The sequence below is a fragment of the Echinococcus granulosus genome (assembly GCF_000524195.1).
Source record: "Echinococcus granulosus chromosome Unknown EG_S00005, whole genome shotgun sequence".
In the NCBI taxonomy this organism is placed as follows: Eukaryota; Metazoa; Platyhelminthes; class Cestoda; order Cyclophyllidea; family Taeniidae; genus Echinococcus; species Echinococcus granulosus.
Window position 1 is genome coordinate 769,856 of NW_020170385.1, and position 252,056 is coordinate 1,021,911.

Here is a 252,056-nt window from a genome sequence, read left to right on the forward strand (position 1 = left end):
TGTACTTTGTTAAAGCCTTTTTACAGTAATGTCTTTTATTATCTTATAGCTCCAAAGTTGGTTTATAGGAAGCAACATGACACTTTTGCTTATTTGCCCAACTGACCTTAATTAATGTTTCAGTTGGGCACTACTTCGTCACAAATCGGAGTGACATAAATGGATTCGCGTAAAATATTTTCCAAACATTTAGTATAGGCCGCTCCAATGCCACCATTTTATAGTGATGGAACAATTGCTCTGTATCCGCAAACCTTATCGTAGTTACTTTTACGTATAAGGTGAGGACACCTCATTGTGATTTAAGCTGGAATGAAGTCAGAGAGTAATATTAATAGGACATTTTATTAGTCTGTAAGAGATTAACGTTTCAATTACATACATATGATTATTGCTTTAAATTACTCCGTGCACTGACTGGGTTTTTTGTTTTTACTTGATCGTATTTTGTTGAGCATATTTTTGGGTTTTATTGAATGGGCATTACAAAGCATTTGCGGTGGATAGCAAATAAGGGTTGCTTAATAAGATGCAAATGAAAATTCATTTATTGTGTACGCTAACGAAGACTTCATACTCTTATTCATACGTGGATCCAACTTCTAGAAAACTACCGTTCCCATAGTGCTTCATCTCAAAATGTTTTATTGAAAATTAATGTTAAGATGTAACCAGCCAAAAAATGTCACGTGTGTTGCAGCCCACCGATATCCCATTATTGCACATTCCTGATCCATAGCCATAAAGTACAACGCAAAATCGAAATATTTTAATTTATAGAACTTGTAAGCTTTATATTGATTAAGACCTTTAAAATGGTTCTTTCTTAACTTCAGCCCAAGTAAACATTTGAACAACTGTTAAGCTAGTAGTGAAGACAGTGTATTAATCGGCATTGTTTAACATACTTCATCATGATAAAACTACCCATTGATTCCAACTTTTAATGCTGGTAGGATCAGTTAGGTTGAAAAAAAAGAGAAATAATCATGAATTGTGTTTCCACTAACAGATGATGTGAGCTTACAAACCTGTTGTGCAACCTGTCAGAGATGACTTGTGGATTGCGCAGCATTAAAATACTTTTTAGGGAAAGGTTCTGTTTTTTGTAAAACATTACTTCTCCTTTCGATAAATTCGAAGTGTTACTTAGCGCAACTTTTATAGTCAAGCCTACTTCCCACCTCAATTTATTTAAGTACTGTGAGTGAAAATAAGACTAAGACATGAGCATGAACTGATGTATTTGGTTAATAACATTGGTGCTTTAGTGATCTGACAGTTGGTACGCTTTATACCAAAAAACTCTTGCTCTTTACATTTGGAACTGTGCCTTGTATTCAACGCACATTCCTAGTTGTTTTCGTAACTTAACTGTTGTATTGGATGGTTGTTTTTATACATCCTCGCAATTAAGTGATTTTTGCATTCTCAGCATTAGCTTAGTTAAAAGACCACCTAGCTTTGCACTGTAAACACACCGCATCTTTCAAATTATGCCCACTCCATTTCGACAGCTAAGGTGTTTTGACAAAATCAGTATTTTAAAGTGGAATTTTTTAAGTTGTTTGTGCTGTTCGACAAAGCACGGATTTAAGCGCGCCTACTGATTAGTTCATTCTGTGTCAGCGAATGGTGATTTTTTGATTTCATGTTGGGCAACATTAATTCGGGCATTCTTTGCGCAAAATAAAATCAGAAAAGCATTTCGACCTTCATACAATAAAGGCGAGTCGAATTTTTCCCATATTCCGCACCGATTAGTAAGTGGCAATACACAGGCGTCTAGTTTTGAAGTACGACGATTTAACTCGGGAAAATTGCATTCCCAGCAGCCCCTTTGGAGTTGTTGATGCATTACTCATCGTGAGTAATGAACATCTTGGCTAGGAATTTAAACGATGACACTTCAGGTGAAAGTAGACACACAAAATATCAAACGACAAAAGAGCGCTTTGTGGACGCCAGGTATGTTCTAACATATAAGACAGATGTCACAGATAATCTCGGTGATTATCGTTACAGTAGGAATATTGGAGCTTTAACCAGTGGCTCAAACTATTTACTATCCAATTAAAGTCGTTTGTTCTCGTTCCTTCAATATTTATCGGGATAGACTTTAAAAGAATTCCCACTACGAATCAGTCGGTTAAGTAATAACTATGCTTTTTGGAAGGAAGACTCAGAAATGGTAAGGCAAACGTCCAGGATTTATGAGTACATTGATGTCACCGTCCCAGTTTTCGTGTGACAATTCCATACGCTTCTACTACTAATAATGCGATCAAACTCAATGACAATGATTCTAACCATTAGATCAAAAGAAACCTCAATACATTTTTGCGTATCAAGGCATTTCAGAAAATTAACCAATTTTAGAACAATTACAAGTTTAATGAACTGACATGGGTCAAAATAACAGTGTGCTTGTTTTAGCCCGTGTATTTTTTGAAAAAACGGATTGCAGCAATTAAAGAAAAAAGTTAAGAATTATGAGAGATTTCATTGTAGTCCTTCGGATTGACTCCAAAGACATCATCATTTTTAAAACGCCTGGGTAATAGTTATGAAGAAGTCGCGAAGAGAATGTAACCTTTGTGACAGTGATCAGGCTCACTTTATTTTAAGCACTAGCTATTAGTTTAAATTAACACTACTAGTAGCCTAACCTATTATAAAAGCTTTCACCGTAAAGTGTGTTATGATAAACAGCAACTAGTAGGGTTATTGAAATGCAACTCCTGCTTAGGACTAGCAGATCATTATTTGGGAATTCCACTGATCAACGAGAGCGGTGATGTGGATTCAGGATTCGACAGGTTACATTACTACGTTCCCACCTTTGGTGCGGTAACCGCAATTCATTCGAATGAGGCATCACGCAGAATGCACACTTTCTGTATTGATAGGCGAAGTCGTGTTTTTTTAATTTCATATAAATTACGCAATTTGCGATTTTGCACAATAGACAGTTTTGGTAAACTACAGGAAAAATCCACCCACATAGGCTTTGGTGACGACAGCTGCACTTATTGGTTCATTCATTTCCTTAATTGGAATATAACTCCACAAATTTGCGTCATGAATATCGATAACTACCAATCTTTTGACACGGAGCCAGCTTTTCACAGCGTATATATTTAGAAGTTATTGAAAAAGATACCATGGCAAAGTAATGATTCTAATAAACCTAGAAATCAGCAAATCAAAGAGCTAGCGCAGTACTGATCTTCCGGCTACATGGAAATGTAAGAGTACTTCTTAATCATCGTCAAGAGGCAGTGGTGATAGAATTGAGCACCAACATTGCATATTTGCCGGCAAAAAAATTAAAGTTATTAACTAGTGGAGCACTAAAGCATGAACTCAATAAATAAATACAATAATATAGGTCTGGAGATTACGAGATAAAGTGGAATTATTTAGAGTTAATGACCACAAGTTATGACTGTTGGGTCGAGCAGTGTAGACATGTTCCAGCTTGAGCATAAGTCCTTTTGCAACCCATTATTCATATACATTAAAGTATGACTAATTACTGCGTAACGATGGCTGTATTGATCAACAATTCGTTGCAAAAATGGCAACAAGATGGACCAAATCACATTAAGCTTTACCGAGCGTAACCAGTTTAAAAATATGCGCCATACAGCTGCAGTTGTGAAATCTGTTGCATAATATGACCCACGTTGTGTACAATTTGATGCTTTAAAAGTGCAATGGAAAATAAATGTCTATATTATAGCCATACTTGGCAAAATCCAATTCAAAACCTATCGCAAATGGTCCTCTATACATATTTCGTAACTTTTACCATCTTATTTCCCTTCCTATATATCTCGACTACTGCTTCACAGTCCACTGGTTCCAAAGAAATTTTTTACCCCATTTTCAATTTTCATTAGGATTTCACCGCGAAGACCAAATGTGGGCATAGCGTAGATTAATGGCATCAGTTAGTCAAAATTCGGTTTACAAGTTCAGTTATTACGTTTGCATTAAATGCTGTTGGCAGAATAAAGCTGGAAATTAGTTCTGTCAAAGCAAAAGCCAAACCGTGGGGACTAAGGCCACGTAATTGGAATTAAAGTCGTACAAACGTGATCAATCACGCATCAATGCCATCTAATTTAGTTATGTGATATTTGACGGTGTTAATGCTAGTTTCGCAGCTATAATCTTTTTTCATGCAAGGTTAATGCTCCATCGCATGGTAAATGCTTTAATGGTGACCAAGTATGATTGTAATCGTAGATTCTGGTCTCTCATCATTCAAGCCTTTAGAATTTTTAGGTATAATTTTAGAAAAAAGAGGGGTTTTAAAGACTAGTTATACTGCTAGTCTATCATTAAGAAGAATAAAAGTGGTTTCCAAAGTCTACAGTCGTTACTTGAGCTATAACAATATTCTTTTGCAGTTAACATACCTTGGATCCTATGGCAGTTCTATACAGAATAAGCGCATTTAGCTCTGTACTGCGGTGCAAGGGAATTGATATGATGGGTAAACTATGCTGGTGGTATAACTACTGCAAAAGAGATTAGGCAGCATAATTGGAGTAACGTATGCATCTTGAGAAAAGATCCTACGTAATTCATATTCGAGTTACCAATCAAAGAGCCATCAATAATATCTTTATTAATTATCAATCAACTTCCTAGAGAGTGTCCAAACCGTATGTAGTAATTTGATACTTTGTTCCACTGTGTGCTTGACTGTGTGCGCAATGCAGTTCTCGTGGAGTGTACTTCCATCGAATGGTCTAACCTTATTTCCCTGCTAATAGCCTGCCAGCTTTTTGTATACTAGAGATATAAGTTTATTTTGACTCCGAGGAAGGCTGGGGTACCTACAAAAAAGTGTTAGTATTCAAATTAATTAGTATTTAATCATTGTGATTTATGTTGCGTGCGGTGCAGCCTTGCCTAACATATCCGTTTTATCTAACACTGCATCGCTTTTACCGCCTCATGGTCTTTATATTCTGTCAATAAACTCAATAAGAAGTCAAATTATCCTTCATTATCTCTTAATGCATAGGAATTGTACAATAGCTAAGCTCAATCTCATTTTTCTCATAAATTGTGCAACATTTTCTAAGCACTTTTTTCATCTTAAAGCATAGTATGTCCTAACTTATTAACACGATGCATTTTATCCAGAATTAGTCGGTTTTTGTTAGACAGTATATAACTACGGGTTTTTGAAATCCACCGTTATCATTCAATTACGTAGACTCCTGAAAGACCTTGAATAAATTCAGTTGTTGTTATAAGCTTTCAACTTAAATCTGATTGGTTTAGTCAGAAACGTCCCGCCATTCGAACATAGCCTGCTCATTTCTGCCGTTGCTGGCGTTGCTTTCCATCTGTTTAGGTAGTGTCTGAGGTGAGAAATTGCTTATTTTTGGAATTTGTCTTTAAACAATACCCAAGGTTAATCTCTCCAACCCTACCTTTTGGGCTCTGTTTCATCATGCTAAAGTGCGTCAAAATTAGGGCTTCACTGATCGTTCTCACGATAATTTCCGTTGTTGTCTCCTCGGAAAATCCTACTGTAACTGGTGTTATTCCCAGTGAATTTATTAGTCTTAGTGCTGGTGTCATCGAAGTTCCACCTAACAAAAATATCACTTTGTATATTTACGGGGAGAGTTTTGAAAATGTGACCTACTTGGCCTTCGCAACATCTAGGAGTGAAGATTCATTTTCTTGTGAAAATCATCGTGCAACAATTGCCTTTATTGTGCAGAAGCCCACAGTCTACTCACTAGAAACTTCTGTTTTGCTACGCCAACTGACGCCATTTGAAAGTGCCTTCTACATTTGCTTTAAATTGGCTCATCCGTTTTCTCACAATAATCAAACAGTAAGCTGGATTCACGCCACGCCGACGTACCCCGCAGCAATCGTCACCCTTCGAACAGCCTCTACCATTATGCCCTTATGGGTTCAGATTATTCTTATTATTATCCTTTTCTCCTTATCCGGTCTCTTTTCCGGACTGAACCTTGGATTGATGGCGCTAGATAAAACAGAACTTAAAATTATTGAAACGGCTGGAGATCCTGACGAAAAGCGTTATGCAAAAGCCATTCGTCCTGTAAGGGAGAAGGGGAATCTGTTGCTCTGCACTATTTTGCTCGGAAACGTGACGGTCAACACATCCCTCACCATACTCATGGATAATCTAACCGGTAGTGGTTTGTTTGCTGTCATTGCTTCGACACTGGGTATTACTATGTTCGGTGAAATTCTCCCACAAGCAATATGTTCCCGCCACGGCCTCGCCATCGGGGCGAAAACAATCTGGCTCACACGATTTTTCATGGTGGTCACATTCCCGCTCGCCTTTCCGATCAGTTATGTTCTCGACAAAATGCTCGGAGAAGACCTTGGCCAGGTTTACAGCAAGGAAAAACTTGGCGTGCTGTTAAAGGAACAGGTAAGTGCCATGGACTGCTTGCTTTTAACTGTTGGATTTTTTTAAAAATGTCACAGAATCTTAGGTTCCCTCAATTTTCGACCATTTCTGTGTCTAGCACACTTTGTGTATTGAAAGGGCTAAATTTTTAATCTTTTTTCATTTAAGACAGTCGTATTTCGTTCCCAATTGTTAGGTACACTTGATTTTACTTAATCTATCTGTCGGGTATGGTTTTATTTTTTATGGTGCTTGAAGTCCTCATTTTCTAGTAATTGACCCAAATAATAAAAAAACCTTTGAACTCATAAGTGCCTGAACAAATTCAAGTGGTCTAAGGACCATGGATAAGAATTGTTTGTTCTACACTTTGCCCTACTCTTATGCCCATTCGACAAGTATCTTAAATCCTTACAATTGTCCATTCCGATCTTTAAAATCTTTTTTTTCATAAAACTAGCCCTAAGATTTGTTCTAGAGTTACTGCGCTTGGCTGTTTAGTTGAATGAAAAGGAGATACCGTGCTTTTATTAATTAAATCAAATGCTATTGGCCTTGGGACATTAAATTATTCTGGTTTGTGCCACGGATTTTTAAAGTTCTACTTTTATAAAGATCGGTTCTTAAACCGGTTAAAAATCTCAGAAATGCCCACACTGGACTGGCACAGCATTAAATGATTCCACTGCCTTCCCGTCCAAGGTATCACAGCTAATCGTTGCAATTAACGAAAACAGTTGCTGTTTTTAAAATCTGCACTCAGTTAACGTGATGTATTATATAACAAAATTATTTTAATGCATTCGATTTTACTGTAGGCCACCGGACCTGGTGATGCACTTTGTTACACCATTCAGTAAATACTCTCAAAAATGTTGGGAGTGAGGAGACGGGGTGCCTTTGTTGAGACTATCATGCGCATTTTTTGTAAAGTAAGGATTAGCGCCTCAAAGACACGCAATTTCTTTGCCGTTGTCGTTTCTATGTACACATAGGGAATTTCGTTCTACTTTTATTGGGGATACGTTGTGGTTTAGTTTCTTTTTGGAAATGTGTAATTGTCGATATCACTCTTTTCCATCCTGCCACCAATTTTTGTAGCTGCTTAGTTTTAAAGTAAGGGCATATCTTATGTTCTCGTTTCACCTGTCAGTCAGGCCTTTGATCTGTCCTAAAATTGTGGATATTGCTCACTTGCCCGTGGCACTCTCTTCTTTATTTAGGAATTTAATTTTCTTGATGCATGTTCTAATTAAGTTATTATTATTATCTGGTAGCAAGATGCCGGTCTTGTCGCGCCAGATGAAATGAACATAATTGCCGGTGTCTTGAACATGTCTACGAAGACTGTGAAGGACATCATGACACAGCTTAGTGATGCTTTTATGCTGCCCAGTACAGCTCTCTTGGACTTCGACACAATGAACGAAATATTTTCCCATGGCTTCACTCGAATTCCTATGTATGAGGGAGATCGGAGGAACATCAAAGCTATCCTCAATGTCAAAGACCTTGGCTTTATTAATGCCGATGACAAAGTGCCTGTGGCAACTGTCTGCAACTTCTACAATAGGTCTATTCTCGTAGTGCCAGAAACCACCAGTCTTGAGGCTATGCTCAAGGAATTCCGACAAGGTATTTAAAATGATTTCCCCTTCAAACTTGTTTAATATATTTTAGATCTTATGAGGTTGAGTGTAGTCAGTAGTATCTTGTATGGTGGAACTAATGCGAGCATGATCTCGCCCATTAAAGTACACTTTAAAATCACTGGTTGTGGGCAATGCATTTGTGCAACCCGTGTCGACTATGCTTAGATAGGTTTTTTATGACGGATTCAAAGCAGATACGTCTATGAATTGCACTGTGACCGTAGTTGAAAGTAAGAGCTTAATAGTGGTCGAGGTAATACTTAAAGTAATGATTCAGCCCTTGCTATTCACTGATTGCCTATTAATTTGTCAAATGCCATAGCTACTATTTTTGGCAGACCTTTGTCTTTCCCTAGTGAGAAATTCAATCCGTTTTTCTTAAGACTATCAGAACAGCTGCCTTTCTAAGGCTTTTCTCGGTGTGTCAAGGTGTATTACTGGCTTCCTTCAATATCCTATTGTTTAACTCAGTGAGGCATTTCCGCATAGTTTCCTTCTCTTAGTTCTGTTTTCCGTGCTCTTGTTTTAGATTGTCCCACGGGATTAGTTGCAGACAGTTAAGAATTTATTTGTCTTGCTAGTACTCTAGTACTTGGCAATATTTAGGAGGATGAAAGGTGTCTAAATGAATCTCCATGAGCTCGAGAGTAGAAAGACTCTATTATTATTTCAATTTGATTCCAATTGAATGTGTGTATTTATGATTTACGAGCTTTTATTTCACTTAATGGGTTATTTGTTTGTTTGCAGTGCCTCCTTATTTACGAACCTGTGATTTCACTCGTTTTAAATGTTTGGACTTTTACAAAAAGTACATTTCTCATTTCCTCCGCATTTTCCAACTGCTTCAGTGAATTGCTTTGTGTACGTTACTGGAGATTTTCTACACATAACTCAATCGAAGATGTCTTATTTCAGGTGTTGTATTTTATTTGATATATGTGCAATTTTTCACAAAATCTCGCCCCATACACGAGCATTTTGCTTGTCTTTCAAAGTTTGTACTCTATTTTGGTCTATTTGCGCCAAGTCTCGATATACCAGCACCGAGTTTCAAGTTTGCAAAATGATCACTTTATACGATGTTATCGTCTTCGTTAATTGGTCCATTTGTTCGTGGTGCCATCGCTTTCGATTGTTTGGTGGCCCAATCGCGTTTTGTCTTTCCAAAGTATAATGTCTTTTCAGTAATACTTAGCATTACTACAAAAGAGTTGGCACAGATAATAGCGTTTAAACTAATTTCGGTTGACATCATTTCTACCGGCATTTTCGTGAGTCCGCTGGATCCTATGTTGCTTACCCCTTCAGCGTCGGTGATTTTTCGGTCTGTGTTCTGTTTATGTTTACTTAAATCGTCCGCACATTTCATTTGCTAGTTTTATTGTTGCTCTATTTTACATGGCGCTCAGGTGCGGTGCCCTAGTAAGGTCCTATTTCATCAATGCTCGTGCCACACGCCTTGGCATCTTGGTTTAGTATTATGCCAAATTCCTGCCTTTGTTCATGCATGTAACTGCGGTAGTTATATCCGTGAGCGTTTACAGCAACAATCAAGGCATAGTTGTGCCTATGACCACTTCTGACTTCCACAAGAATTTTTGTCTTATTCAGCATTCGCCTAGCAGTTAATGCCAAGCAATTGTGCTGCGCACACCATATTGTCAATTTACCTATATTCTCAAGCCAATATAATTATTTGCGCTTTTTACTGTTTTCAGGTAAAACTCACATGGCGTTTGTAGAACGCATCACACCCAATGGTGTTGGTGATCCTTTCCAAGAATTGGTCGGTCTTGTAACACTGGAGGATGTCATTGAGGAAATAATTCAGGCTGAGATTGTGGATGAAACAGATATTTTCAGTAAGAATAATAAATTCTTCACCTAATGTGTTCCTTTGTTTAACGTTTGCTGTCAATCGGTTCTTAGAATAAACTTCCTCGTTTTAGTGTATCTAGTATACGGTTTTTCATGATAAATGAATATAGCACCACCAAAAATCTCTTCTTAATACTGGTTTTCTCAAGACTGGCATAACAGTTGAACAATTACGATCACAATTATCACAAAGGTGTAGAGTTCTTGATGCAAGATGTGTTAATGGTTAGCATACATGCTAGTTAGTTTTACTGCATTCGATGGTGTAATTTCAATCTAATGTCTCTAACGCTGTTACCAGAACCCGAAAAGCATCATCAAACTCAAAAGCTCAATGATTCATAGTCTTTCTACATTAAGAAACGCTTTCTGATTTGAAGACTCTTCAAATCCAACATTTGGATATGAAACTGATATAAGGTTCTCTTGACGTCCCAGTACTATGGGGTTGCTAAGCGCTCTGCAACTTCTTTTAGCCTTTTCCCAAATGTTAAGCGAATTAATCTCAAATAGCACCATACATGCCAAATGGCCCTATTATTTTGAGATTACTAATCATTCGGGTTTATATCTCAGCCGATAACACGAGGAAGCAGCCACGCCTCGTTAGAAAAACAGATTTCCGTGTTTTCAACACCTCCAACTCCAACAAACCACGCCACCATCTATCACCGCAGCTTAAAATTGCTGCTTTGCGTCACCTCGCTTCAAGTGAGTTGTTTAACTTTTCTCTCCTACAACTTTTCTGTACATTCTCCACTTGGGATTTTGCATCCATTTGTATGCACTTTATAAGTCATTGCTTCATGTACAACAGGTATAAATGTGTGCTAACTAAAGCCAGATCTCTGCTAAATGTTTCTTTCCTAGGCGCATCGGTTTCAACTTATCAGCCAATCTGTTTTTCATCCTTAGGTTGGTCTTCAGATTACCTTCAGTGTCTTTATTGGTAGCATTTACCATCCACAATAGGAAGATTTTAGTTTGTTAACTCTCGGGTCGAATGATTGTTTTGCATAATCCCCTCAATAACGGGTCCGCCGCCTCATGTCCATTCTCTTTCCGATTTTTAACGACTGATTTTAATTCTTATATTTACTTGAAACTCGAGATTCTCCTATTTTAATATGTTTTAATCTAAAGCTCGGCACTTTTCAGTAATCATTCACCTCAGGTCTTTTTGTCTGAGCCTCAGAAATGGTGCGTAAAGACGACTACTAGCTAAAACTAGCCATTCTGGTCCTAGATTTTGTCCATTTTCAATGCTATAACATCGGGGCATATAACCCACCGTCTAGAGTCGATTTAAAAGTCAATCTGTGTTGGGACTTGTATGCTATCTTATTACTCGCTTCATCCTGTTTTTTTGCGCCGTATTGATGTTTTTTTCCTATGGGAATTGGTGGGGTATCGTGCGAAGTCATTTGGCAATTTGGATATTTTGTTTCCGCGTTTTAGGTAATTTATTGGCCTTTTTTGGCATGCAGGGTATTCTGCGTTCTCCACCGGGATATTTGGCGTGATTTGCATCACAGCATGTTTTCTAATGCGCGCGATATGCGATATTAAAGCCTTGTCATTTTTCTGGCTTTTCTCAAAAAGTATCGTTCGTTCTACTTTCGATCTCATAGAACACGTTTTTTGGACTGTTTCTTATTTTGATAAACAATCACTACAAGCCCTGATAATGCGTCGATCAAAGTTACACCTATATATATGGTTAATTCGGCGCCGTTTTACCAGGTCATCAGGTATTTTGCGCTTGGATTTAATATGACCTTTTCACTGAAGTCAGCTATTTTTTCGTTTTGCCATGGACGAGGCAGCGATAGTATGATTTTTTACAAGTGCACCTAGATGAAAGTGTCAAAAATATTACTCGACGAGTTCGCTAAGGGGAATATTTTGGCTTCTTGTTTTTACCGTGTGTTAATTATCGCCAATTCTTATGTATGATTTTATTTTAACAATTGTGCTGGTCGTTCAGTTGAAAACAGTGCATAATCCGATCTCATGAGAGCTCTCGTCTCGGTCGTTAAGAGGTCGATCACCAAGCACTTTTACACTTATTGCTACCTTTAAAATATGGTTAACCTTCTCTGTCGTGCGGTTTAACCTCCGTGTTCCAAGGAGATTAAACCTTTAAAAATGCCACACTGCTCAAACATTGTAAGTACAATGATTCAAGGTGTCGTGCTTTCGCTTCTTCAGATGTGGATGCTTTCAAGGATGAATACGTCGCCTTGTCTGTGCTCCAAAGTATGCTCAATTCTAATGTCGTCATCAACCAGGTCTTCAAGTAAGTGATTTTGTAAAGTGGAGGGCACCTTTTAATCTGTCGTTTGATGAAGGTACAACTCACGATATTAATTTACTCAACAAACATTTGTGGTATGCATTGTCCATTGCAGTTTTTTGCCATGAGCGACAGACCATTTCAATGCCTTTAGCTTGGAACTTTGCAGACTGACTTTAACTGCATTAAGGACTAGAAATTGTCAACCAAATTCTTTTACTTAAAACAGCTGTGCGGTGTTGTTCGTTTACCACCCCTTACGCATCTCATGTATCTTTGTGTCTTCTGCGGAGCTTTTGAGTCAAATATGGGTTAGCTAGAACCATCACTAGGATGGAATTCCAAAGGAGTTTACTTTTTGGTTTACATGAATTGTTGTCCCTAGAGGTTTTCTAGTGAAGGTTTTCACGAGCACCAAACAGATAATTTAATTTTGTTTTTTCTTCTACTAAAAATCCTTTTTAAGGTTACTTCTTTTTTTAAACCGTGTACTGATTAGTATTTCTAAAAAATTGACTTAGTAGGCAAATTTATTTTAACTGCTACCTTGTACTTATGGCTATGATTTCGCTTTTTTATTCTGCCCAAAATTGAACAGCTTTAGAGGACTTTCAAGCGTTTGCAAATACTCCTGATTAAATGCTCAGTGCTCATCCGGGCTCTCAGACCCTAAGTACTGGCAATTCATAGATCAAGGTCCATTTCATGGCTGCGGTCGCCACTGGAGCATTGAAGATGGAATTTCCCTAAAAGTTCGCTTTATGCATTACCATTCATACAAACTTTTGGCGATTAGTTTTTACATTAATTGCTCGGGCTCTTAAAATACCTTCTCCGCAAGTAAAGTTTTTAATAAAAGTGAGTAGATACTTGGCCTATATTATCTGACGGGCAAGTTTATCAAGTGCATTCTTAATGGGGCGGTTTTGCCACCTTGAGTTTCTTTTTGTAAGTGTCTACTGGATCATACAAGTATATACAAAAGGTTTTTTTGGAATATCTTTATCAATATAGTACTTTTGGCCTGCACTTTCAATTGTTTTCCCATAATTACGGTACAAAGCTGGATGGTTTTCTTTCGTCTCGTAGTTCTCACGATGAAAATGAAAATATAATTTACAAAGCGAATCAATGGGCAAACTACGCTGTGCTCATTCTGCAGGGCAGAGCCCTAGTGGAGACCAGCAACGAAAAACTTCTCTTCGAAGCTGGGCCATTCATGCTTTTTGGTGAAACTGTATTCAAATGTGAGTCATTTTTTTACTCTTGTATGCTATTTTTTCGACTGACGAGTTCAGTAACATAGGATTTCAAAATTGAACTTCCACTTTTAGCACGGGTTGTGGTCTGGAAATTTTCGCACTCCAATCGCAGCCTTAGTACCTGCCTTTTCCATTGTTTGACTTGTGGGTTCGGATCCACTATTTTGCGAAAACCCCAGCCTTTCCCTTATTTTTGCCAGTGTACTTGAACCTCTATCCTGCTTTGTTTACCAGCATTATGCCAATAGTGTAGAATTCCTTTTTAATCGTGTGTGCGATCTAGCCCCACCAAAACATAGTCTTTGCTCCTCATAACGCTGATGTGAAGAAGAGATGTCAATTTCGTCCGAATGGGTCGGATGTGTCCATGTTTATTAAGAACATCGTAGGCTCCGATGTAGCCTTGATTACTGCTTGTAGCTGGAAGAATCAGTGATTGTTTTACCGTTTTCTGGGACCTCTCTAATCCTTATGCTTCTGTTTTTGCAAACCCACACTAATACGGTAAAAGTTGAGAGACGTCAAAACCAAAATTGCACAAGATTTAATGTACCCATGGTATTTTAGCCCTCATTGAGCTAAAAACCATCTGCCTACGTAAGGAGTCGAAGGGCTTGTTTTTGTCTCCTTGAAGGGCTATTAAATCATCTACTCTGTCACTTCTTAGGAACGCGCAGCCTTCGAGGTTGAGGACCGTAATACAAGGGCTAGTAATGTGTGCTATTTGGTGGGGACAGTTTTTGGAGTCTGCGGCTGGAGGTGTCTTCATTAGTCAAAATTGAATTCAATTTAAGCATGAATATTGTGCGTTGGGTCAAAATTCATCGATTCTTTATTCAAAAAGCTTTGTGAAATAAAACTATTTTGGGCTTTTGACTTTGATGAAGGTAATTGGCTTAAAGAAATTTTTTTAAGGGAACTACCAAGGCTTTGATATGGGCCTTTGCCATGGAAAGGGATTTGGCGAAAGTCCGGGCTTTTTCCTATTCCACTAATGTGAACTGGTTTATTCACTATATGCAGTCGAAGAATGCCGTACTAGGTTTCGTTAATGCAGCTTATTCAACACCTATTTTGGTGGAGTAGCCACTTTCACTGTTTTTGGACACGCTTAAGGTGACGCTTGGGTTGTGCTTTGCTTACTTTTCCTAGAATTTTTTTTGCTGTTTAATGGTAATTTGATTCTTTTTAAAGTATTTCCTGCTTTCACTTGAATAAATGCACCCATTGCCTATGTGAAGTGAGATCGGTAGCGGTTCCTTACTTGAATTTACTCATATTGACTATCCAGAGGTATGGTGCCATGCGCAGCGATCGCTATAAGAACCCAAATACCCTTCACAAGGCGGGTGTAGCTTGCATGCATAATCCGCTTGATGGCGTCTTACTTAATTGAATCAAGAACCGTAGACAGATGGAGGTTGTTAATAATGCCGTTTTTGGTGTTGGTGTAGATGTAAATGACATCTATCCAGAGGTATCAACCCTCAAGGATCCTGAGCTACAGTCGGCCCAGCTGGCGGCGCGAGCTCGCTTCCTGCCCGACTACACAGTGCGTGCAGCAACCAACATCGAGTACCTCCGCATCACTGCTGAGCACTATCTCCTTGCGCGCCGCCTCACTGTCTGGATCACTAAACTCCACCCTCAAGGTGAGCTCTCTATCGACACACGGCGCTCCTATGTCGCTTTAGGCTCCTTAATCCACTTCATAGTCTTTAGTTTACCTTATTAGTGGAGCAAATCAGGCTTCTTCGTGTACTTGGAGAATTTCTTATTTGCTTTGGAATACTTGCATTTGGGTTATCTTTTATTTCCATGTTTTATGCTTCACTTGAATAACTGGAGTCCTTTATCTGAATGACCGATCATTTATTCCTATTTAGGGACTTATTCGGTTTGGATCACGGGGTTGAAACAGGTTAATATGCGTTTAATGTCTTTATTTTAAGTGGATTTAATCGCGGGTGTATGCAAACTGTCTTTTGCGAGCCTTAAGAATACCGTTGCCTGCTGTTTACTATCAGGCGCAAATTCGCAAGAGTAGCTGAGAGAAGTGATGAAATGAATGTTCATGATGCACACGAGTTATTATGCAATTCCGTATTCGTGGACGGTTGTCTGTCTTTGCACACGGAGGTATCAACCGCAGCCAGCAAGCTAACCGGACAGCTCCTTTTGGATCGAATGCACTTTAACAGGCTGCCTCACTGATTAAAATTTTTTCAATGTTTTCAAAAGTCCCCGTTTCAAGTTCGTTGAATCTTCAAATTGAAATTCAATTTGGAGTCTAGAGTGAAAACTAAAAATGATGAAACGTGTTTCTGTTTGTTTTAACAGACCCGGAAGCGGTTTCACCGTCTCAGCAGAACATAATCGATGATGTGTTCGGCTCTGAGCCGACCAATGAAGGTGTGGTCTTGCCATCAGCAACGCCCGAATAGTTGCTGGTGGGTGCTGAAACCGGTGACAGTGTTGTTATTCGCTTACATTATGCGCCACCATGGCATGCAGATGGCCTCTACTCTATCCTTATTTCACTTTGTTCCAGGCTAAATTGCGCTGGGCATTACTTGTCATTGCTTGTGAATGTGCTTACATCTCTTACCACTTGTCATCTTGCCCATAACCTTACACTACTTTCAACACCATCCACTTTCCGTCGTGCGACTCATTACAAACCCGAGTATGGGAATCCTGATTCAGGCTCTTCACAAAAGGAGGAGTAGCTTACCGTAATGTGCGATGGTAATTGAAAGACGAATTCATTTGGGGTCTGACTGTTTAGAGCTTCTCTCGTATATCTCCTTTTCCCGTCCACATACGCCCAAGTTTAATCACTCTTTGCCATTTGAGTTTCAGGAACTTTCAGTAATACTTTTATGGATTAAGTAGTTGCCATTCGTCCATGTCCTCCATTTTGTTAGTTGTTCCATGTGTCCCTGAAGTGTGTTTGAGCTTTGCTGGAGGGCGCATTCTTTTTGTATTCATTCAGCTCAAAATTTTAGTACAACGAAAATTGGGTACTCGCTTCTGCTTCATGCCACGCGCTTACCTTCTCGTCATCCGACATTTTTATTTTTATCGCTCTGTAGTTTGGATGTTGTGGGGTGTTCGTCGCTTTTTGCGCACGCTTTGCCCATCATATTTGAATACATTTATCCGCAAGAAATTTACCATTCACCACCACAGCAAAGCTAACGCTGAGACAGGAGATTGCAGTGGAATTGCAAAACTACTAACAAGCAAATTAATGGTAATATTTAACAAATTAATTTATACATGCCCAGATATTTCATGACCCCTGACATAGTACATTCAACTTTTCCATATTTTACGTTTTATTGCGCTAACATTCATCTACCCTTATTTAGGCCTTTAAACTAAGATAAATGGTTGCATTTATTTAACAAATAATCAGGCCATCTTAACCTTTTACTAAATTCCATCATTTACTGGTGAGTAGTATAAGTAGGGTTTGTCAAGCCTCATTATTGCCCCATCCTTGTCCTGTGAATGATTTGGAGGCAGATGGCCAGGGCAGTGGAAAATTTCCAGTGCCGCCCTTGTCTGAAGGCGTCAACTTTTCCGTGAACGGAAGCACAGAAGTATAACCTTAGCTTGATTAAGATTCTTCCATTTTTAGAAAATAATAATAAGCGTTGAATTTTTTAACGGCTTACGGAATGCGTCCAGTAATGAGGCCTTCCAGCTGCTTTAAAGGGTGTTATGCTTCAATAATGGCTCAACTCTTGCGAAAGTCGTCTTCTTGTATTCGGATTCTTATGCTCTGATTATGAGAAGTACGTATATATAAGTTTTTTGAGGCGAGCTGATGTATTATTCCGTAAAATGCCCGTGTTTGATGAAGAGACAATCCTAGGTTTTAATATGAAACCTTTTTGAAATGGGTCGCTTCCTTTTGTCTTGGTGCTGCCAGTGCGCATAAGGAAGCGTTTAATAATAAACCTCTCCTTACAAAGGCCAACGCAGGAGTTGCCATGCGTAATTAACAAAGCACAGGATTTCTCCATTAGGAAATGTTATATCACAAATTAGTTAGTACTGAAAGACCCTTCGTGCATAATCTTCATCATGACTCAGGAACAGAATTCGACTTGTGAGTGCTGCATCATTCAAACATCTTTCTCCGACTTGGTGATCACAATCCAAGACCATAATCAGCAGTACTTCATATGTTTTTGTTTCACCCAATTTGTTTGTAGGTCAGCTTCTGTCTCATTCCATGTGACCTTCTTCTAATAATAGAAATGACTGATGCTTTATAAGCTGCTATCATTGGATCTTGAAGTAGCTAATCGGGTTTACGCATGGTCACTTCACTTGCAGTCGTCCGGGCTGTTTGATACCTCTCTTTTTACTAGGTCACTTGCACCACTGGCAGTTAGGGGTAAATTTACTGGCATCAGTTTCAATTTTCTGTCATTTCATTCATGCGAATGTATAGATATCGGTAGATTAGCCTATTTAAGACTTTGAAATAGGACATTTAGAAGTTCCTGCTTATCTGTCGCTGTGTTTGACATGAGGAATCTTTCTTGCTTTGGCGGCTTCGCGCTAACGCTGCACTTTGTATGGCCTGAGTCATCGATAGTCGGGTGCACTTTTAACACCACTGCTTTCCTCCTCCGTCCCACCCCACATACAGGCCTAGCTGCGTTGGAGCCTCGTGACGAGTCGAGCACGGATGCTGACACGACTAGCCTCAAACGGTCCGCTCTGTTGGCCTTCCGTGGACGCAAAGACTCCTGTTGTGTGTCCGCCTTGCAAGGGGAGAGTCAGGACTTTTTCCAAACTGCCTGGGATCGCCACATCTCGCACCTACGCGAGGCCACCAGAGCCTCCGTTCTCGCCTCAATTGTCGACATCGGGGGCAGCGGTAACTCCTCTGCCGCACGGCCCAACTCGCGCTCCACCACGTCTCCTGCCGTGGTGGTGCCCCACTCCGTGATAGACGGAACTGCCTTTAATGATTCCTCTTGCGACTCCTACCCTGCCTCCCCCCATGCAAATTCACCCAGGCAGAAGAACGAAGGCCTGATGAGGGTCGAAGTGACCTCTCCCCGACGTCCTCTTCGCTTCTCTATGCCAACCAAATACAGCCAGACGCCAGCAGTTCTGCAAGTAGACTCGACGACTGAAAGAAAGACTGAAGAAGCATCAGACCACGGCAGGTTAAGTAAGCCTCACGATCACGAATGAATGACATCGTTCAGGAGACGCCAATGCAGCGGCTGGAAGATTGATTTTATGATTCATAAGACTGGGAGCACATTTATGCTTCAAAAGTACCTCTTCACATATATGGGTTTGACATTTTCATTCCCACTCGATTTCTACTTCATTGTTGGTTTCGATTTTACAACGATGATCGTAAAATAATCACTCTTCGGCTTTTGTAAGGTACAATCAAGGTGAAAATATCTGGTACCACTTGAAAACTACTGGGTTTTTAGTAATTGGTAAATTACCGGATGACCATTTACAAAAATCTAGCAAACTTCATTGCATTTTATAATTGGGTCTAGGGCAATATGCAGGTTCACAATTATGGATCGTTCAGAGCTAAAATTGTTGAATAGGCTAACCGGGAGTCCCGTCTATGGTGTAAACGATTAGTTTTGAGATCTGTTTGCATCATTGCAGAAGCGTTAATTAAGGAAAACTCCGAGGTTCGTGGGTTCGCCCGCAAATCTGTGAAGTGGTAGTCGTTTGTGGCCCGCGTTGTTATTTTGGGTAACAACAAAATGCACAGTGCGAAGTGTGCACGCTAGGGCCGGTGACAGGGTTAAGTAATTTTAATAACCATTACCATTTGTAGGGATGTTTTCGAATTTTAGGAGAGACCGGGTTAATCCCGGTATGAATTGTTGAATACCTTGATGGTATAGCAGCTTTACCACCATTGTATGTACTAGCAATATGAATTGCTTTTGCCTTATAAAGGAATCGGCAAAAGTGTTTCGTATTTTAATTCCGCTGAAAGTAAAAACAGAAAGCGTTTAATGATGGTAACAAAGCTGTTATACGTTCATTTACGTTTCATATAACTTCTTTCAATTCGGCAGATACATAAGCCCGATTAGCAATAATTTATTCATTGATTTAAGCCTATCTTTGGTTAAGGCTGTTAACAGACAAATTAACTTTTCATTGGTTTGGTAAACTTATTATTTAGCATCATTTATGCATGAGGCTTCTATTCTACTGCTCATTAAAGCAGAAAATTTATTCAAAAAGTTTTGTGTGTACAGCGAATTACCAAAATGGATGCATTTTTGTTGAAGTCGTGGCTTTAAGCTTTTTGTAGCCGGTTTACCTTCCCACTTCCATCGACCTCAACGCAGCGTGTACAGCCCCAATTTGTGTCTTAATCCAGCTTCAAAATAAGCTTATCTCTAAAAGTTTTATATTTAGGGCTTGTAGGCGGCGCCCTGTACGACTATTCCTGCTTTACAAAAGTCCAAACTATTTGACTATGAGGGTTTGGCACGTACTCAGCAACAGCTCACTTCCGATAACGGTTCCTCTCACACCTTACAATTGGCAAACAAAGAGTTGTGATACCCTTTCCCATGGAGCCAGGCAATCTTACGTATAGTGCTCTCAGGTGGTAACTGTTAGCCGCTGAATATCGAATCTATGACTTCAGCGGGGGCTTGGACCTAGTAAAAGAGTGCTATGCTCTAATACTCTGTAATTCCTCCCTTTTTAGGATACTACTTAGTAGCCTTTGCTTTTGCTGAGGGCTTTTTTACGAAAGCAGAAATTAGTGTGCAATTTTTTTTCGAAATAGAAACTCGCAATGATATCCTTAGCCAATGCCATAGAGCTGTAATGCTTTGATGGTTCATCAAACGCCGCCTTTGATTACGTGGGCGCTTAATTCCCCGTTGATTGCATTTCTGCTGGGCAGCCCGGCTACCAGGTCATGTTAGTAGCCACTCAGCCCTTTAGTACATCGGTACTAATTTTTATGCCATACTACTGTGACTTCTTACAACTTGAGGGAAGACTCAGGACATTGCATGTCAACATAACCTCCAGCAATAAACCTGTTTAATTAATAGTTCAGGAGACTTCTTGTGATATATTCATCTTACAAACTCACCACAACGAAAAATAAATAAGCACATGTGTTTCTAATATCGAAAAGCCTCAAAGCCAAAGCAGATATATTTTAGGGTAAAATGGTACCGATAGACATAGTCTGGTGAGTTTATCTATGCCGCCTATTCTCTGAAATAGGAATGGGAGTTGAATGTTCGTCGTTCAGTGAAGTCAATGAAAACTGACAACATTTATATTACTTCGACCAACAAAATTTGTGCAACGAGGTTGAATAAATCTACAGCCATATGACTTGTATACTATATTTGAAGCTTGGCAAATAAATTTTGAGGCTCACTGAACCGTTTATTCAACTTACTTAGGCGAAAAATTTCACCTAGATGCTCAGCTGTTTTGGGGATAGACAAACCAATGGGTCGAATGCACCGCAATTTTTAAATAGGGGACCGATTTGATGCACCAAGCAGGTTCCTGAGTAACCCCTGTACCCTTCTCCTGTTCTACGTGCTTTTCGAGTCCTTATGGTGCGCATATCTAACAGACATTGGACATAATTGTAATGCATATTTATTCAAATTTACCTTTTGGGTGAAAAATGGTCAGCCTATACCAACCTCGTGACTGAGCGGATAGCATTGACACCCGAATGGTATTTTGAGATCTGTTGGAACTTACCAAATGGGGATCTTTGCAGGTGTTCTGAATGTAAGCATTAATTGTGAAATCCTCACTTAAAACCCCTCAAGGATGAGTCAATGTCAATTAAAGATCACGTCTACGAAAACGTAAACATTGGCTGACACTACTCTACGAATGACCAGCCTAGTGTTTTTTTATTTTACAAAACGATGTAACGGGTGGGCACAAAGTGTGCGATGGCGTCAGCACCCAAACCGCCCACCACGGCCGCCCGCTTGAAGATTGCACGCTCTCAACTCGTTTTTAAATAAGATTTCACTTCACCACCGGTGATCCTACACCATTGCATTTTAAGTCCATGAGAGTCACTCCCCTATGTTGTGAAGTTATTCGTATTTGATAATTTTAACAGCCCAGATTTACATATTGCACTCGTGTCACTTTACCAAGACTGTGGAATGACCTTCCGGATGGTCATACAAACATATCCACGAGGAGACCCGATAATAGCCAGATCTACAGTAACACCCCAAGTCAACCCACTAGATTAACGGCATGCCGTTTCGTGCTAGGACGACACCGCCTCCAAATACAAGCTCCCTATGCTGAGACCCAGAACTACCCCACATTCTTCCTCAACGGCATCGAATAAATATAAACTAGAGTACCAAAGCCAAAAAACACGACGATCGTGCATTCATGCACTTATCAGGACTGCGCACTACAAACTACTGAAAAAAGCATTGAGACCGGAAGTACTACCGCAGTGTGTTTAATAGAAGGCGCTCCTATGGGAATCTTGGGGAAGGCTGTAGAGGAACAGGACACCGTGGGACATCCTAAGAACACCACTGCATGTTGCCTCCACGAGATAATGCTCTCCCTGAAATCCTAATTTATCAGTTACAAACCAAAATGACTCTTCCATTCAATCTTCTGGCCCATTATTTTCACGGAGCCAATAAAATTTCACGCTGATTTTGCATAACCGACTTGAGTTCAAAACTGCTCTGTTCAAAACCTGATCATAGGAGCATATTGAACAAAAAATCCGGATCCAACGCGCAAATGCAGAGCCAAAACCGCAAAATACAAACGAAAGACTAGGCAATCAAAGTAACTGTACCCGCACGTAACTGCCTTAAAAGCTTGTTTCAAATCAGAAACAAACCCCGTCCAAGACGTAAAATCACGAAATAAGCTGCCCACAAATAATACTACTTTTACAAATAGAGACAAAGGGCCTCAAAGCTACATTAGAACATAGAGACAAAGTATGTGATTAGGAGAGATTGTGAGCCCACTCTTCAAGTTTTTGGAAAAATAAAGTACTTGCAACGGCAACAGATGGATCATACCCAGGAGACTTTACAACATATTCAACATACATCCTGTAAACATTCTCCAGGTCTTGCAAAACAGGAGAAGATGCAGCATCAGAAGTAAGAACGATCTTTAATCCAGTGGGACCTTCAAAGTAATGAAGGCGATACTTATTCGTCTTGTAGGACAACGAATGTATGCCATTTTCCAACGGTGATAGTTTCGAACAGACAGCTTTGAGACCAATAAGCATTCCTTGAATCAACTTTGCTTCATTTTCCTTTGTGTTTGTCATTTTTAATTGCGCCCATTCCTTGTAGAGCACTTTATTCCCATATACGTCGAAAATGTACATATTAAGAAGCTTCATAATCGAGTTCGGTGTATAACAGCGAAACCACTAGTTATTTCTGAATAAGGATTTTCCTATCCAACTCAAGGTGTAGAACATAAGAAAAGCAATTACAGTAGTCGGAACGAGGAGTATGTAATAAACGTCCATTCACCGAATGACTACGAACGCCCCGTTCGCTTAGTCGCGTATAAAGTATATGGCCTAAAACAAAGCTGTTTGAGGTAAAAATTAAAGATTAACCTGCGGAATCTGCAAGCTTTTATTATCTCCCACAAAATTACTAACAAAATAAGCAATAAATAAAACTGAAACTAACTAGTAGATTACTGTTCCCTATAAGGTAGGCCTGCATGACTTTTGTAAGGCAGATTAATAATGACTATGAATAGGTATCTAAAATTGTAAATATTATGGTTATTATTGATTTTGAGCAAATAATCTATTGTTTGTTGTAATGCGCTGGAGGGATTACGGCTGGCTTCAGCTAAATTCCCCTATTCTCCCTAGTGCTCACAAAACAAACTTTCAAAAATCTTAAAGCAGACGGCTACCTATAAGTTGTTTTCAGGAAAATTTATACCACCCTCTGTTCTGTCTGATTTTTTGAAATAAATAAACTTGCAACAACGCGCAAACATTTGCTTGCTAATGCCAGTCGTTGTTACGACAACTCGTTTCCCCAAAAAGCACTTGGAATTTAGCAAGTGGCCAACAAATAGTCGTTAGGGCAGAGAACATATTGTTATTAATTCGGTAACGATTTGTCCCTGTGTTTGCTACACCATCATATTCCTCAGTTATTAATTTACCCCCTTATTAACGGGTTATTATTATTGCTTAAAAACTTCAAAATTAAAGTCCGAAGCTCATCATCCGTTGCAGTTCGTTTGTTTATACCATCTAGTAGCGTGTTATAGTGGAGGGTCAGGTCCAGAATTTCTTTTAGGGTTCTCTTTTTCGTTGCGTTCTTTTGTGTAGGTAATGTTGAGTAGGAAGCTTTCTCTGGAAGAATTTTGCGGTGATCTCTCGGTTACTTTTTGGGAGGGTCAAAGTGTAGGCCTTTGCCTGAGCGAACTAGCTTTACATATACCAATCTCATTTGTTCTTTCGATTGCCTCCTTAGTATACGTTATGAAAATATTCCCGAATCTTGCATTTGGATGGCCTTTTACGAGATGGATTGTGTTTCGCATCATTTTGGACTTGTTTGTGTTGATTAAGTCGGCTGCCTTTCTCGTAATATCTGTTTTGTCCCTTTACACGCCTGCTTCCTACTTCTCATATGTTTGTGTGGCCAATAATGCCACAACCCTTCTTTGCATGTTTTGTGTGACTATGCTTGATATGGTCCATAGCAAAGGCAATTACATACATTCACGCGGGCCTATATGCATCTTACTTGTTGAGGTGCTTTATTTTTATGTGGCATCTTTACAAATGTGGTCCGTTTTGAGTCATGGAACTTTTGGTGAAGATAGGAATTTCATGGTAAGTCTTGTTCTTGATTGTTTTTTTCTTGGCATTCGTCTTCTTACCAAGACCCCCATAATACATCCCATTGAAAATGAACGAATGAGAAGAGCTCGTTCTATCCGTCAATTGGGTTTTGGTACAATTGGCCAAGCACCAGACCGGCCAAACCTTACAGAATTTACTTTGACTCGGACAGAAACATCTGCCAGTTTTGTGGGTAAACTGCTTTTTACTTGGATTAATGAGACCATTGTCCGAGGTTACTATGGGGAACTTTTTTCCCTCAGATTTCTTCCACTTCTCCCCAAATCTTTAAGTGCCAAAACTTTGGAGGAAGTTTCCAATGTTGAACTAACAGTCTGTAAAATTAAAACGAAATTCGATGCAGCGATTCCTCTTATCAGTCGGCTTTTTGTTCATTTCGGCACGGAGTTTTTGATGCTTGGATTGATCAAATTTGCATTTAGTATGACTAGTTTATTAAGTCCAGTTTTTCTTAATAAATTCATTGGCGAGCTCGTACATGTTTCCACTGACTGGAAACCGGCATTGCTTTGGGGAGTCGCACTGATTCTTTCCCATCTGATGAATGTCTTTCTCGGAACTGCATATACGTATTGGACTCCACGTTTTGGGTTGAAAATAAAAGTGTATGTTACAACCCTTGTCTATCGGCAATTGATGAGACGTAGGTCGTCTACTTTGTCCAAATTCAGTACTGGCAACCTAGTTAATCTTCTCACATCTGATACTGAAAGAGTTGTAAACTTAACACCAAGTTTCAATGAGCTATGGGCTATGCCAGTTCAAGTAATTGTGGCAGTTTGGTTGCTCTATTGTCAAGTCGGTGTCTCCTGCTTTGTTGGTGTTGCTATCTTCATCCTCCTTCTTCCATTAAATCGAGTAATTACTAGTCTAATTGGGAGATTTTCCTCTGATTTTATGCATCACAAGGACTTACGAGTTAAGGTATGTGTAATTATGGCCCCTGTTTTATTTATTTTTGCCGATGATCTTCGTCAAGTCTTTCCGTTAGTTGGTGTCGGAGATGCTTCACGCCATGACTACCGTCAAGTTGGCTTGCTGGGAACATCTAATGCGCCGAAAAATTCTCAATGTTCGGCATTGTGAATTGAATGCGTTGAGGGGACAGAAATTGCTGGATGCGGTTTGTGTCTTCCTTTGGGCAGCTTGCCCGGCTTTGCTAGCTGGATCAACCTTTGCAACTTTTGTCGCACTAGGCAACGCTCTCTCAGCAGCAAAGGTTGGACTTCTTTGATTACGTTAAAGTATTAGATTTTCACGAGTCTTGCGCTTTTCAATATCTTCATAGTTCCAATGAATGCTTTTCCATGGGTCCTCAATGGTGTTGTCGAAGCCTGGATATCTGCCGGTAGAATATGTCGGCTTTTTGAGACTGACGATTTGACTGTGTGTTCGATTAATCCGGCATTTAACGCCGACGATAATCCAAGAGAACAATCTCAGATACAGGGAAATTCTGAACTCGTACTAAAATCTCCTCTATTTTATTGGGAATCTGTTGATAACCCGGCGCTTACTGACTTAAATGTAACAATATCGATGGTAAGTTGAGCCAATATCTTTCTACCTAAAATAAACACTTTTAGGGTCAACTTATTGGTGTCATCGGACCCATAGCGTCAGGAAAGTCGTCTTTCCTCCTTGCTCTCATGGGTGAACTGCAAACACCTGTACCTCAGTTCATGTCGGCCCAACTTCGTTTTGCCTATGTCGGATTCACCCCTTGGCTTCAAAAGGGTAGTATTCTGGCGAATATATTATTCGGGGAACCGCTTGAGTCCAAGTGGTTAGCTGCTGTTGTTGATGCTTGTGGATTGTCGGAGGATCTGGCTGAAATGCCCGAAGGTATGGACACCGAGGTTGGCGAGGCTGGCAGTCGGCTCTCTGGAGGTCAGAAGGCTCGAGTGGCTCTAGCCAGGGCTGTCTACCAGCGCGCCGACGTTTACCTCTTTGATGATCCTTTGGCTTCCCTGGACACTCACGTGGCTCACAGCATCATACAGAAATGCATCGGTCAACGCGGAATTCTAGCAGGCAAGACGCGAATCTTTGCAACGCATAGATCTGAGTGGCTATTCAACGAGGTGGTTTTGTTTAAAATTTTCTAAACACTAGTTTTTTAGGAGGATATGAGTCTTGGTGGCCCTGCTGACCGAGTCATTACATTGTCCGAAGGTCGAATTGTGCAGCAATGGACTTCACAAAATCGAGCTGTTCAATCAATTAGCAATGAACCGGCTTATTTTATTTCAAATGGGGAAGTCAGTTCTACTCCCGACTCCAGTTTTGAGGGCATACTTGAAGATAGAAACGAGCAGACACCTTTATTGCCTTTCTCACCTGAAGAAGATAACGACCGAGCATTTGATTCAGCTGAAGACGAGGTATCAACAGATTGGGAAAAGTTCGCTTTCGGCTCAATTGCGTCTCGAGTCTATCGATCATATGTCCGTGCATTGGGTTTCTGTCTTGCCTCATGGGTGCTGATTTCTCTCACTTTGATGCAAGGTACGAAGCTTTGCTCAATGAGCTTTCACTGTTTTTGTCCCTCTAATAAGAATGAAAACTTGATGGATTGGGTGTCGTTTTCTTTTTTACAGCCAGTCGAAATGGTCAGGACTATTGGTTGTCTTACTGGATGCAGGAAGGCGAGATGAATATCACCTCTCCATCAGTGTACTACATTGGCACTCACTCTTTTCTTTTCGATCAGTCTTATGATCACCCGTTTGCAAATGTACCAGCTGCGAACTCAAATAAGTTCTACTTCTCTGTTTACGGCGGCATAATTGGAGCCAACCTTATCTTTACAATGCTTCGAGCAGTTCTCTTCGCCCTTGCTGGTCTTCAAGCTGCAGCCACTATCCATCAACATATGCTGGATGCTGTTCTTCAGGTTTGCACAGGCACTCTTTAAATAGTTTTCTACCGATCGAAGCTTTTTCAGACTACCTCAAGAACTTACGTATTCGAGCCCACTATTACAGGGAATGAAATAATATTGGCGCATTTAAATAAATGGGTATAATATTAGTGATGCTAGTTGTAGACACGCAAACACTTGGGAAAGTGAAGCGAATTTAGCCACATTTAAGACAAAACTTTGTCCTAAACCATTTCGGCAAATATAACGAGTTGTGATTTTGATAAACGCAAACATTAACGATACTTGAATCAGCTTTGCCCAGTGCATTTTGCAGTGGCATTAAATGTGTCCTCACTCTTAATTCGTGTTGGGTTTTGCATCAGCACATTGAACAGACTGTAATGCATGTCATTGTTAGGTCACATTACCGTGTCAACATTTCTTGTTTGAAGCCTCCTCAAATAAATGATTGCCTTGTTTAAACGGCAGCAGCATGCTGGCTTATAAATTCCGGCGTAAATTTGGCCTAAATGCGCCGATTATACAATAAGTCATGCCAAGAAGATTATCAACATACAGTTTTGTGATCCGATTATTTGTGCGCTTTGCACAAATATCTTCGCGAATAAGATTCAAGTTTGATTATCGTGGTATAGTAAAGTTTCCTTCAACAAATAACAATCTTCTTCAATGATAAATTACAACACTTGCCCATAGTTCCTATAGCCTTTACACAAATATTGTCATTTTAGGGCGAAATGCATTTCTTCGAAGTCACTCCGCTGGGCCGTATTCTCAACAGATTCTCCTCAGATGTGGGCACTATTGATGACAGTTTACCCTTCCTTCTAAATATCTTTTTGGCCATATTGTTTTCCCTCCTGGGTTCTCTTGTCGTCACCTGCTTTGCTATGCCGGGCATTCTCGTCATTTGTTTGCCTCTTCTCTTTGTCTACTGGTCTGTGCAACGTGTCTACAGGACCGCTGCACGGGATCTCAAACGACTCTCCAGGTTATTCACTTTCTTCATTTGGGGCCTTCTTGCACAACTAGTAGGATAAGTTTCGGTTTACCCCTTTCATGTATGATGTAATAAGCTTTCCACTTTCTGGTAGATTTGAAAGTATTTGTTTCCCAGGAATTCTTAGTCTTTAATCCACATAACCTTTCGCAGTTGGCAATATTGATGAATGTTTGATGCGTATGTCAAAAACAAATTATAAAGTAGGGATTAACCTATCTATAATTTGGCTCTTTTACGATTGATGAAACGTAATGCCGCATTTGGGAAATTGTAACGTTCAAGTACTGAGAAGCAAAATTAAAGACTTGATACACTGCACACGGCAGCACAGCCAGATCGCCGGTGTACGCACACTTCTCAGAAACGATTGGAGGTCTGGTCGTAATCCGGGGTCTGCGCAAGGAGGTTGCATTCCAGGCAGCCGCGGGTGCGCGGCTTAACGCACAGACGCGCTGTGAATTGACCACTCTCGCAGCCGCTGCGTGGCTCAACCTCCGCCTCCAGCTGATCGCTCTTCTCGTCGTCGTCTGTGTCGTCCTCATCTCTCTCTTTGGCCGAGCTGTCGGACTCCTGGATGTGCGTCCCGCTCCCACCACCTTTCCTTTTTTTCCATTGGCCACAAATCTAGCACGTACTTTACTTCATTTGCGGCAGTGATAACGTTGGATTTAGTCTTCATAATTTCGCAGACTCGTGTACATTCCACGTGTCTGATTCACTCTTCGTTTATTATGTAGTCGACTGAAATATTCAATGTAAATATCAAAAATAGCGTAATAGCCCACCTCTTATTGACAGTTTGTCTGAGATTCTTGAAGTGATAGTTTGGAGGCGTCGTTAATAATTATCTTCCTATTAGCCACCAAATACTAAACTGACTAGAAATTCATAATGTATCGTTTTCACTCAAATAAATACTCATATTTTCATTGACCTGCATCAAAGTATGTCAGTACGGATGTACATTAATGTTTCAGGTGAGTCTAGCCGGATTGGCAGTGATTTACGCCCTGATGCTCGCTAGCTCGATGACCGCGTTGGTGACTATGATGAGCGATACAGAGAAGGACTTTGTCGCAGTCGAACGGTGTCGAGAGTTGACGGAAGAGACGCCTTTTGAAGCTGATATTGTCGCCTGCTCTGCTGTGGTGAGCAAGGCGACGTTCTTCGTAGCTCCCTCTCACTATCATGCACTAAATTCTGCCATTTTCTCATTCTGTTAGCCCTAAGCATGCGTAGGTCCCACTTTAAGTGCACCCTCAATAATCGTCTTTTGTATGAATCCCCTTGTGTGCTTCTATAGGTTTAATTGAGTTCCTTTTTGCAGTGTTTTTTTCATTTGGAAAGACAGACCTTTTGAAACCTATTTAACTTCAAGTTGGATTTCTCTAGGCGTTGTTGACATCTACGTTATTTCTAATGAATGCCTGCTTTTCGGTAGCTTTGATAGCAAAGATTCAAGCATTTAAACAGCATGAATGCTTACCATAAATCACGTAACCATTTGGACGGTCTGAACCTGTGCATACTTTTTCGCCCTCCTATGACTGCCTCACATACCGTAAACAACTGATTCCACTGTCATCTAACGTAGTTAATTCACACGTGAAATTAACCTCTACTTAGCAGTCGTTCCCAGTTCCCAGATTTTGCAACAATAAACCAAATCCATTCTAATTTGGGGTGACTTTTGGTTGCTATTACTGGATCAGCTCACATGAGTAGTAGAATAGCTGTAGATATTTTTACATTTTCAGCAAAAAGATATTCACTTGTAATTTTTTACTCTTGAATCGATATTACTTGTATTGATCAAATGTCTTATTTGATTTACACTAAAACTGTGGTTAATCCATGCACGTTATACATTGGACTTGATTAGTACCAATGTTTTGCGTGAACACACCACTTAAACATTTTCATTTAATTGCCCGTGATGTGGTACCATCTACAAAACATCCTCATCTCTCCTATGTTCCCATGATTTGAAATGAGAATACTTTATTCAACTGCTACGTTTTCCACCTGTTAAGCCTTTCTGCATCATTAAGGCCCCAAGACGCCGTCAGTCGCTAAGTCAAACGCGCTTTGTACAAACCGAGTTGCCCACCTGTTCCCAAGTTGATGTTGCGTGGCCAAAAGCGGGTCGCATTTCATTCGAAGATGTCTATCTCTTGTATCCCTCTGCGACCACATCGACCGAGCAAGCTGCAGCAGTTGTGGAGGAGAATGCAAAGGAGAACTTTGCGCTGAGTGGCGTTTCCCTTAAAGTAGAGACGGGCGAGCATATCGGTGTGGTTGGTCGGACGGGTTCGGGTAAGTCCTCTCTCCTGCGCGTCCTCTTTCGTCTCGTGCCCCACCTCGAGGGACCTGTTACGAACCCACAGATTGCCCGCCTCAAAAACTTCCGTGGCGCTACTGGCACGGTCAGTATCCTCATTATCTCCTCATTCATCCCTTTCTCGCTTTTACTTTTACCTCAACCCACTCACTAATAGGTCAACGAGCTCAAAATGTAGCATAAAACGGCGCCTGAAATTTTGTTTAGTTAAAACGCGTGATTTGGGTCAGTGACCATATTAAAAATGAGGATTGGAGACAAAAATCTGGATTTTAAACTTAAGAATTGCCAAGTAATGCAGCTTGAAGATAAGGTGATTCAAAAGACGGCGGCTTGCATCTCTTTCAAGGAAAGGAAGGATATTGAAGAGAAAATTTGTTCCTCAAATACTTTTTTTGGAGTACGAATTATACATCAACATCTTTCGTCACTGAGATTATGAATGTCTCGTATGACTTATCGGTTTTATGGAGAATGGCCAGGTTGCACTCAATCTAAGTTTTAGAATTTAACTACAAAACCTAAACAAGTTAGCAAAAAACTCACTTTCGAACAGAATTAGCATCTACTCGAAACCCTAAATCATTGGCCATGTTTATGTAAACTAAACTGCATTTTAAAACATCAGGTGAAAGTTGATGATGTAGATGTGCGCCAAGTGCCACTGAACATTCTGCGCTCAAGAATGCTGTGTGTTTCGCAGGATCCTTTCTTGTTTTCCGGCACTGTTCGCGAAAATCTTGATCCTGATGGGTGAGCGTTTTTTGGATTTGTAATTCATTGTGATTTTCACTCATTATGCCCAGCATTAGCACAAAAGTAGTAGAAGACACTGATACGAGTTCCATTTTGAAAGGTTCGGCAGGTGTTGTTCAACTAGTGCTTGGTCAAGCATTTCAACTTTATCATCAACTTTATCCCTGTAAATCGCATACAACGTTTTGCTGGTTGTAAGGTTGGCTGTGTACTAACAATATGTGAGTAGGCACTTTTCAAAATTCTAGTTCCTACTCAGATGGCCAGTTGACGGACATACTGATCAGATGTGGTTTGGTGAACGAAGAGAGCGGAGCCTTAGCATTTCTATCTAGTGAAGTAGGTGAGGCGGGTCGGAGCCTATCAGCAGGACAGCGGCAACTGCTTTGCCTTGCTCGAGCCCTCTTCCGTCTTAGTCCTGCTCGGCACAGTGTCATCTGCCTTGATGAGGCCACTTCATCTCTCGATGACGCTTGCGAGAGGAAGATTCAGGTAACCTTGTGCTTTGCAGTCCCTTTTGAAATCAAAGCATATCTCTCGTCCTACTTATACGACGTAGGACATTCCTTGCACGAGTCAATTGCAGGTAAAAAGATAAGGCTTGTCACTGCCTTGTCACACCTCAACCGGTATTCATAGTTTTAATTTCAACATGATGTACTGCTTTTGGCTAAAAATAGAGAAAAGTAGGAATTTTTTAGTGAACCTTTACTTTTTGTAAACTTTAGGATATGTTGGTCAATGAGTTTGCAAATTCGACCGTCTTACTAGTAGCACATCGCCTCTCCACGGTGCTGAGCTGTTGCTCCCGCGTGGTGGTGATGAACTTTGGCCGCATCGTTGAGGAGGGCTCACCGCAGCACTTGGCCCAGATTCCCACCTCGTACTTTTACAAAATGCTCCACAACTATGACTCCCCTTCCTAATCCGCCTTTGCTTGCCTTACCCTGCTAGGCCCCCATCCAACTTGTCGTTTCATTTGACGTGATTTTTGAATGCCTCTGGTGTTGTTGCCACCACTTTGTCCCATTTTAGCACTTTAAGGCTTCTATTAATTGTGATCTGGCAAAAATAATGAATTGCTGGTGATTCTGATTTAAGGCCATTTGAAGTGTGTTCCACCATCGTGTCAGCAGATGGCGGGTAAAAACTATCATCTGCGTCAATGTATGGAAAACGGAAAGACTGCAAAACGACTTTATGATCCTAACCGCTTTTACCAGAACTGGAGCTCCATCTCCTCGCTTTGCATTAACATATGGATGACACGTACTTTCTAAAAATCTAGGTGGCAAAACATTCTCTGATGATTCCGCATGCCATTTTGTTTAGATTTTAGAAATGGTATTTATTAATGAGCATTTCAAAAATGGGCGTAATCTGTGATGCTGTAATCCCCACTTATTCCCCGTTTTTTGGCTAATTGGCGGGAATATCTTCGTTAATTTTCAAAATTGACTTTTTTGTAACTTAGGTTAAGGCAGCCTGCAATTCTGTCTTGACATCGTTTAATCGCTTGTCATCTGCATTACACTAGATTTGGGATGAACGCCGGTAGAATTTTCACTGTAGATGTTGTGCTTTGTGGTGTAAGTGTTAGCAAAACTCCCCTTAGGTACAAACTCGTACACTGCAATCCTCACAGTAACTACAAAAATGTCCTAGAAATCAAGTTAAGTCAAGATAAATAAGCAAAAAGTAGGAAGAGACGGGTGCTTTTCTCCAGACACCATTTAAAATAGTCTTTGGAACGCAAAGCTTAATAATTTATTGTAAATAAAAACCAAAGTTGTTCTACTCAGTTTTCGGTAGAATAACTGCTTGAGGTGTGGTTGGAATCACATCAAGCTGGTGCCCCTATGGGGATTCGAATGCTTGGATGTCAGCTTTTTATCCAAGGCATTTGCAAACTGTCTTCTCGAGAGGTATGCATGGCTCGGTTGCCATGACAGCCGTCTGTCGCCAAGATACTTATCTCCTCCATGTAAGCGTAATGTTGAGTTTAGTATCAGTGCTTTCGATTCTGTCTGGCATTGGTGATAGGACGGCGATTCCCTTCAATCAGTGTTATATTCAGCTGCCTACCCTTGGCTTTTTGTGTACAAGGCAATGGGGATTCCGCTTTAAATGTGCAAGTTTAAATTCAAATACCAAAATGCCAACGAAATGTCATTCTATTCCACAGTGGACAGCGTCAGAGATGCCTGGTAATTAGGGAAATTTTATTTTATGCCAGGTGGTGTTTAATATCACCAGTAAATGGTACGATTAATCTACTTGAGGCAAGCTTACCAAGTGTAGTTATTTTTGAGCACTCAAGTAGTTGCGATGGTGTCTAAACAAGCGCGATAAAGGTAATCATCATTTAGTATTTTGGTGGAGGACCATTGTTTGCTTCACTGTAAATTAAGTGATAAAATTTTAAATTTGGATGGAGTGGCCTCGGACAAAGAAGCTAAATTAAGCCAGATACTACGACTTTAAGCAAGGGAACTCGGCGTGTAGTTGTCAACGTGCGATCGTGTTTCAATGGGTTTTGTCATTAATTTTGAGCATGCATACAATAATGCTATTTCACTACGCTGAGGAAGTAATTTTATTGAGTATCTAGAAGAGAGCAAGGTTTTAAGAATTCATGGCAAATAGGCGCATCAGCCCAGAAAGGAAAGATATCTTCTAGTAAAATCCGATGAACTTTTAAGCAGCTAATATCTATTTGGGTTTAGTAACTCATAACAAAGTAAAAGAACGTACGCGTTCATTAGAGCACTGACGACTGTCAATAAAACCTATTCTCAAAAGTTGTGAGCTAGCTTGGAATTAAAAAGTGTTGCGTCAGATGCATGCGAAAATTGCCTAATAGTTGTAATATTTTTGTTGGAATTTTCAGCACTTTATCGCGATGTATTATATGTACTAGGCTATAGGGCTACTTGACGGACTTAACAAAGGACTGCATTAGTCTTTGCATAACAAAAGAGAGTTGTGTCTTTGCATAAGTGATGGCCGCTGTGCATCACGAAGGGTCAGCGCTGAGACTACTGCATTTCAGAGGCAACTATTTGGTCTGCTATACACCTGCAAGAAGTTGCTTACGCGTGCGGCAGATGGATGAGCATAAATAATGCGAGAGTGTGATTCGCCTCAACTCTGGTTGGAGGGCCTGGGACAGCTCCACGAGGGTAGAGCACGGGGCAGGTTTTATTCATCGACCCGTGCTTTACTAGTCTGCGCACGTTGCCGCTTCAGCTGCTGCTGCTGCTGGAGTACTGCGTCAGGCATGAAAGTGGCAACATGAGAGGGCAGGACGTGCGTAGTCTCGGGAAGAGCAGTAACACAGCATAGAGGGCACCATTTCGAATGGTATTATAACCACAACATTTCATGCATTTAGAAAAAATTTTAACATGATTTAAAATAGTGTAAAGAGAAGTTTAGTCCAGGGAACGTGTCCACTGGATGCTGAAGTATACCATTTCGTTGCTCTACTGAACGATTTTAGTTTAGTTATCAAATCAGGCATTGGTAACATGATTGAGGCACCCAAAGTGGTTCTAATTTCCATTACCTGGAACCACATGTAATAATGCCTGTACCGACCGATGCTAATTGTATTTGAGCAACTTTACATCGCGCTTTTCATCTGTCTCTTGAATATGCAGGGAGCAAAAATAGTACGAAGGACACACCTAGTTAACGAAGCTCGTTTCGATGTTGGGGAGCCAAAAAAAACTCCTAATGATATATTACTGAGTAAAAAAACAAAAACATCGAAATCGTGCCATCAGCTAATACATATATCAGCTAAGTAAATAACTTTAATGAATTTACACAAGCTAATGATTATGAAAGCAAGTGGTTCGCAATCATTGACAATAATAGCCAAATCAGGAAATTAAGGCGATATGGCACTTTACCAATATGAATGCCTTCTGATGATAGCAGATAATAATTGTGAATGGATGATAGTTTGTGAATTTTAATTCCTGCATTTTGAAATAGCCTTTAAAAAAATCTTGAATTTAAAGTCAGTGGTGTCGTTGCATTAGCATATGACAGAAAAAGTAGGCAACTTACTTTCTTTGCTAGAATTCAAGTAGATTGCTTGTTTTTAGTAAACTAAGCTTTATCAAGTGCCTATATATTGCATAATTTGGAATTTAAAACCGAAAATTGACTGCATTCGCTTTTGGTAAATGTAACTAACTAATTCAAGAATCGTGTTAATGGACGCTTATGGTGACGTTGAAACCTTACAAAACAAACCACAGTAACGTGACACATATAATGACATCAAAATTTCAAAGCAGGGCGATCAAATTGCAGGTACTCATGAGAATGAAATTGGCATTCTTAGTCGCTTCACTTCTCTCGACTACATCCTCCGAGTAATGATCAATTACTATCAATTACCAACTTATTGTAGAAGGAACTAATTCTAAGGGCATTTAGTGAAATACTGTACCAAATTCGTTGGCACATTTCCTTTGCTGTGATCGCGTTACTAAAGGTCTTACTAATTTAGTAAACATCACAAATTAAAGATTAAAAATTTTGTTAGGTAAGACCCGATTTGGTTTTAAAGGGTAATCTTTCCCAGTGTATGAAACGTGTGTAAAGTTATAAAAATTGCCCATTTTCTTCGATGACTGCTATAGCCCCAAGAACAAAACCCCAATGTCTTTAGTGAAATTTCCGCTTTAATTTATTAAATTGGCGACGCAAAACTTATTATTAAATAATTTATTATTTTCTTTAAGTGCATAGTATGTTATTACGAGTAATTCATGAAACGTGAAGTGGTTATTTTGAATCTGACTTGCCATAAAATGCAAGACTTGATTTGGCTCGCATTAAAATCACAATTGCATGGAAGAGTACTGCGACATAAACTACTGACCATTCTCATTAATATGCACCGGAATTTGCAGTCGAAGGAAGTAAAATTCGGGGAATAGGCGAAGTTAAAATTGTTTAGAAATAATGTAACTCACTTCACCTAACTGCATTAGGAGTAAATGTTTTCCTCAAGATACACTTTGGCCTTCAAATCAGGAAGACGAAGGCAACAGCAGAATCTAGTGCTGGCGTGTAAAGGTGGTATTTTGATGGAAAAGGGTTTAAGTTTAATTCATTATGTCTTTGTTATGATGCACTGATTCTGCCGAACGCTTTGTTTGGGAGATTTAAACTGCAAATGTATCACATTACGAAAGTTCTTCATTAAAACGCATTGAATAAAAAAATTTCAATGCGATTTGAAGACTTGCACAAACATGCCCGTGAATGCGGTAAGTTATTCTGTGTGAGGTTTTTGGCCTCACACTTACCTGTCTCATGAAAAAACGTCGAAGTGAGAGCTCCCATTGTTATAATATTAAAATACACCAAAAAATATAAAGATCCTTTCAGAATTCATGTAAATGTATCAGAATACAGAAGTATCTTCAAAAAATAGCCCAAATCACATTCAGGAGATTGACGATTGCAATATCAAAAGTTTCGTTGCCGTGGCAAGGGCGATCCTCAAGTGGCAGTATGCACTTCGAACGCATGCATATTTGTTGACTATTTCAATTAAAATGCGTTCTTGAATAAAGTCGCTCCTTTTCTTATCAGAAAAATTGGGATCATATACAGGTGCACATTTGAAGTAGAATGCGTGATAGTTACATGTTCATTCAAAAATATTCAACAAGTTATTATGTTATGATGTTTTGACAGCATGCAGCATGGTTTGTTTAATGATCTGGTTAAATCAAAAATTCAAAACTAAATTAATTTGCGTAATTAGACATTTGTGCATTGTCTCATTCATCTAAGTGATACCATTTACTCAATTGCATCAGTTTCTTACTGTCTAGACGGCAAAATCACCGATACAAATATTGGGTCGAATTACAAGTGTAGGTATAGCAGTATCGCAGAAATTGCCGTTGCTTTTAGACTCATTCAGATGAGTTTTAATTATTACGCACCTGTAGCGTCCCGAGACTCCCTTAAGACGAAAGAAGACACAATACTTGGGCAGAATATATATATTCAGCACGGAGAAGGTGTCTGGGCTATTGGCATAGCCCAAAAGGCCAGCCCACCCAGCGAGGCACAAGGGGGCTAATTCGAAGTACAAAAGTGGCGCCCCACCAGAACCGAGGGATAAACCACTATCGTATTACATAGCCTCCCTCCTCTTTTGAGCGTCGTCCCCGGCGCTCCCTCAGGTCAACCTCCCGCGTCAGCCATTACAACGTAGTCGGTGCAGTAAAGAAACACCCACGAGCCAATCGTGCCAGTCACCAAATTAGCGCGCAACTGAGGGGATACTTGACCTCAACGTCACTGATACCTCTTGGCAGCTTGACTGGATCTGGGGTTTCGTCCGGTTTAGGGATTTCATTCAGGACGGGGGAACTGCGTCGGCCATCATGCGTGTCCATAGATAGATGCAGGAACACTGGTCTAAAAGCAGATCTGAGTAAGGAAGTACAAGATTTAAAACAGGTCCATGAGGGACGGTAGGGGAAATCCGTAACGAAACTTCCAGATGGTTCACGGCTAGTGTCGCTTCAGTTGTTAATAGCTTTTCTGCAGAACACGGGACTGGGAGAGATGCCGAAGGTAGACGTCAACATCAACCCTTCTATTAGGGGTCATCACCATTCTCCCATCCGTAGCATATGTACTTCTTCCGTCCCACTAAGGCTTATCACGCAGAAGTGGAAAATCAGGATACATGTCCTTTAAGATCGGGTTCGCTTTCCGCTGCCACCAATGTAGCGTCCCGAGACTCCCTGAAGACGAAAGAAGACACAATACTTGGGCAGAATATATATATTCAGCACGGAGAAGGTGTCTGGGCTATTGGCATAGCCCAAAAGGCCAGCCCACCCAGCGAGGCACCAGGGGGCTAATTCAAAGTACAAAAGTGGCGCCTCACCAGAACCGAGGGATAAACCACTATCGTATTACACACCAGATACTGGAATCATGAATGGGGATACAATAATAGCATTCTCATGCAGTATAAGAAAATTTTCTACAAGCCGGAAATCGAATTATTCTGCCTTGAACTTAGTTTGCATCCTTTAAAAGCAATCAAGAACAAACCAGTTGATTGTGAAAAGCTGTTGGGATTGCATATTGTAGCACTTTTATTTAACCAAGCAATTTGATTGCCTCAGCATCCAACAAATTTTTAGAGAACTATTTGGCAACTTTTATTTAACCATCCACCAATTAGAACTTATCAAGAGCCATGAAACGAGTATTCTTTTTTGTGGATTAATAAAATTATTGGAGGTTTTTTGTTACAGCGCTTTGACTTGGGTTACAGTTTTATCTATGTTCAGTTCACACCTGTGACCTCGATAATGCTGGGATGACTTTCATTAAGATACGCGACAGTTCTCCTTTTAGACCTTGAAGAGCACCCTTCAAGCCGAAATTAAAGGTTTTAAATTTCAAATTCCGCGGCAGTTTTACGTTCATGCTCAAGTTTAAATACAGCTGATTATTTAGCTGGAGTAGGAGGGAACCTGGAATGCGTAATCCCAAGAGGGAAATGGGACCTTTGCTGACGTTCCAGAGAATTCATCAAAAGTTCCGACGGTGTCCTTAAACTGGTCAAGAAAAACCCAGATTTTCTATTTTTAAAATATGTGATTTTTCAGCTAGCCAGGCTTGCAAACTCACTCAAAACTTTACTCTTCTGTTTGGAAAATTTTGAATGGACTCATTATTTCTGTGTGAGAGTTCACATCACGAGGTGTAAAATAAAATAACTGGGTTAGGTCTATGTGGCTGTGGTATTAAAAGTTTTAAACTAAAAATATATACACCAAACTACTATATGCACCAACTACAGCTGGAAACAGACATTACCAATCAGTGCGGAGTTGGGACACAAAACCACCAGTGTGTCAAGGCACACTTTTCTGATGTCGATGAGTCAAACTGCCCACGTGGCAAATTATGACTAATTTGCGCTTTTGCCATTGAGGTAGAGGATGGGGGGGAGGGGCACCCTGCCTTGGAGTCTGGGTAAGAGGGCGAAACTGAAGTTGGTTAAGCCCTCTTGCATGCAGAGCAGCCCTTCTCTCCCTCCAGGCAAACCTTTTTTATGTTGCAGTTCCGCACTACCTTGATAGGGCTCAAATCAACATGATATTCCTGAGGTGTTTTGTTAGTATATATGATTTGTAAAAGTGAGGAATAAACATGGCAATCCAGTTCTATTTCCAAGCACCCTTGAATGGTTTTACGCCGCTAAAATTATTTAAAACTATCCATGAAAACGTAAACTGACGTTCATCTTCTCTTTCTTTGAATTTGCCTTAATTTTTATGCGGTGACTCAGTGGCATGTATTTGGTGTCTACACTGCGCTAAGAGCATAGTATCCCCATGATGGTGTGTGCTTAAATTGCCTCACATGGGTAGTAAGTACCATCCATAATGGCCCTTGCGCGGATTCAGTCAAAGTACATTCTAAGGTTGTTTTCATGGATCAGGAATGCATGAAAGGTACAATCCGTCTCACAAAGCTTAGCGCAAATGTAAACAGCGTATGATGGTACCCTGCTCACGTTTAACTAGGTTTCGCACTAATTCACAGTTAACCTTAATGCTATAAAGGGAGACGTTTATTGCCAGTTTCTATATTCATATGCCATAGTCACAACTGCGTACAGTAGATGTTGCTCGTGAGGTTATCGCTACACATTTAAAAATATTTCTTCTTCAGCCCCTTTATTCGGCATTTTAAATATTTCATATGGACAAAGCTTAGACTAATTTAGATGAGCTTTACATTACTGTATTCAGCTTCAGGTAGTTAGCTCCTGAAAATAGAAAAGCAAAATGGGTAGGTAGATACCATCTTTCATAAGAAATTCTAGCATTTTTGCCATCATCTTAATTTTTCAGTCTATGATAATATGTAGTCAAAAATATAAAAATATACAGTAGAACTCAATCGAAACCTTACTAGGTATTTCAGTTGTGCCGATATGTTACAAAGTCACACAATCCTATATTTTAGTGAAATGAGCAAACTGTCATGCTCTCAGAATGTACGCAATATTTTGGCTACGCAAAATGTTACCAAAGGAATCCGCATACGTATTTAGAATAAGGTTGAAGAGAACTAAGAAATGTTAGCCAAAATTATTAACATCACATCAACAATACATCCCAAAGCTAAAAATAGGTTAATAAAAGGTAATATCCCTATATTTTATTTCCATTGGATATTCACGTCATTTATAAATGTTCTTAAATAAAACCAAACCAGAAATTTTGCGATTGAACCAATTAATTCTTGCAAAGTTGGCTAAAACACTAATAATTGCCTCCATTTGGTGTAGAAATAGGTCTAGGTTACTATGTAACCCTGGCGCTTGGTTTACACAAAGTTGTGAACATTAGTTGTAGACACCAATGCAGGCAATAATTGAAATAACTACTTAGAGATCTCCATCACTTTGAAATTAAACTACATGATTTTTGGTCAAGGTAAGTTTAGCACGAAGCCTGTGCATGATGCTCATAAGTAATTTTTAGTTTGTAATTATTTTTAGAGAGGTTGAACGCTTACTGATATCACTACATACACAATCGACTATTATTTACCTTTTACAGCAGCACAAGCAGGCGAATGAATGGCGCATCAATTCACCTTCTACGCACGTTCTAACAAAATCCTGAAGCCAACCACAAATGCGAGCAGTTAATCATAGAATTTCTGAATTCTGCGAAAGGTTGGGGTTTCTGCAGTGCGACTCAGTATAAGGTTTGGGATTTGGAAAATAATCTACCAAACTGTATGCATTTTAGCAAATATTTGACCTCTAATGAAAGTAAAATTATGGCAAGGTATTTCTCAAAAACTATGGCCATTCGTTGTAGTGGGAGGTTTGAGGTATCATGAATATTCAGCTAGCTGGCTTTTAGCGCATCTTATCCCGTTTTGCCCCAAATTTCGATCGGTGCTTCGATTGTGCCTTGAATTTTTTCCAGGGTGAATAATGTCTGCCATTCAGTATGAGCATGCTTGATAACGCGTAAACGAGCAAGCCCGCAAGAAGGCGATGTACTTATAACGTGAGCGTATTTGGCTGCATATTTAATTAGTCTAGATGATATCAGCAAGCGTAGTTACATGCAATCAACATTTCATTAACGACCTTCTCTTTTATGCAAGTTAACTAATCTACATTTGATACAAATGGAGCATTTGCAATATTTTCAAGGGCAAATATGATAAAATTTGCGCCTTTCGCCCAGAAACCATTACAGCAGATCTAGCAACACACCTCAAAGCACTTAAAATTGAGTTTTATTCTGCCTTACAGGGATTTAGTTTTATCTTGATTATGCACTCAAGAATTCATTTACTACTTGCTGAGACCTAAAGGCGGCAACTTCAGTAAACTGACCAATTAAATTTAGTTAAACAAACTCTAATAAACTACTACTGAATAAGTACTTGTTTTATGTAATCAAGATATTTGTAGATGTCCCTTAAAAGTGGTGTTTTACTCAACTCAAGAAGGCCATAGCTGATGTACACGAGAGGACGCTTCTAAGCCCTTAATCAGTTTAACACTGCGATTGTTTTTAATATAGTTTAACTTTTCGATGAAAAAGATTGGCATTAAGAACAAACTCCTCCATTTAGAGCATGAGATTCTTTAAGCTATTATTACTTTAGCGTTCATAGTGGTCTGCCGTACGCGTATAAATTTTACACCCCAAAAATGATCGACCACTCCTCCCCATTCAGCCTACCAACATTTCTGTTGCCGCAACAAATTACTTTCGCAATTTTTTTTGTCTCTTAATCTGGCGATAATTCGGGCTCACAAAGATCACATTTTACTCCACTATGTCTTTTGCACTTTGCACATTAGATTTGCTGAAATACACAAAATAACCTTGCATTTGGAATCGTGCATCCCTCAATGGTTTGAGAAAATAGGTTTTAAATGAAACCTTTAGATGGTCTTCAAAGTAAAGTGAATATTTGCTTATCTGTATTTTATGGGAGGGCTTCATTGTGGGAGAACTAATGGGGCACCTACTTGAGCACGAGTCAAAATAACGAAATCTGCCTCCAATAAATTCCATATTTAACAGACTGGTAACTACGATCTAGGCTTGACAGATCAGAAGAAATATGGCAGACACTTCATCGCTTATTTTAGTGTGATAGAAAGCTACCGGCCTCATTATTCATGCCTAAATTGAAATAAAGTTGCACCCTATGCACTATACCATTTCTTTAATGGAAAGTATCTAAAATTTATACAAGCGCCTTATTGAAGTTGCTTTGTGCCTTAAATATCAGTCACAACGTACAGCTTATCGCATAATGAGGGGCCTTCGAGCCTGTCTCTCGCTTATCTCATTCAACACGTTTCCCTGAACAGGCATGACACTTGCCTTGCATAAATATAATGGACTTAATTAGTTTGATGCCTTAAAAGATTGTACTACAGCATATTTTGCCATTTTGCATGAAATCCAAGGAAAGAAAACTGTGAAAAGTTTAGTATGATAAAGAGGCAAACAATTTTGCCTTTCCTACATAGATACAATCACAATATCTACAACCTCGTGCATACATATTGGGGTATGTTTGCATAAAGAGTGGTTGTTAAAGCGAAACCCTACAAAAACGGCAGACATGCGCATGCGTTCCGCCAGTATTTGCATAAAGTGTACAGAAGCGAAATACGTGTGTCGCTTCAATTCACACATTTACACTCACATGCAAGGGGAGAGAAAAGACAAAAACACTAAATCATGTTGTCAAAGAGGAGGTGGTCGATCTCCTGGCATAGTCTGTTGGCGCTCTCGTCAGCAGTATGATCATCGAGAAGGCTTTTTGTCATACAGAGACCCTCTCTCGGCAAACTGAATGTCTTGCTGATGTTTCCGACCAAGGTAAGAGGTACCTCGCTACATGGTAAACTCCCATTCTCCTTCTCTTCTGAAGTAACGAAAGTTGACACGGATCTCTGAGGCCTCTCTTCAGCTGCGGAAGTGGTGGAAACGGTTCCTGTTTGACCTGCTAGGGAGCTAGCACACAAATATATACCACTCGTGGTGGTGATAGGGGTCACGGGTGTCTCGCTAGTCTCGAGGCGTGGGAGAGTGCCAACGAAACCTAAAGAAGAAAAAGAATAGATGAATCTTTAAAGCCAAAACAACGTCATATCGAAAATTAAAATGAAGTTTGTGGCAGGAAAAACAAATAGTCTAATTCTCATCTAAGTGTCACTTTATTTTCGTCATCAAAATGTGCCGAATTATGGAATGTTAATTTTTCCCAGATGACTATTACAGTCCATCTGAAATTGTCTTCATCTAGTGGCATTTTTCACTCAATTTTAAAAATATTGTAACTTTTAACTTAAGTAAAAGAGCTCCATGTCCATTATGCATCTGTTATTTGAAATAATTAGAAGCAAATCATTTAGTAGTGATCGGAGTATCTACGGTCTACTTTATTGTGCCAAGGTGATTTTGCCTTAGCGTGTATCGCCACCTTCCCTCAATGGAAATGGACCTGGGTGGTCTGCAGCCAGCGTAACCGAGCCAGAGACTTTTCCTGTGGAGGCGACGGGACATCCACAGAGGATGGATTGGAATGGCCCCTGGAACATGGCTTCCTCGTCGCTGGCCCCGCGTCCGCTATCGGAGCGCTGCTCGTCCTGGCCACAAGATACCGCGACCATCTCAACGGTAGGACCACGGGACAAGGGGCAGCCGAGGGCAGGTGATTGGTGTAGTAGAAAGTGTTGTCCCCTTTGCAAAGTACTACCAGAGGAGATTGGATTCCCTGCGATTTCAGATGGTAAGCCTATGGGAATTAGGCTCTCGGTCTCAAAAGTGCAATCGCTTGATGCCATATGCATCGGACTCCAAATCGGCGCCTAGAAGTCCCATAGTGCAACTTATCAAATATCGGAAGGTAACGTACTTCGGAGGAAGTAAGGAAGCATGACTAACATTTAAACAATTACAGAATATACTGCTTAAATCAAAGATGTCGGGATTGGAACATTCACATAACAAGTTCATCACCAAAACATAGCATAAATGTGCAGTCTGGATTGCAGACACAAACAGTCCAATCCGGTACTCTGTGGAATTTTGGAGCACTTGCATGATGCTTCTATGTCAACTTCAGAATGGTAAATGGACAGGGTGCCCCATGATTAAGAGCTCGAAGAATGCTCGGAGGCTTTCCCTAACATGCTTGTATGAATGTTTGACGGCATTTTCCGACCCAAAAGGCTGTTGGGACTATTTTGTAAGTTGCATTTTGGTAAGAAAAAAAGGCAAACACACAAAAAATTAAAGGATATGTATGAAACTAGAGAACTGAAAATTCCGCAGTTGCTTTAAGATTCCTTTGCTGATGAATACGGTAACTTGAGTTTTTATTCGTCACGTCTGTTTATTACTGATATTTACCTGACAGATATAATTCAAGGACTGTTAGACCCTCTTAGTTAGTTATGTAAAATGCCTTATTTAAACATGCTCTTAATCCCAATTGGCATGCGAATCAAACATCATTACCTCGATATCATCAAAATTATGAACGGTTTCCTTGTCTTATGATTCAGGACACCTACAGACCGTTAAATTGGAGGTCTGTTTCATTTTGGGCGAGAGTTCTAAAATTCCCAAAAATAGGAGTAAATGTTTATTCCTGATTTTGAATAAGTAATTAGGACCGAAGACAAGATTTGTCAAAAACTGCAAACCTATCGGCGTCACTTGTTAATTAATTTTTTTTGCCACACAAAGCCTCTGTTTTATTAATAAGACAGGACTTTAGTTTGCGTTTTTTTCTGATTTTTGACTTTGAATATAGAAGCCGACCCATACACTGATTATTATGACCAAATCTGTGACAATTATCAATGTAAAAACCTTTCGTCCCATTCATAAATCCGGCTTTTTTCACAACATTGCAAAAATTAGCGACCTGTGACTATGTAGCTAGCTAAAGTATTAAAGTTTTGGTTTGCAGCACCTTTGTGGTTGGTCCGACAAAAATGTAAGCCCTGTTCCATGGCGCTGGGTCCATACTTATTGGCTCAAATCATTGTAAAAATTAACCATTTTATCACCTTTTTAGCAATAAATGATACGCTCTGCCCGATTGCCTGCATGATCCAGGGTGTTTCTTTTTTTGCAAATTAGGGAAGATATCAAACCGACCACTTGTTACAACCACCTGTTTACTAAGCGCCATCGCTTAAAAGTCCTGTTTGCCTGACATTTGCATGAGAAAAGTAGTTCTGCACCAAAATAGGCTTTACCAGGTTATGCAAGAAATGCTTTTTGGCAGACAAGATTGGAAGAATGGAGGAGTTCTCTTTTCATATTGGGTAAACTACTCACGCAGTTTGGCAGTTTAAGGACTTTAAAGCGTTCTGTTCTAATTTGCAGTTCGCATTCCCGACCTGGATGTTGTAAAATAGGTTTTCAAAAATTTATTCATGCGACATTGGTATTTCTACTTCCTCTTGTAGACTAAGACTTAAATCTATCTGCATTAAACGAAAAAGGATACTTTTTTAAAAATAGGATTCCATGAGCAATAATATGGCATGTCTGGATGCACGTACAAATCCGTGGTACCCTGAGCACTCTATTGTCGGTAAGTCTCGGGCAGGACCATTATGATCATCAGGCTTCAACTTTCCGGTAGTTCTTTCGATGAAAAATTGTTTTTTTTAGTAAAAACGAAAGGAACAGCTAAAAGCACGGTGAAATGACAAGAGTCCTTATTTCAAATTACAGAGCATAACTAGAGATAACATTTGCAATGTTTACGATCAGAACTTGAATGTATGAGGAGAACACTCTTGAATCTAGCGTCTTGATATTTTAAAAATAGACCCATGAAAGCAAATATTTCACAGCAATTTATTTTTTCGGCTAAAATGCATACTTGATCAAGAAAGATCAAATTAAGAGGCACAAGACATTTTAACGTCCTGCTTGATAAACCAAGTTGTTTTACTTATAACGAAAATGCAACTAGCTCTTCCTTACAGATAACTGTTCTGGTGAGGAAATATCAACATATCTATTGTCTTCTTGCTCGTCAAGGATATTATTTATACTCCATTCTAATCTCTTAGCAAATATGAATATGAAATGACATTGACCTTTTGATAAAAGATGAACGCCCCTAGCAGCTTCATGCAGATCTGCAAGGGTTTATTTGAATTTAACAATGGCTTGTTTATATTAATGAAAAAGTTGTTCCAATACGGCTTTTAATTTTACCAAGCTTTGCTGAACGATACAAGATTGGCAACAATCGAGCCAAGCGCAGACACTATTTATGACATTTTCAAGTTGTTAACTATGGTATAGCTGTTTGCGCAAACTCAGTTAACTGATGAACCCCTGATCAGGTTATTCAAATACCATCGAAATAATCATTTTAGACCCAGCGTAGCGTATCAAAGCAAATGTAGGCTGGTCTGAGGCGACACGTGGGGAATGGAATCGCGATCAAGGCAGTATACGGGCGTGCCGAGAATAGTGGGAGGCTATTCAGCCGTTCACAGTCAAAGAAAGATTCCACCGCAACACCCAATTTAGTCCGCTGGGTGGACTAGACTATAGCATGTGCATTGACATTGCGAAATGCTTTGAAATCACAAGTAAAACAGGAACATAGAGCATTCATACATTTAATAAGCTAAGATACGTTGAAGAGCCAGTTGATGCAAGACAAGTCGACTACCGCGAATAAATCTTTACGTCTAACTGATGCGTATTTGGTCACAACAAGCCATTATCAGCAGAAGTTACCAGGATCAAACTAATCAGGCTGCACGCATGCGGCTTGAGACTGTTGCTATCATGCTAATTTAGTGCCAGCTTATTGGTCCGTAAGTAACTTGGGTTGATGTCCCAATTTTGAGTCTAAATAGCGATTTTTGGCGATCATCCAAACGTCGATTGAAATAAATTCGAGAACACACATTACATCCTGTGAGTGAAGAGGTACCTCTGCTCGTTGATCTTGGGCTAGTAACCAGAGTAAAGGATTGTGTTTTTTAGAGAATATTGTGAAAAGTATGGAGGCACGTGGAATATTAACAAGATTATGCAAAGTCATTCAGCAATACGTTAACCACGAGTTTTGATAATTGAAGGCGTCAGCAATCAACCTTAAACATAATCTTTTTCTAACTAATCGAAGTCACTTTGATTCCTATTGTTCCTTGAGTATTTTTAAAGACAAAGAAGGGTACTTAAAAGGGCCATTAGCTTCCAAATGCTGGAAAGAGATATCCCAAGAGCAGATGATGTTATGATGAGCATCACTGTCATTGAAGGTAGTATGAGTTGATGTTGAGAAATCACATTAATCGGATATTTGTTTGTGTTAAGCTTAAGGAGTGACTCTAAGTGGGAAATTTTACATCAAGTTTGATTCATTTTATCAATTTGGATGTTCCATAGTGGATTTCGTTGTACTAACGAAACCCTGAGCAAAACTTGCTGTTTGAGCAGCCCAAACAATGTGTATAAAAAAATATTTAGTGAGCCATAAAACTCTTTCATCTTTAACACAATAATCCATCTCAAAAAGTAATTTCTCGTCATTTCTTTAAGTCCTCAATAAACCTAATTTTGAGGGATTTAGCCAAGCGCAACCCTTGTACTACCACATGCTATTTCAAACTGAACGCACCATGCCGTCAGCCTGTAAACGAAAAGCCCCACTTTTCATTTCGTTGCCGTCGTAGGCGCTGATGAGAGTCCCCGTGGTGCCAACAATCCACGTGCCTTCGCCGACAGCAGAGCAGCCATCTAGCGTGGCCGAGTCTGAGCAGGAGAGGGCTCCGCTGCGCGGGTTCATGAGGAGAGTGGGGCTTGTGTGTGGCTCCATTCCAAAGGGTGACAGCTTCATCGTGCCACCGCAACCGACGCCATCGTTCAAGACCGCGTCTCCACTACGTCGTCTACGAGACTTGTGGAAGGGGCGTACCATACAGAGGATGGCGCTGATCAGAACGGCGGCGAGAAAAGCTGACACTGTAGAGAGGACGATGACGATGAGTATGTTTTTTGCTTCTATCCGATAGGAGGTGGCAAAGGATCCGTGGTTCAAACTGTTCTTCCCGTCGCCTCCTGCACCGAGCCAATTTCCTCGGCTGGGAACATCTTCTATGACCAGCTCAATTAGCTGATGAACATGTAAAAGGAATTTCAAACAGTCGGAACCTGGGGATGGGAAATTTCAATTTTTTACAATAATTTTACTAACACTGCACCAATTTACCGATCAGGTTCGCAACGTGAAGGAAATAAAGGTAGCAAAAGTATTTTCTTGTTTTTCTTCGTTGCATTAGCAAAGGTAACAAGTCAGTCAGCTTATCATTCTAGTAACGGCGCAATCTTGAAAATTCGAAAAGTTTGATAAAAGGCTATGTATATAATTTACAGAGTGTATAAGACCTGAACTATTGCATACCAATTCTGCCTATCAATGTTTAATCACATAAATAGTAAACGAAGAACGGGTAATCCTCAATAAAATGGCGAATTATCGGCATTTAATAATTTTTTAAACTTGTCTTAAAATCACATATTCCGTATAACATTTCTTTAACTGTCTTAAAGTGTTTTGAAACGCACCTAAAATCGTTCAGATGACTTCAGCCTGGCGAAGAGGCTAAACTAGTTTTCGCTAATTACCTTTAATGGTACTCGATATAAGACTTGTTAGAACTAGTATCATAAATACCAATGAACACAGAAAGACGAAAAGATGAAGTTGGTTATGCAAATGTGGTAGTTAATAGGAAAAGTTCAAAAGGTGAAAGGCTTTACTGTGACACGACTTTACACTCCATAAAATAGATTGAGTTCTCTCCCACGAATGCGTGCAAGATAAGTGCTTTAGTCTGCCTGCAGCTTTAAACTTGCTGGGGTCTAATTACGCCTACGTCTCCGTTTTGGAATCTCTTAATTGCATCAAATAAATTTGCGAATAATGCAAATACGACATCACATAGTCGCTTGATAGCCATAATTTTGCATATAAAATTCGCGTTTTTTACCAAATGTTGACCCCCATCCGCCGCAGAAGCTGAGGGTACGTGAGACGAACGTCGCATAAAAACAATTGCAAGAGTTTAGCAGTGAGGATTCCACTCTCTTTTAATAACAAAATTCCATGCATATCTATTGATATTACTATTTCGTTTAAAAAGCAATATCAATGAATAATGCAGCTATGCTTTTGTTCAAATACGCCAGCGTTAATTCCTCAAGAATCACCTTAGTTCACCTCCAAGCCGTGTTTATTTAGGAGTCAGGAACATTGAATTAAAACAATATGCAAATGTGAAATAATACTAAAGGGGCCCTTAGGCACGTACCCTATTCTTCCCAGTACTACTTTGGAAATATTATGATTTGCTAAATTTTACAAGCAAGTGACTGAAAGAAACCTCATTAATTTATCTTTAAGTTCACAAGAATGATATTGGCTATGACGTTTATTGGGTGGTCACTAGCTTGCTAGTTAATTTTTACAAAGCATATTCACAAAAGCGCAAATTTATTTGATGGATCAAAGTAGTCTGTGTTGAACTTCAATGTGATGCTCGGGTAATAACTAGTTGCGAATTTATTAATGCTCGGAATATTCCAGAGAAACACGTGTATGGTGGATTCTGTTTATTAACACGTGTACTCCTTATTGTAAGATCGCAACACCTTAATGCTAGGAAGATCACTGATTACATGAAATCATATAAACAAACAATTATTTGAATATCCGTTAGCAAGACTTGGCGGTAAACAGTCACAAAACTCCTGATCCAGAATGTGTGTAGACTTGAAACCAAGCAAGTCTTGCTGCCTTCAGGTTTGGTTAAGCACTTTCCTCTTTTATCGCGGATTAATTTGTTACGTTTGGCCTGTTGCTATTTAAAGGTTCACTTACATGTGCGCGTGACCATTAACCAATCTAAAATTCCTTCCTCGAGTCAGCTAAGGTAATGGATGAAGTAATTTCACTTTTTAACAAATTCCTTCCATCTGACTCTAAAACTGACTAAGTTAATGCGACTCTATCCGCTTATCTCTACCCATTTATCTCAAATCCAATGCGTTAAAAATATTTATGCGCACTACTGTTACATTCGCATATTTTGAGGTTGAGAAACAGAGTGAAATTTTCCAAATCTCTTCCGCTTCGCTTTGCACAGAGAAAAACATCGCACGGCATTAAAATCCTCCAAAATTGATCAGCCCATTGGAGCAGGTTTAGGAAAGGCCCCATTCATGAAGTTAATTTGACAGAAAAAATGTGTTCACGATAAAGATCGATTTAAGGACCAAGAAACGAAAGTCCAGTATTAGGTGAAATTCACAATCGTTTTAATGTTTCATCTAACTGCACTCCTTACCCGTTGTAAAATATGAGATTTAGTTGAATACATAAAGTGTACCCCTACCATTTGGGAGTCAAGGTCTTAGGATTTGCTTACGACTTGGAAATGATAAATAGAAGAGGAAAAAGTAAGCTAACCAAAGTCGGTTAGTTATAAGCAAACCACAGATTCACACCCTTCACATTTGGGTTATTTGTTATTATCAGTGTTAGATCTCAAGCAAAATCAACTTAGCAATAATTCTAGTTCATTTGTCAATTATTCCCTGGTATATGCCATGAAGGGCAAATCTGTTTCCCTTTAAAAAGGTAAGAAAAATACAATTCGATTACCAATGAAGTTGCGCATATTTCTAAGTTCCCCGGTTGCCAACTCGGTAGCAAATATTATGGTCGCCTGATATATCAGTAGTTAAGACCATATCTGAATTAGTAAGGACTCAAGCCTTAAATAATAAGCTGTGATATGTAAACAGTCCTACTTTGCTCTCGTTCTTTACTAGGATATAGGTCACTGATAAAGTTACTCGGTTTTGTTATAAGCAAAACAAATATTGTGAACTTAACTTTCCCGGTATAAAAGTGCATAAGTCGTACATTGATTCAGCATAGGAACTGTAGCACCTCCGTAGTTTACGCGCCTGGGACAACAAGTACCCAAGTTGTTATAAGTACAATACTGCATTTGCATTTGCTGCACTTTGGATTAATTTTGCGCTAAACAAAATGAGATGTACATTTTTACAATGCCACATGCAATCTAGCACTATCCGCATTTTCTACATTTTGAAAGTTTTGCAAGATTGACAAAGCTGGCTACGCAGCTTAAACTGTCCAAATATTTTATCACGTGTTAACGTTGAGGAAAACTATTTTTGTGCCTGTTGCAAATGAAGATAATGGCGGATCCGACAGAACGCCGTCTCTAAGTAAAAGAGAAAATAATGGTTTCAAAAATAAACCACCCGAAAAGCATCGTTTGTCATCCAAAAGGTAGGACACACGTGTTTCGAACGAGTGTCTAAGGCACGTGTCGATGCTTCATTTTGGTTAGCAGGTTCTCCTAATCATATAATTGATTCAAGATGCATTTGTGAGGCAAAGGTTTTAATAATCCTATTTATACGACCTTTTGCGTTTCAATTTTAAACTATTTTCGCGGGCTGACACCAGATTTGGGGCAATCTTTTGGGCCATTGGCGTTTCCCGCCATTATTCAGTTAAAGTGGTAGAGTTCCTAAACTTGCCTACTTGCGACATTTCTTGATTTTACTTTTAAAACGATTTAATTAATAAATTTGGAGTGACTTTGTTTTGCTTTGTATGAATACTAGAATGTTAGGGTTCATCAACGGACAATACTGGTAAAGCATATCGCAACCGCTCCTACAGGGTGGTAAAGGGACAATGTCGAATAAATGGTGCAAATGGGAGTTGGAAACAACCATTGCATTTACATGAAAAGAGTGGGCTAAAGTAAGACATTGGCCAGATAAATTTGCTTCATAGTCGTTGAAATTCTATTGACGAATGAGCTGACAGGCAAAGTGTTTAAAGTAATCAAACACCAACGACTGCACAGTGCAGGATTTGAAATGTGCGCTGATTTGCAGTTTAGATTTTAAGACGTCTAAGTTTTATATAACCTTTATGTATGTATGCCCTTCTTCGTGCTTGGAAAGAATGATCAAAAGGATCCTCGAGTTGCCATCTTCCCACGAATTGCAAAAATATTCGATACATATTAAGGTTAGTTAATTTTCTTATTCCAAAACGTAAATTAGTCCAAAATTCGGTACAATTGTTAATTCCATACTCGAATAGTCCCTTTTCTCCAAATCATATCAGGTGTACTGATTCGTGACGTTAGATCTTTAAAAAATTGAACTTATTTTTAACTTCTAATATCATTCTAGAGTGCGATCAGTTTTGCATACTTATAAGCCACACCACACGAATACGACGTTTGTGCGCCGAAAGAGCTAATGAGCTTTAGTCAAATTTGTTTAATTTGCTGGTTTGATAAAGTTTTATAGGGTATCTGAAAGATTTTTTTGCATTTACTTAACTTCTGACCACCATGACTGCTTTCCATGCTTAACTTTCCTCCATCTTCTGAGCGTAATGAGCTAGGAGTAGTTTATCTATCTAATATATGCGTAAGGAATGTAGTCCTACTTCATCAGACTGTTTCTGAAGGCAACAATAAATAAGTGAGGTAATGGCAAGCTTAAAAAAACCAACGTTTTCCGCCTGTAAAATTTAAAGCAAGCCAACTTATATAAAAGTGGAAGACAAGCTCCCTAGGTCATTGTAAGTTTCTGGCAAAATAAAGTCGTTAGTTCTAGTTTTCCTATAATCACACGAAATGCAGATTATATACTCTTTTCCCATTGCAAGCACTTTCATTTTTTTTACATCTGAGGTCTTTATACACTTATCATGATAACAACTATTTGACTATACAGCAACCCCAGGGAAAGTTCAGTTATTATCCACACTTTATAATGCAAGATTCACATATTTTTCAGGCAGCAAATTATAAAATATCATTTTTTTTTGTTAATTCCCGCCCTTGCGCCTTATAGCGGCAAAAATTAAACACGGTGACAGAGGATTCACCACCTGTGAGCTGCAAATGGGACCCGATAGCATACAAGTAGTCGTTGAGTCCAGAGTAAAAGGTTATTTAGTTGTGAATGGTTAATGGTAATATTTGTTGGACTTCAAAAACACATTTTAATTGGTTTCCAAATGCAAAAAAAGTTAATTTCGTTGAGCAAAACTCTCTTTTTTGGCGAAATATGCAAAGTTGTCAAAGTTGAAGCGGTTGCTAACATACTTCGGAGATGATATACGCTCTTTAATGAACCCATTTGAGTCTAGTGTGTAATTTGAAGAATAACGGGTAAGTAATTTTATAGCCCATACCGTTAAGTGCAAAAATAAAATCTAAATTAAAAGTAGAAAGTAAAGCTTAGGTTGGAATTATGTTACTACTAAGAAAGTGAATCCAAAAATCTTCATCTATAGCAAAACCTACTGTAGTGGTAGAGTTGGGGGCAGTTAGATTTTTATGTGCACATCTATATCTTCTCATACTTATAACCGCAGGGGCCATTCCGATATTTGCTAAAAAAACTAAGAATTTTATTCTATAACTAAAATCCTGCATGAATTAACAATTTTCCACTCGAAAAAGAAGCGTATTTACCTGAATGGATTTGAGCGGTGGATGACCCTGATCTTCCACAACGAGTCCCAAACAGTAAGAACCTAGTTCCTTGTCCGACAGCCTACGTACCAAAAGAAGTTTCCCGGTTCGCTCATCTATTCTGAATGTGTGAGGGGAAAATTGCCGAAACTCTCTTTCTGCATTTTCCTTCCTTTCCTTTTCGAGATTGTGTCCAAATCTCGATGTCGGCATACTTGGGGGTGTACAATTAGCTGCAAGCTTCAAAGAATAACGTAATTCCGCATTTTCACCCTCATCCAAATCCACGGCCTGAATTAAGAGTGCACAGTAGCCGGGGGCTTCATTCATTGATATTCGAAGACTAGGTAGTTCATGGGAGGCTAGGGAGTATTGAGTTTCAATGGTTTCCATTCCGACAAGTGGTGGTGTCTGCACTAGCGAATCCCTCTCGTAACCTTGAAGGAGATCATACAGCGGTAGTTTGTATCGAAGTATAGTTCCAAAAAAAAACCTTTTAGATAAAATATGGTGAAATAGAAAATAGAATGACTTCCAACTTGGTTTCTTAATTCGGGTCACATTTTATATTCCTGTTACATAAGTTATCTCATTCAATTCGAACATTTTTATTTAACCCCTCCAACACTTTCTGTCAAATTAAAGCTTAATAAGGGTCCGTCATAGCTATTTAAAGAAGAGGTCAGGCTGATATTTAAGATTATAAAAAATGAATGTCAACCACATATTACTTGTCTTTATTTTGTGGACTGAATTGCGTAGAACTAGATAATCTTGTTATTTGTTGAATAAATTATGTACCCTAAAAGCAGTTTATAATCAAATCCTCATTCCACTGATTTCCTCATTATCAAACTGAAAACATCTACACAGGATTGGTTAATATACGAGCAAACCATGTGGTGTCAGCCTACCAAATGTGGATGATGGTAGACTCACACCCTACCAGCGGCTACAGTGACTAAATCATGTTTGGTGGTAATGCATAAGCAGATGGACTACGCTGCAGCCATTAAATCTTTAAAAGTAATTCCTTTATTATAATAAAAGTGCCACCTTTTGACAGCTGTCTGACTTCCCCTTGGTAGGATGAGACAGGCAATGGGCAAGGGATGTGACGGCATGAGCATTGTATGAGGCAGCGAGCCAAACAAATTATACTAGATATCTTGGTAACTCAGACCTCACCCTTCACTTGTATGATGGCTAACGCTCATTTTATGAAGTGTAAGCATTTGTATCAGAGCAACAACTGACAAACACAAAAAAGTATTTTAAGTACATGATGAGAACTGGTTAAGTGTTGCATTTTGGTTTTTGAATAGTTATCAGTAGTAACATCTCCTATGCTCACATACGAGTCATTCAATCACAAAGTAACATAACAATTTAGAAAAGTGGTAATAACACCCACGTGCATCAGGGCCCTCGATGGAATGTATGATTGGAGAGTTGTCGTTAACATCGAGAATATTAACACATACTCGCGCTGTTGAAGATAGCGAGGCTTCCGACGATTTGTCTTTCGCCTGGACTTGAAAACAATATCGCGACTGTAATAAAAAATTTTTTAAAACTGAAGCCCTTTCGAGGAATGTTTAAATATCTAAATTTTTAAAGTAGTAACATATTTTATGTGGTTATTGCTGTATTGAGAGTTTTGGTACAATTCTAGATTGGCGTAAGTTTTATCTTAGTATTAAACAATTAGACCATAGAATCTGTCTTTAATGCGCAACTTGAAAGGAACTCCTGTCTAAATAGTCATTTTCTGCGTTGGTCAATTAGTAGTGAACAATGACTGCGAATACATTTGACGATGGCACCCTTTGTGGGAGGGGAGTTTTATCCGGCAACGTTATCTACTCACTCAATTTAGGCAAATTTTCCAAGAAGTCACGAATGAAAGCACTTAAGTATAACATTATCTCAAGGAATCTACTTTTGGCAAAGTTGATCTATTGCATACTTGCAGTAAAAAATACTTTTTAAGTGTTGTTATTTTTAAGCGTTAGGGAAATTTTGACTCAAATGTTCTGAGAATCAAGTCAACAGGAATCACCGCAGCAATGCTGCGTTGAATTCACTAAAAGCTTTCGCTAAAATGCATGCAGAATGTTTGCAAGGTTGACTGCCAGGATGCGTTGAAAAGAAACAATTAAAAAACTTGCAAACCAGAGAAATGAGCATAGCCTAGTAAATCCTAGCATCTGTATAAGATGCCAAATTCTGCATTAATCTCGCAGAAGAAGTAAGATTCTCCAACACTGTAAGAATTGGTAATTTCTTTTTGACAGATGGAATCCATGTGAGTTCCTCTATATTAAAATGCAAATCGCTGAGATGCATCCTATCGAAGCTAACCCCATAATAACTTGACAATGATGTGCTATCTTATCTATGTGGTACATTGTTCACTTGCGTTCCGCTATGCGGTGCCACCTCTCAAAAAAATAGTTGAGTACTGAGTCGTTCAGAACCGTATTCTCACACATATTCACAGTTATTCGATTTGTAAAATTGGTTAATATAGTCTTTTGCAACAATAATGGCCCAAAATTGCTTATACATATTAATTTACGGCGTTTTTGAAAGCCGAACTATTATTTGATTCAAGCAAATCAACCTAGCTATGAAATAAGAAGTTTGCTAATGTTTGACACCTCCTGCCCTGGAAACAATTTCCTGAGTTTTGTACTTAGTCGAAAAAATTATTATGCTTTTTATTTATAATTATTATGCTAAAGCACAAATACATATTCTAGCATAAAAGACTGGTTGATTAAGTACAGTAAAATGACTGGCCTGTGTTTCACGATCAAATTGTCTTGTGGAAAAGATGCTCCCATTTGGAGTCATACGAAAGCCAATGACTTGCGTATGCTGCGGGCCATTGAACACAGCACGCGGATCAGTGGGCACAATGTCGAAGGTGACCTCACCGTTGACACCAGTGTCGAGGTCCGTCGCCACCACCTGTCCAACGAGAAAATCGGGTTCCTTGTTCTCGGGGAGAATGAGCTCCCCAGTCTCTTGAATCAGTGGTGCGTGGTCATTAACGTCGGTTATGCGCACTATAACCATCGCCGTGGAGATGGACTGGTGATCTGTTCCGGGGATCTCAAGGGGATTTTGACTGGCGTCATAAGCCACAACTTGCAACTGAAATAAGAAATTAACTATGTTTCACTTCATTATCGTTTAAAATATTCCTCATTAAATCATGAATAATGATTCTACATCTTTAGTAGTTCTTCTGAAGACGTATCCACAATGATTAGAATCACACACCTTGGTCCTATATGAACAGTATGGGGGACTTAGCCATTTTACTGATGGTTAGGCGCGTCAGAAATAAAGCTATGCTAAAAGTGCGTTTTAATATAATGTTACTTAGTAATAATTTTGGCCATAGGGCACTGCAAAACGCTTAATATACCCAAAACCCATGCCTTTTTCGTATAATAACAGCCTGCATGCTCATTTACTGAATGTTTGAAGATTGTGTGATCGGAAAATTTTAGAGCGGTTTTTTTCAAGGGGTCGTCATTGCATGCTGAGCAGATTTTTTTTCTTAATTATATTTAGTTCAATTTAATTATTAACATTACAAAATGTTTTTAACATCTGGGGCAAAAGTGAAAAAAACTACATAAAACAAACTAATATTTTGTATTTTTTTTTTGATATGGGAAGGGGACATTAATCATGCGAACATGAAAATTCCCGGGGCATCAGCATAACCTTTCGATATGCTAAAGGTGACAGCACCGGCGATCTTGAGAAAATCATGAAAAATAAGGTTAAGAGATTGGATGAAAATAAACCACAGTGTGTGAATTGTGATCTGCTTGTGCTTTTTATAAGGTACAATGAAATAGACTTGTATACCCAATAATGTAGTGGTTTCATGCAATAAATGTGCGGTAATTAAACGGGTTTTTTGGGCCGAAATTTGCTGTCTTAGGTTTAGTCCCAAACTATTTGCTTAATTATTGTGCTTTCATGAGTGGTTCAATGGAATTTTGGAGTATTTCATGCAAGAACGTGTTCGTTGTAATATGACAAGTTTTGGCCATTAAAGTTACTGCACATGTTAGCAATTTAATGCACAGAGAAGAGTACATACTAAATGTAGTAGTTGAAAATAGTTGAAAAATCTTTCTGCCTCAAAAACGTTAATCTGTAATTTGCTGAATTCTTCTTGAATCAAGCATAATTATATTTTGGACAATTCATGATACTCAAGTGCCGATTGTGTGAAAACTTAACTGAGTAGTGAGTACAAATTCAAACTCACAATAAAACTCTTACACCAAGGTCGAATTCGCAAGAAAACCCTATTCTTATTCCATCACGTTTTTAAGAAATTGCAAAGACAGACGCTTCTCCTATCTTAGTTATGAAATACCTTCAACTATGCTAAAATCTTTTTGACTTGCGTTTACATGAACGCTTTCAAAGGCCCTTAAACCCCAAAAATTTCTTTATAATTACGAGTTGCTTGTGAGAATGAGTTCAAAAATTGACGTTACACTAGAGGCATTAGTAAATTTGAGTTGGATATATTAAATAGGATTAAGTATGTCGCCAATTTAACCGACTTGTTTTTGCACTGCTCAACCAAAGTGCAGGATGCGGTTCTACTGAAATCTGTAAAATTTATTAACTTCCAGCTAACCGACCCATTAAATACAATCTCAGTTGCAAATAGTTGCATAAATCGCTTCTAAATACTTTTACAGTGGCTTGATACACTGTTGTTTGTATCATTAAGCTAAATTGATGGACTTGGTGATAACACCCAGAATAAATGCTGAAAGTGAATAATTTATGGTATTTCAGCATTTTACATTTTATGTAACATTGCTCTAGTTCTTGTACCGGGTCGTCCATGTCGTATTCGAGTCGTGCAGCCAATCACCTCACAAACTCGTTTGAGTTGCCGAAGGTCGCCTGTTTTGAGTAACTATATCCTGCACCGCATGTGGAATGGCTTCTGCACATGTCCACCGAACACTTAAAGTAGCTCCGCTCCTGCAACAAATTCTTTGCTTCATCAACTTTAGTCTTTGATCGCTGTTTCGAAACTTCCGCCGCCCCAGTAATTCTTTTTTCAATTGTGATGCAGAATCTTGCTGCTGACCGTTGGTCGAATTGAAACCAAAACTAATAAAAGGCATCACAACTGCTCACTCACTGTTAAGAGTTAATGTTACTGATTGTGCCCTTAAGCAATGCACTACGCCCAATGTTAAATGTTTTGATGAAGAAATCCACCAACGAATAGCTATGTTATTACACTTTTTAAAACGCTTCCTCTCGGACTGAAGAATGTCTGATGCACCTCATCGGTACACTTTCCAGCATGACATTCAAGAGAGTGAAATCCAATTGCGTGACTACCTCGTGCTTTTGCTTAACTTTTTTGCATTTTACGAATTGGCGAGACACAAATCCGCTACCAAAACTCCCAAAAGGGATCGTCGATTCCAAAATAACCGATGATTGTACATTCTTATCAGGTGAACTATATTTGGTTTGCTAAAAATGTAACCTGCATTTTGATCCGTGTATTCTGTCGCGTTATTATGAAATAATATTTTCAAACACATGCTTCGGTGGTGGATATAACATCGAGCGAGCGTCCTTAACTTTTCTTTCACCAATTTTGTAAATCGGCATTTAAAGTATCCTGAGTTACCTTGTGACACACTACACTTAGCCATACTTTGAATTTTGTAATGAGATGTAAATGAAATCTTCCAGGTTTGAATAACTTCTGATGTTTAAATTACTGGAATTTCGCTTTGACTATGTTTAAATGTTGGACACCAGTCTTCTCACTTGACTATGGGCTTCTTTTAAATGTACAAACTAATGGAGTCGGTAAGTTACTACTTCATAAATTACCAAAATTCTTGCGTCTAACTAATTTAGATATAACGTGATGTACACACCACTGATGTGGATCACATGGGTTAAAGCATTGTATTTCCGGGATACAATGATTGTTTTAAAGATGAAGTTGTTGATCTTGGTTTCTAAAGTTGCTAGTTACACTGTCATGGACCTGGTCTACTCATCCGTTTCTTAGTGTAAAACGCATGATATGCACGCTTAAATGATAAATATGGGTCACTTTACACTCCGGAAAACCATTTATGGGTTGTCAATGATCTGCAACATATAGTAGTGTCATGGCGTTGCTTTTAAACTGTCAGATTCTAATAAGATATTTAGAATAGGCGTCACCTTCGTCACGATAGGTGTCGAAAAAAATCCCATAGTGCTTATGCCCATCTCTCAATTGTTTAGGCTATCACCCGAAAGGTAGTTAAGACCGCCATGAATGAGTGCATAGACAGCTCCAGGAATCACTTCCAGCTCTATCGCACCTATTTAGCTGTATTTCGCTTATCTTATCATTACCAGTGATATTTTTCCATAACATGGAGATGGCCTTAAAGATAGCTTCGTAACCTTCGAGCCAGTATGATTTATTTTTGGCTTTTCAAGTCAATCATTAAAGATTCTATGCAAAAAGGCCCTACTTTCTTGTAGAGCATGTTTGCAGCAGTAAAACTGTGCTCCTGGGACATTTTCACGCGTAAAAAGCGTTTTACACAATGTTGTCTGTCCACTTTATCAAATTACTTAGCAAGCGTTAAGAATAGACAGAAAGACTTACTTGACATGCTTTGATACAATCAATTACCTCGGCTTTCAGTAAAACAACTCTTGTTGTTCTTCCATAGTTCAAATCTGATAATTTGATTTAATTTGGCTTGTAACGTAAGTAAAACTTGGTTTTGCTTTAACTTAAATGTTGACGTGCATCAACCAAATAAGTGAATTTACCATGACAAGCTATATTTTTTAGGCATTTTAAGGAGCTCTATACGATTAACACCCTAAAAATGCAAACTCTGTAGGTAATTTATTAAAGTCCTCCACCATCGTTAGACGTAGACTGATACTAACTCTATAAAATATGTATTAAAAAACGGTTCTCACGTGGTAGGTGTCCCTGGTTTCCCTGTCAAAGTGGGCCATTGCGTAAAGGTGACCTGTATCCTCGTTTAGATAAAACAGAGAGGCATCTGCATTCTCGTCTGTCAAACGGTACCGCGTGATGGCATTTTCCTCGGTGTCGTAGTCCTTCGAAGTCAGCTGAAGCAAAAGTAAAATGTACCTAATAATAAGTTATAATGACTAATAAGTTTTTAAGAGAATCGTTCATTGTGTGACATGTGGAAATAATTAAGCTTCATAAAAGGAAAATGATTTGTGCTGACTAAAATTTAAAGTACTTCAAAAGAACCATTTATTGCCGTTCTTTGCTACAGTTGGCAATTCTAATTACCCAACTAAAACTCAGAATAAATGATAAGGGAACACCCACTTTTTGCTGAGAACACCTATTCTTGATATTGATATACATTTAGAGTCTAGTGTGATGTATTTTAAGTTTGTTTCGTGGTTTTATCTTGGAGATGTAAAATAAAGTAAGATTAGCCAAATTTTTTTTGATACGAAATAGACAGTGGTAATTGGAAATAGCCCATTGTTTGGATTAGCGAGTTATCCGCGTTACACCCATTTCCGTTTTTCTATGTAAGCCAGTGCTGAAGTGTTCCTCAGATCTCTGAGCTTCTCATCCTAACTACAATACTTCCTTAGGAATTGTTGTTTAAATATCGAAGATTTAAGATGGAGTTTTATATGAATTAAAATGTAGTACTGCTCATTGGAACTTCCTGTAATCCTGGGACTTGCAGTTACTAAGTAATGCTCTACATTAACGGAATTTCTTGGTTTTAATTCAAATAGGGAAATTTGCCTACGCATTCCTAACGAACTTTGACAAGTGGACTACTGATTTCTCAATTAGCAAAATAGTTCAGAATCTTTAAGGCTCAATTTGCCGTACAAATTATTTATAACTACCTGATTTTATTGTTTTGCAAATATGCCATTTTATTTTAACGCATGTTTGATATCACAAGTCCTCTTTATTTCGAGTACCATTCTTGTAAAATCGTATAACTAGTAAGCACTTGATGTTTGATTCAAATATTAGGGTGATTAGTACTAAATTCCAGTAATTTTAAAGGCATGGTTCCCCTAATTTTTAAAAAACCATGCATAAACGATTGCTCTGGCATAGTTTATTTCAACTTTTTTACTTTCTTTCCTTTCATACATTGCCTGGGAATGTTATGCTTCACAAGCCATATTTTACAGAAAAGTTTACTTAAAACTCAAGGCTTTTAAAAACGAACAGGAAAATTTTTAAATCGTGCAGAAATTGTGTCTGTGACAGAGAAAATCCATACTTGCAATATCTCCTTCCTTATGCCATTGTTCTCCTCCAAGTCAGCAGCGAATGTGGATTGAGTGAAGATAGGGGCGTTGTCATTTTTATCCTGCACGTGAATAGATATGGTGAGGGTTGAGGTGAGACTGACCGATCGGCCTGCAGTCGCAGTGGATCTATCGCCGTAGAGCACCTCGTCCGCCTCTGCGCCACTGTCACCACCTCCACCATCCCAGCAGACCAAACGAGCAAGTCGCACAGCCGCACCCTCCTCGCGGTCAAGGCTGTGGCGCGTGTAAAGGTCGAAGTGCAGCTCCGGCACGGCAGTTGACTCGAGTGTTGACTGTACCGATTCCACTCGTCGTTCAAAGCGCAGTGGCTGTCGCTCTGCATCCTCCGGTGGCTCTGCGCACTCCAGATAGCCATTCACTGCGAATGTGTCTGCATCACGGACGACCACCTAACACCGTAATCACGATTAGATACCTTTTTTAGTAGCAACCTAATAATTAACGAATTCCCTCGTCATTCATTATTCACTTTGGTTGTCGTAACGAAAAGCTCCAAAATGCCCACAAATGATTATTGTAAGAGCCTTTAAAAATACTTTACACAACTTAACTATGCATAGCGCACTTTCTCAAACTAAGAACCAACGTATTCAACATCTACGGTAATTTTTCCCTTCTATCAAAATTGCTTGAAATAATGACCAAGGCACTAAGTTTGCATATGAATTTAAAACTTTTAAATTTCCTTGTCTCTGGCTACGTGCATTGTAAAAGTCTCGTTTTACGTCTTTCTGCGTTGTTAAGTTGCATATATCACTAACACATAAGCCATGCTTAAGGTGAATTCCATATTTCAATTATTGCCGCAATCACATTAATTTCGCGGTTATCAAGTCATTAAAATAAATTTATGGGAGAAAGGAAAAACCTTCAACCACACGACTTCATGTACGTGCAAAATGACTTTATAGTGTAAGGGCGAAGTATTGCTTATTAATACACCGATGCATATGCATTTTAAATATGACCGAATGCATATTTTCAGATATAACAACCAATTTCCTTCTTGTCTGTTTTGGATTATTTGAGAATTTAAGTGAATTTTAAATCATATTTCTGTTCAAATCTTAATGTCCAGAAGCACTTTCTAGAAAATAGATATCCTGGTGCATTTAAAAAAATATAGACAAACAAAAGTTATGACCGCCCTATCTGCCTGGGTGGCTATGTTGGACTGGCCGGTAATTTTAATACCCACAATCGTAATGGACCCATTTTCTGGTAGGTGTTTTTGCAGAACCGCCAATGCCGATCTCATTTGTTTCTGAATGTTTCAAGCACGCAAACTAACCTTTTCTGCAAATTTGAAGGAAAATAAAAAAATTCACTGAGTAATTCTAACAGCAGTTCTGCCTATAGGTAGAGGTAATTCATACCTGGAATCTCTTGCCTTGGACTTACCACGACTTTATTTTGCATACACCATTGAATCAAAACTATTTTCTTTATGACATTGCATCATATTCATCGCACGTATAGTTAGAATACTCTAGACGCTGAAAGTTAGAAGTGGAACGACTTTTTCTTAAACGGTATGCTGTTCTCTATTAGGCTTTGCATATCCACCTAAATATGACGGTAAAAGTAAAGATTGGCTTCTTCCCACAACTAGTGAGTTTATTTAAAATAAGAACACTTTTTACAATAGCCTAGAGTCTGATAACCTCCCCAAAGATAGCCCTTCATCGATATGGGCGTATCGACCAAGTTATTGAACTCCTAAAAATGTCGAAGAAAATACCTGTTGTGCCGAGATAAAGTAGGTGAGCACTTTGCTATTCTGCTATGTCAACAAGCATTAAATTAACTCCTCAAGTGTAAATTTATGTACAGTCTAATTCTCTTTGCATCTATAATCTGATCGAAATAATAAAACAGAACCGATTTAATTATAACAATTCAGTCAATCTCTAATCAGGTGATGTATTTATTGTAGTGGTTCCACTAGAGTCAACACATTGCACATGTAAACTAGTATATGCACTACATAAAATCACGCAATTGGTACAAAAGGAATCAAACCTGGCCAATTATGATATTAGGTGGCTGATTTTCCTCAACCGTTAGATGCGTGGGATTGACAATGAAAGTGGGCGCTTCATCATTGATATCAAGGAGATGAATGTGAAGGCGAGTCGAAGCAGTGAAGTCCCCATCGCTTGCTCTAATTGGCAGATTGTAGTCGGTGCATTGTTCAAAGTCGAAGCGCTCGCGCAGACGCACTTTTCCATCAGGTTCTACCTCGAAAGGTGTCGACAAATTCATCCCTGGTGCGGAGTTTATGGAGTACGTGAGAACCGCATCGGCGTCACGATCGATTGCTTTCAACTAAGCAGGAGAGTTATTTCGTGTTCAAATTACGCGACTCATGCAATAAGTTCTAAACATTATTTTTATCGTAGTTGATGAATCGAAGGTAGCTAATCATCATTTAACCACTTCTGGTAAGAGTAAACATAAGTGCTGAAAGAAACTTGCGCATGTGTTGGTTAAATAATTGCAGTATAAAGTTACGCTTGGATCCGTGGACTGGAGTTTGCGATTTGATGATACCGTGGCCTTTATATTAATTTGAAGCTAATATTTATTGATTCATTACCATAAAGAGGATCAAATTTCTCTTATTTTTTTTTCTGCAGACATCAATAAATGTTACCTTGTTTAAATGGATAGGAAACTGACATGTGGAAGCATATATTGTTGCTAACACCAACTTTTCAGTAAAAAATTACGGAATGGTAGATTTGTTATTATATCCAGCCTTCTCATTTTCACATTTCACATTCTTTTTACTTTAAAAACCATCTGCTGCATTTGGAGTTTACTTTTTCGACAATAATAACCCGATCTACCTACAATAGCGATGTTTAAGATGATACCAGTCTAAAAACCTACCCATTTTAATAGTTTTATTGGTCTGAACTACTTTCTCCGTCTGCATAATAATGTCACTAATAAATAAATCAGTCTTGGAAAAATATACTGGAGTGAGTGTTAACTTACCTCAATAATAACCATTCCTGGTTGAATATCTTCTGGCACTTCAACCGTGTAAACAGATTGAGGAAACACTGGCTCCATATCATTGATATTCAGTACCTGAATAACAACTGAAAGCTGTGCTTCCTGGACCACTGTTTTTGGACTATCTGCCTGTAGGCTCGGATTGCACGCCACCAGCGAGAAGCCATACTCTTTTACGTCCTCATAATCTAAGTCTTCTTTCAGTACTAAAAGAGGCCGCGAATCATTCGTCACACTCAACTCCACCATCTTCATAGATGCCCATTGACTGGTGGCAAATTCCAGCCGATATGTGATGGAGGAAAACTTTGGGGTCACGTCCCTATCCACAGCTCGAGGCAACTCAATTGTTTTGCCCTTTCGATAGATCACTTCCTTTAAGCATAGGATAAAGGGTCTGGGAATGTCTTCAGGAAACTCCACGCTATTGTCATCCACATCAATCACTTGAATTCTTACGTGAATGAATGCAGTCAGTTTCCTTTCCTGCCACACGTTGACCGTCACACTCAAGTAGGCATCAAGAGTGGAACGACATTGCCCGATGCACAGCTGTTCAAAGTCGATGATCGACTTTGTTGTGAGCAAGGCAGTGGTCTCATCCAGTTCCAAATGGAAGGATGGTTCACGAAGTCGGAAGCGCAAGTCTTTACATCCACCACCTCCGCCACAGAGTTGAGAAAAATTTAATGACTGCTGGCGTCTGAGATCTTCATCGAGGTAGCCAACACGATGGCCACTCGGCTCGTTCTCGCGAACAGCATAGTGAAGTTGGAATTGAAGCTGCTCACCTTTGCTCAAAGAAAGTAGGAAGATAGACGAGAAGAGGAGGAATAATCCTTGCATAGTCAGAATTCGCTTTGCAGTTCTTTCCTAAAGTAAAACATAAGTGAATTTATTTAGATTCTAAAATAAATGGTATGCTTGTTTTATGCTTTGCTACTCCTCATCAGAAACAGATATTGATATTTTTGCCGATATTTATTATCTAAACATTATTTTAATTTCATCCATAAGGACCTAGATAAATGAATAAAGTTTGGCTCTAGTTGGGCTCATGGCATTGTATTTCTTTATTTTCCCCATCATTTTGGGTGAGTAACATTAAAAAATCCGGATTGACATAAAGGAAATAAAGTTGTGATCTAAATTACTCATTGGAAAATTCATCCCTGCAAGAAAGTATCCGGTTTCGCTGTTCACCTAAATTACCTAAGTGTAGTCGTCTCATTCGGAAATAGTTTAGATTGGCCTGCAAATTATTTGATGAAATCAACGTTTCTAATTTTCACTAATTGTTTTACTCTCTCAGTTAACTCTCCAATCTCTTTTGCCATTTGATTATTGTCAAAAAAGCAGCAGCTCATTGAAATTGTCGTTAGGATAATTTATCACCGACCAAAAAGTGACTTTGGTTCTAAAGCTGCAAAAAAATTGTGTTTATGCCGAGTTATTTGAAGTAAATTCGACAGAAATCTTTGATTTCATGGTTTATTCTTTAATTTGTGCAAATCCCCTACTAAATCAAACGTGTATTTTTTATTGTTTGAGACCAATTTTTCGAAGATGTTGCTTTATGCGTTACAAAATCACTTTGGCTCAGTGCTTAGTCGTTGATTGGGAAGTAGTAGGATGATAAATTTAGGGGGTCAGATTGTGAGTTCAGGTTGATGGAAAATGTTGCGTGACTCTGTAGTACGGTTATTTTTAAGTGAGTATAGATTTATACTCACCTCAAAGCAAACAATGGTGGGAGCACTTGTCCCGGAGAAATTGGTGCCGGTGGTGTGTGCGTGTGCTTAGACCAGGGCGAGTGGCTGTGGATGGCCAGGCCTAAAAGTGGCAGCAGTGGAGATGGTAGCTGACTTGTGGATTCTGGCAAAGAACTCAACTGCCCGTGTTTGGAGAAATAGTCATTCTCCTCCTCATGCCAGCTTGTATCATTGGTCCGATTCTCTGCAGGGGTAGCCAATCAGGGGGTGGGGAGCATCAATGCATCCCAGGAGTATCTGCATTACTCCTGCGTGTCTGTGTGCAGAATGCATTTCCTGTCCATATGTAGCACGTAGAAATGCGTGACGACTTGCTAGTAAAAATAGCACAAAATAGCTGATACATTAGTGTTGGTAAAATACTGCTTTAAAATACCTCTTAAAATGTTCCATGGTGAAATTGAGTAACCGAGATTTTGTATAACGATAGAAGAATGGAAGAGTTAAATTAATGGGTCACGTTTTCAGGTACTGAACATGATATTTGGATTTTAAAGCAAAAGTTAAATCGAATCATGGCTCTCGCTCAGTGTTCCAAATAATGCCTGAAGAAATTTGGGTATAATTCTTTTTCAGCTTTCCGAAGTCAGCCGCGACAGTGTTAAATGTTACAAGTAAACGATTTTACTATCCGAACATGCTATTCGACAATCATTAAGTTCTAGTTAGTAGTTATTGTTTTTATTTCTAGAATAATTTCTATTTTTTTTAATTAAAAAGAAGCTTAGAATTTTTTCTGAATGTCTGCATACAAGTGTCAAAACGGAGCAACTATTTAGCTTTGGAATGAAAATGTCAGACAAATAGCAATGTTATGTGATTTGAAAAATTATATTCATACCTATCGAGTTTTCTTGTCAACATTAGAAAAATGGAGAGCTACAGGTTGACCTATACGATGCCTTTATTAGCATGCTTTGACGGGATATGGCTGGGTGACTTGAGCCACGTTGTGCTATACCGCGTTAAGGGCAAAATAGTAAAAGTAGGTCCTCTACCATTAGTTCTCACTTCACTAATCTTTAGCTGAAATCTCTTAAAATGTGGTTGTATACTCCGTTTAATTATTACCTGGACATAATTCAACTGGATATGACCAATACTTGTGAGCAATGTGATTGCCAACCAAGGTTAACCACATTTCTTAATATATATTGTTTGTTTTGTTCAAGCATAAGGATTGTTAATTTAGATTTCACAATGTATAACCCATTCTCTTGACGTTAAAAAGTATGCATATCCATCATTATAGTAGTCCTAAATCAGGGCTGAGAAATCAAAACTGGGTTTTGTTAAATCCTTTAGCTTACACGTTTTGAAATATACTTAGGAGTTAAGGAATGGCAAAATTCCTTTCAATCCACTTTTTTGTCACAATGTCATTCTAAAGAGCTACTTTCTGTCCATCTTTGGGAGTTCCAGCCAACACAGCTATGAAATGAATGCATCCACGAAAGGTTACTTATCGCCTCCGCATTTGCATTTTCAGAGATTAGTTCTTTCGTTTATCTGTGGTCAGCCCTTCATTGTCTTTTAACTAATAATAAAAAATTATTTGTTTTGCATTTGATTTTAATTCACTTTCATTTTGTACATTATAGACTTAAACCACTGTACTACAAATATACTTAATGACCAGAGGAGATGGGCATTTTGCCCAAACTTCTCCATGCTCAAAGAGTTTGTTCAGTTCGGTTCGACCTTTTACCCGGACGGTGCCAATATGTGCTTGGCCCAAGGTCTACGCACTGGAGTATTTGAAGTCCCACTTCAATTTTTTTCATCTAAGAAAAAGTTACTACCACGGCGTTCAATCAAGCAAGACGATTGTCGCAGATTGTCAAATTTACCTAACTTAAAGTACTATTTGAATAAAATAAATTTGTAGTCAATTACATGCACTCATAGACTAAATTATGCCTTCGAAATTCGCGTTCATTTATCAAAAGTCTTGCTTGAATATATCAGCTTTGGGTAAACTTATAATTCGACTGGTTTAGAAGTTGGTCCTGAATGAGCATAACTTCATTTTAATACATAGTTTGTTCTCCAAGCGCCTTTAAATGGCACGTATTTAACTCTCGATATTTTTCCAGAATTTCGTAGATGCATGTAGCGTCTTTGCAAATGGGGATCTGAACTTGTTGATGCATAGCTCCTTGCTTAAATAAGGTGTTGTTAAATTTTTAATTTCCCAGAACGAAATCAGAAAGTCTATAAATGCTAAAGAAGGCTATTCGAAATCCATCTATCTGGCCACGTGCTTGACCGCGAATCTTCTAAAAGTATCACTTTCTCGCTCCGGCGTTTGCTTTAAAACTTACCATTATTTTTTTTGTACTCTCTTACTGTTTGAAAACCCACTATTACTTTATTTCCTTAAAATCGTGATAAAAAGATTACGGTCCACTATACACAGGAGAAGGTTAACGATTTCTTAATTTGAATACTAATGGTTTGGATTATTTGCCCGTAGATGTCAAAAAGGTTATCTGGACCCAGAAATGGCCTGATTGAGGCGCCAGTCAATTCCAACCGAATTAAGCAGACGGACGGGTATCTTTGCACGCACATCGTCTTTTTCCAGATTCTCAATCATACATTAGTCCCACCAACGCATTGGAGACAGCTAATCTCGATAGTTAATCCAAGGATTTAAGCGCTTTCAGCTAATCTACTTATGCCAGTGACTCACGAGTCTAATTTGACCACCACAACCGTGGTAAGTAGATTGGGAAAGATTGCCATCATTTCCCTTTACTTAAATCATTTGTTTTTTTCGAAAGAAATCTACATTGCTTTGCAGCATTACGCGGAAATTCAAAGCTAAACGGAGCTGACAAATGTTTTCTTTTAATTTGGGTGACAAATAATTTCATGGGTATTTCTATCGCAACATTTTATTCGTAGGTCTGAGATAAATCTTTATTTATCCCGATATTATTGATTAAACAGTTCTTTTAATTAACAGCTGCGGTCGATTTAAAACATATTATTAAACTTGCTTAATTTTAACATTATTCCAACACAACGGCCATGTTACCTTTGGAACGATTTTTTAATTTCCATATTAAATTCATACCTTTAACGCGCATTTAAAGCGGGATCAGGACGATTTTTTGTGGCAGTGACTGCCTACCTTATGAAACAAAATTCCAGAAAATTCAAGCCACGATATACTTTTGAAGTCGATTTGTCCTAGTACCATCCACCTGCTGCATTTTTAAAAAGTATTTTAAAACAAGCTTATTTTGAGGTGGTGCACACCAAGTAATTACTCTTTAAGTTAGTTGTCTTTTCGTCAGTATTAATTATCTTTTAAACTGTTATCCTGGGGTATTGGTAGTAGCGCCGCCTGTTCAAACATACCAAACCTTTAACGATGATAAATGAACACGATTCGTTCGTGGGATGCTTAGGACGGTTCTTGTAATCCTCAATCTCCAACGCGCAAGAAGTGAAAATCGTAGGATTTTCATTAATTAGCAAGATTCACAAGCAGGCTTTTAAGAATCGAGATTGAATACTCATTATTCTAAATATGATATGATTAAAATAACACTGAGTAATGTTTTTGGTTGATTACCCCTTTTACGTGAGAAGCAGTCAGCTTACGCCTACCACGTGACGGAGCGGACACCTTTGAGCCTTGAAGAGGAAGCGAACGATGATTGCACCTAAACCTCGATCATCTGTGAACGCTCTACATCATCGCTTAAATAATAAACGTCATCCACTACGCACTCTTCTCGTTCTAAGGGTCGGAGACCAGAAGGGGAAGGGAGAACCGTCGAATCCGATGCAACTGAATCAAGACTTGACGCTGCGTAACTTTTCCAGACGTAAAACGGTTATTTTGTTCTAAGGTTGATAGCCAAATGACAAATCTCCAATTTATTACATAGTTATGCAGATGTATTTTAAGAAATGCATATATACTGAATAATGTGGAAACCGCTTTATCGTCAAATGATATTACCATTGTTAATTGTATGATTTTTCCTTGACTTATCCAATTAAATCTCCATGATTTCTCTCTCATATTCTGCACGCCACCTTTTCGAAGGTTACGGTCTACAGGACAGCACTTTGATCATCGCGTTATTAAGTGGAATATATTTTAAGCTGGTGGAGTCCCCTTCCTCCATGTGTCTCAATTGTGGGCGGCTACACGCCAAACTGATCGCTAACAGACAGTCCAACCGAACCATGCTTTGCCAGATGTGGGCACCACTACAAAGTTAGTTTATTTACTTGTACTTACTTCTCACCGTTTGCGTGCCAGAGATATCACAAGAACAGTTTTGCCTATTCAGTTCAGCCGCTTTAATGACGAATTCACAGATCTGCGCTTCCCGTAGAAGGAGTTAATTTTTTTCCAAATTTGTATCTTGCTCGCTTTGGTCCCATTTATGTTTCCATGTTATTCTCCAGACCGTATGAACCAGAAGTTTCGCTGCTTTGTTATCCCTTCATTATCATAAGACCCTTTCGTAAACAAACTGAATGCTGCTGCCGTCTCCAATCTCTATCATCTAGTGGGTGGTAAACTGGCTGTGATGATTAGGCTACTACGAGCATATTTACATCGTTAGATGGCTTAACACATTTGACTTTTAGCAGGATTATATGAGTGAAATGTTGGACTGCCTGTACAAACCAGTTCCACCCGGATCACCTTTTAATGATGGCCATTATTCCAATGGGAAAAGTTACAATATACTCATATGTTACGAATGCTTAATAATTTACAATTATGATGTCAAGGTTCGTAGATTATTAATCCGAAGAATGTAAACGATATAGCTGGCATCTTCAAACGTCACAGGCATGTTCGCCTTTAAATGAACCATTAACGCATCAAGCTACAGTCCCTAAGAAAATAAAAAAAGTTTTAATATTTCTAAATGTTAGTGAGATTGTTTGTTATTAGCAGGGGCACTTTAATTACGGTATTCTATAACAAAACACGTCGTGTTTTCAATTTGTTTACATGACTGAGAGTTTAGGTCCATAAATGAAGCTGTGTTTTATTTTGGTATAATTTAACACGACGTGCTAACCAACACCGATCAAACATGCTTAATCGGAACGTTTAGCTAGTGGCTTGTACTTTTAGATAAGTTCGAGTGTAGTATAATTTACCATCGCATTTTCGGTTTTTTTAGGAATAAAGTTGTGATGAGCTCTAATTATTACTGAGTAGATTCACAAGGCATTTTGGTCGTGATCTGAACCTGAATTACCGTCCTACAGCATTTTATTCAAAAAAGAAAATTGGCTTGTTGAGATGGATAATTACATTCAAATGAAGATATTTGACTTTCTATAAAAGGCAGAGGGTTTTCGGGAGGACATTTTAACGCAATTATCTTGCATTCTTAGTGGTGCTTTGCCGTTGACTACTTGTTCTAAGTCATTGGGAAGTTATTTAGTGGCATACTATGTAACTTCCTCTTCAGTTATACAGTGAGTTCACGATTTAATGCATTGAAAGATATTTTTTGACTAAAAGCAAATCCACTAATAAATGAAAGAAACAGACTTTTTGCTGTGCCGGAGGTAAAAACGCTTACAGCTAATGATACGTCACCTTATACTATCTCGAATGTTCATGAACTATTTCGATCTGACGATTGATCGCAAGCTGATCCTGTGAGCCCTCTGTATTAGGTGCTTTAAAGCATGAGCGGGAAGGCACAAATAAGTAGTTTAAGTAGTTTACCTATTAAGTGCGAATATTATGAACGCCATTAGTGTTGCTTGTTCAATTAATGTGTTGCTGAGTTTTCAGTGTCCCTAAATATGTAGTTCACGAAATGGTGAAACAATCATGTGCGTATTTAAGCGTACAAAGCGTTGTTTATTATAAGCCTAGTAGCTGCGTTACCTTATAATGTACGTAAAAGTTTCAAAATTTTTGTGCCTTTGGTTATATTTAATAAGTAAGCTTAATGGTTGGGTCAGTTTTTAAGTAAGTGCGTCCATAACCAGTTATGTACATTAAACTGTAATATTCTATCATCACTTTGTAGCCTCATCGGAGAGAGATGGCACCCAACTCTAGTGAGATAGGTCGTCTACCAACAAGGACGCCTTTCTGAGTGCCCTGCCAACTAGCTGTACTCTCGCATCTATCGCAGTAGCGGCTGCGGGCACGTAACTTGTGGTGCTGAAGCTAGTGTCGAGAAATTTGCATTAATTAGGCCCACACATCAGTCAATATTGAGGGAGGCATCAAAAACATCATCGAAAGACAAGCTTATACAAATTGAAATCTCTTGAATGAATAGATATCTACAACAAACTTGCCGCTCACGGAGAAATCGCCGAACAGATGCAATTTTTTGAAAGCCTCGTAAACCGTTTTGTCTCGATCGGCTCATTTTTTGGATTGGTCTGAATTTTATGCTTACAGAAATTTGCATGCTTTTGGTACTAAGAGCAAATAAGTAGGCCAGCTTAATGATCTTGCTTTACCTCTTGATGATTACCCAATATATGATGTAAAGAGAGTAATATATCCTTTAAGATACCCACTTTTGACATCAAAAGCGATTTCTAGACGTTCTGCATAAAACATTTCAGGAAAACCCTGAAGGTTAGTTTCATTAATCCCCAGTCATGAGTAATCCAGGAGTATTTGAGTGAGTTTTATCAGCCAAATCCATGGACTTTATTTGTTTAAAAGTGCTCCTTTTAGGAGTCATTTCTTTTAAATGGAAGTACTTCTTATAGTTACTCATCATTATGACGCTGCAAAGTCTTTTTTTCCATTTATTTGAAGCTTTATTACTTACCTGATATGCGCATTTCGCGTTTCTACTCCAATTAATTTGAGATTATCTGCTCTGTACCTTACTACCATTGTTTTCAAGTCAAAGGCAAAGGAGTTGACTTTGCCCTGGTTGACTGTACCCTTTGTTTTTTTCGCTAGAGGCCAGGTAAGTGTGATTGAAAGCTGCTGTTTCGTGTGTGTGTTCAAGTGAATGGGGCGGGGAGTGCTGCTTTTGTCCCGTAAATCATCCAACCCAGGGGGACGTAACTGCAATGGGGTGTGGGTGGCGGCACGCCTCGCCCCTGCAAGCTCGCCTAAGAGGAGTTAACGGTTTGCATCTAGGTCTGGTAGATGGGATAAACATGCGTAAATTTGACGACCTGATAAGCGCGGCAATGTGAGAGAACGTTATCTCCGACCCTGTTTTAGTATATAATCGCACCACAGATTGAGCCACTATTAACAGCTCAAGCACAATTCCATTGCAGTGACGATAATATGTTACTGCCTTAGAGTTAGCAGGTCGCTTGATCTGCCTTTGTAACAGCCATACATCTATCACACTAAGTTAATGTTAATGGATTCCTCAGATTATTCACTTGCACTTATTTATTGTAACACAACTGAGGTTTGCATGATGACAGGCGTATTTTTAAAGAGGTATCTTCCCAATGTTTCAGACTACTATAGATTTGTATTCATTTGAAGACAAAAATTTAGACCTATATAGTGATAGACACTATTGAATAACAATGTACGTATTAATAAAATTTAAATAATAAAATACGGGGAATACGCGATTGGTTCTCAGGCCCTTAACAGACCCTAAACAGTTTATCTCAAAACTTTTATCAACTTACTTTAATCTACTTCATTTGTGAATCCTCAAAATGTGATTGTGTCAATCATCCTCCAAGTTTTCTTTGCACGCCGATACTTTGAGGAGTTTTCCCACTTAACTGCCAATTCACTCTTCTGGTCACCGCAAATGGAGAGCCCTCAAATTTCATGAATGCGGTGGTTTCCAGTTCTCGAAAGCCTTTAGGGGTGTACACAACTCAGGCAAAGCTGCCACTGAGGTGACAAAAAGGAGCAACATTTCGTGATTTGGAAAAATTCCACCACCCGTTTAATCCACTCTTAACCGAAATTAGCTGCTTTCGCTTTGTGGACCATCTACAAATCTACTTGAAAGCTACTTTTACGTGCAAGACTCAAAAACTTAGTATGTTTCAGCGCTATCATATCCATCAGCCAGCATAAAGTGACATGACTAAAAACCCTAACACCTAGTCATCCTTGGACAAAAGTAATTTCAAAATTTGGAATTTTAGTCCCAACAACGCCTGCGGTTGTTTATTAAAGTCTTGCGCAGAAGCCAAAAAAAATCCTGAATGTGAATCGGGCATACATATTTCGCGCTTGTATAAAATGATAATATACTGGACAAGTATTTCAAATGCAGGACTTACACCTTTAGACTAACCTTAACGTGTTTTGCTCTCACTAAGCAAAATTATCGATAAGGAAGTCATCTGCACCGTTTGAGCAGACCTAGCATGACTGCCTACAGTGGCGACTTTACCTGAAGCAAACGAAACTTTGGCAGCTAATTCAGTCAGCACTTTTAAGAAACAATCGGATGGTGAAAAGCAAATCTCGGGGTTTGTAATGATCAGGTTGTTAAGAAAACCCCAAACTAAAACTAAATCCGTATTTTCAAGAGGGACGTGCAACTCATTATCGGGCGAGATTGCTCAGACCAAAGTGGAGACTAAATTTTCCAATGTCGACATCACTTTTAGCTCTACATCAACTACTATGTTCTTGTGCTGCCAGACTCATTACTACATTTCACCTTTACGGTCAGGGGATCCATCAATTTGCCGAAAGTAGGAAGCATTTTTAAGCTATCTCTGAACAAGAAAACTGATTCTTTTAAAGCTGTTCGTCTACCAGGCCGAAAGAATCTACAAATGCCACAAATTTGCAGTCTAATGTATAGTAACATGGTAGCCATACTAACATTCAGTCATATGGTGTCTTACACCCCATCAATAGCAATCTATGGTAAGCTGAAAAACCTCAATATTGATATAACTTTCTGTAATACTTATGTTGTTTTAATGTACCTTTTAGGGAGGAGGCAATCAGGAAATTCGAATCTCGTTACCGGATCGTCCTCTCCCTTACCTAGTGACTGCAGCTCCCCTGCTTCTTGAACATTGTATTTTCCCTATCCATCTTTTCACCTTTAATAAAAGTGTCCAAAGCGATGCAACCGGGCTTGTCTAGGAACGCTATGAATAGGGAATCGGAGGCCGATGAGTCTCGCTTCACATTTCAAAGAGAACGATATTCAATAGATTGGTCTAAAATAAAATAAAGAAGGTCAATTATCAAGGCACTTCCCATTCTACTTCGTTACTTAAGTAATATCAAACAAATGATCTTTGTAAAAGCACTACATTAATCACGTTGGTTGTTCAACTCAGTTTTCATAAAAGGTCACCTTGTGTCTTGGTCATTGTTAGGTCGCCGGGTGGATGGCCCCTAAGCCGTGCAGTAGCTCCAAGCCCTACTGTGTTGAATATGTATTCATCTATATTCTGCCCGAGTATTATGCCCTCATTTATCTTAAGGAAAGTTTTGGGGCGCTAAAAGTACCGTCCTAAAGTTAAGCAAACGCCTGTGTGTGTATGGACAAAAGTCTATTCGAGATTCGCTCAATTTTTAGCACTAAAGCTGTAAAGTTTGAAATATTCTATCGTTTCATTTGTAAGGTATTGGTTTCAAGTTATAAACGCTGCACGAAATGCCAATACAAATAAGAGCTGTTAGCGTAATTGTTGCGACTGCATTTGAGTTCCAAACCATATTTCTCGCTGCTCTTTCAGTTAGAAAAACTACAAGTTTTTAGGAATGCTTTTAATAGTTGTCCAAGAATTTTGCGAAAATTGCAGCCCATACAAAGTACCTATGTTTTTCCGACGTTATTTCAGTTACTTCTATCTATTTTTATCTTCGTTTCTTATTTTTTTACACATTAATATCGTCTTAAGATCATAACTCATTAATTTCTAGCACAAATTTAAAATTTTTAGGTTACTTTTAAGTTGCAGTTTATGTTTGGTGTTAACATATTATGTTGATGCATGGTATACCCCGTTGAACACCTAAAAGGCGTCATGGTGTCCTTATGGAAAACGTTAACCAATCAGGATACCATGAGACGTACAAGCAGGCCGTTTTGCTCACAAGTCAGAAATAATGACCTCTATCGATGCTGATCAAAAACATACCCATCAAATAGGTGACGCTTTCCGCAAGGTTCATGATTTAGTCAATATACCGTTGTCTGAGGATGTCCCTATCATTCAAGCTGCAAATTTTTCGGTTCTTTATCAGGTTTGTGTCATTAAAGATTACAATAATTCTATAAATCAGGCCAATACTGACACTAATTTCGGTGATATTTTTGCGTTTAAGTCTGCATTTGCTGGTTCTTATGAAGATGCTATGGTTTATGCTGAGCTTCAAGATCTGTATAACCAGGGTCAAGAGTATGCAATAATGCTTTATACTTGGCGATCTATTTCACGCGCGCTACCGCACGTAAGTTTGTACATTCCTTTCTTCCAAGTGTCTACAGATTCGGTCGAATGAACAACCGCACCGCTTGGAAATTTACCAGAAAACACTGGAAATCTTAGAGCCACATGCTAGGAAGTTGCGATCTTTCATGCTATTTCAGGTTGTCGTTTTATTCGTCTCATCTGTTAGGAAGGCGCAATAGATTGCTTTGTAGGAAAATTAAAAGGACTTTCTCGGAAAGAATCCCACCACAAGTCAGGCTTCATGAACCAAATGTACATGTTTATGCTTGGAAAAATGATGAAAATGTTTGCGCTACTTGATGAAATGAAAAACATGAAAGCTAGTATGAAGAATGACTTTTCTCACTACAAACGGTTTGTATCACTAATCAACATTGATTTCTGTTAGAGCTTCACAATTTATGCAAAGTGGAGGAAGTGATAATTCCACTGATGTCCGAATGACAGTCAATGAAATGCAAAAAGTCAGCATGTTCCTTGCTACTCAAAAAATAATCCGTGATAAACTAAAAGATAGCCTCTCCCAAATTGACGGTTTCGAAGATATTCTTGCTGAAATTATCAATAGTAGTGTTAGTATGTATGAAAGTCGTGTTTATGTTTTGCCGGAGGAAAAGCATACTCTTGTCATGGTAATTTCTGTTTAGATTTTCTATTTCCTTGCCATTTAGGTTATAGCGTTTTCTCTTTATTTGCTTGATTCATCAAAAGTTGTTGAGGGAAAGCAAATTGGTGTGACTATCCCCAAAATGTCCAAAAAAATCAACATCAGTAAAATTGACCGAATTTTTAAGGAATGTGAAGTTGTCAATCTCTTCGGTGATATGAGTGTGGAACCTTTCAATTACGTGAAACAAACTTTATCATATGATCCTTCCAAGTGGCCAGAATGCACTGGTATTCGTGTCTCTAGCCAAGGTGTTTTGCTGACCCATATGACTCGCTTCGTGTGCGTCTCAATTTCTTCCAATCATTGCTTCTAAGTGATAGTGTTCTTGAATGCCCTTATCACACTTTTTAAGTTTTTCTTCGCTCTATCAGTTGCGTTCTGTGAATCGTAGGATCACGCACTGTTGGTTAGTAGTTTTACAAAAGTGTAATTGGAAGCACCATTCGTTATTAACGCTAGTCGAGCAATCAGTTTTGTCACTCACCGAATGGGTTGAATTTATCAACTAGCAATGAATATACCTCTCTGACTGCTGATCTCGCTTGGCACACTAACATCGCAGTCACGAGAACAAGTGAGCGCTCTGTCGCCGAGAACCGTGAGCTTTATGATCTGGCGCTTCGTGGGCTGCAGTGTCTCTCCTCCTGGTCTGTGCAAGTTCTGGACACTTTCACATGGAAGCTCGCCCATTGTGCAGACGAGCACACAAACCGCGAGTGTCCCAAAGATGCTGAAAACTACGAACGCGGTACTCGATACAACTATACCTCAGAGGAGCGTTGTGCTCTTATCCGACTTATCACAATGATAAAGTCAGTTCAGACGCAGTTGCTGCGCCTCGAAACCAATTACTCAGAGGCAATTCGTCGATCTGTCTATCTCGACTTGCATGGCCTTCTCAACCACTTCCGCAATCTTCTCATCAAAGCTAGCAGCAAGAAGAAGGAAAAATTAAACTGAATCGTTTAGTTCACGCGCTCCAAGCCACCTGTGCTGATCAGGCGGTTGTTGACGCGGTGGAGGCGGATCTTCTGATGACTGGTTCCAGCAACAGCGTTGGTAAGTCTGGCTGGGGAGGGCGATCAGTGTCGGCAAAGGCCTCGGCACAAAACAGCCTCACCTCGGGTTCAAATTCGACGTTGGCTAAGGCGGCTGAGTCGATGGTCGGAACCCCCATTCGTCGTGTGGGTCCCTCTTCCACGCAACTCTACTTGGTTCGCACCATGCTTGAGCTGATGATTGACCAAGCCTCGCCAGCTGCAAAGTACCACTCACTGAGGAAGGAACTTGATAGCAATACAATGGCCGCAATTGAAACCTTCCTAAAAAACAGCTTCTACTGGCCCTATCTTCTCAACTTTAGCGGTGAGATGGGTTTGTTCACTCTGAAGTTAGCCTGCTTATTTACTTTTGCTTCTGCTTTGCAAAAGTTGACTACTCTATTACTTTGGTCAAGTTCAATTGTGCCATTTTGATTGCTACCTCTGTCGCTTTGATACTTCTAATGGGGGCAAATGTTTCGGCTATCAATAGTCTGAACTGGTATTGTGTTTCTCCAGTGTATAGATTAGGGGATCGTTCTTTGGGTTTATTTTTCCACGTGAACTTGGCTGCCTGTATTTTTTTATTTGTATTAGCACACCATATCACTGCTTGTAATCAGCCGGCATTTTCCAACTTATAAGCTATTTGTTTAAAGTGCAACACTAGTCCGTTGACCTTTATTATATTTATGTGGAGTTGTATTGCATTTTATCTACTCCCCATCCATCCATTTAGTTTCGTTAGTAATGACTGCATATCTTCTAATGTAGCTCCTGTTGAATAATTGGCCAAATGATGAAACTGCTCCCTTTTGAGCATTTCCTAGTGTTGTTGGCAGAATGTGCGTTTGAAATTTATTCGCCTTTTAATTACAAGTATTTCAACATTCCGTTCCCAATCTGTTAATCGAACATTTTGCCAACCACTACCTACTTGCATTTATACCTTAATAGTTGCATGCTGTTTTCGTTCGTACTTTGCACTTGTATTATTATGCTAAGTCACTGAATGTGTTTTGACTTGATTAAATAGTCAATTGCATTTGGCCATATCAAACATCCAAATTAGTTGCACACTGGAGTATCTAATGTTTCTACTCTCTTAACTCGCACGACTGTGGAAGAGTGCTTCTGCAATTTGCGTGCATCGTTTGGCACATATTGTCCCGATTTTTTTGCCTTTAAACACGAAATTGGATGGATTTATGACACTGATAATTTCCTATTTGTTGTGTGTTATTCTCTTAGGCCTTCGTGAATCTTTCGTCATACGTTATAATTTAGCTCGCTTCGGAACCTGCTAAGAATGTGTTTTATGCTCAGTTTACCATCAGTGCTCTCTGTATTTGCTTTAATTTTTATTTCCTAATCCTTTAGAAACGCTCGTTAAGTGCTGCGACCTCTCTCAGCTTTGGTATCGTGAATTTTTCCTGGAGATCGCCAACGGGAAGCGCATCCAGTTTCCCATCGAGATGAGCCTTCCCTGGATCCTAACCGACCACATTTTAGAGACACGCGATCCTGCATTGATGGAGTCTCTGCTCTATCCTCTGGATCTCTACAATGACGCCGCTGATTGTGCATTGAACCGCTTCCACAGACGCTTCTTCTTCGATGAAATTGAGGCCGAAGCAAATCTTGTGTTTGATCAGCTTGTCTACAAGTTGTCCGACCAGCTGTTCAGATATTACAAGCAATATGCTGCCTCTATCTTGCTTGATAAGAAGTTCCGGCTGGAAGCTCAAAGGGCTGGCTGGCGAGAGCCCTATCCTCAACCAAATAGATACGCTGCTGCCCTGATTCGCCAACGCAGTGTTCAGTTACTGGGGCGTTCTATTGATCTGTCCTACCTTTTGTCGCAGAGAATAAATAGGGCTATTGCGAAATCACTGGAAGAGGCCATCCAACGCTTCCTATGCTCTGATATAACTGCGGTTGTAGTAAGTTGTTCTGACTACCCTATATTTGAACAGAAAGGCGTTGTCAATAGTACCTTGTTTTATGTGGCTAACTGGAAATTGGAATAAGAGTTGACTTCGGAGTTATACTCTTCGGTTCTATGGGCCGTTCGGTTGGCAGTGGAAGATGAGGCATGTGTTTTAAGCAGCGATTCATGTTTATTTGGTAATGTCTTGATGTTAATGAATGTTCAGGATGACTCATTTCTGGTCCTCCCATTTATTTTGTGAAACAGGTTTTACTAAAATGACTAAAGTAGGCTTTTTTATTAAATCGAACACTGACGCGTGTCTAGAATCGGTTGTCAAATCGGATATTGGTTTCTGTGTAAAATTAGCGGCACCAAATCCTGTGTTTCTGTTTAGTCTTCGGATGTTTTTGGACCCTGTGATTTTAATCCGATATCATACAGGAGCTTGTTACTTTCATAAAGTAAATGTTGCGGTACCTTGAATTAACTCGAAATCTTGGTCGATCACTCCGTTTCAAGCCTCATGTCAGTGTTTCTTTTGTATGTTTGATAATATTACTGAAGTCGTGTCGCTATGTTGTTAAGAATGCTACCATTTTAGAGAAACTCATCCGCTCTACTTCAGAAAACGATGAATTTGTCGTTTAAGGAGCGGTGTTTACAGCGTTTTCAATATTTATGCCGATAATGTGTATCAATGAACGCTTCAAATTAGTTTCTTTTGTGCCATTAACTGCGTATTTTATGCGAACTTACTACTTAATCGTGCTTTATTGGTTTTTATGTCATTGGTAACTTAGCTGAATTGAGAGGTTCGTCTGGTCTACCAATTATTCTCTTCGTTCAATTTAATTAGTATTGATTTTGGGAAATCAATCAAGTGTATGAATATGCCTTCTCACTTCTGTACTTTTTTCCTGTAGGAACTGGAAGCCTTAATAGAGTGCAATCGCTTGTGTCATCGAATGCTCGCCGAACATCTGGAGCTGGATGACTTTGATGGCATGTTGCAGGAGGCGAACAATCTCGTCACATCACCACTCAGCAAGATCGCCTTCCATGTATTTTGGGAGGTTACGTGGGATTTGGTTAAGAACTACTGTTACAACGGCTCCACCAACAGGTAAGATAGAAGCATGCTTCTTTCTCAGTCTATACGATGTGTGCTTTGCTGTGCGACAATCTCACAATTCCAGTAAATGTTGAGTTTGACATTGTGTGTGCTCCTTTCGTTAAAGGTTTGTCCAGACAAAGTTTGCTCTAGCCGAGACACTCGAGCGTGAGAAACCCTCGCTCTGTGCGCCCGAGTACTTGTGGGGCAGCAAGAGTCTCAACTCCTGCTATGAAGCTATTTTTCAGCTCTCTCGGGGTTTCATCGGTGCCCCACACTTCTCGGCCATCTGCAGGCTCCTCGGCTACCAGGGCATCTTTATCATCTTTACCGAAATCATGAAGTTCTGCAAATCTCTTGTAGGCTTTTTTCGTGTAGTCATGTTTGAGGCGCCTTTTTTGAACTTCTTTGACTTTTCTACGTGGATTTTAACTCTCTGAAATCCACTGGGTGTTGTCTCACGTGTTTATGCCACTTCTGATTATGTATTTTGCTCTAGGATACTAAGAGTGGATCTGGCAGACAGTGGTTTTAATCATGCATCAACAATCAATATAATTAATCCAATCCGCTAATGTGTTGCTACACTGATATCGTTGCTCCCACAAGCTTGATTTTACGCTCCTATCATTGAATACTTCATTTGATAGCCACGCTTGATTGATTACAGTACAACCACTACCTACCTTGCTTTATAAAACATTCATTTGGAGTTACCCTAATCATTTAAGCATAGTTTCTGGATTTTCATATCTATTTATTGTTATATGATGAGTACGCAATTTCGCCAGTGGTCCTGAGTTACACTTTTTGATTAACCCATTGTGCCTTTTATTTCCCCCATTTCTCTGACTGAATTGCATGCATTTGGCTTTACATATGATCTGTCTCACAATCCTTTGGCAAATTAACAATACCCTTCCCGTAGTGTAGTTGTTCCACCTTTCAGGTTGTTTTATGACCTGATTCTGTTTTTGCAGTTTATTCGGTTAAATCTGTAAAATTATGACCGAGGTTCTCTTACTCTGCATAAATCAAATTTCATTCTGCAAAATTTCGTTACATCATTTTTTTCGTTGCTACATTGCTAGTCAATTCAGCTGAGAGGGGAGATGGCATATTTGTTCAAAGTCAGGCTAGCTTCTTGTCTCTACTGCTAGAATTATTTCGGGTTATCTCCCAACCTTTGGTGACTTCTTACCATTGTTGCACATCGTCGTAATGAGGGCATATGATGGTAGCATAATCTTCATTATTATGGCTTTTTGCGATTAATAATAAAACCTACGACTACCGCTTACTGATTGCTGCATTGCCACATTAAAACCTGATCTTTGGCAAATTTCCTTAAAGTCTTTACAAAGTTTTGGAATCTTGATACGCGATATCTCTTATTCACATTCACGCTTATGCACTTCTTTGTTCTCCAATAAGTACGGGTTCCTTGTCGACGCTGAATTGGCTCTTAAATGAATAGCCGCCTCATTACCTCTTCCTTTTGCAGGTAAACCAGACGATAAAGGAGTACGTTCGCCGCATCGCGAGTATGATGCCCAAGTCGGTGTCTTTGCCCAGTCCCACGGCCAACTCAGACAGCCAGTATGGGCTCTATGCCAACGCTCTGCAACGCGTCTATCAATACTCCGATCTACGGACCAACGTGTGCCAAAACTTCCGCGAGTTCGGCAATATCATCATTTTCTGTCTACAAATGGAGAAGCGCCTTGTACGTTCCAGTTAGTGTCAAATCGTGGTTGCGGATTTCATTTACCTGATACTGATTGGCTACGGAAAGTAAACTGTCTATTCCGTCTACTTTTGACGGTGTTTTGTGTCTATCGATAACAAACCTCACTCGTAAAGTCCTTTGGTCAGCAGGATCGCTACTGATTAGTGCTCGTGGGTCTTTTTGCTAATCGTAGTATACAATCTAGTGTTAGTAAACAATTAACCTTTTTGTATGCGATTTGGGTCAATGGGCTTGTTTTATATGGACCATATTTCTGTCCGCACTGTGTATTTCGAAACATTGGAGCCTCATTTCCTTACTGCAGAAAGAAGTAACTAATGTTACTTATGCCTTTAGTTAAGCCGATGGATATGTGGGGAAATATTTAACTCATCACTTTTTTAACGGATAGCGGCCTTCAAAACTAATCATCTAAAGTTTTAATCTTGAAATTTGTTGTGCTGTGGGTGCATCCCTAAACTCTGTGGTGATTTGTTTGCTTCATAAATAAAATCCAAAGTAAGTGACACTGCTATTAAAAAAGACTATAAATGAGGCATTTGTAAATAATCCTTATTATTCTATTCCATGTCTTCGAATTAACATTCGTTCATATGGCTCATGTCAGTAAACTATTCCGCTGCTGTATAGACCACTGAGGATCTTGGTGATCTCAAGCATGCTGATGCTTTCATCAGAAAACCAGCCAGTAGTACAGGTGTGTTCCCTCTTTCGGTTAATTATGCTTTATTTCCTCGAGTTTTCCATTTTTTCATTCAGTTTCGCTCACACAAGTTGTTATATTTCTTCATTCCGTGTAATTATCATAACTCATACAGTTGTCCCCATTCGGTTACTATTGATATTTTAAATAGCATTGTTGTGATAGTGAGTTAGTATTTTTTGACAACTGGCAGGCGAAAGACCCATTTCGGATCCGAAAATGCGGGATTCGTCAAATCAAATTGACGGCCTGAATATTTACAAAGTCGCCTCGGCTGTGGGTTCATCTGAGGTGAATTCTAAACTGAACATTTTTGGTCTCTGTCTAACAAGATCTTGAGTTTCGTACTTTACTAATCTTTGATAAAAATGCGTCACTTATATGTACTTTTGTCGCACTTCTATTATCATGACTACCTGCAATTATTGATTACAATGTTGTACCAATATTGTCTGCTCAAACTGGTCATTTTTAATTTTAATACCGTTTCTGCGAAGCAATTCATTGTTAGTTAACATGAATAGCTCTGTGCGTTAGAACTAGCAGGCTTATAACCTTTCAATTTTTTTCAAAAATCTTGTTTCATTGAGCCTTTTTTCGTTCATTTTTTGGCCCCAAACCCAAGGATTTAGTAGCTTTGGTTTGATACCTTGTTTGCAGCTTGCCGAGCTGGCTGATGGGAACGAAGTTCTTACCCGGGAACGTTTATGCTGTGGACTGGTGCTCTTTGAACAGGTAATTAAACCATTTCAGCTCAATTCGGTGGAAAGTCAGTAATTAGGGATTTCTATTACGTGAACGTTGGACTACTAACAGAGCGCTACCTCATGTTTGTGAGGCATCTCTCAGTGCAGGAAGTAGGAGTTCTTCTATCTCATGTATTAGCTTCTCAACCGTATTCGGGAATTTCTAAACGAGGAGGAACCGCAGACAGGTGCAGCGAACGGGACGGCACGTCAGATGCCGCGCAATGTGTGGTATGGCAGTGAGGCCTCTGGCACCACGGCGGACACAGACGAGCTCATCGAGATTGAGGGCTGTACCCAATTCCACCGTGTCTGGTCTGCCATCCAGTTTGTTTTCAGTACGCCCTTTGGGGAGAACGAGTACACCGTGGAGGAGATGTTCGGAGAGGGACTTAACTGGGCTGGGTGCACTCTTATCACTCTGCTGGGCCAGCAGAGACGCTTCGAGATGCTCGACTTCGGAGCTCATTTCGTCAAACTCCAGAGGAGTGACAAGTTGGACACCTGCAAAGATGGCGTGGTGCGTCATTCTTTTGCCGAATTGCGGTCACTTCCCACTCAACAGTCCTGGTTCCTCTACTACCTCACCATCACTATTTCTATCTAATTGCGATTACTTTCCACATTGTTTTTGTTGTTGCTCATATAGTTCTGGTGAACACGTCATATTTTCCTAATGTTTCCTATTTCACGGTTACAAAATTGGTCCATTTGGCTATTGGCGCAGAGGTAGAATCTGAGGGCGTCGATGTGCCTCAATGTATTGCTTTCATGATTTGTGACTAACCGTACTCCGCTTCTTTGATTTCATTACGTTAGTTTTATCCATTTTCTAAGTCAACGGCCGTTTTGACTTTGCGACTCGTTTTGACCACAACTTTCCATTTGAATGATACGAGTTAAATTCTTGCACTCCCCATCCTTCCGTTTTAATGCAGTTTTTGGGTCGTCTTTTTTTTCTGATGTAATTTGCTGCGTAAAAATGCTAATAGTTTGCTCCTTGTTCACATTCGGCAGGTATTTAAGGGTGATTTTGTACGAGTTTTTGGGAGCTTCAAAATTGTCCATTTCCTTAGCTCTGACGTGCTGTGTAGATGAGTTTTCAGTGGAAAACCAGGAGTAGAAATTTTTCATAACTGTGTTTGGATTTGTGCAGTGAGTCGAGCATAAAACCGTTATGCTTATATGTACTTGCGTTCTGGCTAATTTTTTCTTCAAATATCGGGTGGTTGTTGCTTTTGTGTTTACTTGTGTCTTGAAATTAGTTTATTTATGGAGACTCCCTCATCAATTGATGTTATTTCTTGATTGGTTAACTGTTTGAGTTCCCCATTTGTCCTCAACAGATTGATGATTCGTTAAAGTGTAGCTTTTAACATTGCCCTTCTGCCTTACGCTTTATGGCTACTGAGTTTTAGCCATCGTAAAAACCACACTTTCAGTAAGGCGAAGTGTTTAAAAATCGCCTAATAGCAAATCTCACAACAAATTTAGTTGTTGTCAATCTATCGTCTTAGTGTCTTGCGCGTTTGGCAACTCGTCTGAGCCGTTTCAATGTTCTGAACCGGCAGATATTTGCCACTCTCAACAACCACCTACATCCCATCGACAGAGCGGAAGATCGAGCGAACGTGCGCCACTTTCCGCCGCCACAGTGGCCACGTACCTTTTGAGAGAATGGGTGGATGTGCGAGTGCGCCTGCATGGCAAAACCGCCGCCTTTTCACCTTTCCCCTCCTCTACACTTGTTCTCCTCATCCCCCCTCCTATCCCAATGTGCACACGAATGCTCCGTGTCATTGCCGTCGTTCCCTCCTTGGTCTTACCGAAGAATCATGGTACCTTTGCCTTCCTCCCGAAATTCTTTTGTATGATTTTTACCACCTACTCAATGACAATCGTGTCGCAACTTAACACTGACTTTCTTGCCTTTGATTTGTACACACAATTATGCGCTTAACTTTCTCAACATTAAATGCCAGTTCTGAGAGGCACTCAGTTTGAAGGGCTCAAATGTCATTTTAACTAGTATGGATAGTAGACTCATCTACTTGTGTTTCCGTAAAGGAGTGTATGTTATCTCTTAACAATTTGACTCGAAGCATGGCAAGTCAATGGTGAATGTAAATCAGTGAGACTAAATTCCGCTGGTGTCATGTTGTTGTGTTCTGTTCGGTTTGTCCATAATTCATCTTCGCACTGAGCCTTAGCATAGGTGTCGATTACCATATTACTTGCCTCAACCAATAATAATAATAAAGTGCTTCACTGCCATTTATATTTAGTCGCTTAAAATGCACTCGAATGCTAGCTGTATTTTGCGATCTCGACAGCCGTGTTGGGTGATCCCAAGCATGGCATTGAACAGCCCACCAGAGGAGAAATTTGAAGAACATGCAACTTTCAGGCCTTGGTTGGGACGCCTACTCGATAAGCCCTCCTCACGAACACGATTGGTGTATCAGCGTTGATTGTTGGATTAAGGACTCCTTAGCCTTGCCCTTCTCCAAACACTCATGAATTTCTGGGACAATTCAAACTTTTGTAATGGGGAACGTTTATATTTTTGTTGGGGATGAGTGCAAACGCAGGAAAGCCTTCCTATTAGACGACCCAGCAGCTCCTGTTTCTGTGGCCAAAGGCCAAGATAAAAATCGGCTACTACAAGCGCGCCCGGCTGGGCGGACGGCTGGGTGACTCATGTTCAGGCAGTGTGCGTCAACATGGTGGCATCCACATGCGCACTCATCGTACGTCATTGGTTACTCATGTACGTCGGTCACTAAGGCCACTCGCTGTTTTGACGCCTTTGTTGATTATCCGCTTGGAAGCTTGATGGGATCAAGGCCGCTTCAAAGTGACCCTCAGTTCCAAACGAGTTCATTTTAAGCCGGTGAAGTCGGAGTAATCAATGAAATGGAACTACTCCAGAGTTGTTTTCACGGTTAATCAAGTAATGCACCAATCAAACGATTTTATGCAGGAGCCATTTGAACAAAGGTGATAGTTTTAGCTAAGTTTGCAAAATTATTCCCATTAACGACATTAGAAGTTCATGTCCCTGAGGCCATTTTTGCATGCAGGTCGGAAAATGCATGAGAGGACGTGGTTAAGCCAACGGGCTCATACTTAGCTATCCCAAAGTACTTTCCATTAAATGTATTGTTATTGAGTGAGCTCGTGATTTCTTTCGTATTGCTCGCATTGTGAATCAAATGTGCCTTTTAATTTAGCTTCAAGATGGTTAAATTCCTCTCCCGATGGGATGTATCCGATAATTTTAACGGATACAGAAGATTGCTTGAACAGTTCCCGAATCCCTATAGGTTGTGTAGTTCATGTTACACAAATTCGTATACCTACTTTCTATTAAGTTTGTCATATGTCTAGGTGTTTTTATAATTTCCCTTCGCAGGCTGTGTATCGCTGTCGAGACCGTGTTGAAAAGGTGGTGGGTTGGGGCCTCATCTAGTGCTGCAGATATGTTAGCCGCCTTTGAGAACACCAGGCCTTTCCCACTGCGTTGGCTAGCATCTCTCCTCGCTGTTGGGACACGTTTACCCCAATGCATTATGCACTCGCCGGTTGGTGGATTTAAGCTACCTTCGCTCGGGCATTGATGCTCTGTCTATGGTTAGGAGGAGTTTACTTCAAGAGCAGCTGATGCCTTAAAACTATTAAGCTAATTAAATTTGGACACAGACCTCGACCCAAAAATACATATTGTTGTGAAGCCAGGGCATTGAGCCTCTTCACTTTTGCCAATTGTGAGAAACAATTTTTGCGTTCACTTTCCAGGAACACAGGCATATACCGGGTGCTATAATTACACCTCCAGCGACCACATGCTTCACGGTGAGGCCTTAGGTGCCAATCGATAAAATCAGTTCAAAATACGCGCATGGCATGGAATGCATATTTCAGAAATCTTCATGTTCATGCCGCAGGGGGAAGAATGTCTAATGGAAATTTGAAGCCGGGACCAGCTGCAGGTGATTCGGACATTAGGAACAACCCCATAATCGAAGCATTTGTAAATCGGGAGAGTGAACTGGGTACCTTGTCTGAGCCACGACCGACAGCACTTCAAGTGAGCACTCTCATCACTCCCGTTCAGCACCGTCAGTCAATGCCGTACGAGGGAGTGAGTGCGAGGTTGGCTGATTATCCACAGTCAGCTCGGATCTTTAGCGGTGTGCACGTGACACCAGTCCATTTAATGGGTCACACCTCCGTAAATATCCGCGACAATCCGTCAATCCAATCAAGTCAGAGTCAACAAAACAATAACATGCTCTTTCAGAAATCATCACTAGACGTAGAATTGTCTGAGAAACAAAACCGAAGGGGAGGCCCTAAAACCAACATTGTGCAACATTCCTGTGTTGATGATGATGAAACAAGTGATTGTTTAAGGGATCAAGTTTCATCGCTGTACAAATCTTCAAATTCGGCACGGAATTACGAGGGCATGCTATGTAAAACGATAACCTATGGCAAGGCGCATATTTTCTGTTTGTCAGCATCGATTGTGACCTTTGTTCTTATCCTTTTCGAATCCCGTTTCCTGCTTGCATGTTTATACACAGAAAATGACTGCGCTACCGTCGCATCCTTTGTATTTCGTGCAGCTCTGCTGTCTATCATTATAATTCTACTTGAATTAATAAAACTGCTTCTTCAGAGAGTGAAGTCGACTAAGTTGACAAGCCCGTACCCTGCAAATACCGCCAGCGCTGACCTTTCCGTGCCAGGCGATGGTTTGGAGGTGCGCTTTGGGAAAAGCACTGCTCAGCCTGTTATAAGTGTATTCTCTTCAGTGGACCGCGTTGTAGGTTGGCGACGTTGTTTCGATGGAAAAAAGGCATTAATAACCGCAATTATGAGCTCGTTTTATTTAGTTCTTCTTGCCATTCTTTCGGATGCAGCTATTTGGCTTCCAACGAAGCATTTGAATTTCCTAAAGCATGAGACTTTGAGGAAAGTATCCAATGCAAGTTCATTCGTCATCAGGCCGACAGAGGAGTGTCCCATATTAGTCATTCATGTTGGTCTGGTCTGCCTCGTTTTTCATGCACTAGCGGTGACGCCGCGACTTGCCATATGTTGCATCAGGAGTTGCGGTGATGGCATTCGCCTCCGCATTGTACATCGCAGATCCACGGTCGTGCATGCACCTGTTTCCCCTAATGGGAACGCTGTTAACTTCCACAGACCAAATGGCCATGTCCCGTCAACGTGCCAAAAATCGCCCACTTAATATATCCAGTGAGGCAGCTAAATCATAAACCTTTCGCCTTAAAGCTATTGCTTACATGAGCACTTGTTCCACTTGAAATAAATACACTTTGATTAAATGAAGATTTTGAAGTTTGAAAACTTTATTATTGAAACCAATGAATCTGCAACCGTGTCCTAAAAGCCTGATTTTTTGTTACAAAACAAGCTGTGTTTGATCATTCCAGCGCATTAACATCAAGAAAATGTTAAGGTAGTACATCCGCCTAAATAAATTGCAATAGCATTGCCCGGAGACTAATATTTCCTTTGCATATGAATTGGTTTAATAACGCGTTCCCATTCATTAGTAAATTACATGGACACATCTGTCACCGTGTGTTCCATCAATTTGATCATCTCAACTAGGTCGAGCTCTCAATTGCAGTCATTTCAATGGAGGGTTCACTTCGTTAAAAGGGAGCATTATTTTGTGGCATTAAACAAATTTGCAAATATGCATTTCGTCACAGTGACCTTAGACTCTAGGAAATTTCTACAGAATCGCTGTACTTTGCTGACTCAGCTGTGTAAAGTGATTGGCTCTTTCCTCGTTTGTATTCTACCAAGAGCAGCTCAAAAGGGAAATAGCTCTTGAATTTCTTTCAAATTCACCAAAATGTTGGTATCAGCTTTGGAATTAGCAGTTTTCGGTAAGATTGTGGTCCCACATCTTCCATAATTTATAAACGAATGTTTGGATCTAATTACTAAAATAAGGAATTGAACAATATTAAAATAGTACACAATGTATTCATTTAGGGTCTTAAAACTGCTAGTGACTTTCAGTGAAAAGTCGCTTGCTGTACAGCAGATAATATGAATAGAAAAGTTCCTTCGGGTAGGCTTAGGGTTTTGCTTGGGCAGCGATAGAGAGTTGGTTGACAATGCATTATCTATACCTGTAATTTCATCTTGGATTATTTCCAAAGGTCCTTTGCGTCCACGAGTAGGTGTACGAGATCTAAGTCTATAGTCTAGGGTACCATAGCATTTATCAATCAATCTTCATGAAGTTGAACACCCCATTATATTGCCTCACCATCCGACTATTGTTGCCCAACAAAAGTTATCATGACTTCAGTCGAAGCTTTCATATGGGTCCCCCGAAATTTTCTTCCAAAGTACAAAGGCACAATTCGCGCACACGCTATGCTAAATGATTCCTTATTATTTGCATCGCATCACCAGCTGCGTGACAACGGTACTGGTGTCGATCCTTTCATATTTGGAATCGACCGTTACTAGCGTTTTCGCTGTGCAAAATGTAACCTGCCTTTGTTTGTTCAACTGATAAGCACGTGACACAGAAATACGACTGTTAAGGTAAGGGGCGACTAGTGGTGGGCTGGGCTGCGCCGAAATTCCTTTTTGTGTCAAACGCCTATTTTGCGTCCTTGTGTCTACGGCCACCTCTATTATCCCAAAGAGCAATCTTCCCCATTACAAGTACTTAGGTGGCATCTCGGGAGCTAGTAATTAATGCGTTCTACGAATAGTAAATCAGTCTGATTAATTTTTGACACCCCATAACTGTGAATTGAACCGCATGCTTTCAGTGACACTTTCCTCATTCAATGCTCACTACGTAACACACCGGAGGTACTTAGTTGGCATATATCGGTCAAATCATTTCCGGCGGATTAAGGAACTCAAGACCAGTAAACCAACAAAAAGCGCAATTAGCTTTCGAAAATTAAGTTACGTAGGCTATTCATTTCCATTGGAAGCGAAGTCTAAAAGTGACTATCACGCCTTAAAACGGTGTTCGCAAAATGTTGCATGAAATTTCTCAAACGACAAATCACCATGCTCGCCAGTTGCAATGGTGGGCTTGAAGGAGTAGAGCAGCTACAGCAACCAAAACTAAAGGCTGTGCAACTTGTCACTGCGGTGGCGGTGTAATGTGAGCCGAGGGGAGATGAGTCGTTGCTTTGAGTGAAAACGGAAATCGATTTACACGATTTGAAAAAGTGACGCCTCTCAAGGTCAGGCAAATGACCATAAAATAAGCGAGAGCAGGGCGATCTTATTATGTTAGGTGACGAAGGCGCCAATGTTCCTAGCTTTCACAACCAGCTTAGGCTAGATCGCATAGAAATCAGTAATGGAAGAGAGGGCGGCGGTTTGGACGAAACGTATTATGGGGCTTTCCATGAGGCGAAAACAAGAACTATTACTGGGCCTAACCATTCATTACCAAAGAACACACAATCATACCCTTTATCATCTAGTCATAACGGTGCACCTTGAAATAGAACACCTAACTCTAACATTCCAAGACTGATTTCTAGTGACTCTGTATCAGCGTTCGGAACTGACAGCGCTCTTGCTCGTCTTGTCAATACACCCGTCAAAAAGAGTGAGGAATCTCTTTTGTCAACAATTGAATGATGTCCACCCAAAAAAGTGGAGCATCAATCGCAAGGGAGCCTTCTGTTTTCTTTCCATGGGATTTCTTCTAACATTGTTCATTAAAGAAACAGCATTCCTTACGTTAAGTGTACTTCAAAATATTTGCCGGGCTGTAGCTGCACTTGTTACTATTGGTGCGGTGTTGGCCTGTTTCATGGCCCTAATGGATTGGATCGCCTGTTGGGTATCCTATAATTCAAGTGTCGCGAGAAAGGACTATACCGACCTCCAAAATCTAACGGCGAAGAACGAGCCTATCCATACGGACGCTAAAGCTTTGAGCCTGCTTCGACTTGAAAGTGGAAATAGCACCACAGATGAAGTAGGCACATGTACTGCCTATGAAGTACTGAAAGGATGCAGACCGAAATACGTGAAGGGTCATCGTGCACCGGCATGCGGCTGTATTCTATTTGTTTTCTGTAATGTATTTTTACTAAGCCTTTTCTACATAATAGCGTTTTTTGGCTATGGTCATCAGCTTTGGCTGGTCTGCATTCTCAGCAGTGCTGCACCAAAAGTATTTCTAGTGTAAATATGTAATTAACGCAGGAGAATCCCTTAAACTCCAATAGTAGTTTGTAATATTCTGAGTGTGTTGAATCAACCTTGTGTGAATTAGCAACACAAAACAACACAAAAAAGTTTTTGCAGCAGTTATAACTTGATGTTTGAGTTATTCGTACAGATTTAACGTACTCATAGCACTTAAGAAAAAACACTCCCTACTATCCAAATTTTCGTTTTAGCGGCTACCAAGTAGGGCTAACTCTTCGGCAGTAAAATGTTCCTACACTAATCCCTTCGTACATTCAAAAGGGTGGGCAGAAGAACGTTTTAGTGGTCCTAATGCATTATGTGCAATATCCAAGTTCCAACCACGCCTGTAACGACATTAGAGCAGCAGACCTGATGTAATCAACTGCCTACGGCATTGAAACAGGACAATTGCACCACATTACCTGTTTGTGCAAAAGTGGCACATTCTGGGAAGGAAGCAACCTAATATGAATAGATCACTTTTTCCTGTGAATCATGGCATCTAAACCGAGACAGGGGAAGCCGCATCAGGTGCCATTCAGACATGGAGCACTTTGGGTCGTTCACTTTGACCTGTTTGTAAAGCAAAGAAGAGAAACCCTTCTCAGAACCAGTCGTTCATGACGCTCTACAAACGCCTACGTAGCCGGTTTAATTTCTTCGGTTTTCTTGTACAAAGCAAAGCGGCCAAACCTCACGACGTCAACGCTCAGATGTCAGGGCTATTCACGATCTTAATAATGCGGATAACTTAGCCAGCCTCATACGCGTAAACCCCGGAGGGCGGTCACCTTTGGACTGTGCACCCAATGCCGTTGAAAAGTACCCGCGGATCCACACAATGCGCCAATTCCACGCGTGCCAACAAGCTTGATTACAAGGGGTGACTGCCCCTTGACTCCATTTCCGCCAGGTCTCCAGATGACGCTGCAGATACACGCGTCCCCGAAAACGTCCCTGTTTCGATTCGCTAGAAGCTTCCAATCTAGCGGCTGATTCCCAAACTCTCAAGATAGTCTCTCTCTCGTTCTACCCATCCCGTTTGGCTGATATCACACACGCACATTCATTGTGTGCAAATAATCACCACTAGGCAGGAACCCATCAAGAGGCATGAATGGGTGAGAGTGAAACGACCCCGCCAGCTAGCTGGTCATTAGGTGCCCGTATGCTGTGCCACCTTGCCTACCCATACAGGCTGGCAAATAAAGACGCCTTCTCAGTACTCTGATTGAGAACTCGATAGGGCCGGAGTTCACACAAATAAGCATCAAATAGGAAGAGGTTATTACCAGTCCAATCAAGCAAATCCCGGAATTACACCTCAGTAGTTATTAGTACGCTTTGCTCCAGAGGAAACCAATTAATTATCGGATTATTGCCAACATGGTCGAAAGTTGGGGCATGGGTTCACAGTCCACCAAATGTCGTGCTAATCCATTTCGATAATGCCGAGTACCAGTAACTGTACACCTAGGTTGAGTAGAATCTTTTCAAGAGGAGGCCACCAACTTAACCAACAAAAAAATACAATCTGAGTCCTGCAGCTAATTGCCTGCTGTCTATGACAGAACTTCCAAAAGCAGCAGCTTTGAAGACATGACATAAGCCACCACGACCCCTGTTAGCATTGTTCTGGTGAAACGGCCCCCAACATAAACCGAACGTTTGAAACGTACGTGTACCTTCACCTGATGTGCTGATGACAAACCGTACAAATCCGATTGTCAATGAATTCCTGCACACATTCTACGAAATTTAGGGATGATCGTGAACCCCTAAAAACCCGATGCCCGTAAATTGTGTGCACGTGGATAGGAATTAACGAGGAAAGAGGGGACATGCAGGGTGGCTATTAAATCGGATAGACAGTCAAACGTCTATTAGCTGCACAATCAGGTGCACGTACGAATGCTAATATTCTACGGGGTAGAGAGGGCGAAGGGGAGAGGAAACGCAAACGACGGAATGGAATTTCACTGTCATCGAAGATTCAGCAACATTGACTTAATTCTGAGGCGCCAGTTGGAGGACTTTCTGAGCGCTAATGGTGACGGCATCTGAAGGCGAACAGGATAAATTGGAGTTTGCAAGAAGCGAAAAGCGAATCATCGTTGATAGCGGAGGAAGGCGTAAACTTACCAACTTTCCTTTGTAAGCATGCAGGCTTCGGCGACCAGGTTATACCCAAAAGGTAGATAGGAATGCCCGTAGCAATAATTGCACACCCGTACACTGCGGTGGAAAAAACTTGTGCACTTAGTGAGCATACTTATTTTTTGCCTAAATTCAGTGTTCATTGGCATTAAATTAAATCATTGAGCGACCGCTGAGGTAAATAGGGGAAAGCAAACATTAAATGCTTGCTGTAATGAAAATGCTACAGTGCTACTTTGATTATATTTGCATTAGCCGTGTTCCAATGGTACACGTTAAAGCCTCAAAATATGCAGCAAATAAGTCATCCATTGGATGAAAGCAAAGAGGTAGCATTTACAACTGCTCCCAATAAACTCAAAAAAATCACACAGGTATCAATCAAGCGATATTAATATTGAGGCTCTAATATCGGTAATTTTCCTCTCTCAACCAAAATAACTAGAAAAATTCTTTCCAGGTTCTCCCCGTAATTAGATGATAAACTAACTCAATCGAGCAAAAACCTGAGTTTATGCACTCCATCAACTACCCTCAACCGCGAAGTTCACTAGAGCTTTTTTGGGGACTAGCAACATACAGTTGCCGAACAACACGGAAATCAAAAGAAATTTGAGATATTGGATGCTGATAACTTACAGGACTCCATGGGGGCACCAATAAATGAGAAAATGATGAGGAAAGCGCTCATTCCAACGTAGATTATGGGGAACAATATTGGCACCTGTGGAGAACGAAACCCGTCAACTACTTGCGAGCAAATGAAATGCATGCTCCAGATTCATTGGTCCAATCAAGATCCGCCGACATTCGCCACAGCGATCAGGCGAGACAATGCCCCTAGAATCCTATTGAAGCTAACTTATTCGATTTCTAACCTGGCTATAGTTTATCGACGTGGGTCTAGCTACAGAGCTACCGATTTAATTGAAATGTGGATCATACTTGAACCGCCACAGGTGAGTAAGTGCAAGACAGTAACAATTTTGCATGTTTACTAGTACGCGCCACAGTATTTAAATGAAGCAGTTACGATATAAGTAATTCAGGCAATGATAGTGCGAATAAGATGAAACCCATCATAATTACGTCGGTCCTTCACTCAACCACGACTAAACGAAGGGGAGGATGCTTACCCGAACAGGACGGATGGCCTCCTTACGAGTTATCCGGAAGATGATGACGATGAGAACAGAGAGAGAAATCGCCAGCCATTGCACGAAACCGAGATAGTTCATCAGGGCGTACAAATCAGTGACCGAGAGGTATAGCAACGAGAAGAATGCCTAAAATGTGCAACAGTATACTATTAGTACAAAGCGGCAACAGAGACTCAGACATCAGGTGAATATCCGAATATGCTTCTCAGGGATGTGAGTGGAACCATTTAAAGTAGAGCGGCGTTGATAGGTTACAGGACTGATACAATTAAGCCATTCAGCACCCAGACTCAAACTATTTAACCGGCTTTGTGAAATATTGAGTAGAGATGCATTCGGGTAAAAGCAATACTGTGGAGATTACCGTAAAAACGACAGCGGGAAGTGGCGTCAGCTTGTGGATGTGGAGGAAAGCCATAACACGTGGCATTTGGCTCTCCTCGCCAGCCACAAAGAATATGCGCGAGGTAGTGAGCATAGCACCATTGACACCACCGAAAGTCGACAGTGCTACAAAGATCGACATGATCCACCATCCATGACTGTACAAACGCTGAGCAAACGTCTAAAACGGAAGAGGATTAGTGTCACCTATCGCCAACCTCTGCGTTCCCAGGTTACTCGGAGGAGTAGTGAGCAGGTCAACCGACTAGCTTGGCATTAAGGTGCATGTAAATGCACTGATAAAGTGCAAATAGGCCTTGCTTAAATAGGCGAACTAGCTGTAGAACGAGTAAAGAGGCCGCCTAGCGCTTCAAAGAGAACGAGTCAGCGATTGGTTTGGCACGTGCACCCCACCGGCACTGCAGAACAACTTGCCAACACGGCAGCAACAACATGCGCGTGCGCACGCAGATTATGAAGATGCACGTGACTATGGCCCACCTCCGAGCATGCCCGATTCCATTTTCCCCAACATCGCCGTGATGTGAAAAAAGTACTTAACTAACGATTTATGGACAGCATTTGGCGTTGGTACTAATTACGTCAGGAGCACATAGATGGAAAGTGACAGTGGATACTCCAAAATACTAAGTCCAATCACTTGTCCAGATTATGCTTTCTGATTGTTGAGAGCGATATGAATTAGGTCCGGAAAATTAGATAACACTAAAACTTGTTAATAGCTTCGCAAGAAAACGCACCACGGCAACGGCAGGTGTTATAAGAATTTCATGAACGTCAACGGTCGTAAAGTAGGCGACGTTGCAGAGAGTGTAGGCAGCCGTCACAACTAGGCAGGAGAAAACTATAGCGATTGGCAAATCGCGCTTTGGGTTCTTCATCTCCTCAATCATGCAGTTCAGGTAGTTCCAGCCAGCATAAGCAAAGAGACCTGAGTAGAAGCCAGTTGCTATACCACCCAAACTCCAGTCCGACCCCTCAAAGGCACTATCGAATGCCTCCACACGACCTTAAGATGAAAATCACGATTTCATTAAAGGCTACTTAGCAAAGGGAACACCGAATGAGAAAAAGTTATCACAAATTGCATACCAAATCCCATTTGAACAAAACCAGTGATGATTATCATGATAATAGCCGCGAGTTTTCCATAGGTAAAGACATCCTGAACTCGCGTCGAAAGTCGAGTGGAATAACAATTTATGTATGTAATTAAAACTAAAATAGGAAATAATTTTAGGACAAAAAACTGGCAAAGGCAGAAAAACTAGGACCATAAAAAACATACGGATGCACGCAGCACCAAGAAGTCTGACAGCCATATCTGGTTGCTGACAATCGGGGAAGATTGGCTGTAGAGTGTACTTGGCAAAGGTCATAGCAATGACAGCGATGGTTGCCGGCCTAACAACAATGACTTCAACCCACATTCGCAAGAAACCGAAGAAGGGACCAAAAGCTTCCAAAATGTAGGCGTAGTCAGCACCCGAACGGTGGATTAACGTGCCCAATTCTGCGTAGCAATATGCACCAAGAAGCGAGAAGAGACCGCAGGCAACCCACAGAATCAGGCTGGCACCTACACTTTTCACACTTGCGAGAATACCGGTTGGACTAACAAAGATTCCGGAGCCGATCATCGAGCCAATGATGACGTTGATGCCCTGCACTAACCCAATCGTCTTCTCCATCTGAACACGGCCATTTGGTTCTCCTCCCATCTTCACTGCTCGCAGCTTAACCAAATGATGCTTCTATAACAAGATGAAAATTCACAACAAAGACAGCAAGTAGCAGTCTCAAAACAAAACCAAAAAATTTTACTAAAAAGGACTAAATACATAGATGCGTCATGTATATGCTCCGAAGCCTCATCTGAAAGGTGCCATTCACAATCTTTGCCTTAGAAAAGGACTTAATCCAATCATGGAAACAACCCTCATCGTGAAGGAAAACATAAGAAGGGACAAAAGATACGTCATTTAACAAGAAGACTAAGCGCTTAGATATAAACGCGTTCACAGAACCCATACCCCAAACCTGAACCGGCAATGCGCAAAAGAGCTCAGAACGTCCGCCGACAAACACAGCGGAAACCCTAGGTTCTTGTTAATGCTGTGAAGCGAACAATTCAAACAAATGAAGACAAAAGCAAAAATCATCAGCTCAAATTTGATTCCTTTAAAACCTTTGTTAAATACAACACAAAAGCTAGAACTCTATTTAGTCAAGGCATTAAAGTTGAATACATGACAACCATATTATGAACTTGTTCAATCGATGCATCTGTTGTGATTTCATGCAAGCCGTTTCATTAACTACTATCAAAAATAAGAGTCATCATACAAAATCAGTGCAAGCATTTGACAAACCAGCTGTTTTTTGAGTGATGATGTAATACGTCAATTGTTTAACTGCCGGTTTTGGCAAGGGGCCACTTTGTGCCATGACCATTGTACCTCGACAGGTGGGCTGGCCTCCAGGCCATGCCAGTAGCCTTCAACACACTTGTACGCTAAGTATATATGTAAATTGAATGTGCATGAACATATATATGTATATAAACATATGTGCACTCTTGCGTCTTCAGGAAAGTCTGGAGGCACTACCTGGGTGGCAGCGTGTGGTAATGCGAAAGTAGTCAGTTCGCTGCAACTCATTAAAATATTGTTGAAAAAAATAACATCTCCTCTTCTAAAAGTGCTTCGCTGCACGTGAAATCAAATCCTCTTAAGGAAAATAACCGGTAAAATGATACCTACCCTTACTTGCAGTATCATGCACGTGAATGCTAATTTCAGATTCTGGATTGCTTTTAACAGCCAAAGCCTGTCCTGCCAACATATAGTGTGGCATAGCTAAGAGACCATATATCATAATTTATCGGAAGCAAACGACCCTACATAAACATTAAGAACAGCCGAGTTGGAAAAATTACACACAAGGGTAATATCTAATTTGAATAGAAGCAACTCTTTTTACAAAGCACCACAATAAATTGGTCATGCACACTAAAAGGCCCCCGTAAATCTTTCAAACTAGGATTAAATAATGAGGAATCCTAATGGTCTTTGACACATTTAGTGTAAAAAAGGGAGGAGCTGATGCAATTCATGAATAAGACTACCATCTCGCTAACAAGGTTTGATTCCCAGCACTAAGGTGACTAGGAGCTGAGAATGTTTTCATGCTTATTATATGAGAAGTTTAAGTTATTAGAAACACCTGAAGAGAAAAATATCCTTTGTGGGACTGTACCCGCCTTCAACACCCCTAGGATACGATGACTGACAGATTGTTGTATAAACTTTACAAAGGATTGGCAACTGCCGGAGCCTAAGGCTTCTAAATTACAAGGTAGAACACAGGAAAGCGATTATTAATGAAGCTTAACTATTGGGTGTAGACAGAACAGGTTGCCGCTAATGCTTCCCATTAGCGGCAGCCCGTAAACCATCTTTGTTAGTTATGTTTAGGTCCAAAAGCAGAGAATTTCCCAAAAAGACGCACAATATTCGTCGGTGCGATGTTGGAAAGGATGGTGCGGTGTAGCGCCCAAAGTCACTGGTGAAGGCGCTATAAGTCGTAGCACGGGGCTACACGCGTAATGTGTTGGCTGTTTGCTTAACTCTCGGTTCTGATAAAAGGCACACCTGGGACCACCGCCACTGTAACTCCGCCGATCTGGCTGGCGTCCGCACATAGCCATTGGCCCTAGTCTCTTCAGATGTCGAATGTACATACACATGTGTAGAACGGGGCTCATAGATCCCTTCTCCCCTCTTAGAACACTCAGGTTGTTTTGGCTTTGTTATGCTTAGTAGGATAAATAAGTGGCGAAGGCAAGTACAAGCTCAGGGACGTGTAGACACGGAACCCCCTCCGGGTTGCAGAACGCTGACTCAGTCACGAGGATTGATTCTTCTCCGCCTCCCCTCTGAATGAAACACTAAAACAACACAGATATTACATATGTACAAGCTAAGGATTAAACACCAAATATATTATGCTGCCTACTTACCATACAAGGCGATGTGCTCAAACAACTAAGGTCAATTGAAGCGAGTGTGCGCTGCTATTATTTCCAAAGGTGAAATTCTGATTGGTTTTAAAAATATTTCGTCAAAGATACATGTTGCCTTGGGCCCTTTATTATTATTATTTTATTGGTAAGCCGGCAGTCCTTGAAGATTGATGTCATTTTTGCATATAAACTGCTTAGTGTCCATTGGACGTTTTCAAGGACTTTACGTGATGGCGGCAAGGCGCGTTTTGGAGGTAACTTCGGCAACCTTTGGGTGCTTACCATTGTAGTCAGCCGACTTTTTCTCAAAGGACAGTATTTTTGGGTTCCAAACTCTCTCTTGGTTCAAGTTAGTTCATATTTACTAAACACTTTAGACCGCTTGCGCATATTACCCATGTCGTCGTGTGCTGTAACTTGGTATTTGCGGCCACAACTTCAAACAAACTCGTAATAGCTAGAGTCTTGGATCGTAGTTATGTCACAGGTGAGGAATTGGATTTACATCGCCCTACCCTGCATTCACAAAGTATTCTTGTACTCGAACATGTATTCCGTATCTATTGTGTTTTGTATACTTAATGCTGTATACGCAGTGTTTACGAGATGTTACGCCTCATCATGTTTTGCGTATTCATATTTTCAAACAAGTATATCTGCGTCTTTTTGAGTACTGTCACCGATTCGTTCGTTGTACGCATAGAAATTGAAATTACGTCGCACTCCGATGATCGCGTGCACAATCTCTTCGTGGATCCACATGGATGTCATATTATTATCAGCATGCAATCGGGAGTGAATTTATATACTACAAGGAAGTGCAAGAAACTTAAGCAGGTTCAGAAAGCTAAGGTAATGTCATGAAATTTGCCTTCGACATGATAATCAGGATCTTTTGATTGATTCAGTCGCCTGGAATCAGTTTAACGAGAGTGATACAACCACACAAGAAATCCTTATTGGTACAAACGAGGGCATTATTTTTGAAGCGATGCTATCAAGTTCCGAGGAATTCTTGGGTTCTTTAAGCTGTACAGTGCTTTGGAAAGAAGTATGCATGAAGTTTTTACCGGCTGCGTAAAGTTCGTCGAATGCTTTTAGTATTTGTTCATGCATTGTTTACTGCGCATTCCATCTTAGTGTAAGTGACTTGTGATGGAATTTTACAACCGATAGTTAGCCTATCTCTTTCATTCGTACTGTATAGTTACCGAGCTTATTTGTTAAACCTGCAAACTTTTTTGGCGTTCAGCTTATACGACTGGACCAGAGTATTACTGGTTTAGTTGTCATTCGCTATCCACCAGGATCTGCGCTTGTACCCGCAGGAGAACTGCAGCTCTGCGCTGTGCTTGCGTCTACACCTGGTCGGCTTTATCAGTTTTTCGGTCGCATGCAATCATCTGATCTCGGTTCCGCCTGCCGCTACATAAGCGCCACAGCTCTACGTGAAGGATACATACCTGGTTTCTATGCACCTGTGTTTGCACCTTATTCGCAAAACCTATCAGGTAAAAAAAGGATGAGTGTTAAGGGGTCGCGTGTTTTGTTCATCTCAAAAGTCGGTGTACTTTCGGACATTCCAAATCATGTGTGCTCCTTCATGTGTAATTCCAGGTGCCAAGTTTATCGAATTTCCAGTCTCATACGGATACAGTGATCTTAAAGTGTTTCACAAGAAGGGCGAAGAAGTTCCAAGCCAATTTGCCTGGATGACAGGTAACATCGGTGATTTGGATCATTTATTTCGGAGAAAAACTTAGGTGTTTATGTATTATTTTATTACAGCATCAGGCATATACTTCTGCCAATTGGATCCAACTCGCCTGATCGACTCAGAGGTGATATCCAGTGCTAGTGATCTGATGACGCCTCTGCGAATTTCTCTAGCAAGCCATGCCAAATTGATTCCCTATCCCACGATGGCGGGGGAGTTAGCCAGTCTGCCCCTATGCATATCTCTCATGGAGTTCCATGTTGTCATCGCCTATGCGGATCGTGTCAAAGCCGTTAATCTGCTCGACGATCAACCCGTTTTCTCACAAAGTATTCGTGACGTCCTCGGTGGCACGCAGTTGAGTGGCGTATGCAGAGACCCAGAAGAGGACCGTCTTTGGCTTTACAGCAGTACGGCTCTCTGCCAGCTTACTGTAGATCGCGAAGATTGGCGTATTTGGAGAATACACCTGGACCGGCAAGAATTCAAGGAGGCTCGAAAGTATTGCAAGGTTAGGGGATATGTCACTTATGCGCATGCATATATATGTGTGTGAATTTACATTGTTAATTTATCTATAGACATCAGAACAATTGGACGTAATTGTTTCCCAGGAGGCGGAGTTCTATTTCGCACATGGCGAGTAAGATCATTTACTCCCTATTACGGATATGTTTGGTCATAAGTACGGCGTTCGTATTATACGTTCAAGCCACTTTTAGCTGTTTTAGTGGTTACTTCGTTATGTGAGACGCTATAAGTACGTTTATTTTTTCCTTTGTTTTGCTCACAATAGTCATAGGCCTGTTTTTTGGCTGCTTCAGCGTTCATAACGATTTCTGAAATGTAACGTTTCTGTTTGTTTAATATTTCCTCTCGCAGTGACCTGGAAGACTGCCTAACTGTTTTTATCTCCAACTGCCTTAGATATGTAAAATCGGCGGAGTTATTTGCTGAAACTTCGACGCCGTTTGAGGAGATAGCTCTTCGTTTCAGTCAGATTACAGCTCTATCTGCTGCAAATTATGGGGACACTGAGGGTGGAAACGTGGCGGCCGCTATCGCCTTAACCGAAGATTATGAGGTGATCGATGAACAGGAGGGGAGGAGTGATGGAGAGGAAGTGGAAGATAGCAGGATCCCCACCAATACTGCCTCTTCATTCGGCATGACTTTTCGGCTCCTCACGTCCTGCACACCCCTGAAGGTCTTTCTTCGAACGAAACTGAAACTTCTTGAAGGCGAGACCAATGACAGACTGATGACCGTCATAGCCCTCTGGCTAATCGAACTGCTACTGGGAGAAATCGGCCTCTTGGAGGATAAATGCGCTAAACCTGATGCACCTAGTGTGAGATATGAGGAGTTGGCCAGCGTTCGAAATGAGTTTCGTCTTCTCGTCACATCGTCCAAAGTTTCGGTAGGATAAATCTTTGTTTTATTAAAGTGGTGTGAAGGCCTCGAGTCGCAATCACTTGGCTAATGAAGCATATGCTTTATTGCATTTTACATTATTTCCACGTCAATTTATTGGTACTTAGGGTACAACGCAATTGTCGCAGAAACTTTTTTTGATTTCTTAATAGCTCTACTACTTGTGGTTCTTTGAAATGGACAGTCTGGTGTAACACCTCTGCCATTTTTCAAACCTTTAATAGTCATTCTTAGTACATTTGGAATTACACAACAGACTGCTGTATTTATTGCTGTCTGTTTGTTGGTAATGTGTTATTAGGTGCCTAAAATACAACAAATAAGTCCTGAAGTGATCAAAAATGCCCACAACGATTTTGCAAAGAAAGTGGCTTATATGGATGCTCACTTTTTCCCTAGAAGATCCTGTCGAAGTGCAAGGATGTAATCTATAGTCTACTATCAAGTCATGGGAATTCTGATGACTTTGTGTTTTTCGCTAAAACGAACGGGGGTAAGTTTAGTGACAATAAATGCTCTATGGTAGTGCATTTCAAGAGTTCCTCATTAAGGCACATTTTATTATCTGTAAATACGGTTTAATCCAACCGGTTCTTTCCGTTTATCATGCCAATCTATTCATGATTTTCCGATGCAACCAATAAGATGTGTTTCATTTTTCTGCAAATGTTTTTGCCCATTTTATTAATTTTTCAGTGAAGTCGTAAAAAAATAAGCCCAGTAGATGGAATTCTTGGATAGCGGTCACGAGTACACACGCACTTAAAACTTATGCTGTAATACGAATTCTAAGAAGAATGTTTGCCTTGTTTGCAGATTACGATCGTCTGATCGACCATTACATGTCACGAGGCGCCTATGCGGAGGCGCTTTTCGTTTTCACCACCCACCCTTCTTGTGCAGCGAAGCTGTATCAATACAGCGCCCAGTTGGCTCCCTGTGAGCCGAAAATGCTTGTCGATGCCTGGATTTCCGCTGGACGGCGTTTGTGTCCTTGTAGGCAAGTCTACCATTTCTTGGGACACTTCGTCCCTTGAAATTATTGCTTTAAGAGAAGAGGAAGTTGTGCATCCAGTTATAAGCATCAATATGAAGATAGTATTTGCGTTAACGCCTGTTTGGAACAGTTTATTAGACCTGTTAATAAATGAGGCTTCTTGTCTAGTTGGCGCATGTGAATAATATATACTGTTATTCAGCAAAGCTGTGATTGCCTTGAAATGACTTCTTCATTTCATAGGTTTTGTGCCCTTTAATTGTACTTACTACGCTGGGATTAGTGTTGCGTGCTTTTGCTGTAGACTTCTCTCTAGCCTATTGCTGCTTCTGCCCGGTGAGGCTATTCGTTACTTGGAGTTTGCGCTTGATCAATTGCAATGTCAAGAGCAGGCAATACATCACCAGCTCATTCACCTATACGCCAGCCTTCCTGACTCCACTGCAGACACGCGTCTTCTGACCTACCTGAAGAAGTACACCCCATCCAATCTTTGCGGGGTCTTTGTGGAGGTACTTGGTGGTCTTGGTACAACGGACAATATGTCCAAAACACTTTCTTCAGCATATACTACTCTAGAGCCCGGTTAGTTGGTGCGGTATCACCTCATCAAACACCTGACAGTACCCGAACTTTTGCATCATAGTTTCTTTGGTAACAGGTACAATATGTTCAGTTCTTTTCTATTTCCAAAATATTTCTTTATGTTCAGGATATTTTTGAAATATGAAGGCAAAATTGCGGTTATCTTTGCGTAGAACATATCCTGAGAGGCATCAGAAATGGACATATGGATGCTTTTCGGTTGACAACTTCAAGATTGTTAGTTCTCTTTCAACCTGTATCGTTTTTATCCTATACCCTTCAGGTCTGCCATATGATCCTGGTTTCGCAATTCGAACTTCCATGGAGAAAGGCTGTTTAAGATCAACTGTGTTTTTGTTGCAGTCGTTGGGACTTTTTGGTCAGGCAATCGAAGAGGCTCTTTCAAAGGTATATTTTCTGTTGCAGGATTTTCTATAATTCAGAATGACATCGCTTTGGCTAAGGAAATAGTTAAGTCAAATATTCTCGGAATCGATGCGCAACGCGCTCTCTGGCTGCGCATAGGTAGGTCACATTCAGTTTAATTCAGTTATGACTTCATTTATATATGATGTACTTAGTTGATGTGCTTTTTAACAGCTCGTCATGTTGTTACCGATCAAAGTAGCCCACAGGAGGCGACGGCTCTGCTTCAGGAGTCTTCTCTCCTTCGTTTGGAAGACGTATTTCCACTCTTCCCTGATTTTGTCACTATCGATGAGTTTCGGGTACGTTATTTCGCGTGCACATATTGCTAGCGCTCACTGGGTGTTTCGTTTTGAGATTATCAACTTCGCTGAACCGTCTAACTGTATTTCAATTTTGTGGTTTATTCCATTTTTAAACATTAGCGAACTAACTAATCAATCTCCCCACCGATTTGAAGTGGCGGATAATATATTTTTTTTCAGCTTCGTTCGTGATCTAGAATGGAGGTGTATGTTTTGCAGGAGGTAATATGCGAATCGCTCGATGCCTACAATTCTCAAATTGAGCAGCTGAAGGTGGAGATGCGGTCGACTGTGGAGAGTACCAATGAGATTCGCACCCAACTCCATGAATATAAGTCTCAGTGAGTTCTACTCATTCAAAGTGGACGTGATAACTATCGCGAATTAAATTGTTTGTAGCTACGAAATCATTCCAGAGAATGCTCGTTGTTCTCACTGCCTACACTCAATCTCTCTACGCACATTTTATGTGTTTCCTTGTGGTCATTTCTTCCACACAGACTGTCTCTTGAACTTGGTGAGTAATTTGAAAAACGTGCACGCAAGTTGCATCGGGTAGTAATTTCTTAATCACCTCGTTGTCTGTGCTCCCCCGTAGGTCCGGCCACTCCTGACTCCCGGTGATGCCGGGAGGCTGGCTGAACTCTGTACGAAAGCAGAAACTGACGCCGCGGTTATTCAGTCATTTCGGGTAGGAAGTCGTTGCCTTTTGAGTCTTTCATGGCATCCCGCCTCTGTAAATTACTAGTCCGTGTAATTTTTCTTTATAGTCTCAGTTTGATGAACTGGTCGCCGCTGATTGCGCTCTTTGTGGAAAGGTTGCTATCGATAGTGTTAGTCGTCTCTACTTTTCCGATGCCAAGGAATATGAAAGCGAACAGAAAATCTGGCTTACATCTTGAAAATGGACTGTCATTATCGATGAGAGTGATTCAATAAACTGATTGCTTCCCGATAAGGTCGTGGTGGTTCGGCACTTTAGTTGCGTAGATGGCCTTTGTGGGTTGCGCTCCCATTCTGTAGAGTGGCTCTTTAACCATCCAGTGTCTGCTTTGGAATCGGAATTTCGTCACTTTTGGTGCATTTCGGTGGAACTCGCGAGGTAGCGTGACTGATGTCTGCCCTATTCAGTCTTGGGTCCCTATGTTGGTTATTGTGAGTAGTGGGATATGCGATTTTTTAATTATGGGAGTTTCTAGCGCAGTGGAGTACTCCAGTTAAGCTGATCATCCGACGCAGGCGTAGTCCTTTGGGGGCTGAGAGAGTTTAAGGTCGGGATCCACTGAAACTGCGTCATTTAATATGCTGAAATTTTGGCGATATAGAACCTTTTTTTAAATGGGACAGTCTTTGGTCCTTAAAATAAAGTGTTTTATTCTATATCTCAGATGTAATTAAAAGAGTTCACTGCGTTTTTACATATAATGGTCTTTTACGGTGCTAAGTTTTGTAAAAGCTGAGGCTTAAAGCAGCTGCTTTGATGTCATATTAACTATAGTCCTCATTTATCTTCGTTTAAAAAGTTAGTAATTTGTCTTGAATGTCCACTTAACCCGTATGTTCAATAAGACATACACCTTGGTGTGTTCTTACCATGGGCATTCAGCATCAAGATGGTGTTGGATCATGTGATTGTGGTCCAAAAAGAATAATTGCTTCCACCCTAGGAGGAATTCTTACGTCTTTAGTTATGACTCCACTGGACGTTGTCAAAATACGCATGCAGGTAACACTACCAACCAGTGACACTTTTTAGTCTGCTTCAAAACATGGCAATTGTTTTCTGTACTGTAATGGGCTGATGGATCATCTTTGTGCCTGTGAAAATGGGGTTAGCCTGGCAGGGACTCGATCAAAGCCTTGGTTTAGGCCGAGGAGAAATTTCAAATCCTTTTGGGTGCGTACCCAACCCTGTTACCATCCGGAAGGCATTGCATGTTGCATTTTCCACTCTGGTTTGAGGCATCTTCGTATTCCCCAAACTGTAAATAGCTTCACTTATAGAATGTCCTCCGCTGTAAGGCTTGTTCCGTTTGCTCTTCGCTGGTGAATGTTTTCTGTGTGTGAATAGCCTCCTTCTCTTTTAGGAAGCCCTTTCTACCATCGTCAAAACAGAGGGTATGCTGTCTCTTTGGAGTGGTTTGTCACCAACGCTGTAGGTTATGAAGCTTAAATAGGTGAGCTTTTAGGATGATGGCTCTTCCGCAGACAGTTATGTATTATTCACTCAATGATTGGCTTAAGCACCGGATTAGCCTATACTACATTTCAAGTGAATGTCAAGTTTATCAGACCACCCAATTTATGAATATTATACCTCCTATTGTTGGTGTTATATCGCGGGTTTTTTCTGTGTTCACGATTTCGCCATTGGAACTTATGCGTACAAAGCTGCAGTCAAAACCGATGACTGTACGATCATTTTATGAAACTGCCAGGTCTACTGTAATTCAGGTACTTCGATCTTATTCTATCATATACTTTCATTTCCAAAGTAATCTGATTTTGTGCACCGTTAGCATATAAGTGTAAATTTGTGAGTTTTATGTACGTTGACGGAATATTGCTCATACTGGGTTTCTTGGTGCTGCGATTTCTTGATAGTTTAATTTTTCAGCGTTTAAGTAACATTTTATAGGGTGGCATCCGAAGCTTATGGATTGGCGTAGGTCCAACACTTCTTCGTGATGTGCCTTTCTCGGCAATATTTTGGTATACTTACGACTATAACAAAAACAAATACCGCCAAACTCGCTTGCAGGTCTCATCAAATGAAGAAGCTTCAGCAACTCTAGAGTTCCCAGTGGTCTTTTTCTACGGAGCCACTGCTGGCTTTGTAAGATGCGCCTGTTGTGATGCTTCCGTTTTATGCATGTAAAATCGTTGTATTCCTCTCGAGTTGTCGGGAGACAGTATTGTTAGTTCTGAATTGAGTGTCACACTTGCTGCTTCTCATACTCATGCGTAAAAAGTGCTTTGAAGCTGAGGATTCCTTCAGCAGCGGAACTTTAGCGCAGACATATATAGTGTCATTTCCAGTTTAGCTAGGACCCAATTCCTGGCCCCTTTAATTGTTTTCCTCCTGATCTAGGCTTCATGTGGCTAGTTATTGTGGATGCAACTCAATACGGATCACTCCGCACATTGTTTTTCGTTCATTTTAGGCTGCTGGGGTGATTACACATCCGTTTGATGTAATTAAAACTCACCGTCAGTTAGAGCTGGGTGCAGCTCTTTTTGGTCGTGAGTTATTTCATGTGATTTACTGTCACAATGCAGGGGCTCTACTATTTCGTTTCGTTATATGGTATTTTTTGGTTATAAGTTCTATGCTGCCTACCCTGTTTTCACTTGATGCAAAGTGATTGTGACAGCTAGGGGTTTTGTTTGAAGAAGTTTTTTTAAACTTTTGGCTGAGTGAATATTTGGAGCATCGCCGCGGTCGGAGTAATTCCTGCTCCGGATGTAATAATTACATAAAACGCCTCATTTGTGAATTGTGAGTGGTAAATAACCCGTGGTGTAGCTGATAAAGCTTATGACTATCTCAGGATCAACCACCTATTAGGCTTGAGGTGACCCATATTCCGTAGTTTGGTCTCAAACGCTATCAAGGTCCAGAGCTTATAAACTTCTTTCTTACCGCCTACTGTTTATTTTTGAAGAAAAGGCATATTCGAAATCGACGTGGAAAGCCCTCCAGCAGCTTTACAAACAGAAGGGTGTTGAGGCTCTTTTTAGTGGTAAGTTGGTTTTCACGTATAATACTAATTCATTTACGTGGACGCGATCACGTTACGTCTACTTAAAATGATATTATAGTAGATCCCCATGGAGCAGTTATTAGCTTCTAAAAATTGCGAAATTGACCCATTCCTGTTTTCCCATAAGGTGAGGCATTCCGCTGTCTCCATCTTGTAGTTGTTCCTTTTTGATCTTGCTTCGTTTATTATTTCTGAGTGCGATTCGTTTTAAGTCTTCAGTTATTCATATTCTTCGTTTACCTCCTCAGGTTTTACACCGAGACTTTTGAAAACAACTACTGCATCAGCATTGATGGTCTCCGTATTTGAGGTGGTGAAACAGAGTCTACCGAAGTAGCACATTTGTGCATTTTTAGCCGTCCTGCCATCGTCTTCCCTCATCTCCATTTCAAGGTTTGAGGCTTGTACATATTTTTATGATGTCAAACAGAAACTCGAACTACTTTTCTGGTTCTTATTGCATAACTAGTTGGCAATGCATTTTCACGACCCTGGAGGTCGTGTCCTGGGGCGAACCCCCGCGCATCAGTTAAGTCGGGAACGCTGCCTAATGCATTTTATCCTACGATTCATTGCGTGAAAGTCGTGGTGGGTCTATTGATTTCGGCTATGGGGTTTTACGAGATGAGATCGGGGGAATTGTGAATTTTCTAAACCCCTGGAGGGTCTTAGTGGTTTTGACGGTCGGTACTCTGCTCAGTTGCTTCAGCCGCGTAATGAACACAAAGCAGTGAGGCAATTTCAAGGGACTTGTGTAGTTTGGACGGGTGTATCGCATTTGCTCTTTCGCTGGGCCCATCACTGGTCTTTTTTCCTTCCTCCATTCGGGGAATCTTGGCAGCTAGTAGTATTGGTCATTTTGGAGACTAATAGGCAGAAGACACCAGGTTGCTTTTGCACACTGTGATAATTCCATCAATGATAATCCAAACCATTTCAAATTATTTGCAATCCGGCTAGCATGGAAAGCTCAAATACTTGCTTGAGCTTCAGCAAAATCAAGTTCCACGGCTGTGCGCAAGCGTACCGTTTAAGCGCGAGTTTTCGAAAGCCGAAAGAATGCAATGCCGCAGATGTAAGAGTGCGAAAAGGGGAATCTGTCCCCCAAACCTGTTTCATTGAATAATCCATCTCTTATATTACTTGCATGAAAGCATGACGACCCAAATAAGTTTTGTACTAAAGGGGTCCAAATCTACTTTTATTTTCAAGATTGTAACTTTCGACATTTCGCTTATAGGTATATTTCAATGAAATTATAAGTTGATGTACCAAATAAATGCTTGCGGATTTGACTTAAAAAATAAGTATACGACATCAAAGGCAGTGTGAGCCCAAAATTATAGTGATTATTTCTGTCTACAGAAAAGGTTGCTCTTATGCCAACTTAAATTTAATTGGATCGAGTTAAAGGTCAGTCGTAAAATTAACGTAGGTGTCGCCATTCCTGTTTCCTTTCTCTAAGGTTCTGATTTGTACATTTTCCCCCTTTCCTCTAAATTTGTACGTAACACAATTTAACGCTTATGTTTGCAGTAGCTGTTCATGCTGGCGCGGGTTTCCACTCTCCTTCGAAAGAACGCTCATACAAGGATGTGTGTATGAATGCTTGTGCTGCAGCTGCACGCATTCTTAATGATCCATCGGTCGAGTTCGCTGCCCTCAATGCTGCTACTGCCGCAATTTCAGTTTTAGAGGATAGTCCCCTTACAAATGCTGGGTTTGGGAGTTGCTTAAACTTTGACGGACATGTCGAATGCGATGCTGGACTTATGTGCGGCAAAAGCCTTTTGTTTACATCGGTTGGAAGTGTCTCTTGTGTAAAGAATCCAATACAAATCCCAAAACACTTAATTCTACAGCATCTTACGGGACCTGTATCTCCTATCGGTCGTGTTAAGCCCTTGAGTCTTTGTGGGGATGGAGCAAGGCGCTGGGCTTCAGAAGTTGCTGGTATTCAGATTCTTCCAGACCATTGCCTCATATCACATGCGGCAAAAAATAGGTGGCGGAGGTACCGTGGACTTGTAGATGAGCGTGATCGTAGTGTTGCATCTTCTATTGATGAAATATCGCACTTCAAGAAACCTAGACATGGCGACAAACTAGATACTGTTGGTGCAGTTTGTCTAGACACTTCCGGTAATATATGTGCGGCTTCCTCGAGTGGTGGAATTCCTTTAAAGCTGAAGGGTCGTCTCGGACAAGCCTGTGTTTATGGTTGTGGTTCCTGGGCAGAGGTCACTCCTGCTGTTTCAGTTGGCTGTGTCACATCTGGAACCGGTGAACAACTCATAAAAACTCAACTCGCGCAACGAGTGGCTTCAAAGATTCTTAAACGAACCGATGGTTCTCTCCCAAATATCGTAAATGCGTCTTTTCAGGAGGACTTCCTTGATTCACGATTCTTATCTAATGAAACTACCAGCAAACTTGGCGGTATCGTGGGTATAGGCAATACTGGCGACGCACGAGACCCCTTATCGTCTTCGGTTGTCGAATTCTTTTTCAAGCATTCTACGGAGTCTTTGGCCTACGGCTTTTATATCAGTAATCAAATGACAAAGCCATTAGTTGCTGTATCACGAAAATCACGTACTCTCCCAACAGGATCAGACTACTATGCTTTCACTTGCAAATAAATACATGAATGAACCTCTTACTCGATTTGTTTTCCATTTTGTATCCAATCCCATGTATGCCTACACAATTTTTTCTAGATGCCGAAGAGATCGGTATCTGAGGAACACGTTGACCCCTCCGAATCTGATGGTACCGTTTCCTCCACTGACAAATCCAGGAAATCGTATTCTTCGAGGGTATGTTTTTCATTGTCTTTTTGTTTGTGCTTGTTTACATCAAGACGAATCCTACGGCAACTTTTTCACGCTTAATGCGATGTCTGCTCATGTAACTCCATAATCTACCATGTTTTGACAGGGGTCAATCTACCACACCATATACAATCGTCTGAAGAAGTTGAACAAAGATGATGGCACCCTCTTAGTTTACGCTCTTCGGCTTCCCAATAAACGGTGCTAAAATAGTTTGCATACCTTCAAATAATTTTATTCGTATGCCCTGAGCAATTTTTTTATTGCAGAAGTCATCCAGAATACTATGACACGATAACAAACCCTATTGATCCGGATAAAATCTTGACAAAAGTGAAGGGCGGGAAGTATGAAACGATTGAAGAAATGGCTGAGGATGTTAAGCTACTTGTGGCCAACACGCATTTATTTTTTGGCGCTGCAAGTCAAGAAGGCCATGATGCCTCCGCCTTCGAAGATGCCTTTAATAAGGAAGCACAAGGAGTACAAAATCCGAGCTCTAAGGCTCCTTCTATTGCTTCCACCAGCAGTGGTGGTGAGTTATATGCTTTCTCGATCATTTTTTGGTATAACTGATAATGCAGCTGAGATCGTCTCTTTTAGTTACCATCAGGTCAGTTCGTCGAGGTATGAAGCGGGAAAGGACTGACGATGAAGAGGTTTGTAGTTTTTTTTGAATTAGAAGACAATCACATTGGGTAAAATACTTACCCGTTTGTTCCTGAAGACTGATGTTGATGCGGCTTCCGTTGCTACGTCGGAAATTTCGGAAGCGAGTGCTGCGGCAAGTCATCGAACGGCTGTGAGCGGACGGGCACTGGAGACGTTTTTTGCTTCGATAGTCTCCTATAGTTTGGAAGGAGGTAGACGCATTGCTCAAACGTTTGCTACTCTCCCACCAAAGCAGGTTTGACAACATGAATGAATACAGTTAATTTACCCTCCATCATCCCTTAACACTCGAAATTTTCTTTAAGGTATATCCCCAATACTACGAAGTCATCACAAACCCTATTGACCTCCGAATGATTGCTCAGCGTATTCTTAATGGCACTTATCACACATTCGGTGAGGTAGAACGTGACTTCGTGCAAATGGGAAGGAATGCTAAGCATTTCAACGAACCTAGGTCACAAATATACCAGGTGAGGTTTAGTGTAGTGCTGGAAGTTTTGTTTTCACCTAGTCAATGGTAATTTAAACTCACCTGCCGTTCTAGGATGCCGTTACCCTTTTGCGGATCATCAAGGAGAAGAAGATTGTAATCAAGAAGCGTTTTAAAGCTGATCCCGATGAAGAGTCAATTGAGTAAGTTGGGAATCGGGAATATTTAAGGTTTCTTTTTAAAGTGTCTGTGCACAAATGGAGGGCAGGTTTATTTTCCGTTGTTTCGACATTATGAAGTACCTACTATTCGATACCCTCAGGAGTAACGCTCATGAGATCACGGAGGACTATGCTAATCTTCCCGACGCGGTAACTATGACTTCACCTGTGTCTAAAGTGGAAGACGATGATGAAGTCGAGGACTATGAAGCGGATGAGGATGGTGAAGAGGGCTCCACTGCGGCTGTCTCAACACCGACCGGATTTGTCGTTGTGAAGCGTCGCCGTGGTCGCCCTCGCAAACACCCACTGGATTCTGCATCAGCGACTCCTGCCTCTCCCACTCCCTCTGAGGGTTCGGCTGATCTACGCTCCCCTTCCTCTACTACTACCACAACGATGACTACGCCAGTTGCTGGTGGAAGCGGTTCAAGGGTCGGTGGCGTTGTTTCTGGTGGGAGCAGCAGTGGCGGCGGAAATTCCGCCATGGTTGACGTATCTTCCTTAATGCTCGATGAGTCGGTCGCTCCACCGGGCTCCCCACCTCATATGGCACCCTTCGTCGATCCTTCGGTTTCTAGTGAGGAGCAGCTTATCCCTACAATGCTTTCAACGGCGGCTGTAGGCTCGCTTCGATGGTGGGGTGAACACGTTCTTGAGGCCATCTGCACAGCGACTAATTCGATGGGTACTTTACTCGCTCTGCCATTTATGCGCTTACCCTCCAGAAAGTGAGCCTAAAAGTCCTTGTCAGCTTAACTGTTTATCTGTATCATTTTGGAATATACATGATTTTTTTAATTTTTCTTGTCAGAATGTATCCTGATTATTTTCGTCGCATCTCCAACCCAATATGCTTGGCCAAGATTCGCCGTAAAATCAAGCGAAATGAATACCATAGTCTAGCTGATGTTCGAGGTGATATTGACCGCGTCTTTGTGAATGCTCAGGCTTACAATATGGAGGGTAGTGACATTTACAACGTTGCTCTTTATCTGCGACAACTTACCAAGAGCAAATTCGTTGAGCTGAGTCAAATTGCCGCTAAGGTATGACCCATTTTCCACTAGCGAATCCCCTCTACTGCACAGGGGTAATCTCAATGGTGGCTCTATCCACTGACATTGGATTGCTTTAGGAATTTATTCCGGAAATGTGTGAGGTCCTTTGACACCACTACAGGTTTTATCAGACAGTTGGTGTTTTGACCTGGTTTCGTTTGTGCCATTGATATTATTACCTCTGTTAATGTTTGTGGCAACACAGCAATTGCCTCGAACGTACAAAATTAGCCAAGATGATGGTATTTTGGTAGCTTGTATACATTATTAGTGTGGGTTTTGTATTTCGACTTAAAGGCGGAGAATGCTGGCCTTGTATCGCCTAGTGTGAAAAGACGTCAAAGCAGACCGCCTGGTGAATCGGAAGAGGTAACTCCAACGAAGCGGCGACATCCAATGACCGCTGAAGAGGCACGAAACAAACGCCTCATTAACCTCTATAATGCCGTTTACAACCACGTCGATGTAGGTCATCCTGGGTTAAGTATTTATGAGCTGCTAATTATATTCTTATTAGGATGATGGTCACCGTCCCCGTGATACTTTCATGATCCTCCCTTCAAAGGAGGATTATCCCGATTATTATGAAGTCATCCAAGAACCGATCGATTTAACCATGATCAAAGAGCGTATGGACTCAAATAAGGTCAGTTCCATTACCTCCAACTTTCTCTTAAAATTGTTATTCGTTTCGTAAAGTTCTCTATCTTCAGTATCCGACTCACCAAGCAATGGTCGCAGATTTGCGTCTCATGTTTAATAACGCCCGTCGGTATAACGAGGAGGATTCTCAAGTTTATCATGATGCCGATACGTTAGATAGGGTTGTGAAAAAGAGGCTGAAGAGTCTCGGTCCCTATGCAAGCTGCCCCCAAGGAATGCCTCGAAGTCCTGGCATTCGTTCACCTCAAGATCCCACATCCTGTGGGGGTCCGGCGACAATCTCTCAGCACTCCGGTCCTGCGATTTCACCTCTTCAGCGTTTGATGTACGAAATCTTCCAGGCTGTGCGGGAATATCGTGATCCCATGGGGCGTCAACTCTCCACACCCTTCCTTCGCCTCCCTAGCAAGGCCGAGCTTCCCACTTACTATGAATTTATCAAACGACCCATCGAAATGCAAGAGATTGCAAAGTTCCTCATCCAGGGTGGCTATACCGAGTTTGAGGAATTTATGTCGGATATTTTTCTCATGTTTGACAATGCTTGTGCTTTCAATGAGCCGGATTCTCAGATCTACAGGGACACACTAGTGCTTCATCAAGTTGCATTAGCAAAACGTAACATGCTTCTATCAGCAGCTTTCTCTTCCGGAACTGTGATACCCGGGATGTCGCCCTCTAATGCACCGGATATTTTACCAGGCATTCGACGACTTCTCACTAGTCTGCATAATGCCATGCTAACCGCCTGCGATACTGATGGCCGGGGTCTGGTAGATTCGCTTATTGCTGGTGATGGAACAGAAGCTTCAGTGACCTCAGCCACCGCGGCAAGATTGGCGGCGCTCCATCGGAGCGTCGCTGCTGGCGCCTATAAGCGTTTAGATCGTCTGCAAGCCGACTGGCTTGAGGTCCTTCGTCGGGCTCGTGTCGGAGAAGAGGAGGAGCGCATGGCAACGCTTTCTGAAATAGATGCGAAAAGTAATCTACCGACTCCGCAGCAACGTCAAGATGCTGCGGAGCTCGCGAGGCGTTGGATTCGTCTGCGTGACTCCATGTGCAGACGTGCTCTATCGGGTGGCAATCCAAATGCACAATTGACGGTCGCTGGGGAGTCGAGTGGTAGCGAGTCGGGGAGCAGCGGAACTCCTGGCATATCGCTCCCCACAGGGTGGCACATAGTTAGTACTGCTATGGGCTACACTGAAGCTGTACTGGAACGTGATCTCAAGGATGAGGTTTCTCAACATGAACCAATGGCTTTCTCTGACGATGGAGAAGAAAAGTTGCCCCCGCTTGAGGAAGGAGAAAATGAATTGCAGGTAGAGATGGCGGAGGTATAATCATGTGTTGCATGTTATTTGTCTCTCAATGTTATTTCTATCTGTTTTTTCCTTCAGTCAGTTGAATCCAAAGGCCAAATATTCCGTGTAGGTGATTATGCTTACATTGAACCATTGCTTCAAGACGTAACACAATGCCACATCGGTCGTATCACGCGAATCTCTGAGAATATTGTTAAGCCGAAGGAGGGGACGGAGGGGAATAATAAATCAGCTGAAGCAACTGAGGTGAAGGTACGATTTGCTGTGTACATGCGCCCGTCGGAAGCGAAACCGTCTCGCCGCAGGCGGCTACTGGCCGCCGAGGTGTTCCGGACTGCCGCTGGTGGGGTTGTACCGCCCAGCAAACTCTCCGGTCACTGTCTCGTCATGCACATACCCCACTTCATTCGTAGTCGTCCTAAGGTCAGGCACCCTTCTTAACAAGTTATTTTAGTCCTTCGCACATCAAAAGTGTCTTATTCCTCTCATTCCCACTTTCAGAATGTTGAGGAACGTGACGTGTATGTGTGCGAGTCGCAATACTCCATCACTAGCAATTTATTTGCTAAAATACGAGTAGGTCATCGAGTCCACTCCGTAAAGTTATTTCTATACTCATTTTTTATCATTTACTTTAAATAAATTTGCTTAACTGGAATATGTCTTTTTGAATTGGAAGAAAAACATTGTAATTTGGACCAAAAACTATCCCCTTGCCCTTAATTCCCAAAAATTCATTGTAATGCAAGAAATCTATCTTAATTTGGCGATTTCACATCTACTTAAATGCGCATTTTAGCGGTGGGGAGCACCGACCCCGAGTGGTATTGAGCTTGAAGACCGTCAATTGCCATTCGTGCCCACTCGCCTGCCTCCTAGTGAACCGTTGGAAAGTGCTCTTGAGCAAGTCAACACAAACTTCTTCTCATGCATGGCTTTTCCTCTACCAAGGCCCCCTCAGGTAAGTCTTAACTATTTGCCCATTAATGAAGAGTTTGCCTGTCCTTAATCGAGCCTCGGTGCCCTTTTAGGTTGTTTAGTTATTGATATTTAAACCTAGATGTTGGAGACGGTATATGGTCGAATCCAAAAAGTTGATAAACCACGCACCGGCAATTGATCCTTTATTATCGTTCTATTCGGTTCACAGACCGTAGTCGATGAAGTATCAAAGACCGAAGGTATCGTTACTTACGAGCAATACGTTGGTGGTAATAACTTGGTATTAAAACAAGGTAAGGTCTCGCTTCATTTTCTCATTCTTGTCTGTTTCCGATTTCACCTCTATTGACTCTTTCCATAGGCGATTGTGTTTTTGTTCCCTCGGATAGTAGTTTTTCCGACCGACAAATCCTCCGGATTGAAAAAATATGGAAGAATGTTAAGTATGTGAGAATTTTTGGTCTTATTTTTTCAGGATTTGTGTGCGATTAGGAAAGAATTTTGCCTGAACTGCAAAAAAGACAAATTGTTAATGCTGTCCCTTAAGTCACTCGTAATGCAGGTAGCTGTTTTTTGTCAAATAGTTGTTTTACGGTTGTCATCTGGTATTGCCAAATTTAGATGAATCATTGCAATGTGATATTCACGGTTCCTACTTTGGATTGGTCATGGTGTTGAAGATGATATTCTTTTATTTAATCAAAATAAACGCTACGGATGACCAATCTCATTTGATGAGGCAAGTTAACTTCTCTCCGGGCGTTTCCTCAATTAAACGACAGTCATTAATAGTTCTAGGTTGTATTTTGACAGAATCTAACACAATTTATCCCACACTGGGCCATATTCATTGTTGGTTTAACTTCGTTTTCACTAACAATTTTTATTTAAGCAAGATGTAATCGTGCTCTTGTTCTTCTAATTTTAATAACAGTGAGGCAGGCGTATCGGTGACAGGTTCGATATTCGTCTTTCCCGCAGAGGTGGAACACTTACCCACTCGTGTCTTTTATCCCCGGGAGGTATTTCTGACTAACAATGACCGAGCCACCTTTTCCATCACCTCGGTCAAGGGAAAATGTGTTGTAATGCGTCCTGCTGATTTCTCTATCGGTACTTTGCTAAATTTAACACATGAAGTCGTTGGATTGTTGTCGCTTCTTTCTCTATCTTGACTGTTTCGTATGAAATCTTAGATTTTTTAACCAAGATTCTTTTTTTTCTTCTATTAAGCGCGACCCACATCGTATCGCGAAGGCGACATTTTTGTTTGTGAATCCAAATATTTCGAAGATGAAAAGGTCATTCGTAAATTGAAGAAAGGATTGAAGGTTGGTTTTTGCCTTTAACCTGTTCTCTGGAGTTACTGGAATTTAACTTTAATCAGTGGTCATTTCAGAAGCCTAAATTCTCTCCGGACACTATGGGGGATGAATATTTCTTATTCAGTCAGCCAATTGTGCCACACAAAGTATGCACCCCTTTGTTACTCTACCGCAATCATGCCCGTTAAAGTTTGGTTACGATATTTGGATAAGAATACTTTTACCACCGTTTACAGATTCAAAGTTTGTTAAGATTACCTTTTGAATTTCCTCATCTAGCTAAAAAACGTAAACATTGCACGCATTTTAATATCGAAGTCAGATTAATCAAAAACGTCTGACTCCTCATGCCTGTTCAACTCTCGACGTGTAACAATACAATCATGCTTATTGTCGTCTCGTGCTTTTAGGAGGCATCTCCACTGCTTGTGAAGGCGTCGCCATCACCACTGATTTTGGATCAATTGAACCAGCCACCTTCTATGGCTGTCGCTTGTGTAATGGCAGCAGCCAATGGACAGACGACTCCAGTGGCAGATTTTGGGCCGCGTCTGGCTCCTGCTCCACCCCAGTCACCCGATGTTGGACAGCTCGCTTTCATGGAGGTTGGGCTGGATCGCAGTGGCAAAAAGGTGGGTCGATGCATTGATCGCAAATTATTCGAACGCTTCCCTTTGTTAAACGGTGTTTACTGCTTGGTCTCTCACCCCCTTTAACTCTATTATCAACTTACGGAATAGTTGTTGAGTGTAAATAACCTTGCGTTTTTTTGTTTTACAAAACGTTTAGTTGGATGCCATTCTGCACCTGAACGCATAGAACTCTCCACCGTAGTTTTCCATTCCGTTAAAATCTTACAGATAAGTTGCATGTTTTTTTGCCCAAATGATCGTACACAATCGTGGCATAGGCATTTAAAATATTAGCAGGCATTGGTTAAGCAAAGCACTAAATATCTTGTGCTCATAAAGCAGAACCGCATCTGATAGTTAAAAATATCCGTATTTCTAAATCCCCAAAGTTGATACCGTCTTTGTTAAATATTTAGAACTTTGATCATTGGGATTTGTGTCAAAGAAGTGAATATCCAATTGATTGCGTGAGCTTGTCATCCATATGTTTATCTTCATGAGTTCAAATTAAGGTCTAATATCATTGTTTAAAAATATGAGAGAAATAATTTGCCAATCATGCGTAAAACTGCTTTCATACTCCTATGTGGAACTCGTCTCGATGGCCTGCTGATCAGCTGTCCTAACCAGCTGTGCAAAAATGCGCTTCAAGTTTCAAATATAGATTTACATAGGATCATATTCACCCAGCGGCTGCACTATTGGGTCACTGGTCATGTGATTTTAGGTCGGTGCTTTTTCCTTCCCGTTTTTAATGCATTGATGATCGCAAAGCCCTTGTGTCTACTTTATCTATTTACGAATAAGCGTCTTTCAGTCCCATATTTTTGTTTTTACGCTACCTAACTGCACAATCGTACATGCGGTATCAAGCACCATCAAGTTGCTAATGCATTTCCTTCGTTTTTTTTCACTAGCGAAAACTTCGTAAGCCGCCGTCAGGATATGTAATCTACGCTGGTGAAGTTCGCAAGAAACTGCTCCAAGACCGCCCTGACGCACCGTTTGGGGAAATTTCACGTGAAGTTGGATTGATGGTGAGTCCACAAATCACGTTTATCAAGCGACGAAATGAATTGACGGCATCGCTATCTGTTCTTTTTGCACTAGGCCATGCACAGTATGGGTTAGTTTGATTGGTGAATGCCCGGTTTTAAAAAAAGGACTAACAAAAGAACTTCACCAACGGGCTCATAGTAGTGTTGGACTCCCTTTGAAATACACACTCCCACTTTGTCTGTTTGAAGCGGTTTAGTTTGAAATCTTGGTTTCCTATACCGAACGGTATGCAAAGTTATTTTTATTTTACAGTGGCGTCAGATGCCTTCTCACGAGCGCGACATATATGAGCGCAAGGCGCAAGTCATAAAACGTCGAATGGAGGAGCAGGAGACCCAGCAGAAGGCTCGAATGCAGGAGCAGGAAAAATTCATGCAGATCCATCACCACGAGTTGGTTTCACACGGTGATCCTCATCACGTAGCCATTGGTACTGGTATGTCAACAGCGATCAACCAGGCGCCGGTCCAACTTCAGACGCCGGGCACTGCGCAACCTGCTACTCAATCCAACTCCTTATCCGTGAGTGCACCGCATCATGCAGCTGCGGGGGCAATGCAGTTCTATCAAGCGACGCCCGGAGCTCTGGGCACCCCGTCAGTCATTCAGTTGATGCACACCACCACCACTCCCTCCACTGCTGCCAACGGCGTTGTCGGCCCTGCATCCATGCAACCAAGACCAGGCATGATCGAATCAACACTGGTTGCCGGCGCCACTGTACTCACCAACGCCATGTCTCACGCTCCCGTTCTTGCTACGACTGGAGGGCAGCAGGTTGGTCTATTTAACTCAAAAAAATTAGCCTTCTTCTGAATACACATCAAACTAAGCTAATGCATTTTCTCGCTGTAGAGTGGGCTTTAAGCAATGTGTGCTTTTTCCTGATTTCCTACTACTTAGTGCAATGTGATTTCCAACTTAGAGCGTGGTGTCGGTGGTACTTTGGTCAGTTATCTTGTTTTCACTTCCCTTTTTGACACCTCTGCAATAAGTATGGTTGATATGGGCATTTGACAGTAGTTCCAATCCATTATACGATACTTAGATGCCACATTTGCACTACGGTGAAATGGTGTCAAACAGGTGTCGCATAATTCCTTGCTGTTTCATATTCGCAGGTGATATACCAATTTGCGGGTCAGCAAGCGCCAGGCCTAGCTGCTTCGGCGGCATCACCGAACGTGAGTCTAGGCGGCCCACAGGTCATCTTGACTCACCCACAGGTGACTGGCCAACACCCACATCATCAGCATCAAACTACTCCATCTCAGCCTTTTGCTGTGTTGCCAACACAGCCTCCACCTCAGTCTAGACAACATGCCATACCTCCCCAACAGGTGCAGGTGGTTCAACAGCGTGGGTTCCCTTCCAGTTCTTATCCGCTTAATATGCTAACTTTTAATCGACTTGCGAGATCTACAAGTGTTACCTACCGAATGTCCTCCTTTGGGGAAGTGTGTTGTGCGCATGTTTCAACCAAGTTGTGCTTTATTGTCTAGGTAACAGACGTGTGTCCCAATGTGAGCGTTCAATACAAATGTGTTTCTATCCTAAATTGGATTAAACATATTCAAGAACTAAATAGAAGTAGAAGCTGAGGTTACCGTCTGTTTGGATTGGTTAGAGGCTACCGTGGACTGCTATTCAACTAATCGCATCACCCAGATGTAACACTAATGCTTTCTAGAATTTGTTATTGTAGTTGTACTTATTAAGTTTCCTTTCCCTCTCTTACCTCAGTGAATTCGACCACGGTTGAGGTAAGCCACGCAACAGTGGTAAATGGAGGCAGTGGCGGAACCACAGCAGTTGTATCGCAGCCGATAACGGCGACCACAATCCAGCCGCAGGCGGCACCTCCTGCCGCTGCTGCAATTGCTGCTCCACCGCGTGCGCCATCTCCCCTCTTCGTCTCGGTGCCTCCGCGCACTTCCAGGGTGCTCCATTCTGAAATCTACCAGAGGTACGCGCTTATCATACGGTTCTGCCGATCATAAATCGATCTCTAAGCATCCACTCTCACAAACGCGGCTACTACTTTAAGTGATTCGCTCTTTCTAGGTAGTGTAATCTATCAATACTAGAAATCCTCGCCAACATACGTCTCTTAAGCCCGTTCTCAAGACATGGTCGTTTTCTAGGTATATCGACAGGTTACGTCGAAACACTCCCTGTTTGAGCGATTGGAAGAAACAGATTTCGATCACCATGGAATCACTGCCCCCAATGACACACCAGCAACAGCAACAATTAGCCTCCAGTTTTCTGGACACCCCACAGCTGCATTCTTATCACGGCGCCATCGCGGACGCCCTCTGGAGCCTACGAGATAACCTGCTCAAGGACTCACTCAACATACGCACCCGCGTTCTCGGTCTCGAAGATTTGTAAGGACGGTTGGAACCCCGTTTCCCCCTATTTGTTGTCTTCATGCATTTAACTCAGTTTTTCTCTACCACCAATGATTCTGTCGGTGTATAATTGTTCAATACATACTCATTTTAAGTAAATTAATAAGTCCACTTCTCTATCCATCGTTGGTGCTTAAAATTTTGTAAAAAACAGATCGCTAGAGCTACCCTATCGTTAGTCAAAGCCATAGACCGGTCAATCTGTGCTTTCGCTTCGCCGCTTATTTCCCGCAACAATACAAATGAGCTAGGGAGTGAGGAGAAAGCACCGTGCAAAGTCGGGTTTGTATTATATTGATATGAAAAATATACAGTGGAAATGAGTCGTTTTGCTCCTCTACCTTTTTTTCCCAAAGTTGAAGAGGGGGTTGGCGGCCTTTTTCTAAAAATCAAAATAATTTGTACTTACAATCACCACTACTGAAGCCTATTAGAAATTGTCGACAAGTCTTAGCAGGTGACTCATTCAGGGGGCTGTGCCGAACCCGAACACGGGCTGTAATTCCCTCACCTTTCGTGCCATCTGCCGCTTAATCTGAGCAACCTTCTCAGGGTTCCGAGCAATGGCCATCTTGGTCCTGTGACACCTCAGTTGGTGCATTCGTATGGGCTTTTCAGCATTACCGCCGGCTGCAGAGGTGGAAGCCTTCGCTTTGCCGGTAAACCGTTGTCGTCCCTTGGCCCAACTGGACGGTCTATAGCGCTGTCTATCTCTTGCTCTCTGGTTTGAACCCCGAATCAGGGCTTGTAGAGTTTGAGGCACTACAGAATGACACAAGTGGAAGAATGCTGCCTTTGCTTCGTACGAAGGGGGATTTAAGGTGGCGCATTTATTATAACTATTATAACTAGATTTGTTTCTGATGTTTGGTTTATAGGGAAATAAAAATGACCGCAAAGCAAAATCAATTGGACTTCGTGGGTATACATAAAAAGTGGACTAAACTTTAGTATTTGACGTAGCATTAGCTCACCCATATACTCCGGAACATCCTTGAGATGAGCCTGCTGCGTCGAAGAAAGTAGCTTGTCGTGACGCAAAGCATCCATATCAGCGGAATGATCCTCAAAGTAACTCTTTAAGCGTTCAGAGTTCATCAACTCTAATTTGATCTCCTTTAAGCGCGCTTCGCGAATTCTTTTGCGAGTTATTTTCCCAGCAACGTCCTATTTAGACAAATCAGCCTCAAAGGAAATCACTTGCCATTGCACGATATCTAAATCCGTCCACTTCTGATAAACGGAACTGATAGGGGCGGAAGATTAAATTAACTGAAACTGAAAAGTCGTAAGGAATTTACTAAAGATGCTTCTTGACAAATTAAAAATGTATCTTCTTTATACAAAGAAGGGTAGTCGCGTGGCTTGGAGCCCACCAAAAATGCAAAATAGACTCCAAAGTAGACCACTAGCAAGTCTATACAAAAATTACAAACTTCACAATTTTACAAATCAAATACGTAGTGCATGTTATCCATGAAGACACTGTAAATACACAGTTCAGTTAAATGGTGAGGCTATTGATGCGGCCACAGCAGCCCACTATAACTTTAAAAGCAAAACTTGTAGACTACAGTGCGATTAGTTCAGAACATAAAACGTTATTAAATGTTGGAAGACAAGCTACCGGCTTTGTTGGTTTGATCAGCCCGAGGATTAGAAGCCTCATTTTGCGAGAGGAGATTGGCCACTTCCGAAAGTTGTGACTCCTCCGAGCTATCGACAAAAGAGATAGCTGTGCCCATTTGGTCAGCTCGTGCTGTACGCCCAACACGATGCACGTACCGTTTAGCAGTCAGTGGAAAGTCGAAGTTGAGTACGTTGCTGACTAATTTGAAGTCAATACCACGCGATACACCGTATTCGGCGTCTTTCACTGGTTTTAGACTGATAAAAAAGTATCGCTAATGCACTTAGTGAATGTAAAACTGAAAAGACGACATAAAATTCTTGAAGGCTTACACATTTGTCAATTAAAATGAGAAAAAAACATGAATCTAAACCTTTACTTCAAATAATCATTATTTGATTATTTATTAAGCATAAAGTATAAATTGAAGTCGTTTAAACCAGAGAGACCTTTGATAATTAAAACGTAATATCTGTAACGAAGAAAACTGAGAACCATGACCCACAGCTTATCCCTTTTAGGTGCATTTGTAACCCCTTCACTGTCATTTTCGTCGGTCGCTAAAAGGTAGTCATAAAGTCCTCTGTTAAATTGCTGAACCGTGTGACACCTTGACGCCACGGGTAATTCAGAATTGAGTACCACCGATTTAACACCGAATTCCTCCAGAAAAAGTTTTAGTCTAAAGACAACGCTTGTGGGAAGAAGGACCTACTTGTAGCATCGATCTATAGAATTGGTGAAAATAATTGTCCGACCACGAATCAACTTAAGCTGAATCATAGATATAAGAATAGCGTATTTCGATGACTCGTCAGCACTAAAGACAATGAAAAATTGATCTTAAAATTACCTAATCACGTATTGGGCAAGCTGAGACTCAGAGGGAAGAAAATTCTCTTCCGGTAATTCTACTCGAACCCATTCACTAAGTTTGAAAAAACCGCGCAAAGAAAAAGTTGCCTCATCCAGTGTGGCAGACATCAAGATGACCTAAACGGAACTGCGAAAATTTAGTCGGTTACCTGTATTGACTTCTTCGGAAGAAAAGTTTGGAGCGCCTGCATATGTTTCTCGTAACCAAAAACGAAGATTAGGTCAGCTTCATCAATGACAAGATGTTCAAGAGCATCGAGAGTAAGACGCTTCCTAAGCAGTTGTTCCGATATTTTCAACGGAGTGCCAACAACAATGTCCGGATTTTCGGCCAGAAGAGGTCTTGGGATAAACAGTGGACAAATCCGATGAAAAGACAAACTTAAATAAGCAGGAGGAAATCACATGAGCAATTACCCCAGAAGATCAATATCATCCGATTGGGCAAGATCAAAGACGTTCACATTCTTCGACGCATATTTACACAAACTCTTAATGTCCTTCGATATTTGACTACATAGTTCCCTCGTTGGAGCTAAAATTAACGCCGAAGTGCTCTGTTCCGACTGAAACTACACAGTAACTGAAATTACGTAAAATACATACAATCTTTGTTTCAAGTATAGATTGGATGATAGGAATAGAGAAAGCCCCAGTTTTTCCAGAGCCAGTACGGGCTTGTACGCATATACTCTTCTTTTCTAGGGCAAGAGGAATGACAGCCTGCTGTATGTCCGTCGGTCTCTCCCACTTCAAATCAGATATTGCCTAGCACGAATAAAGACAAAAGAAATTTTGCTACAGATAACAGCCGCTGATCAAGATTCATAAGGTGAAATTGCTCTACTAGAGACATGACCTCGCAAAGGCACGGCCCCCAGGCGCTACGCGTAGTCCGAGGCACGAGCAACCAATAGTTATACAATATCAATTTCAACTACTTTGTCAACTTCATTGTAAATGCTGTTGTAAAGTATTTTTCACAATCCTGAACTACTGAGGCCAGTTTTAATTTAGTCAAATAAATGCGTATTCTGCGATTAACGCAGCAAAGTAACGTTTACCAATTTCAATGAAGCAAGGCCTGCTCCTCGCAAACTGCGAATAACCTGCTTAGGAAGATGACGGACATGGCTCTGTTTGACTGCATTCCAAATGAAATAAACGAACTTTTGGTTTCGTTTTCGGGTTCTATCCAAGGCATAAGCGATATAATAGAGTCTTACAAAGAAGCGATGAAGACGAATGCGATTGAGGTATTCTTATGCCGACCCATTGCGGGTATTTCACCATAGTTACCGCCGATGCAGCGTGTTCAGACTGAACTATCTCTCGCATATGCCATGAACGCGTTATTTTTTGGTAGGTTTTATCTCCGACATCTCAACGTATGATTTGCTATTTGTGCTTTTACCTACTGGTTTTAGTATACCTTCGATGTCATGGCGTTGATGCTAAAGACCACCCAATTTTGAAGGAACTGGTGAGTTTGCGTTCTTTCAGGCACTGCTTGTACTTGACTTTCTAAAATGAAGATGCCTATTGCTGAGTTTGTATGCAACTGCTCCTACTGAATATTTTCCATTTCGTGACGCTTTTAAGAGGGGAACGTGGTGTCTTAGTTTCATTTGTCGTCGTGTTACCGCTCGATACACGGTCTCTTTGTAGGAACGATTAACGGCCTGCCTAAAGCGATGTCAGAATATTTGTAGCAAGCAAAGTAGCGAACTCAGTCACTCCCGCTTAGACAAGGAAGCATCTAAGCGTTTTGTCAAGCGTGCACTTTGGCAGTCGGCCCAATCAAAGACCAGAAGAAGAAAACTTGATAGTGACAGTTGATTTATACATATGTAAATGTCTGTGACAACATTTATTCTACACTGCATTCCTTATTCGTCTGAATTGTACGAGCAAGTCCCGCTACTATACACATCGATTCTCGTTTCGTGATTTAGCCTACTGCCTAGGATACCGGTACGGGCTTCGTGAAACTCATGATTTCTAGTTTCTTACTGAGCACTACTGGTGTTTGACAACAGTAACATTGGTTTTTAGGTAAGTTCCGGCAATCAGTGGTGGTCGTCCCGCACTAATTGCGCGGCAGCTCGGGTTAGCTCCTTGATGGGGTCTCCCCATGAATTCGCATATTTGGTAACAAGGTTTGTGAGGTGCTGGTAGGTAGTCCTGCAGGCTGAGTTCACGTCGGGTGAAGCATTGCGATAATGCCTGTTGTTCACGTGTGGTTAAAACCAATTAGCAGGTTAGGGTGCGCTGTTTCGACCGTTCTCTCCTCCCTGGCGCAGTCAAAGGCCGTCCACGTTGTGAACTAGGTTTGCTCAAAACACTCGTACATCCGAATGTTAGCCCAAAGCAGATGTCTAGCCTGCAGCTTATTCAGGCATCTTATGGGCCCAATTCAGTTACCACTGAGTCGGGCTTTTGCAGAGCATGAGATTGTCAAATCCCGCGAGGAAATGAAACTTGTCCAAATGTGGGGAAATCCAGCTTCTGCTCCGGAATATCGGTAATAAGTTTGTGGCCAACTGGCTGGTACAAACATTGCACTTATCACTATGCGTACCCATGCCATGTCGATGGTAATACCCAAGTATTTGCGTATGACGGTACAATTCATGCAAAGCATATCCCGTAATTTTAAAACCAATTGTAGAGGTAAGTTACGAAGAGGTGGCAGTTATATAGTCAAGAGTGGATTCGTTCCAAGTAATCCAACTAAGATTTATCATTCCAAAACACCTCGAGATATGTCTTTAAGCCCTTCCTAGTGCAAGATCCGTACCAAAAACAACGAACAAGAGTAACCCAATGGAAGCTGTACTTCATATCTAGTGACTTATGGAAATTTAAGAAATGTGTTTGTCGGTTTACCATAAAGAGCTTCTCAAGGTATGTCTGATTTTAATCAACTTCGTCTATCTTGGCAAGGTTTCAATTGCGCATTTAATGGTGGCAATGGATTAGATGGGGGTACACGCAAGAGGCTGGCAGTTAAGGAACTTCAAATACGCTTCGGCGATTAATAGTTTTTGCATTATGACAGTTAAATAGGGTAACTGCGTTTCAGCAACGCCACAGATCATATCTCAGACGCAAGTATTCAGACCCTGGACAACACTGCACCTTATTTCGTCAACCAATCAAATTGAGGTATCCAAGACTTTACTTCTATATAATGCTTCACTTCAAAAGTAGATCCAAATCGGCATAGCACTCTCGAAAGGGTATGTTAGTAGTATTTCTGATTTAAGCACCCTGTTTAGTATGCCTTGAAGGCTTACAGGGCAATGCGGGCAATCTTATTTCCGACGTTTTAATATACTCTCAAATGTTGAATAAAATAGTCACATTGCGCGAAATTCCCCAAACATCAAAATAGTTTACGCTGTTTAGTATAAAAACTAGCGCAGAAATTATGGTGTGATGCTTCATAAATCACTCCTTCACTCTCCTCCATTGGAAGTAAAATTGGTTTTCTCTAGAAGCATTACGCAGTCTTCTTGATTTCAAATGCGGACGGTAACTTGAATTATATTTCTCATTAGTAGATTGACTTGGAAGACAGACCAATGTCACCTTCACACTTGTTTGACCTTGCTCTTCTACTGACTGCATTCGCCGCCGTAGATTCATTGAAGGTCAAGTCGACAGAGGAGGGTTTGCGGTCATTTCCCTCTGAACTGCAGCCAAGCCTCTTGAAAAGGCTGCAAATACTCGGGGACAGGGACTTAGATATTCCGACTCTTCTAGAACTTTATGAATTGGAAAAGCGTCGCACGATGCCTTACAGTGGCGGTATTTTTGGCCGTTGACCGCCTCGTTGTGCTATATCTCATAAATTTATCTGACTTGAGAGAAATTTCTTTCAAATTTAATTAACATACGTTATGCCACACAATAGAACCCCGAATTATTTTTTCGTTGTCCTAAATTCAATTAAAAATAGATATGTGAAGTAGACTCGCACGCGTTTTGGCTCAAGCTAACAATCTCTTCCAGCATATGCTTCCAAATAGTTTCGCTTTTATTGAAAGGATGAATTAGATTGCATACGATCAAAATGACCATTTCGAAGGATCTTTAATTTTAGTATCTGCAATGATAAGCCTTAGGCTGTCACCCAATCGTCCGAGGCCCCCAGTCTCACCAACACTGATAAGTGTACTAAAGTAGTCTCTACACTCTGACCAGACGACTGCAGAGCCGCATTAATTGGTCTGCCAGTAGATGTTTCAAACGTTTGAAGCTTGAAGAATAATTATAACTCTGTGGGGCCCTTTATTGTATGAAGCAGTAGCTGGTCTTAGTGCGTGGGAATGTGCACATTACATAAATCTTAGGTCAAATTCTAATTGCAATTGGAGTAATAGAAAGTTGTAGACTTTCACCTTATTCATTGTCATTCTTTTAGTTTATATCTCGTATGCAATAGACAGATTTATGGTCACCTTAAGGTTGGGTACATACTAAAATTGCTGCCTTAATAAGGAAACCTGCATTATAAAAATTCTTCGTTAAAATGGCATTATTTGGAGAAATAGCATTGTGAATAGAAGATGGGCGAATTCGAAATATTTTATGCTGCTTTTTCCAGTGGTAGAGGTTCATTCCCTTCAAAACTTAGTTTAACATGCTCAAGCACTACTGGAGCTGGAGATCTCCTTTCCAAACGATTACGCGATAACTATCGGGCAAGAAATTCGTTTAATTGTCCGTTACTTTTCACCTGAAATTTACAGTAATTCACAGCATAATCTATGTAATCTGTGAAAACTTAATAAACTTGAACGACGCCCTGAACCATTATCCAAAAATCCAGATAAAATCAAAAGAGCTAATACACTTCGCACTACATTTAAAATTTCCAACAAATGCCACATCAAAACAAGTAATTCACTGCATAACTTGATAAACTAGAAAAAGATTTTGAAATAGCCAGTATCAACCAAAGTCTTTAAAAAAGTCAAATAATCCAAGAATAACTGGTAAATCAGGGTTTATCTTTGGCCAGCCAGAGAAGTTTTGAGACTGGTGCAGTGTGCCCAAGTCCAATTTGGAGTTAGAAATTCTTTCGTCAACAAGATTTTTACCTTTTGTCAGGTACAGTGTATCAAGTGCTATTATTACGACAAGCTGTTGCAGTTCCCCAAGCAGATTCACATTTTTGTCACACATCGAATAAAGCATCGAATGACAACCTATAGCGGTCGGTTGGATTCGCCACCCTTTGTTGTCACAAGAAAATGTAGTTTGATGGCAAGGTGTCCAAGTGTGTCAATACAATTTTCATTCTCCTATGCTCAGTGCAGAGGAGCGTACCCAAGATGATTACATTGGTCCAGCAAATATGGTACTGGAGGGTTTGTTCTTGGTGTGCTTTCATTGGATTTAACTTGCATCTAGTTGGGGCGTACAGGCTCTAAGCCACAGAGATTGAGTGTCTTCTGCAGTGAGGTATTCATTCCTTTCATGTTGTGCTACAAGGTCTTCGTCGGCTGATTTTGTCTATGAACATGGGTGGTGTACATAAATTTTGAACGACTCTGAGCTGTGCCTATCAATTCCAATCGAAATTCCAAAACTTCCTAAAGTGTTATCCTACTAATCTGTACCCTTGTGCCCAGGATAATAAAAAGTTAAGTCATTTAAAGCAGAAGAAATCCTCTCTTTACTCAATTTGGATTGTGAAATTTCACTCGCCACAATGTGAAAAATTCGTTGTCTGCAGATCTAATATAAGGTCCGACAAATCATTTTGGTCTATCTTTTCCACGATATTTACGGGATTATCTATAAATTCTATAACGCCATTTCCACAATGATTGAGTTGGTTAAAATGAAATAACTCTTCTTACATTTTACCATTTATTTGCCTTGATAATGCTTTCAAACAAAGTGTACAGTCACTTTTGTTAGAGTTTACTAAAGTCCCCTAGCTTGAATTGCCCGACTTGGGGCAAAATCCAACTGGAATTTTATATGATCGAAATTCTGAGACCTCCTGAGGCGTCACCTCATTTTCGCTCTAGTTCTTCAAGTTTACTTCGTCGGGATGTGGAGACTTCATTGCCGACATTCATAGGTAAAACCGTTAAACTGCTCTTGTCTGAACCATAATGAGTTGACAAACCGTCACATTTTCTCTCCATTCCAAAGTAGTTTTGTCAGGGGCGCTTTTGATACAAATGGATTCATTCTCTTCTGGAACATGAATACCTTCTTTATGATTGGCTGAAAATCCAAAATTTTTGTATATTACAACACACGGGTAAGATTCACCATTACCTCTTTTCATGAATACCATTTTTGCTTAAACTCTAGGAATGTAAGACTTGGGGAGACAGACTTACTCTCGTACTCAACTTTGCCACCCGGTTGTCCATTTTCATTTACAATTACCCACTACACGTACAAGATACGAATCTTATAAGATGAATGAGTCAGTAGGGCAGCAAATCAGCTACGCATCAATTCTATTTATTCTGATTCTTACAGCAGATGATGGCGATTTATGACGATTCAACGTAAAACGGAGCCCCAATAATTCAAATTATTTTTATCCTTTACATTCTTGCTTTTCCCATTCAAGCATATCCCCCGGTAAACTTAATTTTGTCAAACACATGCAAGTTCCCTACATTTTAAAGATGATCTTTGTCGTCGGCGTATCCTCCTTTTTTCGTGAGTCATGGTAACCATGGCAAATATGAAATCCTAGACGAGGGAGCAGAGACGCAGTGAAATGTTACAGACACGGTGAATAACCCTTAGCAGTAAATAACAAGTTTTATCTGGCTATATGACTCAAAAGAGCTTCCTTAGTTAAATTATTTAGAGTAGATTCCGCTTAAATATATCTTAAGTGTGCTGAGTCTACATAATGCTTGCGAATGAACAATATCTGGCATCGTGCACGAACCGAGTAGTGGAAATACAAACTCAAGTTAATCCTTCGTTCGTGAAATATGGTATGTAACGGTTTATGCACGACTTCTGCCAACAAGACTCGGTTTTAGTTTTTTTTCTGAAATTCACTGCCAGGTAGAGCAGCTGAAAATGGCTTCACTGTACAAGTACACTGATGATCGCGCCATAAGAACAAAATTGACGAAAGTTCTCAACAGAACACAACAAACTTGTGTTTAAATGCATTGGAAACCTACAATGAGACAAGCTACTCGGCACTTTATTCTCAAGCTACTAGTAACGAACTGGTCTCAGTGCACGGATTTCCCTACCTTCTGTTTTCCCACATTTCTGAAGTGATGTCCACCACTCTCCTCTTAAGTGGTGACACGGTATCCCTCCATATGGTACGTGCTGCAAATAGTTATTGCCTAATCAGCATGCTTGAATTACGCACGTACATATTACACCGATGTCCCGTAAAATATATACGCAAAGCAGAGGTGTGATCAAAAACTTTATTGTGATGGATATGAAAAGGATATAAAATTGCGCGCACATATATAGGGTGAGTAAAATGTACAAATTGGCATCGCATTTAGCAATTTTGATCATACCAACATATGTAGCGGCTGATGGAAAAATAAGGACATTAAGCGCTGCTACTCTGCAGGTGCCAGCTCTGCTCGTGTGATTAACGTTTCTGACGCAGACTCTGCGGCCGACTCTTCGGCAGTGGTGGTGGCAGTACCGGAATCCATTGACTCACCGACAGGTTCCCCCTCTGTGGCCGCTGGAGGGTCGATCCCCGATGGAATAGTGGTGGTCCCCAAGGCCTGAATCGGTGCCTGTGTCATCGCAGTAGTTTGGGCAGATTCAGCATGCGGTTCTGGTGTGTGCCAGGTCAAACGCTCTTCATAGAAGCGAATAACCGTCTGTGGGCATTTAACATGAGCTTCCCTCGCGGGAACCAAGTCCGCTTCATTTGAATCTTTCCTGCATTAAAAGACGAAAAAAGGCAGTCAAGCTAACTGAGAAAAGCTTCAAAGAAAGCTTTATATCTCTAATAAAAACACTAACAAACCACTTTATGAGGAACATAAGCTCGCCGCTGGAGTCAGTAGCACCTATGATCCGATCCGGTTTTAGACCTCTTGCAAAGCCTCGCGCAGTTTTCGATGGACTCTAAAACGTAAACCGTATTATTAGTTGTTTACGAAAATAGTTTAATACGAACACACGGACTTACCTTATGAATAACACTCGATGATTCATCGGCGAGCCTTTTTGGTTCTGAGACAAATTCTTCAGAGTCGCTATGAACTGGTCGACCCCGCTTCCTTAGAGGCTCCGAAGCGGTAAGCAATTTCGTACGGGGAGTAACTTTGGCTGAACTGGAGGACGGACGACCAGGTGTCAAGACAGAAGAACGTTCCCTCAACATACGTTCTTCAAAATCCTGAAAAGAAAAAACGGGGCCTATAAAATATTAAAACACAGGAAACACTACAAACCGAAACGCTCTTGTAATACTATAATGAGTGGGATCACCACTATAAAGCTCACTGACTGTTCAAACGAGTACAACCTTGATTAAATCCGGACAGTCGAGGTTTTCCTCAGGTTCCCAAGAATTGTCTTCTTCTGCGTATCCTTTCCACTTTAGAAGGTACTCCTTTTTCCCGCCACGAATGCGAACCTTAACAATCTTTTCCACCTGGTATTCACCTTCACCGATATCACTATCTTCGGACTCGTGCAGATCTACCTCGGTCATCATACACCGGAAAGCATGAGCTACACAACACTAGCAGGTCTCGAATGTGATTGGTCGATAAAAGACTAAAAAGTAGAGCAGGTCTGAAAGTCAAATGATAATGGATACATACCAATGCATTTATATCAAAAAGGAAAAGAATTCAAATATTCTTTTTTCAGTGTCAAATTGTTGTTAGATAAATGTCGATAAAAATAAATCTCGATAAGAGTTTCAATAAACTCAGTCTTCTCAATACGTCAAGATGATTCTGTGGAACATTTTGCTGTCTTGTTTAGTCGCACACTTAAAAACGCAGGCACTTTAGCATCTACAAGTTATAACTTCGTTCCACGGCATGGCCTCCGGGCCTTGGTGACAGACTCTTTGTCATACCACTAAAAAAACTTAGACCACTGCAGTTTTTAATTTAACTTTAATCCTTCTAGATGTGCTTACGTACATGACAATATTATAAAATATTCCAAAAGGGTTAAAAATCCAAGGAGTGTGGAAGCATGGAAGTAGCATGTGACGCCTAAACACTTGCTTCAGTACACTTTAGCCACACTCTTTTGATCCCTCTAGTTTGTGTTTTATACGACTGCATGACTTTTTAGCGTGTGTCTGAATTCTCCTTCGCCCTCTCTACCCTGACAATAAACCCTACTACCACTTTAAGATGTCTTAAAATAAAAAAAATCTAACTTTACTAGCCTATTAAATTTAAATAGAACAAGAGGACTATATTTGCTGCAGACGACTAAAGACTCATCAAAGAAGATTTCTAAGGGGATTATCTCAATACAACCTACGCAAATCCAAGCTCCCGCTGGAATTCTTGCTCTCAAATTATTCCTTATACAGTGACATGGTCTTCTAATGGTATCCATGATCTCCCAACCCTTCACTCAGTCTACAAATCTTTACAAGAGCATGGCTCACTAGGCTTTTGGGAAAGGCACGGGAAGCTACAGGTATAGTGTAGCGTCCCGAGACTCCCTGAAGACGAAACAAGACAAAATACTCGGGCAGAATATATATATTCAGCACGGAGAAGGTGCCTGGGCTATTAGCATGGCCCAAAAGCCAGCGAGGTACGAGGGGGCTAATTCAAGGTCCAAAGTTGGCGCCTCATCAGAACCGAGGGATGAGCCACTATCGCATTACAATAGCGTATACATATCTTGGTTCAGAGGACAATAACTGTAGCGTCCCGAGACTCCCTGAAGACGAAAGAAGACACAATACTCGGGCAGAATATATATATTCAGCACGGAGAAGGTGTCTGGGCTATTGGCACAACCCAAAAGGCCAGCCCACCCAGCGAGGTACAAGGGGGCTAATTCGAAGTACAAAAGTGGCGCCTCACCAGAACCGAGGGATAAACCACTATCGTATTACATAACAGCTCGTGTTTCCCATCCTTACATTGTGAACTAAAATAATTTTAACTTTATCAGTTTGGTTTTGAGTAAATATATTTGAACTACGAAGCACAATGTACTGATTGCAATATTGGCGGCACTGTATCCTAAAACCGAAACGCAAATATAATTTTTAAACTGTACTAAGGATTTATAGCAATAAGTTTCTTTAAGGAGTTTCCGAAATTCTTACTACGCATATTTGCCTAGTACAATTTATGTTTGCGCCTCTCTTTTTTTTCTATCACCCACTGTTGTTTAGGCTGGTAAATTTTTCTATAAATTGTAACATTTGGCAGACTGGGCAACCTTTTCCTGGTGTTTGTTTATAACGGAAATTTGACAATTTTTCGGTCCCGGTCTCTATTTTGTGCGTGGATTGTTTGTTAATGCTAATTTAGATCGTGCAGTTCTCCCTTGATTATTTGTTATAACCATTTGTTCGGCACTTCTAGTCTCCTCTGGAGTGGTTTTATTCTCGCTTCGTGGTTTATGCTGTTAAAGTTTGTGCGCATCCAGACCATTTGTGGTTCCTCATGTCTAGTATTGTTTATTGCCTTTATTTCTAGCTTTCCCTTTCTTCTTGTTATATCTTCGAGTTTTTCTAAAGTTTAATTGTGGGTGCTTGTATTTTATGGGCGCTTGTAAACGTTTGGCTCATCATTTACTGTTAGCTCTACCAATGAGTTTGAAGCTCCTCGTGTGGCACGTTAATATTCCTGGGTCGCTCTTGCCTCTTTTTAGCAGATGCTCTATCATGCGACTGAGATCTAAAGTAACTAAACTATCTGAAGACACGACTGAGGATAACAGTTCTCCCACCAACGTTCTCTCCGGCCACCTCTCCTGTCGCAACGTGCAACCTTCAGCTCAGACGCGTCGGTCATATGAGCTGTCAAATTCCGGTAGGTGCCCGCATTACAACGTCCCATCCTTATCTTCCACTTAAGAGTGTTCGAAAGAACCTCAAAGTGCCTCGTTCGCCCTTCATGTGAATCACTTAGAGGTGGTAGTCGGACGGGAAAAGGAAATCAGTATTCTTAACCATTTGCTTTCTCCGTGGATTGATGAACGCTGCAGCGGCAGTCTCTACATTAGTGGTGCTCCGGGGACGGGGAAGACTGCTACTGTCACCCAGGTGGTGCAACGCCTTGTCGATGAAAAAAAGTGTCGATGTTTATTTCTAAATTGCATGCAAATGACTCCTCCGCGCGTAGTTTACACTTGTATACTTGAGAGCCTAGGTCAAAAGCCTGTTTCTAAAAGTGTTTCTACTACGGCAAATATTATTGCTTACGTTGAAACGCAGCTGACAAGAGCATCAAGACGCCTTCCGCTTATTGTGGTTCTTGATGAAGTTGATCAACTTGCCTCGCGATGTCAGGAGGTTTTTTATACGTAAGTGTTTGTTGGCAATCTTACTGCCATTATCATACATGTACCGTTGCACAATTCTTAAGTTTAGCTTCTCACTTCCACCAATTGGATGATTTGCACTTAAGCCAGTCTAGTTTATACATTGTTTTAATCCATAGGGTGTTTGGATGGCCGAAAAGCTTGAAAGACGCTCATCTCATTCTGGTTGGCATCGCGAACGTTCTCGACTTGACCGAGCGCCTGCTTTCGGGTCTGCAAGCGCGCTTGCTTCGCCCTGTTCACGTTGCGTTTTCGCCCTACTCCATGGATCAGATTGTCGAGATAATTTCTTCCCGTCTTGTCAGTGCCTCTGGTGAGGTTTCACAGCCGGCTTTGGACGATCTGGCGGTCCAATTTTGCGCGAAAAAGGTTTGGATGCAAACGTGGCTTAAACTCGTTTTAGCTGTCTGATAGTAGATGGATTAAAATAGAGGGTGATGGCACTTTTTAATATTGAAGGGCTCTCAGAAGTCTCACATACTAGTTTTAAAATAATCATTTTTTTCGGAGGTGGCAGCATCTTCAGGCGATGTGCGGATAGCATTGGCGATCTGCCGACGCGCTCTGGAGTTGGCTCGGTTGGAAACTATAGCTGCGGACGGTGCTGACCTAAAGGTTACCGAAGGGACGTCTGTCACTGCTCGTACTCTCACTCCACTTCAACAGCGCATCATGTCTAGCCCTTCTGTACGAATGTCTCTAAAAAAGAAGTGCCCTCTTGCTAAGGGCTTTGTGGCGATCGAGGAAAAGCCTGTCGTACCGTTGATTCGCCACATTAGTCAAGCCATTCGGGAGGTCCAGGTAGTTTTACCTTGTCTATGTCTAACATCTTTGGATCAGTCTTTTCAGTACTTTTTGTTTTACAGTGATAAAGCCACTTGAACAGTACATGAAAGCGATTTTTATTGCTATCTTTCTCAAAAATTTGCTTCGCTGATCATGTAACAGTATCTTTGCCTTATATTCATTGCACAACTGACAGTCCGATGGCATTGTGGTGACTAGCGAGGATGCCCGCATCTCTGCCTCTGGTGAGATGCCTCTGCACCACAAGTTGGTGCTAGCGGCCTGCCTTCTACTTCGTCGGCTGCGGGGCCTCCGGGAGGCTTCGGTGGGTCAGGTGTTCGACGTGTACACCTATATCTGTGCACAACGGGGCAGTCTTTCGCCGCTTCAGATGAACGAGTTCGTGAGTGTTTGTGAGCTGCTTGAATCCCATGGCCTAGTTCACCTCTCCGTCGGCACGCACGCCGCTGCAATCCCCACACCCGCACGGAAAAAACGCCTTTCCCTCCTTCTTGACGCTAAAGGAGTGGAGCGAAGTCTTAACGACGACCTCCTTATTTCTTCTATCCTCTCTATTCAGACACTGCCGTGATGTCGTACTGCATAGCAGTGGTGGTTATCATTGGTGGCAATTCGTGGATTTTATAGTTTTAGTGTTTTTTACAGATATTATTACAGGGATACTTCTTGCCCACTGCGTCTGAATCGAGAACCTTCTCAGAAGAATGGTCTGGTTTAAGAATCAAAATTGAACTTCCATCTTGAATGATACATGAATTTGTGCAAATTTTATTACACTGGTAATTAAGTACTGAGTCCACCGTCTTGTTCATTGAATTTAATGTGTCTCTAGTCATCGATATTCACATTACTCGATCTGGCTCTGTTGGATTTTGAGACGAAGTAGTCTGAAATTGTATCGGGCATTTGAAATTTATTGGGTCTCAGACGCGGGGTATAACATCACCTGGTGGGTCCACCACCACTGGCGTGGAGTACTGCAAATCTACTAGTCGTTCCAAATTACTTGCGCGGATTCTATCAGCTCATTTTCGACACAACCAAGCAACGGTCCAGAATATTGGGATTTGGCTCCACACAATCGGTTTACCTTTGCTGCGAGTTTCCTGGCATATGCTGCAATCTTATGACTATAAAAGCCAAGTTGGGGTTATTAGGTCTCAATTTCTATCCTGGAAGTGACGGGGGTGCTGTGCTGGTATTTTACCTTAGAGATACGGCTTGCGGTAGATCTTATCCGCAAAATCATTGCAAGCATAATTCATGTTATTCAGGTTATGAATCAAAGCAGTTTTCAGGCATATGCTAGCTGCGGCTTAATTCCGAGTTAATTCATTTGTACCACAGCGCTAGATGCTTTACTAATTTCCTGGCACTTTAAATTCTAATTTATTTAAGTTTTGCTGTTTCAATTGCATAAACTTCACAATAGCTATCTGACTTGAGTTACTCAGGTGTTGAAACAACCCATTTTAGTGGTAAATTATCTACTTATGCGTCCATGTTTTCTTCAACAAACTTGGTAATCAGTGTATTGACTTCTAAATGTAGTTACTGTTTCCTCAAGAAAACCCCCATCGAATGCGGCGCTGACATGGTTACTGCATTAATACCTCTGATTGGCATGATGTCAGTTTTAATGAGAAGAGTCTGCAGTTGACGGCATATTCGACGTCGCCAAATGAAAACTTCGCTGTTAGCATCAAAAACTGTCACTGTCGGATTCCTTCCAGCTTCTTCATTTAAAGCCTCTCTTCATGATCGGGTTTTCCTCCATTGTTTCTGCACATTTGTAGTAGATGCATGTAGTGCTTTTATTATCAAGTGGTGAAGGATTTGGTAGGTGCAATCATTACTGACGGAAGCAGTGATTACGTTTCCCTTTTATTGCACACTTAGAGGAGTCCAGAGTTATCACTGTCGCAAAGTGTAGCCACCATTGTTGGCAAAGAAACCACTACTTGAATCTAATGATCATTCATGGCAGTCATTTACTCAGCTGGTGCATACAAATGAACGCGAATTATTCAGATACTTTACTTATCCAAAGCAAAGCATTGAAAAGCAATCGTTGTGCATTGTAGTGTAAAGTTTTTACAATATTCATTTTCTAGTTTCTTTTAATAGGAGTACTAAGATTACCCCATCTTCTGATAGCTTATTTGTATTTCAAACTTTTCCGATTAAGGTAGAATTCTAGTACATATGTACGTATTCCTGCCTTTTTCAAAGCCCAAATGCGGCAGCATCCGAAAGCATCGGCGCCGACCCAGACGTGAGGGAGACTTGAGCACCGAGCTGGGGTGGTGCCAGCTCTAGTTGCCCACCTTCCTAGCCAATGTCGGCTGGGATGCTGCGCCAATCGCCGTTTTACCCAAAGCCTACCTACCTACCTTGAGTTCCTGCAAAGCGGAGTGTATGCATGTGTGTAAAGTGTTCAAACACACGCAAATAAATCGTTACCTACATCACTCACTGCAGTAGCGTCGGTCGTTTCAAAATTTAACCAAAGTGCTTCATCTGACCCACTTAAAGAGGACGTGAGTAATCGTTGGTGGTTTTACAGTTTTTTAAGTTTAGAAATGTTTAGGATTTTTCCCACCAACTGTCCGATGCTCATGACCAGAACAGTGCAAACATTTGAGCACATTTGGTACCACAGTGCCACTGACGTGTATGATAATAGAATATTTTACTTCGTTAATATTCGCACACACGCAGTAGTTCCAACTGTTATTTCTAAGTAAAATTTCAGTGCTTATTGTCGAAGATCATTGAACCAATTCATAGTTTCGCGTTAGCCTTATGAAAACTTCTCGGATATTTCTTTTACCACAATATCCCAATTGACCTGACTTAGCAGATAACTGGGTTTTCTCATTCATTTTCATTTTGCACTGCCTCTAAGACCTCAAATAGTTTGTTCCTTTATCTTGGTTTACATTATTTCAAATACCAAAGATAGATTAAATCGTGATGTTTGGTTTAATTCGCGAGGGATGAGTGTTTTCATACTGCATTCAAATGTCAGAGTTCTTTTCAAAATCTGCAATATACTGATAGTTCGCTATCATCCTGTGGGATTTTATCTTGAAAATTTCTGTCAAATTGTGATTAACTGAAGCCCTGACTCCGTATCATGATCACCTAATTAGCAATTGGCTAAAATCAAGATGAAGACCACGACGATGCAACCGATGACTGCACCAGAGTAGCGTCCACCCATCTTTTCAAATTTTCGACTTTTCAGTGCGCATAAAGTCGTGTTTAGCTGCTAATTGTGAACTTTTTAAAATGTACTAAGTAGTTTATGACATACGCATTCGTTAATTATCGTATTTGATGGTCCAGTCCATCTGTCACGCTTTCAGTGAATACTAAAGTAGAATTGATTTAATTCGCGTGAGTCAAGCTTCTTAATTCTATGCCCCACACTTTTTTCTTCAAGATAACTTCTTTCAGATAAGTACCCTCCTTTAGTCAGGAAAGCGCTCAAAGTCGGACGTTGTGGTGGGCTTTGTTCTAAAAGAACTACTAAAAACAAGCAGTATCACCACTGGACGTAAAACAAGACTCCTAAATCTGATTACTCTGCTATCTCTTTTCACTGCTTCATAACAAACTACTTACGATAAACAGTAGATGTTTTATGCCATGCACGAAGGCTTTTACGGCTATCCGAAATACGACACACCTATTTGCGATGCTTATCTACGACACTTTTTGGTAGTGATAGATTCATACAGCTTACCTGAAATCAAACAAACGAAACTAATAACACTACTGGTGAAGTCGGCTTTCAGAGCTAGAAGCAAAAATGGCCTTAAGGTTGAATGATCTAACCATCACGTACTCGTACTGACATGAAACCACCTCATCAGTCTTCTCAATAATTCATTATCAAAACATGATTCCCAATAAAGTATCAAATTAGCGATGTGCAAAACGATTGCAACTTTTATCCTTCCATCGATTTAGGCTTAAACTTGCACTACTATCCCGAATATCCTGTTTGGACCGTGTAGAAATTTAAAAGCCCTTCGGAACCTGCACCCACACCACTTCCATGAAAAATCTTCCTTTGGCATTTTCCAGTTTAGCTAATGTAGACCACAACATGCATATCGTTTATCCTTGCAACGGAAGCATAATGTTTTTCTGAAACCAGTTGGTATCCCTGTACACATACCTATTATCCATAGCTAAAAAAATTGTGCTAAAGTACTATTGTAACGTTAGATCCCTCAAACTATTTCGACAGTAGGCTTGGATCAGCATAACTCACAATAAAATACATCAAAACCCTTGACAGCTTAGTAATAGCGAATAGTGGTTGTATTGTATGCTGGAATTCCTCCATCGTTATGCAACAGTTTCCCGCCACGAGATGCGCATTTCGTAAGACCGCTGCAAGTGAAAACCCGGGGGAGAGAGAGGTAACAGGTTGGATACATAAATGAATAGGTCCACTTTCTTACTAGAATGACAACAAGGCTTAAGCCGCTGTGTAGACCGGAAATCCCGATCACTCTAACCGGTTTGTCGCTCTTTGTCTATTTCAACTGGATTTATGTCGTGCATAACGCGACGATTAAATCACTGAGCCTCGTCTTGCAGTCGCTGTGAATCAGTGACAGATGATGTTCGTCGTGCAGCATTACACCTGTGATCATACAGCATAATACTTAAATTGTCCAATAAAGAAATTGCCTTAATTGCTTTGTTTTCTACTGACCGAAGCAAAATCTAGGTAAACGACAGTGTAAGTTGTTGGAATGCAAACTTTGGAAGGTTGAATGCATCAAACTAGGCTGTGCTGCCTCGTTTATGGGAAGATTCTGTCTCTTGCAGTAATGGTATTTGAAATTTGAGTCTACAATGCAGTGAAGTGAAAACTAGAAGCCTACACCTAAGGAAGGAATAATCCTTTTCTCACAGGGGAATTTGTACTACATTTCGATGCTGACCTATGGAATCATCAAAAAGATGAGGCCTTTAAATCTTGGCGACAGGTGGGACATGGCTACTTTGTGGGAGTTGGATTGGCTATATTATCACTCACAATGGTTGCTGGGTCCTGAGGCCCAAGGGCTCAGGTGTGTTTAACAGATTTATTCTACGTAATATTTGTGATTTGATCTAGCCAAATAAAGACAACGCTTAAAGAATAAACGGTATCTTCATGAAGTGATTTAAAAACGACCGGTGATTGGTTGTTATCTGACGATTCTCAAATTATTTGTGTCTTTTTTTATAGTTGTAACGCTTTAAAATATTTGTTCTTAATAGGGACGAAAATGTTTCAGTTGACTTAAAAAGTCCTTTACTTTTTGTGTATTTGTACAAATGCTGTGAAGGTAAACGACCCAAACTTAAGTGGCTAATTCCAGGGAATCGTCGATACAAGCATCCAGGTGGTTTACACGATTCCTATCACCCAGATCGATAATTTCTGCGTTATTTAACTACATTAATAACACTTTTGGAGTTATTTGTGAGCTAACTTTACTTGTTATTAATCAATGAAGTAGTCCTTAGCTTATCAGTAGCAATGTTTCGAATTTCAGCAAGGAAGTTGCATCGAAAATCTAAAACCAGCACCTCTTTTGAGTACGAGATGTTGTTACGATATATTTTCACGGCTCCGTGATCACGAGGTCGTTTAGTACAGCCCTTCGGTGGCGAATAGCCCCCGGCCTGTTTTAAGGCGTGTGGGTGGGTAGCTGAGAGTGCAAGTCAATGCCACCTCGACTTAAAATGCATTGTTAGGGTAAGGGGTATAGACAGTCAGATCACTTGGCACGAAGGTTGTGGCGATTTTTGTTCAATTAACTTCGATGATAACTCATCTATCAAGATGCTGCCAGAGCCCGTCTTATTTACGACTGGATTTAGGGCTCTGCTTCACCAACACTGCCCATCATGGGCCGTACTAGTGATGCGCTCATTCAGAAATCGAGTCTTCCTGTTTTACCCAACGGCCACTTTACCAGCGCGGCGTCTGCCATGAGGGCATTGCTCGATTCACATGAACCTTTGACAATCACACTCACCGTGTGGTACGTGTAACTTTGGATTCTGGCGTAGTTCACACGTCCACATGTTTCGCACAACTTCAGGTCATGAATCCTCACACTGGCTAACGTCCTTCGCAAGATTCTTGCCATTAAACGAGATGAATTCCATAAATATACATTCGCAGACAAATCCTCAATGGCAGACGTGATATTATTTGGTCAAAATAACTTTGCACGAAATTTTGATTAAAAGGAAGTTTTTTTAACGAGTGTAACGGGAGACCGAATTTATATTCAATAGTTCATATTTCTAGATCATTTTACGACTCCTTTGTCCACAAAGAAAGGAATTCTCTCATTGGGTTAGCATCACTGTCAGAATGCTGTGTATGTAACTCAAGTTAGCGCGGCCTCCAGTCCATTCGAAATTTTATTTTTCTAAGCTAACTTGTAAACCGATGCATGCTGAAGTGAAACGTGCAGGGCTGCTAAAGACAATACCAAAATTTCTTATATGTATAAGCTTTACAGCAATTCCTTTCCAATCCAATTACTTTATTAATAAAGTGAAGAAACAATAATAATCTGCCTTGAAATAAGTGAAAAATATAGTCAAGCGAAACTATCCAGCGTTTGGCGCTTTAAATTCCCGTCGATCATTTAGTAAAACCGAAAATGGGCGTTTCTGTGGCACTGTTACCACATTCAACCACAATAGTGCACCAAACTAACTCGGAGCCATGACGCCAACTCCTCCTTTTATTTAACCTTTACCAATCCCCCCAACAGACATACCTCAATATCCAGAGCTCACAGCTGTTATGCATTTATCTTTGACCATCATCGGCTTACATGCCTGAATATCGTTGACGTGATTGTCCACCCACTGTACCATCCCAAAGAACACCCCTTGGGAAAGCCAGATATCGTTCTTAAAGCATCGCAAGATGATGGGGCAAGACTCCATTCACTGTGCTGGAAATTTCCATTCTAAAACTATCACGCAAGTCTACCGCCAAATTTTATTTTGTTTAAATGTCATATCACCTTAGCAGTAATTCATGATCAAGAAAATGGCATAAATTGGCACTTTGGTTGGATGCACGGTTTGCAGAAGAGGTTAGAGAAAGGCAATACAATGATAGTCGAGCCATTCAGCTGACATTGATCTCCTTTGTCATTTTGATGAATTCTGGATGGCATTAGGAACGCTTGTGAGATCGTATTAGTGGAGTAGGAGGACACGGGTGAGGTTACTGGTATAATTTATGTAAGTCATTCCGTTAAACAAATATTTTTCAATAACAGTTTCGACTATAACTTTTCACATACTTTGGCTCACGCGGTAAGGCTTCAAGTCCTCTTGTACGTTTCAAGTTCTAAGTAGGTAAATGGATATAAAGCCCTCCACCCAAACAGATAGAATAAAACTGTAGATTTAAAATACAGGAATTCGATTATGCGTAAGCTTACACTGGATACTGGATGCTTCTCGCAACTGTGAAATTAATTCATATCCTCCCTACACATCTTCCGCCGATTAAGTTAATTCAAAGCATTAAGCATGTGCCCTTTCTGTGACACGTTTTTTGACTGAAAACTAGTAGCGCCTTAGAGTCACCTTCGTTAATCCAGCCCACTAATACGGTTGTTAAGCTTTCTGCAACAAAATTTAATTGCAACTCGATGAGATTGTAGCTACAGCAGACATCCAGATGGTGACTTGTAGTATACCTCGAAGCTTCCCATCCAACATAATTTTTCAGAAAAATATCTACAATTAGATAAGATTATCTGGAGATTTTACCAACCTTTCCTTGACAATTTTTAAATTCAAAACACGATGTCCTGTTTCCCCACCTTCACAAAATGAACTCCTAACTTTGGCAAAACACCACAATAGTAGACACTCACCACCCTATGCTACAACGGAATGTATCGGTAGGGCTGATCTCTGGTATCTCACTGGTACCCAATATTTTCGACCTACAAATTGGAGTTCAATGCTACGACAGGGTCTTTAAGCGGTGCAATACTGCGTGTGCACACTTTAACTAGTAAGCCGCTTTGAGTCTGTTTAAAACCAGTTATGATGTCATAGTGGTTTATTAAGATTAATGGTTTTATGACCACTTCGGGTAAACACACCACCTAGAGGATAAGCTCTTATTCCACCGTCTTGGTGCCAACATGTAGACCCTCCCCTAGGCACAATGGCTTCCTACTTCAGTTCTGTAGCCACAATTACCCGCACTTGGAGGAGGAGTGCTGCGCACTGAGTTGCTAGATCAGCGGTTAGCTCTTATTTTTTTCCCTATCGGATAGTGGATTTGGCATTTTTTACAGAAATGCTCAGACATCGGAGCTATCCCTCACAGAATGATGCAGAACAGAAGTTAGGAGGCGGGGGGAGGGAGGCAGAATGGAAAATCGCCTATCCATCATCTCACTATTGTTTACCGTAAGGAGCAAACGAGAATGAGAGTCTGTGTGCATGTCCGAGAGTGTTTATGCCTTGTTGGCGGTAGTGGTGGTGGCGGTAGTGTGAGTGTTTGCGCATGCATGCGTGCGTGCATGCATGTGCGTTGACTTGTGTTATGGACGTGTGCGTGTCGGAGGCTTCCACAGTTCGACCGAGGCAGACAGCCTTGGTTCCCCCTTCAACACATCTGTGTGTGCATCAACACCCTCACACAAACGCGCATAACGCACGAACACCCATGCACGCATCATTACCATCTTCGTAGCCGCAGCAGTAATAGTCAAATCTGCGGAACACGGATGTCAGAAACTAGCGCCAGTGAAGCCTCATTGCCTTTAAGTCTGCTTACTCGCCTTTTGAAAGCCTCATAGTAGCGTGGAACTATTTTCCTCATGCGGTTATTCCAAATCGGAGAATTCGACCGCCGATAATAGCACCAAATGCCCCTTACCTACTGGACGAGCACCCCATTTCTGCTCAAGGGCCTCTACCACGGCAGTTTTCAGCAAAGTCTCCTCTATCAGATTCTATGTGAGTGCTGGAATTCCATTTTAACCGTTCAGCTTGATGTACTAAAATCCAAACAGGCAGTGACTGTATTAATTAGCATGGCTGTGATTTTCCTCACGTTTTTCCTTATTTCGAAAATGAAACATAGCTCTTTGTTTGGTTTCTGTGATTTGTTGAGTGACGTTGTAACTAAAATTGAATTAACATTATTTTGGCAATTACGATGCTATTTGGCCGTGGAAAGGTGTTGTGTCCATTATGTGGATGTTCTGCCGCGATCGCACGGTTGATAATATTTAATAGCATATTAAATCAGTTAATCTTTTACGTCACCTTTTATCACATGGAAAGGATCCCATATAAAAACGATTAAATCACTAGGAATGAAAAGGGTAATTTGCCAAATAATATGCCGTCGTAAGGTATTGATAACACTACGGTTCCTCGTAAACACGCATATTATCGTAAAATGTAGAACTAAATTCGATTTGTATCTTGTCAAATATGAGTTATAACATTTAGATATGGTCAGTATAGCGTCTACTGTCAAGGCATTTGTTGCATAACGAATTGCAAATTCAACTGGACTTCCACCTAACCGACCCATAGGTTCACGATTTCGTACTGGAGAGTTTCCTCTTCTCACCCTTATAGCAACGCTGCCATACCAATAGGGGAGCTGATGGATGTTAATGACCCAGGATACGGGGCACTAGGGAGTGAAGTTTCAATTACTATTCATAACATTTAGATTCGAGTCTGCACGGCACACCGCGCGGTATGATGTTAAGCAGATGAGCATTAAAAATAAGCATAACTTCGAGATTTTTAATCAACATGCATTAATGTGAAATAAAATTTGCTTGCTTTGATAGCTTCATTTTCAACAGGCGGACGTGATCGAAAGTCCTTCTCTTTGATCTGATTTTATCATCCAGGTGGACTGTGTTTACGTCTGAATTCATCATCGCTTGTCATTTATCTAGACATAATTAGACACCATCAAAACATTCTGCCTAGCTCAGAAAAGAATGCCAACCGTAATTGAATTTAATTGCAACAACATAAAATGTTTCCATGTTTTGGTAAAGCACAGCAGTTACAAACTTCCTGTTCGCATTTTCGTGGTTGGTGCACACTTGTGGTCAGAACGTGCTTACTAAAATCCCACGACGAGATTTGCTGAACCCTCAAACTGAATGACACATAGGCTTATGAGAGTAGACGAGCCTCTTGATCGTACACGCATGTCCTCAACTTAGGATACAATTAAACATTTATTCATGTATATACGGAGAACAAACCAAACATGATGTGTAAAATTTGATCCATTTAACCATTACAGAAATCCTGAAGGAGTGAAGTCGGTTCCAGATTCCTCATCCAGTTTATTAATTTTCCGCTTGGATGATGAAAAGCCGAAAAGGCGCTGAGGTGATTATCAAACTTCCTTGCAGAGAACTATGACAAATCAATATCCGACTAAGAGTTTTGTTAAATTTTTAACGGCTTGGGAGGATTCTAGCTACCACGCTCTATAATCTGTAGCATTATGCACCATAAAAGAAGAAAGCGTATTAGGTGAATTGGTGCTCAGTTGATGGGTCTCAGTGTTCGGCGGCATGTTTGTGTAAAATTTTTAGGGCCTCATTCATGATTAATCGTAGGGGCTTGGGTAGTTTGGTGGTAAAAGAGCAGATTAAAGTCAAATGCAATATCAAGTGCTTACATCAACTTTTAGATTATTTGGAGCAAAATGCTAAGCGAAACATTGATTTGATTAGGTAGGCAGCAACGCGGAGATTTCATTTACCCATATGACGCAATTCACAGCATTATCAGCCGGCGATGGCCATTTAAGAAAACTCGCGGCGGCGTGTCAAATGAGAACGCAAGTACTACTAACTACATCAGGTCACAGACTGTTTGGTGCACCCTTTGTGCTTCCTTTCGAATGGTAGATGAACAACATATAACGATGTCTGATCTTGTAGTTATAACAACCAAAGAGTGCATAAATCATTTTTAAATAGGACTGTGAATTTATTTTTAATTGCAGAAATTTATTTTTCGTGATAAGTAGTAGAGAGCAACCAAGGGGAAGCCACTCCTCATGGGTGCGAGGATCATCTATGCATCTACGGTTAGCTATTTCCCAATGTTACCATTTAAAAGATAACTTGTAATGCGACGTGCCATAAAAAGACTTGTGAATTGTGGACTAAAACACATTATTTGTGAAGCTCAGTCGAAATATATCGCAATATCCTGTAATGAACCAAAACTCAAAGTTGTTTCCTGTTGAACAACGTCGTTTAAATTCTTCCCACATTGTTACAAATGCAGTGCTTATGCATTTCAAATAAAACGAATGCTGAAAACTCTATGGAATTATATTAAGGTCCATCAAATGCCGCCGATTCCAGCCGTAGCTATGACTCACCCGTTTTCCGATTTTAGCACTTTTGAAACTAACGTCACCAATCCAACCGAGTTGATAACATGCCTATGTATTCACGGTAAGTGGGAGCGTCATCAACCCCTCTGTGAACGTAAAATGTGATAACTTGATCATGGTGTCTCCATGTTTGGTAATGTGCTTAATGGTAAAGGCAGGTAAACTTCAGGGTTAATGAAGACCTACCTAGTTGCAAGTAATAACAATATCGTATTGGTCTGTTTGATCTCAACCTTGCAACAGCGATTTGGTGAGTAGGTGTCTAGGTCAGCTTCGCGCATGGGATGTAGGACACCCATGACCTGTCTCGAGTGCTCCCTGGTCGACTTCAATGCAGGCACGAAAAAAGCTTGGTTTTTTATAACCAATCATTTATTCACTACCTTTTCCTCATTCTTTTTCTTGTTCCATTGAGTCTTATTGCACTTTATTAGTTGGACCAGTACTCTTTTTTAAGCTCAAACAACTTTTTTGTCATAATGGCTCCAAATCATTAAATCTACTGTTAAATAAAGTTTTATTAGTTATGTTTATGAATTGCCTTTAGAATAACACAGGGACTTGGATGATCGTTTAAACAGCATTAAGATGAATTTTATCCATCAATTTGTTTGTCAATTCACTAAAATTCTCGCTTCCTATCACACTCTAAATTAACATTACAAAGAGAATTGCAATAGGACTGATAACATTACGAGCAAAATCTACAGACACTATGCCATTCAATAAGCCCCTTTTCCCGCACGAACATTTACATCTAGGTCCCTGGTCAGGCGGCTGTAATTGCGTCCAAAAATTTTTCCAACGTTCATCTTTGTTTTGTGTGCAATTCTAAACTGATTACGTGGCAAATAAATATATTTGCGATAGCACAGAATCCCACAACAGATCAAACCGTGGGGTTCTAGTAAAACTGAAGCATTCAAGGAATAATCGTAATTTGTCATGTATACATGGAATGGGCTTCACGTTGAATCCGTTTATTATATATTTTATTTAACAGATTTGAGGTACGATGAATTAACTGCGGAGCTTGAAGTAGACAAAAGTTAGGTCAATTGGTGCTTTAAGTATGGCGGCATACCCTGGATTTTTTTGCATTTTTCTGAACTCACCTCCCCCATTTTAATGTCGTATGAGGAAACTAAAGTATGAATTTGCTTTATGTTTATGTGCAAGTATATGCCGTGCAAGTTTTCACGAAAACGGACATCTTTTCTGAGAAAGTAATAACTGAGTAACGCCTTATTCATGGGCAGGTTTTGGTCTTTCACAAGGTGCACCTGGTGGAAGAGGAGGAGGAGGAGGTGTGATGGCTTTACTCTGACTCACACCGCAGGCGTGACGCATCGCCCACCTGCGGGGTCCAAGGGACGCGCACGAAAAAGACATCCAAATCACCATGGCTGTACATTTTTGAAAGTGTTACAATGCGTGCCCATGGACACACAGGAACTCGGATACACCGCATGCTTTTAAAGCACCTCCGTGCTTGTCATGGCCCATGACCTTTATAATCGCCCTAACGACCGGATGCATTCCTACAGAAATTAGACCCTCTAACAACTATGCCATACAGTGGTCTTGCTGAAAGTGAGAAGATCGTCTCTCGATGGCAAAGTCGTGAAACTTCTCGGTTTTTGTGAGAAAATGACTGTGAGAAAGGTGCATTGACTTAGCTCTAGGCGCAAAGTTAGCTGCAGCCGCTGTACCACTAGTTTGCTCTATTTTGAGAAATGCTCCGAATCATTCATTGGCAAAACATAGTTACTCTACAGTAGGGGTAAAAATCATTCGAAAGTGATTCTATTTCAAGGAGTAGAGGCATTAGCATTGTCGCATTCCTAGGGGTTTAGCTAACCCAATATTTACCACTACCCTACCGTGATAGACACCCAAAAATACAGAAGCGTGACAAAGTATTTTCGAAGTAAAAGAGTTCTTTACTGAGCTGTTTGACCACTTCCGACTTGTGAGGTCGGTAACTGGTGCTTCATCGGGGTTAGGACCTAGTGAAGGTATAAACTTCACGTATGAGCTCCTATGGGGACAAATGCGTAACGTGGTCGTATTCACGTAAGTATTGCAATGGTGTTTACATATTAATTCAGGATTTTACGGGGCATAATCATTAGCTGCGCACCGGTTGTGCATGCCTTATTCTCCACAATGTAGCCCTCGGGATATGTCAAATACTATTACTCGATTGCAGTTGCCCAATCACTTATGACTCTAGCCCACATTTGTATACCCGGTGCCAAGCATAAAATCCCATACCATCGGAATTACTTTTCTCAATCCCGTAAGGGAATGCTGAAAACATCAGACATTATAAATTCACATTGAAAATAAAGGATAGTGAAATAAAATACATTTACCAATTAATCTTCCTGGAATTCCCGAATCAAACAAATTGTTGATATGCAAGAAAACGGAGATTTGTGTGACCTCTTCATAGGCAATTTAAATGCTGACATGGTCAAATGTATCTACAGGTCGTGGAAATCCAACAGGTGGATTGGGTTATCTCGCCAAATGCCTTGCTATAATTGGGAGCACATATTCGGAGTAGATTCAAAAGTCAATAAATTTCCCATCTTGCTTGTTAATAATGAATGTGCTCTAGGAATGATGAAAAATCGCCTAATAACTAATATATCACACTGACACAATCATTCCAGAATATCTTGTCGAAAGTGCGATTTTTCGTATCCATTTTACTTTATGGTTATCCAATGTCTCTATATTCTCTCTACCATCCTTCTAGAGGAGAATATACAGGTTTTGAATGGGAAATGCTTTTGTATTCGATGCAATCTACTCAGTGGTTATTCACCTGGAGGGCGCCTCATTGAGTTGAGCATTAATTCTGTCATCCACAGATTGAAGAGGCTTTTCGGAACTAGTACAGATAATACATGATATTTTAATAGCTCACATTAAGCGTCTGATATCTCAAAGATTTTTTTTCACAACTGATGGCACGCATCCATGGAAAGCGAGGCAAGTAATCACCCAGCCTACGAACAGGAGTAGTGTGCATTTACTGTGCATTTATTCTGGTCCTAAGTTTTAATTTTAGTGGAATTTCGGATTGAGGAAGTTGCAGTAGTTAAAGCGCGAATTTTTGTTTAACTCATACATTAACTGGAGAAATTATTTTCACTTTATTTAAGTTATTTAACGAGTGTAGCATTTATGAGTTTTAAGTGAACGAAAGAGTAGGTGGCGATTGACATATAGACGTTTTTAATATTTCACAATCCTTTAGCAGGAACATGAATCGGCTTCTATTTCCAATCAAATACATGTAACCTAGGTGGAAGCTTCAGAAAATAGACAAAAATACTGTGTTTAGAAATTGTTTAAGATGTGTTCGATACCGAAAAAGTGACGAAGAGAGGGTAGAAGGAAAAGGGTGAAGTCACAAACCAACTGTGTAGTATGTTTTTTCAAAGTGCCCACGTTTTTGCAAGGCATTAGTCTCATCAAAAGTATGTCTATGTCGATGACTAAACCGGGAGTTGTAGGGACGGAATGGGAGGGAGAGGAGGAGAAATATTTCCACACATATGCCTTGAATACCACTAGCGCTATAGCCACAAAATACACATTCGCGCGTAACATGTCACCCCAAGCATGTGCCCACAAGTAGCAAAAATCTTTGTATACAGGCTTTTTACCCCGCTGCTCGGACACTGCTGTCAGTTTCTCCCGCACATTCCTTCAGACCCATTATTCAACTATGGAACAACAGACGCGCGGATGCAGTCGTCTTGTGGAATGTCTCCGCTAATTTGCGACGGAATTGCAAACGCACGCATATTTCCGAAAATGAATAATGCCATTACCAAAACTGTAATATTGCACTCGGACATCAATGCGCTTTTCTTGCTGAAGATGTACCAGGTCTTGCAACAACATCGTCTAAACATTCTGGATCATGTGAAAAAGTAGTATAACGAAGCTGTGCTCACTTAAGTGAAATGTTCTTTTTCTTCTCCCCAGTACTTTGTAATCGGTTGCAGATTAAAGTCTAGAACCGATACAATTTCATTTATGATTTCTCTTTCGTATTTTCGCATCGGAAAAATATTTATAAAGCACCTAATGAAGATTCTCTTCGTTCAACACCCAAACGGTAGAACTCAATTCATGCAGAAAGGCTTTTTAATCCCTAGGCCAGATCTAATGCTTTTCCTGAAGTCCACCAAAAGTGAACCGAATGCAAGCATAACTCTCTGGGATTAACTTACAGTTTGAAAGTGTAAAATGTGATGAAGGGCTTTTTTGACTACGACACAATTCGAGTGAAAATAATCTACTCTCAAATTATATTCATGCTTAATGGAATTGCCTTTTAGCACTGTCAGTTCATTCATAGTCTTTGCCACTTTCCTTAATCATTTCAACGTGGCTGACTACATTCATGGACTTTACCCTCGATACGCTCGAAATGGTGGAAGGCTTTCTACTAATAATTCATTATAATCATTCAGAGGATACTTACAAACGTATGTGTAATAAGCGTCAACTCCCCTATTTGAATGCCCTTTTCACCGGCCACTTAATAGGACTTTCGTATCCATAGTGGAAAATGTAACGGCAGGCTTTATGGTTTGTCGCAGAATAAGGTGTCATGTCATGCTTCTAAATTCATCTGTGCTGACAAGCCATGATGTGCAGATGATTAAAATACCCATATTATGATGGTTCGGAGTATTTACACCTACATGAGCCATGATTTTCACTTTTGTTGATTGTTGATAATACCTTTGAGCAATTACCACAGTGACCTAAAGTGCGAACTTGACTGAACAGGGTGTGAACCGATTTGTTTTACGCCAAAAGCACTTTGTAGTTTTCTCGCTGCTCTCAAACTTGACATTTGGCTTGTAAAATGGCGCAATTTTGCTTTCTCAACTCCTCATAAAGCTGGTTTTAAAAAACAGTTCGATATCGAATAATCCTGGCGATTTGAAAGTAAGCAGTTTTTTATTTCATTTCGAAAAATCTGTGCATTTTAGAGTTTCGGATCGATGTACCAGAATAAATGAAGGTGCTTCATGTAGCTAACAATTTCACTAAGAGCGTTGGTTTTTTGCAAACTTTGCATTGCTCTATCAGATATGCATTGACCAATTGAATAAATTTGGATAAGGTCTTCAGCGAATGTGCTTGCATTCCTGTGCTTTCCTACTATCAATTAAACACATTTTCATCGGTAAAAAGCAAATACAACTCCTAGAGTTAAAGAAATGTAAAAGTTTGTCTTAATTTAGTCCACTGTCTACCTTGGAGCTTCAACGACGGTCAAACCATTAGTCGGCTTTGCTGATGTGTGAAAACATAAGCTGTTGTGCATCGTCTGCATTCAAAAAGACTATTTATATACGTAGAATATTTATTGAGTCCTTTCCATTCTCACGCAAAGAAACAGCACTTTTCTTGAGTTTGATGATGTTCTTTGATAGATAGACCACCATATTGCAAACAAATGATCATGGACAGTGAAGTAAAAAATTCAAAATTTACCGGATTAAGTCTGATCGCGGTGGGTGAAGTCTGTGCTAGCTACTCCCATTTCTAAGAAGGATTTTCTAATGCATCTCTGGTAGTACAACACAGATATTGCATGTTTATTTCCCCGAAATCAGTTGGTTATGAGTAATTGGGGATGGCATTATGATGCAAATCAGGTCTTTGATAGGGTCGGCAGGGCTCCTCAGCATAAAATTTTGTGTAGATTCAAAACCGGTTAGTGTGTCGAGGGCTTGCGTGATTACAGGTTCCCATGACTCACGACGACATTCAATGAGTCACTGGAAAGTTACGTTCGTGTAGGAGCATCGTTGAAGTATGAAAAAAGACTAATGCAACAAAAAAGGTGAAAGCATAGAACGCAAGGCTTAAGTTTAGCAAACTGCACTGACTTGTTCACTGTGACTAAGTTTTTCGCCTAACCCATTTTTTCTGCTCAAAGAAAAACTCATTTATCCTATTTGTCGAAAGGCGACAACAGAGTAAATCGAATTATTTTGGTTTCATTTCCCTAAATATTATTCTTTTCAAAGCTTAACAGAAGAATAATCACGATTCGTCGAGGCGTCTTCGTTGTTTTTTCATTTCATGTCCAATTGTTTTATTCAATAGTGCTTATTTGTAATTTAAGGAAAACCAGGATTAAACCGTCAAGGGTGAAAAGCCACAGTTAAATAAAAGATTTTGACCATTTTAAGGGAACAAGGTGGTTTGATAACACTTAAACATGCTTGGTAAAATATGAATAGGCGAATCGTCCATAGCTAAATATGCATTTTAAGTAGCGTAGCGTGCAGCTGGCAAAAAATTCAAGAGGTCTTTGTTTTCTCTCTTGGTAGTTTTCTTCTCTCTGGCTGTAAGCCTCCCCTGTGATCCTTCCACCCTGCCCAGAGGCGTACGAATTTCACAAAACGGACCGGTGCTTAAGCTCACCTGCGACTCTGGCCTCCAACCCCTCGAGATGGCCCACTTCACTTCGTCAGCCGGCCTCCTCCTCCCGATCCCCTCTAAGCGGAAATTTGCGCGCTACGTTTGCGTAAACGGTGCCTCCTACCAGCGTATCAATTCGCAGGGCATTGAACGCTCCTTCTTCTTTTGCACGGGTGCCAATCTATCATCTTTTAATACTTTCTATTGGCTGTATCACTAGCGTTCTAAACTATTTGATCATTCGGACACACAGTACGTCTCTCCCGTCTGTTCATTTTGTGCGTTCAAGCTTAATTTCACTGACGCACGTGTTACAAACTCGAGCACTAGTAGATTTTCTGTTCTTATGCTTAAATCAAGCGCCAGGTACTAGATTTTAAGTTACCAAGATGTGTTTTTTGAGAGTATTTTTGCTGAATGGTAGCATTGATCTATTTGCTTTCCTCTTGAACACGATACAACAGGTGATTAATAAGGATCTATGTTTTAAGATGCTTTTGGAATGATTCTAAGTGTTCTTAAAGTGGAATACTACAAGCAGTAGTGTCTTGCAAATTCGATGAAATAAACGTCTGCTTCCACACATCCATGAGTCCTGTAATCGAAATACTTTATAGGTTCCTTCTAAAAACTTATAAATCAAAAAGTGCTATTTTGTTTCGTGCATACTAAATGATTCCATTAAATAAAAATGTAACTTAAGACACGAAGTTTTCCAAATTTTTTTGTCCTCTACTGAGAGGATAGGGCATTTCTATAGGAAACACTGCGGCCATGGGGGTTATCCGTACCGAGAAAAATAAGCGGCAATTTGCTCTACAAGTTTAAAGAGAAAGATCATTATCGAATGTTCGCAAGGCTGATAGTGCTTTAGGTTGATAGATTGACTAATGGAACAATATCTGAAGCACGAATTGAAATGACCTTTCAGTTTTGGTTTCGTCTTTTCACCATTCGAACTGTAACTAAAAGTAAGATAGGTGCTTATCAATTACACAAATCATATCAATGCAAATTTACGCTTGCAGACTTTCTTGGAATTCATTTTTGAAGGCGTATCTACTTCCCTTGTAACACCAATTGGAAGTTATGGCTATAAAATATGTAAAGGAAAGTATATATCGCAATCAGAATTTGATATTTAATACATTTACATTGAGTTGCCTGAAATGTAGCCGAATTCGTTAAAATAGAAAAGGAGTAGTGCATGGACAAATCATTCAAAATTTTACTTCCTTTCTATATGCTTGGGTGGTCATCTCAGTCAGGTACATGGTTCCTTGGTTATGCTTTGCGAAGTTTTCACAAGTTACTAAACTTTACATTTTTCAAATGGGATTAAAGGTCACCATTAATTACTCTGATTTGTTCGATTCTTTAATACTAGCATCAATTTTCAATAAAATGCGTAGGTGATATAAAGACCAAGTTAATTACATTGTGAACTAAAAGTGGGATTTGATGGAGTGACATATGACCTAAATTGGGATTTGTTTTAAGCCGTTTGAGGAGAGCAAATTGCTTCCCTTTAACAGATGGCCAGAGCAACCTCTGCGATCCCCTCGAGAACTCAGCAGAGCACGGCCACCTGCAGGTGGAGGGGACAGTGGCCATATGGAGATCGGTGACTGGCTCTCAGCGGAGTGTTCTCTACTGTGCCCACGGAGTCTGGCACCGTCTCGGTGGCGGTCCACTTCCCTACGGTGAGGCTACTCCTTTCGCCTTGACCTCTTCTCCCCCACCTTCTTGCCCATTCGTCCATTCACTTGAAAAATCTTCGGTTCTCACATGAATACATTCTTCTTATTACTGAAGTGCAAATAAGCACATCTCTCCATTTCAATGCTCGTGTCATGGTGACTAATCGATTTATTTTTACAATTTTATAAGGTCCATGTGAAATCACATGTTAATGATGGATAAAATGCTCACAATCCTTCCTCAAATTGATCAATTTGAATTAAAAGTAGCGTTGGACTTAAAGGAAAATTCTAATTAAAATTTTTATCTTTTTCAGAATAGGAGGTATTTTATGACCCTGATGACATTATGGTCTAAAATGTTCACATTGTTTTATCATCAAGGAGTAAGGAAATTATGGCAATAAATTAGGATTTATTTAACGTTTACAGATTTTTGAACATTGTTTAGAAAAAGAAGCTTAAATGTGTGTTACACAAAAGAATTTTACACCTCATTCTTATTTACTCATCAAAATGCGCTTGATATATTTAATGATACTGCCTCTCACCTTCACAACAGTGAATTAATTATATTGTGTTACACAATGTCAAACGACTTTAGCCAACTGTAAACATTGACATTTACATCACTACTATCGTTGCAGGTGTGACAGTCAAGTCTCAACAAAAAGAAAAGTTTTTAAGCACTCCAGGCACAACTGCGTCAACAACAGCAGGCGCTAGCAACGGCGAAATCATTACTACTATTTCCGCCACCGTCCCCTTCCCCTCGTCACACCCCACTACCACTCCCGTAAATTCGATAGTAGAACTGTTACACCTTCCGAGCCGTCTCCTACCTCCTCCTTCGTCTCCTCCAGCCCACGTCTCGTGCACCACCCCCAAGTCCCATCTACGCCTGTCAGAAGAAAGCTCACTCGATCCCAAATCAGCAGGCCAGCTACATATCCCCACAGCAAACATTATTTTATTTGCGGAGAGTGTCTCCCTTGCACTGCACGATCGGTTTCACAGATGCGCTCGAATGGCTCTCTATTGCATGATTTTTATTGCGACAGGTGCTCTGATTGCCAGCTTGTTGGTGTTGATGCTCGTGTGTCGGAGAGCTCGACTAACTGCCAATGTCGTGCAGGTGCAGGAACGATTAAAAAACACAATCGCCAGTGTGTAAAGCACTTTCACTCCCCGCCTTCCTGCCACAATTCCCTTTTGTACAGGTGTAATAGTTTACACAATGACCCTTTGCTCTCCCCTTCCCTCTACCCACCACTCTTGGTGGCTACAAGAGCTTGTACATAACCACGGAACTGACAACGCGATCGTCTTTTAGCGCCGCGTACAAATGTCTTATTCCTGACGTTCACTGCTCCTATTCGGCTGAAGTCTCTATGCTAAGGCAAAAACAGAGATCTATGTTTTATGTGTCGCTGAATTTAATGACTTTGTAGGAGACCAGTTGGTTCTGGGGACGACCAACTTAGATACTTTATTGTTTCGACAAGTGTTTTTCAAAATCAACAGCTGTCAAAAATATTTCCTTTAAACTTTGTACGTGCAGATTGGCCTAGACTGTAATTATTCGAAGTGGTAAATTCTCCTGCCAACACCCAGCAGTGCTCTGTGGGGTACTATTAGCTTCAGTTAGCGCATGGCGAGCACGTGAGAGACGCTCTTCTGAAATGCTTAGTTTATGTAGGAGATTAACGCATAGGGAATTCATTTGGCTTAAAATGTTTACTACAACGATCCCCCTCACCGTAAACGTCGCATAAACAATGTGTGGTGGCGAGCTCGATGGAGGTGTTGAGAAGCAAGATTGCGTAGTGGATTAGCCAGCCCTGATGGACTCTCTTCAACTATTAAGTGATGTAAAGTTTAGGTTCGAACTTGTTTGTAAATCGAGACAAAGACTAGGCTCTCTCATAAAGAGGATCTGGGTGAGGGATGTTGGCGAATAAAATAGACTTGAGAGGCGTATTCTCTCCGGCGATTCCAAAGGCAAATCATGGCATTTCAAAAATAGTAGGACGTTCAAGTAACGTAAGGCGTGTTTTGCTTGGGCAAACAGTTCTACGCAGTGGACGTCAAAACAGCATAATAACTAATTATTTGTCGTCAGAAAGGTGAAGCAAAGAGAAGACCAGGTCGAAGTTAGTCGAAAACCAAGTTACTAAAGACTGTTTTTAGACATCCAAGCAGATAGTAAAGGGACTATATAAGGTTTTGCCTAATGAAATGGACGCATAATGACCCTATAAGTGAGGGTGTGTCAAGCCAACACTACGGTGATACTTGAATGGGTTTCGTGAGGAATAAACTCACAAAAGACCTATAATGGCTGCAAAACCACTAAAAGTGTTAGTAATAGGAAAACTGGTAGCTTTATCGCGAAACATCCGCAAAATCCTGGTCCCGTTGTTTATGCTATTGGTGCGAGCACCGAGATTGGTGAAGCGTGCACAACGCGCAATGCATGTGTGCTCGATGTGATCTCGTAAGAGTGACACTGGAGCGCTGCCAAGATGCATTTATTTACCCATGTACCGAACCGGGCGTGTTGGTATCCAGTTGGGTATTGATGCAGCTCGACGGCTTGGTGTTTACACTTCATCCTACTTGAATTTTAGCTCCCACCACATCACGTGCACTGACAATCAGTGCAAGAATAGGGCGTCCCTTTTGAAAGCTACTTTGAGGTATTCCAATTATAGTGTGTCTAGTTTTCGATAGCGAATATCATGGATCGCTGAAACCGGCGATCGTTGCAATTCACATGTAAAAGATTTGACAACCGGCAAATTCACTCAGCCATTTCCTGGTAGTTTTTTAGTGTTTGACGAGCAGATGAAAAGTATTTGCACCTAACCACCCAGATTGTTGACACGAAAAGTAGAAATTAGTCATGTTTCCTTCCTGTATTGCCCTTCTGAATGCTACCTGCTTAACCCTCGTTGAAGCGAATGGTGCTACTCAATCATCTCACACCGTTAACGTTGGTATTTTTATCCAGAGATATTAGCGCAGTTCGCACGAATCTAGTTCACCCCAAAAATTATTACTACCACTCTGAAAGTAACGCCCACGGGGACTCCATTTCAGGTGCTTACAACGGACTCATTTGTTAAAGTAATTTCTCTCCCAGATCTCTTGTTGGTTCAAGTAATACTACCGTTCTGCAGAGGGCTATTTGCAGAACTAGAGAAGTCACTTTAATGAAATCTGTTACTCCCTAGGAGAGTGCCAACACGCTTCTTTAGCATTTAAATACTGTCTTTGCTGTTTGGAGAGGTGGAGTTCAGCCTTTAAGAACGCTTACTAGAACTTGATGCTTTTGGGCCCTCAAAATGGAAGTAACTCCCGCTTCATTGGGACAGAAACGTCCTCTCACAATTAAAGAAAAGAAGTTTGAGGTCTCAAATAGAAACAGCCCGGGTGTTTTAAAGCCACTTTTTCGTAATGACGGGAATCAACCCCTGTTAGTATAAATAGCAGGAATAAATGTGAAATGACGAGACCACTAAGGTAATCAAAATTTACTCTAGATGTTAATCTTTGATCCCTTGGGTAGCTATGGTAGGTACACACTAAATATGCGCACGCCAGACAGGCAGGAGCCAACTGCTGAGTCATTTCTCAGGTTCGGTTAATGAAAGCGCCCTGCGCACACTGTCAGGATATTGTCACCCCACCAAGGGTGTCGGCTACTTCAAAGTCTAGTAGTCTCTCTGCACTCGCGCAAGCACACTTTCACCGTATAACGACCTTGATGAGACCAATCGTGCAGCTGTTGCATGTCCTACTGAAGCTGATGACCAGACAGCACGGACAGGTGGCGCCTGTCTGAGGAGGGAGGCAAGATTCGTAACCCATAGAGCACCGTGTCATCGCCCACAAATTTTACACTCCACTATGCGACCTCGTTTTCAGACATTCCACGGCCGGGGATTGATGAAAAAAAGCTGAGTGCGGACCACTTTTCGACTAAAAAGCCATAGTGGGCGCTCGCACCGCATTGATAGTGCACAGTACAAGTCACGATCTACAGCTGTAAGGGTCCCCATGAAATGAGGGCCAGGCATGTTAGCGGACGCGAATCTGTCGCCACAGTACACGCCCTCGGCCTCATCATCCCATCTCCCTAGCTTTATTTTCCAATTTCACCTAACAAGATAAAACTTATAGTAGTCTACGCGAGTTATCACGTCGGCGACTTAGGCAAAATTGTCAAATGTGATGACACTGGCGTTTATGTAGAGGTTAAAGAGAAAACCGCAGTAAGCGATGTACTAGGCTGAGGCCAACGAAATCGCATTTAGGGAACCCAGTCGGTAATTCGATCACCACAACGTAGAGGCCGTTTCAAAACATTGCCATGTAACAGCCTAACCGTGGAGGATATGCATGATTCCGTGCCATTGCTAAGTACAAAAGTGCAAGGACCAACAGTCTAAAAGACGCTCATTTTAATTGACATTCACAAGGCAAAAAAGGCATAAAAAACGTAAATGCCGAAAAAGACTTGATGAACATGTAATGTTGACTTTGAATTTATTTACAAAAGGGACGGTTGTAGCACTGATTCACGTGAATGAATTCAGAAAAGAGCAAGCACAGTCAAGGTGAACATCACAAATAAACACAGCATTCCTCGGGTAAACTATCGCTGTTTAGCAGCACGAACTGCTGGCAGATCGACAAAGTCATCCAATGCCTCCATATTGGTGCGTGATGGGCCTGATTGGTTTGCGCTTGAGACCTTACATTGGAAGTGGCAAAAGTGAAAACCATTCAACAGAATTAAATGATTACTGGGGGAAAAAAGTAGAAGATAATGCATCACAAATGGCATTAGAAACACCAACAACATTGAACAAGTTTAATAAAGAAATTTACCGAGATTTCATCCTCTTGAGGAGCATTTTTGAAAGGGGGCGGAAGTGACAGAAAGAGAACACAAAGAAAGTTACATAGGGACACAAAAAGAACGTCCAGCCAAGTCTTCGTGAAGTACCGACTAAATAAGTTGTGCTTTGCTGGCTCCTTTATAAATGGCAAGGCTAAATCGGTTAGATAAATCGAAATGTATACCTGACCAGTGAAGCCATGCGGACGATGACAAATCAAACATCCTTTGACCACTAAAGAACTCGTTTAAACAAGCTATTTGCTTGGATTTCACTGCCGCACACAGCAAGGCCTTGAATGTATACGCTTTCAAAGACTCAAATTTAGCAGAGTTTTGCCGATCTAATTGAGACGAAAAACTGTCTCCAAGACCCTTCCATATGTTTTCAAGAGTCTCATAGTCTAAACCAGCTATTGCTCTACTGATACTCTCAACGATTTTCGATGGCTGGAACTAGACGAAATGTGGTAAGAAAAAACATTTGTGTAGGATTACACAACCACCCAAGTTATTTGCAGACGATTCTCCATCGAAAACGGTTAAAGTCCGGAAGTAATTATGAGACATAAGGTAGCGGCGCACGTACTGCTCGCAGACAAACTCAGACATTTTAAAATCTAAAATGAAGGCAAAACGAGCACATATTTGACCAATAAATTGGGCAATACTTATTACTGGAATCAATTAGCCAAAGATCCATAACAAAACGAAACACAGAGACTCCACCGTTTAAGAGAAACGGTAGACTTGACCATATTTTTGGACCAGAAGTTAAGAAAAATGTAACCATGTGATATCTATTATTGTAAGTACATACCGAAGGCACACAAGTCGAATAAACGAAACAGAGAGATAAGGTAAGCTGAAAAATTAATGACAAGAAGTGCATTTGACCTGGATGCAAAATACTACGCAAGTGCATAAAAAAATGTGTAACTTCTGGGTTAAAAAACATGGGAATACAAACGAAATAGACGGTAAAACTCGCCTCCCATTACGGAAAACTTGTCTTTACAGCTAATTATAACAAATATCTAGATCACCCTGTACACCTTCACCGCAAATCGCCCTCGTGTAAAATTATTAAGGGAAAAAATCTCCCATGAATCGGTGCAAACTAAATTGCAAAAAACAAATACATTCCTGAGGAGAAAGTTACAAGCGGTATTGTGGGAGAAAATGCGCAAGACAACACCAGATGCTCGAGAGTTGCCAGGACTAGGTGGAACGTGCAATCCCGGCATTTGAGGGTGCATAAAACAGATTTTGGAACTAATATGAGAACAATTAGGTGGTGACAATGCAGCTTCCAGCAGTCAGCAAAACCGAGATTGAACACTTCAGGAAACCACCCATGAACGCCGGCCTAACGCGAGCGACCACAATCAAAACACCCGCATGGCTGCCGCAAAAAGCAACAATTGCTAAGTTATCGGCAAATTAAAACAAAAGTTGTCATAAAGAAATGATGAGTATTTGCCATTAAAAAGAAATTAAAGACACAAGTAATATTATTTTGACATCGTCAAAATATAAAATAAAGTTAAGCTTGTGGTTAATTTATGATCTCCTACGAATTAAAGGTGCTAATAAAGCACTTTAAATTTTAAGCAAAAAAATCAGCTATTACTTTATTTATATTTATTATATATTTATGGATTGATGTGTTTTTGTTTCTTGTGGCCTTATGACACCTCTGGATAAATCTTTTTGCAGAACCTACGACCAAGACAAACCCATTTACACATAATTTTTTAATGCTTAAAATTGTTAGTATTATATGTGACAATGCAATAATATAGTTTAAATCGTCGTTTAGTGAGAGGCTCGTTAGAATTTGGCGTGTTGAGGTCTGTTTGGTTGCTGTTGGCACTTCCTTGCATTAGTTTAACCTTTTGCTAAAGTTTGTCCATTTGTTTTTCTTATAATAGCAGCGTCAGACCTTATTCTGAAGTCTCCTTTTTGATTTTGGATATTTGCATTTTTATCATTAGCCTCAGGACTTCCCAGTCTCTCTTGGAACTTATGCATTTGTTATTGACCTTTTGCTGTTTTTCATAACGCACACTTTGTATGTTGAAGTGAGTTATTCGTTTCATTGCTCTGCGTTTCGTGTTTCAATTCCAGATTTGGCAAACAATATGAACTCAGACGACCTTACATGGCAGTTGATTAGCAAATCATTTTGCTCATACGTGGTAAAAACCAAGACAGGTAGGTTTTGCCGCAATGAAGATAACGTGACTGGACTGTGCAATCGTCACTCCTGCCCTCTTGCTAATTCCCAGTATGCCACAATTAAAGAGCGAGATGGTGTAATTTACCTTTATGTAAAGGCACCTGAGCGTGTCCCTTACCCTTCGAAACAGTGGGAGCGCATCAGACTTAAAAAAAATGAGGGACAAGCCATTGAGCAGATAAATGAGCATCTCCGCTACTGGGACCGGTGGATACGGACACGGGTGAAATTGCGCTACCTTCGAACCCGAGATTACCTTAAGCATATGCGTCGCTTGGCTCTTTCGCGACAGAAGAAAATTGAAACTATTAACAAAAAGACAGAACGACGTGAACTGAGACGCGAGGAGAAAGCTCTTCGTGTCGCCAAGTTATCGCGAACAGTGGAAAACGAGCTACTCGAACGTCTTCGGGCAGCCACTTCTTCTAAGGAGATTTACAACATAGACCGGTCTGCGTTTGAAAAGGCTTTGGAAATCGAGGAGTTAGAAGAACCTGAAGAGAAAGAAGAGGAAGTGGTTTATACCTCCGCTTCAGAGCTGGATGAAGAAGAGGACTTGGAAGACTTGGGTGTTATACAGGAAGATGGGGAGGAAGAACTGGAGATGGTCACAGTCGAGACAGGTCCCTCCTCATCAAAAAGACGAAAAGTGAAGGTTGTTTATGAAAAAGACGGAGATAACTAAAAGCTGTATAGTAATACTTTGTACATATGCGCAGCTCAATATGGTTTTTTCTTCAGTTTTAGACTTACCCTTTGTCTTGTTTAGATTAAGTGGACCATTAAGATCCATAGTCCCTAGTTTGTCGCATCGATTGCCTAAGTGGTAATGTTCTAAATTTAGAATAGCTTATTTGGTCGTTTGGATTATTCGTTCAAATTGAATAGGAAGTTTCTACTGATAAGAGGTCCTCGCAGCTTGTTTCGTAATGGTGTTGGATCCAATTATAGCACCGAAACATGGGTGATCTCGGAGCATTGTTACTAATTGCTGACCGGGTTCCTGTCGGTCGTGGAACTGCTTCTAGTGTCATGCGTCATGCATCTTGATGGAACTTGTTGTAGGACTTCATGAAGACGATAAAGGGCTGAAATAGCTTATTTTGATCTCAATTAGCGAGTAGGATGTATCAACTGGCGGCATCTACGTGGAGTTTGACGCCTCCAGACACCAGATTATCGCTTTTGGTAAGTCGCTCGGGAGGAGGATGAATGTCCCCCAAACTGGGATGGGAAGTCAATTGAGGTGTAATTGTTTCGATGTGGGACTGCTTTGTAGCCCGTGTTAAATGCGCGCACAAGCATCGGTGAAGCGCGACCGAGCCTAGATTACGGGCTGCTGATGTCACTTAATATGCAGCTCATCGTGGGGCCCGCGAGCTCCCAAAGTATATCATGGCCAAGTTTGTAAACGCGGTAGCCATGCATGCTAAGCCAGCCTGTTACTCCAACTTAGGTGGTCTAGATTCAGCTGGGTCTAAATAAGCTACCCGAATTCCGATTGAAAGTAATTACCACTTGTAACCTAAACTTCAAGATATCAGGATAACGTAGCGTTGAACCTGGGAAGTGTTTAATTACCCGTTGGAAAACCACTAAATACAGTTACCCAGGTAAGTATAAGACGAATTCCAGCGCAACGAGGGAAATATGAATTTATGCAATCGAAACGACTGCCGCGGCTAGGTGAGAAGGAGATGGGGAAGTGGAGTGGGAAGCATTCATAGATAAGCTCAATATGACAGAAAGCATAACCCAGAAGCACAACACAACGAAAATAGGAAATTGCGAGGCAAAAGCGAGGCGGAGGCGTTAAGCTATCATTCGTTGGGAAAGTATAAGTCTGTATTTACACATAAGTGGCAGGAACGTAGGGTGGAAGAAGTGATGGCAAACCAAAAGGACGGGAACTCATCATGTTAGTGGTGGTCGTGTTTATGCGCGAGTGCTAAGAGAGACAAACCGCGATGGCCGAAAAGCGAAACTACAAACCACGCTCGTGTTTGTGAATGCTGGAGCAGTAGCCGATGTTCACACCGTTAAGGCCAGGTAGGGGAGAAAAGACACTCCATAGAAAAAGAAATAAAAGCCTTGCAAGAGATTATGTGAGAACTTGATGTGGGGTATTCGCACGTATTTCAATAATTCCTAGAGGTAAGCGAATGCTCAGCAAAAAGCATACGGTGGCTCCGGGATTGACAATCACTTCTGACTTGATTCACCGTCTTTCTCACTCGCCAAGGGACCCTCGACGGCGCCAGAACTAGAACTCTGAGCCTGCGACTCCTGTTGCACCTTCTTCTCCTTGGTTCTCGTTTTACGAGCAAGTGTGGGTAGCTTAAAACGACGCTTCTTCTTTGGCTTCTTCTACAAGCATTCACAAAGAGTAGCTTTACAGTAGTTACACACAGGCGAATAAATATTTTGGTAATAACGCACTTGTTGCACAAGGCATGCATTAAGGCATTGCCTTGAATCGTTGAATTTAGAGGTTTTCATATAGAAGTTATATGGTGCGAATCTTGTGAATGGGGAAGTAAGAACAATTTACACTTATTTACCATGCTTATCTAGGTGTGAACACCGAAATATTGCCTTTCTAAATGGTAATGTGAATTATGACCCAAAGCGATTCCATCATTAGATAGTCATTTGTGCTTTCTTGAAGTTTCGGCATAGTTGGAGCGCGGTAGTGCTAAGATCCATTCAAGGAAAGGACCGTACTTGCGAAGTTAAAGGGAAGTAGCATAAGACAGTGCCCCATAAAAGAGGTTATTAAAGGAATTCATGCGACAGAAGGGATCCATTTACTGATATTTCCCAGTGTCTACTGACAGTTGCAACCAATCCGAAAAAGACTACTGACGACCATTTCGTAAAGCGTTTACACGCGGTGACGGTATTATTGCCTGCAAGTGTACACCAACGATGTAGGCCATTCAAGTTCGATCGGCACATGCAAATTCACATTTCGCGCGCTCGTACAAGGATATAATGCGTAATAAAAAAACGTAAATAATGCCTGAGAATGTCCTACATATATATGTATGCTATTTGCATACGCACCTTTACAGAGACGTAAAAAATAAGACAGGCAGCCTTCAAAAGCTGTCGAAAAAAAACGTTTTGCATAAATGTTGTGGATTTTCATTGCATTGCATCTCAAACAGATAATGCTTGGAAAAACCCTCAGGGTTAAATATAAAATAGATGTTAAATTACATTTGATAAAAAAAAGGGTGTTAAATCCATTAAAGGATAACGAATCCTATCGATAAAGACTACAAAACGACACAATTTGGCATTTGGAGCTTTTCAAACATCCAAAAAGCAATAAAAGAAAAAGATTGACGAGCAAAATGAAATCGCATTGTGTACGTCATATCGAAGGTAAAATCGTACACCCAAAAACTAAACTTAGATCCCGCTCCTGAAGGACAGCAACAAAAATATCAGTGTTAAGCACGACTCCCCGAAAATAGTTTAACGTCTAGGGTATGAAGACACGTTGTAGGCGAGTTTAACATACAATAGGCGTTCACTTAATTGGAGATAAAAGGGAGCAAACTCACTTCGCTTGCATTCGAGTCCTCAATTTCACTCATTTCCGAGGTCGCCAGTCCCACAGGTGAGGGTGGCGAAAGATGAGACCCTAAACAGACAAATAGCCCAAGAGGCGTTTTATCATCAGTCAAGCAGGCTGTTGTGGCCCTTCTTACACTCTACCCTACGGCTACAAGCCAAGAGCAGTGCTGATGCCGGTACACTGTAGTGATTTACAAAAATATGCAATTACATCAGGGTAAGATGCCATATGCGCACTTTACTGAGGCTGATTGATGCAGCATAAGCTCATGGGGAACAAGCAAAATGACAAAACAATCACGGGCATGATGTCACACAAATTTATTCATTACTAAATTCTAAATGGAGGGGGCGTTATCACATTTGAGATGTCTGGAAGCCAAAGCAACCAAAGAGTTCTCCCAAAGAACCAAAAAAATAAATTGAAAGTGACTGGTTGTACCTAATTTGAGTTTTTAAAAACAATGCCGTACTGACGAAAGAGCCCACCTTACCGTATTCGATGTGACGCGTCAGAAAATGCGCGACCTTAACAAACTGTAATCACTGCGCGCCCTGCCATATGCCGGCTGTGAACTCAAATGCACGGACGACAACACGAGTTAGTACTGCCGTACGCAAGGGAATTAAATCACTACTACGAAATGTTAACCACGATTAACGAATGCCACCTAAAGCTTAAATCTTTACGACAAAAAATGGCAATTATTTTCGAAAATGTAGGATTTCAACGCAGGGTTTAGCCGAGACCAGATTGATTGTTTTTAGGAGACGAATGCACTTTGAGAATATAGCTAGAAAACCAGTTAAGAAACGGTTGAAATGGTTTCCCGTATTTGTGTAATTTTGTCCCAGAGTAATGATAAAATACATAAAATCACTAAATCTACACTCCAACGCTAGTTAGATATAAATAAATAGGTAACATTCACACAAGGCATAAATGAAATGAACCTGAGGTCATTTTGATAAAGGGTTCAGTTTATGAGATATGTCAATCGAGGACCACTTCATTGATCGAATGGGTATGCGACGAAAGAGCTGATTCAAAAATTAGTGGGAATTCAGTCCCAAAGACCATGCATCAAAAAAGCAATTGCTCACACGGAGTGCTATAAACAACTAGGAAATATATCGCGAACATGTGACGAAAATTCATTTCTAGGAAAACTAAAAACATCACAAAACCGCCTTTTTTCTTAGTGAATATAACTGAACATTACAATCTCTCACGAAAACTCCATGGAACACACGATGGTCCAAACAGGGAACAAAAATAAAGCAATCCACCGATGGCATAGCTGCGTTAAAATGATTCCATCTAAGCAAATGATCCGAGACTGACATCATTTCACAAATCCAACAGCCAAAAGTTAAATGGTGCATAATAATGAATGCAGAACAGGAAATTTAACCTTACTATAAAAAATAGCACAAGAAGTAAGGGTAAATGAACAAATACCAGTGACATAGGTGGTTTCATGCAATTCGGAGTCGCTGAAAATCGCAGAGCTCGCGCAAATGGGAACCGCAGGAGATTGAGCAAGATCTGCCGAAAGCGAAGAGGGATGCAATCGGCAGTGGAGACGTGCAAACAATGGAGAAAGCGTTAACGAAACCAGCCTGAACATGCCTAATAAGACCTGTAATCACATTCCATTGCCACCCGAATTCCTTTTGTGACTGTGCACTGATTTATCATAACAGTTTGGGAAAACGAGTTCACATGAGATGAAATTAGTGTCGCTGCATACATTCACTTGTAGGTGGTTTCAACTATCCTAATCTATTAATGTGATTGAGCCTGGGCAATAGTCGTTAACACAGCATACACTGATGACACTTGAAACGGATGTTTCGACAATTAACCATTCCACTGTGACAAAATCAGTCGGATAAACAGAAATGAGGGTCATTTAAGACTACAGAAGATTAAGACGAAAAAAAAGGGAATAAAGTATGCATCAATTTTACAAAAAAGAGCGCCAATCAGCAGTATAATCGGTGAAGTTTAGGCAATAAAAATAAAATAAGAAATGAATGGATGCTACGGTCTCTATTACAAAAGTGTCTATTAACTAGGTGGGAGAGCCCTGAGTCCCTGGGAAGGGCCAACTGAATTGCAAATAGCGAGGGCGAGCGAAGGCGTGCACTACCTGTGGGGTCAAGAGGACTCTTTGCTTGTTCAACCTCCTGCTGCCGCAGCCACTCAGCGTAAAGTGTTGGGTTGTTTTTCATCTGAATCTCTTGCTTATAGGCCTCCAACTCCTCGTCTGTCACTTGACCGAAAGGATTCTGTTTCGTGTAGACACCCTACAGAAACAAGCATTATAGTCACGTAATCCAGTGAATTATACAGAAGTCGTGGAGGAAATACATTTACACAAAATATGGCGAACCACATTTCAAAATTTGGAGCACGACGATGGCAGCATTAATTAGTAAGGTAGGTGTCGCACAAAAAATAAATTATACGTGGAGTTATGGTAATGATTACGCGATTTCCAGAATTTTTATTGGAAGCTAAGTATCACCAAAAGCAATGACGTATTCTACCTGACAACCCAGAATATATATGACATAGAGTATCCAAATTTGCATTTTAGTTCTAATAGCCAGGCAGAGCACATTAAAGACACTTGGTGAAGCAAAGAGCGGTAACCAACCTCGTAAACAACAGCACCGTCACGGACGTCGCGATGAAGAATGGCCTTGCTGGCAGCAGCGACGGTGGAATGCGAGTCTGGAAGGGAGGCGGAGACGGCGCCAGGACCGAGAGCCTTCACTAGAGCTTCGTCGCGAATGCGGCACGCCTCGTCCCACGTCAGGCCCTCCAGCAGACGTGACTGCGGTCCCGCAGTGTTCGTGTCCCTGTAGTACTTCTCCCGAACCTTCATAAACCAAGCCAAGGGACAGAAAATGGGCACATTTGAATGGACCAGTCGGTCACGTGACCCTCTCGCAAATGTTATCGAATAGAAGTATATTGGCAAGACAACAACAATCAATAAGCTATGATTTGGTTGAACGCAGACTAAAGCAATTGCAGCACAAGTGCAGCCACAGTGGTAATTGTGTGCCAACTCTGGCCAGCATAACCGCACACATGCACATACACACACAGCTGCCAAGACTGCATCTGCAGATGCAAATTTTCAGGTGTCTATTGCCAGAACACCAACGAATATCGATTGGTGGACGGTGTTCGCACGCGGGTGCGCAAACGACAATCGCGACCGTTGCAATTACACAGTGTCTCGGGATTGGTGAGGTAATGAAAACGAGGACAGTGGAAAACAAGTTGATTTCCTCCATCACGAACAATTTATTACTGTAAACAAGGCTTAAGGATACGTGCACATCTCAATAAATCTTAAAGAACATAAATTGCAGCATACAAGGCAATTCAAATGATTAACGATAAAAAATAACGCAAAGATTAGGTAAGAATACACCTTCAATGTCAGATATAACTACACGCACCTAAATTTTCCCGTGAAATGATTAGACCTAAAGGCATTTAGGAGTTGCATAGTGATGGTGAGGGTAAGCACAAGACAAACCTTTTTCTGGTGTTCCATGAGTTCCCTGGGATCGTCGCCCTGCGGTGCGAAACGGCTGAAGTTCATACCGCTGGAGGGAGTGTTGCTTTGGGCACCTGTGGTCCCCAAAGGAACGGCAGCTGGTGTGAGGGGATGGAATGGTGTAGGAGGAGGCAATCTGCCGCTGGAAATCTCCACATGTAGCGACGCCTCTCGACTGGACACCCAGTGGGCCACGGGTTGACGACCTGGTAGAGTGGACACCTCCTTTGTGTAGTTGTTTGGTGTGTTAAGCCATCGTTGGTCCGACCATTGACGTCGAAGTGTTCTAAATTGCATAAAGGAAAATTGACTGAACATCACCCGATAGACGGCAAAATCCTAAAATAGTACACAATCCCGCTAATGCTGCTTATTTATTTACCGAACGAACGTGCGTGGCCAACCAAAACAGTCAATCTGCGAGACGGTGATTCTTGGAACTATTTTTCTTCAGCAAATTCGACTATGCACCTAAAAACATTCGCATCAGTGCAAAATTTCGATTCAATTAATTTTTCAAATACAATTAACGCCTTGCTTAAAAGCTATCACATTGGTGAAAGTTTAGGTAAGGAATTTCATAGAAAGCGGTCGAGACCAAAAGCTTAATTCCATGCCCCTGGTAGCATAAACAACTGATGGAGTTCGAAAGATGAGGAAAATTGCAGAAAAATGCTTATAAAAATTGGGGTCATCAGGCCAAATATCGAACACACTTAAAGTTGAATTTTTTTACGCGTGAACAGGGAATAGAATTAACTTGATAGAGCCAAAGCAAAAATTATCATAGCCCATAGCAATAACGGTTTGTTAATGACCCGAGAGAAATCAATTGGACTGAATTTGTTCAAAGAGAGAGATAACGTACTCACCCCGGTCTAGCAGTCTCAGATTCGTCGCCTGAAAAGGCACCGACATCGTCGTAGTACTGAGCTATGGCGGTGGCCGCTGAGGAGGAGAAGGGTGGCACTTCGACGTCCTCAAACCGCCTGCTTCCTGTAATGGCGCCTAATCTATCCAATGTTCTTCGAGACGGTCGAGGGCTAACCGCAGCATCCTAAAACCATAATAGTACCAATGCGTAGTAAAAGCAAATTGATGACACTGAAAATATTCTAATTTTACCATGAAACGGCAGCAATACATGCGATGTTTGGGACTGTTTTGGAGGGGACAAAAGCGTTTTAAATATCCTTTTACTTCCTCCATATTACCTGAATATTTTCTATTAAACATTGCAAAGATCAACCAAACTAAATTTGCTGAATAGATGTCATTAGGAAAAGAAAAAAGGTCAGTTTGACCCGTGCCCTTTTGGAATTGAGAAGATGAAAGATCAACACGTCCATTTCTCCAAGACAGTCACCAAAAAACAATGAATCTTTTTACAGAGCAACTTCCATGTTCACACAGCGGAATGCTCCAGCATATCGGACATCATATTCCCGGGGTTATTACATTGTACCAGCAGATTTTAATGGGATACGTTAACATAAAGCATCTAGCTTTTACTCATAAACTTAAGCAGTGGAAACGAACTCATTGGTTTTTTGATAATGAGGTGAATACATAATTACAAAATCCAGACGTTAAAAAAGGGACAAATTGGCTGAAATGGAGGACCACCAACCTGTCGGTAGAGATGGCCGGTCCTGTAGCCGGCGTTATCGAGGTGACGCATGAGAGCCTCGAACTCCAGCTCACCGAGACGCCAGGGCCGCGCGGAGGCGGTGTGTGCGGCCAAAGAGGAGTCGGAGAGGTAGCCGGCGTCGGTACCGTTAGCACTGGCGTTGTGGCGAGAAAGTGAGAGGGTGCGCGCATGCGCCAGGCGGATAGCCATCGCCGCCTCCGGACCTGACACGCCGCCCAACTCTGTGGTGCGCCACGCCTCGTATGTCCTCTTCTGGACCTGTTGGTTTGGAAGCACCAAGTGATCCACACCCAAGGAGGCCAGTCGCAGCTGCAATTTCACAGGGATGAGAAGGGTGAGTCAGATTGGTTTGGTGCAAAATCTATTTCATTTTAAGCGATTTAAAGCACGTACACATATATACACACCTGGCCGAAAATTCTAACCATCAAACTACTGGAGAATCCTGTTATGTTTTACGTAATATGTATGAAAACACTAAACTAGAGGGCGATGAAAGATACCCCATAAAACAAACGAGTTTCAATAAACAGCATTGCCAATTATCTGTTCAAAGGCATGAATGTGCATAAATAGATATAACGGATGCTAAACGTAAAGCAAGTAAGACATCAACAAAGACCGAAAGTGACATGCAGCTCCATTTTATAAACAAAGGGTCCAAATGGACGAGAATGTTTAAATGGAGTCGAAATGATCCATTCAGAAAGCAACTATTGCGTTACATATGGCCAGACAGACAGACAGACTGATGTCACCTGTGTTTCGCAAGCGACTACGGCGTTGGTGGCGTAATGCCAGGCCTCTTCGATGGTTTCGCCGAGAGCGAGAAGGCCACGATAGCGAACGAAGAGAATGTGAGTGTCCTGCGCGATCACCTTGCTCAGTGCAGCTCTCTCAGAGCTTAGGTCGGCGGCGACAAGTGAGGAGGGCGCGGTCCGGCCACCGGCGCCCCCCTCCGCTACGTTCTCCCTGGTCGAATCGTCGGGTAGTGGGTGCTTTGGAGTGTAGTAGACCACCTCACCCAGGATGATGGCCTCTTGTGATAACGGCAGCAGACCCGCCTTCATGCACGATACCTACAATTACAAAAATATACAAGTTGAATTTGAACACGCCTACCACACATCTACCGAAATAATGCTGCTGCTAAAGGCAACATACAGCAACCGTTGCGGGTGTACCCAAGTGAATGATGCAACGGATGTCAGGACGAGTCGAATGAACAGCGGAATGAAATAGCCATCCGGCCTGTTCAACGCCAAGAACAGTTGATCCAGGATCAAGTACGACACCGTGACTGTTTAGCTTGATCAGAGATGAGGCAGTCACTTCGTGATAGAGTAGTCCAAAAGGGTTTATGAGAAAATGCTCCTCATTTCGGCTTATTCGAACAGTGGCATGATTATAAATGCTGGTGTTCCAACCAAACAGCTCAATCAGCCGATACACTGAAGCCAGTTTGCAACGGTACACACGTTCTCTGCGGGAATATAGTCCTGTATCAACGCCACGCAAATCGTTGATGGGGATGATTCCATTTTGGTGACCTTTTTAAGAATGGAATGGATTTAACATGAAAGATGCAAGCGACCAAATTAAACTTGGGCAACATAAGGTAGCAATACAAGTGGTAAATAAACACATTGATGATAATGCCAGAGAAAAATACTTAATTACTCTTAGTGAAACCACCTCCAGTCAGTGGACGCTTTCCAGGAATTGTAGAAAAAAGGTCAGCCAAATGTTGCAGGGAGAGAAGACTTGAATTCAATATAGCTGATTCTTGAGATCGTGTGTAGTTCTCTATAATTTCCTCTAGCTCTTTCCGAAACGACTCCGAATTCAGTATTAGGGATACGCGACGGCGCTGCGACATCAGATTTAGATCCTCCTTGATTTCAGCCGGCCTCATAAGTTGTCGCTTATATTCCGGATCATCTGGATCTATATTTGAATAAATGTAACTTAAATGATGACCTACCTATGTTGTCGATGAATTTCTCGGAAGTGTTAGTAAAGCCGTTTCCAACTACTGCATCTGCCATCACTTTCACAATTAAATCAAAAGTTAACAAAAGGACTAGCTCAAGAAAGTTGTAAAGAATAGTGTAAGACCACTCAGATCAGGGCAAAGCCTCGGGCAAAAGCCAGCTCGCAAGTTGCAACCGCCATACACCAATTGGCCGCAAATTGCCTCACTAAAATAAACAACTATTCCAGCGAAACAAAATACACTTTTATTTAAATCTTACTTACACCCCATTCTCGCTGCCTGCTTACTGCTTAATATTGCTGTCAAAAATAGAATCTATATGTCCTTCAGATTCTCACTACCAAGTAGTCCGAAATCGCATTATTGAGGCGCTTTATTAATTTTGCTACAAGAACTACTAATGGCTCTAATAGTATTTACTACTATGGCCACAATTACTTCAGCAAACGTTCTCAAACCAGATGATAGCCACTCCAGTCTTTCCAAGGATAATAAACCATACCTCTGTATAAAAGGGTAATAATTTACGTATTGAAGGTCGTAAGGCCATGGACATGGTTGGAGAGCCACGCTGCCGAGCTAAGTAAAGTACTTGGAACCCTTAGAGTCTGCACAGCCAAACCAATGCATAGCCCCCCCCCCCTTTTGCTTTAACGACGGCTTTGGTGATTCCCTTGTTTACTGTTCTCTGCCCGCCGTTGAAATGTATCCAGAGTATTAGCAGTGACTCAGAAGTCAGGATAGGCAGTCACTATATTCTAAAGCAGACAAGCAGGTATTTGACGCCAAAGTCAAGGATGCGTCTCGGCGACTCCATCGTATCCGGATTTCGAATTTATTTGTTGACTGCGCTGAAGGGAGGAGGAATAATTGAACTTGTACTCATCAATGGTGGTTGATTCTCCATAAAGATTATTTTAGTATGCGATTTGCTACTTGTGTTTTTACTAGCCCTGAATAGAGATACCCAACAAAATAGAAAGTCTAAAGTAGTTTTACATTAATTCTGTTTTTCCTTACCGTTTATTTTCTCATTTTAGCGCTTCTTGGCTGTCTGTCTTGGTTCCACTCAGCTGGTCGGGACCTATAAGAGGTGTCGTTTGTTAGCGCAGTTAACACCTCTGCAGAAATGCCGTAGGCAGCGCGATTGTTAGGTTTTTAGAACCGTAAAACTCCAATTTCGCCTCTGCTACCAATAGCCGTCTTGAAGAACATGAGATTGGGATGATTGCCAAGGTCAGTTTTCACATGTTGGCCATTCGCAGCAGACCCCTCCTCCCTGCGACGTTAAGGTTTGTTTGTGGGCCATAGAACAAAGGGTAGTTGGCCTCTTGAACAGGGTTCGTTTGTAGATGCTACAACTATAGGTCCCTAAATCTTTCCAAAAGTCTCAACCATAGCGATATGGAGGAAGCCTCATTATTAGCATAAGAAAGGGCTGGGACGCTATAGGCCTGGATGGAGGACCACGCTGGATAGCGGAAGTACAGCCTGCGGAGACTGAAGAGCCCGTGCAACTAGACGCAAAGTGGAAGACTATCAAATCAGCATATTACTAACGATGTATTATACATGCATGGAGTTTGTGATTTAAAACTCTACTTTATTTTAAATCCGTTCAATTAAACCAATGCATAGCGTCTTTCTGTTACACTAAATAGCGCTTTAATATGAATTATGTATACGGTTTGCGGCATATTTTGCCAACCTCACTTCAAACATATCCCAACTAATGTTTAAAGCCTTGCGTGGCTTTCACTGTTGTTTTTAATGCGTAGAGTAATTTATGGGAAATGGCTAGGCGTTTGCATAACCACAAAACAGAAGTAACATTGGCTGAGGAGCGGCAGCACTTTATTGGGGAGTAGTTGCGTACCACATTCTTCATTTTAACGCTATCCACAGTCAGCAATGGTGCATCCATGAACTGCATAGAAGTGCAGTTCATAGGAAATGGACGAAACCAAAAATAGCCTACATCATAAAGAAACCCCATACATTTTGGGGAGATTTTAAGAAATTAATTTATGTACATAAAACTTTATGAGGGATGTAGGCAAGATGTGACTGCATTGTAAGATATTTACAATTTATGGGTTTGAAGTGAACCAACTCATGAAAACTTTTGCATAGCTTTTTTTTGGCAAAATTTGCCTCATAATACATTGATTAAAAGAAGGTATTTTAGCAGGGCAACAGCTTAAGAGACAGGTTGAGTGTGGTTATGAATAGGGGTGTAAATGTTGACTCCAACCTCGGTGTGGCTAGAATTGCAGTTCAGCTTGACGATATGGCGGATAATTTCTATCCGCCTTTAGAAGCTGTTTAAATCACATTTGCATGTACCCCAGAAATGGGCAAAGTTGAACTTACAACAAATAACCTGCACGTTATCGTTTAAAAGCAGCGTTTTGTGCCATAAAATATATGGGTAACAGAACTACTAGTTCAGCTCACAGGCAGAAAATAGTGGCGAGATGTTGCTAAATTTCGAACAAAAGGCTTCCACAAAGTCTCTGCAGCGCTTTAAACGATTCACGTGATACCATGTTGACACAATACCATTTGCCATCAAGAATCACAAGGAATTTCAAATATGCTAAAAACCATCTCTGAAGTAAGCACAAATAATTTTAAAATTAACAGTGAATACGATCTAACTGAAAAGAACTGATAAAGGATCACCTAATGGCACCACTAATGGTCAAATTATCCAGAATCACCATAAAAGCACTTTGGGGTGGAGGCACTGGCTTTCCTGAATTGCGATCGTGTTGTGTCTGCGGTGTTGGCGTCAACGCTCTTGTTCATGTGATGGTTTTATACTTTAATGGATTGCCAACTAGAATGAGGATATTCATCGAAAAATTCTAGAGGTAGGGAAGTAAATGCGCCTAAGGTCTGCTGAACGGCCTAATTGAAAGGTGGCTATGTTCACATCCAATTACTGCATTTGGCAGGTAAAGCATACCGCACAGCCCCAGGTCGCTTTAATTCGGCCACACGAATTAAGGTTGGTGTGACAATTTGTCTGCTTGACGTGAGCACGAAATCATCCGCCTGCGCACCGATGGGAGAGACTTGTGGGTTCACGCACCTGGCTGCACGCGAGCGCATGTGTCATCATGGGTCAAAAAACACCTACTTTGGGTGACTTATAAAGCGGCAAATGGGCCCGCAAAGACAGTAGTTTATCCGTTCTTCTACTCTTCCCGTGCTGCTCCTCTGTGTGCGTACGCAGTCAAGTCTACAGGCGACGAAGGGACTCCCTGATTTGGGACAAAAACTACGGCGGCCTCGCTTTCTCACCCCTCAACCCTCTCTTACCCCACGCACCCCACCTCCGACGGTGAGTCATTGGCATGTGCGGCGCTGCCGCCACTGCCGTCGCTTGGCTTGCCAAGAGGTTGAGTCATGTGTCTAAGGTTTGCCAGACGCCGCCGACTGAGCTACCACTATCTCACGACGGCCAGAAGCTTCACCCTTCTGTGTAGGCAACCTCTAAGGCCAGGAGAGCAATAGCTCATGCGTTTCGGAGTCCAAGCCTTTCCAGTGGTTATTCCTTCTGAGGCGTTATGGTTCGGTTTAATCAATCTCATCACTAGTCAGAGAAAATATCAGGAAGTGGAATTTAATGAACTCTGTATGGAAAGCGAGCATGAATTTTAGGTTTACCTATTCACATTGAATGATTGCAGATAGTTCTAATGAATTTCGCGTGAAGTTTGGCGTTAGCTTTCTCGTCGGTATTAGCCCTTCTTTACTCACGCGGAATCTGTACATTCATTCGTATTGTAACATCACTGGAGTTTGCTGCGATTAATAATATCACAAAAGTTGGAGAGAACACACATGCCCTTTCAAGCGGGTCCCATTTGCTTGAGATGCGAGAATAGATGGAGACTAGTGGCTGAAAAAGATGGAGATTAGTGAAACACGATTATATTAAAGACTGAAGTACATTTATTTCTTTAAAAAATGGTAATTTATCTGTACCCCTATTCAAAGTCTGAAAGCTCATTTTAATGCAAAAACTTGATTTACAAAGCTACGTCGTCTTATAAGTGCATTACTTTTGTCTACCGCCAAAAGGTCTAGATATTTCAAGTTAAGCAAGGGTTATGATGGGTGAGGTCGAGCTGGAAATAAACCATGGCTAATTGAAGTCAAATAATTGTGGCTACTATGCTACTTTCCATTTATGGTGTTGCAAATATGCTAAATACTTTGATTTTCCACTTTGATAACTAGAAAAATACCGGTGACTTTCTTTACATGGTATGAAACATAGGATTAACATAGTGTACGAAATTTTATCCATCGTCGTCTAAAGAAATTTGCTAAGCAAATATGGAAACACGATTGCAAGGTTTCGATAGTTTGTTTAGCTCTACCTTTGACCACGCGGGCAATCAAGTTTCCGGGGTTTGTACTTCCGCTCGGCGACATGGCTTGCGGAGCATGCTGGTAGCCCCAGCTCCTTTGGAAGACCCGGACGCTCCAATTATGATGACCGAAGGTTTAACATTAAAAAGACTTGCAGGTACATATCACAAATTTTATTTGAGATGGAGAATTTCACGGGCACCAAACAATTTACTGAATTATAAACTGAGCCGTTAAATGAGTTGCTTATGTTAATAAAGACAAATCCTATCCGAGCATTTCATGTGAACGTATTATTTACCCTATTGCGACACAAAGCACTGGAAAATGACATGACCTTCAACAAAGCAAAAACAAAGTACATTTCCACACTACACATTAACTAAAAGATTGTCCGTTTTCGTAACTGAGGTTTGAGTGAAGCAGAGCTTATCTCTTATAGATAGATTGATGGTTTGCGAAGATTTGTGTTTAAAGGGAAGGAACGTATCTTAATACGCATAAATCCCTTCCATTGGCTATAAAGTGTCACTGTCTGACGAAAAAGCTATGCCAATGCTGAACCATTATTGACGAGGAGGGATCATCTGTTTACAAACTCTGATGACAATGCAGGGGAAAACAAGCCATGAGCGGAAAACACACATTGGTTTTCATATAAAAGATGGTGACTGACCACTGGTACATATGCTGCACCACCAAACATGGCAAGTAGAACTGAGGTTTCTTCGACACCGGGGATAGTACTAATTTTTGGTTTGACGTATTTGGACCAAATAGAATTCGTTCGTCGGCTCTCGTACATCGCTAATCAGACGGATCACTTAGCAGCAATAGTAGTGTTTTCCAGTCAAACTGAGGACTACATTCTGGTTGGAGCGACAAACTTTATTGTTTGCTATTTGCCTCGAATTGCAAACCATAAATAGGGACGGGAAAATAAAAATTTTACGTAAAAGAGGAACACACGCACCCCTCCCATTCGCCCGCCTACTTACCCACTCACCCATCCACGCACACATTATGTCCCGAAAGTCGGATTGAATGGCATACCTTTTGTTGTTACCGCTGCGCTTCAGCAAGCAATGAGGTCAAAATCCAGCACCATCTAGACAGGCGGACCACTCACCTTCGCTCCGAGCTTTCACCCACATTTGTACCCACGTAGGGTTTGACAAAAGGAACTCTGTAGTAAGATGTTGAGAAAGCGGACGAAGCTGCATTGCAGCATGCAGTTGACATCTCGACGGCATGCAACCTCCGATCATCCCGGGCTCTTTCATCCTAGCTACGATATTCTACGCAGGTCTAGCAGATTGTCGTCCTGTTGTCAGTATCGCAAAATCGTCCAAACGACCTAAATAGGGATTATTTTAGTTAGGTTCTCCGTGTAGCAGGGACCACGCTCATTACGCACTTATTGCGATATACTGTTTCAAATTATTCCTGACTATTTTAGGACTTGTAAAGTGGATTTACAAAATTCAACATTCCACAGGCAGAGCCTACAAAATCAACTCCACAGATAACCTGCTTACTTGGGTCACGAAAATCAAAATGTATTTTGAAGCAAAGATTACTAACTGCCTTTTGTTTTAAGAAAGCCTTTTAGAACAATGACTGTAAATGTGTTAAGGAAAATCCGTCAAATATAAACTAAAGCAAAGTGTCCGCTTATTAGAGGAGTCAAAAATTTGAAAAAATGAGCGAAAAGATAAAGAGATGCTCCATTTTTAGCTGTTCTGTAATGGCTTTCACGAATTTTTCACCTAGGTTATGCATGCCTCCAATGCGCGGCGCGCAATTACCTCAGCTCCATGGTTTGTAGTTTTGTCGTGTATTTATTCTGCCTAGCTTTAGCCTACCAAGTTATTATAGCAATATTAAGTTAGTAAGTGAAAATAATGACAACAATGCATGGTACTTTACCGACGAAACCGTATAAATCTACAGCATTTTTGCTTGCACGGTTTCTCAGATTAGATAACTTGGCTGCCCAATATCCTGAAAGCTCTAATTCAGGAACAGTAATTAAATAAGTTGAATCTAAATTTAGATTTAATTTATTTTAAGTTTAATAAGAGTAATTAAATGGGGTACAACATCCACCCTATCTATTTGTGCACAGCGGAGATTAATGTCGACATTCCTTTGGGTGGAATTAATGTTAAACTTTAGGAAGGGAGTAATGCCTAAATAAATGTGCATTCAAATTGTCAGCATAAGGTTCAGACTGGAAGTACCCAAACCAAAATAGTACATTATGCTGGCAATTTTAATTCCAAGTTGTCTAACTGGGTTTAGCCAACAGCAACTTTTACAGTTCGGATGGCTGTAAAAATCCATTCAAAGACTATCATCAATGATAATGAAATATGCTTAGAAAGAGGCTAAAATTTTGATTTCCTGTTTTCTTAAAAAGAAGTAGGTGAGTGCAGAAAGGCGATAAAATCAACAGACCATCGCCAGGCGCATCGTCACTACGATTAAGACTGGAAATTACAGTATCCAGTCATCCCGATAAGAAATGTCATAAATAAGTCATTAGGGAGAAAATCACAAATAAATCTTATTAAATATAATTTAATTTGCAACTTTATACGCATAAATATAAAAGAGGTATTAAAAGAAGTCTTCTTCCTAGTGGGCACACCCTTCAAGATGTTAATTTTCGCTGCTATCATAAACCAAACCCCCGAAGGAGTTTGAATGAATTTCATCAAGAAATGAGCAGAAAATATTGGTTCATAAAACTGAAAAGGCATCGTGGATAATTCCCCCAAAGAATTAATTAAGCCACCTACCTCTGCACCGCAAAATGAAGGGGCTCTAAATTTGCAGAACAGTGGTAGATCGGCATAATCCACACTCTGTTCTGTTGGAGAGCACACTTATGTCAATTCAACATGAACGTCTCTTAAACAAAAATGACTTGTCAGGAAACGTGCTCACTTAATGCACAGACCGTAAATGTGTTAAACATTGTGTTATATTTATGTACATTCATATCAATCAGTTTGATAATTAGCTTGAGATCCGTATATGACGAGCTAAAAACCTTAACACACTGTTTTACGATAATTATTTAAATGGTTTGAATAACTTCATACCTGCAAGGCGTTGGGGTCACGAACTTGGGAAATACTTTGAAGAGTGAAGGAGCTAAGGCAGACCCTTGCACTTTTGCTGAGTCTGAAGGCTCTCCTAATTTTAGTTTGTCAACTTAAAAGTGAAAGTGAATAAGATAGTCTAATTTTGGAATAACAAGACTAGCACAAATTTCCCCTTCCATCTGAAATTTGCACCCGTTTTCTGCATTCAGTATGCAAAAGCTCATGTAAGTATGAAACCAAGCCTAGTGTAATGAGCAGTTGTTAGAACGGTTCCCAATTATTTGTTTCCACTATTATAAAAAGTGTTCCAAAATGCATAAACATTTTGAACAAAGCATTAAGAAGCAGGTTTGACCCAACTACAAGAAACGAAGAAGATTGTGTGAAAGTTTGCATATATTTGATCTACTTCATTATTAGCGAGCCATGTTTTAATGGAAAAAGAAATATATGCTCATTGCTCTTTTGTCCAGTCACCCAACACATCCCCTAATCATGTATGCCAAGTCGCCGATACCACAAACTGGACAAGAAGTGGCAAGAAAATGTCATCTAACTACCACCGGCGCTTTGCACGAACGGATTTTTAGATGATTTATAATCGCTATCCAGCCAGAAATGTTAAATAAAGAAATACGACTTTTTCTATTATTTTTAAAATGAAAAACCAACTCTGTGTCAATGCAAGAGAAAGTAGTGTATGCAAAGAAACTGTAGGTAAATGGAGGGCAATACCACGCATTTGGCTGCCAAACATTTGATTTAACTAGACGTCACCGATAGCCCTTTTTCATTTTCATATATGACAGCTTAAATTCCTCACATAGATTGCCATCTTGATCTGACTAAATGGCCAGGATATCCTCTTTAGCAGCTTGCAGTGTACAAACCTAGGTTCGATATCTACCACATCCTTTCCTATGAACTGTTACCTTTGTAATTAGCAGTAGCTCGATCTCTTTCTTATCCCCGTTAAAACGCCTTGGTCATTCATTTACAAACTTTTATGGTTTTCAGCATAAAACGTGGATTTGCATTAAGTCAGCAAGATTATACTCATCTGTTTCCTATTAATCCACGGTTCTAATCCTAAACATATCCCAGCAAATTCTAATATTCCCAGGGTTTATTAAACAAAGGTTATCGAATTATTAATGTTCGAGATAATTTTACTTTGTACCTTACGATTATTTAGAAAGGTTGCGTATTTATTAAAAACCTTGTCTCAATGTGTTGGTTAGGAGTAATAAACAAGGCAACTGCATAAAATATTTATCAGGAGACTGCCTAATTTTAATTACAGCTTTTTGCTTGCACAAAGTAGCGAAAAAATATTTTCATTCAGTGGCCTGAAATGGATCATTACTCACTCACGCCTGAAACAAAACGAATGCTGCAACATTAGCTGTCATCGCTTCGCCCGTCACCGGTATAAACTGCTATTATCCAACGCACGTTTAAAGTTCCGTACCATTGTTGTACTCTTCTAATGCCCAGTCAAAGGAAACTGGATTTATTTTAAAAATGGTTGGATATTAAAGAAGTCAATAAAGTTTCAAGTATGCAATATCTTTTGACATTGTTAAACGCACCAGTAGGAAGAACCGGAATCCATTCTGTCAAGAGATATTTTGATTTTTCCAACCCTTCAACATTTGTTGATCAGACGAATCACGGGCAAAAAAGACTGAGTTAAGGAAAGCACACTACATATGCGACTCAAGATTCTGAGGAGTATAGATCTTCGCATCTAAAGGAACACCTCTTTTTACAGCATTGGAGTACTTTTTGGAGAATGCTGTTATTATTTGCTTGCACCACATTTGCATTAAGGCAACAAAGATTGCGTGCAACATTTGTCTTCGACTACTTAGACCTCACGTGTAAGCTTTTGTTCGCTAGGCGATATTCAAAACCTCACTTTCAAATTTGAGACAGCGAAGAAGCCGGAGAAATGCAGAGTGCGCGAAAGGTTCGAATATTTGGGAGATGAAGACTAAGCCACTCCTTGGTTTTCAACAGAGTAAATATCTTTACTTAAAGAAATCCCATCCAAATATCACTACTCGATGGTTTAATTAATTTCATTGCTTCATTTCCACACATTATACAAACTTTCTATTTAGACCACTTTATTTAAAATCATCAGGGGTTCTAGAGCACCCAGTGGTTTTCCATGCGTAATGCCTTATTTATCCCCATATAAAAACGTCGGTCTTTGAATAGAAGTGGACATATATGCTGCAATGTTTGGTAAAGGCAAGAAACAGACCTTCTGGATAATTATGGATATCAGCAAGGGTGAATGGCGTTTCCGAAAGCACGTATACACTAACACACACACACACACACAAGATGTGGGGCATTAATCATGACAAACGTAGAAGTCTGACTGTTTCACGCACCCATACGAGGTTTTGGCAAACTTTTGCTCCTGCGTTTATCTCCCACACGAACGGACGCGAGTGTGCGTTATCCAGGAGGGAGAGCCAGAGCGAGCGGGAAATTGGCGCAAATCCAGCAAAAAGGCGCCCCCGCTGGACCTGCCTGATTTGTGGGCCACACACATGCAAAAAGCGCGCAGCCGCCTCTCCCAAATGGGTGCATGCTAGTGGCATGAAGGAAAATCCTCCTCCGGTAGCGATATTTCCTCCGGGGAAGGATCTAAAAAAACAGTCCAGAACTTGACGTTTATTTTGCCGGTTTCGCTGAAAAACCATGCATAGAAATTTTTCTTTCCCACATTTACTCGCCCTTGCTCTGTTCTCCTTTTGCAAAACTAGTTTAGCTCGGGACGTAAAGAATGTCTTGGTTTCTCCTCCTGTGTGTAGGTGCTCTGGAAGTACCCCTTTGTGACTTATTTGAGGCATGTATCAAGAAACGCAGTGTTAGGCTAAAATGACACTAAACGCTTTATTAGGAAAATTTTGTAGATCAAAATCCAGCCACATTTTAGGGATCTTTTCTGATAAGGGAATTCCCTCTTTCCTGATAGGTATTTTAGTATATTTATTTTAAATACATAAGGGTGCACCTTACGCAGTCAATCGCTGATACTGGATGGCATGAAATGAATTTTCCAATAGGTCGTGACAAGAACACGTCCTTCAACTAGTACCAAGGGCAATTTAACGAACAAGTTGTGCGTAAAATGAAGCACTTCACGGCGGCTGGTATTTACCAAGGGTGTATTCAACCGCCAAGCTCTGGCATAAATTGCCAATGATTATTGGACCACTTAATTGTCATGATAAGGTAAGATTGAGAGCAATTTTAAACAGCCAGTAAGACTGTTGTATCTTGCCAAAAGCGCTTCCCTACTATACCGTCGTTCTTATCTGGAATAAAAAAATTGACATATTTTGTAACATGTTGACTCCCGCAAATATTGAGGAGACCATAACTGTGCCGTCAAATGAACTCTTCGAGGCTCCACTCTTGGAGTTGCAAATGAATAAAGTAAGGCTTTTGATGGGTTTTGAAACGCATGCACTGATACTTCTACATAAAAGTGGCAACTTAATATGAGTCTATTAAGAGTCCCATACACTTACTTGACAAGCATTTCATATTTGCATGAAATAAACAAGCAAAGTATTTGTTACTATTAGGTCACAGCTTTGTCACTGATTCCTAGCACGGAGTCTACTAAAGTGTCTTTTCGTTTGTCACCTTTTCATACTACTCGTGCCTTTTGAGTCATACGACTGTATAATTATACCATTCTAAAGACTTAAATAAGGTTTTCCACACTATTTATACAGTAAACGTAAAATTATGGTTGAACAAATGAAGGAGCATGCATGATTCCACTTATTTGTGCTGATTCGCAGCCGAAGACCTTGGCATTCCGCAACATGTATCAAACTCTATGACCCTGTAATGGCGCAAAGTAGTCTATCACGTGCACGACTGAAGTTTTAAGTAGCAATTTAGTTGCTTACCCAATAAATGTTTAAATGTAAGTGGAAAAGTGAAAGTTTGGCAAAATGTAATATATTGCATTGCTTTGACGAGAAACGTTCTCAAAAAATATGCGGAGTAGTGCAAGAAAAGTTTGCTGGCTCAAGAGGCTAAGACGAAACGAATCCTTTACTCCACTCTGGGTGATTTTACGCCCATTAATATTAGTCATTCACATCACCAAGTTCAGGAGACAAAGATTATACTACATGGAAATGGGTTGGGTTGTGTGTGTATCGAAAGTCCACTTCAAAAGAAGTTTTTTTTGTCTTAAAAGATGAATCTATGCTAGAAGATTATTCTCCAGACTATTATTAAACAATTTGGAGGTAGGCAGATTCGGTTTGCAAGTGGGGTTGATGAATCGAGACGAAAAAGAGCCTGCTAGATTTGTGGTTCGCTCGCTAGATGGAACGCCCACGCATTTGATCCAGAGCTCGCGCGCTGGCTCAGCCTCTCGCTCCTGAGAGCGCGTGCGGTTGCGGTCGCGATCGCGGTTGCGGTGCGTGTGTGTGTGTATGTGTGCTTGCGATGCGTGCTTGCCTGAGAGTAGATAGACGGACAGGTGCTGGCATGCACACTCCCACCGAACCTGTCCGTATATCGTCCCTACGCATACACCTCTTCCCTCTTGTTTAAGACGGTTTCCGTCACTTGGTCAACACACTCCTATTACACAACACACGCGCACGGCCGCACACTTACACTTCTACACACATGTCTCTGAGTTTCTAAACTGGTCTAGTCATTCCCAATTCGGTATGGAATAGTTTTATCTTTGGGAAACAATCATAAATTAGCCGATCTACACAATGTTTCGAAGACGCCGAAAATGGAGCCCAGTGGAGGAGGTGCTGATAAATGATCGTGCAAACCAGCATCAGCATAACCGTCGGCTCCATTCATGCCTCAAACACCATCCCTGCAATACCTCCTCAGACCGATCTGCATCCAAGCAATCCAACTGGGCGCCGTCGCCAACTCCTTCTCAGCCCGTTATTCACTACTCCTGGTCAATTTATGGGGGGCATTTCGTCTTGTGGTTTTGCCTATTGCTTCTACAGCAGCCTCACAGAGGGATTGGGAGCCTCGTCACACGAGACTCCGTCCATTCACCGACTACGAAAAACGCCTCCTTATCCTCTGTAAATACGCTCCTTCTTCAAAATTCACCACCCCTTAATGCCAGACTGGAAGGCAAGCGTTCGGCTCAGGTGTGTCCTCTTATTTGCTTGCCACTGATATTTTACATTCCCTTGTGCAATTGGCGCAAAATGTGACTAAGGTGATATTCAAAGTTTTAAAAGGTCATTCTAGCCATAGCTTGTGTGTTGTAGCGTAAGGCAAATCCAGTTGACTATTCTGTTCCGTCCAATTATGCTCCAAACTAATATGCATTTATTCTTACTCGTGTTATAAGTGATTGTAAATTTGGCCAAGGCCGTTGATTGATTGCGTAAAATGCAAATTGGGAAGATAAAGCAGGTCGAAAGTTAATTTAAAACTGGTAAAGTAGTCATTGAAATGGGTCTTTTAAGTGGCCTATCTCGCTTTATTTCAGTGCTCCTTATAGGTGGATAATTGCTATGCTCTATTGGCAACTCGGATGATAGAAGTTTTTTGAGGGTAGTCATGACATGCAGTCAGGCAGTCTCTGGAGAACCTCACTAAGACAGAATTCTACATGCAATGCTATTTATTACAAGCAATTTATTTGACAGGGGCTAAGGGGAAGCACCCACCAGTCGTTATATAAAATTCACAACCTTGAAGCAAGTAAATTTCTATGCTCAGAATTTGATGTGGGTAGAGTCTCTTTCCACCACAGTTTGAAATGTGTTATTGTAGCTCAAGTTAACGCAGACCTCGGCTTTCACATGTGAACTGACTTTCACTTAGGGTTAAATGCTAAAAATATAGGAGTATCGTGCATATTGAAAGAGTTTACAACGCTGCTAACACGGCACCGTCACTTGCCTTCAACCATAGTTACGATTATATTTGATTGCAAATTTGAGACATATCTGAAATGACTTAATAGTTTTTATGTCAATTTTTAATTTCCTAGTAAAATAGGACTTTGTAAACCAAATCACATTGGTTTCGATTTCAACTACTGCCAACCATCTAGTCCATGAAAGAGCGCTTAGACCACTTTTCAGCCAATACCATGGAGGCTTTCCCACAAAAAATGAATAAGGAGCACTGTATTTTCTTGGCACATCTTCCATGATTAAGCATTTGTTTATGCATACATTCAGCCCCTTTGCATGGCAATCAAGGGTACATGAGTTAATAGGTGGCTGTGGATGGTTAAAGCATATGACAACAGTTGCATATTGTAAAAGTAATGTCATGTGATGCCAAATGACACTCGTCTCATGTCAAGTTAAAATGATTTGCTTTATGCCCTTTTGGTAAATAATCAAGTGAAGTTTACTGCGCTTTATGCTTTCTACGCTGTTAGGAGATGGCAATGAGACAACCTCATCTCAAGTTCAGTTGAATGAATGGCATGGAAAGATATTTTGCTCCCAGTTTTATGCAAGAATTTATGTAAATATTCCGCACGGGTTTGGTGAAATAGTTCAGTTTCTTACAGTGACGAAGAAAACAGCTATCTTCCTTGACAAACTTTAAAAAAATTGTAGAGAAAATTCGGATGTAATACTTTTTCATCTTCGAAGGGAGTGCATTTAAAAAGTAAGCCCTCATTATTCAATGCTACCATCAGAACTTAATTTATACCACTATAACTACAATTTATCCTCAGCTTCCGTTATTTAAATAATAGGTCGACATGAATTGAGAGGAAATGAAAATTACACCCATCACCTTTCTTAAAGTGTATTTGAGGACTTTAAACTTGCCCTATACAAAAAGACATTTAAATGAAAAAAGGCGGCTTACACCGGTGAGATTGGTGAATAAATGAGTAGAAATGGAAAATTACTCATTAAAATAACAAAGTAATGAAATGGAGTATGACAAACTATGATGCGTTATTTTCTTCTGTCATAATTATCAAGCCAGCAATTCTTTTTATGCATGAAGTTCTTAATTTAACGAAAGTACAAATATTGCAATGCGTTGGGTGGCTCAATGCTTTTTTTTGACTAATTGGACAGCATAACCTTACATGCAAATACAAAATGCGTAAATTACTGCCACCATTCCACTTCTGCAATTGCTTGTACGTTCTCAAACTTTTAATGGCGATTAATGGAGAGAATAATAGATTTACAAGTATATGTATTGAATGCTAATTTTTTAAGCTGGACTTTAACATTACTTTACCATGCGAAAAATTGTGTAAGATACTGCTATTTCAAGGGGTACAGAAATCAAAAAAACCTCATTATATACTTTTGATGACCAAAATTTGCATAATAAACAACGCACTTCGACAATGTAAAACAGAGAACAATCCTCAATGAGATCGAGTAAATACCAAATAAAATTCTTTTAGACTGTGAGTAGGTATGGACTTTGATAGAACTGCAGATAAGAGATTCAGCGTAGGCCAGCTCAATTTTCTAAGGATTGAATCTCTTGAAAACGCTAAGAAACAATTGAGTCAACACCACTTCCAGTGGATGAGGCCTTCTGTTCTAAGCAGTGGAATAGCTTCAGACAACGTATGAGAGAACGCCCACTTTCTGGTCAGTTTGACCTCCCTCTGGCAAGTGAGTCAACAACATAGTGGCGATTGCTAGTTCGGAGCTGCTCCTCATTCACCATAACAGTCTTACCAACCCAATTAAAATGTGTATCTGATCGTCAATGGCAGCTGCGTTCAAATATTAATAAGAAATTAAATGGGAAGACATTGCTAGGGCCTAAATCGTCATCCATCGACTGCGAACTTTCCTATTCGCAGTTAGGAGTGCCTGCAGGGACCAATTTAGACAATTTACGGAGTGAGGAACGGAAGACGATATGTTTAAAATTTTTGATGAATCTGCCTAATAATGCGATGCTAGGCGAGAGTCGTCTCAGCCCGTTGACTTCACCCAACTTCACGCAAGAGCGGACATTGCAACAATGTGATTGCAAAAAGTGCCCCAAATCGCGAACACATGCGATTTTCTCCGGATGTGCTGGTTGTCAGGCGGAGGTGGTGCGGTTGTAGCATTGGAAGCGTTTGGATACAGTCAACCCTGCAGCGACTTTTCACCCTCCAGGCCACAATCCACTGAATTGCAGTCCGCTCACAGAAAAAGGACATTAATTAAAACAAATTAGTGAGATTTATGAGTCCCCTACTAAGTACACTTTGAAGTGGGTTGGCCATTCCATAGCAGAGCATAATCTGACCCTTTAGAAGGGCTCAAATCCACGATTTACCTTGGCGATGACGACTAAGTCGCTTGGTGTTATTTTGTGTGAAGAATCACTGCATACCGCCTCTCGGATTGGGAACAACCACACGCAAAATCGCAGTTAAAGGGCAAAAGTCTTCAGGCTTTATTTTAGCTTTGAGTGCAGAAACACAAGCAGAAATTGGGTGGTTCAACAACAAAGCACCAATTTATGCAAAGCCTGGTACATATTTTGTATTTTTATGACTTGGGAACAAATCATGCCGTTGTTTTCTACAGGTTTATATGAAAACACGCCGCATAAAAAACTGGATCTTAATAATAAATAGGTTTGGTCCGAAAACTATCCAGTGATTATGGGCGAACAATATTGATCATCACTTGGTGAATAGAGCAAACGCCCTTGTAAGTTGACTTTGGAAGAAAGTAAGGCTCCGACATAATAAAGCCGGCCTGTATTTGAGACCTACTTCAAACCCAATAAGCATAAGAATCATCAGTCATGAAGAAATGGCACAAAGGTTTCCACAACGCATTCAATTACAATACGACCTGCACTGCACATTTAAGCAAAGTTGTTTAAACTTACTACCATCAATCGTTTTTGTCTAAATCTCATTTCGCGAAAATATCAACACTAACATACTGATATAGCGTTTTCCCGTAAGTCGTACTTTCTCATGATTAACCAACTTTTTTTCCACTGTCGCAAGTCACTTATTAATTGGGACTTTGAGGGCGGCATGACTGTTCAGCTTACTTCATTTAAACAAACAACATTACTAATTTTTCAAGAAGCTGACTAACCGTGCTAAAAATCACTTTAATATTTTAAAAGTTTTTATTGATTGAATTTAGGAAATCATTATAAAGTTTGTTCTCCGGTGTCTTTATTTATTCTACCTGCATATTTTTGACTCAATGCGAAGATAGTAAACTTTCCGAACTGTAATGAATAATGTCCTAGTGATCAATCGACCTCCGTCTGCTTACCGCGTATTTCATAAATTTGTATTCAATAAAGCCAAGAATAAATCGATATGTAATTGTTTGTCTTGGCATTCGAAATGATAAGTTAATTAACTGGGTATGTTTGGCCGTCGACAGATCTGCATGCCACGGTGATTTTTGCACAGCTAGGGTTTGGTGAAAGCGTCTTTAGAAGGAATCCAACAACAAAAACAGTTTACATTTTGGGGACGTATTCAGCTAAGAAGGCAAATGGTGATATTTGCTATGGTTTTAGTCATAATAGTAAATTTAAAAAAAACTTTTATGGTTTAATAAGCTGTGGTTTCCTAAATATGCTCAATGAAGCATTACTAAAGTCGGTAGATTCATCGAATTCCAACGAGAAACCCATCGAACACTAGAAATTTCAGTACCTTGGTCGTTAGGATTCAAGAAATGATTTCTGCTGTTATTAGATCAGGCATAATGTTAATGCATAAAAAACAACCAATAACTAGCACGTTACCAACCGCATGGCGAGGAAAAACAGGCCAGCAAGCTCTCATTTTTTCCAAAAGGTTAAGCAGCGACATTTCGGAAAATGCTATACGAACCCCCACGATCCCATTGCCTTGGCACACACGTGCATGGAAGGTGTCTTAATGAATGACAGGTAGAAAGTACAAGAGTGTAAAGGAGATAACGTGGCCGCTTCAAGAGACCGGCATTGTGGTTGTGTTATCGCATGGCACGCGAGTTTCATTCCAGAAGAAGGTGTCGCTGAATGAGCGCATGAAGGGGGGTGAATTCATTTACACCTATAGACATTACTTTTTGAATTCTATAGATCTAAAATATTCAAAGCTAGTCTTAAAAAGTAGATCTCAGTAAGAAATGGAAGTTAAAGAATGCAATGGCTTCAAACATACTTTGAAGGACCCACAGAGAGGCTAATCCACCCTCAAATTCACGCTGCATTATTTTATTTCCGTGAGTGATCATTGAAACTAGTACCTCGAACTGAAGCATTTTTGCTCAGAATCTTTAGGACAGAAGGTGGTACAAATAAAGGCTGTCAACTCATGTACACGCCCTACTAAGTGATGTCATTCGAAGAATTCTGCTCTAAATTAAATGACGTTCCTTTCTTGAACTAACCAGAATTGCTTCACCAAAAAACTGAGCACAACTTGATCTCCCAAATTATAAAAAGAGAGCTTCCGTAAGTTGATGTATCATGGTAAATCTAAGTACAAAGATGACAAATGTCGATTTTTGAGAAACAACAACGGTCACTTGAGATTTCTCAGCCTTGAATGCCATATACGAATAATCGTGTTGGAGCACAGCTAACACTTTTATTTAAGTATGCTGCTACGTGCAGCACAAAGTGATATAGTTGCTCTGAAATGGGTCTGGACACGATGTTGCCTATTTATATAGATGCAGCGGTACATGTTGCCAGGACATGCAAATATAGATCATCCAAAGCTGATTGAAGTTAACGGTCTACAACCTGTTTGCCAAATCATAAAATGCGCCTACAAACAAACCAAAACAACCATAAAATTTCGGTGTCTGGAAACTGTAGGAATAACTTTTACACTTCGAAAATCAAATATGATTGTAACTAGTCAAAATGAGCAAACCGCCTAATGGAATTTTATGTTTTTTTCTGTTTCTCACTTATTTTGCACGGTTTTGAAGAGATTGTGTCTGAATAAGAATGATTGCCTATTTTACTCACCAACCTAGTAAAGTATAAACGAGTTATTCCTTTTATTAGTATAATTTCCAAAAAGAAGCATACTGATGATACAAAGTGTAAGATCACACAGAAGTGAGTAGTGACGCTAAAAAGTTCTTTTGATCTGGAGATTCGTGCAAGAATCCAGAAATTGCAGAATATAATAGTTAGTAACTGATAATAATAAGTAGGCATCAATTTGTGCTACAACGTGCTTGGAAGCTCTTTAATACTGCTAAACACTGCTTCGCGGGATTTAAACAAAAGTCGAACATTTTAAATGAGAGAATGACTTTGCCAACGAAGTACTGCTCACACAGCCATTCATTCTTTTCAGTCTATATCTTCTAAATACGCATTCGGAATACAACCAGATCAAAATATTCCCCACTCCTCGCGAAGAGTTGAAAATAGTGAGCTCTCTTCCTCTTCCTCCACCACTTCCTCCTCCATTGCCTCATTCACCTTATTGGGCACATCGCCTCACAAATTCGTGGGATTCAGGTCCACCGCGTTCTCTCCACATTCCACAAGTGTACAGACCAACGGCGGGCAGGCCTTCCTCACGGGCATGACGACGACGACAACAGCGGCTGCGACGCGACTGCTTCGAAAAAAGGCTCTAAAGCAATGGCCCCAAAGACCCTCAACCAATGCTCCCAACAGCACACCTGATGGACAATTCCTTAGTGCTCAGGATATTCTTCGATTGCCATCTCCACGGCAGGTGCAACTTTTCGTTGACTACATCAATCCCTACATTAAGCAGAGCATTCATCCACAGCAGGTAATTGACCCTGTCTCATGTACGCTTAGCAGAAAGTCCCAATTCCCTTCTCTTAGTCCAAGTTTAATGCATTTGCAAAAAGTGCTACTACTTCCATTACTATGACGTTATTTTAGACCATTTGATTGTGGAATTAAAATTGCTGCTTAGCATTTTGAAAATACCTATCTAAAAGAGCCGTGTACAGTAGTCTCTTGAGAAAAGGCTTCTATAATTTTCTTTATTAATGAAGTGTTTGAGAGCTACAAAAAAGCCAAACTAAAATAAATCAACGATCTTTAACAGTCTAGTAACGAACCACATAAATTTGCAACCATTCCGTAAACGTGAAAAAGTAGTATATGTGTTTGTTTTTTTTTACAAAGAATTATCAACGAAGCATCAGTCTGCGTTGTCAATGCAACTTATAACATGTGCCCTATTCGAAGGGAAAAACAAATAAACAACTCACTTTTACAGTAAGCACTGAAGGGGGCCAGCACGACCCACACATTGAATGAGCAGAGACATTTCAAAAAACTTCCACTTCCTTGTAGATTTACTTTATCATTAATCAATGGCATTCGTTTCGTCAAACACTACGGCAAAATCGTCGAATGCAGCGGCTTCAAGCTGCCGAGAGGGAAGACGCAAGACGCCGGAAGCAAAGCGAACGCCAGGATAGCAAAGAGGTGGATCTTTTTGCTAAAGTTGTTCTTCGAAGAGAAGCGCAAGCATTGAGAAAAGCCACCTCATTTGCAGAATTCAAACGAATTCTTCTACGCGCCAACATAAAATCTTCGAAATCAAAGCGGAATTCAATTTCATCAGAGAACAATGTTGATCTTTCTGAAGCTAGTGGTGGTGTTGTTCTTCATTTACTTATCACTCCAAGTTCTGAAGAGCCTCTAATTTCTCAGAGGTTACTTGAAGGGAGGAAACGGCACATTAGTAAGCGCAGTCTTGGCGAAATTGAGCATGGTAAAGAAGAAGAACTGAAGGAACCTCATACGTCGTCACAAAAGAATGAATACTCGTTGCCCAACAGAAACGTTACCGAGGATGCTTACGCAGAAGACGAAACGGAAAACCGTAAGTCTTATAAAATAGGCTTGCTTTAAAAAGGGAATAAAAATTCGGACCAATCAAAGGCTAATTGACATGTTCAAAACGGTCGAGGTTGGAGTTCAGTCATCAAGCGCATATTGAAATTATTAATTCACCCCTTATTGGCCAAGTTGTCCCCAAGAGTCTTTTTGTCTGGACAAAGAAATCCATCAATGGCTGACCAATGTTACTCAAGGAAGAAACACATCAGAGGCACAGGTTTTTGCCCACATTCAGCTTGAATTGCCATTATTAAAACAAAAAAGGCGAAATCCCGTACTCAGTACTAAGTTTAAAGTAGCAGCAAAATTAAAGGAGAGCGAATATTACCTTGGTGTTACAAATTCTACGTTCTATGGCTGTGGTGACAATAAACCCACTATTGTTCTTCCATTCCTGTTTCCTCTAGATTCAGATGAGGAACTTCGGGAAGCATACAATAGCTATAATGACTTCCTAAGTAGCGCTTGCACGCCGAGAAATAGAACTCTTTGTACAAAATCCCTCTTTCCGAGGGATCGTGTCGACCGCTCGACCCTTTTTTTACCACCTGGTATCTATGTGAGACGGTGTGACAATTCAGTGTGGAGTCCAACGTGTGGAGGCGGGAGTGTGGTCAACTCCTATCAGGCCATGTTCAATCAGGCCGCGCGGTTACGCTCTCGAATGGCGCTCAAGTCACTGTGCGCAGCAGCGGATCGCATGGATGCATCTGCCAGGCCACGAGTCACTGACCTGCGCCACTTTGATATCAGTGGATCCTGCAATTGCTTTCTTCCCGAAGAGGTGTGCCTTCCGACGGAGGTTCGTCTAAAAATTGCCCCAGTGGTCGTGTACAACGTGAGTTATCCAGACAACTGTTGTATTTGTTTCCTCACACAGACTGCAGGTATCGTTTTATTTCTGCCTGGATTCCATCTAATTATCAGCACTTTCTTCCGAGAGACACATTGCTTTTTAAGGTGTAAATAATACTATTCCATGAAAACCCGTTGCCGGAACTCTTCTACGTAAAGAATACTTAAAGCTCTAACTTCAACTTTATGATGATCAGTAACACCGTAAGTACGACAGGAAATTCAGTACCAACTTTAACACAACCCCTATTTGCGACTTGGGATCTGAGGTCCCTTAAATTAGTGCTTTACGAACTGAACGTCACCAAAAGGGAAAAGATTTAAGCAACTTTATTTGCTACTAACATTGAAGTCTGTAGCCAGAAAATAACCATGACACTATGTGGAGTAGTGCAACACCAACAACCACAATTTAAATGCATGACTATAGGAATCTTTATAAGTGTGCGGTCATAACGCGATCACTGATGTTTTGGTCGCTGGTGCTCGTTTCATCCCCCTTACATCCTAAGGGAATAATTTATCTTGTCCTGTACCTGATATATGACAGTTAACTATCATTTAACTGGATGGGGTAATGCCTTTGCTTCATAAAAAGTAATATATTCAGATATTTGTCCACTGATTTATTTCATTCCAAGACATTTATTTTGTCTCTACAGAACCTTTTCTCCTTTCGTAAATCCCAAAGGTGACCATTCGAATAACAATCGAATGGGGAAAGGTATTGCAATTGTAGTGACTAACCTGGAACCATGATCAAAACTCAATCGAAAAAACCATAATATTTCAATCTCTTTCCGTTGAAACATCGATCAAAAGTTAAACACAAAGGGATTAAGCTATTCAACAAGTTTTCCTGGTTTTTTTCGTTACTGTCTTTTATTTTATGAGCTGAGTGGGCTTCTTAGCCTATAAAATAATGCTCAGTTTGGTCTTGAAAAGTAGGATGAAATTTTGCCACTATACAAAGTTTTAACTTAAATATTATTTTTTATTGTTACACGGTTGTGAAAATGCTTTGCAATACATAACCTACACCTACTTCGATGAAAGAATAAGTAAAAACTGGCGTTATTGTTGTCAATGTAGACTGCCAAAGGGACGACCACAACCGAAATTGTCGCGTTGACGGAGCACATCAAGTGTAGATGTCAACGAAGGTGAGCCAATTTCTACTTTAACAATGCCCTTTTTACGGAATGGAGCAATTGAACATAATTGCTTGGTATATCGAATAGGACAAGATAATTCGGAAGCCACTAATATTGGGTATAGTGAAATCAAGAACAATAAATTTTAAGCTGCCTTCAAGTTTAAAGCTCGAAATCTGTCTGGCATACCTATAATTTACTCCAAAATTATTTGGGCAATGTGGAAAGTTTACATCATTCGCTATCGAACAATTTACTCAAGCGCCGGTTGTCTGTGAGGTACTATTTTGATTTGCTGTTTATTTACCCAAAAAGGTGCATTGCGACTAAACCACTGTGCTACAATGAGTTTTGCTGCGTCACAATGTTGAAATTACTCCTACTTCTCTCGAATAAAGTGACGGTTTGCCTTTTCCACAACATGGCAGTCCACGAGGCTTCGCCCTGTTCTACAGAGAAGCCCAAATTAGATAGCCCCTATGTACCTTTTTAAAATGTTTTAAGTGCGGCAGTATTGGCTTGGCAAAGTTTGCCAGTGCATTTACTTAGTATTATAACGCATGGTGTAGCACAATATTACTAACGCCCTATTGGTATTCGACACTGGAAGTTTTAACTTCAAGTCTAATATGTTGATGAGTGTGGAATGCTCTTCAGCAGCAGCCAAAGCAGTACAAGTTTTACTCTTAGAGAACGCGCAGCTCTATGCTACAATTGGTTCACTGGTGTGGCTGGCATCATTTTGCATCTTACTCCTTGAGCTGCGGTACTTCATGTCTGGTGCAATTCCATTTTTCAGTCTGGGTTCACCAGAGTTAATAGTGTTAATGGTGGATCAACTTCACTTTCACATTCTCACCGTCGACATTTCTAATGTGTTAGATGTGAAAATCGGAAGTGCATTTCGCCGCTGCGATTGAACATTTACACCTACGATGACTGCTACTGCGCCTGTGCGGAGAGCGACGAAAGGTGTGAGGCACTGCTGGATGGGAGAGCTAAGTTTACTGATGAAGAGTAAGTCTAAACTAATGGGACCCGCCATACCAATCAGATCACATTTACATGGGCTACTTATATCCACTATTTGTGTGGTGCAATAGTTATTCCATAGACAGAATTCTGCCATATTTCTCATTTGTAGAGGCCCAAAGTAGTAGTAGCCTTATGTATTTCTTTGGCTGCGTAACAAAATGGACATAACTGAGTGAGATCCATTTACCACACTGGTTTCCGAAACAGAAAGTCTGGGTTTCTGGGATTGGGTTAGCTCATTCTCCCGTAGACAAAGTTGTTCTAATTTTGCACTATGTAATACGACGAGAAAGACGGTTTGGTTTACATGTATAATGCATAAAAGTGACGTAAATTGAACGACTAAACGTTAACTCTGCAAATAATTGTGACAAAAAATATGTGCGCTGCCTTTAAAATGTCTGTCAATGAAAATATTTACTTTACAGTGGATAAAGTACCTTTTCAAAGTAACTTTAAAGTGGGCACCTTCAAAACGTTGCTTTATTTTCTCACTGAAAATGCGTGAAAAAGTGTTAAAACAGTAGTTGTATTTATGTGACTCTTGGTTACGTGTTTAAAGAAACGTATTTTGAGCACCAATTTTTAAATCGCATCTTCGGTAAAAATGAGCATTTATCACAACACCAAAGTAGGGCTTGGCTTTTCTTCAAAACTAAAAAGATTCAATTAATGGGCGTTGATAGGTGTTTACAAATTTGTTTCTGCCATTTGAAGTTTAGGTTTTTTTTCATTTAACCCGGTATGCGTTCTTTGATAACCAAAAATAACCAACAATTCTTTGAAGGGGTAAAAAATAAAAGAATGGGTTCTAATAAGTAATAAACAGTTTATTGTTAAACTATTTAAATTGCTTTGTAATATTTGATTAAATTGGTTTATGTCGCAGATTACCGATACCATTAAACGGATCATATATCCTCCCTCCTTGCTATCACGGTCCAATGGATGAGGTACATCTATATCACAAACACTGTCCCCGCCCGGATGGACGAATAGGAGATTTTTCGTCCACGTAGCCCAAAGTACGGTCAACGCACGAACACATTCCTGTAAAGACTTGATGATGTGAGGAGACAAAATTCACTTCTGTGCGAAAAAGCCTTCATCTCCTCGACCGCCCTCTTTCTTCTCATCCTCCTCTTTGGGGATGTCTCCATGCCTCAGCGACCTTTCTTCTCCATCATCACCATGACCAAAATGGGTGAACCCACATGCATCCATGCCAACTACCGGCGTTTTACAATGTTAGGTCACTTCCAGAGTCAGCGGAATTCGTCCCTTTGGCCACTCCTATCCAAGTAAAGACTATTTTTTTACTAACTTCGCCTCTTGTCTTATTGCGAAAGCACTTCGATCTATACACAATCGCACGTAACGCGTCGTCTGCCCTGGCATCACTGCGTGCCCTCTAACTCTATTTCTCCATGAGTTGGTACGGCTAACGTCCCCTCCGACTGTGTCCTCCTCTTACTTCTTATGTCCATTGCTGCATTTTGCTTTCCTCACTCACATCCACTCACCTCTCTCGTGCAAACATTTGCTCTATCCGCGATGAGAGACTAATTGTTTCGTGTTCTCTTTGTATGTGTACATAAGTAACAAAAGGGCCATCAAAACGAAAATTTTGATTCAATTGCCACTACAATTCTACCAAATTTCAAGCAGTTGATACTCAGCAAAAATGCATGATTATTTATGTTTCTTAAATGCTATTTCGACCTTAATGTTATATCCGCTTAAAGGCGTATATCAAGAGGGGGTAATTGGAACCGTGTATATGCAAGATGATGCTACTCCGTTTCCTCAGTTTGACAAAAATTTAACTGAAACATATCAATAGCCCACCTGGTGACATGCAAGGCTGTTTGCTTGTAATCACTTGTTTTGTAGGTAACTAGTTATTTATTCTGTCACTTACTAAAATCTAAAATACTATTAAGCGAATTGTACTATCTAATAATGTTTAAATGATAAGTTGAAAACTGAGAAATGGAAAGTGAGGTTTTAAGTGGTACGAGATATTCAAGGGAACAAGGAGCATATTAAATGTCAACTAGCTACTCATAAGGTATGCATCCCTTTCTATCAACACGCTGTGGAACATTGGGCACATAAGCATCAGTCGTAGAGGGTGCATTGGACGCCAATGCTAAGGAAAAGTTTGCCTTAAAGCCATTGAAATACCATCATATGATTTCCAATGAAAGAAATGGTGGAGAGCGGACTGGCACTTAATGTGCAGAAGAGCCTGCTGAGGAAGTGGGAGGGTGGAGAGAAAAAGGAGGTAGGATGGAAGTCTCGTGCCATACTCCACCCTACTTTTGATTCCACGTATTTGGCATGATACTGAACATCCAGCAAGACAGAAAATTTGAGACAGTTTACAATTGTTTTTATTTGTCCAGATTTAATGTGATTCGGTGATTGAGACTGAGTTACAGATTTTTTGAGAAATGTAATATACTCATATTTATTTCCTTAACTCCTAGAAGCCCACAAGTGACTCTTCTCACATAAAAGTTTTGAAGTTGGAATTCCAGTTAGAAGATTCCTAAAAAATTATCCAGCACTGGTGATGGTATCCAATTATAGAACGCGGTTATTGGTCTGATTTCGCACAAAATCACCGCGACTACGTACACGGCAAAACTCGTGGTTCACCTCACGGTCTGATGCGTGTTTTTAAACTCCCGCCGACATGAAGCAAGGAAGTAGGCAAACATATCTTAGTTGTCTTTTGATGGTAATTGTCAAATATTATTTAAAAAGGAAACATTAAGGGTTATAGTATGAGGCATGAAACTTGGAGCAAAGGCGTCGGACCATCCTTGACGTGCGACTCAAAGTAAGTGGTAATGTCACTGGATCTCAAACTGCGCAAACTCATCCTAGAATTTTAAAAAAAATGTTGTTTGAATTAATTGCAGAGATTTAAGCAAGTCGTGTGTAATAATATTATCCCAACTTTCTGAAAGTGGTATGGAGCTTAGTCCAATCTGCCTTAAAGTCTAGCATTCCGGCAATGCCACCTTTCATGAATTAGGCAATGAAATGAAAGAAATGAGATGTGAAAAATTTGAGCATATTTAGGGACCATAATTAGGTTGACGTTAAATAGAATAACGATTTAGTCCACTGTTGAATAATTTTATTGAGCCCCATTGTTGTTAAGGGCCGAACGGTGCCTCAGCAACAGAGCCACTGACAACCTCAAATTAATTGATAGCAATTTCGAAGAACAAATTGTTCAAGGGCCATTCTGATGCATGAAACACCTATTCTTTAAGGTGATGTCATTTACAAAGATAGAACCAAAGAGGTATTGCATTCTTTCCCCTTTTTAAGTGACAGTAGTAAATGAAAGGAGATATTACAAGTTTGTAAAGCTTCATTTGATGAATCATTTTACCGTTTAAAAGAGAATAATAAGCTTAGTGGAGGACTGCTACACGTGCAATAATATTTGAAAACTAGGACTGGAACACAAAGTGGGGCAAAATTCTGCATACAGTCGAAAATTAAATCAACTTTCAGAACAAGTGATTAGTCATGCATCTTCAAAGCAAGGATATTTAAATTTGAGAACCTACAACAGGAAGATAATTGCAACACCGCAATGGAAGCCAAAACTGGATATTACAAATCCATCGATATTTCTGTCAACGCCAGAATGCTCCGTGATCACTGCAAGAGAAGCAAATTTTGACCTGGGTCCCTATAGACAAAACAATAAATATTGGAGCACAGCACAATCGCATATCTATGTAAAATGACTGGAGCGCAGTTTGTTAGGCTAAAAAGGACGATGACATCGATAACCAGACTCGCTATCTCTGTGGAATGAAAGGGTTCTTATACAGTATTACAAATTATGATTAATTAATTCAAGCAATATACCTTTGAATCACTGAAAAGTTTGTCCTCCTATCATACATAATAATAAAAAAGGTGAAGAGATTCATCTTAGGCCTGAATTAGCTGTCTCTTCCTGCCTGTGAACTGTATTATGCTCTAAAGTTCATCAAAGTTGTGATAGAATCGTGTACTACTGAGATGACTTAATTAAGCCTACCGTTCATTTTAAAAGGAATTTTGACATTGTCTCTTTATTAATAATAAACGAAGCAACTAGGAGGAATGCATGCACATATGTGTTCATATATATATATATATATATCAGTTGAGATACTATTTGTTAATGGCGCATCACTAAGTCTAAATGGTGGCAGGTTTGAAAGGAGGATCTGTCCAACCAGAAGAGTGCGGATCATTTGTGAAATCAGATCGCACGTATTGGCGGCAAGACCGGAGAGCAGGTTGGCTGTCTGGTCATTACACACCCCTCAAGGTGCACTCTTCCAACAAGACAGGCGGCACGCTCTAAGACGTGTATCTATACCTCCTCTCTTCTTCCCCTGTCCTTGCTCCCAGCGCTTAAGCTGTGCATGAAATCCGTTATTTACGGCTCTCTAGTACACATCGCGTACCCTATTCCCAATGCCCCGCCAAAGCTGCGCTCTCATATCAATTGAACAAGGACAGCGGCAGCACCAGTACCTTTTGTTCCCGTCTGTGTGAACGAATGTGTATGTGCATATTGACCCGTGTGTGTGTGTGTGTGTGTGTATGTGTTTGGGGCAAATTTAAGCCTCACAAATGCACTATCGCTGGCACAGACGAGCAACCGCTAACAGCTGTGATCAGATCTCACGGTGAGGGAGAGGGAGGGCGAGAGGCCAGCAGCAGAACAACTGTTCGTGCTGGCGGCAGCGGTGTCACAAGTTTCAAAAGAGTCCCAGAATGACCACTACTACCTCAGTGAGTGGCCAAAGCAAAAAAAGAGCGAGAAAAGTTGTGGCAAGGAAAAATACTAACAAATTATGAACCACACCAGTTCGTGCGCTCACAAATTCACGTTTCTCACCCGTTCATTCCCCGCGCCAACATCCGGTCCACCAAACAAATAATAAGTGCTAATTTATAACCGTGTGAGGAAAACGTGCTATCGATGTTTTTCATTCCACCTAATGCCACCGGGTAAGAACTTCTAAACAAGCCATTTTTTAACAATGAATGCAACTTATAGCACTTATAATGGATTGCCGCAAAAAGTAAAAATAATGATAATTTACAAATAAAGACCTGGAAGCGTTTTTTGAAAATCTTCGCCATTTACTTACCCTTCTTGAGTAGAGCCAATATGAGGGAGCTTGATTGCAAATTGTCGTTAAGTATTTTTCCATTTCTGCTCAACGCAACATAAGCAAAGTGTATTGTAAACATTCTGAATGAACGAAGAGTTTTTTTGCTAAAACAAAACAAGCAAAGCCAAAGAACAAGCCCGTTTTGCATTCTCGACTGCTGTAGTGAATGTAGGCAGCTCAGGATTTAACAGACGTTTCGGCATAGCAGTCATCACGCACTCAAACTTGACTGTTGTCAACCCTACTTCAATACAGAAGTAGCGAACGTGCCACTGCATTATTAATGTACCTCTTACGTATCGTGGGCCGTAGTCTGTTTGATAATACAAATGAAAATACAGTTGTATCTGTACTGAATCTGACTTTTTCCCGCAATCCTTAACAATAACTGATTGGTATAACGTCAAGATGATCGGAAAAAAGTTTGCCTTCAAAATGATCTACACAATTTGGCACCCCCTGCTCCAACAGGGTTTGCCAATGTTACCATCAGATTGGACGCAAAATCGTTTTTTAGGTCGGAGTTATACTTACTCCAGGTGAGGGGCTTTACGAACAGTACGACGCAAATTGGCGTACCAGCCGGTCCCAGGCGGTGAACAGCACTTTGTCGCCTGTAACGCCTCTAGCGAACGCCAAAAATTCAAAGAGGGAGCAACAGAGGTCCGTGGGAGAGAACAAACACTTAGCGCTTGATTTATTATCCCTCTGCTTGTGCAAAGGGCGATCGGTATAGCCTGCCGACCGGCCACCCTGTCTATTTTCCACTCAGAGGACTGAAAACGGTGGGAACTCTCTGACACGCAGACTGTTTCTCTATATTGTAGTCCGTCTTCAATAACAATAGCATATATGTGCCCCCACTTGCTAGTAAAGAAAGTAGGAAAGAACCACTCTCACTCATCACACAAGCAAGGTATGGGTTATAGCTTAAAAATAGAGACTTTCTTCTGGCCCAAAGTTGCAAAAAGCAACCATGACACAAGAATTGCTACCATTTGAAACACCATTTTTCGGATTTATGCATAACGTTTTGGTTCCCGGACAAAAAACAACAATAATTAGGTATGAAACTCTCAAAGTCAAGATCCAATACACATCATGCAAATTCTTGTTAAGGGTAGTCCCATCTATCTAGTTTTTAGAGTGAGTTTGTAAGTGCACCAACCCGTACCTAATTTCAGTGAACCACCCAGCACCACATCTCATTCCCATTTTAAACAAAGTCATTACCAACTTTTATAAACTTGTAGTTAGGCGACCTATAATATTGAGGTTACTGCGAGTTACGCCGCTACCTTTCCAATGCAATTTTCTCCTGTGTGAGTCAATGACTTAAGGAAAAGGGATGATCTAGAGAAGGGGTTAGAGTTGGTCACCAAACTGTTCTCACTAATGTGAATCTCAATAATTAGCAGTGGGGAATTTTCGGAGCAAATAGCTGCCAAAATATATACTGAGCTTTTCAAACAAAGGGCATGCGTCTGTGCGATGTCTGTAGACAAGTTCAGTTTTGGTTACAGGTCTTTGCTCGATTTGGAGAATGCTTAGAATAATCTTTGCGTCATGCTATGAAAAAGCCACACCAAAATACTAACAAGACAGGAGAGCATTTCCACCACCATCAGAGACGGCAAATGTATTTGAGTTTAAATGTAGCTATTTTGGCGGGATATATTACCGTAAATAGTGCGAGAAATCAGATCATATTGATTTACCAGTGTCTTACAGTTAGATAGGCACCAGTCTACACAGTTCCGAAACATTTTTGAAATACATGGGTTTAAAAATACTTAGTGGTTAGGAATTCATTGCATTGCAATTTTTAAAAAAGTGCGGACGCTAACAGTAAGGGACTTAATACCCGCAGCAGCACTAAGAACGCAAACCTCGCATAATACGCTCACTTGGTGTTATTAGGTTATAACAGGAAGTTAAACACTATTTCGTAACTCGAAGAATGCATGATGATACATAGGTGATAAATTACGCACTCTGTAATAAAGGTAAGTAAAATGAGCTACAATTGATGACTCACACAGCAAATTGACAGCTCTGTCTGGGAAGGATCGACAACACAACAAAGTCACTAAATACAAAAATTGTACTTAATGGCAAGCTTGATTCTAACTGGTGTAGCGAATTCCTTATGATAGTATGAAAGATTTCGTGATCTAGCTTGCATGTATATATATTTAAATTGAAATCAGAGCTAATAAAGGGATTTATGTAAGTACTTTCCCTTCCTAATCCTCCATGAAGAGTCCCAGAGCTCGCTTTTCATTGGTCTACTATAGATGTCATTGCCTTTGCGTTTCACACTAGAAACCTGATTTCTCACTGTAAGAGGGGTCTTTCGTTTTCATTTTCCATGGATCAGCCTCGATCGGTATTCCCAACTAATCATAATGATTCAGTTTAGTCTACTGGATATGACGTTATGAAGGAACCTCGAGGGTTTGTGAGAATTCTGCAGCTGGTTTGACATATATTTTGATGTATTCATGGTATAGCTTTTCGCCATTTTTGCATTTGCATCTACAATCAGCTTCTATGGACACATACAGATATGTATTGGGCACCCTTGTAATTCTTCAGCGGTAGTTTTGACGTTCCCTTACCCATTTGCGTGAGTTTATATTGCGACGCTTATTTATACCTAGACTGTCTTCTCTGAAAATACCCGATTCCATTCGTCCACTTGATTTCCCGCTCTATGGGGACTTCTCATCTGGCGCGCAGTTTTTTGTATTTGTCGGAGTTATAACAGCTCTATATTGTGTTGGAGCTCTAGTCCTATACACTGTCTTCGTTGACAAATACGAGTCGAATGTGTTTTTTAGAAAAGTGGTAGGCCTGCTTCTGCCATTTTACCCTGTAGGACTTCGGATTGAGCACTTTTATCGTTCTCTTGTGGTTCATTGCTTCCACAATTTGGGCGAGGAACGTTGACCAGCTAAAGCGTTACACGTCTGAGGGAGTTATCAAAAGGGAGCTATGCCAACACAAAGATTGCGAAATAGAAGCTCCACAAGGATATGCCGGATTAAGCATATCCTTGGTATGTCTTAAGACATTAGATTTGACTGCATATAAAGTGCTCACGTTAGCTCAAGTAAAGTCTGCAGATTTTACAATATTATTGGTCTTGAAGCACGGATTTTTATGCAGAATGTTTAGTCCCATCTTTTACGCTCATTTTTAAGGTGTGCAGCCAAAGACATTTTTCAAAGCAGCTATTATTTGGTTGTACTCCAATTGACTTGTGCATGCATTAGCTCTATTCGTCTCATAGATAACTTTGACATTTACTAATATTGTCTCTATCGTTGTTCAAAGTAAAAGCCTTTTTTTTGTGAAACTCAACACGAATCAATTAGTCCAAGTACACTTTACTAATAGAACGAATATTTATCTTCCCACTCTCTTAATGAGCTCCGGCCTCTATATTAAGGTATTTGGTTTCTCCAATGTTGCACTCTGGGCCGCGTCACTTTGGTTCCTGTGGAAGGAGACCCCCTGGTTTCGCCGTGAGAGCGATCCTTTGCGACATGATCCCGTCTTACCCGAAGTTGACGGCGCTCCTCTGTAGGCGAATGCTGGGCAGCACATACATTCCTTGATTTGACCAGATTTTTCCTGTCTCGTGGATTCGTTATACTCCTTTTCCTTATTTACGCACATGGCCGTTTTGCAGTTGTGGTTTTTCTAGTGCTTATGAGGTACGGTTAAATTATATCCTTTCAAAAGTGCGATATTTATGCAAAATTGTATATAAGAGCTCAGATGCGATTTAATTTCTTTGTCCCCTTAGTCTTTAGGGTTGGAGTTAGGAACACAGTCCAGCATTTCACCTCCGTGGATGCTCATTTGAATCAGTGTTATCATTTCTACAGACAGTGCTTACGCCAAAGGCAATTATGATAGGACCTTCGGTTTTTAGTCCGCCTTCTAGTAATCTTTCGTTCACTATTGAATAGTTTGAATTTTACTGATAGCGTGTAAGACATTCCCATTACGGGCGTCAAGTAATCTGTCTACCGTATTTGGATTTTTACGAGCCGAGATCTCAAGCATCAGATTGCGTCATACTCACTCATTGCAACGTCTCGTGACTTTTGGCGGTTTAAGTGGTTGGTGGAGCTGCTGCTTTGCTCAAAGATGGTAATTTTGCCGCAGCGTAACGGATAAATCTGTGCAAAACGGGCTTAAGTGCGGCGATCGGATACAAAAGCTAAAGTTGTTGTCCGCGCGTTCGTAGGAACATTTGCACAGGTGTTTTAAGATAATGACGAGATCGTTTGCCATCTCGGTCGCTCAGGTGGGTAGGTAAGTCATCCGCGTTGCAATATTTGAAGACTTAAATCCTTTAATCCCACTAGGAAGTAGTTAGACAATCATCTTGACCACGGGTAACAACATAGCTGAGCGGCTTTATGGTTTTGCTCTGTGTTAGTGAAGTTGGGTGTTGTTTCGAATTCTCCCCCACCGAATTATGTCCATAGAACTAGCAATCTACTCAAAATGACATATAATACGGGTGATTCCCAATTGTCTGGGCAATTTTCGGATGAATTTGTTGGTCAAGGGTCATTCCTACGCATGTTGACGGGACCTGCAATTCGACAAGTAAATGGAATTTCAAGCATTTAACGATTTTCCGCCCAAAAAACGTTACTGATAGTTGATTCTCGGATATAGTCTGTTAGTAATTATTCGTTTCAGTCACTTGTTTAGACCTCGTACACAATAAGATAGTGCTGTCCCATGGAGCACATAACAGATGTTTTCTTGGGGTGCTAACAAACCCTATTGTCTACGTACGTGGGTGGGTAACTGCTTTCCCAATTTACCCAGCACCCAAGCTGCTGACTCACGAAATCCGTTAGTTTTTTTTTTTGTTTAGTGGCCCTTAATGTGTGTGTATTGTATGCGATATTTTAACTACCTGAAGGGGTGAAAGAAAAGTACCACGTAAAAGAATATGCTTAGTGGTTGTATGCTGTGGTACAGGTTGCGCATAATACGCTTTCATATACCTCTGAAATTATTAATCTATAGGTTCATAACTCAGGTAAAAGTTGTACTATGAAGAAAAAAATTAGTTATTTACCGGCTTTCGAACACTCAGGGGAAGTTGTATTTTCAAGAAATTGCGGTAAATAAGTGCATCGGGGCGGCTTATGTAAAAAATCAAGATCCAAACCAGTGCAGTGTGCCATATTTCATGGGCGGTGTGGCCGTGAATTATGGCTGTTGTGTAGATCAGGGTCGTTACATTTATTGTAACGAAGATACCTAATGAATTATCACCTAGCATTATTTGCCTGCTATTTGTTAATCCCATTCAAGATTATTTATGCCTAAAGCCAAGATGTAAAATTCAGACGTTGGGTCATTACATGAAGTATGCAGCGTGTGGCGGATTCCAGGGAGCACTCTGTCAGTTTGCAAGCCCAATCGAAAGTCAAGTTAATCGGTTGAAGTTATTTGCGTAGTACTCCGCCTTTCATGTTAGCTTCGAAGCTTAGGCGGTGGTGGGTTGGCTGCGCGCCTTCAGCGGTACACAAAATAAAAATTGGTTTTATTGAGCTCTGATGGGTGCCGCATAAGAAAGTAGATTCAATTGAAATACATAGGCTTTACCACCTTTGGGGTATTCTGAGGCCGTTCCTTACCTGTCGCCGTCTCAGGCATCATCGTACTGGTCACGCCCTTTTGCATTCGTTGCATATAGTCGTTAGGGTAATTATCTTCCTTGCATTATAGTATGCAAAAATCAGTAACTATCGCTTTCGAAATGTAGCGTCACTTTGACCATTGATAGAGCACCGACAAATCTGCTGTTCATGCATGTTTTTAACACGCCAAGTACATTGAGGTTGAAATCAGTTCAATCTACTCCATTTATACTTAATGACCTTCAAATCGGGAGACTGACTTTCCAGAATCAGCTTTCCAAAAGTTGATCCCCATGCGGCAGTAAACGGCAGCCTCTTTGTGCGTTGGTCTTACGTTCAGTGATTCCACGGCGCATTATTGTAGTATGAGATGGCAATTTGCAACCGCCCTCCATCTCAAGCAACTAGCTTCATGTGCAAAAGCGTGCGCACTGTTGTCATCGTAGTTAAGCTACCAGAACAAGTCTTTGAATCATAACATTCTGCTTAAACGAACTTACTTTCCTTGGAGCTATGGCCGAGCTAAATAAATCCACTTGCGCATACCCACCACACTGTCAACTCATCTACCGAAGGCCAAATGAATCTGATCTCCGTATTTGTATGATTAGCTTTGCGATTTATACAATAGCTTTTCCCAGCAAGTGTATTTTGCTAGTCTTCCGCCTTCTTGAGTAGCCACTAGCACAACATGCCCCGATTTTCGTGAGTTATGCCAGTTCAACATACAATGATTGAGCTAAATGACACATGAGACTACCACACCGCGGGGGAAATATGGGAGCTATCTATAGCCACAATTTAGTAAACTTACTAGTTTCTGTTCTGATAATTATGTATTGGCGAAATTCAGGTCCCGTTGTGAAAGCGGTTTACGAAGTAAACTACTATTTTTGGGTCTCGAGATAATGCATATTACAAAGATGAGCCTTACGTTCAAAATAAATTTAGCATCGGTGAAAGGTTTTGACGGTGGTTTGGGACGCGAAACTTCGAATGCACGATGTCAATGCTCACTGTGATCGGATAGAGAGTGGTGTAGAAGAGTGAATAAACTCTATTTAAGTTGCGCACTGGCAAACCGTGTTGATGAGGGAAAAGCAATGAAGAATGGTGTTAAGGAGAAGTGCGGGAGAGTACGGAGGGAATATTTGACGCGCATATACACGGGCTCTGACACACACGCAGGTCAATATTTACACACACGATGAAGGGGATCTCAGTAGGGGTTGGATTTGTCGCGTCCGTTGAGGCCAAGAGAGGAGGCTGAGGGGGTAGAGTAAGAGCCAAGAGACTCGATGGAAGCGCAGGGTGCGACAGCTCGAGGCGCGAAGAAAGCCGAGAAGCGCCGATCCTCGTCACAGACGGCGTCCAGTGGGGAAGTGGCTTCATTGTCTAGGACAGCAGGGCAGCACACAACTTGACATGGCACTCAGAGCAAGCATGACTGGCACGAGACAGTAGGTTTTACATTAACAATGGCACAAAAGCTGTCGTCCTGGGTCAAGAGGATACCGAGCGAAGAACAGACGTCCAGATTCCCACTTGCAAGCACAAAGTGGAAGCCCTACTTTTGTTGCGAGTATTTGGCTTTACCTACGCATTGCTGAAGAGACTAGATATTTGGCCGAACTTATTTTTCACGTTTATTTCGATATTGTCTCAGTAGGACTAAAAGCAGTAATGTTCAGCCGGAACTGCTCATACGAAAACAGTGGACTGGGAGCAATATTTAACTAGGAAAGATAGCTTGAAACCGATGTTTAATCGCTTGTATGAATGTTGAAAGGGGTTCGATATTGTAAGTTGCAGATGCTAAACGCACATCAATATCGGTGACGAGGGGCTTTAGTGTTGTTCTCCCAAGGCAACGGTGCTACTTAAGGGAAATAGTAACAGCATTTAAAACCAATCAGTGAACTGCAACACTGTTAAGGTGCGTCCATTTAATGTTCGCTATACTTCTTGAGAAATTGACTTCTTTGTCCAGAAAAGTGTAGGTTCTTGAATCAACCAATTTCAGGAATACCGCCATCGTCGTCCACTTATACAAAACCACTCTTCCAGTGGGGGGGGGGGAAGTCAGAGGGCGTAATCCCGTTATAGCCATAAAGTATACATGCAGGCATCTGCAATTAAAATCCATTAAAATATTAGTAGAACAGGCGTTATCTCATACAGACTGATACCAGTAGCGAGGGTTACTGTGTTAAAACCAAAACTCCGCGTCGTTAGTGGAAACCAAAGCAAACTAATACAAGCGATTATGTTTGGCGAAATAATAAACAGACAAATTATAGCGGCATGTTCACAACCACCCGAATAGCACACTCTTCATTAACCTTCCATGGTACGAAGTGCAAAAATATACGTGAAAGCAGAAGCTGACAACCGAAAAAGTAATTACTACCGTGTGAGCAGGCGCAATTAGGCCGGAGGGGGACGCCGGGCACGAAGTGTCGCGAGCTGAAAGGTGGCTGCACAAGGGCAGTCGATGGAAAAACTGCATTTTCGATCCCTCCAGTGCGCGATAAGGACATGTAGGCGCCACCACGACCGCTGCCCCCACCAATACCATTCTGGTAGCATGCCGAGTCCACGTTCCTGCCTTCGCTTCTGCCGCAACTTATGGCTTTTGCAACGGAATTGGAGACATCCGCACCGCCGTTCTCGTAGAGGTTGCAATGAGACCTCAACTAAATATTGAATGACAGCATGCCAGTGGTTGTAAAAGTGAGACTATCAAATGCAATCGATTCCACAATTGGGATCGGCACCTTTACAAATCATAATAATGAACCTAGTTCTGAAGTTCGGACAAGTTTAAAGCTGAGTGTATTCCTTTGTCACATCATAAACACAAGGCCAGTTGTAAAGTATTATTTGCCTCATTAGACAATTTCGGAAATGTAATCGCAACAACAAATAGACAAGAAATTAGGTGAGAAGAATGCCTGCCATATTTGTTAAAAACGCGGAAAGGTATATAAAAGTACGAGCGTTAGAGCATAAAAAAGTCTGAAAGTACCATGAAAAATTTAACTATTTAAATACTAACCACAATTGCAGATTACAACATACAACGCCCAAATCTGACCGTAAGAAATGACGTGTGTAGCGAAAGCACTACACTACATCACAAAGTTCAAGTTAAGTGAAGAGGAAAAGTAACTGCGTGCTATAAAAGCGAGAGTACACACAAGTGCATGCATTTGGCATGGTGAAAGAATATGCGCAGCCAGCTACGGTGGATGCATAACAATACGATGTGCACACGTTCAGGTAAAGAGATTTCCAGTCAGTGAAGTGATACATGATCCACTGGATTAGTCACATTCAATAAGCTTCATTGAGGCAGGCACAGAACACGAAATGTTTTTGTATTTTTGGTGCGAGGCGGTTGTTTTATTTGGATGGCATGCAATCTGCAAAATCATCACCTTTATCTAGTAAAGGAGAAAAATAATGATTTGATATAAACAATGTCTTTGTAATGATTGAAAATCTCTGCAAAGTTATCCACCTGAATGCTACCATCGCCGCCGTGTACAAAAAGATGTTAGTACATAGAAAGTTGTACAAAAATGTAGGCGCGTAGCATACTTATCATCTCAAGAGTTTGCGTAAAAAACCAAAGACAGATTGTGTGCCTAAACCATGCAATTTAAAAATGCCAGAGTGCCAAATCCGGTTCACGTCTTGGCCACAAAAAGCATCAAATTTAAACGCTTGGGAAGAACCCAGCTCTATTTGGCAATATTTAATAAAAAAGACAGTGCAAGGAAAAGCAATCATGGCTGCACACCACTTGCTTCTCACCAGAACACAATGCGTATATGTAGGATCCACTAAGGCTCCACTACGCGAACAAATTGTAGACAATTATATCGTATTTCACGTGACCCTGCTTCCTCAAGAAAAATGTCTGCAACCCGATTAGAAATAAGCAAAATTGAAAATGAGAGAAGAATTGATGGATTATACACATTCGCATTGCTACCGTCAGCGTACAATAGGTTTACTCCTGCAAGTTATACTTAACTCGGACAACTGGATACACACGCCAAACCAGTTTAATCAAGAATGGAAGATACTATCGCCCCCTGAAATTATGCTTAATGTTCGCGGTTCCGAAAACAACCTCGCATGAAGTTAGTGAAACGCAAAAAGTGGGCTGTATAACCCGTAAAATATGGCTTCCCGCATACATCGAGTTAGTGATAACAATAGCAGGTCAGGGTTCAATAGTTTTATTGAGTGTAATTCCTTTCCGAAAGTAGTTTGTAATACAACTGGCGAATAACTTAGGGGTGCTGACTGTTTAACCAAAGCCAAAACAGTGTGTCATGCAATTCGCATTCAAAGCGACACTGCATTATAGATATGAGTTTTCCTGCATTAGTCAGGAGAATCATAGTCGGGCGGGCGAAGCGTACCGCGCAAAAACATGGTGATACATCAACTGGATATATCCTTCAAGGACTCCCCCAAAAGTGGCATACGTTTATCGGCTTCCCTGTGATAATGCCTCGATTGCCTTAATTAAAAATGGAACATCTACTAATATACTTCAAATGAAAAAAAATCGCACTAACCTACGTCTGCACGAATGAAGGCATTATTTACGACTGCAAGTGATGTATAGATTTCAGGGTGGTGTAGAGAAAAAAGTGGAAATTCGCCGTAAAAATACGCGAAGAAAGATAAAACGCAAAATTGGCATATCGAAAAGTGGCCAAACAACCAAGAGATCGAAGACTGATATCCTGGCAGAAGTTACATTCACAGGAAGTGTGTGCTTCGAGTACTGAAGGGAAGCGAAAGCGATATGAACTAAACTCTGCTGGTGCTATTTGAGTTTCATGGGCTGCAAAGGGTGAGGTGATGGTGCCGGCGCTGGCACCACTGAGCATACTACTGACCTCGGTTCCTGTCGCCTCGATGCCACCACCATGCGCCTGCGCCGTTTCTCTGACAGAGTGAGCCATCGCAACACCCCTTATAGCAGAGGCAGCGGGACTAGCAGTCAGTGTGCCAACGCTCAAGTCATCACCAACGATCCTCCCGGGGGTAGCGAGACGGTTTAACGTGCCCAGAGACGCTGCATCCTTGTTGCTCCATTTTGACGGGCTCAGTGCTCGAGAGTCACCACCTTGCGCACGCAAGGAAGGACTGTTGTTCGACTGTAGAAGGCAATTACGGAAGGGGAATAAAAATAAGTTGTGAGAAGTATGTCTTGACGGTTGACTAAACTAAAACAGTTAATATCTTTGGAGAATATCTGCTAAGCCGATTCAGGAACATGTGGCAGTTCATATTCGAGAAAGGAAAAAGGTCACCTACGGTCACGAAAAGGATAGTAAACCCCTGAAATGGTTCTTCGGAAAAGGAGTTTTAACAAGCATGTAATTCCTAAAAAAACAAGTTAACATATTGGTACCATTTCAGAAGTCATCGAAGTCCAAATAAACTATTTATTGCATGATAACGCATTTTACACGCTTTGACTAAAATTAAACAGGGTCAAAGACACTTTGGGGAAAAGAAATTGGGAAGTTTTATCTGGGGTTCTTTATGACAAATAAGCAATGCGACAGCTGATGAGTGGGAATAAAAAGGAAATGCAATAAATCATTGATATCTTTAAACATGCAATATCCAAGGTGCACCTTATTTACTACTAAAATGTTGTATTGGAGGGATCGATAAATGCATAATTGGAACAGTATTCACCAATTATCTTAAAGACAGGACTTAACCTTGGTTCCCTTAGTGATCGGGTAAAGGAGAGGCTCCACAGTGACCGGTCTGTTATCCATAGTTTGAGACAAAAATTTATTTCCCGGAATAGTCTCAGCCTGGTCATCACCAGTGGGTCCAAGCAGGGGCCGCCCACTGGCACCGGTCGGCACATTCCGCAAAAATCGACTACCATTCACGGAGGTCAAGTGGATCTGATCCCTAGCTTCCAAGGCCACATCATTTCTCTTATTGATTTCCCAACGCCTGTACATTTTTCGCTTCATCTCCTTTAGTTTAATCATCTCTTTCACTGAGCCGGTGTCAATATGACTGAAAGAGGTCAAAGATTAACTTAGCACTAAAAGAGTTTTGCACTACCTGATCCATGTCATATATTAGTTAATGTGATTGGTATGGGGCAGGAATAGACTACAGATAAGGTTGCGAAAAATTGAGAGACCAGTTTAACAAGAGGTAGCTACAGATTAGCTGTCCAAGTGAAGTGCTCTTGTAAATTTGTACTTTAAACAGGTATTCAAAAATGTACGAAAACACCATGCATGCTAAGGTAATGTAAATGGAAGCACACTCCAGTTATAGCGTTTCTTTAATTACGCAACAAAGAACACATGAAATATAGAAAAGACTGAGGACATTTTAAACAGCATAAAATCAATAAAAACTCATATTTCGCAGAGAATCAGATTTCCAATGTAGAGTAATAGTTAACTTAAGAAAACTACGCACTGAAATTCTTATTGATGTTCTGGAGTTCACGATTTGAAGCCTTAGGCCTCGCTCACTTAAGTGGTGTTATGAAACCTCTAATAACAACTAAAGAAATGACAAACAAAACACGATGTAGGGATTATATGACCTGAGAAAAACATGGGCCTACTCACGATGGGTACTCGGAGCTACAGCACAATTGAAGCCAGTGATTTGAGCAGCCAACAAAATAAGGGTTTGATTTCGATGGAAACTTTTTTGTCACCTAAAAAATTATTCAACTAGTAAGAAATCTCCCTTTTTCAGACAGGACTAAAAACAATGCAGCTTACGTGTTCATTGGTAGTTAAACCCTTCGAAAGTATGCCGACGTGAAACATGGTGAGACTGAAGACCGGCAAAAAGATCATTCCGATCAAGGTCATGAGAACAATACTGATGAAACGTGTCAAAGAAACACAGAATTGGAAGAGCCCATAGAAATCATTTGCAAGCGAGGCGATGAAACAGTTTCAATATGAAAAGAAAGTAATCTGGAAAAATAAATTGACATACACTTAAGAAGTTAACGAGCTTGTGCCAAATTTAAAGACTGTGCAGAAAAGCAGATAAAAAGACCTAACCAAGCCTGTTCTCAAAATTTTAAATTATACACACGAAATAATAGTTCTGACCGGTTTGGTATTTTTTCAAAAGGATACGCTATAATGTTTGTGTAGTGCTTCATTGGCCGCGAGGAATGCATAAGATAAATCAAAGAGACCAGAAAAACAGCCATCATATGCAATGAGACAGTAATGAGGAATGTGAAAAAGTATCGATAGTTTCGCCTGCCTATGCAATTATTGACCCATGGGCAATGGTGGTCGAAGTTCTAGAAAAAGGAATGTCTAAGGCGGCAAGACGCACACCAACCTCGACACATTTGTTGCAAGTGGAGCAGTGTGTCGATCTTGGGAGACGATAGAACCGGCAAGTACTGCACCATTTCGTGATCACCGCGCACTCTCGCACCTCGTATTCATGAGATGATGGGGCATCTATTTCATCATAGTAGTGAGCTTCTGTGTCTAAAGCTGAATTGGGGTAAAAGATTAAAAACGAAAACCGACCAACGGGAAAGTAGCCTGGATCCATGAAGGTAGTCCTAGCGAAAACGCTGACAACAAACAATGCAAAAATCATATGAATAACGAAAATTGCCCATGATGTATTCTGGGAAAATTCGAGGCATCTGTGAACAGATGAACAAAGAATGGAAGATTGGCACATTGAAACCTTAACAATCGGTTAGGAACAGGAAGCATAAAAAGATAGGAAAATCCGACGTCTGTAAAGCCCGTTAGTACTTAGAAAGGAGGCTTTAACTTGATGCCAAAATATTTCAATTATCAATGGCAACAAACGGCATTCATGTGGATTACTGGATTTGGAAAAACTGGACAAATAAACGTGTAGGGGTGAAATTTGGTTCTGAAAAGGATGAAATGCAAAAAATTCAATCATATCCCGTAATCCAGTTCAGGGGAGATAAAGAGTAGTCATGCAGAGATGAAAGTACTCGAAGATACGAAAAAGAAAATGTGTAGTTTAAGATAACATACTATTACAGATAAGATTCAACCATTGTGTAGTGAACAAAATCAGAGAAAAAAATAAGGCGAAAGTAATGTGTTCGAAGGAACAAAATCGACAATTGCGCAGATCAAGAGCTAACACCTGACAGAAATTGTGATTGAGATAGAGAATGTGGAATCGTGGACAGACCGAGGCAAGTAGCAAAAATTTACTAAACTACAGGGATTTAAAATGAAATCAACCAAGTCGTAAACATAGTGGGGTTCCAAATTTCACAAATGACTTACATGAAAGTGAAATAAATCGTATTCAGAACAAATAGTAAGCCCCAGGAGGCGAATGCTGGCAGCAAATCTACAAATTTCATTCTGGTTTAACGATGTTTCAAAATTTCATCAGAGATGTCGCCGTACAACATCCCACACGTGAAGAAACTACACAGCACCACAGGATTTCAAAAAAGGCGGTGTTACTAAGATAAGTACAGTTACGAAGCCTAAAACCAATGTAGTAAGAAAAAAGTTAGGAAAATGCACCAAAGAGTCTTTTTATATCTCATGAGCGCTAAATGGTTTACCACAGTCCTCAAATTATGGGATGGGAGATTCGTAAAATAAGTGCCTCCATCGACATCTCCACTCCCACCAACAAGATATACCTTTATCCCCGTAGTACTTCGAAGACTTGACCAATTCAGTGTTTGTGCAAGCAGATACTTAAAACTCTGCAGACTGTACTTCCGCTTAGCGGCATGGGACCGGAGAGACGGCTTTATCCTCCCAAAAACCTTCGTACGTTATCAGCATATTTTTTCACTTCTACCACAACTTCCTGTGAATTTAAAGGATTCTTAGGAGGCCACGTTTAAATAAATACTTGAGACAGATTCGGCACAAAGTGCTTTATAGACTCCATTCGATACCATTTACAAACATTAACTCAAAAATAAGTAATAGGATGGTGATGGCAAAGAGTTATAATTTCTTTTGTGTGTTCTAAAAAGTAGAAAAGCTATTAATGAAACTAAATTAGGGAGGACTATATTTATTTCAGCTATGGTTAAAAGGCAGACTAGACATCTATATTAAGCATTCATTGCAATACACTGGCTTTTAGATATCTCAGTCTCGGTAAAGGGCCACTTTATGGTTAGGCCTTTGCAACTTTGCTAAATGAACTGTCTTCTAGCCAGTGCCAGTAGTCTCAGGCCCCTCCTTATGCTATGTACTTATATTCTGCCCATGTACAGTGTTTACTGTAGTCCTTATGGTAGTCTTGGAGCCCCACAACATAGCGGTCAAGCTATGAATTTGCCATTTTTTTATTAGAGGTAGTTTAATAATGTGCCACACTTGTCAAAGTTTTTTGTTCATGGTGTTTTGCAGTTTTTATTGCGAGAAACTTAATTTTTTCATTTTGTGTCTATTTATCAATATTCCATCTTAAAATTCTTTTCATCTTATCAGTTTTTTTGTCATAAGTTGCGCATTTTGCCCTAAAAATAAGATATATTCAGTTGTTTGCCATCTAACCGAGTACTTTGTTCTCCTTAAAAATCCATTTGAATTATTTGCTCTGCAATATGTTTTACCTAACCAACACTTTTTTCCCATTCAGTTCTTCAAGGTTTCTGCCAGGAGGCTCTGGCCCCTTTTGTGGGTTCGTCTGTTTATTGGACGTCCCTTCCGTGGACTAGGTGTGTTTTTTATCTTGTGCCTATTTTGAGTTGTTTTTGTTTTGAAAGTGTCGCATTAGACTTTATTTGCTTCAGAGTTTTGTCAGTTGTCGTTAGTTTTCGTCAGCATGTTTCCTGTACTGACTGGCTTTTTTGCGTAATGTTCGGTCTTAGCCGTACTGAGTTTTCACCAGTTATTTGTTTTGTATTGTTGTTTGTAGGGTTTCGTCATAATGAATTCACAAACCCATCTTTTAGGCCAAAACTTTATCAATTTATTTAATATGGTGCATTGCTTTGCTGTACGTGTATTTATTACTTTCTTAGGTATCCTTCTTGTCTACAATCTATGCTTTTTCACTTCGCCTTTGTTTAGGCTAATCCATCGAGCAGGTGACTTTTAAATAAATTAATTCGTGGTATTTACGTCGTACTGTAAGACTTCGACATTCTGAGACCTTTTTTCCCCGTGGGAACTTTTTAAAATGACGGTGCTCTTCAGTATTCTCCCAAACACGATGTCTTACTCCCTTGTTGATATTTTTCTGGTAATGCATTTTTTCTCACGTTTATAGCTCTGTGAGTCAGCTCTTTTCCCCGAGAAAATAGATTTTGCCCACTTTATATCATACGATGTGGTGCTTTTTCAAATCTTCAGCGTGGTCTTAAAATGGTTCCTAGATCTTCTCTTTCCATTTTAAAGGTATAAGTTTGCATTGTACCCGGTGTTTTGGCTCCGCTTGCCATCTATACCTTCATAGATTTGAGTTTTCAGTAATTGACTACTTTTTTCATTCTCACAAATCTGTAGGTCTTAAAATTCGCTGTGTGCTGTTGAAACTTGCACGAGATTGGTGCGATCTTGAGTAAGTTTTATGCAGCAATATAATACTCTATGACGGTTGGGCGAATATATGTTGCGTTCTTGACGTTTGGTGTGGTAAAACATCTAGTTTATCCCCATTAATCATGGAGAAATGTTCATGTGTCCTGTGATGACCTTATTTTATTTGCACTAGTGGCGTGGGTGTTGACAAGGTACAGCTTTTGAAATTAAGATTCTGCTGTATTAAGTCTGCGTGTTTTCACCTTTCCTATTGTTTATTACATGGTCTATGGTCTTGTTATTGGGATGGCGAAATTTCCAACGGTCGTTTGACAACTTATTCCTAAATAAAATATGGGTTTTATGATTAAAAGTGCATTCCATACCATTAACAAGAATCCATTCTCACAATAAAGTCCTCAAATGTCCACTTAAACGACTAAAAATTAGGCTTGCTGCCCTATAATTTCGTAAAATCAATATTTTATTGATTATACCACTTGTATAGCGGTGGTTGTGCTGGTCTTTAGTGTATTTGTTGCTATAGGAAATGGCAGACAGACACGGCCTGATAATACTTTTAGACGAATTCATTAATACCCAACGGGATCACTTTGTTTGTTTCCTACGTCTCCATGGTTCAAAGTAATTTACAGACAATTTTATATTTATTGTATTTTTGAACTAATTTAATTTAAATAGTATTTTAAAGTCAGGACTTTAAGTACTTGAACCCACTTGTTTCCTTTGTATAACATGGTATGTAGTCACTGATGTAAAACTTGCAAAAATTTCCCTGTTTAGTAATATTTTATGATATTTGATCGCCCTAAATTCATCGTTCCGATGTGCTTATAGCGACAGCATGGGTTTTAGCACAGGCACATATTCGAGATACTATTTCAGTAATGGATTTAGAAAGTGTTTAGAATCAAGCGAATACTATTCGTCACTTTAGGGATTTACTTATATACATGCAAATTATCGAAGTTGATTTATGATTGTAACTGTCTCTGACAATTGTAGTGAAGTTGAACATAAGTGCTTTTTTGTTGTGATCCCTCTTCATTTTAGACTACTAAAATGCTAGTATCACACGTTCGGTCTTTGAGACGTCTTCATATCCGTGTGTGGTGAAAGGCTATCATCAAAAGAGGACTAAAAATCCCTCACTTTCGCATCTACTCTCTTTCCCTGCCTGCCATTGGGCTACGTGGACTCCCGATAGCCTGTGCGATGAAGACTGTGATGCAACTAGGAAAATCCACTCAAGAAGACGTCTCTCTCATCTTGGAAACTTCTCTTCCATCTTTCGTAATACTTGACCCAAATAGTGGTGATGTTCTGCAAATAGGATGGGCTTATACTGGTTTAGGCATTGCTACGCTGTGCCTGATTGTCATTCTTATCACAGTAAGTGAATTTTTTTTAAATACCAATCACTCTTCCGTTGATTTCATGATTTAAAATACTTTTAGAGCATTACTAGTGAGGTTTGTTGGAAATACGTATGGCTTTGGTTTTTTTTATAACTGTTATACTTGGCCTAGACATAGAACAATCATAATTCTTTCTTATCAAATGGTCGCAATTTTTAGTAGTGCGTGGAATTTCTGTGCTGCGATTTCCCGCACGCATAAGAGTTAACGTCTCATGCATAAGCCATTTCTTCTATTCAGCCAATATATTTTACTAATGGGAATATTAAATAATAAAGCAATTTGAGGTGCCTTTCGTTTAGCAACGTGGAAGTTGTGGATCGGTGTGGCAGGCTGTCTTTCAAGTGATTGTGCTATGCAGGCGTTTTTGTTAAAACGCATAATTAGAATTGAGGCAAACCTAGAGCTAGGTCGGTTTCCTTAATAATTAACCCCGATTTTATTATTGGCTTTATTTAACTCCCTAAATTTCCTTATGTGTGATACGTTCAGAGTCACAAAAATCATTCAGAAATGTTCTTTTGGGATAAAGCAACGTGATTGCGTCCTTTTCTTAGTCTTTGGGTAACCAAACTATGCTGAATCTCTGTGCAAATTCAAAGCAGGGCCTTAGAATTCTTAACAGTTATTAATCATATTTTTGGGGTTTTGTAAAACTGCTAGTTTCTTTCACGGAGGAATTTGATATTGCGCAGTTGTCTTCGACTAAATTCCCTTATATGGAACACCCGACAAAGGGGACACACCATCATTTTCACCAATTCATTTAGTCATTAGCTAGATTATGTGCAGTTTCTGTCTCCCCAACCATACTCGCCTCCGTGACGCCATGTAAATGATTTGTCAATCTTTTTTTACCATGATCGATTGAACTTGTCAGTCTCCGTGATCCATTTTGCTGATTCATTTAGGATGCAATAAGCATTCTGATTCGTTATTCACCTACATCGGACAGGACTGTATTTTGTCCGGCGCAAGGGATAAGAATTCCTTGGCTGTTTTCTAATAGATTGTCTCATTTCAAAAGATTTGCTCATTTCATTCTTGTCAGCTGGCTGCTTAAAATGCAACGAAAGTTATATCGTTGGATTGGGTATAGTTAAGTACTGCATGCTCTGCTATAATGTCGATAAAGTCAAATTTGTTTGCGGTTTGTATCCTCTATTTTCGTCCTCTTGTATACGGTCCTGAGATAACTGAAGTGTTGTTATTTCTACAATACATTTGCTTGGTTATAACGCGTGTCACTGAATTATATTCCCAGAGAATACCTAATATCACGTTAGAAAAAGACATCTGACCTTTGAACGCGTCCATTTCTCACGGTTCATGCTCTAGTCTAGGTTTTTTTGCGTCGAAAATAATACTGTAACTTAGGTCATACTGCTACGTGCATTGGTATCTGGAAGCTTTAAAACAGTGCTTACAAAATCCACGGGAATGGGTACTGATTTGCGGCCAAGCAACGAGAGATTAGCGTTTTTTGGTGCTTGGAACTAATAAAACTCATTATAGGTTTCATTTTTAAGTGTCGCTTACTTCTGCCAAAACAGTTGCATTTTAAGCTCTTCCACTGCTTCTGATGATGGAAATTTGTTTGAAAGTAACTTTTGGAAGGTATTTATCTCAGACAATGATTTAATAGGTTTGTTTCATTAACTATAAATTCTAAAAAAAAATTGCCTTGAAGTCGAGGACGATGGCATATGCTATAGTTAGATAATACTGCATATCATGCTGGATACCTATGTTGCTATCACTTTTTCAAATAATGGAGTGCCCTTTCATTGTTTTTGAATGCTTGCTTAATGATACTTTCTTTTTGAGGTGGATGATGCTAGCTCCAAAAAAGTTGGATGCTATGTGATGATAAATTCAATATAGTGTTTCCTTATTAGAAGCTACCTCAGGTTTCTGCATGCGTTTAATTCCTAATGATCTTTTTTGTGAGTTTTGCCTACGCTGTTCTAAATGTTTCTCTTATGATACGCGTAGATCTTTTTATTTTGTTAAAATAGTCCAAAAAGTGCTTATCAAGTTTCCGAAGTTACTCGCTTTCCTCATTATCAACCATATAATCAATTATCACTTCAATCCCTACGCACATTTTAGAGAGTTAAAACGTCAAAATGTGACCATACTATTATCTTCAGATTTCCCTTCTTACTATTTTTCACTGTAGTGAAGTGCTACTGAATTAATTTTGGGTCTATAAATCCATTTTACTCCACTTGAACCCCACAATATCCAAATGTATATCACAAGCGCTCCCATAATAGACCCATTTTCCTGTTATCCACTTCTCCATTTTATTCTATTAGGTACTGTGTATTTATTAATTGTAGATGTTTATCGTATAGAAGTTATGACCCTTGCACCGACTTCCAGATGTTGACACATTTTACTGGACTCACGAACGGTGAAAATGTTTAAGTTCGAAATTCGATTTGTACGCTTTCGTACGGGGAAACCATGCGCACACACGTGGTTTCACAGGTTGGGATGTGATTATTTATGTGAATCTGCAAGTGAATGCGATAGCGTGAACTTTTGGCACCTAGGTATATTAGTGCACACTTTCCGGATTATTATAATTACTCTATATGATTGGTGTCCTTGACAGGCACAACCTCTAAACGGTAGAGCGAATACAAAACATTCAGAGGGCAATGTTGGTCAATCGCTAAGCATTCACTTCATGCTTTTTAACTTACAATGCATTTAACCTGTAGGACTATTTATACCACTTTTTAAGTTTTCATCTTCATACCACGGCCGACCTACATTTTGGTCCCTTCAAAAAATTACTTTTAATAGCATTTCGTGCCGCTCAAGGGTAGACACAATTCTTGGCGGTATTTTTTACCGTCCGTTAAGCAAAAATCATGTCATCGCAGATCACATTCTTGGCCCTTACGGGGTGGTGTCAGTTCTATTAAATATGTTCAAGAATTTTGATTCTTTGCATATATCAATATAAACCATTTATAATGAAGGTCAGAAGACCCTGTGAAAATACCAATGTTATTCTGGTTTTCATGCATTTTGTCTTAGTAAACCACTTGTGTTGTTGTGATGTCAATATTTTAGACGTGCCGTCCATCAATACATAAATACATGCTCAATTGATCCTCGTTACAAAATCACTTATGACCCGATTTAATACCTACTACTTTTGTTGTAAAGGGACGTATTTAATTTAGGACCATGCAATTCGATTGAAGCTGTCGAGGTATGTTGGCTGCAAATTTAGCCCAGATTTCTTCGACGCTCACCTGGAATTTGCGCCTTTAATCTGTCGGACACATTTAATAAACTTTTTTATTGTGTGCTTACTTTCGGGTGCATGCACATCACAGCCGATCGCTCAAAAGGCTTTCGATTGTTAAACTAGTTGGTTGATGAATTGAATCTCGTGAAGAGCATATTTTTCATTGGTGAAATGCATATTGTGCTGTGGTGTTTTTGTCATATTTATTTCAGTGCTTCCAAATCAGGTAATGGCATGACTTTTTCCACATAAATTTCCTCTCTTAAAAGTCCATTCAAGTCAGTGCTATTCCTTGCTCACTTGTTTGGTTGATGCTTCTTTTCCTTAGTAGTTGAGGCAATGTTTTTATCTTTTCCTCTTTCTTTAATCGAATGGTATTTGTGTAAGCTTAGCCATCAGCATATCCAAAGTTTTGATATGCCTTCCTTCTGCTCATGATAGGAGAAGTGTGATGTAATTCATGCTCAACACAGAAGCATTTTTGACAATGCAGGAAGTCATTTCGAACTAAAATGCGGATTTTTCGAAAACAAGCAATTATTTTAAATTGGCCAGATTCCCTGATTTTCTCATGTTTGTGTACGATTGATTTCCCAAATTTGCTGTCAACGAACACCGAAATAATGGACCGCTGTCAGAAATCAACAAAAAAATTATCCAGCCATGGATCAACTCCTAAGAAGTATCGTACACCTCGTTCAAATGCCCTTTATTTAGTGGAGTTTCGTAAAACGATCTCAGAGCATGATGAAGTTTGGTTATCAATCCCTAAAGTCGTGCTTCATCGAACAATTCCTGCTATCTCAACAGATTAAAGCACACCTTTGACTCAGAACATATCAAGTATGAAGCAAAGTGCGTTACTTCTTTCATGCTTCTCTTTGTTATTAAGATTGATTCGAGCATTTGGGAAATGTAAGTCGTTTCCAACGAAATCCATGATAAGTGGACGCGATTATTGGAAACGGTGGTGATGGAGTCGGTTATCAGACGGAAGTGTTTTTAGCTAAGTGAAACTACTTAATAAGTGTAGATGCAAACGTCTTAGAACGATTATCAGTAAACTTTGAACAATGTGATCTAATTTCTAAGAAAATGGTTACGTGACAAATTTTTCACATCATATAGTGTGCACATTCACAGGTTGATCACCCCCATTGGAGTCTGCTGTGTTAATTACAATTTAGGAAAAATTATTTCTAGTAGCATTTTAAATGTATGTGGGTGATTTTGTGGGTTGGGTGCTTTTTCTCAGCAATATGCACATAAATGACTGCTACCATTCCCATCTATCTGAAAAAGAATCACATTAACGTAACCACCATGGGCTCCTTGGAGTCCTGGTGTGGTGAATTTGATTGAACTTGGCAAGCTTTCATTTTAGTCACAAGACATTTATTGTGGCTACGTGCATAGGTGCAACACATATCACGTTAAGATTTAGCATTGAAAAAACGGAGTTGCACATGATTCACCAGTGTACCGGTCAGCTCCGCTTTTGTTTATGCTGCAATTTGTGTCTATTTCATATTTCCTATTTGGGACCCGATGTACCTTTGGGTCAGCAGTCTCATACTTTGTGAAGCGTTTAGTTCTCGAACGTGTTCTCAGATTCTTTTACACTCCTTTCATCCCACCATTTATGGATACTTAATCAATGGGCGATCATCAGTACACTATTACTGCAACGGGAAAAGGGTTTGATCATGGTAGCAGTAGTAGCTGTAGGAATTAACTAACTTTTCCAACCCAAAATCTTCTAGCTGCGTTATTTGCCCAAAGAAATGTAACTTTTCCCGTAATCAAACTAATAATGGCTTTTCATTAAATGGAAGATAAACATTTACCGCCTTGTTTGGACAATAACAACTAGGGGTGTTGCAATTAAATCAATAGGGGGTTTTTTTGGTGCCTTTTTTGACATCGAAATGCAGTAATCACATTGTTGGTGTGGTGTAAATGGATGGATTGACTTGAGAGCCGTGTTTATGTCACACCGGTTCTGAATGCGCTTTTAGGCTCAAAAGCGGAGGCGGGGTATTTGTGCATCAGGACGCGGTGCTGGTTTTAAGGAGTTCGGGGGCGAAGGGGCGGGGGAATGAAGGGAGTGGTGGCGGTAGTGACAACCTCGTGCATGCGCGTATCCCTTCTCTCGCATCCGCTGCCGTCAAAGCCCGGAGACGCTGCCCGTGCGTGATGTAAATAGCAGTGGCTGTGTGTATGCGTACACGAGAACGCCTGTGGGGGTATTTGAGATTCCGCATGTGCTAGTTCTGTGGTTATTCACTTCCTGTCCTTGATGCTGTTGTTCTGTGCGAGTTATGGTCTCGGGTATTGATGCTGTTTTCTGTAATTTGAGCTGGATGATTTGAAAGGTATTTCCCCATTTAAAAAAAAGAATTTGACATCTGTACCTGTGGATGGAAGAGTGACGGTTCTACCGTAACTCGACCTGCGTGATCGTTTTGGTTGAAAACCTTACGCAAAAATGTGGATGGTAAATATTTAACCATTTCTAATTAAAAATGATGATTTTGCAATGGTGCGCTTTTCTCATATGGCAGTCATCCACAGCATTCTTCACTAAGAGCTACAGTTTGGCTGTTAAAAAGTATAATTTCCCATAATTTGAGAAATTTTCATTCTTATGTGTAATATTACCAGTTAATGCAATTTGGTTACATTTTATCATAGATTCCCGATCCCTTATAGTGTGCAAATCTGTTTAACTATCTGTATTCAGCCATTAATTTCTTAGTTGTAGTTTTTAACGGTTTCTTTAATTACCTGAGTCGGATTTGTTAATACTAATGCTTTGCAATGTCATTTTATTTGGTTTTAGATGCACCTAATTTTTCTCAATATTTGTGCTTTCGTTAAAGGATAAATCCATCATGAAGTTATTTTTTATGACAGTATGATTAATGGGAACTTTAAGTCAGAAAAAACCACAAATGAGCTTACCCATGTAAAACTTGTAGCTTTTTTTCGACTTTTGTTTCTGTGATTCCTACTGGATTTTTACTCCTCACCTCATGTGGTTACTGATTTTTTATTTAAAGATCCATTAAATTGTATAAATTAGCACTTCCCCCTGATCAGCTTTGCTAAATTGTTCTATAATGCTCGCATCAGCAACCTGCTTTGCGTTTTAGTGTTGTTTTTTTTGGTGAACCACAGACCTTCCATGACCTGGCAATTCGCATTACTACGGTTCCATCGTCAGCTGTTTTTTTGCCGAAGTTGACTATCCTGCTGCTGTTTGATTTGTCTCAGTGTTGTCTGACACAATACAGTGCCGACACTTCCCATATGCGTCAAACTGTGATGGTCATGCATTGTTGGCTGCTGGAGGATTTAGGTAACTCTTCTTACCTAAGAAAAATGCAAAGCGGCTCGCTTCTACCCGTTTTACGTGGTCTTATCTTGACTATTTAATTAAGTTTATCAAACATTTGGAAATCACTCAATGTAAGGCGTATTAATGCCACTCTGTCATATCAATATTCAATGGACTTCTACGAAAGCGATTGGTAGTAAATAGTTCTCGCTATTCAATGCAGCATTCGTATACTTTTAAGCATTAAAGAACATGCTATTTTGCCCACATTGATCGTTGGTATTTAAGTTGGTTCTTTATGCTTTTATGTTTCCTGGATTATCTGTTGATAAGGTCATGCCATTTCACCCATAAGCATCTTGAAATAGTTTTGAACTTGGCGATGTTGCTATTGTAGGTTATTTAATGCATTCGGTTAGCTAATGTTCGATGCTTAAGCAGGTGAAACATCTTTTTAGTATGAACGCCTGACACATCCTTATTTTTAGACTACAATCAAACTTTATATAAGCATGATTTATTAGGAACGAGACAGCCTATGTTCGCTTATATTACATCCCTCAAGCCTGTTGATGGCAAAAAAAGTGTCGGCTCATTTTCAAGCTTTGCATCGAAAAATTGGGAAGTTGCACTTTTTGGTGCTTATTTTACCCTCGTAGTTACGGTCGTATTGTGCTTTAGATTGTTTTCGTTTAACAGAGCCCAGATACGATTGCCTACTGGCTTTTTGTAGTAGATGTTATATTCAACTCTTACCAAGTTAACTCCGGGATTGTTGGCAGATACTTGCTGTAAATATTGATGGTTATATAATATTCTGCTGTATTACCTGTTTGATGATATAGCTCTCTTGGCCACTGCCCATAAGATGTATAGAGTGATCATTGAGGGCGTCTACACGTTTACTCCTCCAGCTCTTACAGGTTGATTATACCTTTAAATCTCTTCGGGACTTCTGACGTGATCTCGGTATCACCTTTTGCATTATTCAGAAAACACTGGCTCTCCTGAAAGTTTTTGCGAAACTGTGATTCCGTATTATTTCTAACAGAGTTTTCGGTGAGTGTGCTGATTTGTCTACTCTGTGCAATGCATCTACCTATTTATGTTTGCGTGGGTGGTTCTGCACTTATTCACACTGATGTCATTGAGATAACCAGGTGATGCTGCTGGTGGCGATTGTGGTGGCATACTGGAGGAGGCGAGGAAAGCTAGGGGCCGCGGCGGCGGCGGCCGCTGCAGGTGCAATCTTCGTTCGCATACCGGTCTCTTGTGAAGAGACAGTGCAATCTAGCTCTCTCTTACGTAAACAATCTATTGACTAATAAGTTCACCTGATGCTTTTGTGCTTTCACCTCCACCCAAGTCCGCCCCATTTCGCTCTCCACTTTGAAGTACAGCTTCTTCCATCCTCGCAACAAACACTTCCGAATCCCTGCCGCTTAAAACATCGAACCAACTCGGGGCGCATTTGCTCTGCGAAAATAAGGGATCATATTTAGTTTTTCCTTGATGCCTGCTGTCCATGATTGTGCTCTGTGTTGCACGTAATCCTGAACATTAAATAAGCTCAGAATTTTTCCTGGTTTCTTATGAAACATTGGCATTTAAAGTGTATTGCTTCACCCAAATCTATGTTTTCATTCTTTTTGAACAGTTTAAACATTCATCTGAGAACGGTACTCTAAGGCTATATTAGCTTTAGCTCACGCGTTGCCTTGACAGTATTTTTTCATGTCCTTTCAGTATGAATTTCATAAAGCTACTTGTTTAGTCATAGTTCGTGATTTTCTTGGAGGAAATTTGACAGTTTTACACAAATCGGTCTAATTTGATCACGAATATGTTATTGTTGTTTGGGTTTCAAAGCAAGGTTATATTTGCTCTCAATTGATTTGGCTTCTGGGTAAACAAAACGGGACGTTGGCTTTTGTTTTATTAATCAAAAATTGAATTTGCATCAGTTAATTAATCGGTTTTGTGGGGAAATCATGATTAAAGCTATACTGCGTCTTTGTTTACTTGGTGCAGATTGACTTGGAGATAGTGTAATTTGCTCTTTACAACTTGAAATTGCATGGTTAAATCGCGTGATCGCACTTGCACTAATGTGACTAAGGCTGTACTTGACTTGAAAAGCTTACATTTATTCTAGTTATTTTGTACATTGTTTCGCTCTTACTTCCTTTTTTTGTGGAAATCTTTCTTGAATCTTTGAGTGCTTTAGACCCTAGGCTTGCTCCGCTACTGTGGTTCAGCGTGATTGAAATCTATTTTATGCATTATATTTTCGCTCACATCCATAGGGTGACGCCCACTTGACGGCACCACGTGTTTTAATAGCTACTTTCATGTGTTTGAGCCGTGACATCAAGGATTTCTTTTCTATACGGTCTGTTCTGTCTTGTTTTATATGGAAATTTCAAATGCATTGGGTGCCTTATATTTATACAATTATTGTGACAAAATATGAGCACTAAATTGAACTACGCGTCAATTGCAGCGGTCGTGATTAGTGTCTTGAAACTCTAGTTAAATATTCTTTTATGTGAAAGCGATGCACACATTTTAACCCTTAATTTTACACCTGCAAGAGATTATTTTAAGTGGGGTTGGTGAATGAATGCGCCTTTTCGGAAGTCCTGCCTAACAATCCTTCTGTTGCGTTCATTACTTTCGATGAGTTGGAACGCCTCGAAATATCTAATTTACTGAATGTACACATCTTTAATATTGCGGAAAATTGCCATTCTTGGAAAAACTGCGCCACTCCTGTTGTATTTGAGATGACAAAGCTTGCATCTGCAGCATGAGGTCTCGTGGATGTTTTGTTAAGTGCTGAATGCCCTCTCCACTTTGAGGCGCCCCGAGATTTCGCTCTTTTTCGTGTGGCGCCAACATGCCTATTCGGGAAAATTGCAATGCGTCTTACCACTTTTCTTGCTCTCCAAGTGTGTAGTGGATGGGTGTGTGTGAGCATTGCGCAAGGCCTCTTTCTATTGGTGGGGTGCGTGTGTGCGGGCGTTGTGTGCGTTCAGTCAGCCTTTGAAAGCCATACACGTATAAACACGTGCACTCTTGCATAACACACCAGAGGTTGTGCGCACACACACATACGCGCATTTATTCTCACTTCACCTGGTAGCTCTCTTTTGAATGCGTGTTGAGACCACATCCTCCCATTTGCAATTGAATTCCACGCAACCGATGCCACTGAGACGTGTCGGTAGAAGGGTAAGCCGCGCTGGTCTCCCTCCCCTTGCCAAAGTTCACATTACTTTTTACTATCTCCATTGTCAAAAATCTTTCCTATCGTCAGGATCCCTTTTGTACTCATTACATTTTTTTCTAGAAACGCTGTAGCATTTAATCACTTTTAGGTCACCACAAGCCTTGGCAGACAGTATTAACCTTAATTGGCGTTTAGACGCCCCTTTTCTTTTTAACTTAATAGATTTGATCTTTCTTGTGAATGACAATTATTACAGCTTCATTGTGTATTGACATCGCAATTCGTATTTCAGACATCCATTCAATGTAAAGAAATTTCATCTTTTTTAAGTACGTTTTTAAGGAAACTTCTCATTTTCACCCAGGTTTTTCCTAGCTTCTATTAATTTAACGTGGTGATACTTGCTGTTGCGAGTTCAAGCACTCATTTTCAATTGAATGTGTACTTGTATACATCCATCATGCTTCCTTATTGACCTGCGGTTTCACTAAAAATCTCTTATTCAGCCTGATTTTCATTAATAACTCCACTTCCTTGAAGATAATCCAGCGCCTAGTTTGTCTTTTTCGTAATTGATATGATTACTATTAACTTTGGAATTAATGCAGTGAAAAATAGTCCCTTCATTACTTACATAGGTATAATTTCTCCTTCCCAAGCTACTTCGGCTTTCTATCTTTGAATACGTACGGTTCGACACGGATGAAATAGCTTCAATTTCATCGCTAGATCGGGATTAACGTGGGAGTAGTGCCTGATGCATCGATTAACTTGCCAGTTTATTATTCGCCATCCAGAACTAGTATGTGGGTATTGTTAAAAATGGCTTTGAGTTCTAGTGCTAAAAATGCCATGATAGTGTGCACATCACAGGATGCTTATTTCCAGACAATGTTTCATAGAAGCAGTAGTAATTGCAAAAAAAATGACATTCAACTGTTTAGTCCTCGGATTTACACTCGCATATTTTTGCTTAGTTCAAAGGGTTTTGTAGATTTATCCTTCAAACATCGCCGTGGGAGGTGGCATTGACTTTCATTTTGGGTGAACACTAGAGCGGGGAATATGCCTTGAAGTGCTCATTATTGTCTATCCGAGTGTCCTCGTTGATTTGCAGTTGAGTTGGTGCGTTTTTCGGCAGCGTCGTGATCATCTCAAGACAGAGCGGAGTGCCAACGACTCGGGTCAGATGAAGGGCTGCGCAAAGGTCAACAGCGTCTGCTACGATTTACCAAACAAGTCCACCCCTCCGAGCCTCGAAGATGTCGATGGACGAGGTGAGGGACCGGTGATGGGGCAGCGCCAGGTGGCGAGGGAGGTGTTGGACTCCTCCTGCTGCTGCTGCTGCTGCTACTGTTGCTGCACCTACACCCCCGCTGGCGAGCCTATAATTACTTCCGCTAACTCCCTCCCATCTATCGGGGAGAGCTGCTTGAAAGCCATTCAAGTTCCCTCTGACCTCATAGTTTCCACCGAGGAGGCGCCAAAACCGTCGGAGTACTGTGAGAGACTCCACCTCACCCTTGCCAGCGCCTCTCTTCCCGCCTCTCCGGTCATTCCACCGATCGAGACACATCCTTTCCAAGTGCAGCCACCTCCGATTCTGGCCAGGAGGGTGATTGAGTTGGGTCAACAGAGGGCCAATCTTATGGAGTCCTTTTGTTCTGCAGGAGACATCCAACAGGCCAATAGGGAGAAGGAGTCTTCTGTTGCCGTATGTTACAATGACGAGCCTCCCAAAGCAAAAAATCGAAGCTTACTTGAGCTGTGAGTTGTTACAACCAGTTATTTGATATTCCTGATCTTAATCATGGCCTACATACTCATTGTGAATACAATATTCTATAAAATTATCTGAATTTATATTCTTCAACGTTCGTGAGATTTAGATTGCCGCCCCCGCATAGCATTCATAGTGACTACTTTTTAATTTGCGTTCTTTCATTGGTTGTTTTTGGCGCATCGTATTTTGAAGAAGATGGTTGGGTCTTATTTGTGGCCAGTTCTGCCTCTATGAATACGCGGCAATTTAGATTTTTACCTTGGCCACAACTCGAAAAATTTTATTGGAAAGCGGTTGCACTTCACTTGAATTCATCCCTCTATTTAGGAAAAATATTCTTCTGTAAGTTGTATTAATTCTTTGAGTAAAAATTTGTCAAATCTAAGCTATTTACATTGCCACCCGTTTTCATCAATTAAATCGTCTCAGATAAATGCAAAAGATGCACCTAGCGGTTTTTGATGCAAGTTACCGACGTTAATTTGTTCTCGTTACAGCCACGCAAAAGAGTCCTCACTACTCACGTAATTTATTTTTTAAATATTTTGCCGAAATAATTTACGGAAGTCTATTTTTAACAACCTAACTGCCCCTACTACGCTTTTCCTCTCCTGTTTTGTCGACGAGACCCTTTTTTGTTTGCTACCTCTTGCTTTGATATATTGGTATGATGACTGCCATAGAGGAGGTTTGACGCCCCAGTCCAGCCATCTCAATCTAATAAGAGGCAACTACTTGACCGCTTTCAATTAACAAGTCAAGAGGCGTATTGCAACAATACAGCGCTTATGTTTGCCTTTCTTGCCTCATTCGTTAACACCGCATCTCTTATCTGGTCAGTCAGTCAATTATTTGGACGATCTTTGGCGTTTTCGTGCATATGGAGACACTCGAACCTGTTGTAATACAGCATCTTCTAACGGCTTGAGAAGTTGTATCAGCACGTGCGTGTTAAAATTTGGGTTGACATTTTAACCCATTGAAGTGCATGACTTCACTTGAATTTGAATTCCTCTCTACATTCGCAGTTAGCTTGTTGTTATTTTTTATCAACTAAGTAATGCTTGGTTGTCGTTTCCTTAACCTAGTAAAATAATTGTGCCGCATTTTTAGAGGCTTTGAATTTCATTGGAAGTCTTAATTATGTCTGGATCTCGAGCTATATTGTTATTATTCACAATAGCGTCAAAGGATTTCACTAGGGTTTTTTTCCATCGGTATTTGCTTAAAGCTCATGGATACCGATTTTGTCCTCTGAAACGACTATACTATGACATTGCAGGTTTTTTGAGTTCGCAATGTGAAATACTTAAAAAGCTAAAGTTGTTGTGCATTCGTTTTGCCGCAATTGTTAATACTAATAGCCAATGAATGGTGATAAGAGGCAGTGAAGTGGGGTTGAGTTACACTTATGCCCTTCCATCTAGACGACGGGGCCCACGTGCGGCACTTGTGCTCAATTTGCACAATGGAGCCTCAAGTAATTCCTCGCCACTGCGCAAAGTGCTTTTGGGCGAAATGAATGCTGCGAGCGAGGAGGACAACCGGCTGCTGTTTGCGGAGCACCCTCCGACCAGCTACTCTACCTTTGGGCATGAATCGTCGCTGTGCTTGGCGAGCGATGAGACATTGACTGTCCAACCACCGACAGCGCTCGCCGTCGCTGCTACTGTAGCTGCCAATCTGTCACCGCGCCCCAAGACTGGCGAAGAGCCTAGCCGTATCGCCGATCGTGTTACCCTGCGCACTGCCTCCCTGCTCCTCACTCCAGAGGCTCTCGAAGCCAAACTTGGTCAAGGAGGCGAGGACAGCCTCTATAAGGAGTTTTGGGATATCCCCATGAACTTCGCCAACAAAGCCGACTGTCCTTGGGTAGGAGTGGGTCAAAAAAATCGCTACCACGAGGTTTTACCTCGTAAGTTCTTCGCGTTTCTGCCATCTCTCACACTCTCGGAAATCTGACAGTTGGACTACATAAAATCATCATCATACTTCATTGACCAATATTCTTATTTTAAATTTGAACTTTGTAACGCATTTCCGTCTCCCATTTGTAGATAATAATACGAGGGTTGTTCTTCCTGCTATCAATAATGATGACATGACCAGTTACATCAACGCTAACTACATTCACGTATGTTACTTCTCTTTAAAGTTGATAATTTTTAAATATTACCTCAATTAAATTTATTTTGTCTGTTAACGGCTTAATTGAAATACCCATTATCTTAAACAGGCTTTACAAATCACAAAAAGCCATTGGAAAATCGCCTCGTTTACCTCCAAGCAGACTCTCCCAACACTCTCTTTTTCTTTATCCTCGAGCATTGGCCTAAAGTTATGCGTATGAAATGCTAACCCAAAACAAATCTTTTTTTTTACTTCTGAGGTCAAAATTATTGATGGCATGGCCCAAAATTTACTGATTAGTGGACCATATGTAGCGCTCTGAGTCTTCCCTGAAGTTGTAAAGAGTTGCAGTAGTGTAGCAGAGAATGGGTTGCTAACAATCGGAAAGGTCAAGGGGCTGCTAGCACTTTCCGGTGGCCATACCGCTGAGCAGGAGTACGATCTGCGAAGATTTAAGTACACGTGTAATCAAACACATAGTTAAACAAACTATCAAAGCATTGCACAAACATAATTTAACTAATGTGGTGCATTAATCTTTCTGTTAAGTGTTTTCGAGCTCTCAAAGTCCTTCAAACTAGTCATCATTAAGACCGATGATTAAATGTCAATGTTAAATACCCATGAATTTCAGTGCCATGTAAGGAAGTGTGTGCGTGTCCGTGGTAAAATCAGATTGCACAAAGTAGGGCTGCCGAATCCGCGTCTTTTTGTAGGGCTATCAGGGTCGACCGCGAGCCTTCATCGCAACACAGGGTCCGATGTCGCACACGATCAACGACTTTTGGCGTATGGTTTGGCATACACGTGCGCCTGCTGTCGTGATGCTGACGAAAATATGTGAACAAGATAAGGTGAGCCTTGGCAGCCTACTTAGACTTTTCCTTTGCGGACCTAGCATGGTTTGGTCGGGTGGCATTAGTCCTTACGCTACCTTGAATTAGGGCTACTGTGCTTGGTGTGGGTAATTATTGTATAGAGGGGAGTGTATCTCCGATTGAAATTGTCGCTGTTTTTACAATACTGTTTCAAAGCATGCATGCTTAAACTCTATCGACCCATTGAGGGGTTCAAAGTTTTTTCCAAAAACCAGTAGTAACTTGTGCCTATGTCCACATCATTGAACTCATCAGCCACCCCATAACTGTCTCGGCTGCGGATGTTGATTCAACCATCCTAAATACAATTAAATGTTTGCCTACCAACTCTAGTGCTTCTGCATCTTGTCAGCCACCTGAAATTGTTGAGGATGGAGGACTGTTAGATATTTTCCAATGGAAGATCTTTCAAAAAACTTGTCGGTGATGCTTTGATTCACCCCCATCCTCTGTCATCTGTGAAAAGTGCATATTTTGTACCCGTTTATTTAATAGAAGCATTACCTGTCAAACAAATGGGAAAATAAGTTTGTAAAATACACTGACAGAATTTTATTTCACATTAATTTATTTTGATTGGCATTTAGCACGCCACGTTTCATTATCTGCTCGATATCTTATTGATGTCACTGCCGGATAACCGACCTAGTAAATGGGTCTTACAAATGGGGTTGAAAGTCTGCTCTGTAAGAGGCAGAAATTGTGTTCAGTAGTTTACTCATGAATAGAAAAGGCGTAGTTTCATCCACAGATAACCGAGTGCGTGGCCAAGACGATTGAATCAATTCACTTTTTTCTCATAACGCCCCGTGAGCACAAAGACGAGCATAAATGGAGTTGTATCTGATATTTTGAAGAGTTCGGTGGATCTCCAATTGGCTGAATTACTAATGTTGAAGTGTTGTTGGAAAAATGCCAAAAATAACGTGGCACATGTTCACGTTGAAGTGGAAAAAACCATGCGGGAAGAAACCTAATCGTTCGTGTGCTGTTTATCGCAAACTCTAACAACAATCATACCTTATTTGCAGGCCTGGCCCAAAGGACGATTATTGTGTCAAATCGGTTGAGCCTTTACTTTGGACAATCTGTTCATATAAACAGATAATCAAATAATCATCTCCGGTTGAATTGCTCCGTGTGCATGTACCATCACACAGCATTTTAAAATAATTGACAAAACACTTATAAGAATTTTCTGCCTTCATAAGGGCGTTTGTTAATGCCATTTTGAGCGTAAAGGGATGTAAAAGTAGAATTTCGCATGTGCTTTAAACCAATTAGAGATAATGGATTTTTTCATTCTGATTTTGAGGCTATCTTTGGCTTCAAAAAACGAATGACTCGCAATGTGATGCAGATTTACCTAGGATAAAGGAGCTCTCGGATTTTTACCACATTGGTCGAAGTCACCGAGGTATGACTGTTTTTCCTCTCAGCGAAGTAAATGTGAGCTCTACCTGCCGACATTGAAGCACGAGTCGATTGATCGTGCGATCAACACACCGGTGCGAGCGGACACGGTGCCAGCGGCGGTGTTAGCAACGGCGGGAAAGTCCGCTGAGGACGATGAGACCGCGGCTCGGACGGGTTGCGGTTTGCTGCAGTCGGCCGCCTCTCTACCCACTCCTACTCTCGCTTGCTGGGGTGAGGAGTTCTCACGTACCTGCTCCCCCGTCGGAGCCCAACGAACCTTTGGTAACATTCACGTGCGCGTCATCGCTGTCACTCAGAAGGAAAGCTACACTGAACGCAAACTCATTCTCAGTGTAGGTGTTCCCATCCGTTAACATCCTTCTCTATTTCGACTTGCAGTTTCTTTGACGACATTACCAGTATTCATGCACGTGTGACTTCTAGTCTCCCATGTCTATTCCAGTGAAATCAAGTACGTCTTGGTGGTTTAGAAAATATCATAAAAGGAGTTGAAAGGTGAGGTGTAGACAAAGACTGCGATCCAATTCATTGTCACGGTTAACTAATAATGGTAATTTATGGTCCTGTTTAGCTTTGTTGTTAATAAAAATTCCTTAATCATCCAAGTTATCGTCATATTATGTATTTACTTCACTGTATTGTTTAAACGTCCGCACTAGTAAAACCTATCCTTTAATCATCACTCAGTTGGATGGTGAAGAGCGTCAAGTCACTCACTTTTGGTACATTGGATGGTCTGACCACTCTTCGCCGGAAGCGACTCTTGAGTCTGCGCGCAGTCTTCTCGATCTAGTTCACGAAACGGAGGCCTGCCGCAACCACAATGGCGGTTCTTCACTGCCTTCCACACCGGCGCTGACGCTAGTGCCCAATTCCACTGCCGTTCTGCCACCTGCATCGACGAGGTTGCTCTCACGACAGGCCGCAGAGGAGTGGTCTGATGCCGACTTCGATCTGCATTTCCCGGCCGATTTGTCGCACGAGGAGAGCTCTCCCGTTACCGCGTTAAACTTTTTCTTCTTGAGCGAGTCCGAAGCCTCTGCGCCCAACCCTCTTGGCCCCAGCTCTCGCGCTTGCCGTGCCTCCGATCCTGCACCTATGGCCGCCATAGGTACCGCCGCTGTGGGTCCCGTGGTGGTGCACTGCAGTGCTGGTGTAGGTCGCACTGGCTGTTTCATTGCTCTCTGCATCGGCTGTGAGCAGCTACGGAAAGAGGACAAGGTGGACGTACTAGGTATCGTCTCTCGTCTCCGTCTCGATCGTGGTGGCATGGTGGAGAATTCCGAGCAGTATACCTTCCTCCACGCTGCCCTCTGCATGTACAACGCCATTAGGAGCGGTCGTGAGCTTCCTATCCTGCCGGCAATCACAAATCTGCGCAACCAATTCACTGGACCCCTTAGGTAGCATCCATCGCCCTCCCTCTGCCTGCACTCCCTTTTCTACATGACTGTAAATATGGAGTGCACTTTCTTTGCATTTTACGCGGTGATGTGAATATGGGCACAACTTCAGCGTTTTGTCTGTTTTGCACCTATTCGTCTGACCACCGATGGTTCCTTCCGGCTTTATTTTTGAAAATGGACTTGGGCGTAGCCTGGCCCTTTTCTATAACACAAGGATCCTTTCCTCCTATCCCCTCTCCCTTCCTTTTTCAAACGATCTTTCTAAGATTGATCGATGTAAGTGCTAGTTGATTGTGATCAGTATTTTTTGGTAGACTGCGTGAGTATATGCTTATGTCTATAGGATGGATCTTGTGTATTATAAACTGTGACTAGGCTCATCTTTTTGTAACTGGCAGGGTTAGTGGGCGGCCATTCGAGAGAATTTTTATCGTATGGATTTCCATGAAACACCATTGCTTTACTACCGTGCCTACCTGATTTGTACGTTTATACACGCCAATCTACTTTGATAATTTTATTTTGTGCAAATACAAAGCCTGCTCTCTGCCAGCCTCTTTAAACACGAGCAAATATTTCAGTCCATGGTAATACAGTCAAACCAATTAATCGTTTGAAGTACGAGGTTGTTCCCAGGTGTTTTCTGCAGCAAAAATTAGATAATAGCTTTAAGACGGTTAGCCTCAATTTTGCAGCAATTGCTTTTTTAGGGATTTCTTGAGACAAACTTAGGATTTCTTCATAAGACATACCTTCACAATACAATTTTGTATTGGGTCGTTATTCCCACTAATTACTTTACTTTCCAATTCCTTTGATAATGGTCAATATTTGGGTACCATTGGTGAATACTCGTGGCTCGATGAAGAATTTCGTTGCTTAATGTTAGCAGAAGCGAATCAAGTTATTTAATTTAAAGAATTGCGTCAGCATCTTCTGTCGTTTACAACTGCCCATCGAGAATGCGTACGCACACTCCGTTGCACAGCCTGTGCACGTTATTTAAATCCAAAAGTAGATGATTGATTGGACAGCGCTTTCCTTCGAGCGGGCGGGATCATGCCAGTTACACGTCACTTTATCGAGGGATCTCTGGAGTCTGACTCTAACGTTTACAATGTGACCTGTTCTCTTGACGATCTACCTTCCAAAGAAGTAATTGACCGAATAATTGTCGATTATGTTCTCTATCTCATTGGTAAACGTGGATCTTATGGCCTTCAGTTATTTCCGGGCAAAGAGGGCCGTACAGAGCGGCACGGGACGACCCGGTACATCATGCGATGCCTGGTGGAACGAGCAACCGAATTTGAGAAGGCTTTCCTACCTCGATTTGAGAATCGGCAAGCGCTGCTGTTGAAGAGGCCTGAAAATGCGGAGTTGGATTTTAAGCAGACGCTGGAGGCCATTTGGAGCGATGGACTAGTGAATTGGGGACGTTTTTTGGCCTATATCAGCTTTGTTGGCGCTTACTGCTTGAGCGCACTGAACGCGGGTATGGTTTATGAGATTAGGTTTCTTGTCGAAGCGGCTGTCGATAAGCTTGAAAAACGCATAGGAGGTTGGATAAAAAGGAGTGGAGGCTGGAGGGTTTGCTATTTACAGTTAAAGGACGTTAATCTGCTGGAACTTTAAACGATACGTGGACGCAGCATCGTCAATCCCCCCTCCCACCCCAAATAAAGCCTGATACACTAGGGTCACTGAATAGTCAAATTTTATTTAAATGCAATTTTATTGCGTCTATCCGGTGTCTGCGTGCATGAAAATACTAGGAGCCAGTATGCTTAATCTAGAAGTTCCCTTAGATTACAGCACTTACGTGTTCTCAGGACCTAATAGAAAGCGAAACTGCTCTGCCTTCTTGAAATATAAGCTGCAGGAAAGCTATTGGGTGTGGTGCTTGATCGAAGTCACTTTCTCTAGCGGTAATGGTGGATGCTAAGCATAGAGCGCAAGTATCCTTTTCTACAATCAACTAGAGACTTTGATTTTAAGAATGATGTCTTGCATGACACCGCCTCTTGTCATGGGCGTAAGTACAAAATGATGCATTCTGCAACGTCTTTGCGCCTTAAATGCAACCCCTGATGCGCGGGACTGCATTGCTCACATCCACACGGTACATCGTATGGTAGTGGTCTCGATCCGAAACTTTTTTGTCTGCTTTGAGGCTGCGCGAGCGGGTGACCCGCCTCGCTGGTGGCTGAAAACTCAGATCATTTCTTCCGCCTTATTACTAACTAATGCCCTGAAACTGCCGTTTGGATGGTTTTAACCATTTCAGCTCATTGTGCATAATGCTAACTGCATCGCCATAAGTCGGTCAATGCAAAAATATTATCACAAAGTAGGTGTATATATTACATCGTTTTTAAGGCTACAGAAGATTCAGTTGAAGTTTTCGCTTGGGCAAATGGTGAAAGCTGATAAAATTTGGGTTTTTTAATGCCAGCTGAACAGTTTTTGTATGGGTCATTTAACAGTGCATTTTGCAGGCATATGGAAGCGTAAACGGACATTTTGTCGCCTTAGTTACCCAAGGGCTGATTTGATCAGTACACAAGTCGCATGAGTAGATGAATGAAGAACTTTCAACGCATTCGTTTCGGTCTTCTTTCGTTAAGTTTAGTATGAGGTAGCGTCGAGCAAGGCGAAAAGAAATACCCATTCCCTAAACTTCATTTTACCTTTATTAAATTGTTCTACCTTGTAACTTGTTCACATTCAGATTATGGAAGGTACAACTAACCTGCGATAAGTAACTAAAGTGTCCTTCAAAACACTAGCTGCGCTAGGAATCAAATGAGGCAGAGGAGAAATTAGTCGGTTATTTAAGCTTAAGAAACATAACCATTATCCTTTTATGCAGGATTTTTGCTGAAGTATTTACTTTTGGCCACAACTTCAAAAAGGTTGGGCCCTTGTTTAGTATCAAAGAACCACAATGGAGCAGTTTTTTTGAATATCAGCCATAAGTAACAAGTAATATCACACCAGAGACGGTAACACTTTTAACATTTGACGCTTAAGCTACAGAGGAAATCATGTCATTCGAGTTTTCACCGCGAATACATGGCAAAGCTTTCGGAAATGTTCAGTTTTTATTCACATGGGGGGAACTTTACAATATGCTTTTTGTAATGCGCTGGTTTTCTTACTGCCAGTCCTGACAAAGGGCCACTTTGTGTCTCGGCCATTGTACCTCGGCAGGTGGGCTGGTCTCCAGGCCATGCCAGTAGCCTTCACCACATCTATATGTTAAGTATGTATATATTCTTGCGCCTTCAGGAAAGTCTCGAGGCGCTACATGGGTGGCAGCAAAGAGCAAACTCGATTTTAAAGCACAGCTATCCTGATTTCTACTGCTGGGTGATAAACTTTGGCGTGACGAAAGAAGTATACATTGCCGTGAATGGGAGAATCGGTGACGAACCCAAGGAGAAGAGCTGAAATTGACGTCCACCTTCGGCAACTACCCTAGTCTTGAGTTTCCCTATCGCACCTGCATCAAGATGTCGACAATGTGAACTTGCGATACCTCTTCCACCTACCTACTAGCTGGACAGAGCCCAGATAGATATGATTGGGCAGCTCCGAAGTGAGAACAACGTGACAAGGAGGAAGAGCCGCGAATTCTTTATGTCGTCCTTCCTTACATAAATATGCTTTTAGGCCAGTGTTCCTGCATCTAACTATGGCCACAGGTGATGGCCAGCAGTTCCCAAACCGGGCGAACCTCCAGATTCAGTTAAGCTGCCAAGAGGGCTCAATGACGTTGCGGTCAGCCATATCCTCGTTTGCATAGAAACTTGGTGAATGGTGCGGCCTGCTCGTGGGTGTTTCCTCACATCACCGACAACGTTGTAATGGCTGACTTGGGAGGTTGACGAAGGGTAGCGCTAGAGATGACGCCTAAAAGAGGAGGGGGCTTTGTAATACGTCGGTTTTCTGTTTTACTGTCGGTTTTGGCAAAGGAACAATCTGTCTTGGGCATTGTATCTCGACAGATGAGCTGGCCTCCGCGCCATGCTGGTAGCCCCTACCCCTTCTGTACGTCGAATGTATGCATGTTCTGCCCGGGTATTGTGTACTCTTCGGTCTTCAGGGAAGTCTGGAGGTGCTACATATTTACAAGAGTGGACTGACTATGCGTTTACAGGTCTTATTTTGTCCCCACTGTATATTACTTAATTATATTTCATGCGTCAATCTTAGAAAATCTTGAGTCTAATCTGCAGAAAAGTATCCCTAACTTTGCGGCGAATCTTTGGCAGAAGGTAGTTGTGATGCAAAAGAATATATCCGTGATAGAATTACCAACTTAATGTCGTTCAGCCTCAGCTCTTGATAATAATTACAATATTTAGGTTTTGTTTTATTTTATAAAACCATGTTGTCAAATACTTGTGTAACGTTCGAGTTTCACGTAATCGCGTATTGGTGTTTTACTCAGTCACACGTAGCTGTATGTTACCTAAATAGGAATTTGTAATATTCTGTTATCTATTAAAATTCAATTTATAGATTTGTTTTAACTGGATTCTCCGTAATGTAAAGTAAACTTGGTCGAATAACGAGTGTACTGTTGTTGAAGGCCCTTTTTATCTCAACACCTAACTGTTAAGCTTCGTTAGTAATCGTCTTCCTGTGTTCTACCTCGTGTTTTAGAAGCTTTAGGCTCTGACAGTTGCCAATTCTTTGTAAAGTTTATAAAACGATCGGTCAGTCATCGTATCCTAGGGGTGTTGAATGCGGGCACAGTTTTTCAAAGGACATTTCTCCCTCCAGGTGTTTCTAATAACTTAAACTTCTCATTTAATAAGTATGAAAACATTTTCGGCTCCTAGTCGCCATAATCCTGGGAATCAAACCTTGTTAGCAAGATGTTAGTCTTATTCATGAATTGCATCAGCTCCTTCCTTTTTTGCATTAAATTTGTCAAAGACCATTAGGATTCCCCATCATTTAATCCTAGTTTGAAAGGTTTGCGGGGGCCTTTTAGTGTGCATGTCCAATTTATTGTGGTGCTTTGTAAATAAGGGTTGCTTCTATTCAGATCAAAAATTGCCGTTGTGTGTAATTTTTCCAACTCGGCTATTTTTAATGTTTATGTAGGGTCGTTTGCTTCCGACAAATTATGATATATGGTCTTTTAGTTATGCCACACTATATGTTGGCAGGAAAGACTTTGGGTGTTAAAAGCAATCCAGAATCTGAAATTAGCATTCACGTGCATGATACTGCAAAGAAGGGTAGGTATCATTTTTCCAGTTATTTTCCCTAGAAAGATTTGATTTCACGTGCAGCAAAGCACTTTTAGAAAAAGAGATGTTATTTTTTCAACAATATTTTCATGAATTGCAGCAAACTGACTACTTCCGCATTATCATCTATTCTGATATCCAAACATTCAAGTGGCTTCTTACATACATAAAATCCAAAAATGACTGCAAACTTGATGCTTCAAACATTTTGCCCATTCTTGTTTCGGCTGAATTCCTTCAAATGCCTGAGTTAGTTGCCAACTGCATTACTTTTTTGTGTGACAGAGTAAATGAGGTTCCGGGTGTAATTGCCAACATCAATTTGGTGCAATCAGCAACTTGGGAGAAGTAAGCTGGCTGTTCAAAAGTGTATTTATTTATAGGGTTGCTCGATGCTTTAAACCTGATAAATTGAGTTTTTTGAGCGACGACTTTCTCCTTTTCAAAAAGTATGTGAATGTTTTGAATTAAAATAGAGGAGTAGTAAAATCTTTCACCACAAAACACAGCACATTTTTGCAGATATTGCGGCAAGTACTGGTTCATCGCCTCGAAAGCCTATTATTTTCCGGTGAGTTTACGCATGTAGAAAGATAATATCTTTAAATCTGAAGCTGTAGAGCTTGTTTGCGTTACTTGACATGGGATTCGGCAAAAAAAATACAATGTCAACAAAATCAGAGATTACTAGGACTTCACGGAAAGTGGATTCCAGCTCACGTTCCCTTTTCTAATTTCTCGCTTAGTGGTCGCATTTCGCAGCCACCAGAATCAAAGCTAATCAAATTGTACGTCTATTAGGCTTGTTTTTGATCGCATTTGGTTTGTTATACTGTAAACGATAGTTAATAAGTTGTATTTGTAGAATGCGTAAGTCCAGGCAAGTTTGATTTTCAGTTAACTTTAGGCAAATATTCTTGGATATAAACACCTATCTCCTTCTGCATGTCTATTAACTTACAATGGTTTTTCGTTCGCCATGGTTCTCCATTTTTCTGTCACCGTCGGATTTTCTTTTTAGACAAAACCAGAATGAACTTTTGGAAGAATTATTTGCTTATACCAAATCTTGGGAGACAAATTTTTGGTGTCTATGGAATGCAGCAAATCCTTTGTTTTGCAAATGCTGTAACGCATTTTTTCAGCCCTCAGAAGTGGAACATGGCTGCATTTATCACAAAGGTTTGGTTCAGAAATTATTGAGTCGATTCAAACCGACAACGTGTAAGTATTTGATTCCTGTCAACTTTGTTTACAGGAATTCTAGTAGCAAAATACATTACATTTTGCTATTCATTATGGTAACATCTTCACAAGATACAATGTCTTCATAGAAAGTGGGGAAAACCAAAAATACCAGTCAATGAGGGGAAATCCTCCGTTGAGATTTCTAACCAACATTGCTTTGTGGTATTTTCATTAAACAAAGTATTTATTGCCAGGTTCCACAAAAGTCTTACTCTATTTTGTCATGTAAAATTGCAGGCAATTTCGACTCATCAAGGTTTTTTTATCTTCAAGCCTCTGATAACTGAAACTTGTTTTCTCTTGCTTATTTTTTTCCTGTAGTGCCTGTCGGCTCTTCCACGTTTAATGCATTTGGCAGCTCCAAAGAGGATGTGCAACATAATCAGAAGTATGCCCCTTCTTATAGAATCCCAGGAATTTTCTAAACATGTCCACTTTCTATACTGTACTTGACAGTAAGGTGAACTGAACATTTTCTGAAAGTTCTTCAAAATTATAATAGCCTTCGAGTGTTACAGTTACAAATCAGTCAACAAGCGTATCAAAATCTATTTTAATACTCTTAAAGATTTATCAGGACTGTGACAGTCACGTTTTTATGTTGCTCTTACATTCCCAAATTAGTGAGAATTTTATTCTATGCAGACTCGCTTTTACGTTTCCTTTTCATGACGTTTTTTACTCATAGAACAGTCAAAAGTATACATTCCTGCTGCGGGCTTGAATACTTACGATTCAATCCCCTGGAAAAAAACCTGGTAAGAAATTATCCGAAACTGCATTCCGTTATGAGTGATGTTCGTGTCTGTACCTCTCAAATAAGTAGTTAACAAATCAGAGGTTTTAGGCCACTGAATGGCACCACAATGCGCGTTTTATGATCCCAAGTCCATGTAAAAAATGTATTATTTAAGGGCCCATGAAAATGAACTTGACTTTCCCCAGGCGTTGATAACTTGGTCAACTATGTTTGTTCTGGTGAAATATACGAAATAAACTTACTTGTTCGTCAAAGTATCGGTGTGTTTCGTAGGTGTTGAAAATACTGTCACGGAAGATATGAGTTTTATGCCACACGAGGAGTACCAAATTGTATTACTCTTTTTGGTGTCTAGGGGTGCTCTTCAGGAAGGCACAGCATAGGGGAACTCCTTGACACTGGGGACCCTGTAGCACAGCTGGCTGCAAACTCCATTCAATGGCTGCAACCCCTGACCAGGCATGTGAGGGGTGGGAGCATAAACCACATTGCGTGAGTTTGTCAGTCAATTAGGTCGTGCATTTTGTAGACTAGATACCCAATACGTGTCTAAATCAGCACAACAAAGTATTTATTCCAAAAGTGACGTTTTATTGGTGAATGGACAGAGAGTTTACATACTTGTACGTCACGGTTCAACAATATCACATCGTATTTTTTTGAATTCGGTATATCAAGCAAAATCGGTCGAAAATTATAGCTCTCCATTGAGTTCCCAATTCGGGCTTTCTTACTGCTCTCCTCTTAATGTGAAACGAGTTACTATTACTCGTTCAATGATCCACATAATCTGAAATGGCACAATTTCAGTGACATTGTTTTGAACGCATAGTAATCAAATTTTCTGTTCCTTCCGATACTCCACCATATTGGCAACTTTTTTTCAGTTTACAATGGCAGGAAGTCTTCAACATCCATCTTTTTTTAAGATATTCTCGGACCCAACTGAAAACGACTGAGAGGACGTCTCCTACTAACCTTTGCAGTACTCGCCGATGTTTGGAAACATTGTCAAGTACACACTACAAACTTCTTCTTCAGGAATGCAGAAATAACCCAAATGGTGACATTTTTCTAACCGACTATTGCGTTGGTGAGGTAAGGCTTATTTAATTTTTGTAATGCTGCAAATAGACCTATTACATAAAGGGAAACCGCCATTTTAGGTCTCTACTGGATGTAAAGCTTCGGTTCTTAGTAATAAACTACCTACTCAAATCTCCAGGATATCTGTCGGTGCGACTACACAAATATTCTACCTTCCCAAGTGTGTTTGCTTAGCGAAAAATGCGGTTTGGAATGTAAACCAAGCTAACCGCTTCAATCAAGATGTTCAAAGGCAAGATGGTACATGACTGTTCTTAATATCCTTAGAAAGTAGTTTTTCTAATGTTCCTTGAATGCGGAATGTTCGTGTTTTTCCGCTAAACTCCCATATTTATATGACGAAACATTTATGTAATGAGGCACAGGGATGAAATGGTGACGCCAATAAGACTTTAAAGGAAATGCCGATTTTAATGTGCAGGGTTTATTTGGAAAGATCCTTTCGCTAAATAATAATTTGTGGTAGTGACTCAATTCTACCTGTTAGCTCTAAGAAAATTAGGCTAACTACGTTTCATTATTGAAAGCTATGCATTCCACCAGCCCATAATTTTGGCATTATACGTTAAGTGTCTCAGAACCGCTCCTCTTAGGAAGATTACGTGCACTTTCTGCCATTTAGAACACTTTTGGTAGGAGAAATATAAATTGCTTCCATCAAACTATCAAATGGCAGTAACACTACTCAGTTTTATGGTAAATGACGCTTTATGACCGTGATCCCAGTCTCTTTACTAGAAATAGGTGAAAAAAATAAATATATAAGCATTTTCTACTGAGCGTTGCTTCCCTTACCAGATTCTCGTAGAATGAATCAGCTGGTGGATTTTTTAATCACTCTCAGAGTTTCAACCGTTAGCCGAATTCAGGAACAAAACACCTCTTTACAAAATCAGGTAAAGAAGCGGTGAACAATGCCCAGGTTTTAATAAAACTTCCTCATAATTATTCACTGATCATCTTGCACTAGATCAACCAAATCATCGATAGTCATTTGAAAATGCTTTTTATTAACATCCATATGCAGCAGGCTTTCCCAGGATAAGTTAAAGACATTTATGGACCATTACTATCAATATACCTACGAAATCAATGTTTCGTTAACAATTGGTTCTATCATCTTAAATAATTCTCTTAATGTGTGCGCAAAAATAACTCCATAGGAGTCACATTTTTGGAGTGAAATTTTACAAGTTTGATAAGTATATTTCTGACTTATTCTAGATGTACATGTGGCTTTCATGCCATGAAATTTCATAAATGGCATTGCTAAGAGACGTCTTCATAAGTTTGGGCACTCCGAGATAGTTTATTTTAAAATAGATGTTAACTAGGCAAGCCATTACCCCTACAATTTCTTTTGAATGGACTTTTTGATTTAGCAATTTGGTGGAATAATTAGTAAGCTCAAGAGCTTTAGGATGGGTATCGATGTCTCTTCGGTGCAGTCCTCAAAGCTACCTACGCTCTCAAGGTGTGTATTTAAAATGCTCCTAAGACCTCTACGTTATTAACTTGAAATTGCAAGCATATTTCGTTATTTTTTAGAATCCCAAGAACAAACCAAAACATAATATTATCTCGATGATTAATGAACGGATCAGAATTGATCAGCTCATTGGAATCGTTAAAAGTCTCCTTTCAACATTTAAATAAAGAAATCAACCGGCATTATATAAAACTCTTATAAGGGGAGAGTTTAGGCTCTGTGGCATTGAATTCACCATTCTTCGTGAAGTGAAATGTGTTACATAGCAATCACTGCTGTGGCGAGTGGAAGGAGAGTTATAGCTTTACAGGGCTTAACCGAAGAGCGAAGCCAGAGCTGGTCGAAGCATGGTCATCATGAAGGGAAGGAAAAGCCGAATTTAAGGCGGCTGCCTGTCCTAGGAAGTTGCTATCCACTCGCTACTGGGAAATCAGGTGCCATGCTTGCAAACACATCCGAACAGGGTCCTTCCTCCTGTTGCGCCTATCCTAGCGGTTGATCCGTGTGCGTACATCCGGAAAGCGGATTTGATTTTATGAGTACCCCACTACCATCGGAATAGGGTTTCTTCAATTTCACTCCTCAACATTACTTATTAAATTATTCATACTAAATCTTTATTTTCAGCCCAGATTCGGTATTCATACTGTACTCCGGAAGGGATGCGAATCAAGTGGAACATCTAGAGTAGCCGTTGTCGTATTCCAGATAAATGATTTTAAGCCCCTTAATCACACTTCTGGAATGAGTATGTAAACGTCTGAACATCTCTTCCTAAATTGAGCACAAATTTTTGGCACTTTAAGGTCCAGAGGTTGCGCGTAGCATTGTTATTTTTAAACAGGCTTAATAAACATGAGACGCAAGAAAATAAACTTTGATAAATCGCCACGAACATGGCCACGCTAACGATGACACTCAACTCATGAGTAATTTTAGCAAACACTGTTGGAACCCACAGATCTAAGCAATGTGAAATTGAGAGGGAAAGCGGAGTGAAGACAAAAACTAACGATAGTTACGTTCTTTTATTTCCAATAGAGGGGTAAGCGTTACATTTAGAGACTGCTTTTTATAAAAATTTTGTAGCGCATTTTATTTGAAGAAGCTTTCGAAAAGTCCTGTTTATGTAACTGTTCTACAATTCCCTATGAAAAGATTCAAATAACGGTATTTAAAATGTATATATTTTCCAATTTTAGACCCCTGAATAGAGAAGGCTAGGTAGTGAAAGATATTATGCATTGAAGGTATGTAGGATTATCCGGAAGATCTAAACGATTTGCCAAAAAAGGAGTTTTTAACCTCTTTAGGCGTCTGCCTGCCGCGTAAAAGGCCTGTTTAAACAAACAAGACCCTCTTGTTTCTTATCTCTGGCTTATTTCTTCACACGCCATTCCTGATATATAAATATGTATATACGCATACGACTGGCACTGTTCCTTCATAAGGGTAAGTTTTATTGATGATAGTGAGGGGTTGTGTGTGTGGGTAAGCCGACCTTTGTCGTGCGAAAATTATCTTCACACTAAGGATGGTGGAATTCGCGAAGTATTCTTGGGGTGGAACGAATCTATA

General features: G+C 40.6%; 26 protein-coding genes across 26 annotated transcripts; 16 read left to right on the forward strand and 10 right to left on the reverse strand. All coding sequences in view use genetic code 11, as the record gives it.

The window, feature by feature from the left end:
• Positions 1 to 5,476: 5,476 nt before the first annotated feature.
• EGR_01344 (Metal transporter CNNM4) lies at positions 5,477 to 15,959 on the forward strand (the record flags this gene model as incomplete). Its single annotated transcript, XM_024490593.1, has 8 exons — positions 5,477 to 6,445; positions 7,702 to 8,059; positions 9,798 to 9,941; positions 10,534 to 10,668; positions 12,169 to 12,256; positions 13,343 to 13,500; positions 14,970 to 15,167; positions 15,856 to 15,959. 8 exons carry the CDS (start codon positions 5,477 to 5,479, stop codon positions 15,957 to 15,959), a joined length of 2,154 nt encoding a protein of 717 aa, XP_024354917.1.
• A 2,101-nt stretch (positions 15,960 to 18,060) lies between these two features.
• Positions 18,061 to 18,738, forward strand: EGR_01345 (hypothetical protein; the record flags this gene model as incomplete). The annotated part of the gene is made up of 1 exon (XM_024490594.1): positions 18,061 to 18,738. One exon carries the CDS (start codon positions 18,061 to 18,063, stop codon positions 18,736 to 18,738), a length of 678 nt encoding a protein of 225 aa, XP_024354918.1.
• A 3,790-nt stretch (positions 18,739 to 22,528) lies between these two features.
• Positions 22,529 to 22,939, reverse strand: EGR_01346 (Trafficking protein particle complex subunit; the record flags this gene model as incomplete). Its single annotated transcript, XM_024490595.1, has 1 exon — positions 22,529 to 22,939. One exon carries the CDS (start codon positions 22,937 to 22,939, stop codon positions 22,529 to 22,531), a length of 411 nt encoding a protein of 136 aa, XP_024354919.1.
• Positions 22,940 to 23,905: 966 nt separating this feature from the next.
• EGR_01347 (Multidrug resistance-associated protein) lies at positions 23,906 to 32,355 on the forward strand (the record flags this gene model as incomplete). The annotated part of the gene is made up of 14 exons (XM_024490596.1): positions 23,906 to 23,977; positions 24,464 to 25,366; positions 25,434 to 25,661; positions 25,694 to 25,984; positions 26,029 to 26,526; positions 26,566 to 26,950; positions 27,043 to 27,338; positions 28,061 to 28,320; positions 28,659 to 28,908; positions 29,310 to 29,480; positions 30,384 to 30,758; positions 31,302 to 31,426; positions 31,678 to 31,921; positions 32,158 to 32,355. The coding sequence occupies 14 exons, from the start codon at positions 23,906 to 23,908 to the stop codon at positions 32,353 to 32,355; spliced, it is 4,296 nt and encodes a 1,431-aa protein (XP_024354920.1).
• Positions 32,356 to 43,226: 10,871 nt separating this feature from the next.
• On the reverse strand, positions 43,227 to 48,824 carry EGR_01348 (cadherin; the record flags this gene model as incomplete). The annotated part of the gene is made up of 4 exons (XM_024490597.1): positions 43,227 to 43,597; positions 44,000 to 44,366; positions 48,167 to 48,699; positions 48,758 to 48,824. 4 exons carry the CDS (start codon positions 48,822 to 48,824, stop codon positions 43,227 to 43,229), a joined length of 1,338 nt encoding a protein of 445 aa, XP_024354921.1.
• Positions 48,825 to 56,828: 8,004 nt separating this feature from the next.
• On the reverse strand, positions 56,829 to 66,874 carry EGR_01349 (Protocadherin gamma-A1; the record flags this gene model as incomplete). Its single annotated transcript, XM_024490598.1, has 7 exons — positions 56,829 to 57,254; positions 60,784 to 60,857; positions 61,163 to 61,265; positions 62,432 to 62,872; positions 64,506 to 64,811; positions 65,487 to 66,380; positions 66,812 to 66,874. 7 exons carry the CDS (start codon positions 66,872 to 66,874, stop codon positions 56,829 to 56,831), a joined length of 2,307 nt encoding a protein of 768 aa, XP_024354922.1.
• Positions 66,875 to 77,327: 10,453 nt separating this feature from the next.
• EGR_01350 (Cytoplasmic FMR1-interacting protein) lies at positions 77,328 to 89,099 on the forward strand (the record flags this gene model as incomplete). The annotated part of the gene is made up of 15 exons (XM_024490599.1): positions 77,328 to 77,465; positions 77,547 to 77,672; positions 78,804 to 79,217; positions 79,346 to 79,718; positions 80,765 to 81,327; positions 82,241 to 82,440; positions 82,556 to 82,787; positions 83,933 to 84,154; positions 84,809 to 84,875; positions 85,075 to 85,172; positions 85,542 to 85,616; positions 85,767 to 86,147; positions 87,240 to 87,446; positions 88,269 to 88,397; positions 89,043 to 89,099. The coding sequence occupies 15 exons, from the start codon at positions 77,328 to 77,330 to the stop codon at positions 89,097 to 89,099; spliced, it is 3,282 nt and encodes a 1,093-aa protein (XP_024354923.1).
• A 483-nt stretch (positions 89,100 to 89,582) lies between these two features.
• EGR_01351 (hypothetical protein) lies at positions 89,583 to 94,733 on the forward strand (the record flags this gene model as incomplete). Its single annotated transcript, XM_024490600.1, has 3 exons — positions 89,583 to 90,462; positions 93,436 to 93,641; positions 94,539 to 94,733. 3 exons carry the CDS (start codon positions 89,583 to 89,585, stop codon positions 94,731 to 94,733), a joined length of 1,281 nt encoding a protein of 426 aa, XP_024354924.1.
• Positions 94,734 to 95,866: 1,133 nt separating this feature from the next.
• EGR_01352 (Y+L amino acid transporter) lies at positions 95,867 to 99,302 on the reverse strand (the record flags this gene model as incomplete). The annotated part of the gene is made up of 8 exons (XM_024490601.1): positions 95,867 to 95,919; positions 96,002 to 96,094; positions 96,656 to 96,740; positions 97,153 to 97,302; positions 97,541 to 97,741; positions 98,322 to 98,590; positions 98,674 to 98,799; positions 98,870 to 99,302. The coding sequence occupies 8 exons, from the start codon at positions 99,300 to 99,302 to the stop codon at positions 95,867 to 95,869; spliced, it is 1,410 nt and encodes a 469-aa protein (XP_024354925.1).
• A 2,533-nt stretch (positions 99,303 to 101,835) lies between these two features.
• Positions 101,836 to 107,971, forward strand: EGR_01353 (Vacuolar protein sorting-associated protein; the record flags this gene model as incomplete). Its single annotated transcript, XM_024490602.1, has 20 exons — positions 101,836 to 101,859; positions 101,896 to 101,954; positions 101,983 to 102,092; positions 102,309 to 102,457; positions 102,495 to 102,656; positions 102,858 to 103,116; positions 103,223 to 103,324; positions 103,394 to 103,833; positions 103,904 to 103,965; positions 104,250 to 104,742; positions 105,156 to 105,249; positions 105,573 to 105,752; positions 105,997 to 106,338; positions 106,622 to 106,746; positions 106,782 to 106,863; positions 106,939 to 107,066; positions 107,289 to 107,410; positions 107,469 to 107,586; positions 107,668 to 107,760; positions 107,840 to 107,971. The coding sequence occupies 20 exons, from the start codon at positions 101,836 to 101,838 to the stop codon at positions 107,969 to 107,971; spliced, it is 3,276 nt and encodes a 1,091-aa protein (XP_024354926.1).
• Positions 107,972 to 108,663: 692 nt separating this feature from the next.
• Positions 108,664 to 111,170, forward strand: EGR_01354 (Solute carrier family 25 member; the record flags this gene model as incomplete). Its single annotated transcript, XM_024490603.1, has 8 exons — positions 108,664 to 108,795; positions 108,826 to 109,086; positions 109,157 to 109,224; positions 109,259 to 109,523; positions 109,708 to 109,905; positions 110,234 to 110,312; positions 110,735 to 110,812; positions 111,082 to 111,170. 8 exons carry the CDS (start codon positions 108,664 to 108,666, stop codon positions 111,168 to 111,170), a joined length of 1,170 nt encoding a protein of 389 aa, XP_024354927.1.
• A 1,189-nt stretch (positions 111,171 to 112,359) lies between these two features.
• EGR_01355 (Threonine aspartase) lies at positions 112,360 to 113,475 on the forward strand (the record flags this gene model as incomplete). The annotated part of the gene is made up of 1 exon (XM_024490604.1): positions 112,360 to 113,475. One exon carries the CDS (start codon positions 112,360 to 112,362, stop codon positions 113,473 to 113,475), a length of 1,116 nt encoding a protein of 371 aa, XP_024354928.1.
• A 78-nt stretch (positions 113,476 to 113,553) lies between these two features.
• Positions 113,554 to 124,394, forward strand: EGR_01356 (Protein polybromo-1; the record flags this gene model as incomplete). The annotated part of the gene is made up of 26 exons (XM_024490605.1): positions 113,554 to 113,652; positions 113,774 to 113,868; positions 113,937 to 114,202; positions 114,271 to 114,326; positions 114,395 to 114,574; positions 114,645 to 114,812; positions 114,917 to 114,975; positions 115,095 to 115,724; positions 115,808 to 116,042; positions 116,352 to 116,519; positions 116,572 to 116,700; positions 116,768 to 118,054; positions 118,118 to 118,465; positions 118,544 to 118,618; positions 118,842 to 119,003; positions 119,193 to 119,277; positions 119,346 to 119,427; positions 119,919 to 120,097; positions 120,218 to 120,315; positions 120,372 to 120,455; positions 120,720 to 120,941; positions 121,859 to 121,978; positions 122,253 to 122,777; positions 123,122 to 123,359; positions 123,744 to 123,966; positions 124,145 to 124,394. The coding sequence occupies 26 exons, from the start codon at positions 113,554 to 113,556 to the stop codon at positions 124,392 to 124,394; spliced, it is 6,063 nt and encodes a 2,020-aa protein (XP_024354929.1).
• Positions 124,395 to 124,751: 357 nt separating this feature from the next.
• Positions 124,752 to 127,776, reverse strand: EGR_01357 (putative ATP-dependent RNA helicase DDX56; the record flags this gene model as incomplete). The annotated part of the gene is made up of 12 exons (XM_024490606.1): positions 124,752 to 124,796; positions 124,926 to 125,176; positions 125,389 to 125,581; positions 125,615 to 125,660; positions 126,035 to 126,301; positions 126,550 to 126,726; positions 126,760 to 126,864; positions 126,898 to 127,037; positions 127,070 to 127,262; positions 127,338 to 127,492; positions 127,527 to 127,688; positions 127,723 to 127,776. 12 exons carry the CDS (start codon positions 127,774 to 127,776, stop codon positions 124,752 to 124,754), a joined length of 1,788 nt encoding a protein of 595 aa, XP_024354930.1.
• A 265-nt stretch (positions 127,777 to 128,041) lies between these two features.
• EGR_01358 (Nuclear nucleic acid-binding protein C1D) lies at positions 128,042 to 128,759 on the forward strand (the record flags this gene model as incomplete). Its single annotated transcript, XM_024490607.1, has 4 exons — positions 128,042 to 128,176; positions 128,216 to 128,282; positions 128,348 to 128,403; positions 128,589 to 128,759. 4 exons carry the CDS (start codon positions 128,042 to 128,044, stop codon positions 128,757 to 128,759), a joined length of 429 nt encoding a protein of 142 aa, XP_024354931.1.
• Positions 128,760 to 134,506: 5,747 nt separating this feature from the next.
• On the reverse strand, positions 134,507 to 135,621 carry EGR_01359 (Chromobox protein; the record flags this gene model as incomplete). Its single annotated transcript, XM_024490608.1, has 4 exons — positions 134,507 to 134,840; positions 134,929 to 135,029; positions 135,094 to 135,303; positions 135,433 to 135,621. The coding sequence occupies 4 exons, from the start codon at positions 135,619 to 135,621 to the stop codon at positions 134,507 to 134,509; spliced, it is 834 nt and encodes a 277-aa protein (XP_024354932.1).
• Positions 135,622 to 137,709: 2,088 nt separating this feature from the next.
• On the forward strand, positions 137,710 to 139,821 carry EGR_01360 (Cell division control protein; the record flags this gene model as incomplete). Its single annotated transcript, XM_024490609.1, has 5 exons — positions 137,710 to 137,932; positions 137,978 to 138,425; positions 138,563 to 138,812; positions 138,954 to 139,244; positions 139,426 to 139,821. 5 exons carry the CDS (start codon positions 137,710 to 137,712, stop codon positions 139,819 to 139,821), a joined length of 1,608 nt encoding a protein of 535 aa, XP_024354933.1.
• A 17,164-nt stretch (positions 139,822 to 156,985) lies between these two features.
• On the forward strand, positions 156,986 to 160,062 carry EGR_01361 (hypothetical protein; the record flags this gene model as incomplete). Its single annotated transcript, XM_024490610.1, has 4 exons — positions 156,986 to 156,992; positions 157,098 to 157,361; positions 158,724 to 158,891; positions 159,536 to 160,062. The coding sequence occupies 4 exons, from the start codon at positions 156,986 to 156,988 to the stop codon at positions 160,060 to 160,062; spliced, it is 966 nt and encodes a 321-aa protein (XP_024354934.1).
• A 3,486-nt stretch (positions 160,063 to 163,548) lies between these two features.
• On the reverse strand, positions 163,549 to 165,041 carry EGR_01362 (WD repeat-containing protein; the record flags this gene model as incomplete). Its single annotated transcript, XM_024490611.1, has 5 exons — positions 163,549 to 163,647; positions 163,785 to 163,948; positions 163,980 to 164,250; positions 164,293 to 164,414; positions 164,957 to 165,041. 5 exons carry the CDS (start codon positions 165,039 to 165,041, stop codon positions 163,549 to 163,551), a joined length of 741 nt encoding a protein of 246 aa, XP_024354935.1.
• Positions 165,042 to 165,938: 897 nt separating this feature from the next.
• EGR_01363 (hypothetical protein) lies at positions 165,939 to 166,721 on the forward strand (the record flags this gene model as incomplete). Its single annotated transcript, XM_024490612.1, has 1 exon — positions 165,939 to 166,721. The coding sequence occupies one exon, from the start codon at positions 165,939 to 165,941 to the stop codon at positions 166,719 to 166,721; it is 783 nt and encodes a 260-aa protein (XP_024354936.1).
• Positions 166,722 to 168,238: 1,517 nt separating this feature from the next.
• EGR_01364 (Alpha-adducin) lies at positions 168,239 to 176,904 on the reverse strand (the record flags this gene model as incomplete). Its single annotated transcript, XM_024490613.1, has 12 exons — positions 168,239 to 168,403; positions 169,609 to 169,688; positions 171,084 to 171,170; positions 171,685 to 171,934; positions 172,288 to 172,512; positions 173,185 to 173,491; positions 174,078 to 174,262; positions 174,836 to 175,165; positions 175,615 to 175,935; positions 176,021 to 176,406; positions 176,537 to 176,803; positions 176,841 to 176,904. The coding sequence occupies 12 exons, from the start codon at positions 176,902 to 176,904 to the stop codon at positions 168,239 to 168,241; spliced, it is 2,667 nt and encodes an 888-aa protein (XP_024354937.1).
• Positions 176,905 to 179,423: 2,519 nt separating this feature from the next.
• On the reverse strand, positions 179,424 to 184,003 carry EGR_01365 (hypothetical protein; the record flags this gene model as incomplete). Its single annotated transcript, XM_024490614.1, has 6 exons — positions 179,424 to 179,508; positions 181,079 to 181,179; positions 182,718 to 182,743; positions 182,777 to 182,843; positions 183,163 to 183,284; positions 183,742 to 184,003. 6 exons carry the CDS (start codon positions 184,001 to 184,003, stop codon positions 179,424 to 179,426), a joined length of 663 nt encoding a protein of 220 aa, XP_024354938.1.
• An 11,902-nt stretch (positions 184,004 to 195,905) lies between these two features.
• Positions 195,906 to 201,558, forward strand: EGR_01366 (hypothetical protein; the record flags this gene model as incomplete). The annotated part of the gene is made up of 6 exons (XM_024490615.1): positions 195,906 to 196,121; positions 196,658 to 197,192; positions 197,617 to 198,047; positions 199,157 to 199,227; positions 200,101 to 200,235; positions 201,312 to 201,558. 6 exons carry the CDS (start codon positions 195,906 to 195,908, stop codon positions 201,556 to 201,558), a joined length of 1,635 nt encoding a protein of 544 aa, XP_024354939.1.
• A 6,342-nt stretch (positions 201,559 to 207,900) lies between these two features.
• Positions 207,901 to 209,052, forward strand: EGR_01367 (Synaptophysin; the record flags this gene model as incomplete). Its single annotated transcript, XM_024490616.1, has 5 exons — positions 207,901 to 207,939; positions 207,974 to 208,089; positions 208,124 to 208,310; positions 208,342 to 208,521; positions 208,915 to 209,052. The coding sequence occupies 5 exons, from the start codon at positions 207,901 to 207,903 to the stop codon at positions 209,050 to 209,052; spliced, it is 660 nt and encodes a 219-aa protein (XP_024354940.1).
• A 3,308-nt stretch (positions 209,053 to 212,360) lies between these two features.
• On the reverse strand, positions 212,361 to 219,557 carry EGR_01368 (putative palmitoyltransferase ZDHHC5; the record flags this gene model as incomplete). The annotated part of the gene is made up of 7 exons (XM_024490617.1): positions 212,361 to 212,536; positions 213,552 to 213,837; positions 215,950 to 216,324; positions 216,901 to 217,213; positions 218,287 to 218,486; positions 218,528 to 218,846; positions 219,478 to 219,557. 7 exons carry the CDS (start codon positions 219,555 to 219,557, stop codon positions 212,361 to 212,363), a joined length of 1,749 nt encoding a protein of 582 aa, XP_024354941.1.
• A 13,340-nt stretch (positions 219,558 to 232,897) lies between these two features.
• Positions 232,898 to 240,608, forward strand: EGR_01369 (Receptor-type tyrosine-protein phosphatase R; the record flags this gene model as incomplete). The annotated part of the gene is made up of 7 exons (XM_024490618.1): positions 232,898 to 232,975; positions 234,091 to 234,740; positions 236,184 to 236,671; positions 236,814 to 236,890; positions 237,603 to 237,740; positions 239,204 to 239,533; positions 239,889 to 240,608. 7 exons carry the CDS (start codon positions 232,898 to 232,900, stop codon positions 240,606 to 240,608), a joined length of 2,481 nt encoding a protein of 826 aa, XP_024354942.1.
• Positions 240,609 to 252,056: the final 11,448 nt, after the last annotated feature.